At 42.4% G+C, this 243793-nt stretch overlaps 1 protein-coding gene across 11 annotated transcripts; it reads right to left on the bottom strand.

Annotated features, from left to right (window-relative positions):
• Positions 1–9449: 9449 nt before the first annotated feature.
• On the bottom strand, positions 9450–145924 carry tab3 (TGF-beta activated kinase 1 (MAP3K7) binding protein 3). Of its 11 annotated transcripts, XM_041211479.1 has the most exons (9): positions 96747–96762; positions 93752–93954; positions 83314–83509; positions 70496–72011; positions 63184–63344; positions 52894–52987; positions 46220–46312; positions 32199–32294; positions 9450–11220 (listed from the first exon to the last, which is right to left on the bottom strand). In XM_041211479.1, exons 3-9 carry the CDS (start codon positions 83413–83415, stop codon positions 11072–11074), a joined length of 2211 nt encoding a protein of 736 aa, XP_041067413.1. In that variant the 5' UTR covers positions 83416–83509; positions 93752–93954; positions 96747–96762; the 3' UTR covers positions 9450–11071. The 11 variants fall into 11 exon arrangements, with proteins under 11 accessions (XP_041067413.1, XP_041067417.1, XP_041067412.1 ...); XM_041211483.1 differs by lacking the exons at positions 32199–32294; positions 93752–93954; positions 96747–96762 and adding exons at positions 45539–45623; positions 145761–145924; XM_041211478.1 differs by lacking the exons at positions 93752–93954; positions 96747–96762 and adding an exon at positions 145761–145924.
• Positions 145925–243793: the final 97869 nt, after the last annotated feature.

Below are 243793 nucleotides of genomic sequence, written 5' to 3'. Positions count from 1 at the left end.
ATCCTAAATCTGAGTTATGGTCACTATCTCCAAAATGCTCCCCTACTCCCTGGGCTCATTTCCAAATATTAGGTCCAGAACTGCTCCCTCCTTTGTGGGGCTTTCTACGAACTGGCTAAAAAAGTTCTCCTGGGACAGGATATTGCCGTCGGCATGCGGGAGTGGGCCCGACACATAAAATGATGCACGATGACATCGAGAGTGCGTCCCAACGTCATGGCACGTCATTTCGATATTTCATTTGGCGGGCGCACACTGGAGGCAGCTGTGCATCCGCCGAATTGTCAACAGCCTATTTAGGCCATTAAAAAAAATAAGTAAACTTGTTAAGAACGCTGCCTGTCCAACCTTAAGGTTGGCGGGCAGGCGAGGAGCCCAAATGGCCTTCGCGTTTTTCAGGAAACCTCATCCATGGGCAGGATGAGGTTTCCTGAAGGTTTCATAAAATAATTAAATACATTTTCAAAACTTCATAAACATGTCCCAGCTTGTGTGACAATGTCACATGATGGGACATGTTTAAATAAATTTTTACTTTATTTATTAAAAACTTTTATAATCCATTCAATGTCCCTAAGGCAGCTCCGTGCCTCAGGAAGACTCCTGCATTCTTTTGCATGCATGCGCAAGAGTGCAGGCCCCGACTCTTCCTCCTCCCCCCACCTGCACAGTTAGCGTTGACACTATCAGCCACGCGTTACACTGGGCGGGTCTTAATTGGCCCATCTGGGTAAAATGGCCCTGCCCACTCCTGGGCCACATGAAAACTTCTCCCCCTGGATGCAACTGAAGAACTTTGCTCCCTCCCTACCTTGCACTCTAAAACTATCCCAGTTAATATTTGGATAGTTAAAATCCCCTATTATTGCCTTATTATTCTTACACTTCTCTGAAACTTGATTGCATATTTGATCCTCTACCTCTTCCTGATTGTTTAGGGGCCGAAAGTACCCTCCCAACAGCATGGTTGCCCCTTTTGTTTTTTTTACTTCCACCCATATGGTCCCATTTGATGATCCTTCCAAGATATCATCCCTCCTCACAGCTGCAATTGATTCCTTGATCAATATTGCGACCCCCCCACCCCGCTGCCACCACCTTCTAGCCCCCTCTCTATCTCAACTGAATACCCTATAACCAGGAATGTTCAGCTGCCCTTCTGTTAGCCAACTCTCGGTCATAGCTATGATATCATACTCCCACGTGGCTGTGCTCTCAGCTGTTTTGTTCCTCGGGCTCCTTGCATTAAAAATATATTCCATTTAGCCTTGCTAAACTTACTTCTTTCTTATCTAGCCTATGTTTCCTCTGCCTTCCAGACTCACTCACTAGCATTTTAACTTCTAATTCCATCTCAGCTTCTCTCCCCTCTGATCCATTTTTCAGGAAACCATTCCCCTGCCAATTTAATTTAAATTCGCCCCAAGAGCATTAGCAAACCTCCCCGCGAGGATGTTGGTCCTGTTCCTGTTCAGATCTAACCCATCCAACTTGTGCAGGTCCTACCTTCACCAGAAATAGTCCCAATCCCCCAGGAATCTAAAGCACCAGCACCATCTCTCCAGCCATGCATACTTCTGCTCTATCCTATTGTTTCTATACTCACTACTGCATGGCGCCAGGAGTAATCTGGAGATTATTACCTTTGAAGTCCTGCTTTTCAGTTTCCTACTAACTGCCTAAAGTCTGCTTGTAGGACCTCATTTCTCTTTCTTCCTATGTCATTGGTCCCAACATGGACCACGACCTCTGGCTGTTCACCCTCCCTCTTCAGAATTTAAATCTAGCAGGCGTCAGGTCTACAAAATCCTGTTCTGCTGCCAGTCTGATACAATGTGCTGATGGCTACATGAGTCTGTAAAACAGTATACATGGCAAAGAATCAATAAAACTGTGCATTGGCAGCAAAAGCAGCTTTGTTTTCTAGCCCTGGTGTGAACGTTGGCCATATCAGGAGAGGAAAAAAGACTACTCAAAGTGTAATAAGTTGGCTGTGGTTTGCACTGGGTCCACATTTTCCCTCAAAAATTGAGCAATTGTCTAAAGCAGCAATTGACAACTGATATAGCAAGGTTACGTCTGAAAGGAAGATATCACCAGATTCCTGTCCCTGAAGCAACACAGAAGATTTAAAAAGACAGCGGTTCAGGACACTAGTCCACTTACCTTTAATGGTCTTACAAAAGCAAAATACAAAGGATGATGCCAGCTTCAAATAATCTCTTTCCTTCCGCTCCTCACCTTCTTTAACTTCACTTTTGAAGATTGGTGGATAGCTCATATCCACAATAAACCCACCGACTCTCACAGCCTCCTTGACTACACTTCCTCACAACCTGTTTCCTGTAAGGCCTCCATTCCATTCTCCCAATTTCTCCACTCCATCACATCTATTCTGATAATGCCATCTCCCCTATTAGCTTTTGATATGTCTTCCTTTTTCCTCAACCTACAACTTTCCCCACCATAGTTGACAGGGCCCTCAATGTGTCCGGTTACAATTTAGTATATTGTATGTGAAGCTCACAATGCGGTCTCCTCTACATTGAAGAGACTAAATGCAGATTGGCGGACAGCTTTCTGGAACACCTCCATTAGTTCATAATTATGACTCTGAACTCCCAGTCACCTGTCATTTTATTGTCTACTCCACTGACCTTTTTGTCCTCAGCCTCCTACACTTATAATGAAGGTCAGCATAAGCTCAAGGAACAGCACCTCATCTTTCAATTAGGCGCCTTCTAGACTGAATATTGAGTTCAACAATTTCAGATCATAACTGTCATGAAGTTAATTTATATATTATTGGAAAATATTTTTCTTTTAAAATAGAGTCTGTGGGTGTGTCTTAATTGGATTAAAGCCAGCTAGTCTGGGTGCTTTGATGTATATAGTTTTGATAGGTAAGAGAGATAGCGTGCATTTGCATTTTTTGAATAGAGCATTCAAGAAGTGGGGCAAAAATTGACACCTAACAGATACCAAGCCATATGTTTATATTACTAATAAAATTGGTACTATGGAAGCGGTTTTATTGTTAGAAGAGGCTTGTGATATAATGAGAATTTACGTTCAATGGGCAGTGGTAGGTATAAGTTCAGCAGTTTTCAGGTGTGCAGGGAAAAGGCAATGTGAGATCAAAAAGTAGCTGGAAGGGTCCAACTGTCTCCACAGGAACCAAAGTGAAAAGAATCTCATTTTAAATTTGTAAGGTGAAAATGCTTTGTCTGGTGTCTGGTTAAGTCTATGGGTTGCTGTTGCCTTAATGGAGATTAGTTTGGGAATTTATTAAAAGTTATGATAGTAGCAATTTGTAGCCATGTGTATATATTTTAATCTGTGTAAATTAATAAAATGTTTCATTTAGTTTAATGCAAATCCTTGAGAACTGTGGTCTGATTCCTGAATTTAGAGTCACATCTCAAACATAACACTTAAACTAATAGGTTATGGCAGTTGTCTAAAGTTTCCCTCTGGGATTTTTAACACAGCTTTACCAACTGCATCGGTCATAATAACCTCCACTCCTTTTTTGTTTTTGGATGACAATTGCTGATAATTATTCTGCATTTTCCCATTGACATCACTTCTAGGCACATCTTTTGATTCTTTGGTTATCCCGTTACCGCTCCCCTTATCCCCTGTACCATCATGTCTTCTGTCATTCAAAGTCTCCTATCTTCCACCTTATCTCAGGCCCTTTTGTTCTTTCCTCTGCTCCCCTCCTTTCCTGCCGCTGTACTTGCTTTAAAATTCTAAAATCTCTAACTTTTTCCAGTTCTGATAAAGCTCATCAGCCTGAAGCATCAACGCTGTTTCTCTCAACACGGCTGCTGTCTGAGTATTTCCAGCATTTTATGTTTTTATTTAATATTGTCTTCCTCATTCTTAAAGTTTATCTTTGATGCATTGCAATAGATCCATCAACTGTTGACACTCCTACATCTTTGCCAGAAGTAAAATACTGCAAATGTTGGAAATCTGAAAGAAACAGAAAATGCTGGAAGTACTCAACTGGTCAGGATGCATCTGTAAAGAAAAATAGAGTTGACGTCAGTTTCTCTCCACACATGGTGCCTGGCCTGCTGAGTATTTCCAGCATTTCCTGCTTTTATTTCATCGATCGTTGCTTGCTGTATCTTTACAAGAACCATTTGTTTCTCTCCTATTCCTGCGTTGCCACTATAAATCTTCCTCCAGTCCAAAAAACATCCATTAATCTCCATTGTTTCCCATCACTCGGCCAACTTTGTATCAATGTTGCTACTGTCCCTTTTATTTCATGAGCTCTAACTTTGCTCCCGAGTCTGTTGTTTGGCACTTTATCAAATGCCTTTTCAGAGTCCGCGTACACCACATTAACAGCTTTCCCCTCATCATCCACCCTCTCTGTTACTTCATCAAAAAAACTCTAGTTAAACACAATTTGCCCTTAACAAATCATGTTTGCTTTTCTTAATTAATCTGCATTTACCCAAATGACTATTAATTTTGTCCAAAATTATAATTTCTAGAAGCTTCCCCACTATCGAAGTTAAACTGACTGGCTTATAGTTGCTGGGCTTATCTTTACACCTTTTTTGAACGAGATGTAACATTTGCAATTCTCCAGTCCTCTGGCACCACCCCCAAGTCTAAGGAAGAATGGAAAATTACGGCCAGTCCTTCTGCAATTTCCACTCCAACTCCCCTCAGTAGCCTTGGGTGCATCTCATCTTGTGCCTTATCAACTTTAAGCACAGACAGCCTATCCAATACCACCTCATCAATTGTAAACCCTCCAAGTGTCTGAACTACTTCCTTTCGCCATGCTCTGCATAGCATGTTCTTCCTTGGTAAAGACAGAGGTAAAGTATTTACTTAATACTTCAGCTATGCCCTCTGACTCCATTCATAAATCACCTTTCTTGGTCCATAATCAGCCCCATTCCTCCTTTAGATGCCAGTCTCTTTTCATACTCCCTCATTGCTTTTTCACTTCCTCTCTGAACCTTCTCTTGGTTGCATTACCCACCAGACATCTGTCATAAGCACACTTCCTCTTCTTCATCTTAATCTCCATCTGTTTCGTCGTCCAAGGTTTGTTTGCCATGCCTTTCCCCCTCATGGGAATATACCTTGACTGTGCCTGAACACATATTTCTTTAAAAAGTAGCTTATTTTTCTGTAACCATTTTGCCTGCCAACATTATTAATAATTTAACGAAGTAAAAAAATTCAATTGTACAGAAACAAAATTCAAAATTGCCATTAATTCTAGTGAAAAAAATCAGTAAATCACTTGATTCATGCAACATTTTAAACTAAAATCTCTTCACCTTAGACCACCACCACCTGGAAGTTCCCTTCCAAGCCACTCACCATCCTGACTTGGAAATTTATCGTCGTTCCTTCACTGTCGCTGGGTCAAAATCCTGGAACTCCCTTCCCAACAGCACTGTGGTTGTACCTATACCACATGGGCTGCAGCGGTTCAAGAAGACAGCTCATCTTCTCAAGCGTAATTAGGGATTGGCAATAAATGCTAGCCTAGCCAATGACACCCACATCCCGTAAATGAATAAAGAAAACACATTTTTAGAAGGATTTGAAGTGATCGCATTGAATCATAAAAAAATTCTGACAGGGAAGCCACTAAAAGATGGTCCAGGTATTTTTATTTTTGTTTTGGATTTCCAGCATCCGCAGTTTTTTGCTTTTATCAAAAGATGGTCTCTCCTGGCTGAGATATTTTAGGTTCTTAAGCCAGGGGAACCACCTCTTAGTGGCTTCTCTGTCAAGCCCCTTCAGAAACTTTTATAATTCAATGAGATCACTTCTCATTTTTCTAAATTCTAGAGTGTAGGCCCAACTTCCCCACTATAGGACAACCCCTTCATCCCAAAAAACAATTTTGTCAATCTTTGTTCTATGCCTCCAAGACATGTTTCCTTCCTCAGATTATGAACACCAAAGTACATACAGCACTGCAGGTCTGCTCTCACCAAAGCCCTATAACAATTGTAGCAAGATTTCCTTGTCTTATATTCCAATCCCCTTGCAATAAAGACCAACATGTCATTTGTCTTCCTAATTGCTTAATGTACCTGCATGCTAACTTAGTGTTCCTTGTATAAGTACACCCAAGGCGCTCTGAGTGTCAACATTTAGAAGTTTTGCACTATTTAAAAATATTCTGCTTTTCCATTCTTATCACTTAAATGAATAATCTCACACTTCTCACATTGTACTCTATCTGCCAACTTGTACTCTTAGTTACCTTATCTATATCTCTTTGCAGATGAGAAGTCAGGTCTATAACATCAAAAGGGTTACCTTCAAAGAAATGAAGGACAAATTTGAGGAAATTGCAGAGGTAACCGGACAACTTGTTCAATAACGTCAGTACAGGACAAATGGCAGAGGAACTGAATAGGTACTTTGCGTCAGTCTTCACAGTGGAAGACACAAGTAACATCCCCAAAGTTCAAGAGAGTCGGGGGGCAGAGGTGAGTATGGTAGTCATTACCAAGGAGAAGGTGCTAGGAAAACTGAAAGGTCTGAAGGTGGATAAATCACCTGGACCAGATGGATTACACCCCAGAGTTCTGAAGGAGATAGCTGAAGATATGGTAAAGGCGTTAGTGGTGATCTTTCAGGAATCACTGGAGTCAGGGAGGGTCCCAGAGGACTGGAAAATCACTAATGTAACCCCCATGTTTAAGAAGGGAGTGAGGCAAAAGACAGGAAATTACAGGCCGATTAGCCTGACCTTGGTCGTTGGTAAGATTTTAGAATCCATTATTAAGGATGAGATTTCAGAATACTGGGAAGTGCATGGTAAAATCAGGCAAAGTCAGCATGGTTTCATCAAGGGGAGGTCGTGCCTGACAAATCTGTTAGAATTCTTTGAGGTAACAAGTAGGTTAGACAAAGGAAAGCCAATGGATGTTATCTACTTGGACTTCCAGAAGGCCTTTGACAAGGTGCCGCACGCACAGGATGCTGCTCAGTAAGATAAGAGCCCATGATGTTAGAGGCAAGGTGCTAGCATGGAGAGAAGATGGGCTCTCTGGTAGGAGGCAGAGAGTGGGGATAAGGGGGTCCTTCTCAGAATGGCGGCCGGTAACCAGTGGAGTTCCGCAGGGGTCAGTGTTGGGACAACTTTTCACTTTATACATTAATGATCTAGATTAAGGAACTGAGGGCATCCTGGCTAAGTCTGCAGATGATACAAAGATAGATGGAGGGACAGGTAGTATTGAGGAAGCAGGTAGCCTGCAGAAGGATTTGGATCGGTTAAGAGAATGGGCAAAGAAGTGGCAGATGGAATACAACGTGAGGAAGTGTGAGATCATGCACTTTGGTAGGGAGAATAGAGGCATAGACTATTTTCTAAATGGGGAGAGAATTCAGAAATCTGGACGCAAAGGGACTTGGGAGTCCTAGTCCAGGATTCTCTTAAGGTTAACTTGCAGGTTGAGTCGGTAGTTAGGAAGGCAAATGCAATGTTGGCATTTATTTCAAGAGGACTAGAATATAAAAGCAGGGATGTGCTACTGAGGCTTTATAAGGCTCTGGTCAGACCACATTTAGAATATTGTGAGCAATTTTGGGCCCCGTTTCTCAGGAAGGGAGTGCTGACCCTGGAGAGGGTCCAGAGGAGGTTCACAAGAACGAACCCAGGAATGAAAGGCTTAACATATGAGGAACGTTTGAGGACTCTGGGTCTATACTCGATGGAGTTTAGAAGGATGAGGAGGGATCTGATTGAAACTTACAGAATACTGAAAGGCCTGGAAAAGAGTGGACGTGGGGAAGATGTTTCCATTAGTAGACAGACTAGGACCCGAGGGCACAGCCTCAGAGTAAAGGGAAGACCTTTTAGAACAGAGATGGGGAGAAACTTCTTTAGCCGGAGAGTGGTGAATCTATGGAATTCATTGCCACATAAGGCTGTGGAGGCCAGGTCATTGAGTGTATTTAAGGCCAAGATAGATAGGTTCTTGATTAGTAAGGGGATCAAAGATTACAGGGAGAAGGCGGGAGAATGGGGTTGAGAAACTTATCAGCCATAATTGAATAGCAGAGCAGATTCGATGGGCCGAATGGCCTAATTTCTGCTCCTATGTCTTATGGACAAATGGCATCCTGTTAAAGGAAGAATACTGAGCATGCATAACTACTCAGGGAGCTCAAACTAAACAAATATGACCTTTTATAAAACAAGAGGCAAATCAAAGGTTAAAAATAAAGAGAAAAATTACCTCTACAAATCCTGAGGAGAAACAAGTTCACTGGGATGAACATAGCAACATGCTTAAAAAAAAGTTGAGCAAACAGCGACCTAGAAAAAGACACAGCTGCAAAAGCAAAACACACGAGTATTTTCTTCAGTGTTTCATAGCAAAAGGATAGTCAATCAGGGAAGAGATGCTTGGTCATGAACTGGGAGCGGAATGATTATTTCCTACAAAAAAAGGTGTGAACAATATGTCCTTCTAGAACAGAGATAATGTAGAAAAACTTAACTATATATATGATATGGAATCAAAGGCAGACTAAAAAGGTCTCAAAACCAATAAATCCTTCCAGAGTGTTGACAGAAAGTAGGAAGAACATTTGCAAGACACTGACACTCATGGCAGAGTAGTTGAGCACTGAGGAATGTCTATAGGTTGGAAACAAGCCAATGTGATGCCCATGATTTTTAAAAGAATGACAAAGGCAAACACAGGCAATTACAAATGTATTAGTCTTACTTGAATTCCCATCAACACAATGGAATTGATCTTAATAAATTTGGATTAATGTCCAATAGCCAACATGGGCTCGGAGCAGGATACGCCTGCCTATCCTTTTTGACTTCAAGGAATTGGCACTTCCAATGGACAGAAGAAAACCTGTTGTACTTTCAAAAGGCATTTGCAAATTCTACATTGCAGATTATTAGTTAAGATGAGAGCTGTAGTTATTCAGGGTAAATCTTGGGATTGATTTGAAAATTATTGAAGTCGAAACAATGGTCCTTGTTGAAGGAGTTTTAGTGAGGCAAAACCATTCCACATATTGGTCAATGTTTGTGAAGACTTCTCTAATATCAGTCCTAAATTTCTCCTTTGCTAGCCAGAGCCTCTGTCTACTGTCCTATTAATGTAACTTACTTTGGAGTAATTTCCCACATTTAGCTTTTCCACAAAATTAAATATGCTGTATTTCTTGGAAGGGCAACGTACAAACTTACTGCTATTGAAGAGTGTTAACCATAATTTTTTATGCTCTTTGAAATATAGGTACCAATGATGAGGTTTGCTGTTTGAAATCTTCAACCATATTAAACTCATAATAGAAATGAATAAAGTTTGTACAATGCTGTACTGTTCACTTTCAGACTGAAACACACTTGACTTTGCTAAAAATACGTTTGATTCTTCAATGCTTCCCAAGTAAAACGAAGTAAGTTATTTTTCTTCACTTTGTGACTTTATTTGTAAAATATTGTGGCCACCAGAATGTTCATATATGTACCATACATGCACTGTCCCTATTTGCCTTTGCACAATTTTGCCTCCAGCTAAAACTTCAGACGAGATCATACATTAAACAATTATTTAAATTGTAGGGAGCAGAACCATACAAAGATAGGTGCTTCATGTGTAGAACACAAACATCCTATTTACTCACAAATTTTATTCCCATTCAGTTGTCCAGACCCAACAAATGTGTGATTTCACAAAGAACAAGTACTTTATTATAGTTATAGCAACCTGAAGCATTTGAACTAAACATCACCGTTAATAATACAGTATAACATTGTATGCAAAGAAGTACCAGCAAGTTCATAATGAACTTTGATTTGTGGGTCCAGCAAGTTTCATTCTTTTGTGAATGAAAAAAAAATTCAAAGAGTTCTCTTTTACATTTGCAGTGTGCGACCATTTATTTTCAGGCTGCATTTAGCAAATTTTAGTACAGGCTGGTTTCTTAGTGATGTGCAAACTCACTCTTATTAAAGAGCTATTGATTACTAAATGCACCTACATGGGGAAGGTGGTGTACAAAACATATCTTCTGTGCTGTAAACAAGATGATTTCTTTACAGAGTGGAAGCTCAAGAATTGCTTAAGTAGCAGAACAAATTCTTGCAAGAATGGGTGGGTGAGAGTCTTGAGCAGTTGTGGAATACTTGCCTTTGGCATAGGTTTGCTGTACAGTTACGGAGCAAGGCCTAAAGGAAGCTTTGTTAAAAAGAAATTAAAAAGCACACATGACTTTTAAAATTGAAGGAAAGGGCTCACAGCCTAAAATCATTTCCCTAATAAAGAGCATGCAGCACTGTTTTGATCTGCAAAGACTCAATTATTCACCAGTGTCAATGATGTAGTTCAAAGGACACAGTACAAGCAAAAGGGATTGTTGATTATGATTGTATTTTAGAACACACAAAAGGCAAAATACCTCATCATCTGTCCATTGTGACAGTCTCATAAATTTAATATAATAACTGATTCGTGTAAAGATTGCAATTACCCTGAAGAAAGCAGCAATTACAAGTAACTCAAGTCTTTTACCCTACTGTAGTGTCACGGCAGTCCCTTTTGCCTGCAAGACTGAGTCAATATGCTAACAGTTAACAGATGTAGCACAAGGGACAATCCACCTCAACTGAAAGCAACCAGAATCCTTCATGATGGACATCATTTTTTTTTGCAGCTAGACTTTCATTTAGGCTACCAAATTCATCCTGTGGGTAGATACCCTACAAAGGAAGGGCATCAAAACATCATCCCGACTTGTGATCCACAGACCTAGAAGTGGTAACTGTGGTCAGCTTCACTGAAGACCATCTTCATGGCAGCTGAATGTTTACCGAGTGCATCACAAAGAAACATCACTGTGACAAGATGCTGTTTAAAGTTTAGCATTCCTACTGTGATGTAGACAGCCATGATTGTATTGTGAATTCAGCTGATTTTCAATGTGCAGCAGATTTTAATTTTCATCTTCACTAAGGCCTGACAGATGGTTTACAAATTTTCAGCCCCCAAAGTTGCAGGATCCTGTTTATTGGCAAGTGCAAGCCCACTCCAGTTCAGGTGTATCTCGGCATTTCACACTGTTCACACCGGTTCAGCGCTGGGTGGTTCAGAAAGGTGCAGCTGTTGCAATTCCAAGGAGCACCTTCAAAATCCTCATCGCGTTGATGAGGTCTTGGGCTATATGCCATGACAGGGCCAGCTTCTGCAATACAAGTAAAGTTAAGTTCAGATTAACAATCATAATTTGCACACTATGGTCTTAAATATTAGCAAAGAAAATGTAATCACCAGGTTTTCTGATTCAGAATATAGTCAGCACAAATAACTTAAGAAAAAATAGGAAAACGTTGCCTAACTTCAAGTTTTTCACCTATAATCTCAAGCATCTGCACAAGCATAGTTGCCAAAAATATGCATACATTTTGTCTCAGAATAGTATGCTGGCTATTCTTTTTTATAATGAAATTCTGGCATAGTCACTCTGCCAGGTTAATAGTTAAAAAATAATCCTTTGGATAATCTCACAAACAGCATTTCCTTAACTTGCTCATTGAATGTGTAGAGTTTAAGAATCGAATCGCTGAGATAGAAATAAGACGAGATGGAAAAGTTAAGAATTTCAAAAGCTTCAGTTTTAGATTTTATGAAACTAACAATCAACCAATGCAATGTAATACAGGAACTTAGGTCAGAGTTTTCTATGTACATCAAGATATTGGTTGAAGTGCATTAACTGCAGCTAGTGCATGTTAAAGAACTGATTAATACTGTCCTTTCACCTCTGATACTTGGATTTGAACCCAAATGGAACGTGACTGTCCACAGATAGCTGTGAAATTAATCTGTGCAATCAGCACTTAGTTCGATGTAGGTGTGCCAGTACTTCAGCACTGATTCAGTCTCACTTAGAGCCACCACACAGATGGGAAATAAAAATTCTTCTAGGAGTTGAATCAGATATTTGCTTGTCAGGTGGATTCAAGACACACTGCCTGGACAGTGCTGAAGGATCTTTCATTGAGATCTAAATTGAGAATACTCAATCATGCAAAACTTGAAAGTACTTTGAACTGTGAGGAGCATAATGACATAATTCAAGAGGGCATATAGAGGTGGAAATGTAGCAGTTGAAATTTAATACAGAGAAGTGTGAAGCAATATATTTTGATAGGAAGAACAAGGAGGAACAATATAAAGGGCACAATTCTCAATGGATTGCAGAAGCAGAGACATTTGGGGTTTGTGTGCGCAAATCACTGAAGGGCAGAGCAGGTTGAGGAAATGGTTAAAAAGACATTCCGAATCCTGCGCTTTACAATAGAGGCATAGAGTGCAAAAGCAAAGAAGCTACGATGAACCTTTTAAAACACTGGTTCAGCCTCAACTGGAATAGTGCACAATTCTGGGCAATGCACTTTAGGGAAGGTATGAAGGTTTATGAGAGGGTGCACCAAAGTTTATAAGAAAGATTCCAGGATGAGAGACTTAATGAGGATTAATTGGAGAAGCTGGGGTTGTTCTCCTCAAAGCAGACAAGGTCGAAAGGAAATTTGATAGAGATGTTAAAAATCATGAGATGCCTTGATGGAGTAGATAGGGAGAAACAATTTCTGATGGTGGATGGGGCGAGAACCAGAGGAGTCCAATTTAAGATGACTGGCAAAAGCAGCAATATGAACATGAGAAACCATTCAATGAGTGAGTTGTTAGGCTCTGGAATGCACTGCCTGAGAGTGTGGAGGAGGCAGAGCCAACTCTGGCTTTCAAAAGTCAGGGAAAGGGCAGGGCATTGGGACTAACAGACATGTTCTTAGAGAGCTGACATGGGCTGAATAGCCTCCTTCCATGCTGTAACCATTCTATGATTCTATCTACAAGATACACAACAATTCGCCGAAGCTCCTTCGATAGTACCTTCAAACTCCTTACTTCTACTATCTAGAATGGCAGCAGGCAAGTGCAAAGACCAGCACCTGCTGGGTCCCTTCTAGGACACACATGTTGAAAATATATTGCTGATCCTTTACTTTTGAAGAGTCACAATGTTGGAACTCGCTCCTTCACAGCACTGTGCGTGCAGCCATAGCACAAGAACTATAGTAATTCAAGTGGCTGGTTCATCACCTTTTTCTCAAGGGTAGCAACAAATGCTGACTTTGCCAGTGATGCCCGCATTCCATGAACAAAGAAATGGCACTGAGCATGACAAGTGCATTCATTTTTAAAAAAATTTAAATGTAGAGGACAGAAGAAAATGAGGACATTTTGAATGCCAAACATCATTGTACAGCCAGGAGAGTGGAGTTGTAAGCATACAATAAAGTTGCAATGTAAACTATTACTAGCAAGTACTGTACAAGAGGCTGAATTTAAACAACTGGCAATTATGATGTTATTAAACACAATAATTCCCATGTATTTATACAATGGACACAGATAGGGGAACAGAGCTTGACCTCTGCTCTGCACTTCCCTTGGGCACCTCAAGTACAAAGTACTTATGGATATGAACTAGGTGAGTAGGCCATTGCATTAAAGAAATAAGGGAGCAAAATAGTGATTATAGTGGGTCAAAAACTAGTTTTTCTTCTCTGCACCACTACTTCACATTGATTAATTAGGTGCAACTTGTGACATCTTTTAGTTACAGTCAATGCGCTATTGTAAAGCAGTTAATGTAATGTAGTTTGCATACAATATTCTTCTAAATGAAAATGTAAACTATACTGAATTGGCTTTTTAAGTGTCTCTGTTGTTAAACTCAATCGAGTGCTTTGTTTTTCCTGTTCCAAAAAAATGTAGTATAAGACAAATTAGCATAATAGGGGCAAATGCTGCTGCATTTAGTAACACATACAGAAATTAAATGCAAATATTTTAAATTAAGTTTTTGACAAGAAATCAGTCTAGCAACTGAATGACAATATTTTAAAAATTGCAACAAAGATAGCTTTTCAATTTCAAGTGGTTCCTGCCTTCGTGCAGCGCTGATGGACAAGTCTGGTACAACATTTTGAGATCAACTATTAAGTGGCAATAAACCCTCTGTGCCATAATCTAGCTTAACCACTATATTAAAATTTGTGGTGCACATCGTTGCCAGTTAGTATTCATTTGCTGGACAATGATGCAGTGCAACATTTTTCTTCATGGATATTCTTTCTTTGTCATCACAATTTCGACACTAACAATCTAGTTAGGCAGAAGTACTTTTGAATTTACAAATATTTCAGGGTTTTTAAAAAAACTTATTACTTGTACCAGAATCATTACTGTTTTGCACGTGGATCTCTTGTTTCATATCATCAGAGGTTTGGGAATCCTGGCACAATGCCCTATTAGTGAGATTAAGATATAAATATGAAATGGAGAAACATGCAGGATTCTTCACTAGGAGTAAGGGAAACAGAACTGTTTGTATTTGAAACCACAAAATCAATATATTCGCAACACAATTCGGAATTCATCACAGCCAAAGAAATTGAATTTTAGGGTTGCAAATATTTTGAAATGGCAGTATACGACTAGATAACGTTCTATATGGTGAGACTGCAGAAAAGAAAAATCACAAGTGAACGTGTTGGGGTATTTTTGAATATTACAGATGTAATAGCCATTTGCATGTTTAACAGCAATGATTGGGATACCTTAGGGGATTGATGCGTTTAGCAACACAATTTCATTTGCGTTGTATAGGAAAAGATGATGATGCACGAGAAATCGTCGTTGCAGCAATTAGAGTTGTCTCCAAACACTGGTTTAAAACGGCCAGGCATTTTCTCATGACAGCAACTCTAATTCAACCTGCTCAGTGATATGAAAGGTGTTTGTCAATTGTATATTTGAATGTCCCGCATGAATCAAAGATTGTAAATTTTACCATTACTTAGTACATCAGTGTCTCGCCCAAAGTCCAAATTTCTAGTACTTAAGTCATTGTGTAACATGAATACAAAGAGGTTGACTTAAAAGTTTTTTTTATTGCTTAAGTTCATCTATTTAGCACGGGTAGGGAATGGGTGATGCCAGTTAATTAAAAAAAAAACCCAGCATTTTCAACCAGAAAGCTCTTCCTAATTCATTCAGGGGATGTGGGCTTCGCTGGCTGGACCAGCATTTATTGCCTATCCCTAGTTGCCCTCAAGAAGGCAGTGGTGAGCTGCCTTCTTGAACTGCTGCAGTCCATGTGATGTAGGTACACCCACAGTACTGTTAGGGAGTTCCATGATTTTGACCCAGCGACAGTGAAGAAACGGCGATATATTTCCAAGTCAGGATGGTGAGTGACATGGAGGGGAACTTCCACGTGGTGGTGTTCCCATATATCTGCTGCTCTTGTCCTTCTAGGTGGTAGTGGTCGTGGTTTGGAAGGTGCTGTTGAAGGAGCCTTGGTGAACTCCTGCAGTGCTTCTTGTAGATGGTACACACTGCTGCTACCGTGCGTCAGTGGTGAAGGGAGTGAATGTTTGTGGATGTGGTACCAATCAAGCAAACAGCTTTATCCTGGATGGTGTCCAGCTTTGTCAGTGTTGTAGGAGCTGCATTCATCCAGGCAAGTGGGTAGTATTCCATCACATTCCTGATTTGTGCCTTGTTGATGGTGGAGGCTTTGGGGAGTCAGGAGGTGAGTTACTCGCTACACGATTCCTAGCCTCTGACCTGCTCTTGTAGCCATAGTATTTATATGGCTAGTCCAGTTCAGTTTCTGGTCATGGTAACCCCCAGGATGTTGATAGTGGGGGATTCAGTGATGGTAATGCAATTGAACATCAAGGGGCGATGGTTGGATTCTCTCTTGCTGGAGATGGTCATTGTCTGACACTTGTGTGGCACGAATGTTACTTGCCACTTGTCAACCCAGCCTGGTTATTGTCCAGGTCTTGCTGCATTTGGACGTGGACTGCTTCAGTATCTGAGGAGTCACGAATGGTGCTGAACATTGTGCAATCAACAGCGAAAATCCCCACTTCTGACCTAATGATGGAAGGAAGGTCATTGATGAAGCAGCTGAAGATGGTTGGGCCGAGGACAATATACTGAGGAACTCCTGCAGTGATCTCCTGGAACTGAGATGAGTGACCTCCAACAACCACAACTAGCTTCCTTTGTGCAAGATATGATTCCAACCAGCGGAGACTTTTTCTCTTGATTCCCATTGACTCTAGTTTTACAAGGGCTCCTTGATGCCACACTCAGTCAAATGCTGCCTTGATGTCAAGGGCAGTCACTTTTACCGCACCTTGGGAGTTCAGCTTTTTTGTCCATGTTTGAACCAAAACTGTAATGAGGTCAGGAGCTGAGTGGCCCTGGCTGAACCCAAACTGGGCATCAGTGAGCAGGTTATTGTTAAGCAAGAGCCACTTGATAGCACTGTTGATGACCCCTTCCATTACTTTACTGATGATAGAGAGTAGACTGATGGGGCAGTAATTGGCCGGGTTGGATTTGTCCTGCTTGTTGTGTACAGGACATATCTGGGCAATTTTCCACATAGCCAGGTAGATGCCAGTGTTGTAGCTGTACTGGAACAGCTTTGCTAGGGGCATGGCAAGTTCTGAAGCACAAGTCTTCAGTCTTTTTGCCGGAATATTGTCAGGGCCCATAACCTTTGCAGTTCAGTGCCTTCGGCCGTTTCTCGATATCACATGGGGTGAATCGAATTGGCTGAAGACTGGCATCTGTGATGCTGGGGACATCTGGAGGAGGCCGAGATAGATCATACACTCGGCATTTCTGGCTGAAGATTGTTGCGAATGCTTCAGCCTTATCTTTTGCACTGATGTGCTGGGCTCTCCCATCATTGAGGATGGGGATATTTGTGGAGCCTCCTCTTCCACTGAGTTGTTTAATTGTCCATCACCATTCACGACTGGATGTGGCAAGACTACAGAGCTTAGATCAGATCCATTGGTTGTGGGATCGCTTAGCTCTGTCTATTACTCGTTGCTTATGCTGTTTGGCACGCAAGTAGTCCTGTTTTATAGTTTCACCAGGTTGACACCTCATTTTTAGGTATGCCTGTTGCTGCTCCTGGTATGCCCTCCTGCACTCTTCATTGAACCAGGGTTGATCCCCTAGCTTGATGGTAATGGTAGAGTGGGGGATATGCCGGGTCATGAGGTTACAGATTGTGTTCAAGTACAATTCTGCTGCTGCTGATGGCCCACAGCGCTTCATGGATGCGCAGTCTTGAGTTGCTAGATCTGTTCGAAATCCATCCCATTTAGCACGGTGGTAGTACCACACAACACGATGGAAGGTATCTTCAACGTGAAGGTGGGACTTCGTCTCCACAATGACTGTTCGGTGGTTGCTCCAACCGATACTGTCATGGACAGATGCATCTGCAGCAGGGAAGTTGGTGAGGATGAGGTCAAGTACATTTTTCCCTCTTGTTGGTTCCCTCCCCACCTGCCACAGACCCTGTCTAGCAGTTATGTCCTTTAGACTCAGCCAGCCCGGTCAGTAGTGGTGCTATCGAGCCACTCTCGGTGATGGACACTGAAGTTCCCCACCCAGAGTACATTCTGCGTCCTTGCCACCCGTAGTGTTTCCTCCAAGTGATGTTCAACATGGAGGAGCACTGATTCATCAGCTGAGGGAAGGCGGTAAGTGGTAATCAGCAGGAGGTTTCCTTGCCCATGTTTGACCTGATGCCATGAGACTGCATGGGGTTTGGAGTCGATGTTGAGGACTCCCACGGCAACTCCCTCCTGACTGTATACCGCTGTGCTGCCACCTCTACTGGTTTTTTGCTGCCAGTAGGACAGGACATACCCAGGGATGCTGACGGTGGTGTCTGGGACATTATCTGTAAAACATGATTCCGTGAGAATGACAATGTCAGGCTGTTGCTTGACTAGTCTTGAGACAGCTCTCCCAATTTTGGCACTGGCCCCCAGAGGTTACTAAGGAACTCTCAGTTGATCTCACAAGGATGTGGGTGTTGAGGTCTTGCAACTGGTGTGGGAATCTAGTAAGCAGCACTGAGGGAGTATGGTGCTGCAGAATAGTAGGAGGCTGAGACCAGAGTGAGGGCAGGCCAGGAAGTATGGCAGCAGGCTGAAGGTCTGCCTAGGGCGGCAAATACCATACACCCGTGCTGGCACCAAGACATCCAACATAAAGGAACCTGGTTTTGGTAACTGGAGCAATCATCACAGCCTCAAGTTATCACTCTGTCATGGAGTGAAATGAGACAGTATGACAATTCCTCTGGGTTTACCTTTCAGGACAACTGACAATGAAGCATATATCAGTCGGCCTGGACAACATCCCGGTTTGACTAACAAGTGAAGTTTAATATTCATGACACCCAAGTGTTGGCAATGACCACCACTAAGAAAAGGCCTCCCCCACAATGGGCTCCTTCTGCCTTTAAATACAACAATTATTGGGCAACCCAGCCATCAACATCCTGGGGAAGAGGAGGGTCAATAACGGCCAGAAGTTTAACTTTTCTGCGATATCAATATTGCGGCTACAAGAGCAGGGAAGCGACTTGGTATTCTGCGATGAATGCCACATCACTCACAGCTCTAAACCTCTCTCCCTTCTGCAAGGTTGAAGTCAGAAGTGCGATGCAATGCTAATTTGCCTGGACAGTTGCAGCTCTAACAATAGCAATTCAACAACATCTAGGGTAAATTAGTCCACTGGGTTGGTGAATTTTCAACCAAACTCAAAATCCACTCGGACCACTACAGCCACTGTGGCTGCATTTTTCATCATCTGCAGAATGCACTGCAGCAATACTCCAAGGCTGTTTCAAGAGCAACTTCTAGCTTAATGACATCTACCACTAAGAAGAAAAGCAACAAGACCATGGGAACAAAAATGCCACAAAAGTTGGACATGTTCAAATACTCCTTCACTGCTGGGTCAAAATCCCGTAACTCACCAATACCATCAGCACAAGGAATGCAGCAGTTCAAGGAGAAAATACTACCATATTTTGAGGACAACTGCAGATGGGAAATAATATGGATTTGGCAGTCATCCACATCACAAAAGTAACAAGTATGCAATCATCTAAGATGCATTCATTGAAGTCAGTATAACATTGTGAAGAGGACATTGTTTACTGGGAGGTTAACAAAGGCAAGTGACAACACACTATATCGGAGGGCCTGTGCACTGTACAAATAAAGTGGGGAACTAAATCCATTTTCTGCTGAATTCTCAACCTCGCCTTTGTACCACAAAGATATTAAAAGCTGAAGGATGAGATGTCACATGCCACCCTGTGGATGGCTCAAGCAGCATTAGCGGTCTGATAGCAAGTCATTCACCAACTCTCCAAAACAGGAGGAAGATGAGCAGATAATTACCATTGTTCCCAACTGGCCCTCATCACTCACCACAAACTAGCCTCACCCACATAATTATCTCCAGCAGTATTCCCTTAAATTCATTTCTATACTGCTCTTTTTAGAAATACAGAGAAGCTACAAAATGCAAACAGGTCATATGGCCAAAGTTTACAGCAAGAGAGTGAGACAAACTGCGTGGTCATTTACAGTGAGAGAATGAAAGGGGAGTGAGGCCTTTAACAGTGAGAGAAGAGTGTGAGACCATTAAAGAGCGCAAGAGGGAAAACAGCGTGGACAGCAGCAGATTGGTGAATAGGACTGGTAAGTATTTCTAGTTTTTAAAGTAAAAGTAAGGTCTTCAGTTTGTGTTTAGATCTCTAGTCTTTTTTTTCTCTTTTTCTTAAAGATAGCTTGTTAAGGATAAGATTGATACTGGTGTGTATAAATAAAATTATAATGAAGTGTAACGAGTGGGGATACTAGAGTAATTAATTAATAAATTGGAATAAAATATGATACCGATGGCAGGACGGGTGATGTGTTGCTGCTGCTGCATGTGGGTGCTGCTGGATGCTAAGGGGGTCCAGAGCGAACACATCTGTACCAAGTGTTGCAGTTCAAGGAACTTCGGATCTGAGTTAAGGAGTTGGAGTCTGAGCTGCAGACATTGCACCATATCAGGGAGAGGGATAGTTACCTGGACACTTTGTTCGAGGAGGCGGTCACACTTCTCAGATTAGGTAATTCAAATTTGGTCTGTGATCAGATGTGTGACTGCAGGTGAAGCAGGTGTAGGGACCCAGTGGGTAGTGTTCATGGAGCCTCAGCCCCTGCAACTGTCCAACAAGGTTCTTGCAAGCTGTGTGGATGAGAGTGGGGACTGCAGGGAGGATGAGCCAACTGATCACAGCACCGTGGTACAGGGAACCATTCCAAGTTGGGGGAGGAAATGGGAGTGTAGTAGTGGTAGGGGACAGTATAATTATGGGGATAGATACTGCTCTCTGCAACTGCGAGTGTGAGTCCCGAAGGCTGTGTTGCGTTCATGGTGCCAGGATTAAGGAATCTCCTCAGGGCTGGAAAGGAACTTGGGAGTGGGAGGGGAGGGGTGCAGTTGTCATCGTCCATGTTGGTACCAACAACATTGATAGGATTAGAAAGGAGGTTCTGCTGAAAGAATTTGAACAGTTAGGCTTACTACCTGAGCCACGGGCAAACTGGCATAGCATAAATAAAGTCAAGGAGTTTAAATACGTGGCTCAGAGATTGGTGTGGGAGTAATGCGTTTCAGTTCATGGGGAACTGGCACCAGTATTAGGGCAGAAGGGAGCTGTTCTAGTGGGACTGGCTTCACTTGTACTGTGCTGGGACCAGTGTCTTTGCAAACTGTGTAACTAGGGGTATAGAGAGGGCTTTAAACTAAATAGATGGGGCCGGGGGAGGGGGGGTTCTGGAAAGGGGAAACGTAGGCTCACAAAGCAAAAAGATATGGCAGCATTTTGCAGGGCAGCTATCTAGATAATGATATCCAGAGTGAGAGGAAGAGACAGAGTGTACAAACATTTTTTTAAAAAGCAGCGAATAGGGTTAAAGGGGGAAAAAGGAAGCAAAATTAATGGTCCTTTACTTAAATGTATGTAGCATTCAGAACAAAATAAATGAATTAGCGGCACAAATAGAGGTTATAAGGTATGATCTTAAAGCCATTACGAAGACATGGTTATAAGGAAGTCAAAGCTGGAAACTAAATATTCAGGGGTATGTGACTTTTCGAAAGGACAGGCAGGAAGGAAAGGGTGGTGGGGTAGCTTTGTTAGTACAATATAAAATAAGTGTGATAACAAGAAAGGATCTTGGATCGGAAGATGTAGAATCCATATGGGTGGAGATAAGAAATAACAAAGGGAAGAAGACACCAGTGGGAGTAGTCTATAAGCCCCCTGACAGTAGCAATGCTGTAGGACAGAGAATAATTCAGGAGATAATGAGGGAATGTAAAAAAGGCAGTACATTAATCATGGGTGACTTTAATCTTCATGTAGATTGGGAAAATCAAATTGGCAGAACTAGACACGAGGAATAATTCATAGAGTGTATTTGGGATAGTTTCTTCGAACAATGTATTGTGAATCCAACCAAGGATCAGGCTATTTTGAATCTGGTAATGTGTAATGAGGTAGGTTTAATAAATGATCTCAGAGTAAAGGATCCCCTAGGAAACAGTGACCATCGTATGATAGAATGTAGCATTCAGTTTGAGAGTGAGAAACTTGGGTTGGAAACAACTGTGCTAAACTTCACTAAGGGTAATTACAAAGGAATGAGGGCAGAGTTGGCTGGAGTGGACTGGGAAAGCAGATTAACAGAAAATACAGTTGATGAACAATGGCAGATGTTTAAGAAAATAGTTCATGACTCTCAGCAAAGATATATCACAGTGAGGAAGAAGAATTCAAGGAAAGGGATAAACCGCTCATGGTTAACCAAGGAAGTTAAAGACAGTATCAAATTGAAAGGGAAAACATACAACGTGGCAAAGATTAGTGGTAAGCCAGAGGATTGGGAAAGTTTTAAAAACCAACAAAAGATGACCAAAAAAATAATAAAGAGGGAGAAAATAAACTTTGAGGGTAAACTAGCCTGTAATATAAAAATGGACAGTAAGAGCTTCTTTAAACATATAAAGAGGAAGAGAGAGGCCAAAGTGAACATAGGCCCCTTAGAGAATGAGGCTAGGGAAATAATAATGAGGAACCAGGAAATGGCAGAGGAGTTGAATATATACACTGCTTCAGTCTTCACAGTAGAAGATACTAATAGCATTCCAAAAATACTAAACAATCAAGGGACAAATGTGTGGGGAGGAATTAAATACAACAACTATCACTAGAGGAAAAGTACTAAGGAAACTAATGGGGCTAAAGGCTGATAAGTCCACTGGACCTGATGGGTTGCATCCTAGGATATTAACAGAAGTAGCTACAGAGAAAGTGGATGCACTGGTAGTAATCTTCCAAGAATCCTTAAGTTCTGGAAAAGTCCCAGAGGATTGGAGAATGGCCAACGTAGCACCTTTATTCAAAAAGAGAGGCAGACAAAAAAAATAGGTAACTACAGGCCAGTTAGCTTAACATCTGTCATTGGGAAAATGTTGGAGTCTATTATAAAGGATGTAATAGCAGTGCATTTAGAAATACATAATATAATCAAGCAGAGTCAGCATGGATTCATGAAGGAGAAATAATGACCAACAAAATTATTAGTGTTCTTTGAGGAGGTAACAAGCAGGGTAGATAAAGGGGAACCAGTAGATGTAATATATTTGGATTTCCAAAAGGCGTTCGATAAGGTACCACACATAAGGCTACTTAATAAGCATTAGTATATTAGCATGGATAGAGGATTGGCTAACTAATAGAAAACAAGAGAGTGGGGGGTAAGGGAGGCATTTTCGGGATGGCAACCTGTAACTAGTGGAGTGCCACAGGGATCAGTGCTGTGGCCACAATTATTTACAATATATATTGACTCAGATGAGGGAAGTGAATGTACTATCACCAAGTTTGCGAATGACACAAAAATAAGCGGGAAGGCAAGTGGTAAGGGTGACACAGGAGTCTACAGAGGGATATAGACAGGTTAAGTGAGTGGGCAAAAACTTGACAGATGGAATATAATGTGGGAAAAAGTGAGGTTATGCACTTTGGCAGGAAGAACAGAGGAGCTGAATATTATTTAAATGAAGAAAGACTGCAGAAAGCTGGAGCACCGAGGGATCTGGGAGTCCTTGTGCATGAATACCAAAAAGCTAACATACAAGTTCAACAGGTAATAGGGAAGGCGAATGGAATGTTGGCCTTCATTTCAAAGGGAATGTAGTATAAAAATAGGGAAGACTTGCTAAATCTATACAAGGCACTAGTTAGACCACATCTAGAATACTGTGAACAATTTTGGTCCCCTTATCTAAGGAAAGATATACTGGCATTGGCGTCCAGAGAAAGTTCAATAGGTTGATCCCTGATACAGAGAGATTTTCTTAGGATGACAGGTTGATTAGGGTGAGCTTGTATTCATTGGAGTTTAGAAGAATGAGAGGCGACATAATTGAAACATATAAAATTCTTAGGGGGCTTGACAGGATAGATGCTGAGAGGTTGTTTCTCCTTGTGGGAGAGTCTAGGACCAGAGGGCATAATCTTAGAGTAAGGGGGTGCCCATTTAAAACAGAGATGAGGAAGAGTTTCTTCTCTCAGAGGGTAATGAATCTGTGGAATTCTTTACCGCAGAGGGTTGTAGAGGCTGGGTTAAGTATATTCAAGGCTGAGATTGACAGATTTTTACTCAGTAAGGGAATCAAGGGTTATGGGGAAAAGGCAGGAAAGTGAAATTGAGGGTTATCAGGTCAGCAATGATCTCACTGAATAGCAGAGCAGACTCAATGGGCCAAATGGCCTACCACAGCTCCTATGTCTTATGGTCTAATCCATGTTGGTATTTACACTCAAAATAAGCAAATCATTTCAATCATGTCCACCCACCCTGTTCTCATTTTCCTTCATCTCTTTTCCTTCAATCTTATCCTGAAGGTCAACATGGCTTCTATCTCAACCACAAACCCAGAAATGAACTCTGTTTTTTCTTGTGATGCTCTACATCCCTTTCATTTAATCTTATACCCAAGGCGTTTTGTATCGTGACCACTCAATTATTAAAAGCAGTCTGCTTTTATCTACAGATGTGCACATATACTATTTCTAGCCACCCTGTCCCATCATTTCATAATTTAAGCACTTTAAATCATTATCATTCCAAACTCTGCACTGTTTAAACAAAACAAAAATCCACTTTCACAGAATCACAGAATTGTTACAATGCAGGAGGCCATTCAGCCCATCATGTCTGCACTGGCTCTCCAAATGAACATTTCACTAAATTCCATTCTCTTGCCTTCTCCCCATAACCATGCACATTGTTTCTTTGCAAATAATCATCTAATTCCCTTGAATGCCTCAATTGAATTTGCCTCCACTACACATTCAGGCAGCGCATTGCAGACCTAACCACTCACTGTGTGAAAAAGTTTCTTTTCTCATATCACTTTTGCTTATTTTGCCAATTACTTAAAATCTGTACCTTCTTGTTCTCAATCCATTCATGAGTGGGAACAGTTTCCCTCTCTACTCTGTCCAGGGCCCTCATGATTTTGAATATTTCTATCATATCTCCTCTCAGCCTTCTCTTTTCCAAGGAAAACAGTCCCAACTCCTCCAATCTATCTTCATAACTGAAGCTTCTCATCCCTGGAACCACTTTTGTAAACCTCTTCTGCACTGTCTCCAATGCCTTTACATCTTTCCTAAAATGCAGTGTCCAGAGTTCAACATGACCTCTTTGCTCTTCTACGCTATGCCCCCATAATAAAGTCTAGGATACTGTATGTTTTTATTAACTGCGCTCAAACTGTGCTGCCACCTTTAATGACTTATGCACATATACACCCAGGTCCCATTGCTCCTGCACCCACTGTGGACTAGTACTCTTTATGTTACACCATCTCTCCCTGTTCTTCTTACTAAAAAGTTTCTCCACATTGAATTTCATCTGTCACCTATCCACCCATACCACCAACTTGTCTATGTCCTTTTGAAGTTCTTCTCTACCTTCCTCACAGTTTACAATGCTTCCAAGTTTCGTATCATCCACAAATTTTGAAACTGCACTCTATACACCAAGGTCTAAATCATTAATATATATCAGGAAAAGCAAGGGTCCGAATACCAACCCATAGGGAACTCCACTACAAACCCACCTACAGCCCGAGAAACATTCATTAACCACTTCTCTCTGTTTTCTGAAACTCAGCCAATTTTGTATTGATGTTGCTAATGTCCCTTTTATTCTATGAACTATAACTTTTCTCACCAGTCTGTTGTGCAACACTGTATCAAATGCCTTTTGGAAGTCCATGTACACCACATCAACAGCATTGCCCTCATCAACCCTCTCTGTTACCCCTTCAAAAACTCCAGCAACTTAGTTAAGCACAATTTTCCCTTAAGAAATCTATGCTGGCTTCCCTTAATGAACCCCCATATGTCCATGTGACTATTAATTCTATCCCAAATTATTGTTTCTAGAAGTTTTCCCACCACTTACACCCTTTTTTGAACAAGGCCATAATGTTGGCAATTCTCCAGTACTCTGGCACCACCCTGAACCTTTTTTTCCAAGCTTTTACTCAAATTTATATTTCTTACAACAGCAGGAACACAGTTAATCTGCACTGTGCTCTCTAAATCCTTAATATTCTTCCTATAGCATACAGCTCAATATTGCACAATGCTCTGAGGTCTTATGGCTTTTACATTCTCTCTCATGCTAAAAGCTAAAATTCTTTTACTTTTTTTCTTTTACACAGCATCAATTTGACTTGTGTTCATTGTGTATGCCTACACCCAAAATGCCTTTTGCTCTTCCTATTTACATTCAGAATATTATATTTTCTTCACAAAAATGCATCACTTCCCATTACTGACACTGAATTCCATCTAGTCACTTTATTTTATTCCTCAATTTCAATATCCATTCTCAACTTCCTTTGATCTCCTAAATAATGAATATAATTCTCATTTTGGTATCAGTGACAAATTTCTCTAGGTTTTCAAACAGTGCACAGAAGTGGCCCCAGAACTGAACCTGCATAATATCCAATCCCAATTGTTCTAAAGAAAAAATTACCTTAATTCCATTCTAATCAATTTTTAAATCCAGTATGCATTCTTTCCCCAATTCCATGTCCCTTAATCTTTCCTAGCAATCGCATGTCTTACTTTGTCAAAGGTTTTCCTGAAGTTCATGCACACTACATCCACTTACTTTCCCCTATCTACTGCCTTAAAAGAATTACGAAATTTATCAAGGACATTTATTCCTTTTGAAAACCATGCTGGCTACTTCTAACTACTTTCCTTTTATCTAGATCATGGCAATTTTATTCTTAAAGGTACTAAAATTTTCCTACTACAGATTTTAGACTAACTGCTTGTAAAAAATGGGCACTAATTTTTTTTTCCAGCCATCATCAATGCAATTTTCCTTCATGATGGAAATACTCAATGAGCGCTTACTGCTACCTAATCCAAGGCAATCATTGCTACTGGCCCACATAAATTGAATGTGCAAAAAAATCTTAAGTCAGTACTACTTAAGAAATCAAGTGTTACATTAATCATACATTGGTGTTACTACACAACTTTTTCTAGTTACAGAGCTAGAATCTGAATACAAATACATGATGCATATCATGACTACAACAGTTAATAAAATAGGCAAAATGTTATTGAAAGATGTCAAGGAGAATAAATGGTTCAACGGTTGGCAGTATATGAACCTGGGTTTGACTGCAAACACAGCATGAAATTCCTTTGTTTGCTAGGCTACAACATAGGAATGTCGTAGACATGATACAAGTCTGGCAATCTTAATCCTGTCTCTAGTGGCTACAGTTCCACAGCACAAAGTGCTAAAATTTAAGTAAAGACTGGTGTAGAAAGTTAAAGAGAAATATACACACGGTTGCAGGAAAGAAGAGAAAGCAGTATATTTAGCTGTGCCGTGCTGGATTTAATCTAGAAAAACAATTTCACCTTCAACGTAAAAGGTAAATTTTAAAAATTAAAATTAAAACTCAGTGCTGAGCTCTTCAGTCAGTTGGCAAGAGAAGGGGTTGAAATACTTGTTGCATAAACTTAATCTAAACCGACTTTTCTTGATTTCCTGACAAGAGTACAAAACCATTGAGTAATTTCTCACTCAAATGTTATAGTTGCTTTCCTGAAAAGTGCAACTATAAATGAAACAATGTTAAGTGAATCAGATGTTTCCATTACAACCAACATAAAAGCTGGAGTAAGGTTCTATGAACCTTTCTTGTCAGGAAAAAAATTAGAACATTATATCCTGCAAAGTGAAATATCGCACGTTCCTAAATTCTTATATTCGTAAGCTAAATAGCTTTTAAAATAAAATTTAAAAATATAATATATGCCAACTCTTGCTTCTTACCTCCCTCTCGTCGCTCATCCCGCTTGCCAACCCTCCTGTTCACTGTTTCCCGCTTCCCTCTTCAGAATCCTCTTTGTGAGCGAGGGAATGAGAAGAGCTGCAAATGAGAGGATCAGGCAGAGAAGCGGCGAGTGGTAAGGAGGGTCAGTGAGCAGGAGAGAGAGTCCAAAATGGCGCTGATCAGGGTCACACAACACTACGTCGGCCCGGCACAAAGCTACGCTAGAAAAATGGAAAACCCTATGCAAAAAGTGTGCTTACTATTATATTTGTGCGTTAAAGTGGATTGGCCTAGAACAGGGAATTTAAAACTGGACTTCTTCTTAGGCAGTCCCTTGGGATTGAGGATGACTTTCTTTCACTCCAGGGTTGTGGGTCCTGAGGTGACTAAAAAGCCCAATGCTGGATCCGCGCACACTGCCATAGGTGGGGCAGGTAGCACTTGATGAGGTGGGTGGGTGAGATGCTCAGGCTTTGGTATGCTCCTTCCACTGTTTGTGTTTGGTCTACCTATCTGGGTCTGCTGAAGACACTTGAAATGGTTAGCACCTTCACGGATGCTTCTCTAGTTTGGGCAGTCTCGAGCAAGAGATTCCCACAGATCGGTGGGGATGTTGCATTTTTTCAAGAAGGCTTTGAGGATGTAAAACAGGGTAATTTAAACCTAAAACAGGGCAATTTAGAATGGGGACCTACTGTATTTGTAGTCACCTAAATTTGAACAATTGCCTAGGTTCCAAAGAAGCGTTCCACACAAGACGTTCCATGGCAACTTTGATCCAGTCTATTCTTAACAAAAAAGCTGGATTATATTTACTTTTCTTCCAAGTAAATGTTAAGCATGCACTTATTTATGGCTAAACTGCTAATCAGGGTAAACAATTTTAGCCAATCTTATGCTCTCAAATGAAATACATGACTCTACCACTAACTACAGCCATAACAGAGAATAGATTGTTAAATGGTCTATGATTAGGTAGAATCTCTATTTTAGAGAATTCAAACAAATCATGCTGTAATTTACATTTTGAAAAACAACAGACATCTTGCAACATGCACCTTGAGTTAAGACTTTTTCCTGCACCTTTCAGTAGGATAATTTGCACGATAACTTGCTAGAAGTGTGAGCTGATAATGGCGCAGTGAGGGCAATTAGACATCTGGGACCAAGACGACCAAACCAAAGAAATTCAAGGATGGGAAAAGAAACAGAACAGAAGAACCATAGAGGGGGAGGACAGAATAGAATCAAAATCAGGTACAGAAAGAGAAATGAGGAGAGGGGAAGAGTAATTAGCTTGACAGAAAGAAAAAAAAGAGATAAAAGAGAAAATTGTAAGAAAAAATAAAATTTCCACGTACAGGTATGAGACTCAACAGTTTAAATTGTTCCCTTTCTGGGAACTGGCAGAGATCGATTAGCATAATTACATACTTAAAAGGGAACTTAGACTGTTAATTATAAGCTTCAATTTACTGTAGTGAGTTTGATGGGCAATTAATGTGCAAATTCAATAAGTGCTTAAAAATTAATGGGGAGGCTAAAGTTAACATGCTGTTTGTACGAGGCAAAAGTCGGAATGGCATAAATCGACAATCGTGCTGGAGAGTCACAACTCATGGTGCATCTTTTCCTCTGAACATGTTGGCCAATTTGCATATTAATGATGGCATGCATCGTGAACCTAGTCATTGTTTTTTAACAGGAAGATGACTTATAAATCTGCTATGCACATCTCAGTATTGATTAATATGCTTAATATGTCTACTAAGTCAGAAGTGTCACCCGCTTAGGTCCTAGCCAATCTAGATAATTGCAACTTGCAATTATTCAGCACCTTTAATTAGCCCACTTCACAATGCAAGTAGAGTCAATGTTGAGTCAGTTTTGGTTTCCAATAGCTTGCGATTATAGCCCTCTTTCCATTAGGTGGTTAAAATGATTGGTTTTGAGAAGCCTTTTAAGAAGCCTTCAGGGAAGGAGAGGTGCACAGGTTTAGGAAGGGCATCCTGAATAATAGAGCAAAGATGACTGAAGACATTGCTACCACAAAAGAAAAAAAACGTGCGCTTATCTTTCACATCCACAAGATGTCCCAAAGTACTCAGCCAATTACTTTTGAAATATAATCATTGTTGTACAGACAAACAAGATGGGCAAATTGTGCACAGCAAGATCCCAAAACAGCAAAGAAATAAACGACAAATTAATTTGGACACTGCACTGTGCTTCTTTGAATAGCACCAGGAGATTCTTAATTTCCATTTGATTAGGTATGCAGGGTTTCAGTTTAATAACTCATGTGAATGACAGCATCAACAGTGCAGAACTGCCTCAGTGCTGCAATGAAGTCAAGCCAGATTAAGTTCTCAAGTCCTGCAGTGAGGTTTCAAAGGCAATGGTCCCACTACTGCTCAAGCTGATATTAACACTGATGTGGAAGGAAAGGGGGTGCAAAAGACAAGAAGGAAGGGATGAGACTTAAAGCTGGAAGAAGTTACATAATGTGGATGCTGATGTAATGAGGATGAAACATTTAAATTTGATTTGTTGGGAACAGGGAATTAATGTTGATCAGCAAGGGCTGGGATAATGTGAAAATTGAATTTAGTATGGATTAGGGTGTCTGTGGCAGAGCTCTGGATGATTTGGAGTTCATGGAAAGTGAAGATCAGAAGAACCAACATGTAGGGCATTGAACTGACAAAAATACAGAAAGGTTTGGCAGCAAGGTAAGTTTGAAGCTGGAAATGTTGTAACGGTGAAAGTAAGCAGCCTTAGAGATAGAATTAAAAAGCCCTTTGAAGCTCAACTCTTGGCCAAACAGGTAACACAGGCCTGAACATTCAACCAAAGGTGAATTGGTGACCAAAGTGCAGAGTGGATGCCAAAAACAATGGTTTTGTTCTTACTGACATTCAACTGGAGGAATACTTGACTCAATCACAGTCTGTCTGCAAGGAAGCAAGCATGGTTTTAAGGAAGAAGGAAAAGTGATGGAGATAGGCTGTGTCAGCATAATAAAGTTTACCATTTGGTTGCAGATGAATTGAGGAATAACATCTGCACAAGGAAGGGCGCAAGAATAGATACTTGGGGAACTACATAGATGATAATGCAGGGCAGGAGCAGCTTTGCTGAAAATGCACTGATTGTCACCATGCAAGGCTGTCCCATTGAAATGGGTCCAGATGGGGTAGTAGTGGAGCAGGATGGCACTGCTGACTACATTGAAAACTCTGGAGGTCAAGGAGGTTAAAGCATCATGACCAAAGGTCACAAAGTCACTACTTGACTTATGGCCTAATGGTGGTGGATTCTGACTGGCAGGCTATTTTACTCAAAAGCATAATTCGAAAATATGGATAGGGTCTGAGATTCATATTAGTGCACTGTACAAAACAAATGTTCTCCTATAATGTGCCAGCATGTAAAAACACATAACCTAGTTGGGAGAAAGAAACGCTGTTTAGCATCACAAGCAAAATTCTGTAGATGCTGGAAATCTTGAAATAAAAACAAAAAATGCAGCAAATACTCAGCAGGTCAGGTAGCAACTGTAAAGAGAAATAGTTAATGTTAATTCTGTTTCTCTCCACAGATGCTGCCTGACCTGAGTATTTGCAGCACTTATCCTTTTTATTTGTTTACTGTCTGTTATACTATTAATGATGTAAATATTTGTGGGCAGGAAAGTAGGGATATATTGACTTTGGCTAAGATCAGGATGCAAATTCAGGCATTCTTGACTACCATCTTCCTGCATTTTAAAATCTTCAACTGTTATCCAAAAGCACTGAGATATTCAGCAGCAGTGACTCATCTATTTCAAAAGTCTACTCAATTTAACTTTGCTTAATTCAAATTACCTGGCTACATTATTATTAATAAAGCACTACATTCTATTTTACCCCCATTGCTAAATTCAAGTTATTGAATAATTCAAATTTTATAGTTCAAAAATATTTGTTAGTCAGTAGACTGTGGATCCCACCTTTTTTCCGAAATCTCTCATCAATCTCACCATATGGCTTAGAAAAAAATGGTTAATTTTGATTGTTTGGCTCTTGCTCCCAGTATAAACAAATGCCAACAAATCCCAACTATATTTGCAATACATTTGACATTGGTAATATTAATAATCTGTTAAAGAGAACTTTTGTTTTGACATTTCCTGGACAATTAGGAAAGTGAATTGAAACAGTTAGGTATCAGCTTCATATGGACCGCCAGTGGACCTGGAAATATTCAGCCTCAATGCTGCAGGTAAGAAAGAAGAGATCAAAAGGAAAAGCTCTGTCCAAAGTCATTACTATCCAGGGTCTGTGATGCTATGAAATCTTATGAACAGTGCAGTATGAAAATCCCATTAGATCCTCAATTGTGTAGCTCCCTTTGAAGAAGAGTTGATAAAGGAATGCATTGTTATTAAAAACTGCGTAAACAGGAATTCAAATTAAATCATATTACTATGTTTACTATACAATCAGCAGACAAAACATTCCACATGAAACATTAGAACTACTACTCCAAATATAGTCAACAAAACTGGTTTCTTCAGGGGCCAATAGGCCAAAGCATCTTAAAATATAAAATATTAAAAGCAAATGATAGTCTAAAAAATTAGACAACAACATTAAGCAAAGCTGCTAATAGAATGTTCAAAGTCTGGAAAGATAAAAAAATCAAGAAATTTAAGAAGTTTTTTTTTTAAAGAACCATTTTGGACTGATCCTTTTCCTTATGAACTGAATATCTACTCCAATCTGGTAGTCAGGTGACATTCACGGAAGTACCCACCCTCAGCTGGAGCAGCCTGGAAATCAGAGGAGTCCTTCTTTAACTTTGAAGTCACACTAATTTTCCTTGCTTTTCTCTCTAGAGTACCTGAAGGGTCTGTACAAGACAAGTCATGAAGATTGAGAGGGATAAAGGGGCAAACCTCTAAAAACCTAAAACACAACCCCAACACACATGTAAGACGCCACAACTAGATACAATACATAAAGCACATTTCTTAAGCATTTATCTAGCTAATTCACACCACTAGAGTAAACTATTGAATAAAAGAAATTGAAAAAAAAGAGCAGCTGACACCTTCATGAAACCCAAAGATTCATGCACAGACAATCCTGCACAGACATCATTGGTGGGATAGCACTAAGGCAAGAAAATAATTTACAATTTCTTCAGTTTTGCTGTGAAGTATGCCCCCCGGTTGGTCTTAGGTTTGGCTCAAGAACATTGCTCCCACCCAAAGAATAATGGATCTTAACAGGACGAATAGGTATTGAAATAAGTTGCAATTAATGGATGGCTGTTGTACTATTACATTGTGAAGACAATTTTATTGCACCAAGCAAGATTCCACCCCTTTTTATTCCCACTGGCTATATTCGTAAAGTGTTGAAACTTCAGGCTACACAGGTGTTTGAATGTCAATGTCAAGTTACTAAGATGCATACTTTTAAAAGAAATAAACTACAACTGTAAAGATAATGTTACTAAACAAAAATAAACCTTTCAGGACAGCTTAAAGGCGGGGTCATGAAACATTTCAATTTTGTACAATTTAACCTACAACGTGGAGGCCACAAATCTTTTGAAGGCTTGAGCTTAATCGAAGATGCTGCTCAGCTTTAAAATTTGTCTGTTATTTTGAGACTAATGCTCAATTCTCAACCTGCAACACTTTATAGAATTGAACTATAACAACTGGAATAGGTTGGCATTATTCCACCACTAAGTCAAATACACTAACAAATAATTGATGCAGATAATTTATCCCAAATCAATACAGTTTTGAAATCTGACTTTAAGATTTCAAATGTGTGTGTGATCAAGAATTAAATCGGAACAGTGCAAATTTTCATTTTATCCCCCCCCCCCCATTTGACTTAAAAATCTTAGCAACACAATACAATGAGATTTTACATTTAAATTCCCTTCCAAGCCTTATTTTTTCACTCTGCTTCTCTATTTATGCCACACCACCTGCTGAATAAGGATTGCACTTGCCATATTTGAGCCTATGTCTATATCGCCTCCTGTGCCTCAATAGTTTGTTCAACTAAGGAGTGACTAGGATATCTCTATATTCTCCATCATTTCAGCAAAATACTTCATCTGTTTTTAGTACTTAAGGATTGAAATAAAGTCATGATTTCAATTTGTGGGTAAAGCAGTTTTACAGGGATAAAACCTAGCTCTACCACTCCATGGCAGAAAGTACTAAAACACCAATGTACCCAACTAAAACAATGAGAAAGCCATATAATTTTAGAACCACTTTCTACTATGCTAAAACTACAAATAAAGGAGATAAAAACTTTTAAATCTACTATAAAAGGGCGACTTTTAAAATTGTAGGATGCAAACATTCTAATGGCAAAGCTAAATGAAAACTTTCTTTTAGCAAATGCTGGCTCACAATCAAACCCTCCACAGCAACTGATTAAAGGTTTTGTTGCAAGCAAACAGTACTTTGTACAAAACAAGGCTCGGTTTCTTCCTCACAAACTGTAACCTACATAAGACTGTGTTAATATGTCACTAATTATGGTCAATATTTTTCCTACTCGTTCCAGTTATTGGTTGTTCCACTCAGTCTGAATCAAATTACAAGTTCAATAATAAATAAAACATAGTATCACATGAAATACTAAACATTTACACCAAATTAAAACAAATTTCTTTCACAACTTTCAAAATATTTGTATTCTGCAATTTCCCTGCTGCTCCCTTACAAAACACTCCAGGACTTCAGCACTTAATCTAGGCTAGAACTCTATGCGTTACTGAGGCATTAGATGTGGTATCTTTTGGCAGAGAAACTGAGGTTCCTTCTGCCTGCCACAATGACTACAAAATATCCTGTAACAGGAGGACTCTCCTGGCCAACATTCCTCCTTTACTCACACCAGAAGAACAGATTAACAGATAATTTCTACATTTGCTGTTTGTGGCTTCTGCATCTGCCTCCATCACAGTCATTGTCATCAGCTGCCCCTGAATTCAAGAATGACATCTACTCAGGGTCCTGAGTTTCTGTTCTGGATCCTCACGTGACTGAACAGGCCAATACTCGGCCCACATATCTTTGGGCACATGGGGCAGGAAGTCACATGCAGTTGTGGGATCTGAGTGCAGGATTTACTTCCTTTTCTTCTCTGCCTCATTATTAAGACATTGCGACTCAAAGCATGATGCAGCTTAATGGACAAGTTACTGCCATTTTGAAAGATTAGTAGCAAGCTCTTCACAGTCATTAATCTCAATGCTACCATGCTTCAAGGAGAGCGTCAGAGTGTCTTTGCAGTGTTTTCTTTGTCCTCCCCAGGACGTTGGCTGTATGAAAGTTGATTAACAGGACCTGGCGGAGAAGATGCTGTCCAACCATCCGAGCAGTGTCTGATCCACTGAAGTTGATTTTGCAGGAGTTTTGCCTGAAAGCTTATAGGGCTGGCTTCAAGACCGACACTAGCATTTGTTGAACTGTCTTCTCATTGAATCCGGAGGATGCGACCAAAGTATTGTTGATAGAATTTCTATAGTGCTCTTATGTGTTGCTGATGCATAATCCAGGTCTCACTGCAGTACAAGAATGTGTTGATGACAATACATGCTCTCTACAATAGGACTTTTGCTAACGGGGAGATCGTTGCTGTCAACCACTCTCTGCCATAGTTTGTAGAGGATAAGCTGGTGCAGCTGATCCAGTGTTGGATCTCTTCATCAATGGTGGCCTTTTGAGAAAGGTAGCTGCCAAGGTGTGTGAAGTGCTCAACATATTCCAGAGTCTCTCCTTCAACATGTGTGGGAAGTAGAAAATTTCACTGACTAGCTATGTGTTGATAAGAGTTTTCTTTTGGCACCATTCAAAAACAGGCCGAGTTTCTTGTATGCAGAATTGAAGAGATCGAGAGTGGTTTGTAAGTCTGGTGCAGAGTGGGCAACAATACTGCAGTCATCTACAAACTGTAGATCATGTATGGTTATGATGGTCAGTTTAATTTTACTATGGAGGCAAGTGAGGTTAAAGAGTTTTCCATGTAGATGGTAATTAATACTGACACCAGAGAGAAGATTTTTGATGAGGTGAATAGTTCCTGTCAGGTAGGTTGTAAATAGTATTGGGGCTATCACACAGCTTTGCTTGACACATGGCCAGATTTTGAAGGGAACTGTTTGAGATCTCCCACTCAAGACAGCTGCAGTTGTATCATCATGAAGCAACTGCAGGATTGTGAAGAAGTTTTTTGGACATCCAAATCTTTGGAGCACAATCCACAGAGCCTCACAATTACAGAGTTAAATACTTTGGACAGGTTGATGAAGGTCATTGTTTTTCATTCAACTGATTGCTTGTTGCAGCTCTCCCATCCATGCTGGCTGTCCCATGGATTCTACCACAGGGTGGAGGTTAACTTGGAGAGCATCAGCTACCAATGTGGGTTCAAGATTGAAGAGTTGCTGAAACTGCTATTTCTGGCATTGACAGATGGAATTGTCATCTTGAGAAGAGAAACACCATGTTGTGAGCAAAGGGGATTTTGTCCATTTGACCTTATTCTATAGTTGGCCCTGGTGTTTTCAAAATGCTTTCATTCCATGATGGCCAGCATATTAAATAGTCATTTGGTACCACAGAACTTGAACATTGCTGAAAAAAAGATTTTTTTGTCTAACTTTTCCATCTTGCACTCATTAGGACAATTTGCAAGAAAGTGCCATTTGCTAGTTCATTCCCCAGGGCATTGTCTTGACCAGAGTCAAGCTCCTGGTTTAACTGCCAAACATTGTTTGAAATTTAACTGTCAGTCACCATCAACAGGCACATTCTCCATAACAACGTCTCCACCAGAGTCCACTTGCCAACCAATCAGTTGATCTTCTCATACAGTATAAATTTGTTGTTTCCCCGAACATTGACATTTTCTGGCAAATCGTCCTATGTGCAAGACAAAAAGCTTCAAAAAAGGTCAATTTTTCAGCAATACTCATGGTCAGCATATTGTTTGACCTCTTAGGCTCCTTCCACAACATGTTCTTCATCTTCTGGATTTGCCTTTGAGCTATTGGAATGCTGCCTTCTTGACTTGCGATCTTGGATTGTTCTGACAGGCAATGAAGGCTGCTCATTTTTGTTCTCGGAGATCACATATTTCAGCATAACGTTCATCAAACCAGTCCTGGCACTGACAATGCGCAAACCCAATGACCTGGACACAGGAGTCTAGCAAGCTGACTTTATTTGATCCCACTGTTCTGGAATTGAGTTGGACGTGTGAAGATTTTCTAGATTAGTCATGAGGCGCTTTTGGAATTCCTCTCTTTGGTTGGGCTGCTTTAGGGCCAAGACATTGATCTCCTTCCTCCTGTACTTTTGGGCTTTGCAATGTCTTCATGCAAGGTAATGCTCCTCATCAATCAAACAAGTTGATAATTTGCCCAGCATGGATGCTGCATGGATCAAATGATACAGACATCACTTAGACGTTTGACCCAAACAATGACATAATCCAGGAGACTTGGTGAAGGAGGCTCGACGAAGAAAGACAAACAACAAAACTCTTCATTGCCTCCAGAGTGCTAACTTAGCCTTTGGTCAACTGAGGAAAAGGGTATTCGAGGACCAGGATCTCAAACCCAAGACCAAGGTTATGATTTATCAGGTAGCAGCGATCCTCACACTGCTATATGTTTTGGAGACTTGCGCAACCTACAGCAGGCACCACAAAACAATGGACAAGTAACACCAGTGGTGCCTTTTCAAATTCAGTGGCAAGAAAAGCAGTCCAACAGCAGCGTCCTCTCCCAAGCCAAGATGCCCATCAAGGCGTTAATCACTCTGAAGCAGCTCCACTGGGTGAGAAATATCATTCATTCGAATGCTGACACCAGACTTGCATCCTCAAAGCATCCCTGAAGTGGTCAAACATCTCGGCCAATTCATGGGAGCCCCTGCCTTGTGACCAGCCAAAATGAAGAAAGCTCATCCAGGAAAGCACCAAACAGAGTTTTGTCCTGGAATATACATGGGTAAAATTGAGGTGGCGGAGGGAGCACACAAACCTCCAAACAACCCATCCACCCAATCCTTCAACCACCACCTGCTCCAGATGCGGCAAAGTCTACAGATCACACATTGGGCTTATCAGCCATCTCAGAACACAATGAACCAGAGTGGAAGTAAATCATTCTTGATCACGAGGGACTGTTTAAGGCCAAAGCCCTTGTCCTTCAAGGTGGTAAACATCACGGATTTCAAAGGAATTTGCTCCAGTCCATCCTGTATACGGTACACACTGCTGCCACTTTATCAGTGATGGAGGGAGTGAATGGTTAAATTGGTTGTTAGGGTGGAGATCAAGCAGACTGCTTAGTCCTGGATGGTGTCAAGCTTCTTGAGTGTTGTCAGAACTACTCTCATTGAGCTAAGTGGAGAGTATTCCATCACACTCCTGACTGTCTTGTTGAAGGTATTCAAACTTTGACGAGACAGAAGGCAAATTGTACAGCACTGATTTTCCAGCCTCTGACCTGCTCTCGTAACCACAGTATGTACACTGCTGGTCCAGTTCAGTTTCCATTCAATGGTAACACCCAGGATGTTGATAGTGGGATTCAGCGATGGAAATGCTATTTTATATCAAAGGGAGATGGTGAGATTCTCTGTTGCTCAAGATGGTCATTGCATAGCACTTGTGTGGTGTGAATGTTACTTGCCACTTCTCAGTCCATCCCGAATGTCTTGCTACATATGGACAGGGATTTCTTCAGCAGCTGAGGAACTGTGAATGGTGCTGAACATCGTGCAATCATCCACAAACATCTCCCACTTCTGACTTTATGATGAGGGAAGGTCACTGATGAAGCAGCTGAAGATGGTTGGGCCTAGGACATTACCCTGAGGAAATCCTGCAGCAATTTCATGGGACTGAGATTGACCTCCAGCAACCACAAGCATCCTTCTTATACTCCAACCAGTGGAGGGCGCCCCACCCACCTCCACCCTCAATTCACATGGAGTTCAATTTTACTAGGGCTTCTTGACGCCACACTCAATCCAATGCTGACTGGATATCGAGGGCAGTGATCGAGGAGTAAAGATTGTCCAGGACACCAGAAGAACTCCATGCCATGGAATCCCTTTCATCCATTCCAAAAATCACTACATTAACATTCAACACAAAGTAAGTAATGTTAGAATTTTTAATATTAACAACTTCCTCACATCTGGCAGAATACAATGTTAGGATTCAAGTATCCCAAAACCTCAGATCTTAACCAGTCTTCCATAACTCCAGCTCCCACTATAGGTTTATTAAAGGAAGAAATCCCACGCACAAGAAACTGTGGCAAAGTGGATGAAAATTTCCAGGATTCATTATGACCTGTCCACTACCAAGTGACCAATCTTTCACAATGCTGCTTCTAGCCTGAAGCTAGATTTAGTGCTATTTATACATTAATACTCTTGTTGACGAATCTGAGGCCAGTCCATTAGAAAATTGATTACTGGGAACATCGTGCAGCGATGTTGGATAGGTAGAGCAGCAGCAAAATTCAGTATTTAAAAAAACATCTCCAGTGACATTGCTCAGAGTTTCCTCAAGAGGCCGGAAAGCATCTACACCAACAGCACAGGCAGTGGCCTAGATGTCCATGTAATAAGTTTAATGTTGCTCTTATGGATAAGTGGAAATAATTTTTGCATATACCCATGAAATTGCATTTCGAAAAGGGCATAGAAAGCTAAAAGAAAAAAATTGGAAGATTTTGAAACAATAGGTTTGCACAATTTGATTGGTTTGCTTTTTATCCTCCCACTAACAGATTTTCTTCTGTTGAAGCTCTGGTTTGTTTGTTTCACAAGTGTCAAATTGAAGTCTCAAAAACTGAGGTCCTGAAATGTGATGCCTAAAGTATGATGTTCTGGAAGTGCTCATTCTTGTGCTATTTAGTCACTTACACTGTTTTCTCTTCCTGTTCTTGCACTATGGCCTCTGGAGTCTGCCAAGGATATATCCTTGGCCTCTTCCTATTTGGCATCTACATGCTGTATCTCAGCAACATCTTTCAAAAACAGAAACTCTTTTTTCTGCCATTAACTGCCTCCTTCTCCCTGATAACTGTTTGAGGCTGAACCACACAGTTTTCAACCTTGATGTTGTATTTAGCCCAGAAACGAGCTTCCAAGTACATATCTGCTCCCTCACCAAGAATGCCTACTTCCACCTAAGTACCATCACCTGACTCCACCCCACCTCAGCTCATTTGCTGCTGAAACCCTCACCTGTACCCGATCTCTATATTTGACTATTCCGATGTTCTCATCTTCCACTCTACATAAATTTGAACTCATCCAAACCTTTGATGCCTCTGTCTCGTTCAAGTTTCATTCATCCATTATCCTATGCTCCCTGGTCAATATTGGATTTTAAAATTTGCATCTTTGATTTCAAGTCCGAGTGTGGTCTCTCTCCATCTCTAACCTCTTCCAGGACTACCACACTCCCAGGTCTCTGCGTTCTCCCAATTGTAACCACAATTACATGTTAATTGCTCCATTATTGGTAGCTGTACCTTCAGCTGCCCAGGTCCAAACTCTGGAATTTTCTCCATAAACATCTCCACCTGTCTTACCTCCATTAAGACACACATCAAAACCTGCCTTTTTATCCAAGCTTTTTGTCATCTGTCCTAACATCTGCTTATGTGGCTTAGTCTCAAATTTTATTTGAAATCACTTCTGTTAAGCATCTGGAGATATTTTACTATGTTAAAGATGTTACATAAACACAAGCTCTTGTTAAGGTATAACTAGCAGATCTCCTGTGGTATGCTCAAGATGTTATCTTATAATGATAGACGCATTATATTATATGATGCAAGATGTACAAGAGTGGCTTAATTATGGTGATTACACAGTATTTTGGCAATTTTATGCTGTGAAGCACTTGGAAATACCCCAAGTAAATAATAGCTGCTATAGAAATAAAAGTTCTTTCTTTATATGGATAGCTTCTCAATGGTAGTTTTATAACTATTTTGCTCATTTTTGATTCATATGTCTACTCCCATTGTAGTTCATGATATCTTGCTGTTCCAAGAATACGTGCTTTGTGAATCGGTCCAAATTTTGAATGTCGGGGCACAGCACCCAACATTTGAGCCAGGAAGCACAAGCGAGTGTACTAGTTTTAATATATTATACCAACAAACCTCCCATGGTATTGCTTTAGATAAATTATGTATTATGTTTTCCAAGAGAAGAAGAGCAAGGCCAAGTAATGGACTCCCCAATAATGTGAAATTATGTCCCTTTACCAAAGAAAATAGCTGAGCTCATTCAGCATTTTCTAGCTGCAGGCCATCTTTCTGCTTTTATCTCTTATTTAAGCATAATTAGCTACAAATATTTAAATTTTTCAGACATCCTACCAAGAGTTTGCTGGGCTGTGATGGTTTTTTTAGTGCATTTTGCCTGAAATCAATGTAGCCAACACAACCTAAAAGAATTTTAAGCAAAAATTGCATTCAAGGGAAATCGAGTTTCCATGATCCTTTGTGCTAATCTTAAAACATTGCATCATAAACAAAACTGACCATGTCCCCAGGACAAGGTAATCACCACTGGGAGTTTATACTAAATTTGCACGCCTTCAAAAGGACCCTAAAAATTGAGCTGGTGATTTTGGGCACGAGGACCTTTAGAAATGTTTTAAAAGCTTTTGTTTTTTTTTATTTACTACAAAACTGACTAATGAACAACAATATAACTAGCAAATGGTTTTGTATGTTTTTTTCAAAGTTATTTTCAGTAATTTAAAATCAAGTTACTCAGGTGTGGATTGACACTAATCACAAATGCTTTAAACAGCACTTTCAGCTGTTTAATCAAACTGTACCTACTTACCACTTTTAAATATACAAAGAAATATTTTTCAAAGCAAAACTTTAAAAAATTACGGTTTAAAACAAGACATGATTGCCCTAGTTCATGACAGATTGTGCATTTGGTAAACAAATTTGAACAGAAACCAGAGAAAAGAACACTCAAGATGGGAACAACATGCACCAGAATTGCCAAATGTGCCTAAAACAGAAATGTTACATGCCAGGCTTTGGTATTTTATGCAGTCATTTTCTGCAAGCCTTGATAAGAAGTGTAAAGAAACCAAGGCAGTTAAGTGAAATTTGAATGCCTGGGTTTTGGGTATGTTGAAGTTTACAGGTAAAAACTTTAAGGAAGGCTTTAAGAGGCAATGGACATTTCAATTTATAAAGTTGTTATTGTGAAATAGATTTTTTTTCTATCTTGTTTAAAACTGAATTTGTCCCATCAGAAAGTTTGGCTAGAGTGAAAAATGGAAAACAAAAACTTTGCATAAAACATTTGAGTGATTTATAGAGGAAAGATAATACCATATATGATTAAATGACAGGCAGTTGTAAGTCAACAAACTGTAGAAGTGTAAGTACAATTATAATTAGTCATTTTTGTTTGAATTTTAGTTACCACTTCAGGTATGCTACTAGAAACCCATTTCCTTTGTGAGCAACACCACAGTATCAAAGAATAATATAGCACAGGTAGTGGCATTAGGCACATTGTGTCTGTACAACTATTCGAAAGAGCAATTCGTCCCATTCCCCTGTTCTTTCCCTATACCCCCACAAATGTATCCAATTCCCTTTTGAAAGTTATTCTTGAAGCTGTTTCCATTACTCCTTCAGGTAGTGCATTCCAGATCGTAACAACTTGCTGCGTAAAACAATATTTTCCCTCATGTCGCCTCTATTCATTTGTTAATTCTCTTAAATCTGTGTTGTCTAATTACCGGCCCTCCTTCCACTGGAATTTTTTTTTTTAAAAGTCATTTTTAGTATTTTAAAATCAGGTTACTCAGGTAGTGGATTGACACTGATTAAAATTCTTTATGATAACCCACTTTCAGTTTAATCAAACTACTTAATTATCACTGAAATTTATAAAGGAATATTTTTAAAGTATTTTGTTTATTAAAAAATTACATTTTAAAATGATGTGCAATTGCAAGAATTCATGACAGATTTTGCATTTAGCACAAGTCTGGGCAGAAGCTAGAAAAAATACATTCAGACGGGTACAATTTGCATTAAGTCCCTTCATGATTTTGAATACCTTTTCTTTAACCTTCTCTGCTCAAATATAACTGAGGTCTTTGTTCCTTGATAATATTCTAGTAAATCTCCTCTGGACCCTCCCCAAGGCCTTCCTTGATCTCCTTCATAAAACGTGTGCAGGATTGAACACAATTCTCCAGCAGGGTCCAAGCCAGCATTTTGTACAAGCTCACTACCACACTTTGCTTTCTGCCCCTTAGCCAATTTCATACCCATGTGGCCACTGTCCCTTTAATTCCATGGACTTTAATTTTGCTAACAAGTCTATTATGTGGTACTTTATCAAATGCTTTTTGTAAGTCCCTAAGCAAAATGTCCTTTTCTTTAGTAAACATGGATGCAGAGGACTCATTTAGCAACTCAGCCATGCCCTCTGCCTCCACATCTTGATATTTTTGGAGCCTAATTCATCTTTCTTTGTCTATCTTTTTAAAGTTGTGTGTTCTTAAAAGACTTTTGGGATCCCTCCTATGTTACCTGTTTATCTATTTTCACATACTCTCTCTTGGCCTTCATTTCTTTTTCAGATTTCCCAATCTTTTGCATTTAGCTTGGTTCACTACTGAATTAAGAATCCATCATCTATCATAAGCCCCCTTTTACTGTTATAAAAATTAAAATCTATCTTTACTCATCCAAGGAGTTCTAGCTATGGATGTCCTTCTTTCCGCCACGCCCATGTAGGAACATGTCTAGTCTGTAACCAAACTATCTCTGAATGCTTCCTATTGTTGATTTAGTGTTTTAACAGTCAATCTTTGATTCCAATCCACATGGGCGAGAACCCTTTTCAACTCAGTGAAATTACTGCTCCTCTAGTTGAATACTTCCACATTTGATTTTTCCTCATCATATTCCATAACTGCTCTAAGCCTAATGATACTGATTCCCAAATGCCCTCCCACTGAAACATGTTCTACCTCATTCCCAAGAACTAGATCCAGCACTGCTGCCTTTCTCACTGGGCTAGAATCATGAAGAAAGTTCACTTATACAAATTTCAGAATTCCTCCCTTTGTTTACCCTTTGTACTGTTATTTAATTGTCTTGCTATAGACTAATAAAATTTCCCTATTATCACTACTCTAAAGCATTTTTTGAAATTCACCTAAATTTGCTCCTCTATCTCCTTCCCGCTAGAGTATACACCCAGCAGTGTAACAGCTCCTCAAATTGTTCCTCAATTCAAACCAAATAGATTCAGTCTTCAAACCTTGAAGTACGTTATCCTTTTCCAAATCTGTAACAATATTTTTAATCAATACTGCCCTCTTTTCATCCTTCCATCTTTCCTGAATACAATGTACGCAGGAATATTAAGTGCTAATTCCTCCCTTTGATTGAGCCAAGTCTTTGTAATTCTTATTATACCACATAACTACTAGTGTCTGCAGCTACCAACTTTTTTAACACCCGGTGCACTTACACACATGCACTCGGGACATGACCCGATCTTCCTGTCACTTGTCATTTTAATTCACCATCTTGCTCATATTCTGCTGCAATGTTCCAGTGAAGTCCAAGACAAACTGGAGGGACAGCACCTCATCTTCCGATTAGACACTTTATAGCCTTCTGGGCTTAACATCAAGTTCAACAACTTCAGACCATGAACTCTTTCCTCCATTTTGATTCTTTTTTGCTTCCCGCCCTAGGGCCAGTCTGTAACTTGGTTCTCATGTTTTGCTTTCAGAAAGTGCTGACCCTTGCTTTGCTATTCACACATTCTGCTATCTGATCTTTATGCCACAATTAACACCTGCCTTAGTCTTTAACATTATCATTACCACTCCCTTGGTCGTGCATCCATGACATCTTTGTCATCTAATCTCTCCTGAGATCCAATCCGCCCTGACCTTGTATTTTGCTCCAACTCTTCTCTAACAGCATAAAACCCATCATATTGCTACCTTTCTTCAGCTCTGAAGAAGAATCATTTGGACTCAAAACGTTAACTGTGTTTCTCTCTTCCACAGATGCTGCCAAAATAGTTTAAACTGAAGATCAATTAATATTTCGTAATATACAGTAGCTATCATATTGTGGTAATTACAAGGGTCCAAGAGCAGACTTCTAAACAGGGCAGGTTTTACACCATGTGAAAAGACTGAGACTGGATAAGGGTACAATTATTTTAACCAAAAAAAGGGATACATCATTGTGACAGGAGAGTCTATCAATATAGGAATTATTGGTAGCAGGGTAGTATATGATCATCAATTGTTTAAAGCCTTTGCTCTTCTGTAACTGATCTGAAATAGGGATGCACAATATCAACTTTTCAGATGATACAAAAATAGGGACAAAGGTTATTTGTCAAAAATACATAAGAACCTTTAGGAGGATAGAGACAGGTTAGTAGAAACACAGATATCAGATGAAATTTAATGAGGATAAATATAATGGATTATTTGGAAAGAATAACCAAGAGGGCATACACACTAAATGATAAAACTTTAAAAGGAGTAGAGGAACAGAGACACTTAGGGATTCAAAATCACAAATGTTCAAAATTGAGAGGCTAAGTTAATATAACCGAAAAAAAAGTTTGAGGTTCTAGATTTTAGAATAAGGATATCAAGTACAAAAACAAAAAGTTAATGGAAATTATACAAATCACTGGTTAGGCTGCAGTGGAAATATGGTGTCTGGTTTTAGGTACTTGACCTTAGGAAAGGTGTCATTGAGGATATGGAAGATTCTTATAAATTAAATTAGATTAGCTTAAATTAGGGCCTCTTATGGATCACAATAAAAGCTTAAAAAGCAATCAGATGGTGAATTCTAAAATAGAGGTATATTTGCTAAGGTAACCATGAAAAAAAATCACTGATCAATGAAACAGTAGCACAAAGGGGTGAATCTACCATCAAAACATCAAAAGGACCTGACAGTCATTAGCACATAGAACATCCAACCAAAAGAACAATAGAGCAGAATCCATAAGCTTTTACAAAGAAAGTACATACATTTTTGCTTTAAAAGGTTGAGATGGAACTAGGTTGATAGTTCTTTCCTGTGTCTGGAACAGAAGTGAGGGGGGCAAACTGTCTCCTTAAAATGTTGCAAAAATTATACAATTCATGATTTTTACTTATAGCTATGTCATACATTCAAAAATGTAGTTACATATCTAATCAAAGGCCTAACTGGACTAATAAAAAGCTTTATTTTACTTTCTTACTAGAAAGAACGCTATTCATAAATTAGAGTTGCGTTTTGTATCTTACTCAAACACACCCCACCTCCTCTTTTGCAATGAAACAGCCTACCATTTCATGCATCTTGTATAGTTCAAATGCAGGCATAAGAAGAGTGAAGTTTATCCCATCAATTCTGCTACAAGAATGTTTTCTGTGAATGGAGGCTACCTCCACAATAATGCCATCCTAGAGTTATTTCTGAATGGAAGCTACCTCCACTATAATGTCATCCTAGAGTTGCTTCCCTATTTTTATCTGGGTATAGATGGACAATCAGGCAGATGAACAGACAGAGGTTTTTCCCATTTTCTGCAATAATTAAAATAAGCATTTTCTAATCCATAGTGCTATCCCTGGTACAGATTAAAAGCCAAAAGAGTCTGACACATTTGCAAGAAAAAAACACTAAGAACAATACTGAACATGGACTATCAGTTAACAACTTACCTTTTTTGCTATGCTTTGGGGGAACAGCTCCTACAGGGCCAGTTAGTCCAATGTTGTCATAAAAATTATTAATGGCTTTTGGGTCAAAATTCCCTGAAATGAACACAAATGGAAAGAATTAAGGAACACGATTGCAAGCTAATTTTTAAAAAAGCTTTCAAGCAAGCACAAATAACTAAAAACCGGTAAGCAACAGTTTAATTATGGAGCTCAAGTTTTGGAGCGGTCGGGAGAGGTGCAAGCTGTAGTAGGGGAGGCCGGAGGGAGCTCAGATGTGACAAAAGGCAGGAGGAAGTGCAAATGGGAAGAGGGAGGAGAGGCAAACAGGTGGAGGGAGAGGGAAAGACAGAAATAAATCTCAATGGCATACTCATGAAATATATTATAATTTATTTTGTTCTTCCTAAGAACCCACTGGATTTATAGAAAGATTTATATTTTCCCACTTTTAGAGATTAAACACTTCATAAATTAATAATACATTTTTACTATGCAGTGCATGTGTCCTTTTGCTTTTCTTCCCAAAGTGAATAAAGTTACATTTCTCCACAATAAATTTCATCTGACATCTATCTTCCCAATCTGTCTTCCTGCACTACAGTCCTTTTCATAATTAATTTACAAGTAAAATTCATACATTCCTTTCTATGTCCCCAGTCGTGTTGTCCGAAATGTCAATACCCAAAATCCAGCCTATTTGAAGAGTTGTCTTAACAATCGATAATTATCTAGCATCCTATTGCCTACCATGCTAATATCGCTGGGCTTGCCCACCATATAATAATGAGCTTGTCTTTCAGTGGGAGAAATTACAGGGGCTTCCAAAGCTGTAACAAAACGTTGGTGTTTGCAAGAATGAAGCACAGCTGGTTCAATATCATTCCAACTGTAACATCTTATTAACTAATTTATTGCATTCTCATTCCAAACCACACACTAACCTATTTTCTTTAGTAATTATTTAAGAACAACTCAAAGTTTGTTCTACCATATCAATAATGCTTTCTATTAGCCCAGCCGGGATTTGATATGCACAGGATAAATAAAGCAGTGCCAAAAAAAGGGGCAAGTGAACTATGACTTGGGGCTCAAGTTTAGCTTAACGACAGGTGCATCCAAAAAGCATCATCAGAAGGCTTTCAGGCAACCATATTTAGAAAAGAGTTTACAATTATTTCAAATAACTAGAGATAAAGAGAGACTGATAACATTGACCAAGAAGCTTAAATTAGCTCAAAGGAAGTAAGCAGTTAGTTCACCTGGCAGTTGTCAATCTGTCATTTCTGCAAATCTTTCAACAGTACATTGGTCAGTGATACTTTAGATTGCTGTACGTACTTATTGGAAGATTTGAACTTAATTGCTTGGTATCAGAAGTTCACTACAGACATCTACTGCATACACTCATGTAAAAATCAAATTTTTCAGACCAACTTTTTGACCGAAAATTATGGAGTTCACTTACTTTAGTAAAAACAGCAGGGTGACCAACCATTCTGGATTTTAAGGGATGGTCCCATAATCGTGGCAATGGTCCTTTGTTTTATGTTCACGGGATGCTGTTTTTCCTATATTTCATATCTTTAAACTTCACGCCTGCGCAATACGCAGTTGCACTGTTCCCGGCTGCCTGACCTGATAGGTCGGATAGCAAACCACACCACCCCCCCCAGCCACCCACCTCGTTCTCACAGGTTCCCATGCCACCCCAACCCTCGCCTTCATAGGTTTGTCAGTGCCCCCAACTCCCCCCACCCCCGCAACATCCCTCAATTCTATTCGTTGAGAGTTGGTCATCCTGAAAAATGGTGCTGCACTCATACAATTTGGATTCTTGGATTTATGGAGTATAAATTTGAAATTGACATTTTACTTTTAACATAAAATGAGAGGTCCAATGACCTTTCCTGACAGTATACGTGGAATCATACAAAGCCCTGGATCTAATCTTCATGTCTGGACAAAACGTTTAAAATGCAAACTTCTCATTGAGAAGTCATTAAAATGCAACAGATCTTTCCTGTGGTTAATGTGTGCACTTATCCAAATAATTAAAGAAACTGGTTCACAATACTGCTTGCAGACTTTTTGGCTTCGAAGTGGAATTCCAAAGAATGGGTGTGAAAAATGATATGTGAATAGGTGAAATTCAGGCCGTGTTGTCTGTCAATGGCTTAGAAGCCTTTTGTGAGGGTAATGAACAGAAACCCTCAGGTCATATGACAGAAGCTAGGTTTTCAGATAAAGACATTTAATAAGAGACATTTTTGGAGCAGCAGGGGAAGAAAGATCCAGATCAATGAAGGAACAGGACCCTGTATACGGACCATCAGCAGGCAGAGGATTCAGATTGGCCTTTATCTCTCTATTTGAGGAATTAAACCAGGTTTTCAGTGCCATTTTTTATACCATCTTGATTGGAGTGGAAAAAGAGAAACCTGCCACTAGAAGCAGTAAATCACAGTAAATTCATCTTCTTAGTCCTCCAGACTCTACTCTTTCAGTGGACCACAAAATGAACTACAGGCCTGCAACATTTCAAGATTTTATCTCAGAATCTTCATGGAAAGTTAAGTTGGAAAGAGTGATAATATCTCAAGATGGAGTTCTGAAGTTCAGGTGGTACAAAAAAAATCAGTTGATACTGAACAGCCCAATTTGTCTGGCAAGTAATTATGCGTGTTAAGTAATTCATGCAGGCCTGTCAGGGTTGCATGAAGCACAGGCCTCAAGTGATTAAAAACAAGAGATAGAGCATGACCAAATTTTTAAAAATATATAAATGTCTGAACCAAAAGGACCACATACAAATGACTGAAAATGAGGTTAGCCCTTCGCAAAAGCATACTGGTCTCCTGTCGGTTACATGATATTACCCAGTGAGCAGCTAAGATTTACAACGGTAAAATCTTGGATTTGAGACCAAGCCTGTGTCAGGTTAGCTGATGTTAGCCAGGGTATTATTGGGGCACTCAATTGTCTAGGATTCCTGCTTAATCATTTCAGCATCCATATGAGAAATATAGTTTTGAATTTCAGGTGAGGACAGAATTTGTTCTGCTTTGATGTTCCTGCAGCTGCCTAGTTTGTCAGGATTCGTGTGTGCATAATGGTTAATTAAGCAAGATCCAGGAGGCATACTAGCCACTTTGTCAATCTCTTGGAGAGAATGGAAGGGGAGAAATATATGGGGAAAAAAAAGCTGGTGAAGCAGTTCATACTAAAAATGTGAAACCTTCACCAAGTGTGTACATGATTGGCGACAATAACTTGGTGGATTTGGTAGTGGGGGTGTGGGTAGGTAAAGCAATGACGCAGAACAGAACTGAGCTGCAACATAATATAGCTGGGACAAAGCAAAGCTCCATATTAACACAATGGGCCGTTTAGCAAACATTCCACGACATAATCTGAACCATTCCCAGGTGTTTTCAGTTTGAAATTATGGTGAATAAGGTATTTTCTTTCACAGAACATTGAGATGTCCAATTTGGCACATATTATTGCTGTTAGCATAGCATGCAAGGTTGCACTGCTGGCAGAGCATCACCAATCTGGAACAGAAATGTACCAGACTATGGAGGTCATTTACCCCACAACCAGAGGCTCACTTGAATTTTACACCCTTGAACATTCAAACTTTTGATAAGTGAACCTGTCAAACTAAGTACTGCAATTTGAGGAAATTCCTGTCCAATTAAGTTCACCAGCTTTGTCTTTTTCCTACTTATACAATGTGACAATAAGATAAAAAATTTAACTAGACTAGTCCAGGAGCAGTTTTATTACAGTATTACACTATAAAGTTATAATCTCCAGTGCACTTCTTTGAAAAATGTAATAAACATGAACAATTTTGGTTATTTAGATGTAATTTTTATCTTATGCTTTCTTACTTTGTCTTTTAATTTTCTCTACCTATTCTAATTAATTGCATCATGCCTAATCTTTACCATTCTACAAAGAATACATTCAAATTCTTTTTATCTCATTTCTCTCATTTTCTTGAGTCCAGCTATCCACTTTGGAAAACAAAACAAGTCTTTAAAAACTGTCAATCAAGAAAGCACAAGTTCATAGACCATACAACATAGTGGTGCGAGAGTTAGGAAATTACAAAAAACAGATGCAGCACTGGACAGAAAGGAATAAATTTTACCTAATTAAGGACTACTAGGTTACGAATATTTGTGCTACAAATGGAAAACCATTCCATTCACCCATATTAATATTTTTCATCTGGGTGAACTCAATCGAAGTGTCATGGTGGTATTTTAATGCTGGAAGAAATAATACTTTGCAAGAGATGCTGTCTACATTCTGATCATCCTGTAGGAATGGCCAAAATGTGCACAGTATCTCAGGACTTACTCATGAATGATAAAGTTTCCCAGCTTGTGGCCAGATTTATTACAAGTAATTACAAAAATTATCAACTTTTGCTGGAAAGGTTAACTGTCTTTGGTATCCTCTCATTTTCTGAACAACCATATACAAGTTAATAACCTGACAGTCAAGAACAATTGGGTACTGTGCTTTCAGGCTCAGGCATTTCACAGAAACCATTTATGCATGTAATTTCCTTTGGCTAGCCCACTACATACTTTCTAGCATCAACCCCTTCTTCTGAAGGATGCTGCAAAGTTAACATCACAAACGTTTACACCCATGAAAAGTATTAAGTAATTATCAGAAACAATTATGGCAGTTCAAGCCTCAGGAGCATTGACAATAAGGAACAGAAATGAGATTGGGAAAGGCTTGTATTGTGATAGACAACAAAATGTGGGTTGATTAAAAGAATGAACATAAAAATGCATTCGGAAACCAGAACCAATGGTAATAACTGCAGTAAATGCAAAATAAATATGGTATAGAGTAATCACAAATGGATTTCAATGTAGGCAAATGTTAAGTCATCTGCTTTGGACCTAAAAAAGCTTAGAACAGGGTACTTTCTAAATGATGAAAAACTCGAAACAGTGGAGGCCCAGAGAAACTTGGGGGTACATCATGTACATTGATCATGGAAAGGTCCAAAAAATATCAAAAAGGCTAACAAAATGTTGGCCATTGTACTAAAGTACAAGGGGGTGGGGGTGGGGGTGGAATCATGCTTCACCTATACAAAGCTCTGGTTTGACCATACCTTGAGTACTGTGAGCAGTTCAGAAATGAAATTAGGAAACACCCGCACATGCTAGAAATTTGGAACAACCTTTTGCAACAGCAATGGATGTCATACCAATTGTTAATTTTAAATTGGAGATTAACAGATTTTTTTTAAACCCCAAAAAAGTACTAAGGGCTGTGGGACAAAAGTGGATATGAAATTTTGCCACTGAATGGCAAAACAGACTCAAGAGGCTAAATCGTCTACTCCTGTTCCTATGTTCGTGCAAAAACTTTTGCATATGTAAGAGATATAAACAGAACTCAGGTCAAACAACTGAGGTTTCATGCATTCAGGGGAAGGGGCAGAAAACATGAGTGTTCTATGCTCAGATGGCCCCTGTTTAACAAACTCTAAAATGCCCTTTGGGTCATGATTTTAACCCTCCTCTGTTTGGATGATGATGTTCAATTCAACATACAAACTTAAACACATATCCAAACTACCACCAAGACCGTCTACTCCCACTTCCTTAACATCGCCCAGCTCCACCCTGGCCTCAGCTCATCTGTTGCAGAAACCCTCACCAATGCCTTTGTTACTTTAAACTTCATTTTCCAACGCACTCCTGGCTGGCTTCACATTTTCGACCTCCATAAACTTAAGCTCATTCAAAGCTCTGTTGCCTGCATGATAACTTGCATGAAGTACATACAGTTCAGCCCTGTGCTCAATGACCTACACTGGTTCCCAATAAAGCAATTTCTCAATTTTAAAATTCTCATCCTTGTTTTCAGATTGCTCCATGGCCTTATTGCTCCTACTTCTGTAATCTTCAGCCCTATTCCTGCACTTCTCCAATTTTGTCCTCATGTGCATCTCTTATTTTAATTGTTCCACCGCCTGCGATTGTGCCTTCTGCTGCCAAGGCCTCAAATGCTGGATTTCCCACTGACCCCAACTTCCCCATCCCAAATCTCTCTACTTCTCTTTCTTCCTTTAATGCACTCCTTAAAATCCAGCTCTTTGACCAAGCTTTTGGTCATCTGCAATAACAACTTGTACATTGGCTCAGTGTCAAATTGTATTTGATAACATCCCAGTGAAGCACCTACAGGATGTTTTACTATGTTAATAAGCACTGTATAAATGCAAGCAGTTGTTGTTAACAAATGGGAAACTTAAAATAGAAATAGACAATACGGTAAGTGCACTGGTCAGTCATAGCTCAAAGAGCAAAATTTGCATTTTAGTTATTCGTTATCAGAAAAGAAAGATTATATACCTGAAAAGGTTAAATGTTTCCTTTACAATTCTAAGCAGAAATTTCAGTCTTTTTTAAAAGCAGAAATGTATTTGCCCAAGTAAACAGGTGTTACATATTCATGTATTACAGTGAACATGACCAGCATAAACAAGCACACAAGTTAATGTTCAAGAACGGTTTCATTAAGCTTGCTTATCTTGTCAAGCACCAACTGTTACTAGCAATGAAGAGTAGGCATTAAAACCCAAGTTAACACATCCCTTACCCTCATTAAATGTAGTAAAGACCACAAACCTCTGGACTGTAAAAGGTCAATTTCTTTCAAAGTACAGTCAATGTCTATTTGAAGTTGTCTGTTTAGACTTCGCAATCTAGTCATCTCCTCTGGCTGTGAAGACAAAATAAGAAAACACAGATTGCCTAAACTTTTAAACTTAAAGCAGTTCAATGCACTAATGTACTCAGATTGGTGACAGACAAGACATGACCAAGATGCCCTTGGATAACATTGGCTGATGTCACATTTACCAGACATATCAAATTACCACTAATTGTTCAGCAAAGGACTTAGTTTCATACCCTTACGCCCTCACCTCAATGAATTTTGGGCTCGGCATGATGCTGAACTCTTCTTCCGCCGTCTTCGTCTCCGGGCTCACTTCTTTGGGCAGGAGTCCTCTCCCAGTTCAACGGATCCTTTTACCCACCTCCAATATTCTCCCTCCACCTGGACCCCTCCCTCTGGATTCTTACCTTCTCTTGATCTTTTCATTGAGAACTGTTGGCGCGACATTAGTCATCTCAATTTCTCTGCTCCTCTCACCCATTCTAACCCGTCTCTTTCTGAACTTACTGCACTCCATTCTCTCAGGTCCAACCCTGACATTGTCATCAAAACCGCTGACAAGGGTGGTGCTGTTGTCTGGCACACTGACCTCTACCTCGCGGAGGCTGAGCGTCAACTTGCAGACACTTCCTCCTACCTCTCTCTGGACCATGACCCCACCACTGAACATCAAGCCATTGTTTCCAGGACTGTCACTGACCTCATCTCCTCTGGGGATCTCCCTCCCACAGCTTCCAACCTGATAGTCGCCCAACCTCGGACGGCCCGCTTCTATCTCCTACCCAAAATCCATAAACAGAACTACCCCGGTAGACCGATCGTCTCAGCTTGCTCCTGCCCCACAGAACTCATTTCTCGTTATCTTGACTCCCTTCTCTCTCCCCTTGTCCAGTCCCTTCCCACCTACATCCATGATTCCTCTGACACCTTACGTCACATCAACAATTTCCAGTTCCCTGGCCCCAACTACTTCCTCTTCACCATGGACGTCCAATCCCTCTACAACTCCATCTCCCACCAGGATGGTCTGAGGGCCCTTAGCTTCTTCCTCGAACAGAGGCCCGAACAATCCCCATCCACCACTACTCTCCTCCGTCTGGCTGAACTTGTTCTCACACTGAACAATTTCTCCTTCAACTCCTCTCACTTCCTCCAAATAAAAGGTGTGGCTATGGGTACCTGCATGGGCCCCAGTTATGCCTGTCTCTTTATGGGGTATGTAGAACATTCCTTGTTCCAGTACTACTCCGGCCCCCTTCCACAACTCTTTCTCCGGTACATCGATGATTACTTCGGTGCTGCTTCATGCTCTCGTCGGGACTTGGAAAAATTTATTAATTTTGCTTCCAATCTCCACCCCTCCATCATTTTCACATGGTCCATCTCTGACACTTCCCTTCCCTTCCTTGACCTCTCTGTCTCAATCTCTGGTGATAGACTGTCCACCAATATCCATTACAAACCCACCGACTCCCACAGCTACCTCAACTACAGCTCCTCACACCCCGCTTCCTGTAAGGACTCCATCCCATTCTCTCAGTTCCTTCGCCTCTGCCGTATCTGTTCCGATGATGCTACCTTCAAAAACAGTTCCTCTGACATGTCCTCCTTCTTTCTTAACCGAGGTTTTCCACCCACGGTCGTTGACAGGGCCCTCAACCGTGTCCGGCCCATCTCCCGCGCATCCGCCCTCACGCCTTCTCCTCCCTCCCAGAAACATGATAGGGTCCCCCTTGTCGTCACTTATCACCCCACCAGCCTCCGCATTCAAAGGATCATCCTCCGCCATTTCCGCCAACTCCAGCATGATGCCACCACCAAACACATCTTCCCTTCACCTCCCTTATCGGCATTCCGTAGGGATCACTCCCTCCGGGACACCCTGGTCCACTCCTCCATCACCCCCCACTCCTCAACCCCCTCCTATGGCACCACCCCATGTCCACGCAAACACCTGCCCCTTCACTTCCTCTCTCCTCACCGTCCAAGGGCCCAAACACTCCTTTCAAGTGAAGCAGCATTTCACTTGCATTTCCCCCAACTTAGTCTACTGCATTCGTTGCTCCCAATGTGGTCTCCTCTACATTGGAGAGACCAAACGTAAACTGGGCGACCGCTTTGCAGAACACCTGCGGTCTGTCTGCAAGAATGACCCAAACCTCCATGTCGCTTGCCATTTTAACACTCCACCCTGCTCTCTTGCCCACATGTCTGTCCTTTGGCTTGCTGCATTGTTCCAGTGAAGCCCAACGCAAACTGGAGGAACAACACCTCATCTTCCGACTAGGCACTTTACAGCCTTCCGGACTGAATATTGAATTCAACAACTTTAGGTCTTGAGCTCCCTCCCCCATCCCCACCCCCTTTCTGTTTCCCCCTTTTGTTTTTTTTCCAATAAATTATATAGATTTTTCTTTTCCCACCTATTTCCATTATTTTAAAATCTTTTATGCTCTCCCCACCCCCACTAGAGCTATACCTTGAGTGCCCTACCATCCATTCTTAATTAGCACTTTCGTTTAGATAATATCACCAACTTTAACTTTAACACCTATGTGTTCTTTTGTTCTATTGTTGGTGACATCTTTTGATGCTTCTATCACTGCTTGTTTGTCCCTACAACCACACCAACCCCCTCCACTTCTATCTCTCTCTCCGCCCCCCCACACCACCCCCCCACCCCCCCACACCCCACACAGACACACAGACACACACACACACACACACACCTTAAACCAGGTGTTTCAACTCTTTCTTGGACTCGAACCCAAGTTCTGTCGAAGAGTCATGAGGACTCAAAACGTCAACTCTTTTCTTCTCCGCCGATGCTGCCAGACCTGATGAGTTTTTCCAGGTAATTCTGTTTTCGTTTTGGATTTCCAGCATCCGCAGTTTTTTGGTTTTTACCACTAATTGTTGTCTGGCGCACTGACCTCTACCTCGCAGAGGCTGAGCGCCAACTCGCAGACACTTCCTCCTACCTCCCTCTGGACCATGACCACACCACTGAACATTAAGCCATTGTTTCCAGGACTGTTACTGACCTCAGCTCCTCTGGAGATCTTCCTTCCACAGCTTCCAACCTCACAGTCTCGGACGGCCCGCTTCTACCTCCTACCCAAAATCCACAAACAAGACTGGCCCGGCAGACCGATCATGTCAGCCTGTTCCTGCCCCACGGAACTCATTTCTTGCTATCTTGACTCCATTCTCTCTCCCCTTGTCCAGTCTCTTCCCATCTACATCAGTGATTCCTCTGACACCCTACATCATTTCAACAATTTTCAGTTCCCTGGCCCCAACCGCTTCCTCTTCACCATGGACGTCCAATCCCTCTACACCTCCATCCCCCACCAGGATGGTCTGAGGGCCCTTAGCTTCTTCCTCGAACAGAGGCCCGAACAATCCCCATCCACCACTACTCTCCTCCGTCTGGCTGAACTTGTTCGTTCACTGAACAATTTCTCCTTAAATTCCTCTCACTTCCTTCAAATAAAAGGTGTGGCTATGGGTACCCGCATGGGCCCCAGCAATGCCTGTCTCTTTATGGGGTATGTGGAATATTACTTGTTCCAGTCCTACTCCAGCGCCCTCCCACAACCCTTTCTCCAGTACATAGATGATTGCTTCGGTGCTGCTTCATGCTCTTGTCTGGACTTGGAAAAATTTATTAATTTTGCTTCCAATTTCCACCCCTCCATCATTTTCACATGGTCAAGACACATCCCTTCCCTTCCTTGACCTCTCTGTCTCTATTTCTGGTGATATAATGAATATTGGTGGACAGTCTAAGCCTAACGACTCCCACAGCTACCTCGACTACAGCTCCTCACACCCCGCTTCCTGTAAGGACTCCATCCCATGCTCTCAGTTCCTTCGCCTCCGTAGCATCTGTTCTCCATTGCCACTTTCAAAAACAGTTCCTCTGACACATCTTGCTTCTTCCGTAACCGAGGTTTTCCACCCACGGGGGTTGACAGGGCCCTCAACCATGTCTGGCCCATCTCCTGCGCATCCACCCTCACATCTTCCTCTCCCTCCCAGAACCAGGATAGGGTCCTCCTTGTCCTCACTTATCACCCCACTAGCCTCCGCATTCAAAGGATCATCCTCCGCCATTTCCGCCAACACCAGCATGATGCCACCACCAAACACATCTTCGCTTCACCCCCCCCGGTGGCATTTTGCAGGGATCGTTCCCTCCAGGACACATTGGTCCACTCCTCCATCACACCCTACACCTCAACCCCCTCCCACGGCACTTTCCCATGCAACTGCAGAAGGTGCAACACCTGCCCCTTTACTTCCCCTCCCCTCACCATCCAAGGGCCCAAACACTCCTTTCAAGCAGCATTTCACTTGCTCTTCCCTCAATTTAGTCTACTGCATTCGCTGCTCCCAATGCGGTTTGCTCTACATTGGAGAGACCAAACGCAGACTGGGAGATGGCTTTGCAGAACACCTTCAGTCTGTCCGCAAGCATGACCCAGACCTCCCTGTCGCTTACATTTCAACACTCCACCCTGCTCTCATGCCCACATGTCCGTCCTCGATCTGATGCAATGTTCCAGTGAAGCTCAAAGCAAACTGGAGGAACAGCACCTCATCTTCCGACTAGGCACTTTACAGCCTTCCGGACTGAATATTGAGTTCAACAATTTTAGATCATGAACTCTCTCCTCCATCCCCACCCCCTTTCCAATCTCCCTTTTTCCCAATAACTTATATAGATTTTTCTTTTCCCACCTATTTCCATTAGTTTTAAATGTATTTCCATCCATTGTTTTATCTCTACCTTTGAGCCTATTTCGATCCCTTCCCTCCACCCCACTCGGGCTACCTGTACCTTGCTCGCCCTGCTTTCTACCCTTAATGTCACCTATTAGCACATTCCTTAGGTAATATTACCACCTTCAATACCTCTTTGTCCTTTTGTCTATGACATCTTTTGGTTATCTCCACCTATCACTGGCCCTCTATCCAGCTCTACTTGTCCCACCACCCTTAAACCAGCTTATATTTCACCTCTTTTCTATTTTTCCTTAGTTCTGTTGAAGAGTCATACAGACTCGAATCGATAACTGTGTTCCTCTCTGCAAATGCTGTCAGACCTGCTGAGTTTTTTCAGGTATTTTTATTTTTGTTTCAAATTACCACTACTTGCTTTGAATCAGCAGTTGTTGTAAAAGATTATGCATCTGAAGTGTAGCAGTCAGGTCATCAGATAGCACAGGTGAAGTAACCACTCCAGCAAGAACTAAAATCGCTGATGTTCACCCATTTGCTAACTTTTTCAAGACTTCATATGTAATGGAAAGGAAATCCTCTGTTGCTTTCAATGGAGAAAAAAATCTAGCACAAGATTCAATGTTAGCTATTTGAAAGAACAATTTCCCAATAACGCAAGATAAAAGCAAAATACTGCGGATGCTAGAAATCTGAAACAAGAACAGAAAATGCTGGAAAAACTCAGCAAGTCTAGCAGCATCTGTGGAGAGAGAAACAGAGGGGAAAATTTTCAGGTCGGCGAGTGGGGGCGGGACCCACTCACCAACACGTAAAATGATGCTTGATGACGTCAGGTGGGCATCCCAACGTCACCACGCTTCATTTCGATTTTCAGTTTGGCAGGCACGCAACTGACTCTGCTGTGCACCCACCGAACAGTCAAAGGCCTATTAAAGCCATTTAAATATCAATTAAAACAATAACCTGAGCTGCCCGCCCAAACTTAAGGCTAGCGGGTAGGGGAAGAGCCCAGGCGGCCTTCACATTTTTCATGAAACCTCATCCATGGGTGGGATGAGGTTTCATGAAGGGTTTATTAAATTTTAAAATTTCAAACATTTGATGAACAAGTCCCAGCTCATGTGACGCTGTCATATGAGGGGATGTCTAAATAATTCTTTTCTGACTTTAATAAAATCTTACATTCCGAACTTAATCTCCCTGAGGCAGCTCTGTGCCTCAGGGTAATGTCTGCGCGCTTTCACACGCAGGCCCTGGCTCAGGGAATCGCCCCCTGCCCAGGAAGTGCTCAGGGCTTCTGGGCGCACATCATGCTGGGCGGGCCTTAATTAGCCCACCCACGTAAAACGGCAGCGCGGCGCTAATCGGGTTCGCGCCCAACCCCACACAACCCCAACGGGAGGAAATCTCTGCCCAGAGTTAACGTTTCGAGTCCGTATGACCCTTCTTCGGAGCTGAAGAGAAGTGGCCAACTCTGAAGAAGGATCATACGGACTCAAAACATTAACTCCGTTTCTCTTTCCACTGATGCTGCTAGACCTGCTGAATTTTTTCCAGCATTTTCTGTTTTTGTCCCAATAATGCAAATAGGAATAAGGGCCTACATTATTTTTACAACATAAATATGATAGAGGAACAGGCGATGCATTTTCAAAGTTTCAAGAGATAACAAACAAATAGGTCCATGGGCGAGAGGAAAAACACTGCATGTGGAGTATATATTTACTTCAAAAATAACCATGACTACAAAGAATTCTATTACAGTACTAGCTTGGGCAAGCAGAAAAACTGTATAGACCATTAAGACTTGGGGGGAACCTATATAGGATTACCAATATCATTTAGTAGCCAATCAAAAAAAATTGTCTAAGGCACTTATAAAATCACTAGTTCCTGGACTTAGCACTAAGACTTCTTTTAAAAATACAGTTATGCTTCACTCCAATCCACCCTAAAGTGCAAGAAGGGCAGAGAACAGCTTTACCACAGCCATATTTTTGTTAGGCAAAAATTAAGGGTCACAGAACCAAATAGGTAGATGCAGTTAGGGTACTGCCATAATCTAACTGAATGGCAGAACAGGCTCAAAGGGACAAATTGCCTATTCCCATTCCAAGAGAGATTAGGTAAAAGGATTTAAAGCAATTTAGGTGAAATTGCCTGCAATCAATTCCATTCTTATTAGCTTTATTGCCTACCTACTACCCCTTAAAATATGGCCAGGTTCATCATCTCCTTGGAGAGACAAAAAGCTATTGCTTCCATATACCAACTTTTCACAAAGGAAAGTGTTATGGGAGCAATGTTGAAAGAGACAGCTATGTTTCAGGATATAAACACTAATGTAATAAATTCACAGGAATATCTAATGTGTGGAACAATAAATTAGATGTTTAGTGCTTAACCTAATTATATAACCTTCCTGGCAGAATGTCAAAAATATAATGGAATTGTACAATCTACTAACATTATAGTGGCCCCCTGACTAAAAAAGCTGGATGGCAGCAATCAATAAGTTGAGCAAAAAGTTGTGGTATCAAGTCCAGGTGTTTGGATGCCTTTCAAAAGGTACAACTAACTTTAAAAAAAAAATAAGAATTTACATTCATAGGATTAAATTGGATGTATGGCACAGAAAGAAACCATTCAGCCCAACCAATCTATGTCGGTCTTTATGCTCCACTCAAGGCTGCTCCTATCTTTTCTCATCTGAATCTATCATAAAGTAAATGCGATGGAAGCAGTTCAGGGAAGGTTTACTAGATTAATACCTGGAATGCACGGGTTGTCTTGAGGAAAGGCTGGACAGGCTAGGCTTGTATCCACTGGAGCTTAGAAGAGTAAGAGCCGACTTGAAACATGTAAGATCCTGAAGGGAATTGACAAGGTGGACGTGGAAAGGATGTTTCCTGTTGTGGGAGAATCTAGAAATAGGGGTCACTGTTTTAAAAATAAGGGGTCACCCATGTAAGACAGAGATGAGGAAAATTTTTCTCTCTCAGGCAGTTGAAGGACTTCAGAATTCTCTTCCCCAAAGGGTGGTTCAGGCAGAGTCTTTGAACATCTTTAAGGCAGAGATAGATTGGTTCTTGATAAGTAAGGGGGTGAAAGGTTATCGGGGTAGGCAGGAATGTGGAGTTGAGGTTAAAATTAGATCAGCCATGATATTATTGAATGGCGGAGCAGGCCCGAGGGACCGAGTGCCCTACTCCTGCTCCTAATTTGAGTGTTTGTATGATCATTTATGCTCTTCTCCCTCAAACGCTTGCTGAGCCTCCTGTTAAATCTATTTATATCATTTGTTTTAACCACTCCCTGTAGTAGCGAGTTCCACGTTCTCACCGCTCTTTGGGTTAATGAAGTTTCTTCTGAATTGCCTATCCGATTTCTTGGTGACTATTTTGTACAAATGGTCTCTACTTCTGCTCTTCCCCACAAGAAGAAGCATTCTTTCTATATCAAAAATCACTGATTTAATGAGCAGTTATTCTCAAACAAATGTAGAGTTTAGAAAATACTCAGTTATTTTGACAAAAGATATAGCATGTGATTTGTCAGTAATTTACCAGAAAAATATTATCAACGTTATTTTTGACTTTATTGAGATAAAAGTGAACAGAATCTCATGATTTGCATCCATATGCAAATTCAAAATTTAGTTACTGGTGTTCCATTAAATTAACTTGAATCTGGGAATAGAAACTTTGCTTTCCTTCCCCTTTGTGTAATTGATGATTCTTTAACCATTTATTCCATATCACGCCCCCATTTATATCATAGTTACAGAACGGTAGCAGTATAAATAAGCTTCCAGTACCAATGATATGAAAAGATGTTGCAGCATCTTACATCAGAAAAAACGCAAATATTGAGACATGGATCAAGACATTAAATTTTCAGATAAGACTACAAGGGGCCAGCTGATGACCTGATGTAAATAAGATTTGAGTTTACCCGTGTGCATAATTCATGACATTTGTTCAAGCTAATAATGAATCTAATTTGTATGCTTGCAGCATTTTCCAGAGATGCAAGATTCCTGAAATATTGTGCTGAAAATATTAAATTCCTTCTCAGTATATGGGCATCACTGGCAAAATATTTACTGATCATCTCTCATTACCCTCAGGAAGCTTGTGGCGGGTCTTCTGTTTAAGCTGCTGTACCTCATGTGAAAATATTCCCAGAATTGCTGAGGTGGGAGTTCCAGGATTTTGACCCATTGATGACAAAGGAAAGATAATACATGTCCAAGTTGAAATGGAACAAACATTGGAGATAATGATATTCCCATGCATCTGATGCCTTTTCCCTCTCATTTGTAGCCAAATTCATAAGACTATTACATACCAATGCAGTACTGTGCTTTAAATGGAACTAAGAAAGCTATAGTATTTAACACTTTTTTCCAGGATATAAGATGTATTGACTAAACAGCAACTTGGCCCATCATTGGTGTTGGCTTTGCATCTCAATGATTAATTTATAATTTATTTATATACAAATAATAACTCCACATCTGCACACAAGGACTTATTTTGAAACTGTTTCTCTGCTTACCTTTGTCGTTGTGCATAATCAATTTCTATTTTAACCACAATTTCACCTGTTACATTTTTATGAGGTAGTAACATGGTTTCATTTGATAATAGCCTGTCTATCACTGTAATCCAGTAACTTTACTGAAAGTGATCATACAGGTATGGTATTTCCAATATTTGCAAAACTTAAGTAACTTTTAAGCAGAGTCTAATTAACTGTTTATTTCCAAAACCTCAATGCCGTGCTGCACAAAAGGAGGATTTTCCTCAATATCAGGTTTCTAATTCCAGCTCCTAAATATAGTCATTTACCATCATCCAAGCTTGATCGACTCGCTGGCTAAATGATATTTCAGCTCAACAAAAAGGCACCTTAAACCTTCCTTCAGCAACAACGCCATTCAGAAAGATTAACAACTTAAACTAAAAGGATTAGCGTAAACATTTTATCCTTGATTCTTTTATTCATACCCCTACCCTTTTTCAAATGTATAAATCATCAGAAATTTGGTAATTCTTTCTGCAACATGAATTATTTGAAAAAAAAGGTTGTTGAAGGCCTATCACATTGGGTCTCCGTCTGAAAACGGCAGCACCAATTGGGTATCGGCCGATCAGGAGGGTGCTCTAATTAGGCCGAGGGCGAATACACATCTTCATGATTCTGGGTGTTAATTCAATGATACTAAATTAGTGAGTTTAGTGGCAGTTTAGCTTTGAATCACGTAGCAAGGGTGGGCAGGACGCAGTAACTATGCTACTGTGAAACTGTCCTGCAATATAAATAGAAGCAGGAGTTGATGACCTCTAAAATGCACTGTACATGAGACATTCACTTAGAAGACTTAGCTTAAGATATAAAGGCCCACAGAAAGTTAAAGCCCATTCTATCTAAACGTCCAAATTATTTACTTCCCAAATAAACAGCATTTTAAGGAGTGGCCTTACTGTAGGTATTGATGTGTTGGAGTTCACTCTCCTCAGCCGTCGTTGCATTAAATCATATTCCATTTCATTGACCTCAGCCTTCAGTTTCTCCAGCTTTTGCTTTTCCAGGTTTAGCTCTTTTAGTAATCGCTCCATTCGAGCCCTCTGATGGAGCAATAACGCTAAGGACACATTGTAAAAAATCAGTCACAGAGCAGAAAAACTAATATCTAGTTCTGACGGACAAGCACTATAACTGCCACGAGGTAGAGAAACGGCCTTGGTTAAACCAAGGTTGAGCAGGTTAGATAAACTCAAGCTATTTTCCATAAGTATTCTCTTCTCCCCACAATCAAACTGCAGAAAACAAAATGATCCTTCTGTCAGTGACTCAGAAACATCCAGAATAACAAGTATATCCAAGATACAAATATCCTTTGTACATTCAAGGGTTGCTATAAAAAATAAATGTCAAAGGTTCACTATGCGTAGAGAAAATAATTTACTTTCAGCAGATTATTCGTAACCCTCTTTACTGACAGCACAGATAAGCATCAGTGTCACAAAGGTGCAAAGACAGCAATTCTTGCCAATGAAGTCTACAGTGGGTTTATAAAATGATTAAGACTTATCCATTCCCATAGGAATATACTGTAAACCATCACATATATACTACAATAATAATTTTAACTCTGCAATCTCGGAGGCATTGCATTCTGTTAAACCCTTTACAATAATATTCCTGAAACTAGGTCATATGTTTAACTGTTCACTACAATTAACTTTGCAAAGCCATTAAATCTGTTCAAATTATAATTTATGATTTGCAAAATAAAGTGATGTACTTTAATATGAAAACCTCATTTTAACACTAATCATCTAATTTGTGTCTGAATTTCTGATCCCATATTTCAGATATTGAAGTAATATTGATTCCCTCAAAAAATTAATGAATGGCATATATATATACAGCTTACTGTAATTTACTTTAGAAATCATCAGAAAATTAGCATTATGATCAGGAAACAAAGCACAGAATTTGATCCATTATAACCTAGCCAAGTAGTTAAACAATGTGTAGTCAATGAGTATAGAATCATAGAAGGATGTAGCACAGAAAGAGGCCATTCAGCCTATCATGCCTGCACTGTCTGTTCAATAGAACTTTCCAATTAGTCTCATTCCCCTGCTCTTTCCCCATAGCCCTGTAAATATTCTCCTTCTACAAATTACCCAATTTTGAATGTTGCTATTGAATATGCTTTCCCCACCCTTTCAGGCAGTACATAATGACAACAACTTGCTATGTTAAAAAAAATGTTTCCGCACGTCCGCAAATGGAGTGGAAAAATCAGATGGGCAACGGTAGCGTAGATGAGAAGTTCACACGAACATACAACCAAGGAGCAAGAGTAGGCCATTCAGCCCCTCATGCCTGCTCCGTCATTTAATAAGGTCACGGCTGACCTGATATTAACTTGAAGTCGGCATCCCACCTACTCCCGATAACCTATCCCTTGCTTACCAAGAATCTATCCACCTCTGCCTTAAAAATAGTCAAAGGCTCTGCTTCCACCACCTTTTCATGGAGAATTATAAGACTCACGGCCCTCTGGGTGAAAAAAATTTGCCTCATCTGTGTTTTAAATGTGCAACCCCTTATTTTTAAACAGTGACCCCCCCCTAGTTGTAGATTTTTCCACAAGAGGAAACATCCTCTTCACATCCACCCTGACAAGACCCCTCAGGATTTGACATGTTTCAATCAAGTCGCCTCTTACTGTTCTAAAGTCTAGTGTTACCAACCTAGCCTGTCCAACCTTTCCTCATAAGACAACCCAGCCATTCCAGGTATTAGTCTTCTCTGGTAAACCTTCCCTGAACTGTTTCCAATGCATTTACATCCTTCCTTAAATAAGGTGACCAATACTGTGCACAGTACTCCAAATGTGGTCTCACTAGTGCCCTGTGCAACTGAAGCAAACCTTCCCTACTTTAGTATTCAATCCCCCACGCAATAAATTATAACATTCTACTAGCTTTCCAAACCACTTGTTATACTTGCACACTAGCCTTTTGTGATTCATGCACTAGGACACCCATATCTCTCTGCACCTCAGAGCTCTGCAATCTGTCGCCAATTAGATAATATGCTTCTCTTCAATTCTTCCTGCAACAATGGACAATTTCACATTTTCCAACAAGATACTCCATTTGCCAGATCTTTGCCAACTCACTTAACCTATCTAGGTCTTTTGAAGCCTTCTTGTGTCTTCTTCACAACTTACTTTCTCATTTATCTTTGTGTCATCAGCAAATTTAGCAATCCTCCCTTCATCCAAGTCATTTATATAAATTGGAAACATTTGAGGTCCCAGCACTGACTCCTGTGGCACGCCACTCATTATATCTTGCCAACCTGAAAAAGACCCGATTATGCCAATTCTCTGCTTCCTGTTAGCCAGCCAATCTTCTAGCCATGCCAATATGTTACCCCCTATACTATGGGATAGTTTCTTAGAACAGCATGCTCTGGAGCCAACCAGACAGCAGGCTATACTAGACCTGGTACTGAGCAATGAGATAAGATTACTTGATAACCTCATAGTGAAGGCATCCCTAGGGAGCAGCAATCATAATATGATTGAATTTTACATTTGTTTTGAGGGGGAAACAAGTGCGTCCAAGACTAGCATTTTAAACTTAAATAAGGTCAATAATGAGGGCATGAAAGCAGAGCTAGCTAAAGTGAACTGACAAATCAGGTTGAGGGATGGGTCAATAGAGGTTCGGTGTCAGATATTTAAAGGGATATTTTAGAAAACACAGAATAGATACGTCCCAATGAGAAAGGAAAATTCCAAGGGGAGGGCTTACCATCAGGGGTTAACTAAAAAAAGTTAAAGACAGTATCAAACTTAAAGAAAAAACATATAATTACGGAAGGACGGGTGGCTGGTCAAAAGATTAGAAAAATAAAAAAGAACAGCAAAGAATGACAAAAGTGTTAAAGAGGAGGGAGAAATTAGAGTATGAGAGAAAGCTAGCTAGTAATATAAAGACGGATAGTAAGAGTTTCTGTAGATATTTAAGTAAGAAAAGTTAACAAAATGAGCATTGGTCCTATAGAAAGTCCATCTGGGAAATCGATAATGGGAAGTAGGGAGATGGTGGATGAATTAAACAGGGATTATGCTTCAATCTTCACTATGGAGGACACAAGTAACATCCTGAAATAGCAGTAAAGCAGGAAATGGAAGGGAGGGAGGAATTCAGGAAAATTCCAATCACCAGGGAGGTGGTATTGAGCAATTTATTGGGGCTGCGGGCTGATAAATCCCCAGGTTGGGATGAACTTCACCCTAAGGTCTTGAAAGAAGTATCCAATGAGACAGTTGATGCATTGGTTTTAATTTTCCAAAATTCCCTAAATTTGGGGGTGATTCCATTAGATTGGAATATAGCAAATGTAATTCCTTTATTCAAAAAGGGAGGGAGACAGAAAGTAGGAAACTACAAGCCAATTAGCCTAACATCTGCCATAGGTAAAATGTTAGAAGCTATTTGTAAAGATGTTATAGCAGGGCACTTAGAAACATTCAAGGCGATCAGGCAGGGTCAACATGGTTTTGTAAAAGGGAAATCATGCTCAAAAATTTATTGGAGTTCTTTGAAAGAGTCACATATGCTCTGGATAAAGAGGAACCGGTGGATATACTGAACCTGGATTTCCAGAAGGCATTTGATAAAGAGCCACATCAAAGGCTGCTGCGGAAAGTAAAGTTCATGGTATGGGGGTAACATATTGACATGGATAGAAGATTGGCTAGCTAAAAGGAAGCAGAGAGTTGGCATAAATGGGTCTTTTTCTGGTTGAGAGGATGTGACGAGTGGTGTGCCACCGGGATCAGCGCTGGGGCCTCGACTTTTCACAATTTTTATAAATGACTTGAAGGAGCCAAAGCAATGTTGCTAAATTTGCTGACGACACAAAGATAGGAAGGAAAGTAAATTGTGGAGAGGACATACGGAGACTACAAAGGGACATAGGTTAAGTGGGTGTGCAAAGATCTGGCAAATGGAGTATAATGTGGGCAAATGTGAAATTGTTCATTTTGGTAGGAAGGTGTTCCACAAAGCGGTCACCCAGTCTGCGTTTGGTCTCTCCAATGTAGGCTGGGTGACCACTTTGCAGAACACCTTCGGCCTGTCCGCAAGCATGACCCAGATCTCCCTGTCACTTGCCCTTTCAACACTCCACCCTGCTGTCATGCCCACATGTCCGTCCTTGGCCTGCTGCATTGTTCCAGTGTAGCTCAAAGCAAACTGGAGGAACAGCACCTCATCTTCCGACTAGGCACTTTACAGCCTTCCGGACTGAATATTGAGTTCAACAATTTTAGATCATGAACTCCCCCCCCCCCTTTCCAATCCCCCTTTTTCCCAATAATTTATATAGATTTTTTCATTTCCCACCTATTTCCATTATTTTTAAATGTATTTCCATCCATTGTTTTATCTCTACCTTTTAGCCTATTTCGATCCCTTCCCCCTACCCAACCCCCACTCGGGCTATCTGTACCTTGCTCGCCCTGCTTTCTACCCTTAATGTCACCTATTATCACATTCCTTAGATAATATCACCACCTTCAAAACCTCTTTGTCCTTTTGTCTATGACACCTTTTGGTTATCTCCACCTATCACTGGCCCTCTATCCAGCTCTACTTGTCCCACCCCCCCACCCCCCCTTAAACCAGCTTATTTTTCACCTCTTTTCTATTTTTCCTTAGTTCTGTTGAATAGTCATACGGACTCGAAACGTTAACTGTGTTCCTCTCTGCAGATACTGTCAGACCTGCTGAGTTTTTCCAAGTGTTTTTGTTTTTGTTTTGGATTTCCAGCATCTGCAGTTTTTTGCTTTTATCTTAGATGTTATGCTTCAGTTGTACAGGACATTGGTGAGACCACATCTAGAGTACTGTGCACAGCACTGGTCTCCTTATTTAAGGAAAGATGCAAGTACGTTAGAAGCAGTGCAGAAGCACTAGGCTAATACCAGGAATGGGCAGGTCGGCTTATAAGGAGAGGTTGAATAGGTTAGTATCCACTGGAACTTAGAAGAGTAAGAGGTGACTTCACTGAAACCTTTTAAGATCCTGAGGGGTCTTGACAGGGTGAGTGTGGAGAGGATGTTTCCTCTCGTAGGACCATCTCGGCCTAGGGGTCGTTGTTTAAAAATAAGGGGTCGCTCATTTAAGACAGGGATGAGAAGAATTTTTTTCTCTCAGAAGGTAGTAAGTCTTTGGGACTCTTCCTGAAAAGGCAGTGTTAGCAGAGTCCTTGAATATTTTTAAGGCAAAGCAAGATAGATTCTTGATTAACAAGGGGGTGAACGGTTATTAGGAGTAGGCAGGAATGTGGGGTTGAGGCTACAATCGGATCAGCCATGGTTTTATTGAATGACAGGGCAGGCTTGAAGGGCCGAGTCGCCTACTCCTGTTCTTAATTCCTATGTTCATGTCACCTCAATTATACAACAAAAGTTATGTCTTCCTAAAATACAGTCATGGTATTTTAATCCACAGGGTTTATTTTTCCTTCGTTTTCAAGCAATTTATTTTTAAACCAAACTACAAATTTAGGACCTCTCAAATTTCAGAAATTTTACCCATTGAACAGCTATGCAAGCCAATGCAATTTGCTAAAGGAGCTGTATGCTTCAATTCTGGTTAAACTAAAAGAGGTTCTAAGCACTTTCTAAAAAAAAATAACCTTGGGTTGTTAACGGATCCCGGGGTATTTCAGCTGAATCCGTATTCAAAATCTACAGTATTGGCATGACATAAGCAATTTTAAAAGAAAATAGTACAATTATATAGCCAAGATCTGGGTTAATAAATTGAGTTTTAATGATTCACACTGGCATAAAGTTAGATACAATCGCTTCTTATTGGTGATGAAGGGTGCATGACTGCCAAGTGAAACATTTTGTTCTATAACAGAGTAGCAATCCCAACTTCCACATCTGTAATCTTAAACAAAGCGCAATTCAGAAATCACTCCGACGAACTGTATAAAAATCAAACTTATTCTACAAAAAAAAGATTTATTTATAATTTTGACACTCAAAGAGTTGGCTTTTTCCTTATCAAATGGAACAAATTCTGTGTCACCCATGAACAATTGAAAGCACACAGAATGGTTTAAAAAAAAAGGGGGGGGGGTGAGGTGAAGTGAGGTGCCTAGAATTATATAGCTACAACCTTAACTTTTGCTTCAGTAGAATAAAAGGTTGAAATTCAAAAGTCAGGGACTTTCAGGGGGTGGGGGTCAGCCTAAAACAGAACATAAGACAGGGAATAGGAAGGGACTCTATGATCAAGCAAACTCATTCTTCCAAACAGTACACATTTCCTCCAATTTTATGCCTTTGTGATTTCTTATTCTGCAATCACAGCCAAATAATCTTTGTTCAAAATTATTCACATTCATTTTAAATTAAAAAAATTAGATCTCCTGTTCAATCTTTTCTTCAGCAATAACAAGCTCAACTCTGCCATCTTATATAAAGCTCCAGAATAGCCCTTGTTTACTTTCTCTGATCTCTGTCCAATGTATTAATTTTCTTTTGAAGGTGAAGGCCGGGTGCCAAACCTGCTTTGCCAGATGTTAAAATTATTCATTTCAACATAAAACAAATGGTCTCCCAACGGCCAAGTTGAAGGAAGTCATACTAAAATTTGTTGACAAGATTGCAAATATTGCAGGCAATCTTCAGCATCCTCTCTCCAAAAAAAAACACCTGATGGCTTTTAGGTGAGGATATCAAAGGATATGGGGCGATGGAAAATAAATGGAGTTGAGGTACAGATCAGCCATGACCTGGTTCAGTAGCAGAGCTGGCTCAAGGAGTTGAAATGGCCTCCTGTTCATATTCTATATATAATTTTCTCAGACAAAATCAGGTAACTGCATAACAGCAGTTTAGTCAATGCATGAATACAAACTGTGAATTAAATTTGGATCCAAATTCATTTCTAAAGAACAATCTAACATTTTGCCCTTACATTGAACTAAGTTACATAATGCAATTGAGTAACAAAGTGGAGAAAAAACTCTTTTAGTCCACAACAAACTTATGAATTTTATTTCCAATTTAAAGTAAGAGGAACTATAAAAACCGATAGTGGCAGCATGTATCAAAGAATCTTAAATTGCATTGCCTCATCTCTCATACATGGTAAAAACTGTATGAGACATAATGCCAAATTTAACCAGTGCTCTTGCAATACAATGTATAAAAATAACAAACTTTGAGACAGTGTACTATACCTTGAGTGTAAGCATAGTCATCTGACCCTGAACTCGACTTTCGCCGCTGCTCCTCATTTCGTTTGTTGACACTAGATCCTGTTACTGCTGATATTGGTTGTATAGGTTCAGGGGCTCCAGGATGCTCTCCATGGCAATCAACTAAATTCAAGATGCTCCCAGGGTCAAAAGTAGGCGATGCCACACCTCGTGAAATTGAAGGCGGTCTGTTTGGGGAAACTGTAATTTTGAAGGTGTATTTAGTATTTGGCTGAGTTACAACCACACGAGGAGAGTTCACTTGGTTACTGCCAGCAGTTGTAGACCTAGGTCGTGATGGTTGATGGTGAATATACGTGGGTGGTACACTATACACTGGCTGCGGTTGAACCACACTCATTTGTCCCGACATTCCTCTTGACGGTGAGCTAGAAGGTGAATTGGTGGCAATATAAAGCGTAGGCTGACTCCGTAAAGCAGGTTGACTGCTTACAGGGGATGAACTTCGTGTAATGCTGGCACCAGATCTTTGGGGCGTTTCCAATTTGATTTCTATCTGGTTTTTCATAGGACCTTTAGACAATCCAGACACAGAATAAGGGATGTAGGATAATGATTGACTGCCCTGTTGTGGATAATTCTGTGGAGCCTGGTACGGGAGATGCGTCATTGTAGGAGAACTAATAGGCATGAAGACATGGGAAGTCTGATGACCTTGTTGGTTGGCTTGTACCTGATGTTGTGGAGAGCTGTAGGGCGAGCTGAACTGTGATGGGGGTGGTGACCGAAATGCTTGCTGAGGAAGCTGAGGCTGCTTGGGAGAATACTGAGAAGGCTGATAAGTCTGCTGTGGTTGATAAACAGGTGGAGGATGATGGTTATACTGAGGAAGAGGGCACTGGCTCGAAGTCCAAGCTGTGTTCTGAGGAGTCTGTCGTCCAGATGCTGGCCTAATGTAAATAGAATTACCAATCCCATAGGGAGTACTCTGCATCTGTGATGGACCACCATGTATGTGCAAAGCAGTAGGAGCAGTCTGACCAGATGGCACATTCTGTGACAAGGTTACGGTGATAGGGTTCATGGTGTACCGAGGTATGGGCTGATATGTTGGAGAAAGACCTTGCATAGGCGATGCATTCATGCTTGGTTGAAGGGAAGTTGGCTGTTGAGATGGTGGGGGAGGCGTACCTGTACTTCGTCCCTGGTCACTTACAAAGAAAGGGTTGTAGCCAGATGGATTAGCTACAATTGCAGGGGCAGAATGTGGCTCCTGTATTAGTCGCACAAGTTGTTTACCACCTCCACGTTGAGGGTCAATGTGGCCATCACTTGTGCTATGGACCAGCGTTCGACCCCCATTGATTTGACCACCATCCCCTGCCTGGTATGTTGCTGGAGGCTGGATACCCAGATTAATCTGCAGCATGTGGTTCCTGCTCATTCTGGCGTCATCGGGGCTGTGGAACTCCCCATAAAGGTATTTGTTGCTCTCTTGGGCAAGAGCCAAACAACAGGCTTCCAGATTATTGTTATTCTTAATTTAAAAAGAGAAATTTTAAAAATTAATGTTGTTATGATGGCATTATTGAAGCTTACATAGTAACATGTGGACAGTTTCAAACATGCACAATTTTAATACGAATCCAATGTACAAGAGGAAAATATTTATCAAACAATGTAATAAGTTTAAAATCACTGGGGGTTTAAAAGTACTATACAATGCCATGATGGGGAAGAATTATTCTTTTTGACCAAGAAAAAGCAAAGAAAAGTTGAGTATTGTGAAATGAGGAGTGGGCTTGTGATGCAATATTTTCAATAGCCTAGTCATTTAAAGACAGTACGGATGAGGCACGAAGAAACAAAAAAGCCATTTGTCCTTGCACATAAAAGAGTGACATACGCAAATACCAGTTAGAGAAGTCAAAGAAACTGGGCTGGTGGAGGCGGACAGATTGCCTGCTATTGGAAGTTATATGTCAAATATAACTAAAGGGCTCACACTAATTGTTGCTGGGGATTGTCTTAAATCCAAGTTTACCAATACCCAAAGAATGCAGGAATATACCAAAGTACACTCTTAATAGGCATCAACATTATAATTCATATACCTTAAGCACTTCTCAAACTTTTCTTTTCTAAAGACTGTGCCTAAGGAAAACAAATGAAAGCTAACCTTGATGCCTTATTCTAAAAACCATTCTTCACATTTGATACAAGCAGTACTAGTAGACTATTCAACCTCAGAGACCATCACAGTCAAGTCCTATCTCAGTATAAACTTAACAAAATGGGTTCACTAGACAGTAATGAGTAGTAAGAACCCTGCACATTTTTCTCCTCTTGCCCAGTAGGAATCAAACCTGGAACCTTAATCTTACCAAGAGGTGCATTTCTTCACTGCACCATTGGGAAGCACCACCTCTGCAAAGGAATCGGAATGGAGCACTAGGTCATATCCTCTATTATAGCATGTTCAACTCACAATAAGTCAGGTTAGAAGAAAACCTAATATAACTCTTGAACCATAACTGTATGAAACAATGTAAAGTCCAATGCTGGCCTGTAAATCATAGCAACACCATGTTTTGGCTCCTATCAAAAATGTGCAAGATGATATTCTGGTGCACAAAACAATTACAAATCATTTTCTAAATTGTTTCCATTTAACAAATCAAAATTTATTTTCTTCATGCTTTGCACTTTATTCCTGCAGTGTATCAGAGTTACTGTATAATATTTCAAAATGCAAAATTTGGACTATGGTAGCGAGAGGTATACACATGTGATTCAATCAAATTGAAGCAGTCCAGATGACAACGCAGAGCTTTTAGCTCCTCAGACCTAGATTCCAATTATTCCAGAATGATTGATCAGCACAATTAGCACAGAAGGAAGAACTTTATTCTAAGGTAAAATGAGTATGGGGAATTTTCATTCAAACTCTGTTATATTCACGATTCCACGTACAAATTACACACCATTCTGCATGAAACTGGAGGTTTTACTCAAAGGACATTAGGGTGTGCAATTAGAAAATACCACACCGGTGGAGTATTTGGTCTTACTTAAGGCTGAAGTTTACTTATTGTGGGGGGGTGGATTTTAAAACTGCATCTAACCGAAACTGTGCTAATCAGAAATATGTGATGTTGCAAAAAGGAAAACAAATTTAATCTCTCTCAATACTAGAGTTCTTCACACCAAGACCAGTACAAAATTCCCCCTTCCCCCACGGGAGGGCATAATAAACTATGCGCCAGATGTACGTGCATGTTCTTCTACTCTGTGAAAGATTAGTCACGATGAACTTCCGTAACACATGATCACAAGTGCAACATCCCACATTAAGCCTGAGATATTTTCTGTGACATTTCCTAGTCCCAGAAGCACTCTCAATAAATCAATATGGTCAACCTTCAAACTTAACTATATTTAGGGCCAGAATTTCCCCCCCCCACTGGGGGGGTTGTGTGGGGGCGGGCACAAACCTGATCAGCGCCCCCGATCAGGGACGCGCTGCCATTGGCCCACCCATCATGACGCGCGCCCGGAAGTGCTGAGCGCTCCCTGTGCGGGCAGGGGGGGTGGGGGGTTGGGGATTCGCTGAGTGGTCCCAATTATTCCAGAATGATTGATCAGCACAATTAACACAGAAGGAAGAACTTTATTCTAAGGTAAAATGAGTATGGGGAATTTTCATTCAAACTCTGTTATATTCACGATTCCACGTACAAATTACACACCATTCTGCATGAAACTGGAGGTTTTACTCAAAGGACATTAGGGTGTGCAATTAGAAAATACCACACTGGTGGAGTATTTGGTCTTACTTAAGGCTGAAGTTTACTTATTGTGGGGGGGTGGATTTTAAGACCGCAGAGATCTCCCTGAGGCACCTTTTAAATAAAGGATTTTAAAACTTTTGAAACATGTCCCCTCTTGTGACAGTGTCACATGAGCTGGGACATCTTAATGAAATTTTGGAAAACATTTTCCTGATTTTTTTTTTAAACACTTCATGAAACCTCATCCCGCCCATAGATGAGGTTCAATTAAATATGCTAAGGCCGCCTGGACTCTTCGCCTGCCCGCCAACCTTAAGGTTGGATGGGCAGCTCGTTTAAATGCTTTAATCACTTTTTAATAGGCCTCTGACAGTTTGACGGGCACGCAGCCGACTCGGCTGTGCACCCGCCGAACTGAAAACCTAAATGAAGTGCGATGACGTTGGGGTGCCCGACATCACTACGTGTCATTTTATATGTCGGCTCGCCGACGAGAAAATGCTGCCCTAGGTTTTCAATGCTTATAGTTTTGATATACAAAATTACATTTCTTCAAAGCATCTCTGAAGAATTACTTAATCATAGAAAGACACTTGCACACAAGCCTAATGAACACATCTACAGCATCATGCCATTGTAGCCTTCTTACTGCACAGACTATAGTTTTGCAATCGCACAATGTACTCCCATATATAAACCATTTTCTTGTAGCTAGTGGTCACTAAATTCAAGTATTTTCTTCAAATTCAATAACACCAACAAAAAAATTTGCTTTGTCTAGTATCAGTGTCTTGTAATGGCAACACCAGCATGGATTTTACCCCGAGGGGATTCCTGCAATGGGTGGAAGAGGGGGTGGCTTCGCTGCTTTGGGATCAGGAAATCCAGAAGAATGGATTTTCCTAAACATGCAGCAGTTTTTAAGTCCAGGATGTTTTAAAATTATTTTGTTGGTTTCCTACCTGCAGGAAGCCTGAATGACTGGCTGGAGGTCAGTCAGGAAGGGAAACCTACAGCACAAGTCCAGAACTGGGAAGAGCAGATAGTTCTAGTGGTGGTTGTGTGGGGGTAGGAATGGGGTTGCATGCAATCGTTGGTGGGGAAGTGGAGTGATTTACTGGGAAGCTTGTTGGACCTGAAGGAAACACTCATTCTCCTGGCCCATAAGCAGGGCTGCAAAGGCCTTGTTTTCAGCCCTTCTCACTTCCTTTCATTTTCCAGCTTTACCGGGCCCTGGGAAACCCGATCAACTTGAGTCAACAATAGAGTGACTATTAAAGTGAAGGTATGCAACTTCACTAACGTTTAAACGATAGACCCACCTCCTGTGAACAGATTGGTTGCTTGCCCTTCCCTCCTCTTTCTCCATTAAAATCAGATGTGTGCGGGTTTGGTGTCAGTTTCAGATTTTTGAATTTTAATCTCTGCCCCGATCACAACAAACCCTTTTTGGGGTTAAGATTCAGTCCGCAGTTCTCAAATTAAGTATCCAAAGAAACCAAAAGAGTAATGTGTTTACAGTTACTTCTGTTATATTGTTTTTGTGTAATTTGTTTAAGGCTATGGACACTATCTCAGTGACTGTTCAACAAGCTGAAGGTACAATGCTTATTCCAATACATCCTCAGCATTCTGTGGGAAACATAAGTGCGTAAGAAAAGTCTAAGATCAGAATAGGCTATTGGAATCAATTGAAGCTCATTCTCTAGCTTTCCACCACTGAATCCAACTGCATTTGAACTCCAATTCAACTGCCTCCGTATTCTATATGGAGGCTACCCAAATATATATAATGCTCAATATTCAAAAATAAATTTTTCCATTTATATACCCTGCTCCAACTTTGAAACTATCATCTGGGATATTTACCTGCACTACTTAATTTTTCATAAACTTGGATAAAATCCCCATTTAATTTTCTTCTTACCAGACTGTAAAATGTTTCCTCAATTTGTATTTATAGGAAATTCCCCTTACAATATCCTCCTGAAAGCATGTGAAACTTTGCTGCAGCATTGGGACAAAACCTAGAAGCAACATTCTAAGACAGGTCTTGCCAGTGAATTGTAAAACATTGGAGTAGCTTCTACTAACTTGTATTCTACGGTTCTTGCTATATATCTAGCATTTAAAAAAAAAACTCCTTTTGCCAATATTTGACAGCTTTGGTCCAAACATGGACAAAAGAGCTGACTCAAGAAGTGGGGCGAGAGCAACTGCTGATATCAAGGCAGCATTTGACCGACTGTGATATCAAGGAGCTGTAGCAAAACTGGAGTCAATGGGAACCGGAGAAAACTCTCTGCTGGCTGGAGTCATAACTAGCACAAAGGAAGATGGTTGTGGTTGCTGGAGGTCGATCATCTCAGTCTCAGGACATCACTGCAAGAGTTCGTCAGGACAGTGTCCAAGCCCAACTATCTTCAGCTGCTTCAATGACCTTCCCTCCATCATAAGGTCAGAGGTGAGCATGTTCACCTATGATTGCCCAATGTTCAGCACAATTCGTGACTCCTCAGGCACTGAAGGAGTTTGTGTCCATATGTAGCAAGACCTGGACAGCATTCAAGCTTGGGCTATTAAGTGGTAAGTGTCATTTACGCTACATAAGGGCCAGGTGATGACCATCTCCAACAAGAGAGAATCTAACCATCAGTCCATGACATTCAATGGCATTACCATCACTGAATCCCCCACTATCAACATCCTGGGGGTTACCATTGACCAGAAACTGAACTAGACTAACCATATAAATACTGTGGCTACAAGGGTAGGTCAGAGGGCAAGAACCTGCAGTGCGTAACTCACCTCCTGACTCCCCAAAGCCTGTCCACCATATACAAAGCACAAGTCAAGAGTGTGATGCAATACTCTACACTTGACTGGGTGAATGCAGTCCCAACAACACTCAATCATTTCGGTACAATCCAGGACAAAGCAGTCTGCTTGATTGGCAGCTCATCCACCACCTTAAACGTTCACTCCCTCCACTACTGATGCACAGTCCAGCAGTGTACACCATTCACAAGATGCACTGCAGTAACTCACCAAGGCTCCTTTGACAGCACCTTCCAAACCTGTGACCTCTATTATCTAGAAGGACAAGGGCAGCAGGTGCATGGGAACACCACCACCAGCAAGTTCCCCTCCAAGCCACACAACATTTTGACTTGCAACTATACCACCATTCCTACTTCAATGTCGCTGGGTCAAAATCCTGGAATTCCCTCCCCAACAGCATTGTGAGTGTACCTAAACCACACAGATTGCAGTGGTTCAGGAAGGCAGCTCACCATCACCTTCTCAAGAGCAATTAGGGATGGGCAATAAATGCTGGCCTAGCCAGTGATGACTACATCCTGTGAACAAATAAGAAAAAAATAAAAGTAGCATTCATTATTCCTCTAAGTCCCTTTCTCAGTATCCCTTGGCTAATTTAATTTCATTCGCTATATGCTTATGATCCACATTTTTGACTTATGTGCTAGGCTCAAATTTAATGCTGTTAATTCAACTGCCCATTTGCATAAGCTATCTCATTAACAATTTAAGTGCTAAAATCCATTATTAAGGTGGTAGTAGTGGACATTTAGCAAATAATTATACAATCAGGCAGAGTCAGCACTGTTTTGTGGAAAGGAAATCCTACTTGTCAAATTTATTAGTTTTTTGAGGATGTACCAATCAGGGTGGATGAAGGGGAACAGAAGATGTAGTGAATTTGGATTTCCAAAAGGCATTTCGTACCATGCCACATAAAAGATTACCACTCAAGATAAAAGCTTATAGTGTTGGGGGTAATAGCACGGATAGAGGACGTGTTAACTAAGAGGAAAGCGTGTCAGAATAAATGGGGGATAATTTTTCAGGATGGTAAAATGTAACTCGTGGAGTGCTACAGGGATCAGGGCTTGGACCTCAACTATTTACAATCTATATTAATGACTTGGATGAACTGACCAACAGTGTTGTAACCAAGATATAGGCAAAATACTGCAGATGCTGGAAATCTGAAACAAAAGCAAAAAATGTTGGAAAAACTCAGCAGGTCTGATAGTATCTGTGGAGAGAAAGACAGAGTTAACGTTTCGAGTCCATATGACTCTTTTTGGGACAAGTCATACGGACTCGAAACATTAACTCTGTCTTTCTCTCCAGATACTTTCAGACCTGCTGAGTTTTTCCAGCATTTTTTGTTGTTTGTGTTGTAACCAAATTCACTGATTATATGAAGGTAGGTAGGAGGGTAAATTGTGAAGAGGGCCGAGTTTGCAAAGGGATTTAGATAGGACAAGTAAGTTGACAAAAAATTAGGAGATGGAGTATAATGTGGGAAAATAAGAGGCTGTCCACTTTGGCAGGAAAAACAGAAAAGCAGAGTATTATTTAAAAGGGGAGACAGTACAGAATGTTGTGGTATAGAGGGACCTGGGTGTCCTTGTACATGAATCACAAAGTTAGCTTGCAGATACAGTGAATAATTAGGAAGGCAAATGGACTGTTGGCCTTTATTGCAAGGGAGAGAGAAAATAAAAGTAGGGAAGTCTTGCAACACATTGGTGAGATCACATCTAGAATATGGAGTGCAGTTTTGGTCACCTTACTTAAGGAGGGATATACTTGCATCGGAAGCAGTTCAGAGAAGGTTCAATAGGCCGATGGTGGGATAAGGGGTTTGTCTTACGAGAAAAGGTTGAGCAGGTTGGGCCTATATCATTGGAGTTTAGGAAAATGAGAGGTGATCTTATTGAAACATAAGATTCTGAGGGGACTTGACAGGTTAGATGCTGAGAGGATGTTTCTTCTCATGGGGGAATCTAGAAATGGAGGCACAGCTTCAGAATAAGAAATCTCCCTTTTAAGACTGAGATAATGAATTTCTTCTCTAAGAGGGTCATTAATTGATGCTGAGCCGAGCAGCCAGTAATACAACATTGACATCTATTTTCATTCCTTGTGCCTACCAAATTTCCTCCCTGGGCTCCTTCAACAATTAAGAGTGTCTTTTCCTAGGATATATACTACTTTTAACAGTATTTGATGATTATTTTGCTTTTCCAATCTGTATCACCTCCAGGAATCTTTTGTTTCTTTACTTGCCCCATTAGCATCTCATTTTGCCTTGCACCATCATCCCTTTGCCATTTAATCACTCTTGTCTTCAACCCCATCACAGACCCTTTTCTCCTTAGTTCTTTCCCCATCTCTCTACTTCCTTAAAACCTGTTACATCTCATAACTTTATGCAGTTCCGATGAAAGATCATCGACCTGAAACGTTAACTCTGTTTCTCTTTCTCTACAAGCGCTGCCAAACCTGGGTGGTTCCAACATTTTCCATTTTTATTTCGGACTTATCTCATCTGACACAGGTGATGTTAGTTTTAAGTCTTCATAATTTTTTTTTAATTATTCATTCATGGGATGTGGCCTTTGCTGGCTGAGCCAGCATTTATTACCCTTGAGAAGGTGGTACTGAGCTGCGTTCTTGAACTGTTGCAGTCCATGTGGTGTAGGTACACCCACAGTGCTGTCAGGGAGGGAGTTCCAGGATTGTAACCCAGTGACAGTGAAGGAACAGCGATATATTTCCAAGTAAGGATGGTGAGTGACTTGGAGGGGTACCAAGGTGGTGGTGTACCATGTATCTGCTGCCCTTGTCTTTCTAGATGGTACTGGTCGTGGAAGGTGCTGTCAAAGGAGCCTTGGTGAATTCCTGCAGTGCATCTGGTAGATGGTACACACTGCTGCTACTGTGCATCGGTGGTGGAGGGAGTGAATGTTTGTGGATGTGGTGCCAATCAAGAGGGCTGCTTTGTCCTGGATGGTGCCAAGCTTCTTGAGAGTTGTGGAAGCTGCACTCATCCAGGCAATTGGGGAGTATTCCATCACACTTTTGACTTGTGCCTTGTTGATGATGGCTTGGGGAGTCAGGGGGTGGGTTACTAATTGCACGACTCCTAGCGTCTGACCTGCTCTTATAGCCACAGTATTTATGTAGCTAGTCCAGTTCAGTTGCTGGTCAATGGTAACCCTCAGGATGTTGATAGTTGGGGATTCAATGATGGTGATGCCATTGAACATCAAGGGGTGACGGCTGGATTTTCTCTTGTTGGAGATGGTCATTACAAAACACTTGTGTGGCATGAATGTTACTTGCCACTTGTCAGCCCAAGCCTGGAAATTGACCAGGTCTTGCTGCATTTGGACATGGACTGCTTCAGTACCTGAGCAGTCGAGAATAGTGCAATCATCAGTGAACATCACATCTGACCTAATGATGGAAGGAAGGTCATTAATGAAGCAGCTGAAGGTGGTTGGGCCGAGGACACTGCCTGAGGAACTCCTGCAGTCATGTCCTGGAGCTGAGATGACTGGCCTCCAACAACCACAACCATCTTCCTTTGTGCTAGGTATGACTTCAACCAGCAGAGAGATCCACCCCCGCCCCCCCCACCACCACCCCACCAAACCCCCCCACACACACACACACACACACACACACACACACACACACACAATTCCCATAGACTCCAGTTTTGCTAGGGCTCCTTGATGACACACTCGATCAAGTGCTGTCTTGATGTCAAGGGCAGTCACTCTCGCCTCACCTCGCGAGTTCAGCTCTTTTGTCCATGTTTGAACCAAGGCTGTAATGAAGTCAGGAGTTGTGGGGCCCTGGCAGAAACTGGGCGTCAGTGAGCAGGTTATCGCTAAGCACATGTCGCTCGATAGCACTGTTGATAACCCCTTCCATTACTTTACTGATGATCGAGAATTGACCGATGGGGCGGTAATTGGTTGGGTTGGATTTGTCCTGCTTTTTGTGTACAGGACTCACCTGGGCAATTTTCCACGTAGCTGGGTAGATGCCAGAAACAGCTTGGCCAGGGGTGCAACAAGTCCTGGAACACAAGTCTTCAGTACTATTGCCGGAATTTTGTCATACTGCCTTTGTAGTATCCAGTGCCTTCAGCCGTTTCTTGACGTGACACTGAATGAATCAAATTGGCTGGAGACCGGCATCTGTGATGTTGGGGACCTCCAGAGGAGGCCGAGATGGATCATTCACTTGTCACTTCTGGCTGAAGATTGTTGCAAATGCTTCAGCCTTATCTTTTGCACTGATGCGCTGGACTGCTCTATCATTTGAGGATGGGGGTATTTGTGGAGCCACCTCCTCCAGTGAGTTGTTTAATTGTCCACTATCATTCACAACTGATGTGACGGGACTGCAGAGCTTAGATCTGATCCATTGGTTGTGGGATTGCTTAGCTCTGTCTATCATTTACTGCGTATGCAGTTTGGCACGCAAGTAATCCTGCGCTATAGCTTCACCTCATCTCATTTTTAGGTATGCTAGTGCTGCTGCTGGTATGCCGTCCACTAATCCTCATTGAACTAGGGTTAATACCATTACCATCAAGCCAGGGAAGAGTGAGGGATATGTCGGGCCATGAGGTTACACGTTGTGTTTGAATAAAGTTCTGCTGCTGCTAATGGCCCACAGCGCCTCATGGATGCCCAGTCTTGAGTTGCTATATCTGTCCAAAATCTATCCCATTTGCCACACAACCACCATGCTAAATGGGTGCTAATGTTAGCATCCTTGCAAAGTGTACTTGAAAATCTTTGATATTGGGCTGATTACAGAAATTGTGTAGCAAATAATCCTCTAAATATTTTTTTAAAAGTCTCCTTAAATATTGCTACTTTTGTCATGAAGCTATTAACGTATCTTATATTTTGGAAAATATTTATCTTTTAAAATAGTGGTTTAGCCTGTGGGTGTGTCTTAATTGGATTAAAGCCAGCTAGTCTGGGTGCTTTGATGTGTACTAATTTTGTTATGTAAGAGAGATAGGGCGCATTCGCATTTTTTGAATGGAGCACTCAAGAAGTAAGATGAAAATGGACACCTATCTAGCAGCTACCAAACAATATATTTATATTACTAATAAAATTGGTACTATGAAAGGGGTTTTATTGTTGGAGAGGTTTAGTTCAGAGGTTGTTGATACAATGAGAATTAACATTCAATAGGCAGTGGTAGGTATAACAAGACAACCATTTTGGGTGTGCACAGCGGAGGCAATGGGAGATCAAAAGGCAGCTGTAAGCCTACCACTGTGTCAGCAAGGAACAAAAGTGAAAAGAACCTCATTTTGAAGTCATAAGGTGAAAATACTTTGCCTGGTCTTTGATTAAGTCTATGGGTTGCTGTTGCCTTAATGGAGATTAGTTTAGGAATTTATTAAAAGCTATAATAGTAGTAATTTGTAGCTGTGTGTATATATATATTTAACCTGTGTAAATTAATCAACTGTTTCATTTAGTTTACCTCAAGAACTGATGGTCTGATTCCTGAATTTAGAGTCGCATCTCAAACATAACATTTAAAATTATAAGTTATGACATGTTTAAAGTTTCCCTCTGAGATTTTTAAGTAACTCCGCTTTACCACCTGCATCGGTCATAACACTTTTTAAACTTGAAGTTGGAAGCCAAAATAACTGTCTTCTTTAAACTCCTCTTATGATACTGCAAGAACAGTGTGTATTGTGCTGAGCAGAACTCGTCCTTTGAGGTTTTCTTTACACCTCAAATACTTCTTTTAGTTCTCAGAGTTCAGGTGTCTATTTTTATTGAACTATTTCTTCATCTGTTTGGCTGACTGTTTCTTTCACATATTTTTTAAATTATGTATATATATTTTTAAGTGTTTAAACTTCCAAACTCATTGAAAATTATCCCAAGTATTTGTTCTTTTCAATATAAATTATAATACCTGTGGTCTACATCCTTTATGTTTATAATGTGTCAGGTTACATTGACAGACAATTGGTTAGGGTACAAGTAATTTAAACATCTTTGCCTGTAGTGAAAGATTGTCAAGCCCATAGCTGGAGGTAATTTGTAACTGAGTTAGCATCTATGCAATAATTTAAAGCAGCACAAACAGCATAAGACGACACCAAGCTTTTACTTTGCTGCTGTTCCAAAATAAAAACATATTTAGCAGCTGATGGTCCTATTTCAAACACAGTACCTGCAGAATGCACTGAGACACCACTCCTTCTGGGATCTCAGGGAAGCGCTGTCGGAGGTCATGCAGCACCTGAATATCAATCTGCTGGATGCCCTGCGCCATTGTCAGGATTGGATGGATATACTGGAACAGTTACAGGGGATGGATGTCAATGGGCCTGCCAGTGCCTACAGTCCTCCGATCCTTCTGGCATTTTCTGTACAGAGAGAGAAAGACAAAATAAAAAGTGAAAATTTCAGGAATGGGTAACACAGCTGAGTTTTACTGCTAGTCAGAAATACAGGCTAACCCCCAACTCCTCCAGCATTATGGGCAGATACATTCATAGAATGCAAGTGCCCTTAATAAGTTGTACCCCCAATGGATCATTAAAAACACTTGTACTTATGCACATCAAGCCAAGATGTCTCCAATTGTAATTCATTATAGAGTATTTAGAGTGCAGTGACTTAGGCAAGTAAGTATAACACTTAGCAGGTAGTAATGTGCTCAAGGCTCTTTCCTTATCTAGTTAATGTTAATTATTTTTTTTAGGGAAAAAGCTGAATTCTCTAAAGTAACCAGGTAAACGAGGCAGAAACAAATTTGTTTATTTTAAATATCTCAAGCTGTGGAATCTCAAGCTTTGAGCAACCACTCAGAAATGATGCTCGTGAAATATACAGCACAACTTAAATGTGTACAGAGATTGAGGCATTACAATGTGCACAAAAGACACAATACATTCATAGATCCAGAGACCTGCAACACAGCAAAAGGCCATTAATGTAACCTGGCAAGTTTGCATTATTGGAGACTCATTTTGGAAGCTGTGCTTCATGGTTAATTATTAGTTACAACAGGGGCTTACTCATTTCAGATTTATACATAAACAGATTTACTGTTTCTGTGCTGTGCTATCAAAGCAGCTTGAGCAGAAAAGCATTTTCACTTTCTGGTAATAATGTTAAAGTGAAGAAAAACACAATAATATACATGCATATTCAATTGCACACATCAATTATTGCTAAATGACAATTGTTATTTTTGACGAGAATAGCAATACATGGGATTACTAAAGCTAATACTTTTAAAACTTTGTGGCAGGGTATCACATGGGCTCCTTTTACATAGCACCCGAAATGGACATAGATAGCAATGTGAAACAACCTTCTCCTGACATCTTGCTACCAATACACTGGAGGGTATTTCCATTTCTATCCTGCATTTTAGTGATGGCCTCGGGTCCAAGAAAGCCATGTACTAACATCAAATAGACAGGCTAAAAGCTGTCCCATCTCAGTAATACTTTCATATAAATTGCACATTAAGTCAGATTGTGTATACTGTGCTGAAGTTAACTCATGATTTTGGAAGCTGTGCTTCTTGGTTAATCATTAGTTACAACAGGGACTCTCTTATTTCAGATTTGCACAGTAACATATATAAGTAGAGTACTATAGTGATGGTGCAACAGCCAGAAATAATTTTATCCAAAAGATATTCTGCAATAGTGTCTTCTGGTTTTTTCCCACATGTTGAATGGAATCCAGGGCACCAACATGTATTTATAGGAAACCTACTAGGAGAGAAGCCTATCAGCATCACCACACCCAAGTCTAAAGCTTTGATCCCACAACAACTTGCATCTGTTGGATGTTCAACTGCATGCAAACAACTGCTCATTCTAGGCTTAAAGGACAATGTCAAATGGCCACTTTTGACGGTATATGTAACAGAAGTTAGAATCGGAGGAAAATGAGTATTACTGTGTGCTTTTGCTAAACATATTTAATATATTAGTTCCAATTAGTTGTAGGAAAAAAAGTATTAAGCTTATGCTCCTTCTGTGATACTTATAAATTACCTTTAATTGTACCTGCTATTTCCATACAGTCTTTGAGGAAAATCAATAATTTATCTTCACTTAAAACACTTTATAATACCGCATTTACTCAATTTACAGCAACTAAATGATCAAACACTGTTCACATCAAACAAAAGCATAACTGACAGGACACCAATTCCTTTCCAGTGAAGTGTCACTCAGGTTTTTCCCCAACCAAGATACCAGTATGGAACAGAACTGATGATCACAGAATCAGATAGCCTGCTACACCGAGCTATTCTGTCATTTGACCCATATTGTGTGCGCCAGCTCTTTTGAAGAGCATTCCCATTCCCTTGCACATTCCCTACATCCAACAATTTTATTCTCCTTCAAATGCTTATCCAATTCCTTACAAAAACTACTATTGGATCTGTAGCCAGTGCCATATCAAGAAGTATATTCCAAATCCCATCTAGTCCTTGTAAAAACAAGTTTTCCCTCATGTCTCCTCTGGCTCTTTCACCTATCAGCTTGGTTTTGTGCCCTCTGGTTATTGACTCTTCTGCCACTGGAAAGTTTATTTTTCTTTACTTGATCAAAACATGATTTCAAATGCTTCTATCAAAATTCACCCAAAGGCTTTGAACAGGGCATGGTGTTTGTCTCAAAACAAAGATCAAGGAGGTTCTCCGATCACTTTTCTCTGCCTGTGAGGCATGTACAACCTACTGGCATCACAGAACAACTACCAGAATTCCACCTTTGACACAAGATCTACCTGAAACATCAAGTAGCAGGACAAAATCCCTAACACTGAAGCTCTACTAGGTTTTGCATACCTGGTATTGAGAGCATGCTCATCGGACCTCAGCTTTGCTGGGTCAGCTATGCACTTCACATGGAGGGTTCTCACATACTAAACAAAATATTCTACAGCCAGTTGAGCAGGAACCCACACCAGAGAGGATCCCGAACTCAGATACAAAGACCTTCTCAAACCCAAACTCAAAGTCTGTAAGTTGGATCCCACTACATGGGGAAAATTAACTCTGGACAGATCTAAATGGAGCTGTTTCTGTCATCAAGCAATCCCATTATTTGAGGAGAACAGGTTCAGGTCCCTACAGGACAAGGAGGCACAGAATCACAGAATTGTTGCAGGGCAAAAGGAGGCCAGTTGGCCCATTGTGTTTGCACCAGCTCTTCGAGTGAGCAATTCAGAGTGCCATTCTCTTGCCATCTCCTCATAACCCTGCACATTCTTCATTTCAGCTAACACCTAATTCCTTCAATGCTTCAAGTGATCCTGCCTCCACCACACTCGGGCAATGCACTTCAGATCTTAACCACTCACTGCATGATAAAGTTTTTTTCTCAAATTGCTTTTGCTTCTTTTGTTCTCTGCACCCTCTTGTTCTCGATCCTTTCATGAGTGGGAATAGTTTCTCCCTATCTACTCTGCTCAGGCCCCTAATGATTTTGAATATCTCTATCAAATCTCCTCTCAGCCTTCTTCTTTCCTCTTCCCACCCCTCCCCGCCCCCCCCCCCACCCCAAACACACACACACAAACACACACACACACACACACACACAAAGGAAAACAGTCCTAACTTCTCCAATCTATCTTCAAAACTGAAGTTCCTTAACCCCGGAACCATTCTCATGAATCTTTTCTGCACTCTCTCCAATGCCGTCACATCCTTCTTAAAGTGCAGCGCACAGAACTGGACTCAATACACCAGCAGCACACCACAAAGCCATTGCCATCACCTACCCCACCAACAGTGACTTTATATGTTGTATTTTCAATTGGATTTGCAAATCAAAATTTGCCTTATTACATTGAGTCGATGCCAAACTAGACAGTGAATAATTGGTGAACATTCATCCAAAGCAACGAGAGAATCCATAATCAAATATACTCTTAGTCCCCTCTGCTCTAAGGAAAAGAAACCCAGCTTCTCCAGTCTATCCACATAATTGTAATTCCCTAATCCCTAGAGCCATTCCAGTAACTCTCTTCTGTATGTTTTCCAAAGCCTCAACCTCCTTCCTAAAAGTGTGGTGCCCAGAATTGAGCACAATGGGAATGAGTTCACATGTCTGGTTAATGATGTGTAGTATGAATGGAAAGACAATTATATAGTATTAAAACATTTGAGTTGAAATACAATTACAGTTGTATCAAACTCGAATTAAGTAAATTTCCACAAATGATACCTTCGTAGTTCCACATTGCCAAAGACAGCAAAGTCTCATCTTGTCCAGCAAACCAAAAATCCTAGAATTGCAATCAAATGAAGATTTGCTCATTTGACAAGCAGATCTTTTTCAAATACCAAATCTATGCTACAACCAAACAGAAAAAGACTAAATCGATAGATTAGGATTACGATTTGGCAAACATCTGAAATTTAAAACAAATGCAATCACTTCTTATGGGTGTCTAAGCCACTGTAATTACCATCTAGTTCCAACTATGCTCAAAATGTTGTCATTTTATGTGTCCTCAGGAGGTAAAAGAAAAAAAACTTGTCCTCAGGAGGTAGAAGGAAAAACCTATGTTCCAATGACAAATTCTGCAGTTTAATTATTTGATTCTAAACATAAAATCTTAACCAAATGTTGAACACGTCACACTAGAATTTAGAAAAAAGCAAGTAATTATCAAACGTGCAGAGGTAGCATGTTTGGAATTAGGTTTGATAAAAAATACATTTATCAGAGGCAAGCTATTTTATTTCTCCTGAATCAATATCAACACCTAGAATGTTGAAACTGATGATAATGCTGGACCAAACCAAATATATACCATCCAACATTGACTGCCTCATTAAAACAACTTCACGCAATACCAGGTTTATTTATTACACTTGAAGCAGCATGTGCACCCTTACCAACAGTCTGGAGTTTTAAGCCAGAAAGCAGAGCTGGCAGGGAAAGCATGGTAAGGTCCAACACAAAATCTCCCAACTCACGATAAGAACCAAAGGCGCATTCGGGAAAGCATCACATCAGGACATCCAGGGCTGATCTACTGTGAACAGTTCCAACTCTGTCCATGCTTATAGCATAGCATCATCAAAAAGCAGTGACAGCAGAACCAAGACATGGAGGTCTCAAGATGCACGCACATTTCTCCTGCACCCTTCAACAAAATCTTTACTTTAACATTTTTTCATAAATTGTGTCACACGCCTGCTCATTTCCCAATAACTTGAGGCCACTACTTTGGCAGGAAATTTGATTGGGTCTCAGGTTAGCAACAACAACAATTATGCTCATTTATCAAAACATGTACATGGCAACCTTTACTACAAAGAACAAGAAGTGTGGAACTGGTCTGTCGGGAAATACTTGATACTTGCAAAACAGGTTGACAGTACAGCGAGGGTTACCTGTAGTACAGGTTTACCTTCACCGACAAGATGTTGAAGTAAAAATTTTCTGGAATGGTGCAATAGAAATGTGCATGCATCAACATTCAAAGACCATAGTGAAACATTTACCTGTACCATCCCTATTTCATAAGGGAATTAAATTCCACAGAACTCAGTAGAAAGTGACTCAAAAGTCACCCAGAGTATTGGACTATTTGAGTGCATCCATCTGTCAAAAGCAAGCCTTCAAAGCTGTGACCACTGTTTTGAAGTGGCCTTGGAGGCTTGTGCTGAGCTACTGCGTGGTTAAATTCATGAAGTCACACACGCCTTTGCCAAAGAGTTTGTTTATAGCTGCTGACTTAAATAATCCGTGTGCACACCAGACGACACACAAGGTGGCAGCAGCAAAGCTAATGGGGGTCCCTGTATAGAATTATATACTGGAAATGTAGAAAAGATTCTGAAATTTGTTGCATCGATAAAGGACCTTTCCTTTATTACTTTTACACAGGCATTGAAGAATAGATGTGGAGAGGTTACAGAGGAGGTTTACCAGAATTATGCCAGGGATGAGGGAGTTCAGTTATGTGATGGTTGTCCAGAAGCTAGGACTGTTCTTCTTAGAGAAGAGAAGTTTAAGGGAAGACCTAATAGAAGTATTCACAGTTGTGAAGGGTTTGATGGAGCAAGCAGGGAGAAAGTATTTCCTCTGGTAAGTGGGTCGATAAACAGAGATCATAAATTTAAAATAACTGGCCAAAGAATAAAAGGGGGAAATGTATTCACACAGAGGCTCATTAAGAACTGGAACACAATACCTGAAATTTTGAAAAAGTAATTTAATATTTACTTGAAAGAGGGCTAATTTACAAAGTTACAGGGGAAAACTGAGGTATGGGAATAAATTGGATTGCCCTTTCAAAGAGCCATCGTATGCATAATGGGCTAAATGGCCTTCTCCTGTGCGGCAAGATTCTATGACTCTTTGGCTGCTTTCACTGAGAAAACCCAAAATGGATCAAGTGCATTGTCATGCACACAGACATGGAATCAGTCCTTAAATAACAGAAACCAAAAATGCTGGAAATACTCAGCAGGTCAGGCAGCATCTGTGCAGAGAAACAGTGTTAACATCCCAGGTCAATGACCTTTTATCAACTCTGAATAATGGCAGTTCATTGGCAACTCCAAAAGTCACAATGTAGGAGAGGGATGAGAAATCATTGCAGAGGATTCTACAGCTGCAATAAATAAGAACTGAATCTGTTGAAGGATGTTGCCATCCCACTCAGATGGACAACAAAGGAGAGGTGTAACTCTTTTGAGTCAGTCGAGAAAACTAAATTAACAAAATTAAGGACAAAGTAAAAGGCAGCCCCTTAAAGGGAAACTGCAAAAACAAAGACAAAATTTAAAGGAATCTTGCAAACATTAAACCAAAGTGTGATTAACAGGGTCAAAGGAGAGGTGTAGACTGCAGTCTGTAGTGAACCTTAATGAGGGATAGTGTGCCACAGTTACAGCCACATTGGATGTAATTTGTGACTTTATTAAGGGCCATCTCTGTGCTGTGGCCAGTCTTAAAACCTAATTGGAGAAGTTCCAATATGGAGTTGTGGGAAAGATGTGTACAGGTTTTGGAGGTGACAAGGCAAAGAAGGACTTTGCAGAAGAAACAAAGGTTGGAAATGAGATAGTAATTTGACTGGACAAATGGGTCAAAGGTTAGGATTTTGTGTGGAGGGAATTCTGACAGTAGATTGTACATGAAGTGTGACAGAGAGAGGAAGTGGAAGTGTTAAGAATTTATGCTAGCATCAGGGTCTGGAGGAAAAATTTGGTGGTCAGCAATTTAGTGGGAATAGGGACCCAAGAGCAGGAAATGGGTTCAAAAACAATATGGCTTCAGAAATGGCAAGAGGGGAGTGAATGAAAGTAAAATCACCTGGATATGCTAATGAGGACCAAATTTCACACTTCCAACTAGTGAAGTAAACATTAACACGGCATATAACTACTTGGAGAGTGGTAAAGACAGAAGAGAAAATCTTCTTGACCAGGTACAAGTATTGGTACCACCATTTAGACAGCCAACTACTGGCTCAGGGTCTCACTTCAGTGAGAGCGATGAATGGTCTCCAAAATCAAGAAATGTCAAACTGAAAGAAAAAAATTGTTTAATATTGTGCCACAAAAGGATAATACATATTTTTATATATGTAAAGACAATAGATAAAAAAAGTATCAAATTGAGATATAATCTAATTTCAAGCATAAAATGCAAATATTTATTTTGTGCTTGAATGCTAAATATTTTGTTTTCTGTCAAAAAAATTGATGATTTTGTTTTATGCCTTAAAGGAATAGATAGATGTAAGATTCTAAAAGGATCCTGAAAATTTTGCAGTGTTTTTTTAATTTGATTTCATACTAAATACACATCTCAAACAGAGCACCTTGTTAATTTCCCTTCTTCTAATATTCTTTCTTTCTGCTTAAATACCTATGGTAACTTTTTAAAAATGTTATATATAGGATTTTTGTTTCTACTGGTGGTGCACATCTGCAAATTACCTTGATAGTGTACGCATGACAAAATGCATTCTGCATGTGGATGGAAAAAATTAGAGGGAACATTGGGTGGTGAGGCAGAGCTGGATGTCATCAGCATAAACGTGGAAACTGATGCAGTGTTTTCGGATGCTGCTGCCTGATGAGAAATAGGAGGGGCCTAGGATAGGTCTCTTGGAACATCAGAGGTAATATTGCGAGAGCAGGAACAAAAGTTGGTGTGGGCGATTCATTGGCTACAAATAGGTAAGAATGGAACCAAGCCAGTGCAATCCCACCCAGTTGGATGGCATTGGACAGGCACTAGAGAAGGATGATACAATCAACCATGTCAAAGACAGCCGGCAGGTCAAGGAGGATAGTTTACCTGTGTCACTGTCACAGTCACATTGGATGTTATTTGTGACTTGTAAACATTTCTAATACTCTGGCACAATCTGCTACAATTCACTGCAGCAGGCGGCCATACAACTGCTTGCAATCTTGAATCTTAGAGCAGTTTAAATCCTACACACAAAAATGTACATTGAAGAACCGTTTCCTGCCACTGCACTATTTTTAGAATCATGTTGCACAGTAGAGTCTTCGTACATAAATTTTTAAAAATAGCATAGAATAGAATAGCACTTCCTCATCATACAAGCTTTCACATGCAAGAATATAATGAAAATTAAACTTTAAACTTGCGAGGCAAATGCAGAAAAAAAAAGTTGAAAACAGGTGAACTTAAAATAATTGAACATGGAAAAGAACAATGGCTCTGTAAAGTGAAAAGTACACAACTTTAATTTAAAAAAAACCTAGTCTGAAAAAGGGTGTTCAAAACGGAAACAATTGGAATTGATGGCCAATTACTCTAAGTCCCAGTTAAGACAAAATACTGAGATATATACAGAATATTTGGATTATTTTGTACCAGAGTAAGCTAACTGGTCTTTTATTAAAAACTTGGGATGATGTTATTCTATTGAATCAAGTTTGCAATCCAGAAACTGAACCAAGCAGCACTGCTCAACATGAGCCAGCTCTGCATCTCAAATCTGGGCTACTAGTTAAGAGACAAGCACGCAACTGTATGTTACAGCAAGTTTTAATAGTTAGAACACTAGAGCAAAAGTTCACAACTTTAAAAAAATTCAAACCCAATTTATTTTCATTAAAAAGTCATTGTTTTGTACAAAACTCCTGAACATTTTCTATCATTCTTTGCTCAACAATGGAACACACCATAATATTCAAAACACATGCCTGCCTAGAATGGGTGGTTGCTTTATTTGTTCATTTCATTCACTGCAGTCACCAACTTCCCAGAAGTTTAACTGCTATGGATCTCCACTCCTGTCTGTCCTTACAAATGTCAATTGTATCCAATCCATTATATCTGTCATCCATTGCCTTTCTCTCTTTCATGTCATACACTAATTTCCTCTTCTCTCCAGCCTTTTCCAACAGTTCTTTCTTAGCCTTTGTCTATGTAGGATATGCAGAATATCCTACTACATGTCCACACGTTGAGTGCATTCGGCTTATCAATATCTCTGTTTGTTGTCCATGTTTCTGAGGCATATAATATAGATGGCAGAATGTAGCACCTCAGCATTCTTTCCCCAAGATTCAGGTTCAGTTTCTTTGATGTTAACAAGTCCTTCATTCTGACAAAGCTCGATTTGGCTTTCTCAATTCTCCTTCAGATCTCAAAATCACATCTCCCATTGTCTGTGATATTCTGCCCAAGGTATGTGAACCTGTTCACTTGTTCCAGGGCTTACATACGTACGTACAAACATACACATTAGGAGCAGGAGTAGGCCACTCGGCCCCTCGAGCCTGCTCCGCCATTCAATAAGATCATGCATGGCTGGTCTGACTGTAACCTCAACCCTACATTCCTGCCTACCTAGATAACTTTTCACCACCTTGTTAATCAAGAATCTATCTAGCTCTGCCTTAAAAATATTCAAGGACTCTGCTTCCAATGCCTTTTGGAGGAAGGGAGTTCCAAAGACTCCCAACCCTCGGAGAAAAAAAATTTCCTCATCTCTGTCTTAAATGAGACAACACTTATTTTTAAACAGTGACCCCTAGTTCTGGATTCTCCCACAAGAGGAAACATCCTCTCCACATCAAGACCCCTCAGGATCTTAAAGGTTTCAATTAAGTCACCTCTTACTCTTCTAAATTCCAGAGGATACAAGCCTAACCTGTCCAATCTTTCTTCATAAGACAACCCGCCCATTCCTGTTATTAGTCTGGTAAACCTTCTCTGAACTGATTCTAATGGACTTGCATCTTTTTTTAAATAAGGAGACCAGTACTGTACACAATACTCAAGATGTGGTCTCACCAATGCCCTGCACAACTGAAGCATAACTTCCCAACTTTTGTAATCAATTCCCTTCACAAATTATAACATTCTATTAGCTTTCCTAATTACCTGCTGTACCTGCATACTGACCTTTTGTGATTCATACACCAGGACACCCAGATCCCTCTGAATCTCAGAGCTCTGCAATCTCTCACCATTTAGATAATAAACTTCCTTTTTATTCTTCCTGCCAAAATGAACAATTTCAATTTGCCCACATTATACTTCATTTGTCAGGTCTTTGCCCACTCACTTAACCTATATATAGTCATTTTGTAGCCTCCGTATGTCCTCTTCACAATTTACCTTCCTTCCTATCTTTGGGTCATCAGCAAATTTAAAAATCCATTTCTTCGGTCCCTTCATCCAAGCCATTTATATAAAGTGTAAAAAGTTGAGGCCCCAGCAGTTCTTCCTTAGCCTTTGTTTATGTTGGGTATGCGGAATATCCTCACGCGTGTCCACATGTCAAACGTATTCGGCACACCATTTCATCAAATCCTGCCAACCTGAAAAAGACCCATTTATGTCAACGCTCTGCTTCCTGTTAGCTAGCCAATCTTCTATCCATGTTACCCCCTACACCATAATAGCCTAACATCTGTCATAGGAAAAACGTTAGAAGCTAATTGGCCTATAGTTTCCTGCTTTCTGTCTCCATCCCTTTTTGAATAAAGGAGTTAAATATGCTACTTTCCAATCTAATGGAACCGTCCCGAATCTAGGGAATTTTGGAAAATTAAAACCAGTGCACCAACTATCTCACTAGCCACTTCTTTCAAGATCTTAGATTGAAGTCCATTGGACTTGGGGATTTGTCAGCCCACAACCCCAACAATTTGCTCAATAGCACTTCCCTGGTGATTGCCATTTTCCAGAGTTCCGCCTTCCCTTCCATTTCCTGATTTACAGCTATTTCCGGGTTGTTACCTGTGTCCTCTACAGTGAAGACCAAATTAAAATATCTGTTTAATTCATCCACCATCTCCCTACTTTCCATTATCAACTCCCCAGCCGCACTTTCTATCGGACCAATGCTCACTTTGTTAACTCTTGTCTTATTTTAATATCTATAGAAACTCTTACTATCTGTCTTTATATTACTAACTAACTTTCTCTCATACTCTAATTTTCCCTTCTTATTAATCTTTTCGCCATTCTTTGCTATTCTTTATATTCTTTCTCATCTTCTGACCTGCCACCCATCTTTGCACATCTATATGCTTTTTCTTCAAGCTTGATACTGTCTTTAACTTTCTTAGTTAACCACGGATGGTGGGCCCACCCCTTGGAATTTTTCTTTCTAATTGGAATGTATACATTCTGTGTATTCTGAAATATCCCTTTAACTTCTATTGACCAATCCTTTAACGTCATTTGCCAGTTCACTTTAACTAGCTCTGCTTTCATGCCCTCATCATTGCCCTTATTTAAGTTTAAAATACCAGTCTCAGACACACTTGTTTCTCCCTCAAAATAAATGTAAAATTCAATCATATTATGATCACTGCTCCCAATGAGGTTATGAATTAATTCCAAGTTGTTGCTCAATACCAGGTCTAGTACAGCTTGCTCTCTGGTTGGCGCCAGAATGCGCTGTTCAAAGAAACTATCCCAAAAATATTCTATGAGCTCCTCATCTATGCTACCTTTCCCCATCTAATTTTTCCAGTCTATCTTTAGGTTAAAATCTCCCATGATTATTGCTGTAACTTTCTGGCAAGGTCCCATTATCTCTTCTTATATACTCTGTCCTACTGTGTTGTTACAATTAAGGGGCCTGTACACCACTCCCACAAGTGACTTCTTGCATTTGTCATTTCCCATCTTAACTCAAACCACTTCGACATCCTGGTTTCCTGAACTTAGGTCATCCCTCTCTAATGTGCTAATACCATCATTAATTAACAAATAATCAGGTCCCAATCTATGTCATCCTACATCCATGTATCTGTAATGGCTATCATATCATATTTATTTTTGTAGCATCTAGCCTTACCTGCTGATTTACCCTTGGTACTCTCTGTCCCTTCATGTCACAGTCTGTTAATCATTTCCCATATTAACACCCTATCTTGCCTTGTCTCTACTGCAGCGGTTCAAGAAGGCAACTGACCATCACCTTCGCAAGGGCAACTAGGGATGGGCAATTAATGCTGGCTCAGCCAGCAAAGCCCACATCCCGTGAATAAATTTAAAAAAAACTCTTTGGTTTACAACATCTTCCCAAATTCGATGCCGTGCGCCCACTATTCAGTTTCAAACCCTCTCTGGTATCCGAGTTGGGCAGTTCGTGAGGACACTAGCCCCAGCACAGTATAGATCCCACTTTCCCCAATACTGGCACCAGTGCCCCACAAACTGGAAACCACTTCTCTCACACCAGTCTTTGAGCCATGCATTTATTTCTCTAATCTTATTTGTCCTATGCCAATTTGCAGGTGGCTCCCGTAATAATCCAGGAATTACCATCTTTGAGGCTCTGCTTCTTAATTTGGTGCCTAGCTCTACATACTGACTATAAAGAGCCTCCTTCCTCATCCTGCAGATGTCATTGGTACTTGCATGGACCACGACCATTGGATTTTCCCCGTCTTACTGCAAGTTCCTCTTCAGCCCTGATCAGATGTCCCGAATCTTGGCACCAGGCAGGCAACAAAGCCATCTGGACTCTTGCTCTTTGCTAGAGAACAGTATCAATCCCCCTTGCTATACTGTGCCCTACTGCCACTACATACCTTTTTGCTCCCCGCAACCTGCATGGCTTCCAGCACCATGATGCCATGGTCAGTTTTCTCATCCACCCTACAGCCCCACCTCTCATCCAAACAAGCTGAGAGAACCTCAAACCTATTGGACAATTGCAGAGATTCATACTCCTGCCCTCTGGGTCCCTTTACCTGCCTCACTTACAGTCACACCCACTTGTCCCTGGCCACTGACCAAATCAGAAGACCCTATCCTAAGTGGCGTGACTGCCTCCTGGTATAAAGCATCCAGGTAACTTTCCTCCTCCCTGATGTATCGCAGAGTCTGCAGCTCAGCCTCCAGCTCAATGGCTCTGAGCCAAAGTTCCTCAAGCTGCAAACACTTACAGCAGACGTGTTTGCCCTGGATCACAAATCTATCCAGGAGCTCCCACATACTGCAGCCTTGACACATCACCTGCCCTGCCATCCTTTTAAATAATTACTTAATTCTGTTAATCACTTATGTTGCTTTCTTATATATTTTATCAACTTTACCACCAAATTGTGTACTATTTTAAAACTTCGGGACGGAATAGAACTTATCCACTTACCAGCTAGCTCCGTTCCCTGGAGTAGAGTAAGAGCCAATTTCTATGGGGTGAGAAAGAAAGAATGAGGAAACAAACAACTCCTTCACCCCCCAACTCCCCCCTCAGCAAACTCCCACATCTTCACTTGGTTAGTCAGCTGCACTCTGTTTGCCAAGGCTGCACTAAAGAACCCTGAATTTATAGTAAGCTGAACTGGGGCTACAGTAACCAGATTCAACCAGTTAGCTAATTAACTACTCAGATCCGACAGCTGACAAAGTTTACCCTGTCTAAAATGCAAGGAAGAAATAACTTATCCTGCCTACACCGTGCTTTCCAGTTACTGCTAATTATAGACTAGATTAGATTTTAAGAGCAAAATTTAGGAAGAAAATTAACACTTAAAACTCCTCTCTCACCAAACTCCAAGTCTTCATTCAGTTGGTCACCTGCATTCTGTTTGTCCATTGCTTGTCCGTTTACTTTAATTTTCACTTCCAAGGTTAGGTGTCTGCTTATTAACATTGCATTGGTCTTTTTCCACTTTCATTATCAATCCATGCTCCACATTCCTAACTTTCACTTTCTTAAAAAAGAATTTCCTGTAGTGTCTCTTCTGATTGCAATTCGTGCAGTGTACTCTGCGTATCGAGTTGTTGACGTTCAACACACCAATGTTGCAAACTGGTAGTTTCAATGTACAGATTGAATAGTTGCGGGCTATAACACATTCCTGGCGGACTCCTATTTTGATTGGAAAGCTGCCTGATAAGCCGCTATCAAGTCTCACCACTGCTGATTGATTCCAATACAAATTCTGAATTATCCTTTTGCCATTTATGTCAATCTCTAGATTGTTTAAGCACTCCATTATTTCTGATAGTAGACTCTATCAAATGCCTTCTCACAGTCTATAAAAAGAATCCACCCTTCGTTTTTTGCACTTCCAGGTATCCTTCAATGGCTGCTCTCAAATCAAAGATGTCCTTTCTTATTCCTTTTTTGGTCTGAATCCTGACTGGCCATCTATATCTGCTTCTATAGGCTGATCATTTCTTCCCAAAATTATTAAAATCATTTTCATCATATGGCTCACGAGGGTGGTTGCATTTCTCCATAAAAAGGCTGATCTGCCTCCTTCAGCAAGAAGGAGAAATTAGTACTAGTTGTGATTTCCCATGGTCAGTAGGTACCGGACAACATTCCTCTTACCTTCCTTCTGATCCCTTCACTTCAAGTCACACAATCACACTGGGTTTAAGTATAGCAATTTTTAGAAGCTTGCATGCTAATCAAAATAGGTATTGCAACAATTGCAGGTTCAGCAATAATTAGCCGTCTTGCAAGATATTTCTTTAAAAAAAAACACCGCCCCACCCCTATTTGCTTTTATAGTTCAAAAAACTTGAGAAAACAATAACTTGTCACAATACAAAAAAAAACAACAGGTAAAAAAAAAACTTTAGCATCCAACTATTAAAATCTTATGAAAAACAATGTGAATTCCAAAATTTGAGATGTTTGACTACACCTATTTGTAACACACTGAATTTAACAAAATAAAATTACAAGAAACCAAAATAAAATTACAAGAAAACTAGTGCATCATTTTCAAGTTCTTAACACTGAACTGAAGGCAGTTTTGATATATTATGCCTTTGACAGCTATAGACCATCAATCTGATCATACAGCAATCTGAAGGGACAGTTTCAATAAACACAATATATACACAATGCTGTAGCATGTAAGGATTTAACTGGTGTAACTACAAACTAATATGAATATCAACAAGAGTGAGAAGTTTCACAGAGATAAAAACAAAAAACTGCGGATGCTGGAAATCCAAAACAAATGTGGAAGGGTCATGAGGACTCGAAACATCAACTCTTTTCTTCTCCGCCGATGCTGCCAGACCTGCTGAGTTTTTACAGGTAATTCTGTTTTGGTCAGAAGTTTCACCCTTAACTTATTTTCATCAGAAAAGTATGTTTTTGATATGAGGAAATAGTATGTAGAGAATAAAATCCTACTGGCAATTGTCTCCTATTGTGCTGGTTTTATCCATTGCAAAGTTTGAAACTGGACAAAATCTTTTCCAAATGTTAAAATGGACAGCTGAGGGACTGCAACTTTTCTTTAACGGCACACTAACATTCCAATCTCATAAGGTGTTGTAAAAATAATTTATTTTAAAAGCATTTAATTATATGGCATTTGAATATTTGTGGAGCAGCAGCTTATCTCGCACAACTATAATAAAATAAAAACTGCAAATTTAAAAAAAGTCATTATGAAATGTAGATAATCAATTATTCACGGAGAAAGGGCCCACCAACCTCAAGCTGAAAGCAAGCTTGCTGATAAATGGGTAGCAAGATGCGTCCACCAAAACCACCAGTTTAATACTTCTTCATGTATTATAATTCTTCTACTCCTAAAGTTGATTTCGAAGAAACTTCCCATTGTAAAGCATGCTTCTGGAAAAATGTGGGCCTTCAGACTACCATAAACACATCCTACAAAGGAAAGTTGCCCAGTTACAAAACAATGTATACAAACAGTATGCAAGCTGGCAGCTATTTTGAAACACAAGTTTCCTGTTGGCACTCCACAAAGGATATTGACTTCCATCTTCATCACCTGCATTAGTGACATCCAGAACTTAATAAGAAACTTGCGGAGTAGATAACAACTGCATTTATATACCATTTTAAACATACTAAAATGGCCCAACAGCATATTTCACTACTACATCCACAGGCTGGCAAAGCACTACAGTATGAAACAGGCCTCAACTTCACTAAATACACAGCATCTTTTCTCATTATTTAATGAAACACCAACATTCATGGCACAAAACTGGGTAATAAAGCCACTCCATAAAAATGCAAGTACCAGGTTAGGGTCTATCCAAATTCACTCTGTTCTCAAGCTATTTATCTAAAATTGCAAAAAAAAACTACAGCAATAAAAATTGACGACATTAGGCACGATTTTTTTGTGAAGGTAAAGGAATAATTAGCACAAAAGTTTCCTAGTGATTTCAAAATTTAAGTTAATTGTATCTTAGATACAACGCAAGAGGTATTAATTTTCAATAATTGTTAGGGAGCATTATAGTCCCTTATAAATAAGTAATTACTGATATCTTGCAGACTACAATAAAACTATGCACTGATATATTATAATTATCCTTTTCAAACCTGTCACGTTTTCAAAGAGGAACAGGCAAAGTTTTGTGACCAACGACTTGACAATAAAATAGGATGTAATATTTACAACCTATATTTATATATCCCTTTTAACATAGTAACACATGCCAAGGTGCTTCACAGAAGCATTAATGAATAAATTGTCTCTGAGGCACATAAGGAAATATCAGGGCAGGCGAGCCACGAGCTTGATCAAAGCTGTAGGTTTTAAGGAGGGGCTAAAAGGAGGAGAGAGAGGAAGAGATGCAGAGGAGTTTAGGGCATGAATCTAAATCTTAGGGCTTTAGCAGCTGAAGGCATAGCTGCAAATGACCATGCAATTAAAACCAGGAATACTCAAGAAGTCTCAATTGGAGGAGCACCAATTTCTCACAGGGTTGTAGAGCTAGAGGAGATTTCAGAGATAATAAGGATTTGAAAACAACCATACAAAGTTTTAAACTAAGATTTAACTGTGAGCCAATCAGCGAGCAGTACTAAATTAATTATCATTAAATACAACTGAGCTAAGGCTCTGCTTAAACATGATAGCAGCTAAATTACAGTTAGAATAGATACACTGACCTCTCACTTGGTGGGGGCAAGGGTGGAGGAGAAAATGATCTAACTGACATAAGATGCTTTCCTGACACTGAACTCAGTTATTGACTATTTGGAAGGACTTTCGTCTCAGAGTCAAGCCCCACTGAGATTTGAGCACACAAAATTGGCTGACAATCAGTATTAAGGGAGAGCCACACTGTTGGAGGATGGTCTTTTGCTAAAATAATGTCACATGTGAAGGTACATAGTATTTAAAGTAGGTCTCTCCCTCAGTCTTTTTTCTAGAGAATGCATGACTTTACTGTAGTTTCCAATTATAGCATTAGATTAGTTTCTCAGGCAATGCGTTCATCTGGTCAATAAGATAGCCCCCAAGAAATCCAGTAGGGAATTCAGAAGAAATTTCTTTACCAAGAGTAGTGGGAATGTGGAACTAACACACACTATCATAAGAAGTGGTTGAAGTGAATAATATAGATCCATTTAAGGGGAAGCTAGACAAGCATGGAGGGAAAAGGAGAAGAGAGCTACAACGCCAGATATAGATTAAGAAAAATGGGAGGAGTTGTAGACTGGAGCTTAAACAATCATGAACTGGTTGGGCTGCATGGCCTGTTTCTGTGCTGTATACCCTACATAATCAATTCAAGACATCAACCTGATTAGTACTGAGCAAAAAATAACTAGCCCCTCTATTATGAAAGGGGACAGATTATTGATTTTATGACACAATTAGAATTTAATATGTTCCATTACCATGATGATTCACATAACCTTAGATGTTTCAGCGTAAGTAAAGGCCCTTCGTCCATCATGCTCCTACCACTTCCATCTCCATATTAGAACAGGCTACTTTCACTGCATTGCCCTGTTGTTGCCAGGTTGTTTAGTATTATTTTTCAAGTAATTATCTGATCCCCTCTTAAAATAGATTAACTTAACTTCAACAGCCATTTGTAGTTATGCCTTCTATATTTAATAATCCCTTTGCAATCAAAATACTTCTTCTAAAAACATTTTTTCTCTTACACCTCAAGTATTTTGATTCTAAGTTTACTAATGTTAGCTTACCTCTGTTGGTAACACTTGCTTGAGTCAGTATGTTGTGAGCTCAAGCTGAGCACCAGAGACTTGTGGAAATTACCTAGGCTGGCACTTCACTAAAGTGCTAAGGAATTGCTGCACTGTAGTGCCATCCTTCAAATGCAATGTTAAACCGTGGTCCAGCCTGCCTTCTCAGGTATATGACAAGGATTCAATGGCACCATTTGAACAGCAGCAGAAAGTATTTTTGGTATCCCGACCAACATTTATCCCTCAATTACTAAATATGTGGTCACTTATCTCATTTCTGTTATCCAGCTGAGCTGATTACCTGCTGCATTCCCCCACATTACAGTGACAACACTGAAAATACTTAATTCTGGGATATCTTGAGATCATGAGAGCACTACAGAGTACCAGTTCTCTTCTTCCTGCTCGTGCACATATCCTGCAATACATTTAAAGACATTGCTGAAATTGTGGATGAGAATATCCCCTTCTTTGGCTCAGCATAAATTTTTGACTGATCATACCTAGTGAGAAATTCTTGGGATGCTTTTCTACATTTACAGCACAAAACAAGTACTCATTATTGTTGCAAGCTGTATCCTCCACAGAGAAGCACCTGTATTGCCAGACAATTTTTAATTGTTTAGTTCAGAGAAAAATTAAGACATCTATCTTGTGCAGTCATGGAGTTTTTACAGAAAGCACTGTTTAACCCTTTCTAATCACCAAATGCTGGAAAGCACATACTTTTGGATCAGAATAGTTTGATTATGTCACTGTTATTTTGCTAGGTCAAGCAGATGCAGGAGTGTAATAATACAAAATCAAAATACTGTGGATGCTGAAAATTGACAGTAACATTAACTCTTGTATCTCTCTTCACAGGTGCTCCCAGACCTAATGAGCACTTCCAATATTTTCTGCACTTATTTCAGGAATGTTATAATTAACACAGAGAGGCTTTGCAGTGCTGGCTTGTTACCTGGGGGGAGGGCTTCAGTGGCTTGAACAGAAGAAAACACTTGTTACTGAGCATCATTACCCAATCTTGCCCTCGAGGTGGAAATAGAAAGGAAGAAACACTTAGATACGCGCATCATTTAGGCTTTCACTAAGGGGCTCCAGAGCCCAGGCCAGAATACATACTTTCCCTGTTGATGGCATATGTTGCTTAGATATGTCACTGCAATTTATTGTAGGAAGTGATGCACTTCATCACAGGGGAAGAATCTATGTTCTTACAAAGATATGGTACTGCTAGGTCGAATTAGAATTGGGCTCATGCTCCAATAGTCAGCTCTGAGACTCCGATCTTGGTGAGCAACAATTGAGAATGTTGTCATATATTCAGGTGAACCTGGGGGAAATGATGAGAACATGTGCAACAGAGAGGCTCCCTTGACTGAAACCCCTCCGGCAGTCATCATCTAGACAGGGGTGGTGGAATCTGAGAAAATCCATTGGATGCCGTACTCTTGCTACATTGTCAGGAGACATTAGTCATTAGGGTATGTTTCCATACCTCTCTCCATTATAGTTCTAGTTGATGCTAGGGAGGCCATTCATCTGATTTGTACAAGACAGCCCAGTTTTCAGTGCATCTGTCCCCAGATACCCTTCAGTCCGGAAGCTCAAATCCTGTTTCAGTCACATTGGACTCTCATTATGCTGAGTAACACTCAATCTACACTACAGCATCAAAACATCAGCATCAAAACGCAAAAACCTTGAGAAGTATTCAAGAATAATCTTTTTTAGTGTGAAAGTCATAAAGTAAACAGAACAGGTAACAGGAGTGAGCAGAAGATGTCCTGTTCAATATATTGGTGACCCATCCTTCAGCGAAGCGGCTCCGACTGTGGGAGTCTGGAGAGCAGAGGCTGAAAATCCAGGAAAGCGCTCAGTCTGCTGTCTGGCGATTCATTCACTGGAAGCTGGGGACTCCCTGATGATGGAGTGGTGATAAAGGGAGTGAAGAGCCTGCCTTAGGCTGGGGGAGTGGGGGGTAGGCAGGGAACAAGGGAGTGGGCTCAGAGAGAAGAGAAATCGGCCCGGGTAGGTGCCGCTCTCTGATGGACGGTGCTTTCCTTCACTGTCACTGGGTCAAAATCCTGGAACTCCTTTCCTAACAGTACTGTGGGTGTACCTACACCACATGGACTGCAGCAGTTCAAGAAGGCAGCTCACCATCACCTTCTCAAGGGCAAGTAGGGATGGGAAACAAATGCCGGTCCAGCCAGTGAAGCCCATATCCTGTGAATGAATTTAAAAAAAGGTCAGTATGAAGCAAAGGCCAGTGTCCATCTCCATCCCCCGGCTGGGTCCCAAGTAGCAAACAGACATAATTTACTTGTCAGTATTCCTTACTTAATGAACACCACATCACTTGCGCTCTCTTAAACATCTTTAATGTATGTATGTTTCTGAAAGTTCTATTCCTGATATTACAAACTATAATTCCAAGTGTTGCATAATACAATTGTAGCAGAACTATTAACAGCAATTCTGTCCAGTAAAACTGTTTGCTATTGCTTTCTTTGGCCTGTTTCATCAATATCTCCATATATGTGTACAGATGATGCCCAACTACCAATTTCAACCAGGGGACTAATAACAGCCCTCAGTTTCCCAGTAGTCCAGCAAAATTCAACGGCTCCACGATGGGAACAGGAAGTTTGTGTGTGTCATGTGCAGGGTTAAGGGACTGGGGTCTGCCCTACTGAGTATTCGAAACGTTGGCCAACGGCCACCTTATTTGATGGCCTAAGCCTTCCTCTCACATGCCCTTCAGCTTTTGTTGTGTTAATTTTAGGATAAATGCAGAACATAATGTGCAGGCGTGTTTAGGTGGCTCTATTCCACGGGTGTTTTTTAGAAAAGGAAAGCTCAGTTGTCCATGTCCCAATTCGCTTGAAAATGAATCTTTCCTACATATTCCTGTTCTGCAGGTGGTGCATCTACACTGTTACAGAGGGTCATTATTAATTTAATAGAGCTAATTTTCTAATTGTAAGAGCTTTGTCAAAATATATACAAATTGTACAGCTGCATAATGTCAAGCTTTCAAAATGTATGCTCAATTTAAATGCAGTCAGTGCACACCAGCTTAAACTGGTCTTGCTGCATTCCGATAAATATGCTTAAGAAAAATTTGTTGGGCATACTGCATTAGAAACTATTGCCAAAAAAGCAGATGGGTGGGATAATTACACCCAGGAGGGCAGATCCAAACATTAGCTTCTGGGCATTTTCAATGCACTAAAGTAGATATTGAACTCATGATTGCAAACAGCCAAAAAGAAAACAATTTTGCAAACTGTAATTTGAGAAGTCTTCACTTTTACCAGCTGTAAAATTAGTGTGTGTGTGAGTCAAATATTGTCTAACTGGGAAGTAAGAGGAAGCAAAGTTACTGTAAAATCTGATTATTTGATAATTGCACATGAAGTACCTTGGGATATTTTACTACATTAAAAGGCACTTTATACATGTAAAATTGTTGTTGACGCATTCTTGGGACCTCTTCCTAAGAGGGTAGAGGATTTCCCTTTCACCTGGTCTCCTCACCACTGACATTTCATAAAGACAGAAATCTCTACAAATATAATTACTATGGTCCCTAAGTACTTGAAGTTGACCTTATGACCTATGGCATCATTTGTTTTGTTTGATTAGGTCTTATGCTTAAATGCCAGTCCATGAGATACCTCATAAAATATAGGCAAAAAGAGGTATGAAGCTACAGATATTGTAAAAACATTTGACTATGAATCTTTTGAATACATCTCATTAGTGGTACTAAATACACCAATATATTGTCAGAGAATCCCTTCTGCCACTTCAGTTTTAAAGCCATTCACTGCAGCACTAAAATTTGCAAATATGTTTACTCTGCAGTCCTGTTATCTGTGCAACTCACTAAGATGCTGGTTTTGTGCTGCTGAGGACTGTGTACCCCACACCTTTGCAAATAACAACTGGCAAAGAAACCTAAAACTTCACCAACTCAGTAAGTTTTAATCTGTGAGAAACTTAGCTACTCAAAGTTGCACAACCCATCAGTCATCACCATATAAAATTAGCTGTTTGTCATGTTAATAAATAATCGTTGTCCCCAAATATATCAAGGCATGTTTTATTCTGGTTTTAACCAGAATGCCCCAGCTGATCCGTCAACTTTCAAGCTACGTATTTTAAAAGCTTTTTAAGGAAACAATTTGTGCAAAAATCATTTTAAAGAAAACAAAAAGGTAAAAAGAAATCCCAATCTCTCCGCAAATAGAATGAAAAATCTGAATGTCCAAAGTCAAGATTCAGAAAGCTCCAGTCAGAACGATCAAATGCGGAGGTGGAGCGCAATTAAGTTTGGGACAGGGGGATACATTTTAAAAAAAAATGCTTTCAGCATGATCAAAGCATGAAATTTTATAGATAAACTGAAGGTTGAGGAAATTAAAGTTTGCACAGAACTGTGCACAGTGTACCTTTTTGAAATATATCTACTGAATCTCAGCAAGCCAGCACAAATGAGCTACAAAAATGCAAGACAATATTGGTAATTGAAATATTAAAAAAAATAATGGACTCAACTGTTGAACAAGAATCATCTCAAAGTCATAAGGAAGTTATCCTCGGAGGCTTTTCATGAATTGTAGTTCTCCAAGTACCAGTACTATGAAGAACATATGAAAATGCTAACCCATTTCCTTCAATTTGCTATTGTTGAAATATTCAGGCTCAATAGTCAGGCAAAGGTAGTTCACTCTACATTTCGGAGTAGGAAAACAGGTTGGGTGTCTTCCATGAAGGAAAAATACCAAATAGTCTAAAATTTGACGATCGTAAAGAATGGACACATTGTTGATGTGCAACACTTTACATTTATATAGCACCTTTAACATAGGAAAACATCCACATGGGCAGAAGGGTAATCAGACAAAAAGCAACACCAATCCAAAGGTGATATTAGACTGCGTGGCAGGAAAAGTGCGAGACCCAGAGAGAGCGAGCGAGCAGGAGTTGGCTTGGAGATGGAGGTGGTGAAGGGCGGGCTGGAGAGAGACAGGAGGTCAGGGCTGGAAAGAAAGGGGAAGGCAGAGGGGTGGAAATTGAAATTGGAGGAAACTTCTGCTCATAAAACTCGATGTCAGACAATCAGGCTAACAGAAACTGGAGAGTTAAAGCTAGGCATCATTAGCACACATGTGGAACCCAATGGTGTCGCTGAGGGACAGTGTGCAAATGAGAAATAGGAGTAGGCCAAGGATAAATCCTTGGGATGCTGTAGAAGTTAACATTGCAGAGCTGACAAGAGAAGGCATTGTAGGAGATCCATTGCAGAACTCCCAGGCTCTTCAAAATAGTGGCATGGGATCCTTTACATCCAGCCTAGGAAACAGACGGGACTGTATTAAAATCTCAGCTAAAACACAGTAGCTCTCAGTTCATCGCTCTCTCAGTAGTGTCAGCCAGGATTCAGTTGAAAGCACTCTTGCTAAGTCACAATGTTGTAGGGTCAAGTCCCACTCTAGGGTTTGAGCACAAAAACCTAGGCCGACAGTCCAGTGCAGTCTCACAAGTGAGACATTAAACTGGCTCTCTCAAATGTACGTAAAAGACCACATAACATTATTTTTGAGGGACAGGGGAGTTATGTCCCACATCCTGGCCAATATTTATCATTCAGTCACATCACAAAACAGGTTAATTGATCATCACAGTGCTGTTGGTGAGAGCTTTCCATGCTGTGTTTCTTACAACAGTGATTGCAACCGAAAATGACTTCTTTGGCTGCAAAGTGCTTGGTACATCCTGGAAGTTGTGGAGGGCACCACATAAATGCAAGTCTTCTTTTCTGACAGAACTCCACTTAAGTGCAAACCTTGATCATGTGCTCAAGTCTTTGCAGTGGGACTTCAAACTCAACCTTCTAACTCTGAGGTTAACACCTTAGCTCAATGGTATCATCTGCACTGTCAGAAAACTTAACATTTTAATGACTTCCACTAGATAATCTACTGTCAATGCCATGCTTGTTTATTGCTGCAAGAACCCTAAAGAGTATTAAGTTTATCTAATCACGCTGCAATCAAGAACTCCACACAGCAAGTGCACTCACCTACAACAAAAACAAAAAATAGCTGGAAAAACTCAGCAGGTCTGACAGCAGCTGCAGAGAGGAATACAGTTGACGTTTCGAGTCCGTATGACTCTTCATCAGAACTAAGGAAATAGAGAAATGAGGTGAAATATAAGCTGGTAGAGGAGGGTGGGACAGGTAGAGCTGGATAGAGGACCAGTAATAGATGAAGGCAAAGAAGAGATTGCCAAAGATGTCATGGACAAAAGGACAAAGGGGTGTTGACGGTGGTGGTATTATCTAAGGAATTTGCTGATGGGAACATTAAGGGTAGCAAGCAGGACAAGCAAGTAGCAGATGACCCTAGTAGGGGTGGGGTGGGGAGGAAGGGATCGAAAGGGGCTAAAAGGTGGAGATAAAACAATAGATCAAAATAAATTTAAAAATAGGTGGGAAAAGAAAAATATATTTTTTTAAAATAATAAATTATTGGGAAAAGGGGGATCAGAAAGGGGGTGGGGATGGAGGAGAGAGTTCATGATCTGAAGTTGTCTACTCACCTGTCTGATTGGAGACACAGCCTCTTCCCTAATTCATCTAAATACACCACTGGGACAGCCTTTTCTCACCTTCAAAGCCCAGGAGCTTTGAACACAGCTTCCAGGTTGCTAAACCAGTATCAAAACTACTAGAATAACCAAAACTGAGCTTCCGCTTTGGTCAGATGGTCACTGCAGGCAGTCAGAGTTTAGTCCAATGGTCAGGCAAGAAATCTTTTTTTACTGCAACTGCAGGATTGTATGGCCAGTTTTAAGTCAGAGTGTCACTGCACACTTTTTAATCTTAGATTTCAAACCATTGTATTTGATCACTAACCTTTCAGTGAAGCCACACTATTTCACGCTATTATAGAAAATTTTACATCTTTAGATGAAACTACATTGAAGAAGCTTCACTAATAAAGACAAAACGTAGCAAAGTCTTAGGATCCGGCATGCTGAAACACATTTCATAAGAGATGTTAAGACTTTTCTTAGTTACTTTCTTAGGGCTTGCATTCTTGTCTGCCTTTTGATGCATTGTGCAAATGCATTAACTGGTTTTACCAGACAATTGTTATTATTCATGGTGGTTCCTATTTCTAGTTACTGCTGGCTTCTTTATGAAGAATGCAAGACTGAATTTCATTTCATGGCTTCAAGCAAAATTTGAGCAGAGAATAATTTGAGGACCCACAAGTGCAGGAGCAAAGATCTCCTTGACGTATTGACCACACCTATCACTATGCATGGACCCATGTTTACAGACTGTATCACATGTTAAAGCAGAGCTCTGTTAGTTCTCTGCTCAGAAGATAGTTGCCACTAAGCTAAGCCATTGCTACATCCTGCAAGTAAAACATAAACAGAATTACCTGGAAAAACTCAGCAGGTCTGGCAGCATCGGCGGAGAAGAAAAGAGTTGACGTTTCGAGTCCTCATGACCCTTCAATTTTCTTCTCCGCCAATGCTGCCAGACCTGCTGAGTTTTTCCAGGTAATTCTGTTTTTGTTTTGGATTTCCAGCATCCGCAGTTTTTTGTTTTTATCAACCTGCAAGTACCATCTGTATCAGGGACAGGAGTTGCAATAGAATTGAAGATTAGCACAATATGAAGCTATCTTGCTATTAGATTCATTCAAGGCTCCCTGCTCCATCCAAACTCATCCACCACATCATGTAGCCCGCAATACATACACACATCAAGTCCCAGATTTCCAGCGGAAACACATTTTGTCACTTTTTCACATCTCTTGCAAAAAAAAAGTGGTGGTACTGGCTGAACAAAGCACACCGTCAACCAACTCTGTATTCATATTGTTAGTTTTCCTCAAAACTATCATATGCATGAATTTTACAGACAAACCATTTGGACCTTTCATCAAAAACCTGAAAATCCATGTACACCGCATTCCTTTATCCAGTCACTTCTTCAAAAAAACATTGACATAACTTTCGTTTAACAAACACAGAAGCTGGTTCTCCTCCATCAACCAATGTATAAATGCTAATTTGACGTAAAATTATGGATTCCAAGGGTTTGCCTACAACTAAAGTTAGACCTAACTGGACTATAGTCATATGGTAAATTGTTACATGAGATGCTCTCTAATGTCAAGGTACAATTTTCATACTTAAGACAGATTCAGAAGATGTATCAAACACCCCTGACTCTGAGTTGGTACATATTGTGCACTTCACTTTTGGACATCAACAAGCAAGTCCTTAGGTGCTTCCTCAACAGGACTGCCATTTGAAAGTCAACATTTATGAGCTGTGATGGATCATCCAGCTCCATTTCTACAAACAGGCAATGCTTTAAAAAGGTTTAGTTATTTATTGCCAAGCTGCCACTAATACGTTCAGGATCTTCAATGCTGAAAGACAAAACCAAACTTACAGCCTCCCTACTTATTAAATAGCGTATTTAAAAGAAAAGTTTTGCCAGTACTGCCGTCTTCTGGGAGATTCAAAGTTAGACCTCCAGGGACATTTCTCCTACTCATTTGGCCTCTCTCCAAATTTCTGATTTTTGAAGTTTGACTTCTGGATATTCTGTTTCATTGCTTTGGCACTTAGTCAATTCTTTTGGTATCTGAGATCAGGCTTCAGGATGTTCCTGTCCCAGTTATCAATTGCTGCCTCCAGGGCTCTCCTCCTTACTTCAACCATTTTGATAATTCATTAAAGTTCAAACTGCAAAGACAGAAGCTAGCAACAGTTCTGCATAAAAAGGAAAACATAAACCAATCAAATCACTGAACATTTTTGTCAGCTAACTTGAAGTTTAAGTACCTGAGAAACTTACAGGTACTGTAATAATATTTATAATATGAAGACGACATACAAAATAGGTAGAAATTAAGGATTTGTATGAGGTCTCTGTGCAAACTGCTTAGAAATTGAGCTCATTCTTCCAAGAGTCATTGCTGACAGCTGAAACGGCAACTACAACATACCTGCCCATCTATGTGTGGGGAGAAAAAATCCAATTTCCCTCTTCAATCTACTGGCAATAGTCCCAAGATTTATTCTCCTATGAATTCACTGAGCACTGACCTTTTTTTTTTTGCTATTTAGCTTCTCAAAGTCTTTCATAATTTTAGAACTGTTTATCAGGTTTTTCCTCAATCTTCCATTTCAGATTCAACACTTTTGGAGCTACCTCCAGCCCAAATATCAGCGAAGTGAATTTTCACAGTATCCTTTCTATGGCTCCGATATCTTTTTTACAACTGCATGGTCCGAATCTCATGCAATACTTGAGCTTTAGGCTAATGCCTTACACAAATTCAACATTACCTAATTACTTGTAAGTTCAATGGCGTTAAATATAAAACCCAGAAACCAACTGCGTTTGTATGACCTGTTCTAACTGCAGTTTTCAACATCTACATACATGCTTCCTAGGATCACATTGCAGTTTTCTACATCTACATACATGCTTCCTGTGATCATATTTTTCCATGCTATTGATAGTCTTACATTTTAGGGTATAGTCTCTTTCACTGTATTAACCAAAATGTGCTACTTCACAGTTCTCTGTATTGAACTGCCACTTCCCGTTTCAGCAAGATAAAAAGGGAACTAACCCAGGTAAACTAGAAAGAAAACTTTGCAAAGAAAACAGTACACAAACAATGGAATGCATCAATCAAGAAATGATTAGAGCATAGACCAGACATATTTGCAGAGTAAAAATGGTACAGCAAAATGCTCGAGTTCAAAACCAAAATACTGCGAATGTTGGAAAGCTGAAATAAGAACAGAAAATGCTGCAAATACTCAGCAGATCTGGCAGCATCTGTGAAAAAAGAAACAGAGTTAACATTTCAGGCTGATGATGTTTCATCAGATAACTAACTGGTCAATAACTTGAAACATTTACTCTTGTTTCTCTCTCCACAGATGCTTAAGATCCTTGAATGAGAGGGAAATTAAAAATAAAATGGGATTTTTAAAAAGCATTTAACAAATGTGAGGATAATAATACAAAAGCAAGGCAGATATAGAAAATTGAGGGGAAGTAAAATCTGATCACACAAAAGATAGCACCGATAGAAAATGATATATTAGATGATGGAAAAGCACAGATAATAAATGAGCACTCAAGCTCAGTTATCACAAAAGAGTGCGGCAGTGAGCATACAAGAGCAGGAGATGGAATAATTTAACACATACCTATAGATAAGGGAGCAACACGGAAAATGTTGATGGAACTCCAAGTGAAAAAGATTCCTAATGAAATGCATGCTAGAGTGCTTAGTGAAATCAGGAGCTAGCAGAGATTTTGACCACAGTTTTTCCAAACATCCTCGAACACAAAAGCCGTGTCATGAGAAGTGCCTTGGAACCTATCCATTTAAAAAGGTGAGAAAGGAATAAACCACATAACTATAGAATATAGTGAACTATAGATTAATAAAGGATAGCCAACATTGATTTGTAAAGCCAAGTCACATCTTACAGATTTAATAAGAGTTCACTGAATAAAATTCAGACTAATGATAAATATTGGAAGATGTTACGCATACGGATTTCCAAAAAGGTACCTCACAGAAGGCTCATTTTTTTTCAGTAGGCACACAAATTCCCAGCTTTTGTAAATAGGAGATTCCAAACAAATCATTAGGTAAGCTGCAGTTCAAATATTATATTTAGTTCTGGGCTTTTTACATGAGGAAAAATATCAAGGCCATGGAGGGGGTACAGAAGAAATTAACTAAGATTTTTGCTGGCATGAGAGGCATTACTTGTAAGGCAAGACTAGAGAAACAGGGGAGCTTTTCATTGGAATCAAGAATGTTAGGAGATCGAAAAATCATGAATCTGAATTGCTAAATCAGTTTCTGTCTCCACAGATGCTGCCAGACCTGATGGGCAGAACTTTCTGCTTTTATTACAGAAAGATTAGGATGACCACCAACACATGGCTGGAATGAAGGCAGAGAAAAGGGAGTTTGATTTTCCTAGGACACTGGGCCCATTTCTAGGAAGGATGGCCTTCACTTAAACCATGTCATTGCATGAGGGTAAACAGAGCAGTGGGGAAAGATTTGAACTAATTAAAGGGAGTGGTAAGGGAAAAATCAGAGTAAATGGTCAGATGAAGACCAGCAAGACACATGGACAGGTTGGGAACAGTTATCCAAATAAGAGCTCTGTACATAATAAAAAATGAAAAAATAAATAATTTCAAATCACAAATTTAGCTTAAAGGATAAGATATAGTAAACACTGAAAGCTATCTGTAAATTGGGCAAAAATAAAAGCAAAATATTGCAGATACTGGAAATTTGAAATAAAAACAGAAAATGCTAGAAAAAACTCTCAGCATCTGTGGACCAAGAAACAGAGTTAACATTTTGAGTTGAATGACTCTTCTTCTCAACTTAAATATAAATTGGTCATGATTGGGAGCCAAATAATCCAGGCTACTGGATCTTTGAAAATTACCGAAGGGTAATAGCAATATTGATAAAAAGCCACAATCACCGCAGTCGAAAACAAAGGTATATCAGTAAAGGCAATTAATCAGTGAATAAAACAATGTGGTTATAATAGGAGATTTTAATTTTCACACATACTGGCGGCAGAGCACACAAAATTCAAGGCAACCTTGCGACATGGATTGGTAATTGGTTCCGAGGCAGGAAACAGTAGGGATAAAAGGAATGTACTCTGGTTGCTGAGGTGAAATATGGTTTTCCTAGAAGTCTGTACTGGGCCCTGAAATTTTTATCAAATGCATCAATAACCTGTTTAAAGAATAGGGTTGTATATCCAAGTTTGCAGATGACACTAAGTTAGAAAACACAGTAAGTTGTGTAGTTGGCAGAAGGAAGCTACAAAGAGACATAGATTAAGGGAGTGTGCAAAACCGTGGGAGAGAGTTGAGCATAGGGGTGTGTGAGGTCCTCAACTTTCCACCTAAGACAGACAAATTGGGCTATTTTCTTCATGAAAAGAAATAAAGAAATTGCAAAAGAGTAATGGGATTTTGGTGTCCATGTACAAGGATCAGTGAAAGCCAGTGCCCAGATACAAAAGTGATCAAATAGGCTAATGGAATGTTGGTCTTTTCTTGAAAAAAGTTGAAATAGGAAAGCGAGGAAAAGATGCTTCAACTGTACAGAGCCTTGGTCAAACACCATCTTTTCGTCATTGAACCTTTGGTTTTCAAAAAGGTACTGTGCAGATTCACCAGAATACCAGGTCTTAAAAGGTTAAATTATGACGACAAGCTTAATTAACTTGATTTTAGCCCCTGAAGATGATCTAATCATTGTCGTTAAAGCAAGGCATTTCATAGGGTCAATGAAGAGAACATACTTTCTCTGGTGAGAAAATCCAGATCATAAGATCACTGAAAGTACTTAAAGAGGAGGTAGATAGATTTTTAAAATATCAGGTGTTGAAGGCTATGAGGAGCTGACACCAAAGAGTTCAGGCCTGGGGCAAATCAGCTATGATCTTATTGAATGGTGGGGCAGCTCTGAAGGGCCAAATGGCCTACTCCTGCTCCTGTTTCTTATGTTCTTATAAGGGGCATAATCTTAGAATTAGAACTAAGCCATTTGAGTGTGCACTCAGAAACTACTTTTTTCACACAGGAGAATTCCCAAACACACATTCCCAAAACACTGTGGGCTTTGGGTTAATTGAAATTTAAGATTGAGATCAATAGATTTTCATTCAATAAGGATATCAAGGGATATGACTTGCTCCAGATCCTATGAGTGGCACCATGGGAGTTCTTTCAGAAAACCAGCACAAGTGCAATGGAATAAACAATCACCACCACTGCTGTAAATTCTAGGAATCCACATATCTGGCCCACTCTGCTAACTTGACATTGCCCTCACCACACAGTTTGCCCGGTTCCTAACTACAACAAACTCTGGCATCATTCTTCTTGGGCCAATGCAAAATAATATTTATTTAAAAAATAAAATAGCAATGGTCTTCACATCTCAATTTCTACAGTGTTTGATGAAGTCCCACAAAAGTACATACATACGAATTAGGAGTAGGTGTAGGCCACTCGGCTCCTCGAGCCTGCTCTGCCATTTAATAAGATCATGGCTGATCTGAATGTAACCTCAACCCCACATTCCTGCCTAGTCCCAATAACCTTTCACCCTCTTGTTAATCAAGAATCTATTTAGCTCTGCCTTAAAAATACTCAAAGATTCTGCTTCCACTGCCTTTTGAGGAAGAGAGTACCAAAGACTCACAACCCTCTGAAAAAAATTCTCATCTCTCTCTTAAATGAGCAACCCCATATTTTTAAACAGTGACCCTTAGATCTAATTTCTCCTATAAGAGGAACCATCCTCTCCACATCCACCCTGTCAAAGCCCCTCAGGTCCATAAAGGTTTTAATTAAGTCGCCTCTTACTCTTCTAAATTCCAGTGGAAAAATAACTATGAAGATTAAAGTCCACAGTATTAAGGGTAAACCAGTGTTATTGAATAGAGGGGTGATTGAAGGATGGAAATGCAGAAGATGTAAATGGATATTTCCCCACACTGGCAAGATTTAACTAATAAAATATCCCAGGGTCTCTTCACCCTCAGAACACAAACTCAGGTATGAAGTAAAGAAAAATTTACAAAATTTGTTGACTATAACAAATTTTGATGCATAGAGAATTGCAAGGAAAATATGGGATACTACAGAAGAACTTGGTAGGGCTATAAACATATGTGACACATAGCACAAGCTAGATAAATGTGGAGAAGTGATTATAACCAGATTCGCAAACATTTCAATGAAATTAATCAAGCATAGCCTGAATTCAAATTTGTGTTGGCTATTCTCAAAAGCCCCAACACTCAAATATTTCTAAATTTTCGATGTTACATCTTAGTCTTTAGCTGTTTCCTTATACTTGTGATACTAACTGATCTAGCACTTCCTGACTTTTTTTAAAATTAGAGTGTAACATTTGCCACCTGCTCATTTCTTTCAAAGAATGAAAACTTTTGTTTGACACCTTTGCTTCCAACTTAAAATACTTGTTTAGATACCTTCATGACTTCACCCCTCCCAATCATAGCAACCTTCTCTAGCACTACAACCATTCCCACCACATTCTCCAGCAATTCGGGTGTTTGTCGCAGCCTACAACACTCTCTTCACACTCCTCACAATGAGTCATGTTTACAGCTATCCCTACTCTCCCCCCTCTAGGATTCCCTTTTGCCTCTACCCCTTTAAAACTAATCTCTGTGACTAAGTTTTCAATTACCTCTTCTAATATCTTCATATTTGGCTCTGCGTCCACTTAGCTGAATGGGTAGAGAGCAATTTAATGAGGATAATTATAGGGTAATCCATTCCTTGTTTTCCACTGAAAATCTAAATATACACTTAAGAAAACAAGTGAAGAGTTTGGATGAAGACTCAGGTTTCAAATATATAATTCTATTCAAATATAGGTGTAGGGAAATAAAGCCATTTAAACAGTTATCAGAATTTTAGATGTTATAAATAGGGCTTGGAGTGCAAGAGTAAGGAAATAATGAAGAATTAATACAAAGCATTAGTTAAGCCACAATTTAGGGTACTATGTGAAGTTTTGAGCACACTATTACAGAAAGGATCTTAAAGTGCTAGCATGGTGCAGGTTCAATGGGATGTAAGGGATGGAAAATTATAATGAAATAAACTTGTGATACCGGGTCAAATTCCCCAGAGAAGGTGAAGAGGATTTAATTTAAAATTATGAAGAGTTTTGACAGAAAGAATTAAGGCCATTTCCACTGGTTATGAATCAATGATGAGGGGGTCATCAATTTAAAACCATCACTAAGAAATTGAGAGTAGTTAAAAGAATTTTCTTCACCTAGAGAGCTTTTGAAGCATGGAACGCTTTGCCACATGGAGGATTTACAGCACAGACCGTGTGCATTTTTTAAAGGGGAAATTGGCTAAATACTGCAAGTAGAGGAAGAGTATTATGGTTATGGAGAACAGAGAAGTTTTGGATTTCTCTCACAAAGACCCAAGACAGACATGTTGGGCCAAATGGCTTCCTTCCAACCAAATACAATTGTTTTGGAAACACCCCCAATGAACCAGCATCACTCTGCAAGCAGTGTATGCACATGACACCCAGATTGGAGCTTAAGGCGATATCCTTTCTAGGAATGAGCCTTAGGGCAGATATCATCCTGGAGCTAATCAGGGAGGTAAGATGACAAACACACACTAGCTTCAGAGTGGTTCAAAAATTCCTTTCTAAATTAACTCAGCAGCCACATCCACACTTCCCTTATTTCACTTGTGATACAGGGTCAAATTCCCCACAGAAGGTGAAGAGGATTTAATTTAAAATCATGAAGAGTTTTGACAGAAAGAATTAAGGCCATTTCCTCTGGTTATGAAATCAATGATGAGGGGGTCATCACTTGAAAAGCATCACTAAGAAATTGAGAGTAGTTAAAAGAATTTTCTTCACCTAGAGAGCTTTTGAAGCATGGAACACTTTGCCACAGGGAGGATTTACAGCATAGACCGTGTGCATTTTTAAAGGGGAAATTGGCTAAATAGTGGAAGCAGAGGAAGCATGATGCCACCACCAAACACATCTTCCCTTCACCCCGCCGGCAGCATTCCGCAGGAATCGTTCCCTCCGGGACACCCTGGTCCACTCCTCCATCATCGCATACAGCTCAACCCTCTCCCACGGCACCTTCCCATGCAACCGCAGAAGGTGCAACACCTGCCCTTTTACTTACCCTCTCCTCAGCGTCCAAGGACCCAAACACTCCTTTCAAGTGAAGCAGCATTTCACTTGCACTTCCCTCAATTTAGTCTACTGCTTTTGCTGCTCCCAATGTGGTTTCCTCTACATTGGAGAGACCAAACGCAGACTGGGTGACCGCTTTGCAGAACACCTTCGGTCTGTTCACAAGCATGACCCAGACCTCCCTGTCGCTTGCCATTTCAACACTCCACCCTGCTCTCATGCCCACATGTCTGTCCTTGGCTTGCTGCATTGCTCCAATGAAGCTCAACGCAAACCGGAGGAACAGCACCTCATCTTCCAACTAGGCACTTTACAACCTTCTGGACTGAACATTGAGTTCAACAATTTTAGATCATGAACTCTCTCCTCCATCCCCACCCCCTTTCCGATCCCGTCTTTTTTTTCCTATAATTTATATAGATTTTTCTTTTCCCACCTACTTCCATTATTTTAAAATGTATTTCCATCCATTGTTTTATCTCTACCTTTTAGCCTTTTTTGATTCCTTCACCCCACCCCCGCTAGGGCTATCTGTACCTTGCTTGTCTTGCTTTCTACCCTTAATTAGCACATTCCTCAGATAATATCACCACCTTCAACACCACTTTGTCCTTTTGTCTGTGACATCTTTCGGTTATCTCCACCTATCACTGGCCCTCTATCCAGCTCTACTTGACCCACCCCCCTTAAACTAGCTTATATTTCACCTCTATTCTATTTTTACTTAATTCTATTGAAGGGTCATTCGGATGCGAAACGTTAACTGTGCTCCTCTCCACAGATACTGCCAGACCTGCTGAGTTTTTCCAGATATTTTTGTTTTTGTTTTGATTTCCAGCATCCGCCGTTTTTTTTGCTTTTCCCTTATTTCACCTGTGCTTCCAACAGTGCAACCTCTGACTCACTGAGTAACACTGACAGATCTGCTATTTAGTAAAATAGTCTGACAATGGACACACTGCAAACTTAGAGAGAGTCATTTTAACTGCAGCACTGTCAGTTCTACTGTAACATAAGTAATCAATCCAAACTAGAACACAATTATATTGAAAATCTTAAGTCATCAGTTCTGAAGGATTATTCTGCATTGCCAGCAGAAACTCCATGCTTATTGTACAGGGAATGTACTTGCAGTGTTGCAGAATGCACATTGCACTTCAACATCAATAGATTCCACAGAATGGCTTCAACATCATTCACTGAGTCATTAGGACGATGGAGTTCAAAGCCACTTTTAAGCTAAAATACGTATGAAAAAGGTTCATTGTTTGGCTAGTCAGAGATTATGTGCACATCATAGTATAAAGGTCTGACAGGTCCCATCTCCAGTACATTAATTCATGTACTATATAAATTATTAGAAGTACTTTAAGTTGAAAGATGGTGCATTTCAAATGGTTCTTGTGTAACAATTCCAGCATCTGGGCCCCCAAACAAACTAAGCATCATTGATAGTATTTAGTATTTCAGGAGCGCTTGAAACTCAGCACAAACATTTTGGTTAAGGAGAAAAAGTACTTACCAGACTATCACATATCACTTCAAGAAGCAGCTTTGTAAAAAAATGATAAGAAAATTGTTCTGCTTAAATGTTTTCATAAACATTTTCGAAGAATCCAAACACTCCATATAAAATAATTTGCTTCTACAACATTATCCAAAACCTCCTAAGACTTTCTTGTGAAATGAGACCTCACCATATGTGATGGCTCTAACATCAGAGTTAAATAATTGTTGTAATCAGCCAGTGAAAGTAGAACATCAGTTGACACTCGTGTAAAGGCGCCAACAGAATATCACTTAGAGGTTAATTCTTAAAGCAAACTAAAGCAACTGGACATTCTATACAGTGACAACAGATACGTGAAGCACAATCTAAGGTTTGAACTAATAACTGGCAGTTATATAGCTCCTTTAATGTTGTAAGCATCCCAAGGAATTTCACAGGAGCGGAAATACTTGAGGCATATCCTGAAGAGGTTGAGCAACCCTGCCAGCTCATTGGAGTCCTTGACTTGTGATTGACCAAAACTGAGAAAGTTCTTTCGGGAAGACATCAAACACAACAAGAGACTTTCTTGGAAAACACAAAGGCAAAGTCAGAGAGAGCACTTTCCTCCTAACAATCCATATACCTGACCCTTTAAGCATCATCTGCCCCATATGTGACAGAGTCTGCAGATCGTGCACTGGACTTATAAGCCATCCCAGAACCCACTGAACTGAAGGGGAAGCAAGTCATCCTCGATCCTGAGGGATGGCCTAAGATGATGATCGAACAAAGATCTAGAAAGCTGCTTGTACAATGCTGCCTTCATTAGCTTCCATAAGCGAGTGGTCCTAATGGATAGGATTCCTCCTCTTCTGCATGTCATGGGAATAGGATGATAACAGAATCACCAAATTCTGGTTTTGTGGATAGATTATATGCCTAAATTCTGGTGTGGAGCTCAAATCTATAATTTTCTGATCTAGTTGCAAGGAGGCTACCAATTAAACTGATATGATATTCCAAAATAATTGGAGCGAGAATCCAAAAATGAGAACTGATCTTGTATCTCACTACTGTTCCAAAATATGCACTCAAATTCCAAAGTGCTTTTTCTTCCTTTGTCATCTTGGTTCTACATTATTCACTTTGCTACTTGCCAATGCTGCATTTCATACTTAAGTCTCTCCACAACTTCCACTTATTTTCTACAGCATACAATCCAATCATTGGCAGATTACATAGTGAAGAGAAAGAGCCAACAGAAAAATATTCCCAGTTTAAATTTAGGCCCAACTGTGTAAATATGCATTTATGAGAGAATTCTGCAAGATTAGGCATTCCATGAGTTAAATAACACCAACTTTTCTCCAGAACCACTGTTATGCAAAAATATACTCCTTTAGACTGTCTGCTATCACAGGCACCCATGTTATTCCAAAAATGTCTTATTGCTAGAAAAGAGAAGGAAAAAAAACTGAATGCGACTTAGAGCTGTGTCTCTGATCTCTACAACTGCAGGAAAGTGCAAACTTTTGCAAGCTGGTGAAATATAATCAAATATAATTCGTTTTCACTGTTTTTCAGCTCTAAACTTTGCTAGATTGCAGTTCAAGGATAGTAGTCTATATTTATTACTATAGCTTTATTTTTCACCAGTTTGATATACAGAAATGCCTGTTAAATTCTAGGTTTTATTTAAAATTAATAACCCTTGTTACTGTCAACATCAACCATGGAAACAGAAAACAAACACAGAAAAGGCTCCTGCTAAGGTTAAAAAGTAGCTAAGAGAGGCCAAAAAGCCTGGGCATGAATGTAGAACTTGCTGTGCTTATGACTGAATGAATTTCCCTACCGTTCCAACTTCTGGAGTATATCTTTGTAAGTTTGAGTGATTCTCAGGGTAGAAGGGCCAAAAAGGGCACTAGACAAGTGGAGATGTAAAGGTGAGTGGAAGGTATGAGAAATGGGCCATGCTAATTGCCAATAGAATTTTCAACTATACTTTCCAAGAAGCTACTTGAATTCCGTTGGTTAAAAATTAGAACTGTTACTGGTAAGGACTCAGTTTTGAACCACTGGAAATACAGTCCAAAAGGGAACTCAAATCTACGACACTGCCAACAAACACTTATGAAAAGAAGTCTACAAGGGGCAACTACACTCCCTATTTTTCAATTTTTTTTTAAACTTGCTGATTATGGTCAGAAGAAATGCAACCGCAATTTGGAAAGTATGATTATCCAATTTGTGGCCAACTAAAGAAGATTGTGAAAAACACAAGAAAATCTGGAAGCTAATGATAATGGAGAATGAAAGCCACAAAGAGAAATTACTCCTGTTCTATTATTCTTTATAAAAACAATTTAGCGAGCAATACTGCTGGATAGATGTTCAATAACGTGAATTGTGCATTGCATTTTCCACACTAGATTTTTAGACAAAGAAGTCATTTAGTACTTAACGAAGTTACTAAGATGGAAACCAATATTATTGATTTTCTCATTAAAAATAATCCCAGGTTTTCCTCAAGAGTATTTGATTTGTTCAGTTTACCTGGGATGGAGGTACCCATGCATATGGGTCAGATGTCTCAAAAGACTTTGTCTCAGGGAGAATTAGTACTCCATAATGTCGCAGCTTCTTATTGCTTGGTCCAAGTCACATCCATTCTAGAGTGGAGACCTGAACCTCAGCATCACTGAGACAACCACAACAACTTTAAAATCTCCTTGAATGCAGCAAAGGTCCCAAGGTGCTTCACAGAGTGTAATTAAATTAATATCAAACCAAAGAATGGAGTTAATAATATGCATAATAAAACTTGGTCAAAATAGCTACATTTTAAGGAGGGGAGTTTGGGGGAGGTGGGGGGGAGGAAGAGGGAGAGAGAAAGGGGGAGGGGAGAGTGAAAGAGAGAGAAAGAGATGCAGGCACAAAGGTTTAGAGAGAATTTTAGATTTTAAGGTCTGGATGGTAAAGCCATGACTGCCAAAAGGAAGGATGGGAGTGCATAAAGCCAGAAGTGGAGGAACACAAACTTCTTGTAGGTTGTAGGGCTGGAGGAGAAAACAGATATAGAAGAGAGCAAGAATATTAGTGCATTTGAACTCTAGGATGAGAATTTTAAATTTGAGATGTCAGTGGACTGGGAGTGAATGTAAGTCAGAGAGCACAGGGGTAATGAGTGACTTGGGTCTTGGTGCTGATTACAATACAGTTTTGAATACAAGTTTTGAAAGAGCACAAATTTATGGAAAATGGGAGGCTAGCAAAAGGGTTTTGGAATAGTCGAGTCTGGAGTAGCAAACGCACGAGGTTTCAACAACAGATGGGTTGGGGCAGGAACAGGTGTTATTAGGGAGGTGGTTTTTATGGTGGAGAGGATATAGGGTTCGAAACTCAGCTGAGTCAGTGCCACTGAAGTTATGAACAGTCTGGTTCAGCCCAAGACGGTGAGCGGGAAGGGTGTGGAATTGGTCATGTGGCACTGGACTCCGACAAGGCAGAAGCTGAGGATGGGTCAAGGAAAAATTTATGGAACAACTGCATTTCTTGAAGCCTGGAATACTAAGGGCCTCAGTTACCCAGGCTATTAGCAAAATCAACTTTAATCAAGGTTAAAGACTGGTTCAGTCTCCTTTAACAGTATACATATATAAACATCAATTGGATTACCCCCTCAACCTTTCAATTTCAAGGGAATACAAGCCATAATTGTTGCCATAATTTCATCTCAACGCCCAAGGCCAATATACTCTTCGAGTTTGGCTCACAAAACTGAGAACACTCCAGATGGAGTCTGAACAATACTAGGTACAACTCAAGCGTAAGTCCCTCCCCTTTGTATTCCAGCACTCTAAGATAAAGATCAACATTCCAATAGCTTTTTGATTGTACAGATACAACAAGTATTTATTTTTTCGCAATGAGTACATAGCCACCCAAATTCCTTTGTTCTTCCACAACTCGTCGTCTCTGAACATTAAGAAATATTGGAATATTTTCTTTCTTGAATCCACAGTGGTAACCTCACATTCCTTCACAATAGTTTTTGCACATTACCTTTAATCTACGTCCCTTAGTAACAGTCTGCTTTCATCTATATAATTTACTGTTCCCCCTAACTCAGTGGAGGTCTTGTGCCAGGTAAAAAAGAAAATTTAGTCAACCTTAACATTACAGAGCAACAGGATTGTACCCCTGTCTCTGAGCCAGAAGCTCCAAGTTGAAGTCCTAACCCAGGACTTGATAACCAAGGAAGGTACAGACATGACGTGGTCAAACAGATGATCAACGGCCTGCAAATCCTGCCAACATATGCCAACGGCAGACAGTAGGAGTGGGAGAGTCGGAGCCTCTACCATCGCTATCCATAGCTCCAGCCGACAATATGCATGTAAAGTGCAGGTTACCATGGCGACTCAGAATCAGTGAGCTGTAACACACCAGTACCTAACTTAATGTCCTCGGCAAACTATACATGACTCCTTTATTCAGTTATTACTGTATACAGTGAGGCCCGAATACAGATTCCTGGGACCATCACTTTTCATGTCCCACCTTGCTATACCCTTGCATTTTTTATCCACATTCCCTTTCTGCGCCCCATTATTGGTTTTTAAGGACTCTCTCTGCCTCTCCCTGTCTACTGAATTTCCACCTTTCCTTATCTCTTGCCCCATTTTCTGACGATGATTGCTTAACTACATAAATGAAGTCACTGTCTTTTAGAGGTCTGCGCCAGTTTTGTATTGTAACGATTCCTGAAACATTTCCGATCACTTTATAGTGGTCAATTAATTCTTCACCCCTTTAAAGCTATCTTTAAGTTAAAAACCCTGTTTGTGACTCTTTCTCAAACTTAATTACAAATTCAATTATCTTACGGCTATTATTTTCAAGATGCTCTCTTACAGTAAGATTGTTAATTATTTCTGGCTCATTACTCATCACTAAATCTCTAAAGCATGGCCCAGCAAACGGCCTCAAATAAATTCCAGAAATCCACTGAATTTACCATTAAAGCTGCTCTGCGTCTGCCAATTTGTGAAAATTAACACCATCCATTATAATCAAATTGTCCCAGATTTTGCAGTGGTAAAGATGCCGAAACTCAGCATTCACTGTCATTATTCCTCTAAAACTAATAGCAACTTTTGAGTCCGCACATGCAGTTGAGCTTGGAAATGCAGAATTTTCAGCAGCGATCTGCACTTCGCCAGACAGTGCACTGTTAAGGTCCCCCTAGATTGAGATCAAGTAGAAATCACTGAACTGATGAAAACTTGTCTTTTATGCTATTAGTCTCACGATAAAAACCCTTGGAAAAAGTTACACCTTGTTGAATGAGATATAACTGGGATTTTAAACAGATAGTTACTGCTGAACAGCCTCAGTAGCCCTAAAACACTAATTATATGTTTGTGGGATGTCAAGTTTCCCCATTAAGATATTTTTTAAAAATCACACGTTAACATTCTTTATACCATGTATGATATCTTGGTTTCTACCTTAATCTGTGTGCATCCCAAGCATTTATTTACCTCCATATAAAATTTTAAATCAGAAGTGGAAAAATTCAGTATTTACTTCCTGGTCTGCTGTCTGTAAGGATAATAAAATGTGATTGGGTAGTAACACCCTGCTCGATTATTGTTGCTGGATACCTGGAAATCCCTTTACCGTGGTTCCAGATTAAAACCGACATCAGGAAAGAGAAAACCCAGGCCACAGGAATCGCTAGATCTTTGTAGGCAGCTTTTTTCAAAGTCAGCAGCAATTCCCATTGCTTTTCCACTGACCACAAAATCCATAGCATTGTTTCTATCACATGCTTCCCCAATCTTTGTATTTATACATCCCCTACTACATCAGGAGTATCAGGAGCTTTTTTTTCCTTAAAATTCATTCACAACACATGGGGGTCACTGGCAAGGCCAGTATTTACTACCCACCCCCAATTGCCCATGAGAAGGTAGTGGTGAACTGTCTTCTTGAACTGCTGCAGTCACATGGTATGGGAACTCCCACAGTACTGTTAGGGAAATAATTCCAAGTTTTTGACCCAGTGAAAATGAAGGTGATAAAGATATGTTTCCAAGTCAGATTCCTGGTGGTAGAGAACACAGATTTGGGGAGGTGTTGAAGAAGCAGCCTGGCAAGTTTCAACTGTGCACTTTGTTGTTGCAGTGTACACCACTAAAAAAAGGGAGTAAATGCTTAAGGTGCAGGATGGGGTGCCAATCAAGTGGACTGCTTTGCTCTGGATGGTGTTAATCTTTTGAGTGTTGTTGTAACTCTTTCGAGTACAAACATGTTTCCATCTGTTCCTATTCAGATGAAGTTACATTGTTTCATAGTTTGCCATTGTGAGATTTGAACTCTTGATCTTGGGGTTACAAGCCCAGTACCATAACCACTTGGCTATTTAGGCCAAGCCTTGAGTGTTGTTGTAGCTGCACTTGACCAATGACAATATTCCAAAACACTTCTGATTTGTGCTTTGTAGATGCTGGAAAGCCTTTGCACATTCAGATGAGTTACTCACTGCCGTATACCCAGTCTCTTACCTGCTCTTGTTTTTATATGGCTGTTCCACTAAGTTTCTATTTAATAGTGGGGAATTTGATAATGGTAATGCCCCTGAATGTCATGGGCAGGTAGTTAGGCTCTCTCTTGTTGGAGATGGTCATTGTCTGGAACATGAGTGGCTCAATGTTACATACCACTTATCAGCCTAAGCCTGAATTTTGTCCAAGTCTTGCTACACATGAGCATGAACTGCTTCATTACTTTTAGGTCAGTAGACAACTCCCACCAGAGTACTGCATATTTTTCAGGTCCTCAGCTCTGACTACTATTTTCACTATCTGATCACCCTTTTGAAGTTCTGGTAGGAGTCATTTTTGGCCCCTTAACAGTGGATCAACTGCAGGACAGAGTATAAATCAAGGGCAGAATTTCTACCTCATCGAGTCGGCGTGGCAGGCGAACCAAGGAACAGCCACACAATGGTCTGCCACTTGTGAATGGGCCCTGACTGCAATTTCACGCTGGCTGGCCAATTAACAGCCAGCCAGCACATGAAAGGCGCGTTGATAACCTCAGCGCTGCCTGGGTGGGGGCGGGAGGAGCACACTCGCTGGAGTGTGCGCATGCAGGCAGGTGCTCGCAATGAAAGCTCCCTGAAGGTATAGAGCTGCCTCAGGGAGCTGAAGATTTTTAACATTAAAAATAAAAATTTCAAAAATAAAGAAAACATGTACCCTCATGTGACTCTGTCACCTGAGCAGGGACATGTTATAATGAGTTTTTAAGATTTTTTTTATAGCAATTAATGGATGAGGTTTCACATTAAATGCAAAGGCCGCATTTCGCCTGCCAACCGTAAGATTGGGCGGACAGGAAAAATTTCACTTTAATTAATTTATTAATGAGCTTAACAGCCCTCTTAATTGTTGGCAAAATATCGCACAAGTGGGCAATAATGTCAGGACACTCACCCAATATCATCACACACTATTTCACACTCATGCGTGTCGGGCACGGGCCCACACGCCGTGCTGAAAATCCTACCCCGTGTAATAATGGAGGCTTGTAAGCGAGGTACTGAAATAATTGTAGACAAATTTAATCTTCATATAGGTCGAACAAATCAAACTGGCAAAGGTAAACTAGAGGATGAGTTCATAGAATGTATTCAAGACAGTTTCTTAGAACCGTATGTTCTGGAACCTACCATGGAACAGGTTACTTCAGACCTGGTAATGTACAATGAAGCAGGGTTAATGATCTTATTGCTAACGATCGTCTAGGAAAGAGTGATCCTAAATATGATGCATTTCACATTCATTTTGAGGGTGAGAAATCCAGATCTAAAAATAGTGTTTCAAACTTAAATGAAGGCAATTACAAAAATATGAAAACAGAGTTTAAGTAGATTGAGAAAATAGGTTAAAAGGCAGGATGGTAGATAAGCAGCAGCAGACATTCAAGTATCTATTTCATATACGAATATACGATGAGGACTATTAGGCCACTCATCCCCTCGAGCCTGCTCTGCCATTCAATAAGATCATGGCTGATCTGATTGTAACCTCAGCTCCATATTCCTCCCTACCCCCAATAACCTTTCAACCCCTTGCTTATTAAGAATATACCAAGCTCTGCTTTAAAAAATATTCAAGACTTTACTTCCACCGCCTTTTGAGGAAGAGAGTTCCAAAGATTCACTACTCTCAGAAAAAAAGATTTTCATCTCTGTCTTATTGGGCAACACCTTATTTTTAAACAATGACCCCTAGTTCTAGAGTCTCCTGCAAGAGGAAACATTCTTTCCACATCCACCCTGTCAAGACCCCTCAGGATCTTATATGTTTCAATCAAATCGCTTCTTACTCTTCTAAACTCCAGCAGATACTAGCTGAGCCTGTCCAACCTTTCCTCATAAGGCAACCCTCCCATTGCAGGTTATTAGTCTGGTAAACCTTCTCTAAATTGCTTCCAATGCTTTACATCCTTCCTTAAATAAGAAGACCAGTACTGTCCAGCAGTACTCCAGATGTGGTCTCACCAATGCCCTGTACAACTGAAGCATAACCTCTCTACTTTTGTATTTGATTCCCCTCCAATAAACAATAACATTCTATTAACTTTCCTAATTAATTGCTGTACCTACATACTAACCATTTGCGATGCATGCAATAGGACACCTCTGCATCTCAGAGCTCTGCAATCTCTCACCATTTAAATAATATGCTTCTTTTTACCTCTTTCTACCAAAATGGACAATTTCACATTTTTCCACATTATACTCCATTTGCCAGATCTTTGCCCACTCACTTAACCCACCTATATCCCTTTGTAAGCCTCCGTGTCCTCTTCACAACTTACTTTCCCACATATCTTTGTATCATTGGCAATTTAGCAATTACACCTTCAACCAGAAACCTCAGATATAGATATATTCCATTGAGGAGGAAAGACTATGAGAAGGGTGAACCATCCATAGCTAACCAAGGAAGTTAAGGATGGTATCAAATTGAAAGAAAAGGTGTACAATGCTGTCTAGATTAGTCGTAGACCAGAAGTTTTGATAAATTTGAGAAATTAGCAAAAAATGACTAAAGAAAGGGAGAAGTTAGAATATGAGAGTAATCTAGCAAGAAATATAAAAAAAATGGCAGCAAGAGCTTCTACAAGTACATAAAAAGAAAGTGGCTAAAGTAAATGTTTCCTTGCAGGATGAGACTGAAAAATTAATCGTGGGGATAAAAAGAAATGGCAGAGGCTTTGAACAAGTATTTTGGATCGATCTTCAAGGTAAGTGACACTAGAAACATCCCCACGAATAGTAGAAAAATCAAAGAACAAAAGGGAGGGAGAAACTTAAAACAATCACTATCATGAGAGAAAAAGTAATAGGAAAACTAATGGGACGAGAAGGCTGACAAGTCCCCTGGACATGATAGTTTCATCATCAGGTCTTAAAATAAGTGGTTGCAGAGAGAGTGGATACATTGGTTGTATACTTCCAAAATTCCTTTGATTTTGGAAAGGTCTCAGCAAATTAGGAAACCACAAATGTAAGACATCTATTCAAGAAAGGAGGGAAACAGAAAGCAAGAAACTATAGGTCAGTTAGCCTAACATCTGTCAACAGAAAAGTGTTGGAATTCATTATTACAGTAGTAGCAGGGCATTTTGAAAATCATAATACAACCAAGCAGAGTCAACATATTTTTGAAAAGGAGCTCTTTAAGAATGTAACAAGCAGGGTAGAAAAAGGAGAACCAGTAGATGCTGTGTAATTTAATTTCCAAAAGTCATTTGATAAAGTGCCACACAAAGTTGTTACTAAACAACATTGAAGCTTCCAGTGTTGGGGGTAATAGATTAGCACAGATAAAGGATTGGCTAACAGGAAACAGAATCAGGATAAATGGGTCATTTTTAGGTTGGCAAAATATTGGGATGCCACAGAGATCAGTATTGGGGCCTCAACTATTTACAATCTATATTAACGATTGATGAAGGGACCAATGTATTGTATCGTCTGCAAATTGGCTACAAAGATAGGCGGGAAAGTAAGTTGGGAAGGCCTACAATCTATAACGAGATAGAGATAGATCAATTGAGCAGGCAACACTTTGGCAGATGGAATACAGTGGAGTCCTCATTTAAAGTTGTAGTTACATTCCTGAAAATTGCGATCTTAAGTGAAACAACTTTAAGCAAATCGGGTCTTCCCATTAAAACCAATGTAAAAGCTGTAGTTAGGTTCTGTAGGACCTTTCTCATCAGAAGAAAAAACAATTAATGTTTTAATGTTAAGTTGAAATACTTTAAATTGCTAAATTCCTATATCGGTAAATGAAATAATAAATTTAGAAATAAGAGAAATATACAGACTTTCTATTTGCCTCCCGCTCGCTGAACCTCCCTCTCCTTCACCACCCCCTCCTGCCAACCCTTCGATTCGCAGCCTCCGCTGCTCCCTGACCCTACCAGTCACTCCTGACCCTTCCTCTCGCTGATCCTCCCACTCCCTGCCTTGCTAGCTCAGTACTCGCTGTGAACAAGAGGTTTGGGGATGAGTGGCAAGAGGCAGAAAGAGCAGCTTCAACTTTCAGGAGGTAAGCTGAAGAGGCCACGAACCGGGGAGCTGGCAGCAAGAGGGAAGACCATGAAGCAGCAGAGGCCAGTGGCGAGAGGAAGGGCCAGGGAGCAGCAAAGGCTGCGAACAAGATGGCCGGTGATGAGCAGAAGGGCCAGGGAGCGACAGAAGCCACTCCATAACAGTGGCCCTACATCAGACCCAACATGAAATGATTTTGAAATGAAACTTGCAACACTAAATGCAAATACACGCCCCTTTAACCGACCGATATTAGAGCGGAAAGACTCAAAATGGGGCAACTTAAAAATGGGGACAGACTGTACAACATAAGAAAATGTTAGGTTCCAAATCAGTGGGAAGGAGAGCAAAGCAGATTTAAATGGAGAGCGATTACGGATGCTGCAGTAGAGGGACCTGGATATCCTCGTACATGAATAACAAAAAGTTAGTCTGCAGGTACAGCAACTAATTAGGAAGGCAAATGGAATGTCAGCCTTTATTACAAGAGGGATGGAGTACAAAAGTGGGGAAGTCTTCCTACAACTGTACAGGGTGTTGGTGAGACCAAACCTACACTACTGCGCACAGTTTCTGTTCCGATGAAAGGTCACAGGCCTGAAATGTCAACTCTTCTTCTCTCCACAGATGCTGCCTGACCGGCTGAGTATATCTAGCATTTGCTGTTTTTATTTCAGATTGCCAGCATCTGCAGTATTTTGCTTTTGTACAGTTTTGGTCTCCTTATTTGAGGGATATACTTGCCTTGCAGGCAGTTCAGAGAAAGTTCATTAGGTTAACTCCTGGGATGAAGGGGTTGTCTTATAAGGAAAGGTTGAGCAAGTTGGGCCGATAGTCATTGGTGTTTCAAAGAATGAGAGGTGATTTTATTGAAACATAAGATTCTGAGGGGGATTTACAGTGTAGATGTTGAGAGGATGTCTCTTCTTGTGGGGGAATCCGGAATTAGGAGGCACAGTTTCACACTAAGAAGCCTCCCAATTAAGATGCAGATGAAGAAGGATTTCTTTTCTCAGTGAGTCGTTAAACTTTGGAATTCTCTTCCACAGACAGCAGTGGAGGCTGGGTCATTGAATATGTTCAAGGCTTGGCTAGACAAAATTTTGATCTCTGAGGAAGTCATGGGTTATGTGGAATTGAGGTGATGATCAGATCAGCCATGATCTTATTGAATGGCGGAGCAGGCTCAAGGGGCCAAATGGTCCACTCCTGCTGCTATATCTTATGCTCTTATGTAGATGCCCAGCTACACAAAATCTGGATTAATACGTTCTTATTTTTCATCACACCTATTTTTTTAAACATGTATTTTGTTACTTATAACCTTCTCAGCTCCCAGGGTTTTACATTATATTTATCTCATTTTGTACCCAACTTTGGCTCTTATGCCCTCTTATTATTAGACTACAAATACTTCCACCCAGACCTAATTCTCCACCCATCCCCACCCCTCTTTTCTACATCAGATCTGACTTCATCAGGAAACAAGTGTGATTACCTGCTCCTTGGTGTTTATTCCTGCATCATGGACTTTGAAATACTGTATATGAAATGTAGGACAAAATAATTGCATTTCAGGTAGAAATTTAGATGCAATTTTTGGCTTCTGTATGTGAACCTTTATATATAAAAAGAACGGATACTCAAGACACGTTTAAGATGTATAGCAAACCAACTTCCACTTAAGGTAATAATAAAAAAAACTTGCCTGATTTTGGATTGGAGGACTAAAATAAAAAAAAATTCTATATTATCTTTCATGACCTCATGACATCCCAAAATACTTCACAGCCGATGAAGTCATCTTAGACATTGAGTGATGTAGGAAACAAGACAGCCAATATGCGCAAAGCATGTTCCCACCAAGGAGAACTCCTCTACTCTTCTTCAAAATTGTGTCATAGGATCTTTGGCATCCACCTGAGGTGTAAGACAGAGATTTGGTTTAATAACTCATCTGAAACTTGGCACCACCAATACTGCACTCAGTCGTTTGGTAGTATAGAACTTGAGTAGTGCTGAAAAAAGGGGCAAGTCGAAGCTTTTCATTTTGCACTCATCAGGACACTTCACAAGAATACAGTATAAATCGTTGTTTTCCCCTTATAGTGGTATTCTTGAAGTGTCCTGATGAAAGCAAGACCAAAAGCTTCTCTTTTTTTTCAAGCAATACGGCACTCCCTCTGCAATGCACCGGAATATCAGCTTAAATTCTGTCCTCTTAACCCCACAATCTTCTAACTCAAGAGGCAAAAGCAGGTATCTAACACCTACACACATGGAGTGATGCACTTTCAAAGTATCACAATGAATGTTAAATTGGAGACCTATCTGTATTCCCACGTGGTTGTAAAAGATCTCAATGCACTATTCAGAGAGGATCAGGGGAGTTTTCTCAGTGTCCGATCCAAAATTTATATCTCAACTAACAGCACTGAAGAGATTAACTGGACATTTACCCCATTGTTTCTTTGTAGAATCTTGTATGCAAATTGTGTATTTCCCTATACCTATGCTTACACTTCAAAAATGCAAACGTGGCCAGCCCGAGGTTATGAAAGGCATTACATAAATGCAATTTTTTTCTCTCCCCTCAGCTGTACCTCCTACAGCTCTCCCAGTTGAAACTGCCTACAGCAATACAGATCAGGGATTGAACATGGAATTTTCCTGCTCTACATTAGGCAGTAATCTTATCAATGAAGCTATCATGGGAACTTGATACCAATTTTTTACTTCATGAGAACACTGAAGAAACAGTAGCAGTGATAGCAACATATGTGTAAGTCAATGTTATTGACCAAGGGAAAAAATTATCCTGGCAGAAGCCAATGAGAAAGGAACTGCAACACATGATTTCTGCAACTTTTGCAAATATAGCAGGGAACCTATACCACGGTGGGGTTAATTAGTGCTAAAAAGCATACAAACAGCTAAAAGGGAATATTAGTGGAGATGATGAAAAGCTTGGTCTTTCTTTTTTCATTCACACCTCTAAGAGGAGAGCACCATGGAGAAGCAGCAACCTTCGAGAGAGGGAGGTCCAGAGATGGAGCTAAGATGACTGAAGGCACAGCCCTAAAAAGGCAGCCTGGGGCCCTAAAAAGGCAGCCAGGGTCAGAGGAATAGATTATCATTCTGCAGGAGATTAGCAATAGAAAACACCAAGACTCTGGAGCAATTCAAACACAAGGATCTTGCAAAGGCCACATCGTAAACATCTGGGGATTTATGCCAAAATTGGAGATCTGTCACACAAGACTAGTCAAGCAACAGCCTCGCATAGTCTCAAACACAGAAACTTACCTTTCAGCCAATGTCCAAGACTGCTCCATTAATATCTCTGGGCATGTCCTGTATCACAGGGACAGACTCCTGAGAGGTGGCAGTGCAGCGGTCCTGTGAACCCTCAACATTGACTCTGGACACCTTAAGGTCTCATGGCAGCAAAGATGGGCAAAGAAATCTCATGCTAATGACCACTTAGCATCTTCTCTCAGCTGATGTATCAGTACTCCATGTTGAACACCTCTTCAATGAAGCACTGAGGGCAGGAAGGACACAAAATATACTCTGTGTGGGAGGCTTCAATGCCCAGTGGCTCAGTAGCACCACCACTGACTGAGCTGGCCAAGTCCTGAAGGACATAACTGCCAAACTAGGATTTCAGTAGGTGATGGGAACACCAACATGAGGGAAAGACCTATAGGCCTTGTCCTCACCTCAGAAGTAAGCCAAGATCAATCAGCCACTCACTACTACTGTCACTGTGAAGAAGTTAATCGCCACAGTCACCTTCACAGCCAAACAGAAGCGGCTGCAATGAACAGAATTGGCCGAAAACATGCCTTCTGGGATATCTGGGACTTCAGGAAGAGGTCAAGGTAGGTCATCCTCTTGACACTTCCAGTTAAAAATGCTTCAGCCTCATTTTCTGACTTACCTGCTGGGCACCATCACTGATTGGGATGTTCATATTGCCTTCGCCTCCCATTAGTTGCTTAATTGGCCACCACCTTTCACAACTAAATGTGACAGACTGAATCTGATCTGTGGGATCGCTTAGATTTGTCTGCCGCATGCAGCTTTCACTATTTAGTGTGTATATAAGTCCTTATTGAAGCTTGACCAGATTGGCACTTCATTTTTAAGTATGTCTGGTGCTGTATATCTGTTGCCTGTATTGATGGGAATGCCTATCCCGCCAATCTTTGTGGAGACAAAGACCTGCCTTCACAAAGAAGGCCACCCCTCATCATGTTGTGTGACCTTAGTATCATGCTGAACGGGAGAGATTCAGAATTAACCGGGGTGGGGTGGGGGGGGTGGGGTGCTTTTAGTTCTGAAATTTCAGAGGTCCTAAATTTGTAGTTTGCAACTTGCAACAAAAATGAAGGAAAAATAAACTCTGCCGACTAAAACTCTAGCATTGTAATTTAGGAAACTGTAACTTTCTGTTGTGTAATAGAAGTGATATGTGGAAACCTTTTTTTCTTACATAGTATCTTAGCTTCTATGATTATCAGCAGCGAAGTTGCATGCCACCATAATCTGTAACCTTAGAGCCCAGCATATATCTCACTCTACCTTTGCAGTCAAGCTAGGGAACCAACTCTAGTTCACTGACGAATGTAGGAGAGCAGCACCAGGCACACCTAAAAATGAGATGCCAACCTGGTGAAACATATAAGATCCTGAGGAGATTTGATAGGGTGGTTACCCAGATGCTGTTTCAACTTGTGTGGGAGACTAAAACTAGATATAGTTTAAAAATAAGAGGTCTCCCTTTTAATACTTTTCTCCCAAAGGGTCACTGATCTGTGGAATTCTCTTCCCCAGGAAGCAGTGGAGGCTGGGTCTTTGAATTTATTCAAGGCAGCGTTAGACAGATTTTTGTTGGGCAAGGCAGTCAAGGGTTATGGGGTGCAGACAGGAAAGTGGAACTGAGACCACAATCAAATCAGCCATGATCATATTGAATAGTGGAGCAGGCTTGATGGGCCAAATGGCCCACTCCTGTTCCTAGGAAGCTTCAACACAGGACTACATGTAAGCTAAACAGTGGAATGCTATAGACAGAGTTAAGCAGCCCCACAGCTTGGACCAGATTGAACTCTGCCAGATCCAGTCATGAATGGTGGCAGACAATTAGATAACTAATGAGAGGAGCAGACTTCATGAACATCTCAGTCCTCAAAGATGAAGCCTAGCATGAGTGCAACAAACAAGGCTGAAGCACATGCAACCAACTTCAGCCAAAAGTGCTAAGAGGAGGATACGAACATACAAACAAGGAGCAGGGGTAGGCCATTCAGCCCCTCTAGCCTGCTCCGCCACTTAATAAGATCATGGCTGATCTAATCATCGCCTGAAATCTGCATCCCACCGATAATCTATCACTTTCTTGCTTACCAAGAACCCATCCACCTCTGCCTTAAAAATATTCAAAAGCTCAGCTTCCACCACCTTTTCAGGAAGAGGGTTCCAAAGACTCGTGACCCTGAGTGAAAAATTTTTGCCTTATCTCTGTTTCAAATGAGCAACCTCTTATCTTTAAACAGTGACCCCGAGTTCTAGAGTCTCCTGCAAGTGGAAACATTCTTTCCACATCCACCCTGTCAAGATTCCTCAGGATCTTACATGTTTCAATCAAGTCGCCTCTTACTCTTCTAAACTCCAATGGATACAAGCTAGTCTGTCCAAGCTTTCCTTATAAGACAACCTACCCTTTCCAGGGATTAGTCTGGTAAGCCTTCTCTGAACTGTTTCCAATGCACTTACATCCTCTGATCCATCTTCACCTATTCCCAATCAATGTTCCCTCTAAAGCTGTGTGTGCGTGGCTATGTAGCAATCTAGAATGTATCACACAGTGCAAATGCATCATGCACAACCAGGATTCCTTTTAAGATGTGTGAATGTGCAGCAATCTTAAGGGGACAAAATAGTGCAGTAAAAACGCCATGCAAAACAAAGGAAGATTGGAGAGATGATCCCTGCCTCATAGAAGCCTGCCTTCAGTCAAGTTAATTCTGTGTGAAAATGTGTGCAGAGGTACCTGTGTATCTATATTCATGAACCCTAGAAAGTTTACTTGTAGGCACAGCAAAAAATTAGGAAGACATATAGTATGGTAGCTTTTGTTATTCTTATACTCCAATCACTTTGTAATGAAGTCTTACTACAATTGTACAGGACATGGGTGAAGCCATACCAGAGTGCTGTGTGCAGTTTTGGTCTCCTTGATTAAAGGAAATATTTTTCCTTCAAAGGAGTGCAACAAAGATTCATTAGACTGGTTCTTGGGGTGAGGGGATTGTTTTGTGAGGAGAGATTAAGTAGACTTGGTATATTTCACTGGAGTTTAGAATGAGAGGTGATCTAATTGAAACACAAAATTCTTAAGGAGTTTGACAGACTAAGGAAATGTTTCCCCTTGCTGGTGAAACTAGAACATGGGTGCACAGTTTCAGAATAAGGGGCCAGCCAATTAAGACTGAGATGAGGAGAAATTTCTTCAAAGGGTTGCGAACCTTTGGAATTGTTCACCCCAGAGAGCTGTGGACGCTCAGCCTTTGAATATGCTCAAGCTAGAGATCAGATTTTGGGGCTAGTAAGGCAATTAAGAGATATGGGGATAATGCTGAAAGCTGGAGTTGAGGTAGAAGATCAGCCATGATCTTGTTGAAATGGTCAAGCACACTGGATACAGCAAATGCTATGTGCCCCAGCAGCAACCTGCTCGCAGTGGTGACAACTTGCATTCCAGTGCACCTCGAGGCGGGCAATTCCAGTACAGCTACATTGGCATCTATCTGACAAAGTGGAAAATTGTCTAGGTATGCCTTCTCCACAAAAAGCACCCATATCCCAATGCTGAAAGTAAATGTCCCAAGCAATATTACCAGGCATAATGCGCTCACATAAAACCTCCAACTAACTCATGGAACATCCAATAGTATACTTCAAAATACTAGGTACTCTCAGCTGTTTGTCCAAATTAGACTTTCACCCAATTTCTTCCTTTACTCTTATGAAGATGCTGCCTTTACTGGGATACAGATCCAATGCTACAGTCAGCCCTCGAATACCTCAGTAACATGTCAGTTCTTCACCTGTGCAACTACAAAGCCAATGTGAACAGGAAGGTTGGCCATGGAATGCATCACAGTCAAACATTACCCTCATCAACTTTCCAAGAGGAGAGAAATTAAAATGGGAGCACTTGATGATTAATTATAACCCTCCCTTGCTCATGGGAATACAGACCAATTGACATGCCTTAAACATTATCTCAGTGGAGATCAGTTAGCTCAACACAGATCAATTAAACCCATAAACATTGGATAATAAAGCTTAGTACCATACCTGGCATTTACTGGATATTAAGTAATCTTCAAAAATATTCTTTTAAAGAATGTATAAGGCTATTCCAATCAAAAAAATAATAATCCAGGAAATGTATGCCAGGCTTATTCGACAGTCAGTGCCATAAACTGTACTTTGTAGCCCAGTGCCATCAACAAAAACACTATTACAATATGATTACAAGAGTAGGTGTTCAAATCACTCTTTAAGGGGTGGGGGGCAGTGGTGATTGCTGGCAACTGCCAAATTTCCAACAAGATCACTACATTGTTTACAGACAGGTTTTTCAGAACTTTCAACTTTGATACTTTAAAATGGACAACAATATAAAATACCCATACAACAACCTGTATTCATATAGCATTTTTGAAAGTAATGAAATGGGTACTTCAGAGTGTTATAAAGCAAAAATCTGACACCAAAACACATTAAGGCAATATGAGGGCAGATGGCCAAAAGCATGGTCAAAGGGATAGGTTTTAAGGGGAGTCTCAAAGGAAGAAAGAGGTAGCGAGTCAAAGAGGTGTGGAGAGGGAATTCCAGAGCTTAGCATCTCGGCAACTGAAAGCAATGTTACCTATGGTGAAGCAATTATAATAGATGCTCAAGATGCTAGAATTAGGCAAGTGCAGATATGCTGGAGGGGACGACAGAGATGCGGAGGGACACTGCCATGAAGGGATTTGAAAACAAGAATGATTCTTTTTAAAAGATAGGCCGTTTTATATTTAGAACTTTTCAAATTGGTATAATTACTCAGCAAATAGTAGGAAAATAGTGTAACACTGAGCTCTAATGGGCAACATGCAGAAACTTCTACAATGTTATCTGAAACAATTGAAGGACATCATATACATGCTATGATATTTAAATCTTCTGCATTTTCTTTGGGAGTGCCTGCAAGAGGTATGTTCAAAATTAAGTCTTTGATGTGGTTTTGCCAGCAGAGAGGGAGCTTTGTATCTCTGCTATGCCACAGAGTGGTAGGGTACAGGTTTTGAATCATTTCCACAAATTGACAATCTTAGCCACTGCACCAGGATGAGATACTTCTCTGCAGGGAATGAGGGAGAGGAAAAGAGAAATTATTCACAACTATTGGCTAGTATAAGAATGGCATATACCGTGACCCTGAAGCAACCTAACTAAATTTCCTTTTGCTACTGGTAAACCTAAAAAAGGCACAAAAATGAATTCTGAAAAGCTGAGATACTTTCTCGCAATTTCATGTGTCTGAGTTACCATAAACAGTTACTATACTGTACATGCTTGCTGATTAAATAGACTGGTATTTAGTCAGCACAAAAGTCAAATAATGCCTTGTACCATTAAACCACCTTTGACTATGACGTAGAAGAAGAATAACTGTGTGCTGAATCACTGACCAAGAATTGTAACTGCACAGTTTACATTCACTGCACACCTCACTACTACTTTTAGGATATACATAAAGGATCATATTTTAGAGTTAAGCAAGCTCGTCATTACATGAGCAAAAATTCTCTGTACCAATCGCTTGCCTTCCCATCCAATATTTTATTGATGGTGGAGCATCTGAACCCAAGTTCTGATCTTCATTGCCTTGTTGCTCCCTGTTATTTCTTAGTTGTAACCATCAGTTAACCCCCAGTAATTACAACAGGGAAGTTACTCATGTTATGTTCCAATCTTTCAACAGTATGCAATGTCTAAAAAAGTAATATCTTCAGGAAAGGGGAAAACCTTCATTAATGTTTAGGGCAAAGTCCTTTACAAAACACATGTAGATTGATAGATGGTAAAAATTTATTTTTAAACTTTTTGTGTATTACAAGGTAAGTGACACTGGTGCTGGGGAATGGAACTCCCCATTTCACACACCCACTAAAACATTCCCAGGACGTATACAGCACAACCAAGTGCACAGTGAAGCTCTCCCTTATTCCTCCAACAACATACCTTAGTCCTAGACTTGAGCATCTCCCCTACCAGTGAAACACTGGGCTTGGCCTAAATAGGCAAGTGGTTATGGTACTGGGCTCGTAACCCCAAGATCAAGAGTTCAAATCTCACAATGGCAAACTATGAAACAATGTAACTTCATCTGAATAGGAACAGATGGAAACGTGTTTGTACTCAAAAGAGTTACCAGTGAAACACTCTTGTTTACATTGGCCATCCTGTGGCCTTTGAGCATGGTTGTTAATTGCTGTCAAATTAGATCCATACCCACTAGGAACTGGACTGAGACTGCTCAAATTCATAGGACTCTTGCAGCTCAGAGGAAACTTTCAACCCTTTAACCCAAGTTGAATTTGGACAGAAGTCCCAGAATTGAATGCCCATTGTCTAACCTAGTGCATTATCAAGTTTCCTCTTTCAACCTTACTTTATGACAACAGCTCAAATTCTAATTAGTCCTTTCAATATACATTAGAACTTCAACTTTCTCCAGTAACCCAGAACAATTACAGGTATACAGACATAAAGCCAGGAAGGCCGAAACTGCTTGGTGTTTTTCCTGATCTTAATTAAAAATTAAAAAAGGGTACTTTATATGCATTCTCTTTAAAGTATCTTAAAGGGAATATTTTAATGAAAATGAAATGATGGACTACATTATTTAATATCTTACAAAAAGGGAGTTAATAAGCTATTTCAGCCAAACACTACATTACAGAGACAAGATGATAAAAGCAATGGTAGCAGCAGTCGCTGTAAAAATTACCAGTAAAAAGGTCTTGGTGTATGTTATCTGTTATGGTTCCAAAAATTGGACTCCCTCTATGAGCCATTAGAACATTAGCTATCCTCATGTACCATAAACAAGACACATGTAAATGGCCCTATATATCATGATGCAATTGATTGCATTCTATACTGAAACTTAAAGATCCAACATACTGCACATATTTATTGTAAATTAACAAATACACTATGATTAGATACTGATACCACCAGTCTTTAGAAATAAATAATAGTGAGCAAATCTATAGATGAAAGGCTTAACTACACTATTGGGAAAGTGAACTGCCCGTTCTTTTTGATTAAATAACCATCTGTCTTCAGCAGATATTTTCCCAGACCTACCAATTTTCTAATTTCAGTTCAGGGCAAGATGCAGTGGAACTGAATGAAGCAGCCAATTTCAACATTAGGATCTCAGTTGTAAGTAATTAGATGCTGCACCTGCAACAAGCAATCTCAACTTCAAGAAAAGGTGCTTATACTACAGAATGCACTGCCTGAAAAGGATGGTGGAAGCAGATTCAATGCTGTAGTAACTTTCAAAAGGAAATCCAATATATTCCAGAGAAGGAAAAATTTGCAGAGTTGTGGAGAAAGAGTAGGAGAGAAGGATTAATTGAACAGTTCTTTCAAAGAGCTGACATGCAATAAGGGCTGAATAGTTTCTCCCTGTGCTTTATCATTCTAATAGAAATGTACGCTACTGAGTATACTTGTGAAATACACCAAAATTAGTTTTTCTAAAAGGGGAAGATCAATTTTTTTTTTAAAAAAGCCTTACAATATGTTAATTAGCCTTCAGATTAGATCACCAATATCAGCACAGTTGCAAAGATTGGATGCTGAAGACACCCTAGCAGTCCTTTATTTGTCTCCACCTAGCTTCAACATTTCCAAATGTTTTTAGTGAAATAGTAAAGGATATTGAAAGAAATGACCATACTTAAGCACCTCAAACCTGCTCAGGAAGCCATCCATTACATTACAAGTCTTTTCAAATGGAAAATGTTGTTAATTCAAGGGGTATTTGCCTCATGAAGTATCACTAGGGGGATTCATGGAAAAATGATCAGTGTTTCACATATTCACTTTTATGTTAATGATTGAAGTTCTTTTGCTCAAGTCAACAGGATTCAACAACTGCCCATCTTCAGCAGCTGTGATATGTGATACCAGTGTGATCATGCAGTACAACTTTGCTGAAAAAGAGCTGCACCAAAATTGCATAAACCATAACATGTACTTCCTGGTGACATGACTACATATAAAAATTAACAGAAAGTAGCTAATATAAACACCAATGCGATATTGCTTTTTCTGAAGATTTCAATACAAGTATTGTCAAATGCATGTGAAGATTTTCAGATGCAATGTTTAACCAAAAAAAACAGCTTCTGTAAGCATTGTGCATGACCTGTAATCCATATTGTTACAGTCCCACTGACTACTAAATGTTCATGGTTGGGTTGCAGTAGTTGCATACATAAATACATTGTATACCACTGAAGCTAAATCTTGACTTTATGGATATTGTTCACAATTTCTGCATTTCAATGTAATCTAAAATTCTCTTTACAAAATAGGTTTCAAATCACAAATTGGAAGAAAGAAAACTTTCAATTTACTTGTTACAGTCAAAGAAAGAAAGATTTGCATTTATGTAGCACCTTTCACACCTCAGAGTATCTCAAAGTGCTTTATAGCTAATTAAATATTTTTGAAGTGAAGTCACTATTATAGAAAACAGAGCAGCCAATTTGCACACAGCAAAATCCAACAAATACCAATGTGATAATGACCAGATGGGCTGTTTTAGTTATATTGATTAAATAGTGGCCAGGATGCCAAGGATAACTTCCCTGCTCTTTCTCCATTTTAGCGTCAATGCATCTTTTACATCCACCTGTAAGAGCAGAAGGCACCAGGTTTCAAAGTGAGAACGTATGAACGGAAGTGAAAACCTGGCTGGAACTAAACCAACCTACACTATCGATCCTGTAATTTCAGTAGTTCTCCTATAATTCAGCCCCCTTTTAATGAGATTATTTTAGCCATTATGTTATTATCTGTCTGGGCATACTTTGAGCACAGCTGTCAAAAGTAAATTGGAATAAGTACAAGTCAAATTGTCTGATGCCATAAGGGATAGTCAGAACAGTCAAAATGTTTCCCCCCTGAAGCAATCACAACATCATTTAGGATCACTTTTGAGATCTATCCAATGTTTTGAAATTATTCAGGTACAGATGTGTTTCCTTTTATCTACAAATGACAACTTTGAAGAGTAAGGAAATTAGCGCTTTTGGTGTGACAGTGTCAATACAAATTGACATTCCAGTTCCGTGTGCTGTTACAAATTGCAAGTGGAACAATCCATTTTCAACCACTCCACCAATAATAAACAACTGAGGTTCAATGCATGAATAACTCACAGCATTGACTATGAAGCAGTACATTATACGAAACTACTAACTAGTATATGGATTAAGACAGAAAATATTGTAAATAAATAGCTATGGAAGTACAGTAGTACATGAACAGATTTTATACTGCCAGTAATTGTATGACTTAGAATGAGAGGAACATGTTCATGAGAGGAACTACTACATTTACTAAATAAGGCTGATAATACTAATCTGGAAAAATCACCATGCTGAACTGTATATAACAATCTATAATGATTAACAGGGCTTCTTAGGCATTACAGCACTCCTCTTGCAGCAACACTCAAACTAAATTAATAGACTTCCAGATTTGTGAGCCAGCTTTTCCAACTTTAAGGGTCCTGTAGCTTGATACTTGTCATCACATTTGTTATTTTGACTCATTTACAATAGTAAAAATTCACATTAAAATCAATACATTTCCTTAAAGCTTAGCATTGCCAATTAAGCAAAGATTACACTGACATCAACTTGCACCAGCACAAACAGGGCTAGCTTGGATAACTAAAGCTGGACTGGCACTTTCTTAATACACAACCAAAAATCATGCTGCAATTCAATTGTAACAAATTGACAAGTCAACCAAAGTTACAAGGACAAAGGCAACGGTGAGAAATCAAAACTTTCCACTGCGAAACAGAAAATTCAAGCATTTTCAAAATATATGACAATAATTGAGTGATGCCTCACACCCATGTCAACATATAGGTGACACACTGAACACATACATTAGTAACTGCGATTTTAAAACATTTGAGTTGTGGAGGCAGATAGGGAGTAGGGTTGGGGTGGGTGGGTGTAGCAGTGTTATAGAGATGTATCCCTCTCAAAAAGTGTGACTATTGGCAGTGGGGGAGGGGTGTTGGCTGAGCACAAAATGTCCCCAGTTCTACAAACAGGTGTGAGTGGTTTCTTGAGGGGTTACTGCTAGGGAGATTGGGGTGGACGGTGGGTTGCTACCAGGAAGAGGGAGGGGGATGGTGGGTTGCTGTTTGGTGGGGGTTGGGGTCGGATGCTGCCTCGGGCGGGGTGCATTTGCCATCGGTGGGGTGGTGAGTTGCTTTCACAGGGTGTGGATTGCTGCCAGGGCGGGTGGAGTGGATTGCTGCCAGGGCGGGTGGAGTGGATTGCTGCCAGGGTGGGTGCAGTGGATACATTGGATAGACCAAACGTAAACTGGGCGACCGCTTTGCAGAACACCTGCGGTCTGTCCGCAAGAATGACCCAAACCTCCCTGTCGCTTGCCATTTTAACACTCCACCCTGCTCTCTTGCCCACATGTCTGTCCTTGGCTTGCTGCATTGTTCCAGTGAAGCCCAACGCAAACTGGAGGAACAGCAGCTCATCTGCCGACTAGGCACTTTACAGCCTTCCGGACTGAATATTGAATTCAACAACTTTAGGTCTTGAACTCCCTCCTCCATCCCCACCCCCTTTCTGTTTCTTCCCCCTTCCTTTTGCTTTTTCCAATAATTTATATAGATTTTTCTTTTCCCACCTATTTCCATTATTTTAAATCTTTTATGCCCCCCCACCCCCACTAGAGCTATACCTTGAGTGCCCTACCATCCATTCTTAATTAGCAGATTCATTTAGATAATATCACCAACTTCAATACTGTGTTCTTTTGTCTGTGACATCTTTTGATTATCTGCTCCTATCACTGCTTGTTTGTCCCTACAAACACACCACCCCCCTCCACTTCTTTCCCCCCACCCAACCCACCTAAAACCAGTTTATATTTCACCCCTCTCCTTGGATTCACCTAGTTCTGTTGAAGGGTCATGAGGACTCGAAACGCCAACTCTTTTCTTCTCCGCCGATGCTGCCAGACCTGCTGAGTTTTTCCAGGAAATTCTGTTTTTGTTTTGGATTTCCAGCATCCGCAGTTTTTTGTTTTTGTCGGGTGGAGTGGATTGCTGCCAGGGCAGGTGGAGTGGATTGCTGCCAGGGCGGGTGGCGTGGATGGCTGCCAGGGCGGGTGGCGTGGATGGCTGCCAGGGCGGGTGGAGCGGATGGCTGCCAGGGCGGGTGGAGCGGATGGCTGCCAGGGCGGGTGGATTGCTCTTGGGGGGGGGGGGGGGTGGTTTGCTGTCATGGGGGGGTGTTGATTGCTGTCATGGGGGGGTGTTGATTGCTGTTGGGGGAGGGGTGGATTGCTGTCAGTGTGGGGGGGGTGGGTTGCTGTCAGTGGGGGGGGGGGGGTGGGTTGCTGTCAGTTGTGGGGGGGGGGTTGCTGTCAGTTGGGGGGGGGTGGATTGCTGTCAGTGGGGGGGTTTGGATTGCTGTCAGTGGGGGGGTTTGGATTGCTGTCGGGGGGATGGATTGCTGTCGGGGGGGGGGTGTGGATTGCTGTCGGGGGGATGGATTGCTGTCGGGGGGATGGATTGCTGTCGGGGGGATGGATTGCTGTCGGGGGGATGGATTGCTGTCGGGGGGATGGATTGCTGTCGGGGGGATGGATTGCTGTCGGGGGGATGGAGTGCTGTCGGGGGGATGGAGTGCTGTCGGGGGGATGGATTGCTGTCGGGGGGATGGATTGCTGTCGGGGGGATGGATTGCTGTCGGGGGGATGGATTGCTGTCGGGGGGATGGATTGCTGTCGGGGGGATGGATTGCTGTCGGGGGGATGGATTGCTGTCGGGGGGATGGATTGCTGTCGGGGGGATGGATTGCTGTCGGGGGGATGGATTGCTGTCGGGGGGATGGATTGCTGTCGGGGGGGGTGTGGATTGCTGTCGGGGGGGGTGTGGATTGCTGTCGGGGGGGGTGTGGATTGCTGTCGGGGGGGGTGTGGATTGCTGTCGGGGGGGTGTGGATTGCTGTCGGGGGGGGGTTTGACTGGTGTCAGGGGGGATGGATTGCAGTCGGGGGGGTGTGGATTGCTGTCGGGGGGATGGATTGCTGTCGGGGGGTGTTGATTGCTGTCAGGGGGGATGGATTGCTGTCGGGGGGGGTGTTGACTGCTGTCAGGGGGGATGGATTGCTGTCTGGGGGGTGTTGACTGCTGTCAGGGGGGATGGATTGCTGTCGGGGGATGTGGATTGCTGTCAGGGGGGATGGATTGCTGTCGGGGGGTGTGGATTGCTGTCAGGGGGGATGGATTGCTGTCGGGGGGTGTGGATTGCTGTCGGGGGGGTGTGGATTGCTGTCGGGGGGGTGTGGATTGCTGTCGGGGGGGTGTGGATTGCTGTCGGGGGGGTGTGGATTGCTGTCAGGGGGTGTGGATTGCAGTCGGGGGGTGTGGATTGCAGTCGCGGGGGGGGGATGGATTGCTGTCAGGGGGGTGTGGATTGCAGTCGGGGGGGGGGGGTGGATTGCAGTCGGGGGGGGGGGGGTGGATTGCAGTCGGGGGGGGGGGGGGGGGGGGTGGATTGCAGTCGGGGGGGGTGGATTGCAGTCGGGGCTGCCGTGTTGGAGAGTGGGGGGGGAAGGGGTTGCTGGGGCCAGGGAACGCTGTTAGAGTTGTGGGGGGGGGGGGGGGGGGGGGGGGGAGGTTGGGTGCTTTAAGCCGGGGGGGGGTGAGGGAGGGAGAGGGTAGGGTGAGTGCTGTTGGTGGAAAGTTGGGTGCGTGTTGTTGAGGGTGAGGGGGCAGTGTTGAACGTGGTGCTGTTCGAGGTGCTGGCCCCGACCCCCCGGCACAAACTGAGATGAAGAGACAAACCCCCTCCCTCCACTTACCGCCTTTCATTCCTCCCAGACTCTCATTCCTCTGAGCGGCGGGCGGACAGGCGCTGTCTGCCAGCTCCAGCTCCCCCGCCCCTGGGCAGCTCGATCCGCCCCAGGCTGCCAGCCCTCCCCCGAGCCCGCTCTCCCTCCTGGCACCGCCGCCTCTCTCTCTCTCTCTCTCTAACTTATTAAAAGGCCGGAGCCAAAATACAACATGGCGGCCAGAGGCCAGGTCTCGCGAGATTTCCTCGCCACCGGGCGCGACTGGCAACACTTCCGGTTTCTGCCGCTCCTGCTCAGTGCTGCCACCTAAAGCCCGATCACCCAAAGTTGCAGCACCACTTGTGCCTGGATACCGAATGCTGCCAGACCTGCTGAGTTTTTCCAGGTAATTCTGTTTTTGTTTTGGATTTCCAGCATCCGCAGTTTTTTTGTTTTTATATATATATATATATATATGAAATTATCATTCAGTTGGATAAAACTTTACTGCAGAAGGAATAATGGGACCTTTGAAGAATCAGTCATTGTCTTCGGTCATCAGAAGTAGAAATCACACATTTTGCTCTTTCCTTAATTTGAGCTGTTTTAGTACAAGTTATTGTTAAAAACCATTTGTTTCAATTGATTTGAATACACACTGCAGATATTTCATTTACATGAACAGTTGATTGTGTAAGGTTATAAATGAGAATATAAACAGATTATAAAGATAAAGTTGAACACATCTGGAGTACTATGTACAGTTTTGGTCTCCTTATTTGAAAAAGATATAATTGCTCAAGAAGCAGTTCAGAGAAGGTTTACTTGACTCATTCCTGGGATGAAGGGCTTATTTTACGAAGAAAGGCTGAAAAGGTTAGCCCTATACCCATTGTAGTTTAGTAGCATGAGAGGTGATCTTATTGAAACATATAAGATTTTGAGGGGACTGGATAGGACGGATACCAGGAAGATGTTTCCTCATGGATAGACTGGGTTCGTTTTCCTTGGAACTGAGAAGATGAGGGGTGAGGCGTATAAGATTATGAGGGGCCTAGATAGATAGTGTAGACAGGGTTGCCCTGTTTACCCTAGCAAAGAGGTTAATTACCAGGGGGCACAGATTTAAGGGGATTGGTAGAAGGATTACAAGGGACATGAGGAAAAACACCTTCACCCAGTTTGCTGCCTGGTTTGGCGGTGGAGGCCGACATCCTCAACTCATTTAAAAGTCATCTGGAACTGCACCAAAAGTGCTGTGACCTGCAAGGCTATGGACCAGGTGCTGGAAGGTGGGATTAAAATGAGCAGACAGTTTTTTTTTATTTTTTGGCCAGCACAGACATGATGGGCTAAATGGCCTCTTTCTCTGATGTAACTTTTCTATGGTTATATAAAAAGAAAAATGAGGATGAGTCGCATTAACCTCCAACATGGCAAAATTAATTTGTGAGCAAAATTTATTTTTGCTGTAATGTGACTTGAACGCCCCATACACTGAAGCGAGATCCCTTAGTCACCTTGTACGCTGGAGTGAGATTCCAAACACCCTCTATGCTGGAGCGAGACTCCCAGTCATACTCTACACTGGAGTGTGATTCCAGTCACCCTCTATACTGGAGAGAGATTCAGTCACCGCATACACTGGCATGTGATTCCAGTCACCCTCAACACTGGAGTGAGATTCCTGTCACCATCTACACTGGAATGACAGACCCTGTCACCCGCTACACTGGAGTGAGATTCCCATCCACCCTCTACACTGGAGCAAGACTCCCAGGCACCCTCTACACTGGAGTGAGTTTCTAAACACCTTCCACACTGGTGTGTGGCTCCTAGTCAATCTCTACACTGCCATGTGATTCCAGTTACCCTCAACACTGGAGTGTGATTCCAGTCGCCCTGTACACTGGAGTGTGATTCCAGTCACCTTCTACACTAGGGTGAGATTCCAGCCAGCCTTTACACTGGAGTAACAAACCCAGCCACCCAATACATTGGAGTGTGGCTCCCAGTCACCCTCTACACTGCCATGTGCTTCCAGTCATTCTCAACACTGGAGTGTGATTCCAGTCACCCTGTACACTTGAGTGTTATTCCAGTCACCTTATACACTAGATTGAGGTTCCAGTCACCCTCTACACTAGAGTGAGATTCCAGCCACCCTCTACACTGGAATGAGATTCCAATTGCCCTCTATACTGGAGTGTGACTCCCGGATGAGCTCTACATTGGAGCAACACTCCCAGTCGCCTGCTACACTGGAGTGAGACACCCAGTCACCCTCTACACTGGAGTGTGATTCCCAGTCACGCTCTATACTAGAGTGAGGTTTTAGTCACCCTCTTCACTGGAGTGAGGTTGCAGTCACCCTCTATATTGGAATGTGACTCCCACATGACCTCTACACTAGAGCGAAACTCCCAGCCATCCTCTACGCTGGAGTGAGGTTCCAATCACCCTTTTTATTAGAGTAAGATTCCAGTCACCTTCTACACTGGAGTGTGACTCCCAGATGACCTCTACACTGGAGCGAGACTCCCAGTCATCTTCTACTCTGGAGTAAGATTCCAGTCATCTTCTATACTAGAGTGAGATTCCAGTCACCCTCTACATTGAAGTGAGATTCCAGTCGCCCTCTATACTGGAGTGTGACTCCCGGATGAGCTCTACACTGGAGCCACACTCCCTGTCAACCTCTACGCTGGAGTGAGTTTCCCGTCACCCTCTATACCAGAGTGAGATTCCAGTCATCCTCTACACTGGAGTATGACTCCAAGATGACCTCTACATCGGAGCGTGACTACCAGCTATCCTCTACACCAGAACGAGATTCCTATCCACCCTCTACACTGGAGCAAGACTCCCAGGCACCCCCTACACTGGAGTGTGATTCAAATCACCCTCTACACTTGAGTGAGACTTCCAGTTGACCTCTACACTGGAACAAGACTCCCAGTCACCTGCTACACTGGAGTGTGATTCCAGTCACCCTCTACACTGGAGTGAGACATCCATTCACCCTCTACACTGGATTGAGATTCCCAGTTATGCTCTATACTAGAGTGAGGTTCTAGTCACCCTCTACACTGCAGTGAGGCAGCAGTCCCCCTCTACATTGGAATGTGACTCCCAGATGGCCTCTACACTAGAACAAGATTCCCAATCACCCTCTACACTGGAGTGAGATTCCAGTCACCCTCTACACTGGAACAAACCACCCTTTCTACTGGAGTGAGATTCCCAGTTGCCTTCTACACTTGAGTGCAACTCCCAGTCACTTTTCTACACTCGAGTGTGCTTCACATTGCTCTCTGCAGCAGTTTGGTGGTGTGGTGTGTGGGGGGTGGGTGAGTCTGCCATGTAGTAGGTTGAAAATCAGGCATCTCTGAAGCCACTTACAGGCAGCCAGTACCTATTAAATGGATGGTGTTCTCTGGTTGCAGACAAGAGGAAAACCTATCACATTGAAGGAAAAAGCTGGAAGTGGTCCAGACATGTCAATCAGCATAACCTGTTGCTGCATTTGAAACCCTGGTCCTGTTTGTGAGCAGGAGGAGGAAGATCCTGTTCTGTTTTATGAAGATAGGAAAATGTGACCAACGAGGTCAACACCACCAGTTTCACTTCCATGATACAACTATGATGCTGATCGAAGATCAATTGCATCACCAGAGTGACCACATTTCAATCATTTCCTGGCTCATTCCTCTACTGTGCAGGACCAATGTCCTGGTGTATCAGATGACTAGGACTGTATGTGAAACTTTAAAATAAAAAGGGGAGGGCTCAACGGAGGAAACTTTATAATTTTAAAGAGAAATGTCAAGGCCACAGAGTCGAGCAGCATTTAGGCTAAAGATAGACAGAGTGTTACAGGAAGGGGCAAAAAGTTTAAAGCTAATAGTGGCTCAGTGAATAAAGTCAAATCAGAGAAAGGTCAAAGGCACTTTATCTGAATGTACTAAGCATGCATCTCCATCAGCACAGTTACAGCCACATGGTCCACAAAAAGGTCATGTGTAGACTTGGGAGCACATCCTGGCGAGCACACCACAGGCAAATCCCTGCAATTAAGGAAGGATGTGACAGCTGAGTTCCCAGGTGACTGAGGACTTTCTTTATTTTCATTTATGGGATGTGGGTGTCGTTGGCCTGGTCAGTATTAATTGCCCATCCCTAATTGCCCTTGAGAAGTTGGTGGTGAGCTGCCATCTTGAAACAATGCAGTCCATGTGACTTAGGTACACCCACAGTGCTGTTAGGGAGGGAATTCCAGGACTTTGATCCCGTGACAGTGAAGGAACAGCGACATATTTCCAAGTTAGGTTAGTGAGTGGCTTGGAGGGGAACTTCCAGGTGGTGATGTTCGCATATATCTGCTGTCCTTGTCCTTCTAGATGGTAGTGGTCGTGGGTTTGGAAGGTGGTGGCTAAGGAGCCTTGGCGAGTTTCTGCAGTGCATCTTGTAGATGGCACACTCTGTTGCCACTGTGCGTCGCTGGTAGAGGGAGTGAACGTTTGTAGATAGGGTGTCAATCAAACAACATGATGGAGGGTATCCTCAATGTGACAATGGGACTTTGTTTCCATAAGGACTGTGTGGTGGTAACTCCTACCTTTCCTGTCATGGACAGATGCCGGGTGCCATATTTAAAGTCCAGCCATGCGCACACATGTCAATGCTTTCAGACCACGACTGTTGCAAAGGCATGACCCTGAAAGGCAAAAAGGCTGCAGCCCCTGATTCAGTGACGCAGCACTGGAACGCAGCTTGGATGCTGTGGAGTCCCACTGGGATGTTGTCCTCTCCCCTCACTCTGGTGACAGAATGAACAGCAACCTCAATAATTGGGACACAGTGGCAGTGGTGGTCAGCGCCAGCGCCCTTCAAAAGAGGACAGCCTCTCAGTGCTGCAAGAAGATGAATGATCTCCTCCATTCTGCCAGGGTAAGTCACTCTTTTCATCACTTCCAACTCACACACTCACAAACCCATCACACATCCATGGAGATCTCACTCACTGCCAGTGCAAGGGACATCACCATTCACTCTCTCACACACAACATCACTGTCTTCATCTTGTCCATGGGAACACTCACCACCCACACAGGCCAGGCATACTTATCATCTGACCTAGCAGGCATCCTGCTTACACTTTCTCCATCTCTAATTATGCAGGACAAGCTGGCAATCAACAACAGGGAGAGGTCATAGGCCAGTGGAGGAATGCCTAAAATCAAGGTCCTCACGGACTTTGAAAACAAAGCTATTGGGCTGGCCGACCACAACCTGAACAGGTCCTTTGTTGACGGTGAGGTCGGCGGTGATCTACCAAGTGAGTGTCCAACAGTACAAAATACATCAGGCAACTTTGCTGTGAGTGATGTGTCCTATTTCACAGGCCTGCCATGCACTAATTATCTTCCCTTGCTTTCGCAGACACATCTGGGAAACAGCCAACAGAGTCCATGACCCAGGGCCTCCAATCAAGCCCCAAAGAAACCTCCGAAGAAGAATCTGAAGGCACCCTCTTTGGAGTCCTGTCACAGAGCTCATCCACACCCTCCACCAGTGCAAAGACACATACCTCGGTGGGACCTAGCTTTAGAGTAGCCTTGGGATCACAATCTGATGAGCACATCGCACTGCCTGATCGACAGCAGGCAGCGGCAGGGACCTCCCTGGTGTCCTGCACACTGACAACTGCTGGAGGCCAGAAATTTGCTAAGTCCAAGTCAGGTGAAGACCCTCTGGACTCGGGCATGTCACAGTTGCTGGATTTGCAAAGGCAGGCTCGGGAACATCAGGAAGTGATGTCCATTGCACTCCTCAGATTGCAAGGCACAATGGAGGAGTCCGTCCGCATTCAGGCTGAGGTGATAGCGCCAGCATGCCAACACACCGAGGTCAACACTGGTAGGATAGCGGCCACCATGGAGACCTTTGTCCAGGTCCGCTGGACAAAGATGGAGTTGCGCCCTCACTGCTGCATGGGCTCAACTCCATCAATGATGCCATAGTTGGCCTCCAACAGTGTGTACACAGAAGGGGTGCCGGGCAGCTCGATCTCACTCCAGCTACCCCTGACCCTCAATGAATCAGCCTGGGGCCCTCGGGCACCCTTAGGGAGGAGGATCAGCAGGTACACAATCTGGGGTGATCCATCCAGGTGACTCCAGGAATGTCCGGCCCATCTGAAACCCCCTTTCCTGTGACCTCTACAGATCCAGCTCCACAGGCCAAGGAAGGTGCGAGTGCCACACAACAGGACCCCAAAAGCAGGTCAGGGCCTTCCAAGTCTTGGCCCTCTGGAGGACGCCTGCCAAAGTCATCATAGACAGGGCATAACAGTCAGAAGGATGCCTCCAACTTCGCCGTGGATGTCCGGGGAGCACCAGGGTCAGGAAACTTAAGAAAATGTAGTTGCACAGCGTGGGCACAGGTGTTAATCAATTGTACATACAGTTCGCTATTGTCAACAAACTCCCAAGAATGTCTCCCTGCCTATGGCTCCTTGTTCTGATGAGGAGTGTTCTTGTCACTCAAATGTGAAATCTTTCTGCACAAGATAAATGCAGTTGTCTCAGTCCAGGGCCTCTTACCTGTGCTCTGTGCAGCCTTCAGACCAAAGTGATGATCCAGCCTCACACTCCCTGGAAACATTACTGATGCCTACTCCTCGACGGAGCTTGTCATTGCTGCCAAAATGTATTGGGCTGGTGCCACAGAGTTCCCTCATTCTCTCTGTGTGCTCTCAGCATCATTAAGGTGGGGCTGGCTCCCATCTCTTCAGCATCTGTGACCATTGATGCTGTGCTCCAGCTCCTGAAAGGCTCAGGTGCTGAAGATGGAGAAAGGATCAGATGCTTCTAAAGTTTCATGGCTGCATCTCTATGATATGGCCCTGATCATGGAGCACAAGCGAGCTCCCCTCAATCAGACAGCAGTCAGACATTCTTAGAGGCGATGTGAAGATCTATGGAATGTCCTCACTGCATGTTGTCATCAACCTCCTGCAATTGAGTGACTATTAGGGCCTCCACTGTCTCTCCATGACAGGAGCATTCTCACAGAGGGTATTGGCGCCGCCATAAACCAGACTAGAGTCAAACGTTCACAGATGCAATGTGAGGGTCATCTCACTGCATGTCATCATCATCCTCTACAAATCTAGCAGCTAAGAGGGCCCCCTGAGCGCACCTGCCTCATCTAGCCAGTACAAGGGCCTCATCCCCATAACTGTCACCTTTGAGGACCTCCTCACCCTTATCCCTGTCAGCGGCCTCATTGGAGGAGATCTGAGCAGTTGATCACACCATGCACCTGTGTGAAACCCAAGATCTGGGTAAATCCTATTGCTCTTGCATCCCGGCTGTCCTGGTCCCGAGCAAAAGGCACAAAGTTGTGTGCCCTCGCAAAGATGGCAGCCATGACCCCAAAGATGCATTTGTAGGAGGAGGTGTGTGAGATCCCACAAAAGTCACTTGTATAACCCTGAAAGGAGCTACTGGTTAGAAATTGAGCACCACAATTGCTTTCACAGCCACTGACAGTGGATACCCTCCTTGTGCCCATGGCACCAAATCCTGCAGTAGCTGGCAGATGTGACCAGTCAGTTCCCTAGACATGTGCAGTCTTCCACGACACTGGTTCTCGATCATCTGCAGGAACGACAGGCGATGTCTATAAACCCTTGGTGTCACTAGGTGCCAGCCAGCGACAGCTCACTACGGCTCTTTGGTGGTGTGTTCGGGAACCCCAGCTGCCCCTTCTTCCTGAAGTCGCTGCTCCTGCCTCTGTGCAGCCTGGCACCTCATCGCTCTCTCTTCCATCATCTTCGCTCTCTGTAGGCCATCAGAACACAGTTAGTTCATTAGGATCTATGGCCTTGATGTACTCCTCCTACAGGATAAAAGTCAGAGGCACATTGTTAGCAGATGTACTAAGGACCTGTCCTGGTTAAGTGTGAAGGCCCCTTAATGCCTCGGGGAGAGTGCTGGTCACCACTTGGATGGCCAGAGATTAATGCGCTGCATGGCTGCCCGAAACCCCATCACCTCTGCCCCACTGCACCCAACCGATTGGCCGCAGCCTTGCCCATTGGACTGCATGCTGTGCTCTCAGCTCAGGTATTCTCCTAACCCGTGCTGCAAAGGCAGCACTGTTAGCTTGAACCATGGGGGAGACTGGCCCAAACTGGGATGCTAATATAGCAATGCTCTGTGAGTGCTTCCAGCAGTGATTGCTCCATGGCCAGCTTTAGCGAGGAGATTGTGCAACACATGCGGTCATCCAACAGTTCTGCAGTCCACTAAAATGCTCATGAATTTGCAGTCTGTGCCAGAGGGGGTGTGTGTGAGTGGGGGTGTGAAAAGCTTTGGAGCACTTGGTGGCACTTTGATGCCTCTGCATTGCTTGAGTGGGCAGATAAGCTGGAAACCCAACTCCAATCCTATCAATGTGGCTGCACTTGAACTGTCTGAGTTGCAGAGGAATGGTCACTTTATACAGGTTTCCCTAACGTGTGGCAGCTTCCCTCAGCCACCCTATCCCCCACCCCAAATTGTGAGTTTTTTTAATGGCTGGCCTATCCTTGCCCACCCTGCACACCCCCCCAAAACCCTGACAAGTCACCTCAATGGCAGGGCTGCCCTTAATGCCCCCACAGGCCCCCTCAATGGCTGGGCTGCCCTTAATCCTGACCCCCCAACACCCCTCAAGCTTGAAGTCCAACAGGCAGCCCTAGCGAGCACTGCACAATGTTATTCTGTACTCATCTCCAAATCCCCCTCAAAGTGCAGGCCACCAAGTGCACGCCTCTTAAGTGCTGTTTTGAAACATGTCGGTGTGCTTTCCCGCTGATGTAGAGGGACGTACTGGGAGGGTGCGGGGTGGGGATGGGGGCGCCAATTCCGGCGAGCTGGCCTGACGCTGATATGTTGCGGTATTACAATGAGGTTCCTGACGTTGTTCCGTGATGGGAAACGCAGCCTGCCATCAGCAGCCTGAGCAGACAATCGTGAACTGGTTTCACGCCATCATGAAACTGATCGCGCCATATTGTCTGTTCATGCCTCCAATCACGCCCACTGCTGGCAGGCATGGATAATTCCATCCAGTGTGATGGCTAGAGGGGAGATTGGGACACAGACATTATTCCTGGATGAGATGAGTTGCATTTTTGTGCATTCTTTATTGAATGTTCATGTGATTGTTACTTCTGTGATAACCATTCTATGGGACATGGCTTAAAGAGCAGGTACAGCTGGACTCTCATCTGTGCACACTCAAAGACATTGGCCCACTTTACTCTCATCAGGTATAAATGAGACAGATGCAGTTGCTTCCAAAGCATTTGGAAGATGGTGCTGGATCAGTATAATTGGGCGTGGCAGGCTGTTACATGGATCTCCACAAGATGTGCTTGGTACCAGCACTCACCAGTGAGTGTATGTGACAAAACTCAGTTCCCCTTTCTATTCTGGATGGCAGAAGACACATGTTTATAGCTTACATGACAAGGAAGGATAGCAGGGCTAGGACTACGCTACAGGATGGCAATGGAGGTTAGGCACAAAAGACCACTACAATTTGTGATACCGTGTAAGGCCCACTAAAACTTATCTATAACAAGTCACCCAGTACTGGTAACAAAACTAACACTTTTCCCCCAGCAACAAAACTATGAACTATGGCTCTGCTATCTGCCTTCACTTTCATCATCTGCTGTGATATTTTTAAATGCCCCCTAGCTAACTTACATGCTCTGTTCAATCTTTCTCTGAAGTTTGATATATAATCCAGGAGAGTAATTTCTGAATTTTGACACACCGATTTCTCATGAATCAACTTTAGTGGTCCCCTTACCTCATGACCATAAACTAATTCAAAAGGACTAAATACAGTCGATGCATTAGGAGCATCCCTAACATCAAATAACAAGAATAGAATTCCCCCATCCGAATTCTGTGGATAGTCCTGACTATATGCCCACATCGCGGTTTTTAAAGTTTGATGCCATCTTTCCAAAGCCCCTTGTGATTAAGGATGGTAAGTTGTTGACTTAAACTGTTTTATCCCTAAACCATTCATTACTTCCTTAAACAGCTGTGACATGAAATTTGAACACTGACCTGGTTGTATTTCTTTTGGTAAACCATATCTTGTAAAAAAATGTGTCAATTCTTCCACAATTCTCTTTGTTGTAATATCTCTCAAAGGTATTGCTTCAGGAAACCTGGTAGACACATCCATTATTATCAGTAAGTAGTGATTTCCACTCTTATTCTTAGGGAGGTGTCCTACACAATCAGTCATGACCCTAAAGATTCCTCAAATTTTTGAATTAGAATTAAAGCTGCCGGCTTAATCACTGCTGCTTGTGATTTCCCTGTCACCTGACATGTGTGACATGTTTTACAAAATTTGACAGCATCTTTATGCAATCCAGGCCAATAAAAATGCTCTTGTATTTTTGCCAGTGGGCGGAATTTTCCTAGAACTGTATTAAGTGCAGTAGCAGGCGGATAAAATGGAGTCCTACCCACCGATGAAAATGGCAGGTTTTCACAACATACCTTCCTGAGTACACCTCATTGTATATTCACTCCCATGAAATATGCCATTTTCATGGCAGGTGGGCTCTCATTTACCCACTCGCCATCACCCCACTGTTGCATCATGCCAGCCACCAGCAAAGTGCTTATCGCCACCAGCTCACCATTGCTGCCGGGGAGACATGGCCAGCAAAGGCAAAAAGACTGCAGCCCCCTGCTTCAACAACAGGTCCCTTGAGGGACTGTTGGATGCCCCGGAGGCTCGCTGGGAAGTGCTCTACCCCCACTATAGCCCCAGGATGGGTAGCATTGTCACCAAGCCAGCTTGGGAGGCAGTGGTAGCGGTGGTCAGCATGAACGCCCTGCAGAGTAGAACAACCACCCGGTATCGCAAAAGGATGAATGCTCTCCTCCATCTTGCCAGGGTAAGTCACTCTTCTCAACAATCCTGACTCACACATGCAAAAACCCATCACACATCCACAGGGCCCACACTCACTGCCAGTGCAAGGGACGTTACTGTTCACTCTTTCACACACACCATCATTGTCCTGATCCTGACCATGGAACTACTCAGCAGCCACACAGGCCAGGTATGCTTATCACCTGGCCCAGCAGGTGTCCTGATACACTCTCCCCATCTCTATCCATGCAGGTCAAACTGGCTCACAACAGGAGGGAAAGGTCGCAGACCAGTGGAAGAATGCCGGACATCAAAGTTCTCACAGAATTCAGAAACAAAGCCATCCAGCTGGCTAGCGATGACTGGGACTGGTCCTGTGCTGACGGTGAGGTAGGCGCTGCTCTACCAAGTGAGGATCCAGCAGTGCAACATCCATCAGACAACTATGCCATCAGTGATGTGCCCTCTTTCACAGGCCACCACCATGCACTAATTATCTCCCCTTGCTTTCGCAGGCATATCTGGAAAGCAGCCGAGGAAGTCCACAACCCAGAGCTCCAAGTAAGCTCCGGAGAAACCACTGAAGAGGAATCTGAAGGCACCCACCCTGAGGTCCCTTCACAGTGCTCGCCCACACCCTCCACCAGCACAGAGACACACACCTCTGTGAGACCCAGCTTTAGATATCCTCGGGATCACAATCAGGTGAGCACATCTCACTTTCTGATCCACAGCAGGTGGAGGCAGGGACTTCCCAGGTCCCCGACACTCGGAGGACTGCTGGAGGCCAGAACGTTGCTGAGTCCGAGTCAAATGACGAGCTTCTGGACTCGGTCATGTCGCAGTTGCTGGAGCTGCAAAGGCAAGCTATGGAACAACAGGAAGGGATATCTGCTGCACTCCTCAGATTGCAAGGCACGATGGAGGAGTCCGTCCATCTTCAGGCTGAGATGATAGTGCCAGCATTGCAATGCACTATGGTCAACACTTGCAGGATGGCAGCTGCCATGGAGGCCTTGATCCAGGAAGCCACTCCTGCACTGCTGCATGATCACTAATGCCATAGTTGGCCTCCAACACTGTGTACACAAGAAGGGTACTGGGCAACTTGATCTCACACCAGCTTCCCCTTCCGCTCACGGAGTCAGCCAGGCGCCCTTGGGCACCCATAGGGAGGAGGATCAGCAGGTGCACGGTCCAGGACCATCCACCAGGTGACTCTGGGAATGACCAGCCCATGTGACTCTCCTCTTCCTGTGACCTCCGCAGATCCAGCTTCTCAAGCCGAGGAAAGTGCCACTGCCAAACAGCAGGACCCTGATAGCAGGCAGGGGCCTTCCAAGTCTTGGCCCTTCAAGGATGCCTGCCAAAGTCATCACAGACAGGGCATAGCAGTCGGCAGGCTGCCTCCAACTTCGCTGTGGACGTCCAGCGAGCACCAAGTCATAGTGGCAGGGTTAGGAAAGTTAAGATATCATTGCACAGCGTGGGCACAGGTGCTAATCATTTGTACATACAGTTCGTTACTGTCAATAAACTCCCAAGAATGTCTCCCTGCCTATGGCTGCTTGTTCTGATGAGCAGAGTTCTTGTCACTCAGATGTGAAATCTTTCTGCCCAAGATAAAAGGCAGGTGTCTCAGTCCAGGGCCTCTTCCCTGTGCTCTCTGCAGCCTTCAGACCAAAGTGATGATCCGGCCTCACACTCCTTGGAAACATTACAGAAGCCTGCACCTTGGCAGTGCTGGTCATTGCTGCCAGAATGTAGTGGGCAGGCATCACAGGGTTCTTTCATACTCTCCGTGTGCTCTCAGCATCTTTAAGGTGGGGCTGGTCCCCATCACACCAGCAGCTGGGACCAGTGACGCGGTGCACCAGCTCCTGAAGTGCTCAGGTACTGAAGGTGGACAAAGGATCACTTGCTTCTAAATTTTCATGGCTGCGTCTCTGAGATGGCCCTGATCACAGAGCGCAAGCGAGCTCCCCTCGGCCAGACAGGAGTCAGACGTTCTCAGAGGCTATGTGAAGATCTATGGAATGTCCTCACTGCATGTTGTCATCATCCTCCTGCTATTGAGCAGCTATTAAGGCCTCCACTACATCTCCATGTTGGAAGAATTCTCACAGAGGGCATTGGTGTTGCGATAAGCCAGACTTTAGTCAAACCTTCACAACTGCGATGTGAGGATCTACGGAAACACTTCACTGCATGTCGTCATCATCTTCCAGAAATCTGGCAGCTTTGAGGGAATCTCAATTGTGCCTGCTTTGCCTAGCCAGTGCGAGAGCCTCATCTCCCTCGTTGTCACCACCGAGGATCCCCTCAACCTCATCCCTGTCGGCGTCTTCCTTATCTGATGAGACCTCCAGATCCCCCATCTCCTCCTCAGCCAACTCCTCATCCTGTTGCAGTGCCAGGTTGTAAAGAGCGCAGCACATGACAATAATGCGTGATACCCTCTGCAGACTATGTTACAGGGCTCCACCAAACCAGACCAGTCACCGGAACCATATCTTCATATATGATGGTCTGCTGCACCAAGTTGTGCGCTGCTGCGTGAGCCTCATTATAGCGTCGCTCTGCTGCAGTCTGAGGCCACTGCACGGATGTCATCAGCCATGGCCTTGTCGGGTAGCCCTTGTTCCCCAGGAGCCAACACTGCAGCCTCTGTGGACCCTGGAAGACTGCAGGGATCTGCGAGCAACTCAGGATGTAGGCACCATGCACACTCCCTGGAAACCGTGTGCACGGCTGCAGGATGCATTTCTGGTGGCTGCATACCAGCTGCACGTTCAGTGAGTGGAAGCCCTTGCAGATGATGGAGTACACTGAGCGCCACATGAGTGCAGTCAGTTGCATCCTGCGCCTGTGGAAATCCTGAGATCAGGGCGAATCCAATGGCCCTTGCATCTTGGCTGTCCCAGTTCTGGGCAATGTGCACAAAGTTGTGTGCCACGGAGAAGATGGCAAGCATGACCTTTTTGATGCATTTGTGGGTGGCAGATTGTGAAATCCCACAGAGGTCACCTGTGGAGCCCTGAAAGGAGCCACTGGCATAGAAATTGAGCACCACAGTCATTTCACAGCCACTGGCAGTGGATGCCCTCCAGGTCCTGCAATAGATGTGAGCCACCAGATCCCTAGATATGTTCAGCCGTGGGTGACACTGGTTCTCAGTCATCTGCAGGAATGGCAGGCGGCGTCTATAGATCTCGATGTCGCTAGGCATTGACCAGCCACGGCTCACTGTCGCTCCTGGGCAGCGTGTGTGGGAGCCCCTGTTGCCCCTGCCTTTGTGCAGCCAGGTGCCTCAGTCACTCTCTCCTCCGTCTTCTTCGCTCTCTGTAGGCCATCAGGCACACAGTTATGTCACCAGGATCCATGATCCTGACCTGTCCTCCTGCAGCATGAAGGAGAGAGATGTGGTTATCATGGCTGTACTTAGCACCTTTCCTGGCCCTGTGTGACCGTCCCTTAATGCTTCCCGGAGAGTGCTGGTCACCCATCGGATGGCCAGAGATGTGTGCACTGCATGGCTGCCCTGCCAACCTGTGATATGGGGAACACTGGTCCAAACCGGGATGCTGAGATTGCAAGGGGCTGTGAGCGCCTCCAGCAGTGACTGCTGCATGGCCAGTGTTGGCGAGGAGATTGTACAAAGTGTGCAGACTAACTACTCTATGGTCCAATTAAGTGGTGACAGACTGGAAGTCTGTGCTGGGGGGAGGGCGGGGCAGCAGGGGTAAGGTATGGAGCACTTGCTGGCCCTCAGATTCCTCTGTGTGCTTACAATGGCGGGCAGGCTAGGAGCCCAACCCCAAGCACTGTGGCTGCACCTGAACTATCTTAATTGCAGGAGCATGGTCAGTTTATACAGGTGTCCTTCTTGCATGGCCACTTCACTCGCTTACCCTGACCCAACCTGTGCATGCGATGCAGCACCAGGGCAGCATTTGAACCCCCATCCACCAATCAGTAGTCGCCTTCGAGGCTGGCCAGCACTTACCCTGAAAACCCCCACCCCTCAGCAGTTGCCTGCAGAGCAGGCATCAGTTTTTCCCACCCCTCTAGTGCCCCTGAGGCCTGTAAACACTAGGCGAGCTGTGGGGAATGCTGTGGCTCACTCACCTCAGTTCCCTCAAAGTGAAGGCCGCCAAGTGCACGTTGCCTGCGGATTGTTGTGAAACAAGTCGGTGTCCTTTCCCACTGACGTGGATGGACAATACAGCAGACTCCAAGAGCCTGGCAGGATGGCCTTTCACTTACATTCTAATGTATTACAATTAGCTCCCCGCTGACCGATGGCAGGAAACGCGGCCCGCCATCGGCGGGTTGAGCAGAAGATCACGACCTGCCTTCACACCGTCATGAAATGTATCCTACCATATTTTCCACACACACCACCTATCATGCCCGCTGCCAGTGGGCTCAGAAAATTCTGCCCTATGTCTTCCTAATTTCTAAATGTCCCGCCATTGGAATTTCATGAGCTATTCTCAGTATCTCTTTCCATATCCAGATGGTATAACAGTACTTTTACTTCCGCAACTTTTCTGAACCCCGATAATCCCAACAGATTTTCCCTGTAATTTCCAACACACTGACTTTGTGTGTCCAACTTTATTACAATAAAAACACCTCAATTTTCAAGTGTCACTCCTATCCTCAGCATCTTCCTTTTCATTCCGAAAAAAAAACTTCCTGCGAATTCCCACCTACTCCTTCTCTTCCCTGACTACCCACCTTCCTTTCACCTTCCCATTTTCTATCCTTCTTAAATTTTAAAGGGTGATGAGTAAAAGGTTTAGCTCTTTGGACCAAATCATAATCATCAGTTATCTCTGCTGCTCGTCTTACCGGTTGAACCATCTGTTCCTCCTCGTGAGTTCTCATTACCGAAGGAATTGAATCTGTAAATTCTTTCAAAAGAATTACTTCTCTAAGAGCTGCATATGTTTTCTCTACCTTTAATGCCCATATCCACTGGTCAAAGTTACTTGTTTTACTCTCTCAAATTCAATATAAGTTTGCCCAGGCTGTTTCCTTATATTCCTAAATTTCTGCCCTTATGCCTCAGGAACCAACTCATATGCACTCAAAATAGTTTCTTTTGCCGCATCACAATCTACTGACATTTCTTATGACAGTGAAGCATAAGCTTCATGAGATCTAACCACTAACCTAGACTGTAAAAGCAATGTCCAGTTTTATTGTGGTAATTTCATCTGTTTAGCTATCTTTAGCCATCTTCGCAAATGAAATAAAGAACATCTCTACTTCTCCTTTCAACTCAGAAGAGCTTGCACAAATTTAAACATCTCCCCATTGGCTTTTAAGTTGAAGGTTCTTTCATTATCAGAACTTTCCCCAAGCATGTGAGGTCTCTTTTTTAAAGTCCAGCTTTTTAAGTTGGTACTCTCTTTCTCTTTCCTTCTCTCTCTCCTCCATTGCTAACTTTTTCCACTGGAGATCAGGTTTTCGCTTTTCCATTTCTCTTTAAAATATTCTGCCTTTATCCCTTTCTTTCTCTGTTGACTCTCATTGAAGCTTTTTTCATTTCCATTGCTTGTTCAAATTCAAGCTTCTTCATTTGTAACTGAAGTGTCACTACCTCCAGCTGTGACTATAGTGTCAGGTTTCACTTCCAACTTCAAATGCTGTACTATACCTTAAACTTTGTCTGCTTTTTTTGCCCCTACAGATAACCTCAACTGCAACCTATCCACCAACTCTTGTTAATTTCCCCTTAGAAACTTTTGTAATCCAGTCAGTTATATCTTCTACTTCCAAAAGGTTTTAGCCATGGATACAGCCATTTTTGCAGTTTCACCATTTTAAAATCCCTCACACCAACTTCTTAATTCAAAGTACTTCTCAAACTCATAGTCTTAAGATTCAGCAACTCCAAACCAATCAAGGAATTTCAAATATCCCACAAAGAGCCCCCAACTTGTTATGATGCAGCAGATGATATGCCACATGAATCAAATCCACAAGGGAAACTTGATCACACCATCACAATGGTTTTGCAATTTGTATTTATTTCAAGATGCGTGCACTGAATTCAGAACTAATAAGTCCACCAAGACTTTTACAGATTTTTTAAAAATCTAAATTAAAATATTTATTAACAGAAGAAAAGGTTTCAAGCACATATATATGACAAAAAATTACTACTATAATAACTCCTAAATTTCCTAATTAACCTGACTCCCAGTTACATCCCCGTTAAGGCAACAGTCCAAGCATAGATTTTAGATTTTAAACAGATCTAGCAAATTAACACAATGCTCTAGACAGTGGAATTCCAAGTGACTTTCCCCCAGCTTCAGTTCCGGTAGACATCAGACAACTGCACAAATACTGGAGGCTTCATTAAGGCTATTGGACACAATTCTTTTAGATATCACAATGCTTTCTCTTGACACATAGCCTCATTGTCCTTTTTATATATGTTGCCTCTTCTAATATTTAAATTTTATAATTTTATATATCTTTGAAATGGTATCCTCCTCATAATATAAAAACTTTGATGTTGCTGCTATTTGTCAGTATCCTTTGGGAAAAATAAACACACTATTTAACCTTGCTTATATGGCCATTTGTAAACAGACTGAGATCCCTTTGAAATCCAAATCTGGAGTCCCACAGGGCCCTGTACTGGGGACTCAACTTTTTACGATTTACGTCAATGACTTGGATAAGGGGAGTGAAGACATGGTAGCTAAATCTTCAGATGACACAAAGATAGGTAAAAAAAAGTATGTTGTGAAGAGGACATGAGGAGGTTGTGGATGGATATAGATAGGTTGTGAGAGTGGGCAAAGATCTGGAAAATGGAGTTTAATGTGGGAAAATGTGAAGTTGTTCACTTTGGCAGGAAGGAAAAAAAGCAGAGTATTACTTAAATGGAGAACGGCTACATAATTCTGAGGTGCAGAGGGATCTATGTGTTCTAGTACATGAGTCACAAAAAGTTGGTAGGCAGGTACAGCAGGTAATTAAGAAGGGTAATTGAATGCTATCCTTTATTACGAGAGGGATTGAACATAAAAGTAAGGATGTTATGCTTCAGTTATACAGGGCATTAGTTCCGTGCCTCAAATACTGTGTGCAGATTTGATCTCCTTATTTAAGGAAGGATGTAAATGTATTGGAGGTGGTTCAAAGGAGGTTTACTAGAATGATATCTGGAATGAGTGGGTTGTCTTATGAGGAAAGGTTGGACAGACTGGGTTTGTTTCCACTGGTGTTTAGAAGAGTGAGGGGTGATTTGTTTGAAGTATACATGATCCTGAACAGCCTTGACAAGGTGAATGTTGAAAGGATGTTTCCTATTGTGGGTGAGTCCAGAATTAGGGGGCACTGTTTTAAAATTAGGGGTTGTCCTTTTAGGACAGAAATGAGGAGAATTTTTTTCTCCCAGAGGGTTGTGCAACTTTAGAATTCCCTGCCTCAGAAGGTGGTGGAGGTAGGTTCGTTGAATATTTTTAAGGCAGAGTTAGATAGATTCTTATAAAAACAAAAAAACTGCGGATGCTGGAAATCCAAAACAAAAACAGAATTACCTGGAAAAACTCAGCAGGTCTGGCAGCATCGGCGGAGAAGAAAAGAGTTGACGTTTCGAGTCCTCGTGACCCTTCGACAGAACTTGAGTTTGAGTCCAAGAAAGAGTTGAAATGTAAGCTGGTTTAAGGTGTGGGGGGGGGGTGGGGGGGGTGGTGGCTGCGGAGAGAGAGAGAGAGAGAAGTGGAGGGGGGGTGTGGTTGTAGGCACAAACAAGCAGTGATAGAAGCAGATCATCAAAAGATGTCAACAACAATAGAACAAAAGAACACATAGGTGTTAAAGTTGGTGATATTATCTAAACGAATGTGCTAATTAAGAATGGATGGTAGGGCACTCAAGGTATAGCTCTAGTGGGGGTGGAGGGAGCATAAAAGATTTTAAAATATTTAAAAATAATGGAAATAGGTGGGAAAAGAAAAATCTATATAATTTATTGGGAAAAAAAAGAAGGGGGAAACAGAAAGGGGGTGGGGATGGAGGAGGGAGCTCACGACCTAAAGTTGTTGAATTCAATATTCAGTCCGGAAGGTTGTAAAGTGCCTAGTCGGAAGATGAGGTGTTGTTCCTCCAGTTTGCGTTGGGCTTCACCGGAACAATGCAGCAAGCCAAGGACCATCCATTCTTAATTAGCACATTCGTTTAGATAATATCACCAACTTTAACACCTATGTGTTCTTTTGTTCTATTGTTGTTGACATCTTTTGATGATCTGCTTGTTTGTCCCTACAACCACACCCCCCCCTCCACTTCTCTCTCTCTCTCTCTCTCTCTCCGCACCCCCCCCCCACCCCCACCACCCCACACCTTAAACCAGCTTATACTTCAACTCTTTCTTGGACTCGAACTCAAGTTCTGTTGAAGGGTCATGAGGACTCGAAACGTCAACTCTTTTCTTCTCCGCCGATGCTGCCAGACCTGCTGAGTTTTTCCAGGTAATTCTGTTTTTGTTGTAGATAGATTCTTGTTAGGCAAGGAATCAAAGGTTACTGGGGTTAGATGGGAATGTGGAAATTGAAACACAAAAAGATCAGCCATGATCTTACTGAATGGCAGAGTAGGCCCGAGGGCCTAAGTCTACTCCTGTTCCTATTATGTTCTTATGTTCTCTCTTCATCTATCTAAAAATGCAAATTCCCTTCACACCTTACATGCTAAGCCAACATCCATGTCCATCCATTAGCATATCAAACACCTAGCTTCTTTGATAAGTCAAAGCCTGCGGTCTTCTTGAATCCAAATATAGTTATATCACACACAGGCAGACCTAACGATACTTACCCCCATAAAACTACTTCACAATAAACCAGAAAAATAATATGAAAATTATTATACCTTCATGTCACCTATGTTGATTTTAGCTGGTTTGTTACAGTAATATTTTTAAAAAGTGAAATCTTGGTCCATCAATTTTCTTTCCATTGGCATCATGGGGGTTCCTTTCTTTTTAAAATGTTATCAGTCTCTGTGAGGGTTGTAACAAATTGAGAGTTTGTCCAGGAGTTCAAGAAGCTGAGACGGTAAAATGGGTACACTGTAATTTTCCAGATTTCAAATTTACTTTTGCTGCATTCATTGTGAATCAGCACCGCTACTTCTATTGCTCAGGTGTTTTTGGAAAGAGACAATTAGTCTGCTAGCACCTTGGAAGAATTGACAAATAATAATTTGAAGGCTGTGGGAGAGGAATCAAGGCTCCACACGAAATCAGGAGCTTAGCATGCAGAGATTGTTGAAGTCTTGGTTCACGACTTGAAGCTTAAGGAAGAAAAGGATGGTTTACTAACGTTCAGGTAAAATTAACAAAAAGTTGAATTAGAAAGAGAGGATGAAATTTGAAAGTGAAGAGAGAGCAATTTGAAAACTTGAGTTAGAATTAGAAAGGGAAAATTTAGAGAGGAAAGGAGTGAGAAATGAGGGAGAGAATTGGAGTCAAGCTGTGCATTGGAAGGAAACGGTGAGGATAACAGAGCTAATGTCTCGTATGTTTGTTTTGGCAAGGAGCATTTTCTTGGTACCTAAGTTTAGTGAGAAAGGAGTAGAAATATACTTTGTGTCATTTGATAAAGTTGCTACAGACTGAAATGGCCTAAAAAAGATTGGACTGTGCTCTTATAGAGTTTATTTATGGGTAAAACCTTTGGAGGTGTACTCACCTCTTTCAGAAGAGCAATCTGGTGACTATGAGAGAGTAACGAATACTGTTCTCAATGCATAAGTTGGTACCAGAAGCCTACAGCCAGAAATTTAGAAATTTGAAAAGCAAACAGAGTCAGACCTTTGTGGAACTTTCTAGTGAGAAGGAAATAGTGTTTATTAGGTGGCATAGATCGATGAAGTTTGAACAAGACTTTTGGAACCTGAAGGAAATGGTTCTGGTGGAAGAATTTAAAAATAATGTCACTTTGAGAATAAGGTCCCACCTAGACAAACATAAAGTTCATAAAATGAAGGATTCTCAAGAAATGGCAGTTGATTACAAATTGACTCACAAGCATTAGTAACAGGAGCCAGTTTGGAAAGTCACAGAGAAACTGGAGAAATAGCAGATTTGATAGTGGAAAGAAATCTGGTTCTAGTGAGGAAGAAGGCCAGAATGAAGGCCAGCATGCCTCAGGGTAATAAAAGACAATGTCCAGAGGATAGATTTGATTCGAGGGACTAACTTGTTATTCTTGTTATAAAAAAGACATGTAAAGGCTGAATGGTGGAAGTGAAAAAGCAAGCCTGTGGCATTAGTACAGTTGCACAGTGTCCTTCCAGAGAATAGATCAATGAAGTTTGAACAAGACTTTAGGAACCTTAAGGAAATGGTTTGTTACCCTAGCGGGTAATACTTATGACAAATCAATAGTTTGTCCTGTGTTTACTGCTGGGCTAAATCAGTGTGCAGTTTTCTGTCTAAGGGTGAAGTGTCCCCATTTTTGTTTGGTAAGACAGGCAAGTCAATTATTATCATTAGATACACAAGAGCAACATAGTCACTGCTGGTGGCAGATGGCATGAAGCTCCTTCCAGAATGTTGGCTGAATAACGAAGTATAGGTATAGTGTCTCAAATCCAGCTATCCAAAAACCAGTGATGTTGGAAAACTGGGCTATTTTTTAAACTGCCATGCATAAATTTTTATCATTATTGGATGAGTAAAATAACTTACCAGCTTGTTGGGCTAGGTGCTGTATTGACATATCGACTCTGTATGCCTGTCTTTTCCTGTTCTCCGAGTTATTAATGTTTTGTCAATTACATTGCTGAGGTTTGTTAATGTCATGTCAGTTGCATTATTAATGTTAAGAGAAACAAGTAATGGGTATTCATTGTCTTTGAGCATATATAAATAGGGGATCACTGGGGCCCTGGGATGTGTAGGATGAGAGCTGTGAACTTGAACAAGTCCATAAACTTTTTTAATAAAGAAAAGCTCCGTGTCTTAGTTTCGGCTTCACCAATCATCTTGGATCCCATTAACACAAGTGGTCCAAGCAGACCTTGATTCAACCCAACCTGGCCCAAATCACCCAACCTGAAAATTGGCAAGATCCACTAACACAGAGATACACAGCTTGACGGGATCTAACTTTAGAATAGCCTTGGGATCACAATCTGGTGAGCACATCGCACTGTCTGATCCAGAGCAGGCGGCAGCAGGGACCTCCCTGGTGCTCGGCACTTGAAGGACTGCTAGAGGCCAGAAATTTGCTGAGTTCAAGTCAGATGAAGAGCCTCTAGACTCAGTCACGTCACCATTGCTGGAGCTGCAAAGGCAAGATCGGGAATATCAGGAAAGGATATCCACCGCATTCCTCAGAATGCAAGGCATGATAGAGGAGTCGGTCCACATTCAGGCTGAGGTGATATTGCCGGCATGCCAATGCACTGAGGTCAACACTGGTAGGATGGCAGCCACCATGGAGACCTTGGTCTAGGACATTGGTCCTGCACTGCTGCGCAGACTCAACTCCATCGCTGACGCCATAGTTGGCCTCCAAAAGTGTGTACGTGAAAGGGGTGGTGAGGCATCTCGATCTCAATCCAACTACCCTTTCTCTTCAAGTAGTCAGCCAGGGGCCCTTGGGTACCCGTAGGGAGGAGGATCAGCAGGTGCACACCCCGGGGCCATCCATCCAGGTGACTCCGGGAGTGTCCAGCTGTGGTAACTATGGTTTTATCTGATGTGTAGTATACCTGTAAGAGGAATGGTATAAAAGAAGATCATATGATCTTGTATAACCAATAGAAGAGTAGCATGGGCTAACTCTGTAGTCAGTAGTTAGTTGGAAGTCAGTAGTTTGCAAGTGAGCGGCAGAAGTATGTAGATAGAGTTAGGTGTAGAAACACACGTGTAGCTGCTGAGTACCTTGTAAATAAACAGAACGTGTTCCACCTAAGAAGTGTCTGCAGAACTACTCTATCTAAGGTACAAACTCGGTCACCTTGCAACAATCATGCAAGTCACAACACTGGCCTATCCAAATCCTCTCTTCCTGTGACCTCAGCAGCTCCAGCTCCACACGACAAGGAGGGTGCCACTGCTACAAAAGCAGGCCGGGACCCTCCAAGTCTCGGCCCTCCAGGGGACATCCGCCAAAGTCATCACAGACAGGGCATAGCAGTCAGCAGGCTGACTCCACCTCCACTGTGGATGTCCGGAGAGCACCCAAGACACAGCGGCAGGGTTAGGAAAGTTAAGAAGAATTAGTTACACAACCTGGGCATGGGTGTTAGTCACTTGTACATACTGTTCATTATTGTTAATAAACTCCCAAGCAAGTCTCCCTGCCTGTGGATCCTTGTTCTGATGAGTAGTGTTCTTGGCACTCAGATGTGAAACCTTTCTGCACAAGATAAAGGCAGGTTTCTCAGTCCAGGGCCTCTCCCCTGTGCCCTGTGCGGCCTTCAGACCAAAGCGATGGTTCAGCCTCACACTCCCTGGATCTCAACTGTGCTTGTCATTGCTGCCAGAATGTCATGGGCAGGCATCATAGAGTTCCATCATTCTCTCTGTGTGCCCTCAGCACCTTTAAGATGGGGCTGACTGTCATTTCTTCAGCATCTGTGCCACCGATGCTGTGCTCCAGCTCCTGAAGGGCTCAGGTGTTGAAGACAAAGGATCAGATGCTTCTAAAGTTGCATGGCTGTGTCTCTATGATATGACCCTGATCACAGAGTGCAGGCGAGCTGCCCTCAGACAGGAGTAATACATTCTCAGAGGCTATGTGAAGATCTATGGAGTGTCCTCACTGCATGTCATCAGCAATCTCCTGCAATCAAGCGACTATTAGGGCTTCCACTACGTCTGCATGACAGGAGTATTCTAACAGAGTTTATTGGCGCTGCCATAAGCCAGACTGGAGTCAAATGTTCACAGGTGTAACGTGAGGATCTATGGAATCACCTCACTGCATGTCGTCATCATCCTCCACAAATCTGGCAGCTATGAGGGCTTCCTGAGCATACCTGCCTCGTCTGGCCAGTGCAAGGGCATTAACCCCGTAATCGTCGCCTTCAAGGATCACCTTATCCCTCATTCCCGTTGGCATCCTCCTCATTGGAGGAGACCTCCAGCTCCTTCATATCCTCCTCAGCCAGCAAATCTCCCTGTTGCAGTGCCAGATGTAAAGGGCGCAGCGGACAGTGATGATGCATGACACACTCTGTGGACTGTATTGCAGGGCTCTACCAGACCATTGCAAGGCACTGGAACCTCATCTTCAGCTTCCCGATGGTCTACTCCACCAAGTTGTGAGCTGCTGCAAGAGCCTCATTATAATGTCGCTCTGCTGCAGTCTGAGGCCACCGTGTGGATGTCATCAGCCACGGCCTCTGTGGGTTGGCCTCGTCCCCAAGGAGCCACCACTGCAGCTTCTGTGGACCCTGGAAGACTTCAGGGATCTGTGACCGACTGAGGATGTAGGAGTCATACACAATCCTTGGAAGCCGTGTGCACACCTGCAGGAAGCATTTCAGGTAGTCGCATACCAGCTGCATATTCAGTGAATGGAACCCGTTGTGGTTGACGTAGTTCACTGTGTGTTGTGACGAAGATCTGAGTGCCACATCAGTGCAGTCGATCTCACCCTGTACCTGTGGGAAACCCGAGATATGGGCGAATCCTATTGCCCTTGCATCCTGGCTGTCCTGGTCCCAGGTGAAATGCACAAATTTGTGTGCCCTTGCAAAGGTGGCACCCGTAAGCTTATGGATGCACTATTTTTTATTTGTCTATGCGGTATGTGTGTCACTGACTATGCCAGCATTTATTGCCCATCCCTAATTGCCCTTGTTCAGAGGGCATTTAAGAGTCAACCACATTGCTGTGGCTCTGGAGTTACATGTAGGCCAGACCAGGTAAGTATGGCAGATTTCCTTCCCTAAAGGACATTTGAGGGTGGAGGCTTGTGATATTCCACAGAGGTCACCTGTGGAGCCCTGAAAGGAGCCACTGGCATAGAAATTGAGCACCACAGCCACTGGCAGTGGATGCCCTCCATGTCCCTGTGGCACCAAATCCTGCAGTAACTGGCAGTGGTGACCGACAAGTCCCGTAGACTTGCACAGACTTCAGTGACACTGGTTCTCATCATCTGCAACAATGAAAGGCAGCCTGGGTGTCGCTAGGCGCCAACCAGCAACAGCTCGTTGTGGCTTTTCAGCGGTGTGTGTGGGAGATCCAGCCACCCCTTCTTCCTAAGGTTGCTGCCCCTGCCTCTGCGCAGCCAAGAGCCTCAGTAGCTCTCTACTTAGTCATCTTTGCTCTCTGTAGGCCATCAGGCTTACAGCTAATTCACCAGGCTCCAGCAGGATGAAAGAGAGAGACACATGGTTAGCATGGGTGTACTAAGAACCTGTCCTGGTTAAGTGTGAAGGCCCCTTAATGGTCCCTGGAGAGCGCTGGCCACCACTTGGATGACCAGTGATTAGTGTGCTGCATGGCTGCCCAAAATCCCATCCACCCCTCCCCACACCACACAACTGATTGGCGGCAGCTTTGCCCACTGGACTGCATGCTGTGCTCTCAGCTCAGGCGCAGGCATTCTCCTAACCCACACTGCAAGGCTGCACTGTTACCTTGAACCATTGGGGAGGTTGGTCCAAGCCAGGATGCTGACATTACAAGGGGCTGTGAGCACCTCCACCAGTGACTTCTCCATGGCCAGCTTTAGCAATTGTGCGTGTGCTGTCATCCAACTGTTCTGCAGTCCACTAAAATGCTCATGACTTTGCAGTCTGTGCTGGTTGTTTGGGGGGGGGGGCGGATGGGGGATGGGGGAGAGCGGTGAAAAGCTTGGAGCACTTATGATCCCTCTGTGTTGCTTGAGTGGGCAGATAAGCTAGAAGCCTGGCTCCAATCATATCAATGTGGCTGCACCTGAACTGTCTCAGCTGCAGGGGAATGGTCACTTTATGCAAGTTTCCCTAATGCGTGGCCGATTCCATCGCCCACCCTACCCCCCACCCCAAATGCTTATGCGCTATATTCAATGGCAGGGCTTCCCTTGCCCTCCCCCACCACCCCATGACAAGTCACCTCAATGGCAGGGGCAGCCCTCGAGCCCCCCCCCCCCGCAAACCTTCATAAGTCGGCTCAATGGCAGGGTTGTCCTTGACCCCCACCTCCACACGTCACCTCAACAGCAGGACTGCCCTTACCTCCTCCATTCAAGTCACCTCAACTGCAAGACAGGCCTTGCCCCCACCTTCACAAGTCGCCTCAATGGCAGAACTGACCTTGACTCCCCCACAACACTCCTCAAGCTTCAAGTCCAACAGATGAACCTGTACAATGTTACTGTGTACTCACCTCCGAGTTACCTTCAAAGTGCAGCCCACTAAGTGCACGCCTTTTATGTGCTGTTGTGAAACACGTCAGCATGCTTTCCCACCATTGGTGGGCTGAGTGGACAATTGCAAACTGCTTTCATGAAACTGATTGCTACATATTGTCCGCTCACGCCCCTGAACATGCCCGATGTCGGCGGGCACAGAAAATCTCAGCCGTAGGGACACTAAAAAAGATAGTGTATTTTTTAATGTTCTTTGAACAATATTCTTTACCAGATTGAAAAATATTGAAAATGGGAAAAAAAATAGGCTGTTTGGCTGACATTGAATCATTATTCAATTGAACAATGAATGTTTTTGCTTTCAAATTGATGTAGAAAGGCAGGACGTCACAAAAATGGATGTGTTTGCTGCCAAATGACCAGAGCGTGGCGGCAAGGCATGTGATGAAACCTCCAGCAATACAATGTTCACAGTTGGCAACCCTAACTGGCAGGCTGAGATGCCAATGCCTATAGCCCTCCCTGGCTATCTTGGTTTGAGTGCAGTCAAAGGCCACTGTAGAGGGATATCCCACCCCCACCCTTAAACCCATTCAACCCACAAGTGACTGTTTCCTCCCAGGGCAAATTTGGGATCCTTAAACAATCTCATTTGCTGTTTCTGCCCCCAAAGCAAATGCTCAACCCAAAGAGCATGCAAAGGGATAGAGATAGGTTAAGTGAGTGGCTAAGAAGCTGTCACATGGAGTATAATCAGGAGATATATAACGTTACTCACTTTGGTAGCAAGAATAGAAAAATGGAATATTTTTTGAATGGTGAGAAACTATTAAATGTTGATGTTCAGAGGGATCTGGATGCCCTTGTACAAAAAACAGAGTAAGTTAACACGTAGGTACAACAGCAATTAGGAAGGCAAATAATATGTTGTGATCTTTATTGCAAGGGACTTGGAGTACCTAAGTAAAGAAGTCTTGTTACAATTGTACTGGGCTTTGATGAAACCACACCAGGAGTGCTATGTACAATTTTGGTCTCCATACCTAAGGAGGGAGGTACTTGCTTCAGTGGGGAAGCAAGCAAAGGTTCAATAGATTGATTCCTGGGATTGTTCTATGAGGAGGGGTTAAGTATAATGGAAATGCTAATAATGATAGGTGATCTCATCGAAACATATAAAATTCTGAGAGGCCATATCAGGCTAGACGCTGACAGGCTTTATTCCCTGGCTACAGAATCTAAAACTAAAGGTTGTATTTTCAGGATAAGGGAACTGCCATTTCAAATTTCTTCAGTCAGAGTGTTGTGAATCATTGGAGTTCTGTACTTCAGAGGGTTGTGGATACTCAGTTGTTGAGTTTGTCTAAGCTTGAAATCAATAGATCTTTGAACTCTAAGAAAATCAAAGGAGATGGATATCTGGTGGGGAAGTGGAGTTGAAGTCAAGGATCATTCATGATCATATTGAATGGCAGATTAGGTTCAAGGGGCCCTATGGTTCAGTCCTATTCCTATTTGTTTTGTAACTATAAAATAGGGAAATTAAACTTTTTCTATCAAAAAGAGAAAAATACAGTCCATAATGAATTAGCAGTGGGCAGTATCTGCCCTTTAATCATCCCTCGTTGCATATTTTGTAAATGTACAACAGTGCGTAGTGATTCCTGAAACTTGGAATTAAAGTGAATTTATTTATTGTGAGATGCTTTTTAAAATCAAGAATCCGTGTTATCCCTTTGTTATTTTCAAGGCTTCATCCTCTTCAGTTTGACTAAAAATATATAAAAGGTAACAACATCGATGTGCAATCCAAGACTCAAACTTTTTGTTGCAGTTCTCTGATTGACCAGAGGTGTAGATGTAATCCAACCATTTAGCTGGAAATGCTCAAAGAGCAAGACAGGAAATCAGTGTTTCCAATGCAACAAAATGCAAACACTTTATGGAAATTATTATTAACTGCCAAACATTTCCACGTGTTTACAACCCTTCAATCTCACTAACAGGTACAGCATAGCCTTAATTCCAGCTCTCTAACAGCTAATAGATGGTGAGGTTCCCAGTGTTGAGGCAGTTTATGTGACCCCTGTTGTAGCTTGTGCAAGTTACCACAACGAATAGAGAAAGGAAAGCAATAGAAACAGTTGAAAGGAAGACATAACAAGAGAAGAATAATGACTGAACGTGTATAAGAATACAAAAAAAAGAAACTCCTGATTTTCATTCCCACTGACTTAAAATTAAAATTTGGAGAGATGTGGAGAAATTTTACATTGTCATCCAAAGTAAAATATATCCCCAAATATAAAAACAAAAAACTGCGGATGCTGGAAATCCAAAACAAAAACACAATTACCTGGAAAAACTCAGCAGGTCTGGCAGCATCGGCGGAGAAGAAAAGAGTTGACGTTTCGAGTCCTCATGACCCTTCAACAGAACTAGGTGAATCCAAGGACAGGGGTGAAATATAAGCTGGTTTAAGGTGTGTGTGTGTGTGTGTGTGGGGGGTGGGGGGAGAGAAGTGGAGGGGGAGTGGGTGGGTTGGTGCCCACCACCCCCCCCAACACACACACACACACACACACACATACACACACCTTAAACCAGCTTATATTTCACCCCTTCCTTGGATTCACCTAGTCCTGTTGAAGAGTCATGAGGACTTGAAACATCAACTCTTTTCTTCTCCGCCGATGCTGCCAGACCTGCTGAGTTTTTCCAGGTAATTCTGTTTTTGTTTTATATCCCCAAATACCTTTGCATTTTCATACGTTGCATTAAAGGGTATTATTCAGCAATCTTATGCTATTTTTGAGCTGAATTTTAGTTCCAGGGTTCCGATGCTGCCGGTGGGCTGAATTCCAGATTGGGAACCCAAAAGTAGCCTTGTGGGGCCCTGGAGCAGATTTTTTGAGTAGGCAGCCACTTAAGAGACTGCCTTGGAGGCGGGGGGGAGTCGTCGAATTAAGGATGGTGCGTAGGCTCTGCAGCCAGGTAGACCAATGAGGCTGTGGGTGGCTGGCAGCACCACTGGGAGAGGAAGGTGCTGCTGCTGCTGTATATGGGAGACTGAAAGGATGTCACAAGATGGAGAAGCCTTCTGAAGACTTGTAAATGGTGCAACATATACTGTGGCCTCAGCTGCCAGGCCATCATTATGGAGGGGGAGCCCCTCCACAGGGAATTCAGTGGAACCATGCTGGGCTACTTTGCAAGATGCACCTCTGTCTCCTTGGGTCTGCTGCTAGGTGGTTACCACCATTCAATAAATAGGCTGCAGCCACATTCGCTATCTGGAAAATTCAGATGGTATGTGAAGAGTGCCCTCAATTGCCAATTTAATTGGTCTAATTGGCTACTGTTGGACTAGTAGTCATCAACCACCAGAAGATGCCTCCCTGAAAATAGGTGAGAGGCGGGAACATGCTGGTGGACTGGCACTCAGCATGACTGCCTCCAAACCTGCCTCTGCCTCAGAATGAAAATTCTGCCTATTGTGATTTGATTGGATGCTTGGTTATATGTTAGTTGCAATACAAGCCTGCTCCACAAATGTGATAGCAGAGCCTCGGCACTGATGTGAGTGTTTTATCAAAAAGATGAAAAAATTAAGTGGTAATGAGTTCTCCCACCAAAGAGATAGATTATTACCAAGTTCTGACATGAACTCCTACAAGACAAAGTTCTGTGCTGGGTTCATGAATTTTTAATACAAATCAGGCTCATTTAAATTAATAACTGTTAAAAGGATAAAATATTTAAGAGAATAAAATCTCCCTGCACAAATCCCTTTTTTATCTTTATCAATGATGGCTGTCCGTGATAAACAAGTTAAATGCATAAATATTTAAATGCATTGCAAATGTCTTGATTTATTAATTAGTAATCTACAGCTTTGTTAAATGGAGGTCTTGTGGCATAGTGAGTAGCGTTCCTGTCTCTGAGCGTGAAGCTGAGGGCTTGTGGCCCACTCCAGGACTTGAAGGCCATGGTCGTGGTGACTTGTGATGTAATGGCATGTGATGACATATTGATATCTTGATGGCACATGGTCAAACAGGTTGAATGTCAATCTGTAAATTCTGCCAATACGCCTATGGCAGGTAATAAGAGCAGGAGAAACTCCAAGTCAGCCATGTTTGATATGGACTGATGGCCCTCAAGCTATAGCCTCTGGCGACAGGCTAGTGACCTGTTCCAGGAAAAAACTAGCTACAGAAACAGACGTAAACATGTGCTTCATTTACCTCTTGCGTTTCTAGGGCCAGAATTTTACATTCGGCATGCAGGCGCATGCCTGACATGCCATAACGTAAAATGACATGTGATGATGTCAGGCGTGCGTCCTAATGTCATCACAAACTCACGCGATATTCCGTTCGGCGGGCATGCGCCGGAGTTAGCTGCACGCCCGCCGATGATTAAAGGGCCTATTAAGGCCATTAACAAGGTAATTAAGTTCAATTTTATGCTGCCCGCCCAACCTTACGGTTGGCAGGCAGGCCAAAACGCCAAGCGGCCTTTACATTTTTTAGGAAATCTCATCCACGAGCAGGATGAGGATTCCTAAAGCTAATACTAATTAAATGAAACCTTTATTTTGAAAATAAAAACACATCCCATCTCATGAGACAGAGTCACATGAGGGGACATGTTTCATTAAATTTTTAATGTCATTATTCATTTTTTTTAACACTGCTTCAATCTCCCTGAGGCATGGAGCTGCCTCTGGGAGATTGAAGTGCTCTTTTGCACACATGCGCGAGCTGCATGCTGGATCCAACTCTCCCTCATCCCCCTACCTACACAGCACTACCACTCAAGAGCCACGCAGGGCGGGCATTAATTGGCCCGCCCATGTGAAATCGCGGTTCGGAGCCGATCATGGGCAATGGTTGGCTGCCTGGCTGCACCCCCCCATCCCCGCTCCCTCCGAGCCTGCCCGACGACTGGAAAATCCTGGCCTAGGTGTGGGAAGAGAATCAAGACGAAGACTGCTTTTCTAAAGTTGATACATTCAGTCCTTAGCTCAAGCATTTCTGTTGAAGTCATCACATAGCCCAATTTGAATAATGCTTCAAAGTCCTTTTCAATTCATCAGGTCTGAAGGCTCAAGTATTCTTGGCAGTCAAAATGACTAGCACTTTTGCTGAGGTGTGAAAACTGCCTCATCAGGTGCTCGTGCTGAAGATTTCTGATACCTACCCATCTGGTGGGTTGAGCTAAAAGGCAATGTTAATTAACAAACTTTTAAAAGAAACATGATTAACTGCTAAATATTGTGCAGTATTGCTAAATATTATTCATCTGTTTTAAAGATCCTTTTACAGAACGTTTAAGTCCTCTTTTTAAAACATTTTTCTTCTGTACTGTATCGTGTATACAATAAAGAGGCAAATGGCATAAATACGCTTTGTTATCCATTATCTATTTTTGCAATACTTTAATTGCAAACAAGTTTGCAACCCACTGTTAGCTACTGGCCAAACTTGATACATTAATTAATATGGTTAAAACAACAGAATATTAAGTGGATAAAATTGCTTGATAAAATTATTACCTATTTTACTATCTTATGTTGTATTACCCTTTAACTCTCAGTTAATGTTATCAAATAATTTGGTTATATTCCCAAAATTGGTTACAAACTTGAGATATTTTTAGAAAATGTTCAATAGTTAATCAATTCCATTAAACTTAAAATTATAGGAATGTGTTTCCTTTTCGTTTATATGTCAAATGGAGGTAATATGTCCTTAGCCAATCAATTAACTAAGAGTTAAGGGATAGTATTGCACATTCATGCGTCAGGTGTAGAGTCTCAGGAGTCTATATTGGAACTCCCCAACTCTCTTAGTGTGAACTATTAAATAACCCAAGTAACTATCCCTTTTTTAAACTGCATTTGTGGTTATAGAAATTAGCTTTTAAAGATTTAGGACTCTACGTTTGTTGAAACAAGTCCCTTATTGTGCAAATCAGCATTGATCTGTTACTTTCTTTCCACTGTTTCAATGGAATTACCACGCTTCTAAATAATTTGGACTATTAGTTTTAGCCTGAATGTTGACAATGATATTTACTGCTTTTGGGAGAAAATTGTAGCGAGCATTCTACATTGTCTCTGTATGTACTCCAAAAGTAAAAGAGTAATGGTTAGTCCTATGCCACTTTAAGACATTCACATCATGAGCAAGATTGCAAATTTGAGTTTATAAGAAGTCAAGAGTCTGTTTATAGAAAGTGTCTTTGTACTGTGAATGTGAATTTAAAGTGTTGTTGAAATCCTGAATTTTAACAGTGATATGCATAGAAAGCAATGGACACAATTTCTTACTCAAAATTTCTTATTATCTTTAAATATGGAATCTCTTACTGGTCCTTGACTTCGTTAAGATAAGGCTTCTGAATGGTCTTTGTGCTAGTTGTATCCTTCAATTCAATTTGTTATGTCATGCAAAGTGGTCCTAATACAATTTTATTGCATCATTAATGGTCAAAACTAATTGCAGTAATTAGTGGCTGTACTATTCCTCTTTGGAACTTCTCAATTTGCTTGCAAATATTCATCCTGCCATATGAACAATCATTGTGTCAGGTTTTGCAGTAGCAGCACATCTCATGATGTTGGCTGTTAGTTAGACTTGTTCACACACCCTTCAGCTCAGACCATTTTTGCTCTAAGTTGTTGGAAGTGTGAGCTGATAGCATCGCAGTGAGGGAAACAGGACATCTGCAACATAAGTGCATCTCCTTAACCAATCAGATTGCAGGATTGAAAATAAATAGCAGATGGACTGAGAAGAAATTGTAAATTAGAGTGGAGGAAGTCAGTGACGATCAGGCATGGGAAGAGAAAAAGACTGAAAGTAAGAATAGATCAAGAGATTAAAAAAAAATAGGAATTCAAAAAAAAGTGACATTTTAAAATTCTTCCAAGCATTTAATAACTGAAGGGATGAGACTCTTAGGGGCTGAATTTTTTGCGGCGGGCAGGGCAAAAGTCCAGGGTAAGCCTGGCAGCACTTGGACAGCTTGCCCCGTAGCCATTTAGAAGTCATTGGGCCTTAACTGGGGGTTTCTGACCCCAATTAAATGGTCAGCAATGCTCTTGTCCCGACAGCTAATGGGAAAGGTATCATGACTGGGACCATACGCTGTTCCAAAGAGGGGACGCTGATGGCGCCCGGACCTTCAGCTAAGTGAGAGGCCGGGATCGACAGGGCATTGGAGAGATGAAAAGCGTTTTGGGGAGTCTCCGATGAGAACAAGATGCCTGAACTGGAGGCAATCCCTCTCCCAGCCAGGCTACGTGGTATCCCTGCTGTGGAAAAATATCCCAGCAGTGGTGGGAGGTGGCCATTAATTGGTCACTCAGAACCATAGAATGATAGAAAAGTCACAGCACATTAATGACCTGCTATGGCCTGCAGACAATGAGCCACCTGGCACCAACCATTTGTGGGTAAAAAACTCACAGGCTGGGGGCAGGCAGTCGACAGGCATGGCACCACTGCTATAGTGCCCAATTTTGCACCCTCTCCTCCCCCCCGCCCACCTGTCATGCTGCTCCTAAGGCCAGAGGATGTAAAATTCAGCCCTACACTTGCGGTAGTTAATTTTTAGTGCCAGAGGCGTTGATTTTCAACTATTAACTATTATCATATTGTCAGCAGGGTGCTTAAGCTTCAAAGGGTAAAACATAATTTTCTGCAAAGGGTTTTATTGTTTGTACCACACTAGTACAGCAACTTCAATTCAGATTAATGGGTGAGGGAGATGGGGAAATACCATACCCGTGAAATTCATGGCAGAGCAGTGCAACTCAGGCAGCACCTTTTGGATATTGACATTCACCTCTGTTCCTCACCTGCAATCATTGTCACATTTATGCCAAAATGAAGACAAGAGTTATTAACATCAGCATTATTTTGACAGCAAAATCTGGCCCTTTGTGTGTAGCGTAACAGATTCAACATTTTTTTGTTGTGGTGTACATTTTGTGTTTGCTGGCATTAGTGATAAATTGTGATAATAAAACCTTGTGCTGAGTGTGTTTGTTAGATGCAATGTCATCTTACAGATAAAATTACCAAGAAAAATTGCTTCTGTTTTATTTTCACAGTTTTATGACATCATCTGCTTTCCTTCCCTTATTTTCTGTGCATCTTGTGCTCATTATAAGATTAAGCAAATTAGTGAGGAGGATTTGATTGCCTTATCGCTTAGAGTTGATATAAAATTCTGGGCAGGAATGAGTCCCAGTGGCCTCCGGGAGTGGAAGCGGGCAGGCCCAGCTGATTTTAATGTCCAGGCCTGATTATTATAACCACTTGCACTTCTATAGCACCTGTAATGCAAAAAACTATCCTAAGGTGCTTCACAAGCATTATCAAAGAAAAATTCGACACCGAGCCATATAGGTTAGATGACCAAAGCCTGGTCAAACAAGTACTTTTTAAGAAATGTCTTAAAAAAGGAACATGAAGCACAGAAATTTAGGGAAGTAATCTCAGAGATCAGGGTCTTCGCTGTTGAAGACATAGATAGCTGCCAATGGTGGAACAATTAAAATTGGGAACAATCAAGAGACCAGAATTGGCAGAGCACAGATCTTGAGGGTTGGGGGCTAGAGATGCATGGCTGGAAAAATTACAGTGGCTGGGGAGGGGCAAGGCCAAGCAAGGATTTCAAAACAAGAATGAAAATTTTAAAATTGAAGAATTGTTAAACTGGGCACCAAGGTATATCAATGATCACAAGGAAGATGTGTGAACAGGATTTGGTGAGATTCAGGACTAGGACAATGGAGTTTTGAATGACCTCAAGTTTGAGGAGGGTAGAATGAGGGAGGTCAGCCAGGAATGCATTGGAAAGTCAAGTACAAAGGGAACAAAGTTGGTTGGAAGTTTCAGCAGCAGATGAGCTGAGGTAAGCGTGGAGCCAGGAGATGTTATGGAGATGGAAATAGGTGGTCTTAGTGATGGTATGGATATGTGATAGGAAGTTCATCTTGGGGTCAGATAAAACACTGAGGTTGCCTCAGAGGCAGTTGTCAGGTAGAGGAAAGTAATCAGTAGCTAGGAGGTTCTGACAGGAACCGAAGACCATGGTATTGGTCTTCCCAATATTAAGTTGTAGGAATTCTGCTGATCCATGCCGAATGTTGGAAAAGCAGACTGACAATTTAGAGACACTGAAAGGATCAAAAAAATATGGCAGTGAGTGAAACTGAGAATCACTGCTGTACTTGTGGAAACTGCTGATGTGTTTTTGGATGATGCCACCAAGGGGCAGGAAGTAGAAGAGAAATAGAAGGAAGTCAAGGATAGATGCTCGGTTGCGGCTGGGTGGGGTGTTGGTGGTAGAAACTAGAGGTAACAGTGCAGGAATATGAAGAGAAGTCATTGCAGGTGATACAATGGCTGTGACTAGATAGATAGGAATAGAACCAGGTGAGAGCTATCTCGTTCAGCTGGATTATGGTGGAGAGATGTTGGAGCAGAATTTCACGGTCAACTGTATCAAAAGCTGCAGACAGGTCAAGACGACCCCAAGGTCTATGGATGTCGCATGTGCTACCTGCTGATGAGCGAGAACTAGTGTCGCTGACAACTGCACATGTCAAGAGAGCTGATCACTCACATATGCCACCTTCTGTAGGATTTGATGCCCGCAGGACTCAGAGGGTATCTGATGCCGGTGCAGTGAAGGTGACCACCATGCTCAATTTCTATAGCAGTGGCTCCTTCAAGGGCTCCACTGGGGACCTATGCGTGATCTCGCAAGCCTTCACACACAAATGTATCCAGGAGGTCACACCATTTTTGCCGAGGCCCACAGCTTTGTCAACTTCGACAGAAATCAGGCAAGTCAGGAAGCAAGAGCACTGGGATTTGCTGAGATTTTCATATTCCCACAGGTGCAGGATGCCATTGACTGCACCGTGGCTCTTAAATCTCCCTGGCAAAAAGCAGTCCAGTATGTGAACCGCAAAGCGGCCATAACAAATGGATCTTGCATGTTTGTGCAAGATACCTTGGAAGCACCCACAACTCACACATCCTCAGCAGGTCTCAGATCCCTAACATCTTACAGGCAAAACACAGGCTGCAGGGTTGGCTCCTCAGGGACAAGAGCTACCCACAAAATATGTGGCTAATGATGTCCGTGGCCTCAGACTGCTGCTGAGAGAAGATACAACAAGGCTGATGATGCAACCCAGAGTTTGGTGGAACACACCATAGGGATCCTGAAAATGAGCTTCCGTCGCCTCGACAGATCTGGCGGAGCACTCCAGTACAGTCACCAGAGGATCTCACGCATCATCGTCGCTTGCTTCGTACTACACAACCTGGCAGTGCAAAGCAGGGAAGGCTTGGATGATCAGGAGATGGATGCGCTGCACATCTCCTCCGTTAAGGAGGAGTTCGAAGGGGATGAGGGTGATGAGGTTCTGGAAGGTCAGGATGCAGGCGAAGAAGCTATTCCACCAGCCAGGCGAGGCAGGTATGCTCATGAGGCCCTCATTGCTGCAAGATTCCAGGAGGATGATGACGAGATGCTTTGAGGACTTTCCTAAGATCCTCACATTGCATCTGGGAATGTCTGACACCTGTCTGGCTGAGGGCAGGCTGTGAAGAGGCTCATATCATGGGACGCTGCTGAGATACAGCGGGCACATGGACTTTAATAGCACTTGATCCTTTGGCAGGCTTCATCACCTGTCTCCTTTAGCACCACACCTTCACCTTCCAGGAATGCTGACAAGATGGGAAGGGGGCAGCTCCGCCTCTAAGATGCTGACAGCACACAGAGAACATCACGGAACCCAATGATGTTTGGGTATGAGATTCTTGCAGCAAACACAAGCCCCGAAGCCACATCGGAGTGCAGACATCAATGATCTGCAAAGTGACTTTGAAGCTGGACAATTACTGAGCTCAGAAGGTCACACTCTGCACAGGGAAGAGGCCCTGGACTGAGACACCTGCCTCTATCTTGAGCAGGAACCAACGTTTCACAACTGATTGATATGAACACTGCTCATATGACAAGGAGCTATAGACAAGGGGACATTCTGGGAGTTTATTTACAATGGTCTACATTACGTACAAGTGATTAACACCCATGCCCAGGCTGTGCAACTGGCCTAAATAGCCAAGTGGTTATGGTACTGGGCTTGTAACCCCAAGCTCAAGAGTTCAAATCTCACAATGGCAAACTATGAAACAATGTAACTTCATCTGAAACAGATGGAAATGTGTTTGTACTCAAAAGAGTTACATCTTCTTGACACCCGGTGCGGAAGGAAGTCAGAAAGGAGGTGAACCTGCTCCTGGGCCTGGTCAAGTTGGCCATTAACAGGTCCAGGCAGCAGGCGATTGAAGGGGGAGTCCTGCCCGATTGTTTGTCCCTCTTCCGCGGCTACGTTTGTGGCCGGATGTCCCTGGAGAGGGAACACGCGGTGTCTGCTGGCACTCTCGAGGCCTTCCGTGCCCGGTGGGCACCGCGGGGACTGGAGTGTTTTGTTGACCCCTTTAATCACATTTTGATTTAAAGTTTGTAAGTTTCCTTTAAACTTTGTTCTTGGTTTTACAGCTGACCTGAATTAGGGGCTGTGCCTGATTTATCCCAATTTTGTTAATTTAGTTTAATTGTTTGACTCAAGAAAGAGTTACATCTTCTTGACTTTTTTAACCCTGCCGCTATGTCTTGGTGTATCTCCAACATCCACAGCGGAGGTGGAGGCAGCCTACTGACAGTGACACCCTGTTGTCTGTGATTAACTTGTCAGGCGTTCTCTGGAGGGCTGAGACCTGGAGGGCCCTGGCCTGCTTTCAGGGTCCTGCTGTGTGGTAGTGCCACCCTCCTCAGCCTGCAGAGCCTGAGCTGCTGGGGTCACAGGAAAAGGGGATTCAGATGAGCCGGTCATTCCCAGAGTCACCTGGGTGGATGGCTCCGGGGTTTGCACCTGTTGATTCTCCTCCCTAACGGTGCGTGAGGACCCTTGCCTGACTCCTTGAGAGGAAGGGGCAGCTGGAGTGAGCTTGAAATGCCCCACTCCCCCCTCGCCATTGACACTGATGGATGCCAGAAAGTGACTCAGCAATGGAGTGCAGCTCTTGCAGGAGTGCAGGACTGATGTCCTAGGCCAAGGTCTCTATGATGACCACCACCCTACTAGTGATTACATGCCGGCACTATCAACTCAGACCGAAGGCAGGTGAATTCCTCTATTGTGCCTTGCGATCTGAGGAGTGCAGCAGACATCCCTACCTGATGTTCCCAAGCTTGTCTTTTCAGCTCCAGCAACTGAGGTCCAGAAGCTCCTCATCTGACTCCGACTCAGCAGATCCCTGGCCTCCAGCTGTCCTCTGAGTGCCGGGAAAATGGGAAGCCACTACCTCTGCCTGCTGTGGATTGGACAATGCGATGTGCTCACCAGATTGTGACCCTGAGGCTACTCTATGTCATAATCCCAGCTGATGTTACTACTGGGCAAGTCAGATCCCAGGGTGCAACCCAGCTTGATAAATCCTAACTTGTAATTTTTGTTTAGATACGTGGAGAGTGGCTACTAATCACCGTCACAAGAATCAGCTGATGAAGTTTCAACAAAAGAATACAACATTTATTAACAAGAAAAGATGAACTGTATTACAATACTCCTTCACCCACAACTATACCTTTACAGATATATACAGATTTGTAAGGTAACACAACTTACAAAAGCTATTTTATACTCTAATGTTCACAGTAAGAACACAGTCTATGTAAACCAATAGGTGACCAGTACTCAGGCACACCACACCCTGAAGCTAAGTGACAGATGCCACCCCAAACAGATGCTATGGATCTCTCCTCAACTCCCCCCAGATGCTTGTCACACCATGAGCCAACCAGTCTCACTGAACTCCATCTTCCACCTGAGGGCTTCCAATCTCCACTCTTGAAGAACTCGCCTTGGAATCTTCTTCCAAACTAACGCTTTCTCTCAAACGCCTTCTACAACGGTCCACCTCCAGGGTTTTGAACTCTCCTTCCAATGTTCCTCACCACTGGATCACCATGTTCATTCAAGCTTTCTTACACACACTCTCACTGACTCAGCGGTGCCAACAGAACATTGCTGCTTCACATGCCCATAGTAAGAAGTTACAGATCTTCGGCTGCCCCATTGGATCTTCTGGCTTCTCCCAAGTCTATATTGCTTTAAATCTGTATCCTGCAGCTTTCTCCCTTTAAGCTTAGAGCCTTTCTCTCTGCCCCTTACTTTTAACTTCATTTAACAGGATCGTTTCCAGATTCCTTTCCTGTCCTTTGACGAGAAGGTCTTTTTGGGACTTTATTTTTTTCCTTTAGCATCTGATTCCTAGTTTCTGAGACCTTCTCTTTTAGTTTTTATGGGAAATCTGCTCTCTCTGCAGTTCCCTCTGCCATGTTCAGCCTCTCCAGAATCCTGGCTTCAACTGAACTAAAATGGATTTTCTGGTTTTCTCTGTCTCTCTGGGTCCTCTCTCTGGAGCCCTGTTGCTAGCCAACAGTACCATTTTTTTCTACCTTGTGTTTGTTTTAACTTCCCTTCAAGAGTCATAAAACCTCATTAGAATGCAGGCATACAAACAAAGCCTTAGATCTGCTATCTCCACTGGGAAATGAAATTATATCCCAGGTTTCACCTTTTTAACCCAAAAATAGAAAAATATACATTAAACTTAAAGCCAAAACTTAAACTTAAAGATATCCCTTATTCCTAACACACCCAAATACACATATAACACAAGCTGTCTCTATTTCCAAACATCTAAAACTAGGTCCCAGCAAGGTGTGTATCCTTGGACTTGTGGAGAGTGTGGTTGAAGGCTGTAATGCCACTTCAATTCATCTTCCGTGGGGCTGGAGTGGAGGACCTGGTTTGTGGACCTCCCCTCAGCTGATTCCCACACATGCCTGCAAAAGAACTGAGAGATAATTAGTGCATGGCAGTGGCCTGTGAAACAGGACACACCACTCAGTATGATTATCTGATGGATGTTGCAGTGCTGGATCCTCACTTGGTCGAGCGCCGTTGACCTCACCGTCAGCACACGAATGATCCAGATCCTCGACGGCCAGCTGAGTTGCTGTATTTTCAAAGTCTGTCAGCACCTTGAGGTCGCGCATTCCTCCACCAGTCTGGGACCTTTCCCTTTTGTTGTGTGCCAGCTTGTCCTGCATTGAGACAGATGGAGAGAGTGTAAGCAGGAAGCTTAAAGGCCAGATGAGAAGGATGCCTGGCATGTGTGGGTGGTGAGTGGTGTATGGATGGGATGAGGAGACAATCCACAGGGCAGATGAAGGTGTGTGTGAGAGAGTGAGTGGTGATGTCCTTTGAGCTGGCAGTGAGTGTGATCCCTGTGGATGTGTGATGAGTTTGTAAGTGTGTGAGTTGAGAGTGCTGAGAAGAGTGACTTACCCTGGTGGAACGGAGGAGATCATTCAAACTCTTTGGAGTGCATTGGCGCTGGCCATCGCTGCTGCCTCCCATGCTGGATTGGTGACATTGCTTTCTAGTCTTTGCACAGAGAGGGGATAGAGGACATGGCAGCAGGCCTCCACTGCATCTAGTAGATACTCAAGGGAGGCATTGCTAAATTTGGGGGTAGCATGTTTCCCTAGCTTTGGCAGCCATCAGTTCCCAGCAGCTTCCTATCCCTTGCAGAGTGCTAGCTCTGCGCAGGGGCAGCCTTTAAATACTGCACCTGGTTTACTGAAGTTATGAGGTCACGGCAGGGGGGTGAATCTGAGGCTACCCCACCAGTGAGCCTGTGCCTCTGATTTTTATTCACAGTGTTCCACACAACACAGGGTGAAATTCTGCCCATTGCCACTGGCGGGTCAAACGCCAATTTCCCCGCTCGATATCAAACATTACCAATTTCAGGGAAAATTCCAGCCTAAGTGTTACAATTATGAGGTTTATAAGATTGTTATGTTTTGGAACTGTGCCTTTTAGTTCAGGTAAAAGGCAGGGGGCCTTGTGACCTGTTCTGAAGTCTGCTTGACAACAGGCCTGGGGTGGTTAAAGATCAAAGAGGCACTCAGATTGTGTTACTGGGGTGATGGTGTAAGGTGTTCATGGTTGCAGACAATAGCAGCACTCTCTGAGTTCACAATGGGTGGCTGTTGCAGGTGGAACCAGAAAATCCCCGACCTGAGTCTCTCAAAGTACCAGAAAGCTGTTGAAAATATCAGGTTCCATTTACTTCTAAGATAAAAGAGAGCTGGGGTCAAGAATTGCTAATCAGCATTTTTACCTGCACGCAAGGATAGTATGTTTCATGTTGCCATGAAGAAGAGGACAGCCATTTTTGAGATCAGGTTACAGGTTTCCCTAAAAATCAATGAATAGCAGACAGACAGCAGTTTCTGTGTGGTCAGCAGAGAGAAGAGGCTGCTTAGCTCTTTCAAACTGCCACAGGATATGAACAAAAAAACTGCGGATGCTGGAAATCCAAAACAAAAACAGAATTACCTGGAAAAACTCAGCAGGTCTGGCAGCATCGGCGGAGAAGAAAAGAGTTGACGTTTCGAGTCCTCATGACCCTTCGACAGAACTTGCGTTCAAGTCCAAGAAAGAGTTGAAATATAAGCTGGTTTAAGGTGTGTGTGTGGGGGGCGGAGAGATAGAGAGACAAAGAGGTGGGGGGGGGGCGGTGTGGTTGTAGGGACAAACAAGCAGTGATAGAAGCAGATCATCAAAAGATGTCAACGACAATAGTACAATAGAACACATAGGTGTTAAAATTAAAGTTGGTGATATTATCTAAACGAATGTGCTAATTAAGAATGGATGGTAGGGCACTCAAGGTATAGCTCTAGTGGGTTTTTTTTTTATATAATGGAAATAGGTGGGAAAAGGAAAATCTTTATAACTTATTGGAAAAAAAAGGGAAGGGGGAAACAGAAAGGGGGTGGGGATGGGGGAGGGAGCTTACGACCTAAAGTTGTTGAATTCAATATTCAGTCCGGAAGGCTGTAAAGTCCCTAGTCGGAAGATGAGGTGTTGTTCCTCCAGTTTGCGTTGGGCTTCACTGGAACAATGCAGCAAGTCAAGGACAGACATGTGGGCAAGAGAGCAGGGTGGAGTGTTGAAATGGCAAGCGACAGGGAGGTTTGGGTCATTCTTGCGGACAGACCGCAGGTGTTCTGCTTCTATCACTGCTTGTTTGTCCCTACAACCACACCCCCCCCCCCCACCTCTTTGTCTCTCTATCTCTCCGCCCCCCACACACACACCTTAAACCAGCTTATATTTCAACTCTTTCTTGGACTTGAACGCAAGTTCTGTCGAAGGGTCATGAGGACTCGAAACGTCAACTCTTTTCTTCTCCGCCGATGCTGCCAGACCTGCTGAGTTTTTCCAGGTAATTCTGTTTTTGTTTTGGATTTCCAGCATCCGCAGTTTTTTTGTTTTTATCTCTGTGTTTAATTGACTGCCACTGCTCTTCAAGAAATGCCTACCTCCTTGAAGAAGTTCTGTTCCTCTCTGCGACAAGATTTCCGTATCTCTCTGTTGTCTTGCTCACCTTCCTTGCTTTCCATTTCCCTCCTAGTGTTTGACAAGGTGTTTACTAAAACCCGCTTTCACAGCCATATCTCCTTTCTCAGTGACGCCTCAACAAGAAACTTTTTCTCTTTCTCTCAAGTGCTAAGGAACGCAAGCTGCAACAACTCATTGACACCAACACCCATCTAGGACCCTCCACCCCTGCCTGTTCCTCCGTCCCCACCCTTTCTTCCAATCCCAACCCCAGCCGTGTATTCGCTATACCCCCTGACCTTCCCCTCTCCGATGCTGAACGTTCAGTGCTCAGCAAAGGACTTAGTTTCATACCCTTACGCCCTCACCTCAATGAATTTCGGGCTCGGCATGATGCTGAACTCTTCTTCCGCCGTCTTCGTCTCCGGGCTCACTTCTTTGGGCAGGAGTCCTCTCCCAGTTCAACGGATCCTTTTACCCATCTCCAATATTCTCCCTCCACCTGGACCCCTCCCTCTGGATTCTTACCTTCTCTTGATCTTTTCATTGAGAACTGTCGGCGCGACATTAGTCGTCTCAATTTCTCTGCTCCTCTCACCCATTCTAACCTGTCTCTCTCTGAACTTACTGCACTCCATTCTCTCAGGTCCAACCCTGACATTGTCATCAAACCCGCTGACAAGGGTGGTGCTGTTGTTGTCTGGCGCACTGACCTCTACCTCGCGGAGGCTGAGCGTCAACTCGCAGACACTTCCTCCTACCTCTCCCTGGACCATGACCCCACCACTCAACATCAAGCCATTGTTTCCAGGACTGTCACTGACCTCATCTCCTCTGGGGATCTCCCTCCCACAGCTTCCAACCTGATAGTCTCCCAACCTCGGACGGCCCGCTTCTATCTCCTACCCAAAATCCACAAACAGAACTGTCCCGGTAGACCGATCGTCTCAGCTTGCTCCTGCCCCACAGAACTCATTTCTCGTTATCTTGACTCCCTTCTCTCTCCCCTTGTCCAGTCCCTTCCCACCTACATCCGTGATTCCTCTGACACCTTACATCACATCAACAATTTCCAGTTCCCTGGCCCCAACCGCTTCCTCTTCACCATGGACGTCCAATCCCTCTACACCTCCATCCCCCACCAGGATGGTCTGAGGGCCCTTAGCTTCTTCCTCGAACAGAGGCCCGAACAATCCCCATCCACCACTACTCTCCTCCGTCTGGCTGAACTTGTTCTCACACTGAACAATTTCTCCTTCAACTCCTCTCACTTACTCCAAATAAAAGGTGTGGCTATGGGTACCCGCATGGGCCCCAGCTATGCCTGTCTCTTTATGGGGTATGTGGAACATTCCTTGTTGCAGTCCTACTCCGGCCCCCTTCCACAACTCTTTCTCCGGTACATCGATGATTACTTCGGTGCCGCTTCATGCTCTCATCAGGACTTGGAAAAATTTATTAATTTTGCTTCCAATCTCCACCCCTCCATCATTTTCACGTGGTCCATCTCTGACACTTCCCTTCCCTTCCTTGACCTCTCTGTCTCAATCTCTGGTGATAGACTGTCCACCAATATCCATTACAAACCCACCGACTCCCACAGCTATCTCGACTACAGCTCCTCACACCCCGCTTCCTGTAAGGACTCCATCCCATTTTCTCAGTTCCTTCGCCTCCGTCGCATCTGTTCCGATGATGCTACATTCAAAAACAGTTCCTCTGACATGTCCTCCTTCTTCCTTAACCGAGGTTTTCCACCCACGGTCGTTGACAGGGCCCTCAACCGTGTCCGGCCCATCTCCCACGCATCCGCCCTCACGCCTTCTCCTCCGTCCCAGAAACATGATAGGGTCCCCCTTGTCCTCACTTATCACCCCACCAGCCTCCGCATTCAAAGGATCATCCTCCGCCATTTCCGCCAACTCCAGCATGATGCCACCACCAAACACATCTTCCCTTCACCCCCCTTATCAGCATTCCGTAGGGATCGCTCCCTCCGGGACACCCTGGTCCACTCCTCCATCACCCCCTACTCCTCAACCCCCTCCTATGGCACCACCCCATGCCCACGCAAAAGATGCAATACCTGCCCCTTCACTTCCTCTCTCCTCACCGTCCAAGGACCCAAACACTCCTTTCAAGTGAAGCAGCATTTCACTTGCATTTCCCCCAACTTAGTCTACTGCATTCGTTGCTCCCAATGTGGTCTCCTCTACATTGGAGAGACCAAACGTAAACTGGGCGACCGCTTTGCAGAACACCTGCGGTCTGTCCGCAAGAATGACCCAAACCTCCCTGTCGCTTGCCATTTCAACACTCCACCCTGCTCTCTTGCCCACATGTCTGTCCTTGGCTTGCTGCATTGTTCCAGTGAAGCCCAACGCAAACTGGAGGAACAACACCTCATCTTCCGACTAGGGACTTTACAGCCTTCCGGACTGAATATTGAATTCAACAACTTTAGGTCGTAAGCTCCCTCCCCCATCCCCACCCCCTTTCTGTTTCCCCCTTCCCTTTTTTTTCCAATAAGTTATAAAGATTTTCCTTTTCCCACCTATTTCCATTATATAATAAAAAACCCACTAGAGCTATACCTTGAGTGCCCTACCATCCATTCTTAATTAGCACATTCGTTTAGATAATATCACCAACTTTAATTTTAACACCTATGTGTTCTATTGTACTATTGTCGTTGACATCTTTTGATGATCTGCTTCTATCACTGCTTGTTTGTCCCTACAACCACACCGCCCCCCCCCCCACCTCTTTGTCTCTCTATCTCTCCGCCCCCCACACACACACCTTAAACCAGCTTATATTTCAACTCTTTCTTGGACTTGAACGCAAGTTCTGTCGAAGGGTCATGAGGACTCGAAACGTCAACTCTTTTCTTCTCCGCCGATGCTGCCAGACCTGCTGAGTTTTTCCAGGTAATTCTGTTTTTGCCACAGGATATGTCCTGTTTTAAAATAAATTGGAAATAACCAATTTTGGCCAATAAATTATACTGTTTGATATTGACAGATGGACCTCGCCCAACGATTTCACACATAACTTCTTTATAGGCAATTTTAACAGATGCATTCGTTTGCTGAAATTAAACATGATAATGTTGTTGTTAAATAGTAGGCAAAGAAATTTCATACCCTAATATCACAAATTAAGTTTTGAATTTCTTTCAGGTTCTTTTACCTGAGATCAGGAATACATCTTTGAATAAAATGCAAACAAAAGTAAAACAAAAACAGGTTGAAACTATTTGGAAATATTCAAAGTCTGATATTTAATTGTGTGTCAAATAGTTCAATTTCTAATATGCCCCTTCAATGCCTTACTGTGTCTATTTGTAGCAAAGTTCTGTATCTTCATCCCAGGGTAGTAATCTGGGGGAACCATAACAGAACTCGCCCAAGATGAAAACAAGAAGAATAAATTGGTGGACCAGAAATACTCAATCTGTCTGAACCAGACAGAGTTGTTGTTCATAAATTGGCTGATGAAGATACCCTTTCATGGAGGGACAGCATGATTAAAATGTTAATTGATGCAGCATTCACCAGACTAATTATGTCTTCCAGCTGGAGTCTTCTGTAAAAACAATCTGCTGGAACTTCCAGAAAGGAAATACAGCTATTAAGTGCCATTAAAACAAAACTAAAATACTGCAGATGTTGGAAGTCTGAAATAATATCAGAGAATGCTGGAAATAATAAAAGACAACAGCCGTGGAGAGAGAAACAGTTAATGTTTCAGGTCGATGACCTTTCATCAGAACTGGGAGATGTTAGAAATGAACAGCTTCTAAATAAGTATAGAGGCAAAGAAAAGAGGTGGGAGAAGCAGGGAAAGGACAAAAGGGGAATGCCTGTGATAAGGTGGAGGGTAGGAGTTTTAAATAGCAAAAAGGATGATGGTACAAGTCAAATTGGACAAGATTACCAGTGAATGAGAAATAGGAGGCACTAAAATGAGAAATGGTTCGGGTACAAACTAAACACATTGTCACGAGGGGGAAAGGAAGAGCATCCAAAGTTAGAGCTCCCTGGATGACTGAAAATTTAGGCCCAAATCTTCCAGTCTCCAGATTGTCAGAGACCAGACATACAACAGAAGATGCTTGTCAGAACACTGTGAAGTCTTGACATGCAGACCTACCAGAGAATAGCCTGGGGATTTTAAGGTTCCAATGGGCAATTGCCCCACTGTCCAGGACCCTGCGTGAATGTCTCCGATTCTGAACTAGAGTCAGAGACTTGGGACAGATCTGCATGATTTACCTGGATAGTTATCCAGGAAATGTTAGGCAGGTTAAAATCTGGTCTAACATCTAGGACAGGATGTTCTAGCCCCGCCCACCACCGGGATCATTTGCTCCCATCGCAACAAGGCCAAAAAATCCTGACCCTAGGTAACTCCACAATCGACACATACCACACACCACCCCCCCATCCCCAACCGCCCCAGGCACCAGCCACCCAACTACCCTCTCCCGACCACCTGATTATCCCCAAACCCCCAACTTCCGTCTACACTGCTGACTACCCCTCCCATCATCCAGCTACGCCTCTGACTAGCCTGACTACACCCCGAATCAGCCAACTACCCCTTGACTCGATCGGCTAACCCTCGATCATCCGACTACAGCCCCTGATCCAACCTGACTATCCCCGACCACCCAATTACCTACTGAACAACCGACTATCCACCCACACAATTTCCCCCTCAACCACCTGACGATCACCTGCAACCCAACCTGACAACCCCCCCACAACCACCCAAGTACGTCCCTAGCCTGACTTCTCACTCATCCACCTACCCATTCATTTACTCACCCACCTACCCATTCACTCCCTCATTCATTCACTAAAACATTGAAAAGCTTTAGGATCTTTAAACACTTGCTTGAATACAGCAGCTGATGTTGTGAAATGGTGGGGTGTCGTCTTCTGCACTGATTCTCTTCGCTGCTCCCTGTGAAGGTTCCTGCACTGAGGGGGTTCTTCTGCATTGTGGATTGGAAGTTAGGCCAGAAAAACATGTATTCAGGGAAGTGGGCAGTTTTCTGTCTGATCAGCATCGGATGCAACCGTTCTGACACTAATCAGAAGATCTGGGCCATAGAGAATAAAATGAAATAGGAAAAGGAGGCCTGTGATAGATGTCAGGTTATCATTCAGTAGAGAACTATGCTGAATATGAACATTCCAGAGAGACTGAAAGAGGAAATAGGCAGGACCAAGGGAATGTGTGAAAATAGATTAACCAAGATGAATCACGGGGCTTCAGATTTTAACTTTGGTTTGTTTCATATCATCAACCCCGATCCTCAGTTGGTGACTACCACATGTCTTGCTTAAGCTCTGCCATGTCCATATTACCCAAATTGCTGAGTCACCATATAAATGTGCACAACATGTATTATAGCCAGTCAGTCTACTCCCTCCATAAATTATGTATTTGCTTTTTTATCCTTGATTTTGGCTAACTTGTTTAGTTTTTTGAAAGAAGTAAAATTGCTCATCAGTAGTAAAGATATTTTAGCAAAGGATGAAATACAGCTGCCTAACCTTATAAATTCCATTGCTTAACCTTTACCATTGCTTTCTATGGATGATAATTCCATGATCCTGGCAACACAAGAACCATTATATCCCACAGAATATTTGGTCATGCATATCTCTACTATCATTGCAATCTTCAAGTCTGTTCATAATCAAATGTTTTTGTTCAGAGTATGTTTCACATATCAACTATGCTGTTGGTAAAAATAAATTTTCTATTTTCTTGTCTTGCTTTTGGATTGCTTTTTCCCAAGTAATGACATTTCATTCTGTGTTCACAGTTTAAACTAATTATATTCTTATACTTCCATTATTCTTGTCTTTTAGAGCCAGATCATATTGTTTTTTCAGTGTTTTATTAAATGAAGACCAAATTCTGACCGGTGAGTTCCTCTTCAGAAAGTTGCAACCCTAAGTCTCACTCCTGTGATTCATTTCCAAATCTTGAACAATGCTTCCATGTTGCTTTAAAAGGTAGGGTATCCAAAACTCCATACAATATCCAAAGTGAGAAATTTTGTAAGTTATTAAGGAAGATCTGGAAATTGTCACGCTGACAGAATACTATGTTTCTTTTCTCCTCCTTCTAATTATAAGAAAACTAGGGCTGTATTAGACACATCTATTGGAAGGCTTATTTTTCTGTTCACACAATGTCCATTCTGGGAAAGTGTCCTTGAATGGTGAAAAATATGAGACACACACAAAGGATACATACATCTATATATCATCAAATATATCTCATTAAAACTGGTGCCAGCTTCAGTTAGGGTCCGTGTAATATTAAACTGGCTTATATGTTACAGTGCTTGAACAGATAAAATAAAGAAGCTGGAGAATTTCGAGGAACTATTGGTATCAGAAACCTTTGTTCCTTGTTACAGTTTAAGCTCTCAAAAGAGAGAATTAATGGTAGGACACGTGGGTAGAAAAGGGTTAATAGATAATTTAAAGAACAGCAGAAGTTATATTTCAACATTTGCTTTCTCTATTAAAAGTGGGCCTCCCAAGACAGATAACACCTTCATTCTTATCATGCTCCAAACCCTTAGAGAAATGGTACTTAATTGAAAGTCTGGTGACCTGGGAAAGTGAGATAAGGAGTCTGAGAAAGTGCAAAGCAAGATATTTAAGCAATAGAGTTATCGCCACCCATGTCAAACAATAAAAATATAATACAATTGCCCATTATTTTGGTACCCTGTAGTTTGGAGATGTAAAACCTATTCACGAACAAGGCATGATCAAGTCTACTTGCCACATAAGGACATTTGAAAAAGAGACTAAAAAGCTTTTACATGTACATAAACCCATGAATTACAACAGGAATTTGGATTTGAAGGTTCAATCAACGGAATACTGAGCTCAGAATGTGTTGAAGTACATAATCATCAGCTATAGTTGTAAGTACTATTTTAAGTGTAAGCTAAGTACTGGTACGAACACTTTATACTTAAAAAATCTTTCAGCACGTAATCTTAACATTTCAAGAAGCTTATTATTCTAAATAAATCAAACATCTAATCATAATTAAAAGCATCCTCAAACAGATCCTCTAAAATATTTGCATTTATGTGGCACTTTTCACAACCACTAAACAGCTCAAAGCGCTTTATAGCCAATGAAGTATTTTTGAAGTTTTGTCACTGCTTTAGTGCGGGAAACATGGCAGCTTATCTGCGCACAGCAAGTTCCAAAAAACAACAACCTGATTGTGAACAGATAACCTGTTTCTTGTGATATTGATTGTAGGCTGAATATTGGCAAGGACACCAGGAATAACGTTTTATTCTTCTTTGACATAGTGTCATAAAATCTTTTAAGTTCACTTGAGAGCAGAAGGGGGCCTCGGTTTATGGTCTTAACTGAGAGATAGCACTTCACACATGAGTTGGATTAGTCACATAGCCATGATTCCTGACACTTGCTTACTAAAGTGACCCTTCTATGGAGAGCTTGAGTCTGAAGTGTGCTCTCAGGGCAGTCAAAGGAAGCTCTACAAGGACAGTCTGAAGGCTTTGTTTAAGAGTTCTGATATTGACTCCAAGTCCTGGGAATAGTTCACCCAGGATCACTGAACCAGGTGCAACCAAACAAAAAAAGGGTGCGGTCTCCTTCGAAAGCATTCACACATCAGAGGCAGAGAGAAAACACAAGGAGAGGAAATCCCGAGCCAGCAACTCATCCAAAACTCAGTCGTCTGCGATATCCTGTCCTAGTTGCAGCAGAACTTTCCAGATGCAGATTAGCCTTAACAGTTACCCATGTATCCCCTGGAACCCGATCAAACATCCTAGATGATGGGTATGGTCATCTCTTCCTCGAAGGATGAATATCACTCCCTCAGCCCTGGAGTGTCAAACTTAATTCCTGTGCTCATATCCTGGAGTAGGACTTAACTCCTAAATCTTGTAACACCTAGGCAAGAGTGCTATCAATTGAGCCATAGGTAACACAACAACTTTAATTGTCCTTTGTTAAACTAAATAAAATCTGGCAATTTTAGCGTATTTCCATGAAAGGAAAACAATCAAGTGATTGAATTAATCATCTTGGTTGTTCATTAACAGATGTACCTTCTAAATGGACTGTCAATGGATTAAGTTACTTTGCACATTCAAAAGAAGAGGTTTACAAATGGCTGAGAAGAAAGATAGACTTGCATTTATATAGTACCTTTTATGTTCACAGGACATCACAAAATCCTTCACAGCCAACTAATTATTTTTGAAGTTTTACTCACTGTTGTCACGAAAACATGACAATCAATTTATTTAGACCAAGATCTCACAAATAACAATGAGGTAAATTACCAGTTAGTCTGTATTGGTGATGTCAGTTTAGAGTAAGTTTTTACCAGGATACCAACAAAATTCTGTTCTGCTTTGACTAATGGTTTTCTTTGCATCCATTTGATCAGCTGGGGATTCAGTTTAAGATCTCATCCAAAAGATGGTACCTTGGGCAATGCAGCACCCCTCACAGTCAGAGGTTCCGATTTTAACTTTCTCCACCTGAAGAAAATCATGCTTGTGGGACAGATAAAATGAGGGGAATGGCCTACCCTTCCAATCCCTCCACTTTCCTGTTGGGTCCCAACATTAACCTGCTCCATTATGCCGGCAAATTGGACATCCATCCCATGGTGGTAAGTCCCAGTTAAGTATGCAGACTGGAGATGGCTTACAGGGTTGGAATTCAATTTGCTATTCTAGTCCAAGACCTGTTCAGAGGAGCAGTGATGCTTCTGTCGTGCCAAAACTGTCAGGAGTTGGACTGTGAGCCAGAAGAGACCCAAGACATAAGTATTTTAGGTTTCCTCCTGGGTCAGGAAAGGCAGGGTGCTCCTTTAGGCCCCACAAGGAAATTGTGGGCCTCTCTTATCCCAAGCTTCACTATCTCGCCCAGTCATTTTCACCACCCTTCCACTTACCATGCCAGGGACCAAACCAGCGATACCATGACTATGTCCTCTTTCTATGATTTCTGCTCCTGTCTGCCAGTCAGGTTGTGCATCTGTGTGGAACTCTAATTAAAGTCATGGTAAGGAGGCCTGGCCTTTAAGATTGACAGGGCCTCCACAGCTCTGGACTCCTCAGGTGCGCCACTTGCTTCAGGACACATGAACACTGTACCTGGTCCCCCAGTAAAACTGGGAACATAGTTACAGAGCTTTTTATTTAGCATTTTTATTGTCTAATGAGTTTTATGTAATAGATAAGCTGTTAAAGAACAACTTTTAAAAAACATTTGAGTCACACCCAGCTGTGGCCCATTTGTTCAAAACTTGTAGCCACATTTTCGAGATAAGAATGTTACTGATGTGAATATAATAACTGACCTTGTTCCTCTTGTGATATTTGTGGAATTTCCAGGAACACAAAGAAATGGAAAGTTAGGGTTGGGCTAGTAATGTATGTCACTTAATATTAAAAAATTACACTCAGTCACAGCTGGCTCCGAAATTCCTCAAAGAGCAGGAACACAAAGACATTTTAAGTTGTGGCTAGGAGTCCAGGGATGACCTCTTCTCCAGAATATAAATTTCATGCTTTCAGCACTCACTTCCATCTGCAGTAACTTTGAAATCCACTACTCCTGCAAACTTTATTTTTGTGTACTTTGTCTTTACATATCATAAGGGCTGAGGGGTCTATCCCCATACCCCTTCATATCTTTAATATCTCGAAATCTATTGATCTATGTCTTGAATCTACTCAATGACTGAACCTCCACAGCCTTCTGGGATAGAAAATTCCAAATATTCACCACCCTCTGACTGAAAAAATTTCTCCTGAGGGCTGTGTCTCAGGTTTTTTTGAAGCTGTTGGTCAACTTTTCATACTTTTCTAAGTCAGGGAGTATGTTGTTCTGTATAACAAGCTGTTGCAGGCCAAGAACCTAAGACACACAGACTAGTCCTTAAAACAGTTGAGGTTTCTTTACTTGCCGCAACGAATAACACAGGTAGCATCACAGGTTAAATCCCTGTAGTGGCAGACATAACTCTTGGTGCCTACCTTATTGCCTCGAGATACCATGCCATAAGCCATGATTAGCAACCTTCAGACAATAAGGATGCTCCATAAAAAGAGAGAGTGGTTGAATAAGATAGTGTTAGGCATAATTTTCCGGGAGACCTCAACACTCTCAGTTCCTTCCTTCTCCAGTTGTACCTTACCCTTCCTATACTTTCAAAGGCTGGAAATAACTCCTGATTAAAGGTAATTAATGTCAACGATTTCTTAAAGTTATGCCATCTATTAAAATTACATCCTTATCTTGAAAAATAGAGTTCTCAAAACACTATGGCTTGCATATCATCCTACCACTGGTCACTCTGTCATGTTCTTATATTTTATATTACTTCTCACTCATTCCTAGAGACATACATCAGTGCCAACCTTGCCCACTATATGTTCTAGTGTAAATTTTGCTTGAAGGCCCAATGGAAAGCATCGAATATTGGTAATATCTGTCACATGTAAGTTACAGTAGGGTGGAAAATGCAGTCAGCACTGTCAATCCCTGAAATTACATCCCGGTGTCTTCCCATAACTAAGAGGTCAGTGCAACCCCTGGAAAAATGGCTTTAATGGCCATTTCTCCAGACCTTCTACCAGTGTCCTGCTGAATTTATGGTGGAAGACCTGGTGTGCCTGTCTGGAATTTCAGGGACCCCAGTGCTACCAAAAAAAAGCATCACCACACAATAGGCTGCATCCTTCCCACAAAAGTCTGAAAGCACCAGCACAACTGTACACTTCATGATGGATAGAGTTAATGAGATTGAGTGGGTAGTGCCAACTCAGGTACATTGCTCAGGTGAGAAAAATTAGTCTGATGGCAGAGAAGGACCAGGAACCTGCTGGCCAGAAGACCACCCAGGTTTGCTCGACGAGGCAATGCACTTAGGCAAACTAGCCACCCTGGAAAAAGTGCTGTTCCCTCTGCTGCTGCTCGTGGCCTCCTTAATATAGATGGAATAAAATTACTTTTCCTGCCAAAAAAGACATCAATGAACATAGGAACATAGGAAATAGGAGCAGGAGTAGGCCATTTGACCCCACGATCCTACTCCGCCCTTCAACTAGGTAATGGTTGAACTTCCTTCTCAACACCATTTTCCATTCTATCCCCATACCCCTTCATATCTTTAATATCTAGAAATCTATCGATCTCTGTCTTGAATATGCTCAACTCTACTCTGGGGTAGAGAATTTCAAAGATTCACCACCCTCTGATTGAAGAAATTCCTCCTCATCTCGGACTTAAATGGCCTACCCTTATTCTGAGACTGTGTCCCCTGGTTCTAGACGCCACCCCCGCCCCCCCCCCCACCCCCCCCCACCCCCCCCCAACCCCCTCCCCAGCCAGTGGAAACATCCTTCCCACATCTACCTTGTCCAGTATATCCTTCATTAAGGAGACCAAACTGTATGCAGTGTTCCAGGGGCGGTCTCATCAAGATTCTATAGAACTGCAGCAAGACCTCTTTATTCCTGCACTCAAATCCTCTTGCAATAAAGGCCAACATACCATTTGCCTTCCTAATTGCTTGCAGCATCTACATGTTAGCTTTCAGTGACTTATGAACAAGGACACCCAGGTCCCTTTGGACATCATCAGTTCCCAATCTCTCACCATTTAAGAAATACTCTGCATTTCTGTTTTTCCTACCAAAGTAGATAAGTTTACATTTCTCTTGCCCACTCACTTAGCCTGTCTAAATCCCCTTGAAGCCTCTTTGCATCCTTCTCACAACTCACATTCCCACCTAGTTTTGTATCATCAGCAAACTTAGAAATATTACATCTGGTTCCCACATCCAAATCATTAAACTGCTGCTATATGCACCAGACCATTGTAGCCTGATTGTTTTGACATCTATTACCTGAAATGAGTCAGTTGCACAAAAGCTCTAGGCTGACATTGCTGTAAATTTTGTCTCTGTCCTCAACATAATCTGCAGCTCAGTTTGGAGGAGAAATGTATTATTCAGGAACTGCTTCCCTGGTGAAGATCACAGGGTGAAGGCAAATCCCATCTGACATGTGCTGGCAGAGTTTAAAGTTCTGTGAAATTGGACAGTAACAGATTTGTGCAAATCACCTCACTTTAACCCTCTGATCGTTCCACCCTCAAGCTCCCCAAAGGCAGGAGGAATTTTCGGAGGAGGACCCTTCCTAACACTTTAGATCTACGGCTATATATGTTTTGAGCTCCTTAAAAAGCTATAATGTGAAAAATAAGCGAAACAAAAAAAGTTTAAAATCAAAGGTCATGCATAAAAATGTTGGTTTGCCCAGAAGTTGTGCTGGGAAAAGATAAAAGCAAGCTAGTGGGAACCGAAAACTTAAACAGCTGGCATGCTTTGTTTTTCTTTTGAAATGGTGCTGACAGCAGATGTTCTGGTCTATGAAGCCAGTTGGTGGCAATATTAGACAGGGAGTGTTTCATTGTAAAATGAGTGAGAAAATCATGCAGAATGCTTAAGTGCAAGATCTAGATGGAAGAATACACAAGTACACCCAGATCCATTCAAATTCAGAGAAATAAGGGAGAGCATTCTAGAACTTAAAGGATAAGAGGCAGATAATTTTCCATCAGCACAAAGGTTTGCAATAACCTTGGATTGCCATGTGGAGGATTTAACCTAGATCTCAGAAGTGAAGCAATAATGACTCATCCAATAGACTGCCCGGCTACAGGGCAAAATACTTTTGCAGTGAATTTGAGTAAATGCCTTCTTACTGCTTTCTAAAATAATATATACATATATTTTATATTAGGTATAATTTTCCCTGAATTTCACCAAGTGCAGTGGTAGGCATGAAAAAAGATGCTTTTCTCGCCAGCTGCAAGAGCGGATTTTTGCACAGTATCGTCTGCTTCCCGCCTCATGAATTATACAGGCACAGGAAACTTGCCGTTTTGCTGGCAGGCAGCATCTGAACCACCCGCCACGCCATTACCTCACTGTTTCCTCAATCCAGGTGCCATATCTAAACTGCAGCCATGTACACAGTTCTCAATACTTGCGCCCAGGACTGCTCCAGTGAAGACATGGTCTTGAAAGCCAAGAAGTGTTCAGTGACCCTCCCTGGAATGCCTTTTGGAGGCCCGCCATGATATTCTCTACCCTTGCTCTGGCCACAGGAGTCCCAGCAATCTCACCACTCTGGCTTGGGAAGCAGAGGCAGTGCCAACGCTGCACAGAAGAGATTGGCCATCTAGATCCCATCCATGCCGCCAGGATAAGGCAATCATCATCAACAGTGCTATCAAGCAGCACTTCCAGTCTGGGTTCTGCCAGGGCCACTCAGGTCCTGATCTCATTACAGTCTCGGTGCTAACAAGGACAAAAGAGCTGAAATCCCAAGGTGAGGTGAGAGTGACAGCCCTTGACATCAAGGCAGTATTTGACAGAGTGTGGCATCAAGGAGCCTCAGCAAAACTAGAGTCAATGGGAATCAGGGAGAGGATTTTTCGCTGAGTGGGCAGGCGCACGCCTGACCCACTTGAGCATAAAATAGCACGTGATGATGTTGGGTGAGCACTTGAAGTCATCGCGCATTTACCCGATAGTTTGTTCAGCGGGCACGAGTGGGAGTCGGAGCTGCGCCCGCCATCAATTACGAGGCCAGCTAAGGCCATTAAAAAGGCAATTAAGCTGTATTTTACATTGCCTGTGCGATTTTGCGTTCATCGCGTGGGCAAAAGGGGCAGGCGGGCAGCCCACGATTTGCTAAACCTCATCGAAGGATGGGTTAAAAAGAGTTGGCAGCATTGACTGTGTGAGTAGTGAGGAGTTTTGGAAATAGTTTGCTGTAAGTTGCTTATTGGTACTTGGCGCTTCATCTCTGTTTGGGGCTTCATTGTTAGCCTTTCCAGGCTTCATTTCAAGACTTATTGGTGTCTCCAAGGCCCCCAGAGGATTCAGACCCATGTCAGTGACTCTGAAGGTCACAGTGGCTCTGAAGGTCACAGTGGCCCTCAACTTCTATGCCTCCGACTCTTTCCAGGGGTCAGTGGGGGATCTGTGTGGAGTCTCCCAATCAGCTGTCCACAGCTGCATCAAGCTGGTGACAGAAGCTCTGTTCAGGCTGGTCCTGACCGCTATTGTTTACTGTACTGGTAAGGCCAGCCAAGCTGAGCGAGCCAGAGGTTTTGCAGCAATTGCTGGGTTCCCCCGCATCCAGGGTGCCATCAACTGGTCATCAAGGCGCCAGCGGGTCAGCCGGGTGCCTTCGTCAACTGGAAGGGATTCCACTCCATCAACGTGCAGATAGTGTGTGATTCAGCAAGTCTATGCAGGATGCCCTGGCAGCTCCCATCCTGAGACACTTCCAGATGCTGAGTCTCTTCAGTGCTCCAGCCCAACTAGATGGATCACTGCTGGGTGATAAGGGCTATCTGTTGAAAAGGTGACTCATGATGCCTCTCTGCCACCCAAGAACAGAGGCGGAGGAGCGTTACAATATGAGTCACACCTCCACAAGGGCAGTGGTAGAGAGGACCATTGGTCTTCTCAAGATGCGCTTCTGATGCCTAGACCATTCAGTGGGTGCACTACAATACCCCCCAGAGAGGGTGTCACCAATAGTGGTTGCATGCTGTGCTTTCCTCAATCTGACTCTGGCAAAGGGAGACCCACTGGAGAAAGAGGATCTTGACGCAGCTGCACAGGCCACAGTGATGAATCCAGTAGTGAGTCAAAAAGAGGAGCACGGTGAGGAGGACACTGAGAGTGCAGAAGCAGGCCTCGCTAAACTCCAAGGAGGCAGGGACACCAGGACACCTTGATCCAACAGTCTTTCAGCTAGGCTACCAAAGATCTCCTTCCACCTCATGCCAGGGCTGCCGCCTCCATCTCAGATGTCTGAACTGAACCTTTAATTTGCACCCAAAGACAACTCAATGCCTTGTGCAATAAAGTATTGTGCTAATCACATCCAGCATTACATGCTGCCATAACCTGTACCAGGAAGAAAAAAGGTGAAGCATACTCAGGCCATCAGAACCAAAGCAAATTTAATGTTGTTGTCACATTGAAAGCATAATGACATTACCATTATTGGTGTTGATGTCCACACCAGCAGACATATAAACCAAACATAAATTAATAGAAAATCACCAATGAACTGTCCCTTTTATGCTCATTGTGCCTTTAACTTATGTTCCTGAGTGCTACATCTTGGTCCCCCCAACTCACTGGCAGCGGCATTGGAGACAGCCTGCTGACTCTGCTGTCTTGTTGGCCTTGATGACCTTGGCAGTCATCCTCTGACCAGTGGAGCCTGCTGTGCTGGCCCCGCCTGGGAGGAAGCAGCCAGTGCCATGGCTGGCATCTCCCCAGCCATCACAGCTTCATCAGATGTGATGATCACTGACAGAGGGACAGAGGAGCTGCTGCCATCACCCAGAGCACCCTGAGAGGAGCCAGCAGAGACAACAAGCAGCTCGTGCATTAACATGATGTCACTCTGGACCTCTCTGCTCACCACTGATGGACGGGCACCTAGCTGGGATTTCGGGTGCCTCATCCATCGCCCACACTGGTTCTGACTACCTGAGGCCATTGCCTGTGTGAGGGCTTGCAGGTCTGAGTGCAACTCCAGGAACACCTGATTCTGTCCCTGGAGCTGCCTCTCCATGAGAGTCACCACTCTCTCAATGGTGGAGGCAGTGCACTCAGCCACGAGGGTCAACGCAGTGCTCATGCTCCACATGGACTCCTCCAAAATGGAGCAGGCGGTGATGTAATGGTATTGTCACTGAACTTGTAGTCCAGAGACCCGAGGTAATTCTCTAGGGACCAGGTTAGAATCCCGCCATGGCAGATGAATTCAAATTCCACACAAATCTGGAATGAAAAGTCTAATAATGACCGTGAAGCCATTGTTGATAGTTGCAAAAACCCATCTGGTACACCAATGCCCTTTTAGGGAAGGAAATCTGTCATCCTTACCTGGTCTGGCCTACATGTGACTCCAGACCCACACCAATGTGGTTGACTCTTAAATGCCTTCTGAAATGGCCTAGCAAGCCACTCAGTTGTGTCAAACAGCTACAAATCCTAAAAAAATGAATGAAACCAGATGGACCACCCAGCATCAGCCGAGGCACTGGAAACAACAATGGCAAACTCAGCCTTGTCGACCCTGCAAAGTCTGCCTTACTAACATGTGCAAAAATTGGGAGACCTCTCTCGTAGACTAGTCAAGCAACAGCCTGACATAGTCAGCCTCACAGAATCATATCTTACAGATAAAGTCCCAGACACTATCACCATCCCTGAGTATGTCCTATCCCACTGGCAGGGCAGAGCTGGTGGCACGGTGGTATACAATCAGGAGGGAGTTGCCGTGGGAGTCCTCAACATCAACTCCAGACCCCATGAAGTCTCATGGCATCAGGTCAAACATGGGCAACCTCCTGCTGATTACCACGTACTGCCCTCCCTCAGCTGATGAATCAGTGCTCCTCCATGTTGAACATCACTTGGAGGAAGCACTGAGGGTGGCAAGGGCGCAGAATGTACATTGGGGAATGTGCATGGGGCATTTCAATGTCCATCACCAAGGATGGCTCGGTAGCACCACTACTGACTGAGCTGGCTGAGTCCTAAAGGACATAGCTGCTAGACTGGATCTGTGGCAAATTGTGTGGGAACCAACAAGACGGAAAAACATACTTGACCTCATCCTCACCAATCTGCCTACCACAGATGCATCTGTCCATGACAGTATCAATAGGAGTGACCACCACACAGTCATTGTGGAAACAAAGTCCTGGCCTTCACATTGAGGGTACAGTACATTGTGTTGTGTGGCACTATCACCCTGCTAAATGGGATAGATTTCAAACAGATCTAGCAACTCAAGAATAGGCATCCATGAGGCGTAGTTCGCCATCAGCAGCAGCTCAACACAATCTGTAACCTCATGGCCCGGCATATCCTCACTCTACCATTACCACCAAGCCAGGGGATCAACCCTGGTTCAATGAAGAGCAAGAGGGCATGCCAGGAGCAGCACCAGGCATACCTAAAAATGAGGTGTCAGCCTGGTGAAGCTGCAACACAGAGCTACTTGCGTGCCAAACACCATAAGCAGCATGTGATAGACAGAACTAAGTGATCCCACAACCAGCAGATCAGATCTAAGCTCTGCAGTCCTGCCACATACAGTCATGAATGGGGTGGACAATTAAACAGCTCACTGGAGAAGGAGGTTCCACAAATATCCCCTTCTTCAATGATGGAGGAGCACAACACATCTGTGCAAAAGATAAGGCTGTGAAGCATTTGCTACAATCTTCAGCCAGAAGTGCTGATAGATGATCCATCTCAGCCTCCTCTGGAGGTCCCCAGCGACACAGATGCCAGTCTTCAGCCAATTCGATTCACTCCACGTGATATCAAGAAAGGGCTGAAGGCACTGGATACTGCAAAGGCTATGGGCTCTGACAATATTCCAACAATGGTATTGAAGATATGTGCTTCAGAACTTGCCGCACACTTAGCCAAGCTGTTCCAGTACAGTTACAACACTGGCATCTACTCAGCAATGTGGATAATTACCCAGGTATGTCCTGTAGAGAAAAGCAGGACAAATCCAACCTGGCCAATTACCGCCCCATCAGTCTACTCTCCAGCATCAATATAGTAATGGTAGGCGGTAACAACATAGCTATCAAGTGGAACTTACTTAGTAATAATCTGCTCACTGACATCCAGTTTAGGTTCCGCCAGGGCCACTCAGTTCCTGACCTCATTACAGCCTTGGTTCAAACATGGACAAAGGAGCTGAACTCCGGAGGTGAGGTGTGAGTGACTGCCCTTGATATCATTTGACCAAGTGTGTCATCAAGAAGCCCTAGCAAAACTGAAGTCAATGAATCAGGGGAAAAGCTCTTGGCTGGTTGGAGTCGTACCTAGCACAAAGGAAGATGGTTGTGGTTGTCGGAGGTCACTCATTTCAGCTCCAGGACATGCAGGAGTTCCTCAGGGTAGTGTCTTCGGCCCAACCATCTTCAGCTACTTCATCAATGACCTTCCTTCCATCATAAGGTCAGAAGTGAGGATGTTCGCTGATGATTATACAATGTTCAGCACCATTCATGACTCCTCAGATACTGAAGCAGTCCTTGTCCAAATGCTGCAAGACCGGGACAATATCCAGGCTTGAGCTGATAAGTGGCAAGTAACATTCATGCCAAATAAGTGCCAGACAATGGCTATCTCCAACAAGAGAGAGTCTAGCCATCACCTTTTGACATTCAATGGCATTACCGTCACTGAATCCCTCAATATCATCATCATGGGGGATACTATTGACCTGAAACTGAACTGAACTAGCTATGTAAATACTGTGGCTATAAAAGCAGGTCAGAGGGTAGGAATCCTGTGGTAACTCACCTCCTGACTCCCCAAAGTCTGTCCACCATCTCCAAGGCACAAGTCAGGAGTGTGGTAGAATACTCTCCACTTGTCTGGATGAGTGCAGCACTCAAAAAGCTTAACACCATCCAGGACAAAGCAGCCCGCTTGATTGGCACCTGATCTACAAACATTCACTCCCTCCACCACACACACAGCAGTAGCAGCAGTATGTACCATCTATAAGATGCACTGCAGGACCTCACCAAGCCTCCATAGACAGCACCTTCCAAACCCACAACCACTACCATCTAGAAGGACAAGACCAGCAGACACATGGGAACATTGCCACCTGGATGTCCTCCTCCAAGCCACTCACCATCCTGACTTGGAAATATATCGCCATTCCTTCACTGTCACTGGCTCAAAATCCTGGAACTCCCTTCCTAACAGCACCATGGATGTACGTACACCAAATGGGCTGCAGCAATTCAAGAAGGCAGTTCATCACCACCTTCTCAAGGGCAATTAGGGATGGGCAATAAATACTGGTTTACCACGTGACACCCACATCCCATGAATGAATAAGCAAAAACTCACAAAGCCAAGCACATTCACTGGCATTTCACTCACTGCCAGCTAAAGGGACATCATTACTAACTCTCTCAAACACAACATCACATCCCTGTCTGGCCTCATCTGCTCTGGAGACTGCCTCCTCAGCTTTCTGCATCTTGAGGCCCCTTGCACAGATCAACATGTGCCCCCAGTCACACCCTGGGATACCTGCCTTCCCTGAGCAAGCCCTAGCCCTGCAGGCATTGAAAAGCCACCCCTGCCTTACCGCTGATCTGATAGGTAAAGACCTGCCCATGAGTCCCCCTAAAAGTGATGTGGTGCTGCCTGCAGAGCCTGGTATTGATGGCTGCTAAAGCTTCCCAAAGCAAGATAGGCAAACGAACCTCACAGTCCCGAGCGAGGTCCAGGTCGCCAGATGCACATCACTTGTGTACCATTGTGAAACATGTTGGTGTGCAATCACACTGACTTGAGCTCACGATCCAGCGTGGACGATGATTCCAGTGAGCAGGACTTATAATGAGATGCTAAAAGTATTGAAATTAGGCTCCCAACGCGCAGTGGTGGGAAACACAGCCTGCCATTGACAGCTGGAGTGGACAATAGAAATTGGTTTTATGACGACATGAAACTGATTTTTGCGATCTCCTAATATTTTCCACTCCTGCCCGTTATGACACCCGCCGCAAATGGGAGCGGAAAATCCCAGCCATTACACTTTTCCTTTTCTATTTCAAAAAAAATAGTGCCATAGGATCTTCCACGTGTACCCAAGAGAGAAGATGCGGTCTCAGTTTATACCTGTATAACTCACTGAACAAACTCACTGACCCATAAAGAGACCTGGGCCAATGGAAGTGCAGAAAAATTCAAAGCAGTTCTAGTAAAACTGTAGACTTGACATTTACTTTTTCTACCCTACTATTTCTGAAAACCTTGGTTCTTTCCTTTCAGAATGGAAAAAAACCTATTTGGATATTCAAAATGTTTTCTGCCACAAGCTTATTAAAAAGCATAATTTGTTTGGAGTAGACCCACCTTAACGATAGATGATTCTCTTCATATGAATGTACAGTATTCAGCTGCACACAGCTGACTGCACATTTACGGATGGTGGTAATGATGCCTTACACTTCAGATTTATTAAATAGAAAATATCACCTCAAGACCTGTTTGTCAATAAATCTTGTACTAGCAGCAATATGTAAAGCCATTAAAGCTGGCTATAATGTCATTTAAATAAGATGCTAACATTTAAAAAAAAAGATTTGTTGAATCAACAAAAGGTAGAGGACTGCATGCGAAATAGTAAATTATCATGTGGTTGCCAGTCTGCCATTGCAGAAACTCTTCTAAAATAAGAAACCATCAGAAGGAATGATGACTACAGCTTGTTCCAAGGATATAATGGTTTATGGAAAAACCATTGCTGATTGACAAGGTACAAAATAGGTTTGTGAGGCTGGAGGGGAGAGGAAGGAATTAGTTTTCTAGAGGTACTGGCAATAACTATCAAGAATTCAGAGCACAGGAAAGCACTGGGGCAAGAAGAAATCAGGACAAAACTCCTCCAATTTCTGATTCTGCTTTACTAGCTCCTTTAGAGTAAACGCAGCAATGGAGAGTGGGCCTACTTTGGATCGCCATCTGTTAAAGCAGAAGTTCAGACTGTTCTGGATGAAATTGTCCCATTGAATAAATGCCGTGTTCCAGGGCTGAAATGAGATCAAATGAGAATGGTATCAGGAAGAAGATCAAGTGAAACGCATTGGCCATTGACGCTTGTTTCTTTGCACCATTCAAACTGATTCTACATCTTGACTTTCTGAGCTATGATTTTTTTTCTCTCTACTGTCCTCCTTTTCCACTTTGCCTATCTCTTCTAAAAGTTCAGAATCCTGGAATTCCCAACATTGGCCACCCTGCAGCCACATCTCTATATTAGCTATTATGTCAAACTCATTAATTTCTATCTGTATTATTAGTTCATCTATTTTGTTGTGAATATGTCATGCAATTAAATCTAATGCTTTTAGCTTTAACTTTTTTCTACTGTTCCCTCTTACAACTTTAGTCATTAAAGCTCCTTTATCTTTGTTAAGCTCGCTCTCTTCCTCCCTGACCAATTTTTCTCATTTTACCCAGATTGCTACTCTGACCTACAGCCTTGGCATATCTCCTATCAATATTGAGTTTAGCCTTCCCTAAATCCTTCACCACCACCCCTCCTCCAACACCCCCACCCTAACCCTCCCCCCAACCCTTCACTAGTGTAAAGCCCTGTCTACTGTCTGAGTTATTCTATTTGCCAGGACACTGATTCCAGCTCAGTGTAAGTGGAGCCTGTCCCAATGATATAGCTGCCTCTTTCCCCGGTACTGATGCCAGTGCCCCATGAATCGAAACCTCTGCCTCCCACACCACACTTTCAGCCATGCGTTTAACCTTCTAATCTGTTTGCCTGTATATCAGTTCATGCCTGTCTCAGCTGACAATCCAGAGATTATTACTTGCTAGGTTTTACATTTTAAGTTTAATCCAAGCTCCTTAAACCCTCTCAGCAAAACCTCATTCCAAGTTGTACCTATGTAATTGGTTCCTACGTGGACCACAGCATTTGAATCCAATCCCCGTCCTACATGAGGTGATGTCCTTAACCCTGGCACCAGGCAGGCAACACAACCTTCAGAATTCCCAGTTGCAGCTGCAGAGAATGGAGTCTATCCCCCTGACTGTGTGGTCCCCTATCACTACCACATTCCTTGTCACTCCCCCCATTTGAATGGCCCCCTGTACTGTGGCACAATGAGCAGTTTGCTCATCCAACTTCCAGACACCACCTTAATCCACACAGGCAGAAAGAACCTCATATTGGTTGGATAAAAACAAAGGCTGATGCTCCTCCAATACTGCAGTAGGTGTCCTCTTATCTGCTGACTTGTAGTCACACCCTCCTGTCCCTAATCACAAACCAAAATTGCATCACTTATCAACTTAACTGCCTCCTGGATATAAGTGCCCAAGTAACCCTCCACCTCTCTGATGCCCCACAATATTTGCACCTCAGACTCAAACTCAACAACATTGAGCTGAAGTTTCTCAAGCTGCAGATATGATTGACTGGGATCACAATGTTCTCCTTAAACCTCACATGCTATAGTTGCAACACACCACCTACAGTGCCCCCACCCCCATCTAACCTACTTTTACTTATTTAATTAACTGATGTGCATGTATTTAATCAACTCAGCTTACTTTTTAATTTTTAAACTAATTAATTAATCTAAGTTCTGGGTAAATAAATTAAATACTTATCTGTAACTTACACCATGGGGCTGAACATCCACAGACCGGCAATCAGAGTCAAATTGCCACTCCACTCCTGGTTGCTTACCTGGAAATCCAGCTGATCCTTTTTCCCCCAACTTACCAACTCAGGCTAGGCGAGAACTGTGTAGGGCAGCATGTTCCCGAGGCCTTCAGTCAAGGGCAGCAGAATTGGAGGTAAGGAAGCCACACCCTCTTTTTTTTACAGCACTAGCTGCAGTAAAGTGGGTAAATTTAAAGGTCCAGCCACTTTCAGAAGCTGGGGAGAAGGTAGGTTTTCAAGATAAATGGGTAGGATTGGGGGTTGGTAGGGGTGGTCGGACGTGTTCGGGGGGACAGTTGGGCGGTCGGATGAAGGCTGGTCGGGGGATGTGTCGGTCAGTCAGGGAAGGGCTGGGTGGTCCTTGCGGGGGGGAATCGGATGGTCAAGGGAGGGGTTCAATCGGGGACAGTCAGTCAGGGGGGTGGAGCATTCAGCCGTAGGCATTGGTTGGGGGGATCAGGTGGTACAGTGGTGGGGGCCAGATGGTCAGTGGGGGTGGACAGTCGGGAAGGTCAGTCAGGGGCGTCAATTGGGGGATCGGTCGGTTGGTTCGGAGGGGATCGGTCTGGGGGTTGTCGGTCAGGGAGTGCCAGTCAGGATGGTGTCGTTCAGGGGGTTGTCGGTCGGGGGATACCAGCCAGGATGGTGTCAATCAGGCGGTTGTCAGTCAGGGTGTGCCAGTCAGGATGGTGTCGGTCGGGGTGGTGTCGGGTGATCATGGGGGTTCGGATGGTCAGGGGTTTGGTCAGTGGCAGGGAGTTGTTGGTTGGTCGGGGATGTTCAGTGGTGGGGGGTCGGGTGGCCAATGGGCAGGAGGTTGGGTGGTCAATTGGGGGGGTTGAGAGGAACAGTGTAGCCTTTAACAGGGAGAGTATGAGAGGAGCAGCGGGGCCATTAAAAGTGAGAGAGTGCAAGAAGAGTAAAGAGCACGGAGAGGGAAGCGAGAGACCATTAAAGAGTGCAGTTGCTGATTGGTGAGTAGGATTGGTGAGTATTTCTAGTCTTTAAAGTAAAAATAAGGTCTTTTATTTGTGTTTAGGTCTCTAGTGTTTTCTTTTTTTCTCTTTTCTTAAAAATAGCTTGTTAAGTATATGATTGATACTGGTATGTAAAAAATTACAATAAGTGTAAAGAGTAGGGGATTCTTTACAGGTAAAAAGCAAGGACATGAGAGTAATTAATTAAGTAATTAAATAAAATACGAAAGCAATGGCAGGATGGGTGATGTGTTGCTGCTGCAGCATGAGGGAGATAAAAAACAGGTAACCATAGGCCAATTAGCTTAACATCCCTCATTAGGAAAATGTTAGTCTATTATAAGGATGTAATTGCAAAGCATTTAGAAGTGCATGATATAAACAAACAGAGTTAGCATGGTTTCATGAAGGGGAAATCATGCCTGACAAATTTATTAGAATTCCTTGAGGAGGTAACAAGCAGGATAGATAAAGGGGAACCAGCAGATGTAATAGATTTGGATTTCCAAAAGGCGTTCAGTAAGGTACCACACATAAGGCTACTTAATAAGATGGAGTTGGGGGTAGTATATTAGCATGGATGGAGGATTGGCTGACTAATAGAAGACAGAGAGTTGGGTTTAGGGGGGCATTTTCAGGATGGCAACCTATAACTAGTGGAGTGCCACCGGGATCAGTGCTGGGGCCACAATTATTTACAATATATATTAATGACTTGGATGAGGGAAGTGGATGTATATTGCCAAGTTTGCGGATGACACAATAATAGGTGGGAAGTCAAGCGGTGAGGATGACACAAAGAGTCTACAGAGGGATACAGACAGGTTAATTGAGTGGGCAAAAACTTGGCAGACGGAATATAATGTGGGAAAATGTGAGGTTATGCATTTTGGCAGGAAGAATAGAGGGGCTGAATTTTATTTAAATGGAGAAAGACTGCAGAAAGTTACAGCACAGAGGGATTTGGGAGTCCTTGTGCATGAATCCCAAAATATACAACTTCAGCAGGTAATATGGAAGGCAAATGAAATGTTGGCCTTTATTTCAAAGGGAATGGAATATAAAAATAGGGAAGTCTTGCTAAAACTATACAAGACACTAGTTAGACCACACCTAGTATATGTGAACAATTTTGGTCCCCTTAGCTAAAGAAAGAAGTACTGCCATTGGAGGCAGTCCAGAGAAGGTTCACCAGGTTGATCCCGGGTATGGAGGGATTTTCTTATGAGGAGAGGTTGAATAGGTTGGGCCTGTACTCATTGGAGTTTAGAAGAATGAGAGGTGACCTTACTGAAACATATAGGTTCTTAGGCGGCTTAACAGGGTGGATACTGAAAGGTTGTTTCCCCTTGTGGGAGAGTCTAGGACAAGAGGGCATAATCTTAGAGTAAGGGGTCACCTAGTTAAGACAGAGATGAGGAGGAATTTCTTCTCTCAGAGGGTGAATATGTAGTATTCTTTACCGCAGTGGGCTGTAGAGGCTGGGCTGTTAAGCATATTCAAGGCTGATATAAACAGATTTTTAATCAGGAAGGGAATCAAGAGTTATGAGGAAAAGGCAGGAAAGTGGAGTTGAGGATTATCAGATCAGCCATGATCCAATTGGATGGCAGAGCAGACTCAATTGTTAGGGAAGGAAACAGTTAAAGAAGTTCAATTGCAAATATTAGATTATTTAACTAAGTACTATTTGGTTGTATAAAAGGGATAACAGCTGAGATTAGTTCTGTCTGTGGAGAGTTTTATGACAAGCAATAAACCTCTCTCTGAAGCTCTCTGTCTTGGTTTTGATCTTCATTTATAAACAACTATTGGAACTTAACATTAATGGACCGAATTGCATATTTTTGCTCCTTCGTTTAGTGGGTCGGTGGCTAAGTCGTAGAGAGGAGTCAAGTTGTCAGTGGAGGAGTTGGGGGGGTGGTTGGGTGGTCAGTAGGGGTGGGTGAAAAGAGAAAATATTATATGATAGTAAACTAGGGAATAAGGCATTGGCCATTTAGGACTTAGCTGACGAGAAATTTCTTCATCTAAAGGTTTATAAACATTTGGAATTCTCTACCAAGAGAGCTATGAATGCTTAGTCGTTGAGTACATTCAGTTTGGTGTTCTCAGTCAGCTTGATGTTGTTCCACACTCTCTCTCTTACTCAGCTTGGACATAACAGGTGCAACTTTTGCGATTGTGTGTGTTGATTTCAGCATCAAGTGACAGATTGCTGGTGATAGTGGAACTTATCTCTGTGAAGCTGTCAGCAACTGCAGTGTCATGTTGTCAATGCTGATAGATGGTGATATGGCAACATCCTAGAACATGACATTTGTCTTCCTGATGCTGATGGTCAAAGCAAACTCTTTACAGGCATGATAAAGTCTGTCCAGTTGATGCTGAAGGTGTCCCTCATTCTTGAATGTTAGTGCAGCATTGTCTGACTCAGCCACTGTCTTCTTCTGCCATAAATGCGGCAGAGACTGCCATGCCAGAATGGGGATTCTAAACCATGCTGGGCAATACTTGACTCAGAGTTGACTAGCATGGCACAAACCATCATCTTACAATATGGAAGGCTGCCACCACCACCAATGAATCCATTCAAATCAACGACTAACAGGTTTTGATAATTAAGGAATGTGGGGAAAGTTTGGGGAGGTGTAGCTGAGGTAGAAACTCAGCCATGAAAATATTGAATAGCAGAGCAGCATGAAGGGCCGATTGGCCTACTCCTGCTCCTATTTCTTATACTCGTGTACTGTTGAGGCACAACAATCATAGCACTAAACAAATTTGAGAGATGCAGCATTTTCGAGGAAATAACATACACAGCAAGGAGACAATGGGGGCAAATTTGACTTTGTGATAGTGTAGAACAGACAATATCAGTTCAGATTCCTGTTATACATCTATCCCAATTCTGACTTCCATTAGCTTCAAATGTTGGGAAAAGTATATGATGCATGGCTGATCTGATATTGCACATTTTATCACTCAAAGTGAAAGTGATCCCCCAGTGAGTTTCTCTTGAATATTATTCCATAACAGCTATAGGGCACATTTTGTGGGACACAAAATTCACTTTCCATTCTGACACATAAATGTTGAAAGGCGTAATAAGACATTACACTACCATCATGTTGCATTCCAAGAAGCTCACAAAAGGAGGGATGTAGACTGGCCTCAGGGATGGCTGTCACCAAGCTCTGTTAACTTAGAACATCTGGATGTCTTGTGCATGCTTCTAGGTGCTTCACAATCACCATGGGCAGATGCATATTAAGGGACCAGCTAATTATAAAGAGCTGTCTGGGTTTGAAGAGATGGTCTTTGGCACTTTTGTCTTATATTCTGGATCTGTTTTGTGGGCCACTCGATGCCAAGTACCCAGTGGATGGAGTGTACTGGCACTTCAACATTGCATTAGTGTCCTATTGACATTGTAGATCACAATTGTGCATAAGTTAATCAGGCTCCATCATGGCACAGTGGGTGTCAGAATGCCCATTTCAAGGCATCAACCAATGAGACAGTGACCCTGAATGTAGTGGTGGCAACTAAGTGCTGTGCTGTACTCACTGCAAACCTGCCTGACAGAAGGAATATAAATTGGTCCATGTCTGTCCATCTTCCCGGGTCTCTGCCCCAGCTCTGCACAGCCTGGTTGCAGTTCTACTCTTTTTTCCTAAAATTAAATGGAAAACATCTCTGTGTAGAATAAATGCAAAAAAACTTCATGAACCAGTAATCCAACAGCCTCTGTGATAGGAAAGCAAAAATGAAAATCAGCATGAAACACTAATTTTTTCCATCCCCTGTTTCCCACACCAGAACTTTCCAAATGAAGAAAACAATAGACTAGCAGTTTTCATCTTATAAGACAATAGATATTAATAGAAAAATGAAAACATACCTGGCCAAAAGATACACAACTACAATTGAAAATAAAACTTTATCAGCATACAATGTCCAAAATAGCTTATCTACCAAACTTATAGCTTTAATTAGTAATATTTGAGAAATTGAAGGATATATAAATCACCAATTGGAGGACAATGAAACTGAGACAGTATGAAATAATACACCAACTAGTTGATCTTCTGTAATGTTGTTCTCATGATCAAAAATAAAATACAATTGACTCACATTATGTAACTATGGAGTAATTTTAATGCCACACAAACAGATTTGGGTCAGACTAGATATTAAAATTTTAAAAATTTCATCCTGAACTCAACATGCACACTTCTGGTTTTAATGTGGGTGGATGGGGGAGGAGGAGTGCAGGGATCCCACCTGGTCCCAGAAAGCAGTTTTCTCATTTGAGTACTCTTATGAGACTGCGAGCCTCAGATTTTGCCTCTCTACCAGTTCTAATATTGCTGACTGGCTATTATGGGTCTTGGGAAACCCAGAAGCTAAAGGGAGTCAAGGGCTGCTACATGGATGAGATAAGTTTTTCGTAGGAGGAGCAGGGGTGCTTTCCCCTAGGCCACCAAGAAAGCTTGGTTCTCACTCTCCATGACTGAACCCTAAGCTGCTTCCCCGCCCACCGTGACTGAACCCGCTCCTGTGATGTTCAATTGTTTAATTGATCTGTGTTTGATTATGTTAGGCTGTCCTCTGATCTATGTTCACTGTGCTTGGGTGAATCCTTCGAGCAAAAGTAAACAGAAGCTTCCAAAAAGACCTGAGGACCCTGAGTTGTGAACGTGTATGTAGAAGTCTTTTGATTGCTGTGATAATTTAAAGTATTATAAATAAATCTGCTGTAACCTTGGAACAAGTGTTATCTCGGCATTGCTCTGGGATAAATCAGATATATAAAGTATCCAACAAACCTGCAAATGTACAACACCTCCAACAACTTGGTTATCTCCTGCAATCAAATATACCCTCCATGATTTACCATGCCTTCTACAGTTGGAACTGCAACCCCCTCCCCCCCGTAATTGGACCTCCCCTGAAATTTGAACACCTGTCCATGATTGCGCACTCCCCTACGATCAACTACCACCAAGCCCAGTCTCTACACCCCAACTTCTTTCCAAAACCCCAAAATCACCCCAGAATCTCCACACCACACTCTATTCATCTCCACCCCCTCCCACACCTGTGACCTCCAATCTGATAAGCAGGAAACCTACTTGCTTCTGTAGCAGCCACTTCTAGAGCATTCCCCACCTGACAGGGAGCCAAGCCTATCAATCAGGCTGGCTTCTGGGTGAGGATCCTGTTTAAAAAAAATCACAAAAGACATGACCAGTGCTCTCCTCCTCCGCTTGAAATTCCTAACCTTGTAGGTATTGGTCCTGTGCCTCACTCTCTAATTACTCCATTTTCTCATTCTATTTTTGAACTTGTCTTCCATTCTTTGTGGCTCTATGCAAAATTCTCATACAACATTTTGTTTCCATATTGTTCATTATTATTTCTGTATAATTCTGCCTCTGCCTCTTTTTGCCACATTTTCCATATCCTTTGTATTGCAAGTCTATCCTTCCCTCTGTTGTCTCTCTATTCTGTTTATTTCACACTTTGTATGCCATGCTCACATTCTCCTTTAGTTATACCATCTGCAGCATAATTCCAAGGGAGCTGCAAAGAAAAAGAATAACTTTACCTGGACAGTAAAGATAAAGATGGTATCTTTATCTGACTCTGAATGGAGGAGTTGCAGTACAGTATACTGTCACCCCCAGCACTTTCAATCCTCCCCTCTCCACAGCACATGTTTATCCTCCAATTATGATGCAACTCTGTACCACACCTTCTGCTTATAATCACAAATTTAACATTTGCTACCTCAAATATCACAAATGATATTCAGCTGTTACCTGGTTACAGTGGAATGGATTTCACTTTCCTGCAAACTGCTTCACACTTAACAATGGATGCACCTTTTTCATATGAAGATCACTCAATCTTGCTCACAAATTGCTGCATATCCCACTCAGCACAGACAAGGAAAGCAATTGAGACAGTTGTAGAGTTGATATACAGCCTGTACCCTTGGGAAAACTATCAAGTTGAATTACCAGCTGCTTCTGCTGTTGGTTAATGTTGAAGTTTATGTAGCTGGGTCCATATAGGGCTTCAGTTATCTACTCAGTGAAGAGGTGGCAAACTCCTGAGGTATTCATTAAATCTGGTCGCATAAGGTTGAGAGTAGTACGTGGTAACCTTCACTACTGCTGATAATGTATTGTAGATGGTAGACTGCCCATGAAGACCTTCTTCAGCTAGATGCCACACCTCAATTATAAGCATCCTGCAGAGCCTGAGCAAACTCTTGCATTGCTCTGTCATTCTAAGGAGGCAGATACTACTGCAGTCGGCATCTTTTCTACACTGTCCCAGGCTGCCTGTTGTTTCTCACCTGCTCAAACATAACCCACCAGCGGCTGTTACATCAACACTCTTTCTATACTATTTTCTTCTTTACATGCTGTCCCAAAACTTTTCTCCTCATTTAAAGCACTAACTTCACCTTTAACCTGTAGTTAATTGGTGTTTGATTATTTTTGTCAGAAGTCTATTTCTGCATTTGTTTCGCTAGATTCATGGGGCAAGTGCTAGGTCCTAGGACTGATTGGCTGTCTCTTTCAAAGAGCCAGTACAGTCATGAAAGGAAAGGCCTCCTTTTGCCTGATGGATCTTTAAGAAGTATTATCAATTAAAAATTGGCTTTCAACTTGCACCTTTTCCAAGCCTTTATGAAACAGAAGAAACTCCTGGAAGCTGGACAAATGCATATTTACTCACCACTAATGTTCCTGAATTTAAACATTTACAAAGAGAGGAAAATAAGGTCTCAAGTTATACTGACTTATTTCTTTCCCTTGGATTTAAAAATTCTGAAATTCTGCAGAAGTCAGTCTCCAGCTGTAACTCAAACTGATTACCATGAGATTTCTTCAGTCTCCCAATAGAGTTACCACCAATTATTCTTGAATAAGGAATAACATGGTTACTGCCAGTGATTACTGCTGTTGCTATGTAATTCTTAATAGATATTGACAATCCCTTTGCCCTTGATTATTGTAATGTAAAACAAAATGTCACAGAAGAAGGGAAAGAAATACATTTACATATACAGCACATTTGGGTTTCAATTACTTGACAATGTAATCATGGCTTCATCACACTCACTGAAATCAAAACTGTCCTTTCCATAGTTCTTAGTATCATAAAGACTACATATATTTCATCCAACAAATTATGCATTTTTAAAACTTTATGAAGACAAAATGTCACAGGCATGTGGCGAGTAACTGCTTGTTGGGTAACACTGTGAGGCAGTAACCTTGCCTTCACCTTGAAAACAGGTCCAATTGAAGAGGAGGAACTTTGCATCAATGAGTTACTCAAACTCTGAGTTATTCAATCTTTTTTCCAGATGCTGATATTGTGCATTGCTTGCATTCCCTGAGAATGTCTGTGTGAAAGTAATGATTTTTTTAACCGACTGCTTCTCTTTGAACGAGTTAGTCAAATGTTCACTTTCAGTCTTTGATGATGGTTGCCTGACCTTGAAGAGCTTAAGACTGGACTATCTAGTAATCTTCAAAGAGTCTTGTATTGGGTTCAATGGACTGTAAAAGGAACAAAAGACATGGATATTTCCAGTGCAACTCTAAATAAATGCTGTAGAAAAACACTTCTGGGTCAGATGAACTATGAACACATAATAGAATGGTGAAAGTGGAGGAGGAAAATAGATTACTTTCATAATGCAGCTTTGGATTTCTTGAACAATATGTGCTTTGACTTAGACTTTTAACCTTTATCTTCATTGAATCATTTATTCTCCCACACAGCGTGCACTCTCAGCTATTTTTTAAACTTAGAGCTAGATTTGACCCTCAGTTGCAATTTTACTGTTGGAAAATGAGAGAGAGGACTTTTAATATCACCTTCTGTATGATGAATTTCCTTACCATGTTCAGCGTCCTTATCATGCAGTAGCTGTCAGGGTCAGCCGATCATGACAGACATGACTAGCTTGTGAGGTTGAAGAGTCTATAGCCTTTGTATAGTGGTTAGCAGCTTGGAAACTTCTTAAAGCTTCTGTTTTCATGTTTGCTCTGTAAATGATTGCATTTGATTTTGACTGGCTCTCACCTGGACAACTCACCAGAGAATTTTGACTCCCTGCCACCCTGTCCCCCAGTAATCATGAACTGACTGAGTACTTCAGCACCAAATAAGTGTACTTTTCCTGTGTGACTCTAATCTATGTGAATAGCAAAGCACCTTGTCAGTGAACAGCCTATTTTAATACAATACTGTTTTGATGGAAGGTCACAGATCTGAAACGTTCACCCTGTTTCTCTCTACTCAGATGCTGCCCAGGCATGTTGGGGTAGATTTTACTGGCCACCCAAAGGCGGGTGGACCCTAAACTAGGGTGCTGCACCTCCACCTGTCCCCTTTGTGATTTTACAATCTGGAGTGGGGGTGTCAGATGGGCCACCTGCCCATAGTGCATTTTAGGCCTTTAAGTGAGCAATTAATGGCCTCATCCCAATGCCAGTTTGATTTAATGGGCAGTGGTAGAAGCCTGTGCCCAATGTACATCAGGTTTATCCCTTCAGGCTGCTGGCCAGTGAGAAGATCCTTTCCAGATCCCTGGTGCCAACTGAAGGCATCCCCTCCCCCACATTCAGTTTATCCTCCTCAAATCTACTCTACCCTACCCGACACCCCCCAACCCCGTGCTCTGTCCAACTTGACCTCCCTACCCATATCACTTACTGGCAGGCCCCCATGAGATCGCAAACTTACCTGGGTTTCAGAGCATTTCATTCGTTCATCAGCGTTCTTTCTCCCAGATCGCCTGCAGTACCAGCAGTGGCCACCACTCCCATTGGCACTGCTGGTACTGCAGATCTGCCAACCTCTGATTAGCCAGCAGCTCCAAGAGGCAGGATTTCCCACTGGAGAGGAGTTGTACTATTAAGATGATGGTGTAGTGGTAATGTCACTAGACTAGTAATGCAGAGAGTCTCAGGCTAATGTATTGGGGGCAAGGGTTCAAACCCCACCATGGCAGCTGGTGGAATTTGAATTCAATCAATAATCTGGAATTGAAAAGCTATTCTCCATGATGTGACTGTTATTAAAAAAATGCCCAATTCACTAATGACCTTTTAGGGAAAGAAATCTGCTATCCTTACTTGGTCTGGCCTAGATGTGACTCCAAACTCTCAGCAATGTGGTTGACTTTTAACTGGCCTCTGAACTGGTGTTACAAGCCACTCAGGTCAAGGGCAATTAGGGATCGGCAACAAATACTGTCTTTGTCACTGATGCCCACATCCCATGAATGAACACATTAAAAAAAATATATATTTAAAGACCTGTCATGCCCAGTACTGGCATATCATATTATGAACTTGCAGTCAATACCTTTATAACTGGACACAAACAAGCTGTTCAGATGGCTGCTGCAAATCATGTGACTTTTGGCTTTGGGACTACAGACAGTATCAAGTCTCCACTGAATACCTAATTAAATATGGACATAGGTGAGAGTACCTTGCAGACATTTGTGGAATTCACACATCTCATTGTTTAACAATGGGCCAATACCTAAAGACTATTGAGTTTCCAGACCGTCTGTCACCATGCTTCATGAAGATTGAAACTCAATGGCCACTTTTAGCTTCCCGTTTGTCATGGTGGCCTCTCCAACCCAACTAAGTTGAGTGGGTCTTAGAGGTTTTAGCCCAGAAGTCATGTGATCAAAGCTGATTTCAGGGATTGCATCCTTATTATACCAGGGCCCAACAGATCCATCCGAACCATTAATCATAAGCCAGCCTGAGAACCAGGCTCTGAAACTAGCTGCAAGTCATAAACAGCCAAAGTACTTAACATGTTCCAGTTTCAAAGTTTACTCGAGGACCTACTCCTAGATATCTGACTACAAAAAACTTCAAAACCTGCTGTGAAGCCTTTGTGTTACAAGGCCTTCACTTCAACTTTAAATCATCAAATCCATTCAAGAAACCACAAGCCTGCCACATGGAAGACTGGAAGTCATAAATCAGAGACTGAATTAACTGTTATCTGCAAAAGTGCACTTTTTTTTTATCTGTATTCAATCTTTGTGTGTGTATGTGCTTGCATGAGACCAAGTGTGTGATGTTGCTTTAATTCAGGGTAAGTGTGACCTTTTTTATTTTAAACACACAGTAACTTTCTGCTGAACTATTTAATTGGAATACACACACCAAGGGTAAGAAAAGACACATCTCTTTCCATATCAAACATACTGATTACAGACAGTAAGAGAGCAAATAGATTCTGTCCTGACAGGCTCATCAGCCAAACAATGGAAGCAGGGTGAGCTGGTCAAGCGGAAGCGAGCTTTCCCCTGACATTTACACTGGGTGTGGGGAGCCAGGCCTCAGTTCATAATCCAGCCCACTGAGCATTTCCAGCATTTTCTGTTTTTATTTCAGTTTTCCAATATCTACAGTATTTTGTTATAGTCATAATACAGTATAATAGTTGTAAACAATCATCTTACTCCATCTGAACACTGCTTTCCTTGGATGCTGACATGTACCTTGCTAGCACCAGTTCTGTTGCTTCTTCTAAGTGCTATTGAGGACTGAATCATGAAGGGTTGTTGGGTTGACACGCTATACAGAAGGGTCATGGGACCGAGGTGGCCTTAGTCACACAGCAACTGGCTTCTAACATACACACTGGATCTCACAGCTATTTGAGTCCAGGGCTCAACATTGAGGTCAACAGCTTCAGAACATGAACACTGTCCTCCATTTGACTTTTTCCCCAAGTGCCTGTTTGTATCTTGTTTGCATGTTTCTGCTTTCAATTATTGACCTGATGCTGCTATTAACACCTTCTCTGGACCAATGGTTTGATTCTTTACTACTACCATTACCACTCACTTTCTTATCTACATGTTGCCCCTTGATGACATCATCCAAAAACACAATGTCAGTTTCCATGGGCAGGATTATCACTTCGTCGGGCAGGCAGACGGGCCCAGGAGCAGCCGCGAAATATACCACAGCCCGTGATTGGGCCCCGACCGCGATTTCACACTGGCTGGCCAATTAATGGCCAACCAGAGGGAAAGGCACACTGAAAGGCTCAGTGCTGCTGGGGTGGAGGTTGGGAGGAGGGTCAGGGCGGAAGTCTATGCATGCGCGGGGGCAGTGTGTGCTGACAGCTCCCTGAGGGCACAGAGCTGCTTCAGGGAGCTGAAGATTTAGACAAGGGAAAATAAAGCTTTAATAAATGATATAAACATGTCCCCCCCCCCCACCCCCCCCCCCCCCCCCCCCCCCCCCCACTTGTGACTCAGTCACAGGAAGAGGGACATGTTTAAAATGAAGCTGAATTTTTTTTTTGAGTTTTTAAATTACCTTTGGAAACCACATCCCGCCCATGGATGAGGTTTCATAAAAAATGCAAAGGCCACCTTGCCTATTCGCCTGCCCACCAACCAAACGATTGAGCAGGCAGTGAAAAATACAACTTAATTAATACTTTAACAGACTGAATAGGCCTTTTAATTGTTGATGGGTGTGCACAAGATTCAGCAGTGCGCCCGCCAACCAAAAGATCGCAAGAGTGCATGATGACATCGGGACGCTCGGCCGACATCATCGTGCAAGATTTTACACCCAATCGGGTCAGGCGCACGCCGACCCCAACAAACGTAAAATCCTGCCCCTTATGTACACTAAAGACACCCAGCTCTACTGCACCACCACCTCTCTCAATCCCTCACTGCCTTTAGATTGTCAGATTGCTTGTCTGAAATCCAGGAGCGGACAAACAGAAGTTTCCTCCCCTTAGATATGGGGCATGGGCGGACCAAAGCCATCGTCTTCAGTCCCTGCCACAAACTCCAGTTCCCTAGCTACCAACTCCATCACTCTCTCTGACAAATATCTGAAGCTGAAACAGACTGAACCTTTGACCCCCAAGATGAGCATCCCACCACATATCTGCGTCATTACAAAGATGTTCTATTTCTTCCTTCATAACATTGCCAGATTCAAACCATGTCTCAGTTCATCTGCTGCAGAAACTCTCATCCACGGCTTGATTTCCAGACTTTACTATTCCAGTGCATCCCTGACTTGCCTCTGTAAATTTGAGCTCATCCAAAACTCTGCTGCCTATATTCTTACTCGCATCAGTTCCCATTCATACATTTCCCCTGTGCTCACTGGCTTACATTGGCTCTTAGTTAAGAAATACCTCAATCTTAAAGTTCTTACCCTTGATTTCAAATCTGTCTGTGGCTTCACCCCTCCCTAGCTCTGTAATCTCTTCAAACTCTACAAACCTGTGAGATATCTGCAATACTCCAATTCTAGCCTCTTGAGTATCCTTGATTTTAATTGTTTCACCATTGGCTGTTGTGCTTTCAACTGCCAAGGCTCTAAGCTCTGGAACTCTACCAACACACTACCCCATACTTTTTGCCTATCTTACTTTTCTTTCCTCCTTTAAGATGCTCCTTAAAACTTAACCCTTTGCCCAAGCTTTTAGTCAGCTGCCCTAATATCTTCTTACATGGCTTGGTGTCAAATTTTGCTTTCTAATTCTCTCTTGCAGCACCTTGGGACATCTTACTATGTAACAGGTATATAAATGCAAGTTGTTGTTATCCACTGTTGCCTCCAGAGCAGCAGCCTGCATTCTGGTGGAGATAGCTGTGGCTGCTTTTTAGCTGGGGATTTACTGCAGATCACAACGAAGCTGCCATTTCTTCCATGGGTACCTGCAAGGATGACAAAGGACAAAAAGGACAGCTGTAAGCATGAGAGTTTCACCTTTCAGTTGCTGCATATTCTTGGAGATTGACCTCAAAGTCTTCACACAAGTATAATGCTGCTCAAATATCCTTCCTTTCGAGTGAGTACCCATGAAATCTGGATCCCAAAACTCATTGACAATCTTCTCTCAGCTCCATTGGGAAAGGAATACATCCTCATCAGATTTCTTTGTATTTTGTCAATTACCCAATGCCACAGGCACACTACAGCTTTCTATTCCCCTCTGGACAAAAGACTCTTGAGGTGGTACCTGAGAGTGAGAAAGCGAGTGCCATAATTATGAGTTGGCAGGGGGTGGGCAGAGAAAAATGGGGAAGAATGAAACAGCTTCTTGGGGAATATATCCCTGTTATATGTAACAAGGGAGCAATATCTTCCCAGTTCTTCTTATCATCATCATTCTCCTCTTGTTCAACCTGTTGTGAATCAGGAGAAAGGTAAGTATAGGTGAGCATTCCCTCCTTGAAATTAAGGAACAAGAGAAAAGGGATGGAAGGCGCAATCTGTGCAGTGTTTCAGAGGAGACTGCAGGTGCTCAGTCACAACTGTCATGGGAAAAGCTGAGTGCCCAATAGCTCCATGGCCTAATCCTGAAAGTGGGTGGGGAGCTTAACGGTGGGAATGCCCCCACCTGAGGCCTGTCTTTGATAGCCATTATCCTACTTGTCCTGTGGGAAAATGAGATAAGTAAAGATAAGACTAGAAGTTGAGGTGAGACCAAAAGTTGTGAGGCAAAAGGTGAGGGGGCAGTGGTGGGAGGGCACAGTGTGAGATGAAGCTGTTAAAGCAGGGGAGGGGGTTTTAGGATCGTGCCTGGAAGTAATTGCTATAAGGAGTGTTAGGTAGCTGTGGTGCAGAATATTAAGTTAGGGCTGCCCTTAACAGGGTTAGCTGTGAGAATGTTGCTTAAAGAGGCTGAAGAGTGTACCGGTATACAAGTAGAGTGGGCAGTGCTTTGCCTTAATTACCAGCCCTGGTGAGGCTCCTGAACTTTTGTTGGCATATGTTCCACAGCGCTGGTACTCCAGGCAACATGAGTGACATTTCCGGGTGGAAGAGAGCTTGGATAGCTGAATCAGTGATGTTCTGCATTCTTCTCTGGCTTGCCTTGTTTCTCTCTGGACCTAGATGGCACCTATGATCATAATTCTACACAATTGTAACAAAAATATTGGCAAGTCATGTAGAAAACATTAGAGATTCTGGCAAAAGAGTCTTACATTGTTGCTCTCTTAAATGGTAGTCGCCCCAGTCTGCTGCTAAAGAGTTTAGGTTTAAGTATGGTCTTAAAGACTGTTCAAAGGTTCCAGGTACTTCAACTGCTTACAGCAAAATCTGCACCAAGAAGAATGAAAATGAGCAGATCCAGAAAAGTTCTATTTCGAAGATGCAAATTCTGTGGGGTTTTTTTCAAAGATGGCAACAACAACATAACTTGTTTTGAGGCAATTAAAGGCCGATGTGTATATAATGTGAAAAGAATAAGCTGCAGAGAGAGAAGTTCCTGTTCAGTAAAGAAGACAGATCCTCTATCCACCCTTTGATGCATTTGGCCAGAACAATGTCAGGCTGTTTTATGAACAGAAATCTTAACCCAAAGCAGATGTTAACAGCCTGGAGAAGAGTGCAAATTAGGAGGTTCAAACAAAGAGAGTGGTTACTGAATCCACATGAATTCAGTAGTAGCTATTCAACTGAATAAACCCTTTAAATCAATGGCAAAAGTCTTTCGATAGATTAAAAGCTGACAATCTCTAGATTACAACTATTTTACAGGAAAGATACAATTTCAAATCTAACTCTGAATGAAACAAATCTACAAAACATTATACATTATATATTGCTTAGTATTAATTGGATCAGCTTTATATTACACCTCTTAATCACATGTTTTGAAATGGAAGAAGTCTCCTTTGTATTAAATGATTATCGGTGCCAGAACAATTCTCCCAGTTATTAATTCATTATTCTGCTACTCATCATAATGAAGAGAAAAATTCAAATACATCAATGGTTGATACAATGTCAATCCTGTGCTATAGATTATAAAGCATTTAATTAAGCCCATTTCAAAACTCCCTAAAAAACATTTATCTGCCGTCACAATGTTCAACTTCTGTCTTTTAAAGACTTATAAGATGCTGCTAATGCCACCTTCAATTAAATTTTCATAATGTTAGCACATGGTGTCAAACTGGTAAATCTCCATGTTATCCTGCTTTTGCTTCATGAAGCTACTGTAATCTCTGCTCAGGCTGTGAGAAACAATGCTATTTATATAATCAACATTTTGCTCTGTTTAATTAAACAGAACCACTCCATTCAACAAAAGTAACTCTGAACTATGCTTTCAGCTTTTTTTTCACAAAGATTCATAACTTCTGTTTATTGTATTTCAAAAATTCCAATCAAAATGACAATTTTGCAATGAATTATTAATTATGCTTCTTTTATAGAAATGACTGAAAATCAGTCAACAGAATGTGATAATGCTCCGTTAACATTCTGAAACAGCTAAATAGCCATTTCACTGTTATGAATGATGAATAGTTCTGCAATGCAACTGTGGAGTGCGCACTACTTGGCTGCAAATATTTGGTCTGGAAATGGGCACATCGTGAAAGTAATCTGCTCATTGCTTTCAACGTAGGCACTACGTAAACTTTGTGCTCTTGCTGACTTACATGATACTGGATGCAGCATGTGGTAAACACACTGCTGAATGGCAGCATACCTCAGCAGGGGTTCCAAGTTAATGCAAAGCTAGCACTACTTAAAGTTAGCCTGAGGTACTTCAAGCCAGCTTGCCCCCTTAAAGGGAAGGCACTTTCTGGCTGGACCAGGTGCTGGAATTGGTTGCAAAAGAAAGTGTGAGTAAGAAGAACAATGAACTATATCACAACAGGGGAGAGCAGACGGCTCCAAGGTTCTTTGTTGCTGTGCTGGAATGTATTGGTGGAGCAGGTGCTCATGAAGAGATAGGGTCTGCATCCCCACGGAACCAGAACACCCTCTAGACAAATCCTGCAAAGGCATTGGGGGCAGATAGCTATCAATGGCTGTGGTGGGTCAATGCCAGGAGTCTAGCACCAAAGACCTGAAAGAAGTTCAGTGATTTTACATGAATGGTGAAGGTCAATAAATTCATGTTCAAATGCTATGTCCAACAAACTGGACTACTAGCCTCACATATGGCTCAGTTGTCCAACAGCCCCTTTGCTCACGTACCAGCAATCTCTATCAACTATGACTCACCTAACATTTATAGCTTTATCATACCTTCACACATTTGGTCTGCTGCAAGCCTCACACCCTTATCTTATGGTTTGCACATACTGCCAGCTATTCAATCATGACAAGCACATCACGCAAACGCATTGCACCATACCTACAGATATACTTCTTACTCTTTTGCAGAAAAAGATGGTACATAACCAGAGGCAGCAGTTTGTAACTGGTCAGGAACAGACATGGCTGCATGTCCTTACTCCCTTGGAGGAGCCAATGGTCACAATCTTGGAGTACTTTTGAATGGGAACATGGCTATAATGGATCTAAAAATATCAAAGTTGATTGTATTCTAATATAATCCTCCTTCCCAGTTGCTACTTTCCCCTCTTCTAAAGGTGTACATTTGCACCTCTTCCTTTCCCTCCTCTGTTCACCACAAACCTACCCTTGTGCCTTTCTCCTTTCAGATAGCCAATAAAGCAAAACAGTAACCAAAGAGTCAGATGTATGAAAGTTTGTGGCACTACCATCTTCACAACCACTAACAATGCAGTCCTTGCCCTGCTCTCAGACTACAGTTATGGCTGCAGCGGATGACAAATTTCATTGATGATCTCCTTGGTCTGACACACTATTCTTCATTGAGGTATAGGTAGGAAAATTGTTCCCTGAAGACTGTGGGTGGATTTGGTCTCCTGCTCAGAGCCCTTCTAGCAGTTTGCCCTGTTCTATGCTGCCTCTGCTCATTCTTCCAGTCATACTGTAGTCCAAGGGAGATGTATATTGTTGCACCCACATCTGGGACCAAGTCAAAAACAGAATTACCTGGAAAAATTCAGCAGGTCTGGCAGCATCGGCGGAGAAGAAAAGAGTTGATGTTTCGAGTCCTCATGACCCTTCAACAGTTCAGTTTAAGTGGTCTTCAGCCTAGTCCTTTAGGGCTTACCTTATTTATTTTGGTTTGCCATAGTTTGGTTACCATTCAACTTTTGGAGAGGGTTTTGATTATGTAGAATTACATGGCCTACACCACAGAAGGTTATTTGTTCCAACTGGTCTACGCCAGCACTTATGCTCCACAACTTTCCATCACCTTTCATCATCTGACCCTATTAGCATATCTTTCCATTCGTTTCTCCTTCATATGCTTAAGAGTTGCAACAAATACCAAACATTTTTCAGAATTATGTGACGTGTTTACCATCAGTCCAGTGGTTAAAAAGATTCAGAAAGATTTGGATTTGGGAGATTTAGAAGCAACAATAATTATTGTAATTTTGGAATGCTGCCATTGGTAGAATCTGTTGAAGGCTTGGAGTTTGCATCATCTTTTTTGAATCATTACAGAAACAATCATTAGAAAATGATAACAAATGTGCAGAGATGTTTGAAATATTAATTTGTGAGTCTATTCTCTCAAAAGTAGGATTATATTTGAAATTCATCCCATTCATAACTTTGACTATTGGATATTCTGAACACAAATTCAAGGCTTATTTTTGTTTACTTTACACCATCCTTCTCCTCTTCCCCTATCTTTCCATTTTCTCCCATCTTACTCCTTTCTTCAATCTCTTTTCCTGCTCCTCATACCATCTGATTCAGTTTACTCTTGATTGAGCGTAAAATACGTGTTTTTTTTTTGTAATTTGCCATGACTGTATTTAAGGGTGAGAATAAGACCTAGTGCAAATCTGCACCTCTATTTATTTGCATAAATCTTGTATAAAAATTGAACAGGGGAAAAATTGATTTAAGTCAGAAAATAAGAATGTCTTATATAGAAAACTTTTCTCAAATCCTATTTATTGTTCTTCTCCATGACTATATTGCCTGTGGTTGGGGTTTAACTTCAAATTCATCTTGCAGTGGAGTACAGTGATGTAAATATATAACAATATTCTCAGTGCCACATAGTGCTAGTGTTGTTGTTGGGTCGCTTTGTCTCTGAAGCTATTAAGGGTGAGAAATCAGGCTCGGTAGCACTCGATTTTAGGCCCTATGAGTGCCCCTCGGGTTACAAAATGGCGCCCTTTGCACTCATGCATAATTATGCTGGATGCCATCTTGATAAAGGCATTAGCAATTATACAGTTAACATTTGCTGGAAGTTTGTAATGTGGGCAGATTATGACACCAATCGGCAACATTGATTTGACGCCAATGCTGCCAATTCTCCTGAGTTCATGGTGCTGACCACTAGTTAAACAGCAGGAAGGAATTCCCATCAGCACAACCTAGAGAGATCATTAACTAGTTGCAGGTTAGTTGCCAGCTGATTTCTTCTGGCTATTTTTAAAATTCTACATGATTTTGGTGCTTTATATTTTTGTTTCAAGTTTCAAAAAGTCCGCAGGGAATTGTGTGCCAGGTGCTGAAGGACTTTTGCTGACTCCAAAGGCTTCTATACAAACACTTGCTGTCAGGCATGCGTGCGTTAATATACCTTCCTCTTGAAATACAGCATGACTGCAAGAATAAAGAAAGCCACGCAGAGCAGGACAAGCTGCGAGAAGAGGGAGGAGGAGGGGCAGCAAAACTCTCAGCAGGAAGCCATTTCTGCTCAGGGTGTCAGGGATCAATTCTTCTGATCTGAATTTCAGCAAAGAGTAATGTTTGAGACATATGTACTTCACTAAGGAGGGCCTTACTGAAATCTGGCAACTGCTGGAGCAACATCTTCAACCTCAGAGGAGGGCAAGGACAGCATTGCCAGTGCCTGTAAAGGTAAGGGTGGCTATGAACATTTATGTATCTGGTTCCTTCTAGGCTGCAGATGGAGGTATTAGCAATATGTTGTAGTTTGTTGTGCACTGTTGCATAAGAGAAGTCACTGAGGCACTCTATTCAAAACAGACACCAAGAGCACAAGGATTTTCAAGGTTTGCAAGTTTCCCCTTGGCGCAGGATGTCATTATTTGCACATATGTTGCTGTGCAGGCACCAGGTGTCAACTCTGACATGTACTGGAACCAGAAGAGTTTCCACACCCTCAAAATCCATCTGGAACATGATGACCGTGGGCCGTACAACATGCAGATTATGCATACTATCCTAGCAGCAGGCATGGTGTCTTCATTCAACGCCAGTCCACTGTACCAGCCACCACAACAAACCAGAGGATAATGATCACTGACAACATAGCTGGTGTTGAGGTTCACCACCCAAGCACACATGGACAGTATGCATGCAATGGAAGCAGTGCTGCTTCACGCAATGCTGAAGTGACGATTCTGCTTGGCCCGGTTTAGAGGGGCCCGACTGGACCTGGCTGATGTGAAGATGCTTGGTGGTCTGCTGCATACTGCACAACCCCAACATCATGAGGCACCTATCCTTGCTGCATCTCAGGCAAGAAGCTGCGGAGCAGGAGCATGAGAAGGAAGAGGAGAGTTTGAAAGAGAAGAAAGCTCAAGAGGAGGAAGAGGAAGGGAGGCAGCCTCTTCCTGCCTGGGCTATGTGTGAAAAATTGATTCAAGTGTGATACAAGTAACCTCAACTCCAATTCCCCAATCACTAACAGTCCCCCCACCATACTATCCCTCCATCGCTGGCCAACTCATTGTCCTCTTGGCCACAATACTGAAACAAAAACCAAAACAAAATAAACATTCCAAACCAAAATTATAAGTGCAATATTGCAAACAAACTTAAACTTATCACCCTGGTGCATTTCTTTAGTACATGGTTGCTGGAAGGCTGCTGACTTTCAATGGAAGAAACAGTGAGGATAATTTTGAGTAGCTCTGGAACTAGAAGGCTGAGCTTCAGTTATGCAGCTGATCAAAAGTGTGGTGAATGCTGGCTGCACACAGCAATCATGCTAATCAACAGGCACCACAAAGATGTCATGCTGCCTGTATTACATCTAATGGGCATAGATTAATCGTGCATCATGATCCCCATGACTGTTTATGGGGTCAGCCAATTTAGCTCGCCTAATTTTTTGTTGATAATATTGGCTGAACTACTGGTCCAGGCTTCTGATTTTTGATTTGAATTTGTATGACTTTGCTTTCTGAGCATTCTCTCACACATTTGTAGATTACAAAACTGTACAGGATCTGTGCTGATAAATCTATTAATATATAATACTAAAATATAACTATAAGATATTGTGTGGGTATCACTGGCTAGGCCAGCATCTATTGGCTATCTCTAATTGCCCTTGAGAAGGTGGTGGTGAGTTGCCTTCTTGAACCTTTGAAGTCCATGTGGTGTAGGTACAACCACAGTGCTGTTAGGAAGGGACTTCCAGAATTTTGATCCAGCAACAGTGAAGGAACAGCAATACAGTTCCAAGTCAGAATAGTGAATGCCTTGGAGGGGAACTCCCAGGTGGTGGTGTTCCCATCTATCTGCTGCTCTTGTCCTTATTGCTGGTAGTGCTCGTGGGCTTTGAAGGTGCTGTCTAAGGAGCCTTGGTGAGTTCCTGCAGTGCATCTTATAGGTGGTGTACACTGCTGTTACTGTTCATCAGTGTGGAGGGTGTGAATGTTTGTGGATGTGGTGCCAATCAAGTGGGCTGCTTTGTCCTGGATGGTGTCAAGCTTCTTGAGTGTTGTTGGAACCGCAATCATCCAGGCAAGGGGAGAGGATTCTATCACGTTCCTGACATGCCTTGTATATTGTGGACAGGCTTTGGGGAGTCAGGAGGTGAGTCATCACAGGATCCTAGCCTCTGACCTGCACTTGTAGCATACATAACCAAGGCAAATTAATTTTGGTAGCAGAGGTTGTTTCTGCTGGTCCTTGCTCCAAAATTGATCCCCCAGAATTCCTTTGTACATTTTGGCCCTTCCTCTGATTTGCCAGCTGAGTCCCAAGTGCCCTCATTTAAATATGTTTTAATAGAGGCCAGTGGCTCTGCAGCTCTGAGTTTCTGCTTTTACACTTGCACTGCACATGAGCTACTCAAGGCTCAGGATTATAAGGTACAGCTGTCGGGGTCAGCTGAAGTAGGCAAAATTGGAAGGTATCTGAACTTGAAGAGTGGACCTTGTTTAGCAGGTGGCATGGGAGAGCTGAAGTCAGAGATATGGAAGTACCAGGCTGTTTGAATCAAGGAAGATGTTTTAGAGACATGTGTATAAGGAAATAGGAAGCCATAGTACAATATTCCAAGTTAGAGGCCCTTTCGTCAGGGTGCATTAGCTATACAGGGTCTTGTGTTGTTTTTAGGGGGCAAAAGGTGGGCTGCTACTCAGGGTGGCTAGGGAAGAAAAAGGAGAGTGGCTAGTCTGTTACCTTGACTTTCCAAGCAAGTTCCTTGAACTTCTCATTATGGCGGTCCTGCAGCTTGGTGAGAAAGTTGAGACACGGTGCCAGTTCTCCTCTCTCCTGATCACATAAGTGATACATCTGGCCTGTTTGTTGTCATGGACAACCAGCAGTCCATGTCCACTGATGCCCTCAAGAAGGGTTCGCAGGTCAGAGTCTGAAATTGTGGTATCGTCTTCTGTGGCTGTGTGTGCCATGCTCTGTTGCTTTGTTGGCTCCATGTGCCAGTTGCTCCTGGAATAGCTATTCTTCAAAAGTTCCAGAAGATATTGTTGAGATATGCAGTGGACTTAGCTGGTGTCAAGTGTGTGAACCAAATGCAGTTTCTTCCTAACCAGCTGCTCCCCTTGGTTTGCTACTGTAGTGTTCATCCAGAGCCATCTAATTTCTATTCGCCCTAGTGGATTACATCAGTTTTACAAGGGATTTAGATCAATCACCACTCCCGTGGATATTCAACTTTGCTGACCTGGGAAACCCTTCAGACTCTCCAGATTATTGGTGGGCACAATTTTTGCATTGAATTAAAGGTGGTGCAACTCACTGTGTAATGTTCCTAAAGCCTTCATACCAAATTAAATTCAATGAAGGTCTTTCCATTTTATAAGCAATAACAACATAGGGAACAAATTCAGATATTTTTGCAAAGCCAGATTTTTGACAGTTTGCATACTGCTTGCATTTTAGCATTCAGAAAATAGCTGTTGTCGAGGACAGATGATGTGGAGATCACAACTCGTTTTCTTTGTGGTGTCAATTATGCTTAAACTGTGAAGGATTGTTATTTTCAATTTTTTCTGTTACCAGCTGAAATGAAAAATGAAAGAGGCCTGGCACAGCTGTTCCAACAATAGTCGAATGACAAAAGCTACAATCAAAAACATCTGGGGCGTCACAATAATGTGTCCCCACCAACTGAGGAAGCAGTAGTTTGGACTTCACAATAATGCTCATCAAAGCAAAACCATGTTCTGTTGTCACTTCAATTGCTCCAATTGGTACATTTAAAAAAAATCAAATTACTTAAGTAATACCATCTACAATTACCAATAAGCACCATCATTTTATTTTACTGTTAACTCCAAGCATCAGATATTACTGGGAAGTCCAGCTGTCTTCTATCATGTTAAGCTGGAGGATAATTATTATTTGAAATTCCTTTCCATCTGCTATTTTATGCCTTGCTCACAGAATAGATATGGTTAGAATAAACATAAATTATGGCCCAGGATTTGCTGGAATGGGACATTTTATGGTGGGCCTGCTCCTGTGCCCTTCACTCAAACATCTTTGTCTAGAAATCTGGTGGAACTGCGATCTGGTGACAGCATTCCCAGGGTGAACAGCGGGGCAAACAATGAGATTTAAGGATTGAGAAATAAGCAAAAGAATGACTGAGAAGGAAGGTGAATTAGAGCAGGTACATTCAATTTCAAATCTCATACAGAGAAAGAAATAAAGGGAGGGAAAGAAAGATTGAATTAAGGGAGACAAGAACAAGACAGAAAGGAAAAGGAAGAAAAAAATAAAATTTGACATTTTTCAAATCTCCAACAATAATTCATTACCTGAAGGAATGAGACTCCACATGTTTAGTTGTTCACTTTCTGGGTAATTAAAACCTGCAGCCCACTAAACACATCTGTACCACACACTATTAAGGTGATTAAAATGTAGGTTAACTGGTGTCCTGATGTGTTGTGACAGTTAATTTGGGAATGGGGAACAATACATTACTTGCAGAAAATTTTTCTGGTATTTTTTGTCCTGTGGTTCTCTATTAGCCTTCAACAGGAAATGTATTAAAATCCACTCACTTAAGCAGAACAAGGTCATAAAAATCCTAAGCTGAGCTTCAAAATCACATCGTCTCCATCACCAAAATGCCTTATTCGACCCACACTCCTACCTCAGCTCTGCTGTTGTTGAAATCCTTATCTAAGCTTTCTCCATATTTAGACCCAATTACCTTAAACCCCTCCTGGCCTGCCTCCCTTCATTCATGCTAGCACTCTATTCCCCACTTTGCAGAAGTTTCCAATGATATTCATCTTCCAGAAATTCCCATCCACCATGTGCAGCTACATTCAAATACTTCAGTTTTTTAAAGCACCTGCAACAAGATTTGGGTAGCAGCCTGTCCACACTGATTTTCATCTGTTCCTGTGGTTGTGCAGATCAGCCCCCCCAAAACATTTGTGATGTAAATGCAGAAGGCTAGCATATGTGTCAGTGTCCCAGATGCTTCTGTGTGAGATTATATTGTGCAAAGGGTGCACAGCAGGCCTCAGCGACTGATAATACCCCTCACCTGCATCCAATGTATTTATGCCAAGCACTGTATTCTTGGCTCCAATATTAACTGAGTGTACCATCTGGCCTTATGACATGCTATTTCCTTCAGTTTATTGCTTGTGTGACATTTATGTTTACTTCACCTATGTTTCAGCAATGAAAGGTTAAATCACTTACTCAAGAACCTTGTCCGTTGATCATAACTTGACCAGCCTGCTAAGGGAATTACTTTCCGAGAATTTTGCTTGAAGTGCTAGTATTATTGTCAATTATCTCTTGCTAGTTCAACCCACACCACAATGCAGCTTGAATGGCTTATTTTTGTCCCACTCTGCTTATCGGCTTGCCTAACTTGCTGTCTTGATTGATGCCCAGATTCCCATTATTTCACAAGAATGCAGCAATGATCCATGGACAGCTGTATAAAATCTATTGCTTAAACCATCCACCAATTTAACAATTCATCCTCAATGGCTTGCAGTCTTTACTGAAAAAGTTGTTGCAATTTGAAATATTTTGATATTTGAACATTTCATTCTGAATTCAAAATAAAATACACCGACACATCTGTTTCATTTTTGAGTTTTTACAAGATATTTTCCTTGGGTTCAACACCACTGATCATTCCCTACAGTGGACTCCATTTTTTAAAATTCATTTTATGGGATGTAGGCTTCGCTGGCTAGGCCAGAATTTATTGCCCACACCTAATTGCCCTTGAGAAGGTGGTGGTGAGCTGCCTTCTTGAATTGCTATAGTCCCTGTGGTGTAGGTACATCCACAGTGCTGTTAGGGAGAGAGTTCCTAGATTTTGACCTAGCGACAGTGAGGGAACGGTGATATAGTTCCAAGTCAGAATGGTGAGTGGCTTGGAGGGGAACTTCATGTCCTTTCTGAACCAGAACATTTCTTTGTCTATCCAATATGTTGGTAAAAAGTACCCAGAGTCGAACCGAGAATCCCCACTGTACTCTGCTTCAAAGGATCACATGCTGCCAGGTCATAGTTGTTTGTTTTGAAGAACATGTACTCTATCAGACTATGGTTCAGGATGTAGACCAAGCTATTGGTCACTTGTCTTAAAATCTCCTTACATGGCTTGGTATTAAGTTTTGTCTGATAATACTCCAGTGAAGTTAGGATGTGTTACTACATCAAAGATGCTATATTAATGCAAGTTACTGTTATTGAAATGTGAAAATAGCAAAGATTTTTCCCGCACTAACTTTTAACATATTATTTAACGAAATAAGCTAACTTTATATGTGAAAAAATATTATCATCAAGACATGGACCAGTTTCTGTAGGTTAGTAATTAAAATTAAAAAGCTTAGCTAGCTAAATATATTAACACAATCAAGCCATGGCTCAATCGCTGCCATTTATAACTTTCTGTAGATCCAAACGCATTATCAGCCAGCAGGGTTCACTCCTTCAGTTGAATCTAGCTTGTTCTAACAGAAGTAGAGAAATTAAAATACATGAGACAACAATGATTAATTGTTGCCACATCGAAGACCACAAATGGAGCAGCATGTACTGAGCTTTTATTTTGCCGAACATTCACTGAAGGATTGCTGGAATGCAGAAAAGTCCTATCTCCAGATCCATGCTTTGCTAGTCAAAACCTTTGTTATCACTGGAGACAAAACACTAATGGGGAAAAAAATCCAAGGATCTAATCTCAATTCTCTGGCCTATAACTAGAATGAGAATTCCAAAGCTTCAGGAAAACACACCATCTATCATGTTTCAGCTGCAGCAACATTAGAAAACAAAATATGACACTGAACCACAAAGGAGATATTAAGGCAGATATCCAACAGCTTAGTCAAAGAGGTAGGTTTTAAGAAGTGTCTTAAAGAAGGAAATAGAGGTATAGAGGTGGGGAGGCATAAGGAGAGAATTCCAGAGCTAAGACCTAGCCAACTGAAGGTATGGCCGGCAATGGTGAGCAATTAAAATCGTGGATGCTCAAGAGGCCAGAATTCAGGGAACGCAGATACTACGGAAGGTTACAGGGGTGGAAGAGGTTTGTAGGCAGGAGAAGCAGCATCTTCCATCTCACACTAATTTTAGATTCCAAACTGAACCTCTCCAGGTGGGGTAAAATGATAAAGGCTTTGTACAACTCAGTATTCTTTTAACTGTTTATTGTACCATGGATGACATACAAACATCAATGCACTGCTTCCTTCAGTTTCAACCAGTTCCCATGCTCTTTCCTTTAACTCTCCTTAATTTCAACATGTAGGCCACCACATTGTGGAGGGGAGCCACTTTGAAGGGGCTGCTGCGGAACCCAGGAAGGCAAGAAAGGTCTCTAGGAAGGCCCGGAGTTTTGAACCCCTGTTTTGCCACTGGGGGGCTGCAGGCAGTTAAACTAACCCCCACCACCTGCAGGAACCTGAGACCAACAGGAAAATCCCAGTTGTCCTGTTTACAGGCCTTATTAGACCCTTAATTGCTGCGATGTGTGCGGGTAGCTCTGCCTTTCCCTCATCCTGCCTCTACAAAAATGGCCTGGGAGCAGGATGGAGCTGGGAACTGGCACTGGTGGCACTGCTATTTTTAGCACTAGGCTGCCTCTGATTCCTGACCCTGGCAAGGCCTAAAAACCAGGCCCCAACTCTCAGTTTAGGAATACAGATTCAGAGTTTTGAATGCAGGTTATAGAAGGTGGAGGAAGTTAGGAGACCAGCCTAAGGATCTTTGGAGTAACTGAGTCTGGTGCTGACAAAGGCATGGAGGAAGGTTTGAGCAGTATTTGTGCTGGGTGGAATCAGGAATTATTCGAGGTCCAAGCAACTGACCTTTGTGTTGGAGAGGATATGGAGTCAGAACCTCAACAGATACACAAAAGGACCAATGTTGAAGCAATCTGTTTTAGCTCAAGATAGTGATCAAGTAGGAGAATTGATCTGATGGCAAGAGTACTGAGTTTGTAGAGGGGCCGGGCCAAAGGTGATGGCTTTGATCTTTCAAATGTTTAGCTGGTGGAAATTCTAATTCATCCAAAACTTCATGTCAGACAAACAACCTGATAGCACAAAGATAGCAGAGTCAAGAGGTGGTAGAACTGAGTGTGGTAGCTAACCCCATATTTGTAAATTATGTCACCTAGGGACAGCTAGAGTCCTTGGGGCACTCTGAAATCCAAAAATGATTGTGTGGGAGTGTGAAGTGTGGCATTGATAGATAAGCTCGGGTGATGAATGAATGGATAAGAGCAAAAAATGGAAAGGAATGATCTGGTTTTTACTAATGACAAGGGTTCATAGGCGAGATATTGGCACAGAATCAATCACATTTGTTAAAGATAGAGCTGGAACAACAGTGTTAATCTCTAAATTTATATCTTCAAGGACTGCATTGACTCTTCAAGAGCACACAAGTCATTTCCTTGATCACCACATTGACACAATAACTTTGTGGAGGTTTAACTTATATTATCCCCAAAAATACATTCTTATCAATGACAAAGCCATCCATCTAGTCTATGGTACTGATTAGACCTATCGTGTTATACCAGTCATTGCATAGAATAGGCAAATTCCATTTGCACGAACGCACTCACTGTAAGTTTTGACAGCTCTTACAATGGGAGTGTAGTCAGACACCTGGAGGTAAATTTAACACCACATCCAATGGGCAGGAGAGGGTTAAATTGGTAACAATGTGAAATCCAACAGAACCCACCAACCTCTGGTTTAACCACAGTTGCTTTTGTGTGAGCACAGTAACCTGCTCTAGACAGGCAGGTCAGTGAGGCCTCATTCTGCAGATTTTGGCGGCCATTTGAATTTAGTAAGTGTGGGCCACGTACTCCAGGGCCCAGGAAACCAGGCAGCTAAAGGGAGGTGAGACCTGTCAGCCACAGCAGGAAAATGGCTGGATATTTTACCTGAAATTAACTCTGGCTATATTACATGGCTAACACCCTGTGAGCTGACAGAAGAGAGTGATCCAGTCTGATTCAATACTGCTTAGATCCTGGGCAGAATTTTCTGGCTGGTGGGGAGGCACAGCAGGAGTGGGCGCAGGCGGGCGTGGACCCGATCGCCGCCATTTTACACGGGTGGGACATTTAAGGCCCACCCAGCGTGAATCATGGCTCCCAAGGACAGCAGGAGTGGGCGGGCGGCGGCGTGACTACAGTGACCACCAGTGACGGCCTGTTTGAAAAAGCTGCTACAGCCTTTCAAAGGCTGCAAATCATGGCCAGGCAGGAGGGTAGGGCAGAGGGGGCACTGTGCCCCTCGTTTTTCCGATGATTGCCTTGCTGCCCTCCTCGAGGAGGTGGCAGCACAGTGGGAGGACCTGGTACCCCAGGACGGGAGGAAGAGGCTCCCCCACATGAAGAAAAATGCTTGGGAGGAGGTGGTGGAGGTGGTGAGCTCCCACGATGTGGTGCAGCGCACCTGGATCCAGTGTCACAAGTGCTTCAACTACCTGTTGCGCTCAGGAAGGTTGAGGACAATGTTGACATTGGTCACTTAACCCAGCAGTTAGGCTTTCACCCCTGGTGCCCCCACCTCCCCCACCCCCTCCCCCACCCCAAGTCTGAGTGACATGACTGCATTGGATCATTGATGGCATGTGTCCTTCACTGGGTGGGCCAGCAGAAATTGCCCATGTCTAGGTCACCCTGAAAGGGCGGTGATGAAATGGGTTCTGCACCCACAGTATGTGGAACACTAAGACCCACATTACAGTTTTGGGGGCAACCAGTAGGAGCTGCACCTGGGCGCAGTGCTGGAACTGCAGGACATGTCAAAGTCAGGGTGATGAGATGCTGGGAGGGGAACTTCAAGGTGGTGTGGCACCGATTGATCTGCTGCCCTCTGCGCTCCACGTGCTTGTGCCTCCTTGCTATGGAAGGTTAGACTGTGTGGTGCCTAATGTGATGTAGGCAGCTTTTGGCTGGGTGGGAGGATTGGGGGCGGGGGCCAGGCGTGGCATCTTTGTGTGAGCAGCAGCAGGGTGAGGAGGCACTGGAGCCCAGCAATGTCCACTCTGGTTGGTGTGGGCCGTCCGCAAATAGAATCCAGGTACAAGTTGCACTAATCAATGCTCTTCTCTCCTTTTTAGGAGAAGAATGCACATATTGCCGCAGAGCGGGTGAGGACTGGCGGAGGGCTGGCACAGTTAGCAATTCTCAGCCGCTTTGAACAAGAAGCCATAGATTTGGAGAGGCACCATGCGCCCAGGTCCACCAGTGTCGGTGAGGCAGGGGTGCCATGGGCAGGTATGTTAGCCCAGCACTGAGGTTACCATTGTTCTCCCAATAGTCATGGCAGTGCTGAATGTTCAGTGATTGAAGTTTGCAACATGGCTTGACCATTGCTTATGGAAGGATGAGTGCATAATGATACGGGAGACAGGTATGCACACTGACATTGACTCCACGTTAACCGATCCAATGTCCTTGTTCTTCCTTTCAGCAGCAGCGGAGCAGGGCCAGGAGAAGGAGCAGCAGAGGCCCGCTCTCACACCTGAGGGCCCTGAAGTCTCATCAGCATCACACCATTTCTGCCAGGCAGGCACCAGCTCAGACACTAGCACCTCGGTGGGAATTAGAACATCAGCTAGTGTCCCGGGGTACAGCGGTGAGGGCACTTCACAGTCGCTGGAGGAGCTGGCAGAGACAGAGAGTGCCCATGGCGCCAGCAGTCAGAGGACCACAGGCGACCAGGCTCATGCTCAGTCGGTGCCTGATGATATGCCTCTGGAGTCCGCGACGCAGCAAATGCAGGAAATGTGGCTGGGTGTGCGGGAGCATCTGGGAGAGATACATGAGGCCGTGCTTGGCTTGGTCTCCATGGTGGAGGAGTCTACGTGAACTGTTGCTGAAGCAATGAACTTCATGTCTGAGTGCCATGCATCCTCCATGGAGAGAGTGGCGACTCTTGTGGAGAGCCTCCTCCAGGAGACTCATTAGGGTTTCCTGGGGATGCGCTCGGACCAGCAAGCCCTCAGATTGGCATTGGCCTTAGCTGTCGGTGGCAGTGTGGGAGATGGTCTGGGCACCAAGTTTACCAGCTTGGTGCCCATCCATCCACGGTGAGCAGGGAGGTCCAAAATGACTTCAATGCGATGCAGCAGCAGTCTGTCATCTCTGCGGGCTCCTCTCAGGGTGTTCTGGATAAGGGCGGCAGCTCCTCCGCCCCTTTGCCAGTGACCGTTGCATCTGGTGAGGCTGTGACGCCTGGGGAGATGCCAACTGTGGAACTGGCAGCTCCCTCCCAGGTGGGGCCAGCACAGGCTCCACGGGCCAGAGGACGATTGCCAAGGTCATCGAGGCCAGCAGGACAGCAGAGTCAGCAGGCTGTCTCACAAGCCACTCCGAGCGATGGGGACAGCACCGAGACGTAGCACCCAAAAATGTAAACATAAGGCACTTAGGTACACGATGGGTTTATCACTGGTGCTTTTGTGTTGGCCTGCAATGAGGTCTTTATAAGTTGGTGTGATTTTTAACACCTTTTTCATTTTGTTTAATTAAGTTTCTTTGGTTGTAATATTAAATTCAGACATGTCACCATGGCTGAGGGTGCCTCTTGTGTTCTGCAGGTGGATGGTTTCCAATAATGTAATGAGTGTTTTGTGGAACATTCAGCTTTATTAACAAGGACCTTAGTTAACATTCCTAACCAGACAGATTTTGCACTTAGATCTCGAATACAGCCCAAGCTTGCCCTGGATGCCCTTATGTGGTGTGCTAGCATAAGATTCGTTGGATTATGCCCGGGTCAGCATCTACCGCCTCAGCATTTCCCTGTGTGTGCTCATCTTCAGACTCACTGCTGGACTCATCATGTGCAGCCTTAGCGAATGCATCTACATCTTCATTGTCCACGGCATCCCCACTTTCCAGCACAAGATTGTGAAGAGCGCAGCATGCAACCACTATCAATGACACATGATCTGGGGGTACTGGAGTGCGCCCCCTGAACGGTCCAGGCATTGGAAGTGCATCTTGAGAAGACCGATGGCTCTCTCCACCACAGACCTTGTGGAGGCTCAACTCCTTTTGTACCGCTGCTCAGCTTCTGTTTTTGGAGGGGGATGAGGCATCATAAGCCATCTTCTGAGGGGATAGCCCTTGTAACCCAGCAGCCGTACATCCAGCCGGGCTGGAGCACTGAAGAGCCCCAGCACCTGGGAGTGCCTGAGGATGTAGGTATCGTGGGAGCTGCCTGGGTACCTTGCACAGACTTGTAGAATCTGCATCCTGTGGTCACACACTATCTGCACGTTCATGGAGTGGAAGCCCTTCCTGTTGATGAAGGCACCAAGCTCACCTGCTGGCGCCTTGATGGCTACATGTGTACAGTCTATTGCACCCTGGACAGGGTGCGGGGGGGTGGTGGTGGAAGCCAGCAATGGCTGCAAAGCCTCTGGCTCGCTGTGTCCGACTTGCCTGATTGCAGCAGAAGTGGATGAAGGTCAATGCATGCCTGAACAGATCGTCTGTAACCTGCTTGACACAAGTGTGCACAGCTGATTGGGAGACACTGCAAAGATCATCCACCGACCCCTGGAAGGAGCCAGAGGCATAGAAGTTGAAGGCAATTGTGACCTTCAGAACCACAGGCATGGGGTGCTCACCCACACAGTTCGTGGAGATTTCAGGGCCAATCATCTGACAGACATAGTTGACTGTATCCCTTGAGAGACTGAGCCTCCTTCGGCATTGTACCTCAGACATAATTGAGGTAACTGCTTCCCTGCCTGTATACCCTGGCAGCAGGGTAATGGCGTCTTCTGCAGCCCCTTCCGCCTTGGACTACCTCTTGGCCCTGCACCCCTTGTGCCTGTGCCAGATCTTTGAAAGGTGACTCCTCTGGAGGCTGAATGGGCCTCCTTCCCCATCTAGCACTCCCTTCCTCCTCAGAGGAGGTGCCTCCAGTGGAGAGTTCAGCCCCCATTCCCATGTTAAGGGAAGGCTTCCTGAAACATGCAGGCCCAAAAATGATACCTCATTGCAGAGTGCTGACCTGAAGGTTGTGAGTTCAGACCAAGTAGCTGGTATGTGTTTTGAAGTATTGCAGATCACACAGGCAAGCATTAGTAACTTTGAAACATCAATATCTGACAGAGCACACTTGCGACCCCACTGAGCCCTCTTATCCTGCCGGTGGATGAGGTTTCTACAAATGTATCCCACCCACCTGCCTGTTGTGCCCATGCGCTGACCCGAAGATCATACATGCGCCAAAAAATCGC

This window comes from Carcharodon carcharias, chromosome 18, assembly GCF_017639515.1.
Source record: "Carcharodon carcharias isolate sCarCar2 chromosome 18, sCarCar2.pri, whole genome shotgun sequence".
NCBI lineage: Eukaryota > Metazoa > Chordata > Chondrichthyes > Lamniformes > Lamnidae > Carcharodon > Carcharodon carcharias.
This window is presented reverse-complemented; position numbering and strand designations above follow the sequence as displayed.

What these genes read in the sequence shown, in the direction of transcription:
- tab3 (XM_041211478.1), bottom strand. Translation starts at nt 83,415, where the DNA reads ATGGCGCAGGGCATCCAGCAGATTGATATTCAGGTGCTGCATGACCTC. An exon ending in CCAACACATCAATACCTACA is followed by an intron (nt 52,988 to 63,183) that starts GTAAGGCCACTC and finishes TTGTCTTCACAG; the next exon opens with CCAGAGGAGATGACTAGATT. An exon ending in CCCAAAGCATAGCAAAAAAG is followed by an intron (nt 32,295 to 46,219) that starts GTAAGTTGTTAA and finishes TGTCTTGTACAG; the next exon opens with ACCCTTCAGGTACTCTAGAG.